Raw genomic sequence first — 288,358 nt, 5'->3', positions numbered from 1 at the left:
CGTCAAATACCAAATCTAAAGGGATATTCACTTACAGTAGATACATTGAAAATTATTGAAAATAACATACTCATAAGGAGTTTAATCCAGTCAGATTCCAAACTTTGCAAGTAAACGTTCCACTGCCATACTGCGAATAAATACATTACCATACCTTCAATGAATTTGGTCGTTAAAGGAGCTTACTAATTACTAATCCTAATATCTACTTACATGGGTCATACATCGTTAATTAGTTCTGTAACGCTATTCAGAGGAACAGACAGCACCTATTTAATTATGCGTTATTTGACAGATGTCTACAGGTCACTTGATTATTAAATCTGTTAACAATAATGAAAACGGAATAACGGTTGTATAAAAAAAATGGCAAAGAACAACCATTTCTTTCGAATTTTCTTCAATTTACAGTTAATTTTCTCCTTTTGAAAGGTAGCCGAATTTCAGAAAATTGGATTTTAGTCTTCCGAGGGGCTAGTGGAGTTCTTGGTCCCCGTCTTCGTCGTTGCAGGATGCGGTCTGATGCAGATCCTCCTCTTCTTTTTTCAGAGTTTCTACTACATTCTCCTGCTCATCACTCGCTCAATCTCCATATTGGTAAACAATATTTATATTGTAATGGTTCACTTCTTGCGAAATTTTAATTGTGGACTTTAATATGTAGGTATATGCCCTTTGTATGTTGGAAAAAAAAGTTTGACTAAATATACTTCTGCTTAGTTTGAACTTATTCTCGTAGGCTCCCGCAAATTCTGCTTCTGCAAATTCTGGTGACATTTGCAAAGCTGTTCTTGCGTTTGGACAAAATCAGCCCCCCATTATTGGTATTTATTGGGGTTAATAATCAGGTCACTCTGTATGTTATCTCTTCATCTTTGTTAGTCATCAAAGTCACAACCCCGTGTGGGAACGCCGGAACGGAAAAGAATATTTCCTCTACAGAGGTGCAGTTTTTACACGTTTACAGTTTGGTTCGATGGGGAAGGAGCATGCAGAACAGCTATTGAAACGAGAAACAAAACCAGAATGGAGATTATGACTAGGAATACCCAACAAAAGAGAAGATATGAAGACAGCAGAAAAGGAACAAAAAATGTTTCACAACCCACTCGTGCGTAAGACAAATGTAAATGATGAGTAATGGGCAAATATAAGTCTCTAGGAGGCTCAGGGTCCGAGATATCGACGGAACAGACGGGCGACAGACAGACAAACGACGGAAAATCGACCACATAAGGGTTACCTCAACCAAGTTGTGTTACGCTAAAAAATATGCAGAGAAAAAAAGAAAGAAAATGGAAGAAGATCGAAATACAAAAATTGGAAGAATATTCATCAATAACAACATTAGAAATTTGTGCCAAAGAAGCAAAAAAGGATAAAATATAAGCAAAAAGGCTTAACCTCTATTCTGCAGAGACAAGGAAGGTGGACGACACAGAAACAAGTCTGAGCAGATGGGTGGATTCCTTAGAGAAATCCTAGGGGACAACGATGAGGAAACAGGCATGGCGGAACACAAATGAAGAGAAGATCATCAGAAGGAAGGACGGATATAAGCATCAACCACAAAAGAGGAAGTGAAGACGTGGGCGCCATTTGAGGGGGGCAGGAGAGGCCCGTCCGATTGATACAAATTTTATCATCCATGTGGTAAAGTCGCGTCGGGCGCCGGCAAGTTCAGTTTACACGACGCAGTCGACTGGCACCAGATCCTCCTCGCCTACTGACTATTCTTGAAGCCAGTGGACTGGCGCGAAATTTTTCCACTGGACTGGATGGTAATCTGGCCTCTACAGTGGTATTTACACGATGGGCGATCGTAACATGGTTCCAAGCCATGCTCGAAAGCAGAGTCATTATATCCTCAATTGGGATGACGGAGATGAGCTCATCGGTTACTAGAGAATGTCCGCAGGGTAGAGTGTTGTCTCCGCTGCTGTATGGTGCCTGGTACTAGACGGGCTCTTCCGCACCTTGAACTATGGGGGAGCGTATACACGGGGATACGCGGACGATCTTGCGATCGTCATGTCATAACTGAGAAGTTTCCAAACACCGTGATAGAGCTCATGCGGGGGGTTCTTGAACAGGTGGATAGGTGGTGCATGTAGCCATGGTCTTTCCGTTAACCCGGAAAAGACCAAGGTTGTTCATTTACGAATAGAAGGAGAGCGGATCTTGCTGGGCTCGCTCTTCGAGGACGTTAACTGGCTCTGACCAGGTCAGTGAAATACCTGGGAGTCAATGGTGACTCCCGCCTGACCTGGAAAGGGCACATTGAGCTTATTAGCAAAAAGGCCACTGCATGTCTATGGGCATTTAGAAGAGCTTTTGGTTGTACATGGGGCTTGAACCCTCGACTGGCTTTACACTGCAGTGTACGAAGAACAAAATGAGGTAGTGAGACTTTTTGTCTGATAAGTTTATAATTGCCGTACCTCCAGCTCTCGATTTCACTAGCTGATGGTTCTCTTGGTCTCATTTGGAGGTTCGAGTCTCATTACGTCTGTTTCACCAGATTTGATGCTATTGGAAACATTTAAATAAATGCCTCAACTCAGCAACTTAGAGAACGATTTTTGCAGACTGTCAAAATTCATATAGTAAGTATAATCAAAGGTATCATATCATTATATTAAACTAACTCCCTTATAAAGCAACAATATCTTATTCGACCTTACTCCGAATCGTAACCTTCGTCCGAACTGTTTACAATCGGTTCTTGTACTTCGTTCGCTCGTGGAGGCGCGATCTTCAGCATGTACCATAACCAAGATACGCAAAGGACGTCAAATACCAAATCTAAAGGGATATTCACTTACAGTAGATACATTGAAAACTATTGAAAATAACATACTCATAAGGAGTTTAATCCAGTCAGACTCCAAACTTTGCAAGTAAACTTTCCACTGCCATACTGCGAATAAATACATTACCATACCTTCAATGAATTTGGTCGTTAAAGGAGCTTACTAATTACTAATCCTAATATCTACTTACATGGGTCATACATCGTTAATTAGTTCTGTAACGCTATTCAGAGGAACAGACAGCACCTATTTAATTATGCGTTATTTGACAGATGTCTACAGGTCACTTGATTATTAAATCTGTTAACAATAATGAAAACGGAATAACGGTTGTATAAAAAAAATGGCAAAGAACAACCATTTCTTTCGAATTTTCTTCAATTTACAGTTAATTTTCTCCTTTTGAAAGGTAGCCGAATTTCAGAAAATTGGATTTTAGTCTTCCGAGGGACTAGTGGAGTTCTTGGTCCCCGTCTTCGTCGTTTCAAGATGAGGTCTGATGCAGATCCTCCTCTTCCTTTTTCAGAGTTTCTACTACATTCTCCTGCTCATCACTCGCTCAATCTCCATATTGGTAAACAATATTTATATTGCAATGGTTCACTTCTTGCGAAATTTTAATTGTTGATTCGATAATAATTCCAACTCTTCATTTTCTTCTTCTTCGCCTTCGCTAAAGATTTGTTGACTCAATGACTCTCTTACTAACTTCTGGTCTGTTAATTTCAATCCTTCCTGACTATCTTCAATTTTTTATTCTGGAATTTCTCTTCTTCCCTTTGGATTTCTTCTTCCACCTGGCTCAGGCCAGGCATGATCTCCTCGCATTTAGTTCGATCTGCTCGACTGAATCACTTCGTCACACATTCTTCTCATTTCTTTTCTAAAGTCTTGTACATCTTCAATCATTTTTCCACTGGAATGGTACCTAATCTGGCCTCTATATAGTGGTATATGGCCCTTGAGTGACCAATGAAATAAACCACTTGAAGGACAATAATAGTCCTGGAGAGAATGGGAGTGGTAGCGGACAAATGCAAAAAGATTAGTCACAAGCAACACTGTGCCCAATACATAAGAAAGGAGATGTCCACGTCAAAATTTCTTTAAATGTCAATTGACAATTTTCCGAGGCGCATTTTGTTCAAATTTGGGATCTTTTCAGATGCCTCCAAAACCCAGAAAATATCTTTACATATGTACCTATACCAAAAATGGGTTGAATTTTTACGAAGTGTACACTAAAAAAACTACCCTTTCTTGTTCAATCTTTGTCTATCATTTTAACACCAAAGTGGCCCTATCATTGACATCTGCCTCTCCGATGTAACATAATGTAATATCTAAGCCCTGTCTAGATCGTAAGTCGTGCGCAAAGCGCAATACAATACCTGTAAAAAAAATTGCTTCTATTTATCCCTTGGTATCTAATATGCGTAATTTTCATATACAGGGTGGGTATATGTACGTACACTACCTAGGGTACCTAGGTAGCACTTATTTACAGACCCAAAGATAATTAAATACCTTTGACTGATTTGTTTATTCATTTAAACCTATACCTTTGCAATAAATAAACAAAGCTTTGAATTAGAAATACTTTATAATCAAAATAAGTAATGTGCCTTTAAATAACCAAAGATTATATTGTCATTTAATGAGAATAGAAATCATATTTACCAAGTCTGAATGTCATTTCCATGAACACCAAAAATGGGTTGAATTTTTACGAAGTGTACACTAAAAAAACTACCCTTTCTTGTTCAATCTTTGTCTATCATTTTAACACCAAAGTGGCCCTATCATTGACATCTGCCTCTCCGATGTAACATAATGTAATATCTAAGCCCTGTCTAGATCGTAAGTCGTGCGCAAAGCGCAATACAATACCTGTAAAAAAAATTGCTTCTATTTATCCCTTGGTATCTAATATGCGTAATTTTCATATACAGGGTGGGTATATGTACGTACACTACCTAGGGTACCTAGGTAGCACTTATTTACAGACCCAAAGATAATTAAATACCTTTGACTGATTTGGCAATAAATAAACAAAGCCAGCAGGCGCCAAGTCTGAATGTCATTTCCATGAACAGAACAATAATTAAAGGATTAGGTTTATTGGTGATAAAATTATGATAAATTATATTGTAGCGAATATCTCAGACAACGGGGCGCCAGCAGGCGCCATCGAGGCGCCCTATAAGATTAGTCACGAGCGATAAAGAACGAAAGCGGATATGTCGCGTCCTTTCTTAAAAATGCGATATGCAACTTGATGGCCGTAATGATGACTATAGTGATTTCGCGTTCGTATGTAATAATGTGAGAATGGTAAATAATAATTCACTGTTTTATGTTACAATATATTAAAAATAAATGCTTTTATTCAAATTCTTACAAAAGAAAATCTATTTTCTCTCCTATAATTGGGGTGCAGCTTTCGTTTTGCCGTGATATGTCTTTCCTCCCTTTCAAGCACATATAAGGCACATATTAATAAGTCACTTAGAGCTTGTACTGTTTAAAATCATGCATGCCAAACGCAAATAGTGGCAGCTGGCCATTCACTTCACTTCCACAGCTTGTCTATTTATTTGTATGTCTTTGATAGAGATGGAAATGTATTTGCCTATAGAAAACCCCACAAAGTAACCTATTGATTTATGCAAACTTTTGTATAATTTGAAGGAACTATGGTCATTTTATGAAGTGTATCAGGAGACCATATTCCATCTCTATTTAAAATATGCAAATGATTAGCAGGTATGACTTTATACTGTACAGGGTGTCCCAAATTTGAGGGCGATGAAGACAAAGTTGCGGCTTAGAAAGTGAAGGAATTCCGTACACTTCCCGAGATAACCGAAAAACCAACACTGCCTCCCAATGGTCACCGTCGAATTTGGGACAAGCTTATGTCATTATTTTCAACTGCTGTGGCTAGAATGACAGACTTTCATGTGCCTAAGTAGAAATCCTTGCAGTTGCGTTCTGTAGTTACACAGTTGGCAATTAAATGTTTTCCATTGATGACGAACTTTTACATGATCGAAAAGAACTCTTTTCCTTCTTGTCACAAACTTGCACTGTTCACAATGAAATTCTTCCAAGCCATGGTACTCTTTTAGATGGTTGATTAAACTTTTCTTCCACTTTGTGGTGTAACTGCAATTATGGCAGTGCACGAATCCACCTACACCTATGGAGTTGCTGTTGAGAACATGTACTTATCGTGATCACAAAGATACTCACCACCTGGCAAAGTCGCACTCTCTGTCGAAGTTGAATTATTTGTAGAACTAGTACAATCAATGTTAGTACTAGGGTCAGGAATGTCATTTAGACTAAACTCATCTTCAAGAGCAAGATCACATTCATGCTTCGCTACAATTACAGTTGTTGCAACAGTACCAGGTAAGTTTACTTCTCCAGATTCCTCTCTAGTAATGTCCATATTATCGGTGGACATTTCTCTTTCAAAACGTTTTGCTGCGATAGTCTTCTACAAGAAAAATTCAAAACAAAACAAAATCATACATAGTAGATGCCAAATGAACTACTAGCACATGGTACTTTCCTTTGAACTATTTTCATAACGAGTACCGACTACAACATTAAAATACACAGTGTTTCAAAAGTGTTGGATGTATTTTTTGGGTAGATATCCACTAGAGCTGGGCAGTATTCGATTTTGTAAATACTTTTTAGTCCTTTAAAGTATTCAAATACTTTGTAATTAAATACTTTTATGGAAGCAGTATTTGTTTTTGTAACTCAAATACTTTCACAAACATTTAGTATTCGAATACGTCGCAAAGTATTTGGATACTTCGTAAAGTATTCGAATACTTCGCAAGGTATTTGAATACTTTGAGAAGTATTCGAATACTTTGCAGAGTATTTGAATACTTAACCTTCCTTTTTTACCAAAAATCGACTGCACCAAAATTTTTCGGGAAAACACTTTTTCTTATTAATTTTCGTGCGTAGAATCCTAAACAATTCGCACGTTTTCGATTAGAACTCTCAATAAAAAGTTATGGACAAAAAACAAATTTCGAAAAAAAATTCAAAGGGCTGTAACTTTTGAACTAGTAGCCCAATCTTGGAACTGTTTGAAATTATGGATTCTACAAGCCACATTCTATAAGAAAATTTTTTTTCCGGGTCGATCTGAGACAATTTTTTTTCGGGGCTCAAAAAAAGGCAGTGTATAACCTTCCCTTTTTACCAAAAATCGACTGCACCAAAATTTCTCGGGAAAACACTTTTTCTTATTAATTTTGGTGCGTAGAATCCAAAACAATTCGTACTTTTTCGATTAGATTTTTCAATCAAAAGTTATAGACTAGAAACCAATTTCGAAAAAAAATTCAAAGGGCTGGAACATTTGAACTAGTAGCCCAATCTTGGAACTGTTTCAAATTATGGATTCTACAGGCCACATTCTATAAGAAAATTTTTTTTCCGGGTCGATCTGAGACAATTTTTTTCTCGGGCCTCAAAAAAAAGGCAGTGTATAAACCTTCCTTTTTTACCAAAAATCGACTGCACCAACATTTCTCGGGAAAACCCTTTTTCTTATTAATTTTAGTGCGTAGAATCCAAAACAATTTGTACTTTTTCGATCAGACTTCTCAATCAAAAGTTATGACTAGAAACCAATTTCGAAAGAAAATTCAAAGAGAAACATTATCAAGTTACTATCTATTTCTTTTTACCGTTTCCTTAAAAGGATCACTGACTGACAGTTAGTCGGCGCATGTTACATAATAAGTACATAACAAGAAAAACACCCAATTTAATTAAGATATAGGAAGATTAACCAGAGATAGGATGGAGCAGAAATAAATTGTAACATTTGTTACAGCACACAGCAAAAAAAGAACATTACAACATTGTAATGAATTCGCATATTTTGAATGTTGAATGGCCAATCCAAATATCCCACATGCCACAAAGCTGTACTATAGTACTAGTATAGTAGTATAGTAGGTACTACAGTACTCTCAGTTCAACAAGAACCAAACGAACATAAATTAATATTCCCTATTGCTCTGTTGAAAATAGTGCAAGGAGCATTACGGTAAGTGAAACTCAAAGCAATACAAACATATCGTGGCAAAATGCTAGATATATATGAAAAAAATGTTTGCTTTGGGTCTCTACCACTCATTCATTTTTACTATTCTGTCTTTGGTGATCAATAATAAATACGCTCCCTGTTCATACTTATAGTAAACATCCCACATAAGGTCAACCTTCGCACATCTGTTTACAAAGTGGAATACATTTTTTCCTCCTCTTTCACACAGAATAATACACGTTTCTCTCTTGCGCGCTACTTAACATTGCGACACCTGTACTGTTCTGTGTAAAAGATGATTTAAGAGAGCGCGCATGCGCTCTCTCCGTGTAATATAAGCAGACAAAAATATTAATTACATTCATTTTAATTGAGGGTAGTCTTGACTTAATTTATTTAGGAAACCCATTTCCAATGTGTTTGTTTACATACCAAGATTGCTAAAAATTGTATTTCACTCAGTAAACAGATGGGTGAAGGTTGACCTTATGTGGGATCTTAAGACTATTAAATAACATGAACACAATTAATAGACAACTGACACAAAACCCTCCATCACAAACTGAAAAAGAAATAAACAAGATTCGCAGAATGATTTTGTATTCAAAATAATCATTTACAGTACTCCATCATTAAAATAGCTCCACTTTAAATTTCGGACCATTTTTACTGTGCAACGGGAGATATTATATTTTCCCAGTAAGTTCGGGAACTGCCTTGAATAAATCAGCAACTAAACCATAGTCGGATACTTGGAAAATAGGTGCTTCCGGATCTTTGTTAATGGCAATAATTGTTTTGCTATCCTTCATTCCAGCTAAATGCTGAATGGCTCCTGAGATACCGACGGCAATGTACAGATCCTAAAACAACAACAATCAAAGTATAGCAATTGCAAATTGGGCACAAAACCGTACAGGGGCCACAATCTTTCCAGTTTGTCCAACCTGCATATCATTTGGTACGTAGCCGGCATCGACAGCTGCACGTGAAGCACCAACAGCGGCTTTCAATTTATCAGCAAGATCGTACAACAACTTAAAGTTCTCGCCCGACTTCAAACCGCGACCTAAGCATCAGTGGTAAATACACAGAAATGAATAGTAGCACTTTACCTCCGCTGACAACAACATTTGCACTCGACAAGTCTGGCCTATCTGACTTGCTAAGTTCTTGGCTTACAAATGTATTTAAATCGGTTGCATAATCACCGGCGGGTGCGGGTTCGGATGCCGCTGAACCGCCTTCTAAACTGCTAGGTTCAAAGCTGGTACCTCGAACCGTCAAAACTTTAATTGGATCAGAAGCAGTTAAAGTTTGAATAGCATTTCCTGGGGGTCAAAATTATTAATAATACTTCTTAAGCTAATGGTAAAATTTACCTGCGTAAATACTACGAACAAAGGTATCTGCAGCCTTAATACCAATAACATCTGTAACTGGAGATGAGTCTAACTTGGCCGCAACCCTCGGCAGCACAGCTTTTGAGAATGCAGTCGCCCCAGCCAGAATATGCGTAAAATTAAACTGTTTCTGGGAAGCAAGTATCAAGGGTGTAATGCTCTCAGCTGTAAACCCCTTAAATGCGTCACTTTCGGCAACTAGCACACGTTTAACCCCTTCCGCTTTGACCAATTTCTCTACAGCCTAAATAGACAGTCAAACATGACACAGTACTAGACAAGTCTACATACCGGACCACATTTCGTTCCAACAACCAAAATTGTAATATCGCCTCCAATTTTCTTAGCTGCCGTCAAAGCATTTTGTGTGATCGGCGATAGGGCTTCATTATTATGTTCCGCGATAACCAACGAACTTTGTAATCGTTTCAGCTGGTTAGAAAACTACAAAAACGAAATAAGCGACTAATAAGACCATATAGGGTAGATACGTACTTTGGATGTTAAATTCCTGCTGCAATTAGAAAACATTGTTAAAGCGAACGAACACTGTAACGAAATGAACGATTCAACAATCCTCTAATTAAGGGATCAAAGTACAAAATTACAAAATAGATTAGGGAAGGTATGTAAATATGGTAACCTTAAAAGTAAGGTTATGAATCGTCGGGGTACTTTAAGATTCTGCTTGAGCCGAAGGAGTTTCTCCTTTTTTGTCTTTTAGAGATGGTAAAAGGCTTTAAAACTCAACATTTTTGAATATTTAGAAAATTTAAAATGTCAATTGAAAAAGACAGTGGCGGCGCAGTTGACAACATCCCCCAACGAAGATCGACGCCACTGACATTCAAGTAAACCTCTCTTCAATTTAGAGATCAAAACTGTGAAGATGAGGTTTGGTGACACCAGGGATTTGGGCCTAATAATGGTACCGGTTCTGACGCTTTTATTGAAAAATATTGGTTCCGATCCGGGTTTCGATTTTACAAATTAATAGCAGTTTTGGTTCGGTTTATAACGTTTTTTTCGGTTCCAAGGAAGGATCTGGAACAGTTCCAGTTCCAAAAATGAGCATTACACATATCTGTTTTGGGCTCAACTTCAGAGAGCAATACCGACACATACGAATAACTCTTATTTACTGTTTGTTTATAGGTAGGTATACGTACACTTGCTTAAAAACGTTGTAATAAAAACACATGCATATAGGATGGGAGGAAGGGGTTCACCACTGCCCTGCTTGTCTTAGTCAAGCAGACTCCTTGGGATGGATCAAGTTAAAGAGTTGGTAAAAGTTAGAAGGGATGCACGCTGTGCGGCCAATGGGAGATATCGGGGCTAAAGCACCCCCCAAAATTGTAAAGGGAATAAGTGCTTACACATAGACAAGAAGGGGACAAATGCAATGAATTCGATGTTCCGGTTGTCTTAGCGTCAGGGTTGCCAACGACAAGCTAAATTCGTTTGTTATTAATGCATTGTATTAAGCCAAAGCTCACCCCCCTCCCCCGAAAAAATGGTAGGTACTAAGACAACTCATAATTCTTGCACCTCCCAAAGCAAATTTCTGATTGCGCCACTGAAATCTAATATGGTGTGAGGGGAATGAGGTTAAGCGAAAAGGCACGCACCGCATCACAGTTTATTACTTAATGCAATGGCAAATAAACCTGGACTATTATACTAATTATGAAAGCGCACTCACTATTATTTATTAAATCAGAAAATTATTATTTTTAATGTTGCGCAATCGCGATTTTGACTAAATGCATTTCATTTATATGTACCAAATTTGGTTCAATTCAATGCAATAGTTTAGCCATATGGAAAATCGTCAAAATTTGAGTTTTTGTTACTTTGATACACTTGCGCATGCCCGATTCTGCCTATGTATATGTGTACAAATTTGGTTATAATCGATTCAAGCGGAAATGAGAGTACAGACAGACAGACCGACCGACATAATCGAGATTTGGATTCGGATTCCTGATGCTTTCCATAAAAAAGAACATAGGTATAATAAATCAATATCCTATACCAAAATGAGGATGTAAAATAAAATTCCGATTTTGAGGGCGTCTTTAGGTGCCAATAAAAATGTTGTAATAGTTATTGTTCTATATTCCGTTTATAAATATAAGACATTCCACCCATTTTGTTTCATTAAATACTAGGGCTTATTGGCAGTCTTTACATAATGGAATGTACATTAGTGTTTTAAGAATAATTTTACAGCCATTCATAAGTATTCAACAACAGTTACATGTGAATTAACAAAGAATAAATACAGCTACACATGTTCTGTTAATCATATCAATATAATACTGCCCTACCTGTCTAACATAAAGGTGTATCTGATATATAACAACATATTCTTTGAAGACTACATTACCATAATAATAAGGTATTGACTAAAAACTGTATACAACAAATAAGGACTATCTAAAACAATCTAAGATGACTGAATGCTGGTTGTATTTAAGCGACTTTGCTCGAGACCCAGTTGTTGTACATTATGCGCAACAGTGTCAGGTATTGGAAGTGGTTTGGCAACACCTATTCGCACGATGCCTTTAGGTGCTCCTTTCAATGCCTGCACGGCATGATCCAATGACGCATTTTCTAATACTGTATCATTAACGAATAACAAACGATCGCCAGGGATCAATCGTCCATCCATTTGTGCGACACCCCCAGGTACTAAACTTCGAATCACAATGACTGTATCATTTGGATCTATTGGATCTTGGTAATCCAATATCGAGAAACCTAAACCTCTCTCTCCTTTAACCAACTCTATTATTTGCGGTTCGGAGCTCCACATGGCTAAACCGGTCAAAGGTTCCAAGGATCTCGATTTCATTTTGTTAAACATATTATCTGGTGCGACGACCGAGGCCACACTGGTAGTGAGGGAACCGTCAGATTTTGCTTTAACTAGTCTATCAGATGCGGGTAACAAATTTTGAAGACTGCCACCTAAAGCCCCTCGTTGCGAAAATGGGGACTCTTGAGACACACGGTAAGCGGTGGAATTAGACAAACTTCGACCACACACCATTCGAACATTAATTGGCAATTCCTTTAAAATACTAACGACTTCGTGATGATTCATCCCCAGAAGTCTATGACCATTAACCTCGAGCAGCTCATCTCCAGATCTAAGCTTACCGTTCCTTCCTACAGGCCCTTCTGGTAATATAGACCGAATGTAATGATGAGGGCGAACCTCCTGTCCATCCTCAACGTCAACTGTACCCTCCAAACTGATTCCGAGCCCCCCTCGTTCACCATACTTGGTGAGCTGAGCGATAACGATATCGGTATCGGCCCCCATTATTTTTAACCACTTCGCCTTAATTGCCTCTTCGATGGCGACCGTTAATTCGGTTATTTCTAATTGCTTTTGCTTCAAATATCCGAGGTGATCGTTTTTTGTTTCCACAGGTTCTTCGTCTACCATATCGTCTGTGTAGTCCCCTTCTTCTGTCAATGGAAATCTGAAATTGATGTGAAAATAAATAAAATAAATTAAATCAAAAAAGTGTACACGGTTAGTAAACTTACAATCACATTGAATACACAACTAATGTAGGCAAGTGGATGGAATTAAGCTAAAATTGGTTATATTAGTAGAAGCTACAAGTCACAAGCATTAGTTATTATAACAACCATATCGCTCTAGCAGAACATCTTAAGGCATAAACCTGTTTAAAGACATGGTGTAAATAAAAATGAGATTCTAGCACAACACTGTAGGTTCGTAGGGCTGAAGTATTTATTACCGTGGTACTCTTGGAGGGCTGGACGTAATCGCCGGTTTAAGCTCGCTAGCTGCAATTGCTTGCTGCAACTGCTCAAATTTCGGCCCATGTAAGTACCGCTCCAAGCACAACTTGACTACGTTCCCACTACTACGTAAGACCTCGACCGCCTGCAGGTTCGTGTATCCCTGTAAGGAGCGGTCGTCCACCTCGACTATACGATCGTTCACTCGAATTTTTCCACTTAAATCAGCCGCACTACTTCTACTAACACTTTTTACAAATATTCCCGACAATTCCTCCTTTTCGCACACATAACCGGCGATGGTTATACCGAGGCCATTGTGATCTTTCTTTAATTCGACAGTAAACTTTTCCATTTCGGGGATTTTCACACCCACATCGATGTTTAACTGATTTAACGACGGCGACAGAGGTAAATGATTCAGTCCCGACACCGCCTTGGATTGATCAAATACCAGCGGATCAAAATCAGAGCTATTCTGGTGAAATATCGGCGCATATTTGTGTTGCAGAAGATACCGGTCTAGTTCCACTGGATCAGTTAGTAGTCGAGTCGGTACTAATGGGGCGGAACTACTCAAATATTTATAATCTGTGGAAGAAATGGAGAGATCGGCAGGTCTTGCGACAACGAGTCGAACGTGCGTTCCTGATTGTCTTAGTACTGTTGCCACTTGTTCCGATCCCATTTCATGCAGATTCACTTCACCAATCTGTAATAATAAATTACTTCAACTTTAATTCTTTATCAAACATATTTGTTTAATTCTCCATACACTGGATCTTCAGGTGTAGTATCAAGTAGGGACAACCGCTACCACATTTTGGAAGAAGCAATCACAGATGGAAAGGGGACATCCTTTGTACTCAAATTTGAGATAAACACAGAAGATGCTCAACCTTACATATCGATTTTCACAGATTGATGGATCCAAAACATCGTAACTGACAATTTTAGAACACCCTGTACCTCCACAATTTTTCTTTCCCAGAAATTATTTTAATTTGATTTAATTGCTTTTAGTGAGTTAAGTACACAAATAAGTAATCCATCACATAAAAAAACAAAAGGGATGACAGATAATAGTCATGAGAAAATTGACTTTTCTTGGTAGTTCTATCTGCGCCAATAATATTTCTACGGTTTTTTCCAAATAAACCAAGGGTCCGAAGTATTTCGTTTGAGACTGACAACCCAACTATCCTTTTTACTCAGAATTTTGGGAATGCCCTTTCCAATTGAGTAAAAATTAAAATCAAGAGTTTAAACAAATTTAAAAAACAAAAAAAATTATACAGGATGGTTAGAACTCTAAAAAGTAAGGAGACCAAAAAACAAACCAAGGCTCTAAAATGTATTAAAATGGCGTTTGAGAGGTCCAAAATTTTGTAAACATTTTCTGACAATGCCTAGAATTTGACGATTGCAGCATTTGTCTGGCAATTTGAAAGTTATCCCTGGCTAAACCCTCGTTACTTAGATTTGGTTAACGGAAAACGGAAAAGCTGTTGAATGTACTCATTAAAACAGAAAGACAATAAAAATTACCTATTTTAGACATAGAATCCAGTGGAGTAGTATAAAAAAATGTTTGAATCACTGTTTTGACCCAAAGTTGGTATTTTTTAAATCCAACACCCTATATACCTTAACATCAATTTTTGCAAGTATCACAACCTATATTTTTTTGTCTCTTTTATTTGGCGAGATTCGAAAAAATGGTCAAATATAATATAATAATAATAATAATAATTATATTGTATATTGTATTGTATTGTATATTGTATAATATTGTATGCGACTTCACGATCTATCCCATGACATATTGAAATTTCCTGTGTCACTTCCGGTGAAAACGTAAATTGATGAAACTTTTGTTTTTGAAATTCAATGCCTATGTTTTTTAAGGTCTTTGAAAAGAACAATCAATTTGTTGTACAGCATAAAATATGCATATGGTTGATATATACAAAGTGGAGAAATTTGTAATTCAATATTTAGAAAAAAAAAATTTTTTAGATCTCGCCAAATTGATTGTATGAACTGCCTTTAATTACCATGAATAAAATAAACAAAGCAAAATCTCCATGAGTCTATGGCCTACTATTTAATAACAGTAAAAAAAGGTTTTCATAGCTAAAAAAATATAGGGATACATCAATGTAATCAGAAAAAAGAATAAAAAACCAATTGACGTTAAAATATACAGTGTTACATTTAAAAAAATACCAACTTTGGATCACATCTCAGACACGGTGGTCCAAATTTTTGTTTGAATATGCCACTGGATTCTACGTAAAAATATTTACCTTTTTTTCTATCCTGAGGTGGCGTTTACATTGAAAAATTGGAAATTTCTTCCACAATGACTGCCTTTTGGGTCAAAATTTTTGGTTGAAATAACATTAATTCAAATATATAATGTTATGACATTTGCACGAAACAAAAATTATTTATCTAATTCCGCCACTGTCGCAGTTATTTAAGAAATAAGATCTTAAAAAAGTGCCATATACAGAGTGGCCCAACGAGAAGTATACAGAGGGCTTTTAGGGTATTAAATTTAGAAATTTCGAAAAATCCTCGAACATGTCAATTTTGTATTCGAGGGGGACAACTTTTGGAATACAAATCACGAACCCAAGTCTTCACCCCTCTACGTAGGGAGCTTAACCCCTAAAATTTTAAATAGAATCCTATGGCAAATGGCACATTATTTGAAAGCCAATTTAATCGTGATTACTAATCTGCTTTGCTTTTTAAATTCTATTGATTCGATTCGGAGAACTGACAGGTTCACTTAAGTTTAACAAACAAATTGAAGGGTCAAAATAAAATGTTTATAAAGGTGACTTAGATTAGATTGACATTTGTTTTGGTTTTTTTAGAAAAAACCATTTCAAATGCGAATTATCTCCGATACGAATCAATAGAATTTAAAAAGCAAAGCAGATTAGTAATCACGATTAAATTGGCCTTCAAATAATGTGCCATTTGCTATAGGATTCCATTTAAAATTTTAGGGGATAAGCTCCCTACGTAGAGGGGTGAAGACTTGGGTTCGTGATATTTGTATTTCAAAAGTTGTCCCCCTCGAATACAAAATTGACGTGTTCGAGGATTTTTCGAAATTTCTAAATTTAATACCCTAAAAGCCCTCTGTATACTTCTCGTTGGGCCACTCTGTATAATAATCTTGCATTTTTATCACAAAATGATAATAATTTGTTATCAAAATTAACTTCATTCACAAGCTTAAACCTTTAGCAACCATCGCTCGTTAACAGGCAAGGCCACAAACGCCACCTTAGATTGGTATGGCAAATGACAAGCAACTTGCAAGACAGCTAGTAATGCAATTTAAACCACATAGTAAGTTACTGGTACCAGTGGACCAGGTATGAAAGTAAATAGCTCGCTAGATTATTTACTAGCTCACTGGTAGGCTAGTTACTTGTACTAGTAGGTGGTACAAGTAACTTGTAAATGCCGCTTTACATTCGTAGTTAAGATATGATAACATATAAAAAAGTCAAACTTTCCGTTTTCACTGTGCATCTCATAAATAAATATAGCAAAGCGCTTGCACGTTTTCACACTAAAATTGAATCTGAATATCGATTTTGATATTTTTTTATATAAAAAAAAATCAAATACCAATGAATACCAAACGATCTTCCAGTTCGTTTTTGGGGCTTGGGGCGATAAGTCTACGTAGCTGAAAAACGACCTTTCTTATATCCTTAAGAACATGTGTACCGATTTTCAAAGTGATCAGACATTTCTTGTGCCAAAGTGTCATGCACATGGGCAGACAGACAATGCAAAATGATAAATGATTTCGTATCTCGTAAATAAAATAATGAATTATTATTATTAAAATATAAAAATTAGAGGAAAATTCTTTGAATCAGTGGGTCTCAAACTGATTTCCATGGCGCCCCCTTTCATAAATCTAATATTATCTCACGCCTCCCCCCCCTATTCCGATTAAAAAATAAAAAGTGCTGTTACTACACACGTATTTAATAAAAAAATTACAGGATGAGTTTTTTTTCATTATGGGGAAACCGTAAGAGAAACAAAGCCGTTTGGGGCAAATTTCTGCAAAATTGTATGGTGATTAATTTTCCCGAATTATGGCAAAAAACCGAAAAATGTCTCTTTCGAGAATACTTTGGCGTCCATTTATTTTCAAAGATATCAACAAATAATTTTAACAAAAGCTTGGTAAATTTTTCTCAACTTTCTGACGGTGCTAAAAAAGTTGTTATAGCCCATAATAGTATAATGGCACGACGCGACGCGAAATGAATATTTAATGTATAATTCAAGTTTTTCACAATCCAAGGTACCTTCAGTCCCATCTAACTCGAATTACCGGGACTTCACTAAATATTCAACCAACTAAGGTCATATGGGTATTTTCCCAGTTCAATCAAACCAGAGCAATTAATATTTATTTTAACTTTGGGAAAGACAAATACACTAATTATTTAAATCTAATAAGATTACCTAATGTGCCCATATTGGTCTGGCAACATGGAGTGCCTTTTGTACATTTGAAACTAATTTCAAATGTCTCACAACCTATACAATGTGTTTGAAAATACAAAAAAGTGAGATTCTGAACAATTTCCCTTACCATTGCAGGACAGCACGCGGATGCCGGCTGAAACAAACGGTTCTTATTGAATTCCCCAGGTCGCTAGAGTTCTTTAAAATGTGAACCGCAAAGTATATGAGACGGTATAACACATTCTAAACAATGTTTTTAGATCGATAATAATTAACCGAAATCCCCAATTAAAAAATAACAAAATGGTGAATTGAGGGCGCATGTCTAACCCTGCGACTTAATGTCACTTTCAATTGTTTCAATTTACATTTTAGGGGAAATTAAAAACTAGTCAATAGTGGAAGTTTTAATCTGTAAAGATTAAAGTTGTGTTACCATAAATAAAGTTGAATTGTGAAATAGTGTATATTGTTGAGAAGCGTATAATAGAATACTAGAAGTAATACAATTTCACCAAAGTTGATTTGTGCAATTTTTAACTTCTTTATCATTATTTTACGGGTAGCCGCTTTAGAATTAAAAAATTTTTCGAATTTGTATTTTGGTTAACATTTCCACATGTTCCGCTTCATAGCGAACGTGAACGAAAGTATGTTTGGCGATAAGAACTGGTACGTTTTCGATAAAAGTAGGCATTGCATTTGTTTGTACTTCTATTTATGAGTGAAACCAATGTTTTACATCCAGGAATGTGTAAAAAGAAGTGGAATTTGATCGCCTATATTTTCAATCCACTAAATTCACATGCGTATTTATTCAGAGTTCAATCCGAGGTTCAATCAAACCAAAACATTAGACTTTTTTCAAATTCATTTCAAATTTTAAGAGGAGATCAGAGGTAAAGGGTGTACCTATATGGGTTTATTCATTATTTTATGCAGCATGTTCTAGAAATAAAAATTATGCTATTGTGTTTTGTCTGTCCTGCACATCTAAACCCACTACTGTGGTTTTAACCTACTTTTACAAGAATTTTTTTGAATATGCCTCTCCATAAATTATTACCTGAAATTTAATTTTTGCCTTTTCAAGCAAGAAGCTAAACTGAAGATGAAACCTTACAGCCTGTAGAGAAAAAGAAAACAAACAACAGGAGAAACAAAGATTTATAAAATTCAGTTGCAAAAAAAGTAACAAATAAATGTTCAACTTTCCTAAATTGTTTAACCAAGAACTGATGCAGTTTTGATAACAAAACCAACAATGACTTCTAGACTTGCGTCAAACCTGATTACCCCACTTTCATTTACCATCTCCATCGCAGTTATATGGCTCAATTTCTTTGGGGAAAACCTCAAACAAATTTGATTACCAAAAACTGAAAATTAAAAAGTTGGGATGAAATGCTTCTATCCTCACGGTCTTGGTAAAGGAATAGCTTTCCATCAATTCCTGTCCCATCAGAATGAACTCAATTAAAGTCGTCTCAGGGTATTCACAAAATTCGAGATGAGTCAGTGGGATTAAAAATGTCGCACATAGCGCAAGAATATCTCCACACTAACCAAGAATTGATTCCCTGAAAATTCGATCATTATAGAAAATAATTCCTAATGTTGCAACCCCTTCAGTGAGTCCCTCTAATAAAGCACATAGAAGGCACATGTCAAGAATCAGAATCAAAAAAACATACGGAATGATTAGTTGCACAATATTCACCTGTAAAATATGATCTCCACTTTGCAATCTACCATCACGGTCAGCAACTCCCCCAGGTAAAATAGTCTTTACCACGACTCCCATCGTTCGGACACCAACTATGCCAAAACCAAGCCCGGTACCGTCATTCACTAAATCAATACCCTCCACCTGAGCCCATTCCGTACTTAGCAACATATCCGAGCCTGCCTTAGAGGAATCGCTAACGGCAGATGGAGATCTATGGACATTTTCTTCATCTGTCCTTGGAACGATCGTCAAACCTTGAGCTTTTTGTAAAATACGCAATGCCTAAAATGGAAAGTGCATAAAGGTGTTTTTTTATTTAACATCTAACTACCTCTTGATGTGATATGTTAGGATCTAATTGTTTTCCGTCCACTAAAAGTATTTTATCGTCCGAGACATTGAAGTTGTGCACTTGAGGTGAACTGGGAGAAACCGGTGCTGACGGCACCCTTTGCTCGTCAAAATCTTGCGAGTGATGGAAATCCTCCCCATAACCGGGATCATACAGTTCACCACCCGGAGGAACGTTTATGGCTAATTCGCCTGATGGAGTTATATCGAAATCGACGGGCAATATGGAGGGATGCTGTCCCAACTGTTGATTTAACTCGCTTAGGGAGTCTTGAACTGTCACTATACTTCTAAATATTGGATTCTCTAATACTGAAATTAATAAATTGAGATCTTGGTTTGTGTTTGCTTGAAGTTTGAGGTCATCTAAATCTTCTACTGTTTGTTTAATATCTTCTAATAACTGAAGAGCACTAGATATATCTGCGTTTAAATGCATTGAGTTGAATGAAATATTTAAATGTTTATAATAATTTACAACAAAAATGAACACAACAATCAACAGAAAGTAAATGATAACTGAGAACTGACAACTAAGCATTGATTTTTTTAACTTTCCCATTACATAAGCGACGTTGCCATGAAATTTAACATGTACAGGGTGATTCATAGTACAATGAGTTCAACAGTGGCAAGCTTACCGATGGGTGCCCATTAAAATTAAAGCAGAAAATTGGCTCACTTTCTACTGACAGCTATATAAAAATGCATTAGTGAATTCCTTCGAGATACGAGGATTGTATCGACGGATATCAGATGCAATTCATCTAAGCGGTCTGGCGACGCACCTCTTAAACTTTTGAAGAGGTCCGTGGGTCTAGCCAAGGCTGCAAAACATTATTGATACCATTCGTGAGCCCACACAGTTTGAAGAAAATATTTATGCCTACACTGCCTTACGAGATTATTTATTGACTTTTATCTTTTCATAAGCCCTCGACACCACTAACGTCGTTGACAACCATATAAAGATATGATGAAGGAAGGAAACCCAACTCGCTGGTGTCAGCACCTCTCGAATCGGCAGAATCGTTCGTGCCCATGCTGAAACAATATGACTAAAATAGGCATTTCGCGTTTCATTGTATATTTAAAGAGTAGCAAATTCCTAACACTCCGTCCATTATAAAATAAAGGCAATAAAAAAAACAACTTTTTCCGGTTTTCGGTCTCTGAATGGTAAGGCTCAAATGGAAATTGGACCACTTGTTGAACCGGGGCACGCCGAAAGTCTCGTCTTACTCAACAAACTGCTTCCAGACCTCTCGGATCGCAAGTGACAAGGAATGGCAAAGATGCTTGTATCACTAAGCGTAGATTGCGTCACTCCTCAAGAAGTTTTTAAGAAAGGTAGAGATCTCCGCCGTCATAAGCCTGTGGAGAAGGGAAAGGGTATAGAGGTTGTACAAATGGACTGTTTATTTCTTGATGCTGCAGTTTACTCCGTATGAAGCCATTAGTACCGAGCTTCGAGTTATTGCCTTTGAGAAAGATCTTCCAGTTTCGAACTTGCAGTACCGAAAAAATATACTGTTGTCGTCCTCAAGGCCGTATTTCCGGGTTAGGCACAGCACAAGAATTTCCCATGGATCGATTTAGAACGTTCAGTCATGGACATTAGAACGTTCCTTGAACGTCCACGTGAAGTACATACAGTGCAATTCATTTATTAATCTTGAAACTTAAAAAAATCTACGAGCATGTCAGGTTTATAAAATAAATTACACGGTCACGTGTTTGTCTTCATTCTTTGTACGTTTATTGCATCGCCTCAGCCATGATTAGAACAGCTTTTTTAATTTGTTGACACAATATACCTGAAAAATTGTAATTATTAATCAGCAATATAATATAGATAATTTTTACTTCCATAAGGATGAAAAAATAAACGATGCGCTATCTTAAACGAAATCTGATGGCGTACCGGTTGTAGTTGTGACCGAGCGCGTTGTTAGTAGTAAATTCTTACAAATGGCGACATGGAAACGTCCTTAATTAAAAAAAATGCAAATTATACGCTTTTCGCAAACGGCCTGGTCATTTGTTAAATAAATGAATGGTCATCACGTGTTATATGTTTATTGTAAAAGTATTTTCGTAAAGTTGTGTACAAAGGACATTCATGGGACGTATATTTAAAACATTACCAAAACGTTTCGGGACGAACATCTACTTATGGATGTTCATTTAGGTCCATGGGCATTCGTACATATAATGGACTTAAAACGTACGTATATATCTTTTCGTAAACCTTTTTTTCCGAAATAGTCGTGAAACCTTTGCTATTGCTGATTGCTTGATCTTTCTTTTTTATGCTCCTCTACTAGCTTTGCTTGAAGATTACACGTACCGTTTTGAAATGCACATGCATTTTTTCCAAATTTTCGATGTTAACTTTAAAACTAGGTACGACAAATTGAAATTTTGAAAATTCGCTCTTACTTCCCGCATAATTTTTCCGTCAGCGATCCATTTTTCCCAAAGCAAGTGCTTCTTGCAAGGCTCTCTCTTACTAAGAGCTGCACCGAAGATTTTGGATCTGTTGTCCAAGAAATTGGATTTTTGCCTAAAAAAAGTTGGAAATTAGTAAATCTTGTCGCGCCACCGACAAAATATCCAAATCCTAGTTTCCAAATTGGTTGGATAATTTGTCGCTTTATTTGGATTTGGATAATTTGGCGATAAAAATTGAAAATCTTGACGAAAACAATCCACATTTGCAAAATTTGTCTCTAAAAAGTTGGAATTTGAATTTCTTGTCGGTCCCTGGCCCAGACCTGAGCGGTGAAATCGTCAGTATACAAATCACCAGAATCCTCCAGCATGGAAACTGGATGTTGAACAACTTCTACAGCCGTCATGGAGACCCTTCTGGGTCTGCTAGATCTCCACGTGAGGAAGCATAGACCACTCTGGCATCCTTGCGTCTAAAAAATAGGGGGTTGTTAGAATAGCAGAGGTACAGTGAGGTGGGGGATAACGCTTAATTTATTCACAAAAAATAAATAATTTCAAAACAAACAAAGAATATAAAACTAAATTATCATATTATACTAAGATTAGGAAGGTATTTGGTAGTTTGTACTGATGAAACTTGTTTAACAATAATGATCAAAATTGTTTAATTCGCTCTGCTTCCGACATTATCTTCAATAAGCTTTGAACCACCTTGATCCATTTTTCCCAAAGCAAGTGCTTCTTGAAAAGCTCTCTCTCGCCATGAGCTGCATCGAAGATTTTGGATTTTAGATCTGTTGTCCAGGAAAATGAATTTTTTACCTAAAAAAAGTTGGAAATTTGGAACTGGATGTTGAACAACTTTCACAGCAGTCATGGAAACCCTTCTGGGTTTGCTAAATCTCCACGTGAGGAAGCAGTAGACCACCCTGGCAACCTTGCGTCTGAAAAATAGGGAGTTGTTGAATAGCAGAGGTACTGTGAGGTGGGGCTGGGGGATACACTCGAATTCTGAGCGAGGCGATTATTGCCTACCCAGAGAGGGCGCTCGGGCTCGCTCACTGCTCCATTCATATTAGGGAAACACTATCTTTCTTGATGAGGATGTGGGATCCCAACCAGACATATTCATATTCATCTTCACGGATGGATTTAAAACAATGGAAGGAACAAGCACCAGAGTTGCTAGGACTAACGCTTAGTGCAAGAAAAGTTCTTATGAATCTTAATGCATAACATAAAGGACAAAACTATCAGAATCTGAGGGAAAATTACCTGTAGGTTGGTTTCTGAATGTCACCATGCACTAGAGGAAGTAGTAAGCAGCAACGCACTTGAGCTCACACGGGTCAAAGGGGATGCTGAAACAGAAGGTAATGAGAAAGCCGATGAGTTAGCCCCACAGAACAGGTGTTTTATGATGATACAGATCCAGCTCTTCCACTTGCCACTATAAACTACTAAGAAATTATTTTATAATTACTATGACACCCAAACCCAACAGAGGGCTAGGTGGAACATGTTAGATTGTCGCCATGAGAGAAAAGTCTTCAAAGGACCATCTTGTAGCCTAGCGCGTTTTTGTACAGGGCTATCAAGAAAAAACTGGTTACTTGTGGGCATACTCTCTGGGCACTGCAAACAAAGAATTACAATCTTACATGATGTTAGAAGATGAGACGGCCACACCACATACTTTGTGCATGTGCCACTCTAGTCGAACAGACATTCCATGGTGGAGGCATCCTGGCCAGATCCAGATATCACACAAAATAATTGATAACGTTTAATTTATTCACAAAAAATAAATAATTTAACAAGACAAACAAGAATATAAAACTAAATTATCATATATACTAAGATTAGGAAGGTATTTGCTAGTTTGTACTGATGAAACTTGTTTAACAATAACAATCAAAATTGTTTAAGGTACACTTCTAGAAGAGAAGATGCTCACTTTGTTGCGGAACTATTAAAAAAAAAAATAAATATTGATGCCTAAATTCCGCAAATGAGCAGTGACTTAACAAGTTAAAGTGGATACAAACATGGAACAAAATAAACATTATAACTCTAAACAAAAGATAAATACTTTGTTACAATAACAGCCTTGAGTAATGAAATAAAATCAATCGCATTATTGCAGTTGAATACTGCCGTACTCGTAATCGATTGGTTTTGTTGCAACGTACTCCAAACTTGGAATGCAAGTTTTCGAGTGTTTTGTTATAATATCGTGCCAGATTGTATGCTTACGCGACGCCTCATGGTGAAAGTAAGATCCCCAAGTCGAAGATATTAAAACCAGCTCGTCTGCGTGATTGCGATCGTGTCCAAAAACGCCTTCGGCCTGCAACTCTTCGCAAATGGCGACTGTATCGCATGGAGTATGAACAGCCGGAGTATAAACATCCTGAACCAAATTATCGCCAAAGTACAATATCTTCGGATCATCAAGACCAGACTGCTTCTTCAGGAAATTACGCAATCCCTTCCAATTGCCGTAAGTGTAGACTTCGCCACGCTTCAAATCCTTCTCGTCGATGGGCCCAATTTCTTCAAAATCGTTTAAAGCGATAAACGGTCGGTCACCAATAAAAAATCCGGGTTTCTTTGCGAAACATATAACGATATCGAACAATTCCTTCCAGTCGGCACCCAGAGAGTTGGAAGCTGTATGCGATGCGAAATCGACATTAGAGCCAGTTATAACAAACAGCAGTTTATTTTTGCTTCGTAAACCTTTAAACCAATTAATTAACTGGTCGCTACATTTATGAATGTACTGTTGGGGGTTCTCCTTAATTTCCTTGAAGTAGCCGCCTTTGTTCAACTGAAAGTGCTCCTTTTGGAACATATCTTGTATTGCATCTAAGAGATCTGGCCAAATTTTGTACGACTTTAATGGCCCCCCGTTTTGTTCGTCCAGCGAGTCCACAGCTCGCGCAAATACAAGGCCGGCAGGCATATCAAAGTAATCCAAAAGTGTCCGCATTTTCTCAGAAAACGGTCCATTCCATGTATGCAAGGGGTCATTTGAGAAGTGATCGGTGGCTTCCCAACGACACGGTGTGCCGTAATAGTCGACAAGCTGCTGACGGGTTAACTCTCGTGTACCGTGGCTTCCGTGAATAATGTGACCGTCAGATGCGATGCGTAGCAAATTTCCATTCTCAACGTCGAGAATAAGTCCTTTTAGCATGAAATCCAAGTTGTTTTCCATTGGCTTCAGCAAGTGGTTGGATGGATAACCTTTCTGCTCAACCAGAAACTTTGACAAAGTTTCATATTCTAACTTAATCATAGCGCCAATTTTATATCGGCATATGGTATTATCCAAATCGAATCCTAGACAGTCATAATCGCTGAATTTAATACTATGACCAGACATTGTAACGGTTTTCGCACGAAATTCGGACGTGGTTTCTAACCTAATCGCATTATTTATTGCGCCTCTTCCTGTGGCTGTACTAAACCGAATTCGAGCACGAACGCACGCAAATTTGTTGCAATCTCTCAGGAAGAGCTTCCTATGCAACCAACGGGACGCGATCATCGCGAAACGAACTAAAAATGTATTATTTACACTTTTTTAAATCCCTTCACTTGGGAAACTGGAAATTATTAACATCATCTCGTTTAACTTTTTCGAATAGACTAGTTATTACATAATGCGTACGTTTCGCAAATAACTCCATTTTACCTTCATCCTTGGCAATTAATTCGCCCGTTAAAAGGTCGAGTTTCATTTTATTTAATTAATTTAACAGTAAATTGTTATATAAGCACTATATTCTCTATTGGCCATAAAAAACCAATATAAACTATACGCAATACGAATAGGGACGTCTATGAAGAATGAAATTCGCTGCGATCGGTAGCGGCATGCGTAATTCGTACCTATGGATACGTTCACACAACAAAAGCGAATTTAACGATTTTTTTATTCTAATTTTTTCAAGGTATTTCGATTGCCAGCTCACGGATTCAAATTTTTTGAATTGATCGACGTTCCGAGAACGTAAATCAATGCTACCTAGACCTAGACCTCGACCTAGACACAAATACTGGGCCAATGTAGACCGTCCCAGTGGCGTAGCGGCATCCGAGGTGGTAAAGCTGGTGTCATACGAGCGTTTTAGCATTGCAACCCATATGAACTATACTATAGGTTCCGATTCCGGACTACTTCATTAGAATTATTTTTTAATGGTTCCGGTTCTGTGACGTCAATAATTTTCGGTTCCGGTTCCATTGTCTTTTTGTTTTAAGGGTTCCAACATGTATAAACAAAAAATATATTATAGGAAACAAATAATAGCTATAATATGTCTGTCTTTTTCTTTCCTTTTCCTCAGCGGTCGTTTCAACTACTGCTCTCCTCACACATTCTTCAACTCTCTTACTGTTTTTGATTTGACTATCTTTATTTTCGGTATTAGTCACTCTACAAATTCTACAATATTTTATGTTACCTGAATCTCCGTATGGTAAAGTTCACGTAAATAAATCATGAGCATGATTACCCTACCCATCTACCTCCACATAATATTTTATTGTTAATAATAATAACCAGTACCTAATATTAAATCTAAGAAAAATACCAGTTATTTGGCATTTGTATAATGTCCTATACCTAAATTAGATGTATTTGGCATATTTTATGACGATTTTGGCTGCAAACGTCATTATTGTATAGGAATTAAAATATGTTTAAAACGGCTAAATTTAGATATAAAGTGTAGGTATATAACATTTTATGTAGTATGCGCAATATCAACTGTCTTATTTTTCGAAATATCTTTTTGAAATTTTAATCACATATGCTTCTGTTAAGGGCAAACATATCTCATATTGTAAACATTAGATATGCGCATGCGTAGTCTATGCAAACTTCCTTATTTATTAAGAGCTTTGAAATGGTAACCATAGGTGCTTCTAGTAAAGAAAAACGTATCACATTTAGTAACAAGTTAAAAAGTAATCGTAAACGATTTACATAAAGCGCATTTCCCCTTGCATTCATTTCCTATTTGTAAGATGCAACTTTTGTTAAAATTGTAAAAATCCGGCCACAAATATGAAAGATAGCTCGAAAGATAGCGTTGCACATGTGCAATCCATTTTTGACGTGCTACTTCAATTTCAGTTTATAAGAAGAGTTTCATTTCAATGCTTTTCTAAATAAGAAAGTTGGATCTGCGCATGCGCAAACCTAAATTTTGAAGCTAACTTTAGATTTTCCTTTGTTCCAAGTGGCTATGTATCAAATTTCATTTAAATGCTTCCATAACTAAAAAAGTTGGCACTGCGCATGCGCAAAAACAAAATTTTGAAACTGGCGTTAAATTTGCTTTTATTCCAAGTGGCTATGTATCAAATTTCATTTAAATCCCTACATAAATAAGAAAGTTGGCACTGCGCATGCGCAAAACCAAATTTTGAAATTGGCGTTGCTTTTATTCCAAGTGGCTATGTATCAAATTTCATTTAAATACTTTTATAATTAAAAAGGTTTGCAATTCGATTTATAAATGGTCAAGATGCGAAAAGGGCACTGCGAATTTTGAATCGTTTCGACTCAACTTTTGGCATTGCGTATTATATGGCTAAAGCTATGCCCATATTGAATTTCATGCAATTCAGTTCATAACTAACGGAGATGTAAAAGCGATCGGACATTTCTAAACAAAGTTATCGTTCACACGTTAATAAATGACAAAAGTGTATAATTATGGAACATGTAAAAAACGGTTTTTTGTTTTTTTTACAGTAACTTTTTTTGTAAGCGGTACAGAAAAACATCCTTCCTTGGTGCATTGATAGACTCGACTCGACACCATAACGAACCAAATAGCGAAAAAAGTAGACTATAAATGTCATTAGCAAAGGCAAACACATCGCGCATAGTAAAAATCAAATGCGCGCACGCGCCGACTGCAAAATGGCAACTTTCTTTACTTATGAAGATCTCTCTTCGCTTCTAGTAAAAACAAACATATCGCATATAACATAAATTAAATGTGCGCATGCGCCAACTGCGCATTTCAACTTTTTTATGTATGGAGATATTTTTTTGAAATTTTAACCATATAAATGCACATATAATTTGGGAAGTACTGATCAATGCATGGAAAATGCGATGAAGTTACTCGCCTTAGGACGACAACCTTTTTACTTGTTTTTAAATACGCGAAAAATGTGCATCTGATTAATATTGTTTTTATAGTCTACTAGTTAAATCAACGCGAAAAGGTAATAAACGTGTCCACTTGTGCTGAATTTTAAATACATTAAGTTTAATTAATTAGTTTGTAATAAAACCTATGGTCTCCATTACAAAAAATAAGTTTTGTCAACTTCAAAGTTATAACTGACGTAAAAGTTCGGGTAAACTGTATTACTAGAACTTAATTTGCTTATAACTTTCCTCTTCACACATTTTTCTAAAGATCATAATAACGTTAAAGGAGTATTTAGAAAAAATAGTGGTTGCATGCAAGACATTCAGTATATGCCTACTGTAAAAAGCGAAAAACCAAAATAGGTTTATTTTACGTCACACACAGTCTTCTAGTATTCTAGAGCCCTTAAAAATATTTATAAGCGCTAAGGACCTTGAGATTCTGGAAAGAGTCTCCAAAATTCCCTGATAGAGTTCTAAAGATTATTAAATCATGAGTGTTCAAGGCTCTCTGGGGTTCACCACAGTCTCCTAAATTAGATTCCTTAGTAGCGCAAAAGCCTTCAAAAATTTCAAAGAACTTCTGAGTGCAGCTAAGAGCCTGTAGGGGCTTATTTAACACTTAAAAGTCTCCAAAAATCATCAAGGACTTTTGAAGTCATCGTGAATCTTTGAGAACACCACAAAGCATACGAATCTTTAAAGATCTTTGCCTTCACTTTAACAGAATTTAAGAGTTTTAAGAAGTGTATTAGTCATTAAGTCACCCAGAGTCCCTTAGTGTTTTTTAGATCCGCTGACAGCCCTTAAGAAGAGCTCTAAATCTTGCCAATAAGACCTACATAGAACTCAAGACTCTAATAACCCTCCCCCAACCCGGTAAGAAAGGTTGTGTGGGTTGCACATATTTCGACAGTACGTCATCAGGCGGCTAAAATAAATAGTTACATTTTTGAACGATTTTTGAGTCTTAAGACAACATTTCAGACGGAATTTACGTGATTATATTACGAGAGTACGTCCTGTGTGGCGCAGTTGCCTGGATGCGCAACTGCGGTACCAAGAGTCCGTGGTTCGGATCCGGGTTCGGGCATGGATATTTGTAAATGTATAGTGGGTTGGGTTGGTAGAGCAGCCTTGGCTGAAATCCCCGCCCACTTAAAATTAAAGTCCAAATAAATAAGTAAAATAAGATTTATTTTATGGCTTCTGTTTCCAAATATATTCATGTCATTGTGTTGCAAACTGATTACACTTGATCGACCAAATTTAAAGGGTGTGTCATAATTTCATTCTCTGAAATCTTTTCCCTGTTGTAAAATAATCGCTTAGCATTAAGATTGTCACGCGAAAAACAGTGTCAGATTGGGGGCCAGTAGGCTCAATTTTTATGTCGTTAAAAAACTTTTGACAAGTTTTAACGATCTAGACTAGGCGCGCACTTGCAATTTTCTGTCTCGCGATTAGTTAAAAAGATGCAACATGCTCTCTTTACCAATGCCCACAACCGCTGCTTCTTTTTACTTCGAAAGCGAAAGACAAGGGCGATTGTAGCACCCATTCCTTCGAATTCAATAGTGCGACTTTCGTTAAAAAAATCGTATACCTAATATGCGCGTACAGACAAAAAGTTCTATGCACCTACTTGCGGCCGCGACAGAAAATCGCAAGTGTGCGCCTTACCTTATTTTGAACACCGATCACGATTCACCAAGAACTCGCCGATTCCTTTAGGATCTTTAAAGTTTAAAAGTCTTCAACGCTTTACAATCGTTAAGGCCTGTAAGAGCTTTAGAAGGCTTTGTTTTGAAAATTTTCGAAACTGTCTCAAAGAGCCTTCAAGAGCATTTATAAGGCATTACGAACTTTAATGGCCTTTAAGAATCGGATAGTCCGGCAGAGCGTTCACGAATCAATGTAATAATGCGCTACAAAGGGAAGCTCAGACGTCTACAAGCGTTTATTCCTTGTGTACGTATGTACAAGTTTAGGTATTTGTATTTTTTACATGCGTTTCCCTTGCAAAACGTAGAAAGCTCAAATTTAGACAAGAACCCATTTAGTATCTCTGTTACCAGAAGGAGGAACGAACGAGATTTTGACGACCTTTACTTAGATGAGGGTGGCTATTGCCTACTTTATACTATGGTGGGGATCAACCAAAATAAACTTTTTTTATAGCTCTGCGTACACCCTCGGCTCTACATCTACAGTACCGTTTGAAGTTTGAACTTGTGTATGTGTAGTTAACCCTCGACAAAAGAATTATCTAAGTAGATAGGTACATCGTTCAGGTATTTTAGATTATAAGATTTCAAAATGTTTTAAAGCTCTTTTTAAATTGCCTCTAGCTATCGACTACTTACCTACCGGCTACCAACCGGCTTAATCCGAACTTTGGCGCGCATGCTAAAAAAACATGATTTAAGGGTATAAGCGTCGTCTCAATCTTTCTTCGTCGGCTCTTGTTTGTTCTGTGATTTATGACAAACAGGAAACGGCGAAAAGATATATAACCACCTTTAAAATATGGACGCAATAGTAAATTCTTTGTTTATAAAAATGGTACCTACGCTCAAACCGGAGGTACCTGGTCCACCGGGTATATGACTGATTTCTCTGCTTTTATATCTCGGTTTATTAATTTCTCATTATAGTACCTCCAGAAAAATCACGGTTTTCGTTTGAATCAAGAGGTCGACGACTTTTGAAAAATATTTCGAAAGTACGTGTTGTCCGCCTGTATTCAGCCCTCGCGGTAAACTCGCCCGCGGTATATTCGGTCTAAACAAAACCTCACCTCCGGAGGGTTAGTTCCAGAAAGATGTAGGTATACGGAATATATACCCAATTCTATAATTTTCTCATATTTTTATGTTACAAAATTCGCTTGAGAAATTTCACCCAAGTCCACCACCAATTTTTAGTGCAATTCTCTTCATTTTTTTGTCCGGCGGCAAATTGCAGTAGCATTTTTTTCGAATCTTTAGAAACTACTTTCAGATTCGCGATTTTCATGTTCAAAAGCCCCCAGATACCAAATTTTGTCAAAATCACATTTTTTGCAAAATAAAACCTATTCAAAGGTATGCCACCAGTTTTGGTAACTCTTATGGTTGCTGAAAAAAAATTAAAGAAGCAATGTAAATTTCACCACTTTTTTCTTTGATATCCTCTACCACCTAATTGTTTTTACATGCCTAGGCATATGCAACAATCTGTATGTATAGAAACTAGTATTACAACTGAAATCGAGATACTCAGAAACAAAATGATCCTAATAAGTGTTTCTGCTATCTTATTAAATGAGAGGAAGAGGGAGGATTAAACGTGGTCATAAAAAAAATGCTGTAACTTCTTTCTGTTTCTTGAATTTTCAAACTTGATATATACCTAGTTCAAAATTTTTTACACAATAATTTTTATACCCTTTCGTTTTATGCAAAAGATAATATACTGTTCCATTTAAATCTCTAATTTGATCATTTAAACAATGTGTTTCCGATACAAAGTGTGTTGATTCTTAAACAAACCAAGGTTTTCGAAAATCCCTGAATTAAAAAAAAATGTTTAGATGACCACATTCACCCCCGCCTGCATAAACGCACTTTCTTTCCAAGTTTCCCGATTTTTACCATAATACAATTTACGATATATCATTTCCACTTACAAATTGAGATAAGACCCCGTTTTTCTTGTTGTTTTTCCCGTAACAGTGATTTATCAAGCTATATATAATTTCCAATTTCTTCTCTTCGTAACATTGGTGTAAGAAAATGTGACCCTACTACTTTTTGAGATGCATCCGGGTATCATGTTTGTTTGGCCACGCGATACAACGAAAATCACTATACTGAACAGAATTCCACAGCTTGTACTAGGTCGCAAAAGATATCGAGCAAAAATGCCCAGCATGGTTATAATAATGCACCGATTTCGTTGAAAAAACGACCCAATGTTAACGGAAGAAAAATATGAGTAAAAATACCTTAATTTTGTCTAAACTCTCGCTTTCACGATTGTACGCGTAGAAGGAGTGGTATAGCCGCCATACGCATATTTTTGCATAGACTAACAAATTACACGTGACCTTCGGCATTCACATCTTATCGTATGGTACTACATGAAGTCGAAAAAACAGGCAGAAAAATGAACTCCAAATGAATAGGGCCCCTCCAACACTTGTTAAGATAAGGAAAAATAGTACTATTTTTGCAGTTAGCAACACAACTTCATCTTTAAATAAGTTCACCTCAATGAATGATATCGACTTTTTTCACGATCCCCTAAATGTACTAATAAATCAAATTAGATCTTAAGCCTGTCGGTCTGTCTGTCCATCTGTCCGTGACTCCGTGTGCACGATAACTTTGTTTAGAAATGGATATAAGATGGTTATTGTTTTTCAGCTACGCAGATCGTAGACTAACGGTAACATTGCGTGCTCGGCACTTTGCAAATGCAATTGTAATAAATATTGAGCACATTAAATATACCAATTTTAAGAATATAGGGTCACGACTCACAAATTTATACTGAGCAAAAAAAATGTAAAAATTCTGAGTTTCTGAGAAAAATGGCAAAACGTCAATTTTCAGGGTTCGAACCCTTATAAAAACCCCTCTTATTTATTTATTATCGCTCTTGTTCTAGGCCCTCAACAGGGTTACGTCCAGTTACAGAGTGACCCGCATAATGCTATTTAGAGGTGCCCTTGCAGAAGGTCTTAAGTTGTTCTGTACTACTCCGGTATTTACGTTACGAATTAGGAAAACTACAGGAAAACCTAATTCGGAGTAGCCGGCAGAATGCTCGCGAAACTAATCTAAGGAAATTCCCATCTCAGCCACAGATAAAAAATGGTAACCCTTTGAACATTGTTTGTTAGGGAAAGCTTCACGCAAAATTTGATGCTTGTATCAGGCTTCTGGCTTGTAAATATAATGTCAAAATTTTACATTAAGCGACCTCAGTATAAGTGTTTATAACCCTAGTTAATCAACATTTTCCATAATTTTAGAGTAAAAACACCTCCAATACGTTTTTTCACGAACAGCGACTAACTTTGAAAATTTCCAAAAACTAAAACATATAATATGTGTATATAGTTATTTTATGGACTCTAAGTATATAAAGATTCTCCATTAATCACCTAATAAGATTAGAATCAAAACTCCCCTTCATTTGACGAGAACGTCTCCTAGAAAAACGACTATAAATTAAAAAAATAAAATAAAACTTTGAGTCGTATTTAGGGGTTGTTAAGTGCAGATTGTCTATAAATCACCATTTTTCGTAAAATTAGACTTAAAACTCCTCTAAATGAGAAAAGACCGTAGTTTCTTTTTTTACAAAAACAGTTGTGTACCGTTAGCACATTTCAAAAAATGATAACAATGTACTCATTTTTAAACACAAAGTACCTACATAGTGGTTACCTACCTGAAAATGTATTCAAATTTCAGATGTACACAGTTTTTTATTTCCCCCTTTTCAGTCCCTATTAAACTTTATAATTCGTCAACATTTTGCAATTTTAAAGAAAATTGCTCCCTTTTTCTAATGGGAGCTTGCTTGTGGGAGTTTGGTTAAGGATAACAAAAGCATTTCTGGTGTTAAATACATATGGACACTGGTATGGATATTCTACTTGTTCTTGCAAGTCTTCTAATGAATTAGGTAGCGTTGCAAAAATGTTGAGATTTTAAATAAGTGCACAAAGGTCTCAATTTGACATATTATGGATCACTCCGTATGTCGTATGTGTCAAAGCAAGCGGAACAAAAATATGGTTTTCCGAAAATGAAAATTCACCTACTTTTCCGCGTCTATTTTGATATACTTACATATAATATAATTGCAATAAAATAACCCAGGGTGGAAATTTTCAAAGCATTACCCTATAATACACACAACTTTTTGCTTTTGTCGAATACGGAAATATCGATTTCTTTTTGTCTACGTGTTGGGTCCTTCCAGAACGTCTGGATTCGACACTTCTGATGCTTCCCATTGCAGGGAATACAGTCCTACTTGTCGAACCATTAAATAAAAACACTATTTTAATTCAATGGTCGAAATTCATGTTATAGGTACCGATTAGAAACCGGCCAAGCGGTAAAGAGATAAATCGAACACATTTGAAATAGTGATTCATCATTGAGCAAAATCGAAAGTTTTGACTGATGTGTCATAGTACATTCATTAGTAGAAGTTAACATTTCATAATTACAACTCACCAATTATTCTTGATGACAAAAGTAAGCAGATGTTCAAAAATGCAAAAACCTGCTCTTTTTCAGAGCTACAAATATCGATAGCCAATATCCGAAGTTCCAAAATAGGTAATCGCAAACTTTGCAATTAGCGAGATTTCAGAATAAGAACATAAGTATTTATTGAAAAACTACATGCTAAACACTACCTTTCTCTGCACGACAGCATCCTCCATAGTCCATTCATCCCCATTTATAGTCACCCTCAAAAATATTCTCAAGTTCACATAACAAACGATACGATATTTACGCACACGCACACAAACCCGGCCGCGAAATATCTGCGATAATAAGCAAGTCTAATTCAAATTTGCCGTTATCAGTTACCTCCAATTCAATCAAATCAAGTTTTTCCATTTACATGTGTCAGTTCTATGCCGTGTGATTTAACCACCCTATCTTATCTTAATTTTCCTAAACGTTGTTTCAAATGTCTTTTGGGCGTAAGGAATAAAATATTTTATTCTTCGTAGCAATTTTCTGCGCTACAAATTACAAAAAAATATAAACGTATGGAGTGATTGAAGAGCAATATAAATGGAAATTTTAAAAAATTGATAAATTGCACGATTCTCCTTTCGTTCGTTACGCCAAAATGCAAAATCCAGTCTCATGGCTCTACCAAACGCGTTAGGTTTATGCAAGGGCAAGAAATTTCCACGGGTTTACTTTTATGAAAGGTACCAGAGTGAATCCTGGAGAAATAGCTAGAACACCAAAAATCATGGTATAGAAGAGATTCTTTGTCTCCTGTTCCAGCGGGTTTGAATTTTGTATAAATTTGCACATGAACTTTCATGCACAAAGAATTAGTCTGGTGTTCTGGTGTAATATTAAATTTCGATTTTAGTTTTAAAAATATTTCGAACTGCCCTCCCATCATTTTTTTTATTGTAAAGTTACTCTGAGCGACACGGAAGAATCCGCACCCTTTCTAGAAAGAAAGACAAGCAAGCAATGGACAAATTTAAACCCAATAATAATTTCTTAGAAACGTCAGAAAATAAGCGTCAAATAAATTTTTTCAAACCAATAGATATAGAGAACGAGCGCCAAACACAGACGGACGGACAGAAGGTTCAAATGACCAATAGTCCCTTGACCGTTTTCTGCCTATTACTGAAAACCAAATTGGAAAATACGAAACCGTTCGCGAGTTATCACGCACACATACGAACGGACGGACAGAAATCATGAACGAGCTGGGTCACTTAATAAAAGCAAATAAAAGCTATAGGAAGAAATCTGTGAAACCAGGTTGTTCAGATCACGTTTACTGACAGAGACGTAATTCATAATTGACTACTTATGCTTTATACACCATCAACATATTACCGAGCGAGCTTATGATTTTGCACATTCTGTCCGTCCGTCCGCCTGTGTACCTGATATCTCGCAAACAGTTTCGAATTTTTCATTTCTGCTTTCAGTAATAGATAGGTACACAATGGTCAAGGGACTAACTGACTCAGTTTTGATCATTTGGATTTTCTGTCCGTCCGTCTGTGTATTTTATAATTCGAAAGGGATATATGGAAAATTCTTTTTCTAAAAATAATTTTATGATCCTATAATAGCGTACTAAACATTCTTTAGCTCTCACAACCATAAACAGACTCACTGGTCAAAAATATTTTATATAAACAATAAATTAATATAGCAAATGCCTATTCTATAAACTTTAAATAAATGATCAATATGACGCACACAAATAGATAAGTTTATTTATGTCACTCGTATTTCGCAGTCAAGTGTAAGTAATGAAACAACGTACCTTTTTAGTTGTAGCAGTCGCTGATCTCAGGCGGATGAAGCTTTTGTCGCCTCGGTTCGAATGTCCACAGGTCTGCTGTATTAGAAACCAAACTTCGCAGATCTACGTCGATTTACTGCACCCCTCTCACCTCTTCTGGTAGATTTCACGGAGTAGTTTTGGCAACTGGGCTTTCCACAATTTTTATTGGTGAAATTACTCTAAAAAAACAAACTACAGTTGTCCAGTGAAAACAACGCAGGCTGGTGTTAATAATTTGCAGGCGGGTAAAAACAATGCCCATTTATCAATGGGAGGTTTTATGATGCCGACAATTAAACCGGAAAACGTCTTCCTAATTACATTTATTAAAGCCTTTCTATTTATCTGCGAAGGATTTTGGCACTAACCTTCATCTCCTACACTCACTTTCATAATTCACTTAGCCCTTAATTATTGGACCAACCCATTTTTTAAATAAGAAATTCTTGCGCTATTGCATATTAATCGTAATATTTGCACGCGTCTATTGAATTCATTATGCACACGTAAGCAAAGTTTCGCGTTTATAAATACACAATTAATTATCACATAATTAAACCCGAAACTTGACACTAATTGTGTAGGTAATTAATGACCAATCTACAAACGCGCATTAATTACAATACAATTAGTTCCGCGTTTGCAATCACAAAATTAATTATCACGTGATTAATTAATTAATTAAGTTTGTAAACAGGAAATTAATTATGACGTAATTAAATCCGTGTTTGCAAATGGGGAATTATGCCTACACAAGTCATTTGCTTAATTAATTACGCGGTTACAAATGACGTTTAAAAAAACAAACCATAGGTATAACTTCGTTCGAGGGAATTTTCCAATCCCGGAGAGAAATATCCCTGCAGACGGAATTAGTTATATAGTGCCATTTCCAACTCAAAAAGTGACTAGATGCTAAAATATAAGATTATAACATGGGATAATCTTGGGAGGCAATATCAATATCTTAATCTATTACGTAGCTATTTACCTTATAAGATATTATGTTTTGTTAAACTTCACGTACCTAGGTAGAAAAATCCGAGAGATCCGAACCCATGAAACGGGCCATTGAATCCAATTTTGACGAACTTGAGTTTAAAAAAGGAAGTCTCGTCTGGGGCAAATATGGAAAAGCTTGGTGGGCCGCCATAGTGGTAAACACGGATTCATGCGATTTTAGAAGGACTAAATACAACATAATGTGGCTAAACGATTATACGACTTCGGTGGTAAGTTAAAATTCAAAATTGTTTTTTTTTAATTTATGATCTGATTCGCGTATAAATATTTCTAGCTCAAAGTTCAGGATTTACTGCATTTTGCGGAGTACTTTGAAAACGTTATTACAAGATTTAGTAAAAGAATGTCAAAAGGTTGGAGACGTGGAGTAGTGGCGGCACTAGAAGTAGGTACAATATAACTTCATGATTTATTATTATCACGTTTTCATTCAGGAATTGTATAATCACGATCAATCCTTTAAGCCCGAAGAGCTAGAAAATTTGGCGAAATGCGGACTCCAAAATGTTCCTCCCCGTGTACATCGTAAGTACATAACTCCTTTGGGTATTTGTTAACTTAGCATAGTGACCATGCCCATGCACTATTTGGAAGTTTTTATTATTTTTGAGTAGATGTAGAAAAACCCAACAAGATTGAATAAACCTTACTACCACCACCCATTAAAAAGGGATGAACAGTGTTACTTTTTCAATTATATTATTCAGATTACGTAATGATGTCCTTGTTCTTTTCCTGTGAAGGTATTCCCCAATCTGTTCAAACTGCATTGGATAAGAAAGATGAAGATAATTTTGAAGTCTACAAGAATAAGTGTCCGGATAAATATAAAAGTAAGTCTATTCCACAAATCATGCTTTCAGCCTGAATTAATAATAAATTTCCGTTAGGGTTGTTTAGAAACCTTCTGTCAAGAGGCAAAATTTTACAAGGTGAACGTGTGTGTCTAGGGTGTTATGCAGACGATGACGTATGCCAAAATCACCCTATCTTGGAAGGCTTTCTTTGCAGCAACTGTCATGTAAGCATCAATTAATTATTTGATACCTCTAGGTACCTACTCATTGTAGTCATGACGCCATGTTTTAGAAAAGACTGAAGCGCACCCTAAACACAGTAGGCGATGATGGACTTCACGTAAGTATGATATTAATGTCGAGGTTTGTTGTCTTTTAAGTCAATCCGTTAGTTCTTTTGTTCCATTTGTGGATATGGAGGACACACAATTCTCTGCGAAAGTGGATTTTGTGGAAAGTATAAGCACAGAAATTGTGAATAGTGTTGTAATTGACATTTCTAGGGCATATTGCGTTAAATGCGTGGAAGACTTTTGCAAAGAAGGCACTTGGGAATGTTTCGTAAAAGAAGAAAAATGGAGTTGCTTTTTGTGCAGTGGCAAACCAAAAATAGGTGTATTGCGAATTAAAGCAGATTACAATCTTGAGGTAAACTTTCTTTTCTAGTATTTCTAAATAACGCTATTAAACTTCAGGTTGACAAAATGTTGTATAGTGACGCAACGCAGAGTCCTTTCATAAAAACTCCCTCCAGGCCTTATCCAAAAGGAACCAAGCTTCGAGTCCTATCACTATTTGACGGTATTTCTACAGGTAACTAGCAAAATTAATTATTACGCAAATTTCATATAAACAATTACAGGTCTATTTACACTGAGTAAATTAAACATTCCAATTGACGCTTATTATGCCTCAGAAATAGATCTAACTTGTATAAGTGTTAGCAAATTTCATTTCAAGGAGCAGGTGAAGCATATTGGCGATGTGACCGTTATTAGAGAAGAAGATATTAAACGTATGTCCCCTATTCATTTAGTGATTGGTGGATCTCCATGTACGGACCTGAGCTTGGTGAACCCAGCGCGTAAAGGTCTCTTTGGTAAGTTTTTTAAGCTTATGTGTTTAGTTTGGAAGCAAATAATGCAACTTTTTTATTACCAGTTTTACGGGATTTTACTTTTTTTACACCATACAACATATTATTTGTAGTTTAATAAATGAAAATTGTTTTTCTAGATCCTACTGGAACGGGGTACCTTTTTTTTGAGTTTTATAGAGTATTGTCTATGGTTCTGAAACAAAACCAAAACGGATTTTACTGGCTATATGAAAATGTTGCGTCTATGGAGCTCGATTCTAAAGAAGTGATCACCAGGTAATTTTCTTCCAGAGTTTACCTAGGTATCTATCAGAGCTGGGCAGTATTCGATTTTGTAAATACTTTTTAGTATTCAAATCCTTTAAAGGATTCAAATACTTTGTAATTAAACACTTTTATGGAAGCAGTATTTGTTTTTGTAACTCAAATACTTTCACAAATATTTAGTATTCGAATACTTTGTAAGGTATTTGAATACTTTGAGAAGTATTCGAATACTTCGCAAAATATTTGAACCTTTCTTTTTTTTACCAAAAATCGACTGCACCAAAATTTCTCGGGAAAACACTTTTTCTTATTAATTTTGGTGCGTAGAATCCAAAACAATTCGTACTTTTTCGATCAGATTTTCAATCAAAAGTTATAGACTAGAAACCAATTTCGAAAGAAAATTCAAAGGGCTGTAACTTTTGAACTAGTAGCCCAATCTTGGAACTGTTTGAAATTATGGATTCTACAGGCCACATTCTATAAGAAAATTTTTTTCCGGGTCGATCTGAGACAATTTTTTTTTCGGGCCTCAAAAAAAGGCAGTGTATAACCTTCCTTTTTTACCAAAAATCGACTACACCAAAATTTCTCGGGAAAACACTTTTTCTTATTAATTTTGGTGCGTAGAATCCAAAACAATTCGTACGTTTTCGATTAGACCTCTCAATAAATAGTTATGGACAAAAAACAAATTTCGAAAAAAAATTCAAAGGGCTGTAACTTTTGATCTAGTAGCCCAATCTTCAAACTGTTTGAAATTATGGATTCTACGGGCCAAATTCTATAGGAAAATGTTTTTTCCCGGTCGATCTCAGACAATTTTTTTTTCCGGCCTCAAAAAAAGGCAGTACTTTTAAGTTATTCAAATATTTGAGAACAATTTAGAAATGTTTAGGGAAAGTTTCCATTGTCACAAAATCAAATATAAAAATCTGATACATCTGAATACCGAACTCGATAGTCTACGTAGCGTAACAATAGGGACCTTTCTTATATCCTAAGACGATATGTACCACTTTTCAAAGCGATTGCACGTTTCTAAACATGTTATCATGCACACGCGGACAAACGGATGGTCAAAAATGGATCTGTTCCAAAATCGCCAAGATTAATTTCAGAAAGGCGTACGGCCCGTACGCGAGGGCGTACATATATCATGTGCACGACGTACGATCGCTTTGAAAACTGGTACACGTGTTCTTAAGGATATAACTGGTATAAGAAAGGTCCTGGTAGGTACCTCCTATATAATAATATAATAATAATAATACGCTTTTACTCCCCTTAAATTTGTATATAACAATAGAAATATAAAAAAAGCTAACCCCATACAAAGTATAACTTGATTTTTTAAGTAGTATTAAGCCTTTTATCTATAGTATACTATTTTAAATTTTTAATGTATTTGAGTGACAAGTATTTGAATACTTTTTACTGTATTCGAATACTTTTCAAAGTAAGATAATGAAATACTTTTTAAAGTATTCGAATACATTCTAAAATATTAATACTTATTTTTTTAAGTATTTGAATACTTTTCAATGTATCTGTATCTAGTATTCGCTTGTGCTGGACGTAAAAGTATTTAGTATTCAAATACCTTTGATTTCTGTAAAGTATTTACTATTTAGTATTCAAATACTTTTTGCAAGTATTCTGCCCAGCTCTGGCATCTATGTTGTAAATTTTTACAATAGATATTTACAAACGCAACCGGTATTGAAAGACGCAGCCTTCGTTTCGGCTCAACACAGACCAAGACTATTTTGGGGGAATTTACCTCTTTTACGCCAACAGATGCCAGTGATAGAAAGCAACCTTCAAGATTTTTTATGGCCTTATCGTACTGCAAAAGTCCAGAAATTGGCTACAGTTACCACTAAAAGCAATTCATTACGACAAGGTTCGTTTAAATCGTAAAGACCCACGTGATCAATAAGAAATTTGAAATCAGAATATCAAATTTTCCAAACTTTTAAGTAATATAGTCACATGGGTTTTATTTGCAAGATGATGTCAATCTACTAAAGTTATGATTTGTATGTGTAGGAAAGGATTTCCTATATCCAGTTATAAATGAACACAACAAACCCGACGTTATCTACATCACAGAGCTCGAAAAGGTATTTGGATTCACACCGCACTACACCGATGTCTGCAATATGTCAGCTGGCCAAAGACAAAAGCTTTTGGGATCTGCATGGAGCGTACCCGTAATGATGCAGTTGTTCAAACCCTTACAACAAATTTGTAAAGCCTAATTTAATTAATCATGTACATATTAATCTGGTACTTTTTTGATTCCTCACTTCTTTTAATAAAATATGTTCAAATTTTCTCCTGCAACAGGAGTGACAAAATTTTTTACGATATTTTTTACAATAAAAGTTGTCACCTTTTATTTATAACGCTCTAATTAACCGTTCAACTTCCTACAAAACCTGTTATTTGGGTATAGAGGCGTAATTCCAAAATGCCAATGTGTTTAAATGTAGAATGGTGAACAGAAAGAGTTTCTAATTATTCAAAAGAATCTTCACCTTTCCAAATGTTGCCTGGTATCCTTGAGGAACTTTTCTTAGCATTTAAAAATGACCTGAAATGTCAGACTTTATAGAATTCTCTATGGTGATAATATTAAGTTCAGAAGCGGACTTAATATGTTTCTTAATTATGGCACTGATTAAAGCTATATCTGTATATGTAAACGGTTTGTACTTTTTGTCTATCCCACGTGTGGCCCGTGGGTAGTAAGATATGACAACATATATAACATCCCAAAAAGTCTAACTTCTCGTTTTCACCATGTACCTATCTTAGAAACCAACGTAGCTAGATTGATTATATTTAATGTTTGTATATTGTGGCGCGAGGTCCCGAAAACCGCAAGTCTCTATCTTTAAAACCAGCTGACATACACTGCAGTCTCAACCAACATAGGACACACTGTACAATTATTTTTGGAAAACATAAGAAATTATTTAAAATCAGCATAGGTATTTATATTTTTTCTCGTTGTAACAGAGTTTTCAACGTTAGTTACTTACCTACCATTTTTTAGCAAATATTGTTGATTTTGTCGTTGAGTGCTATTTTTCACTCAACGATTTCGTCCATTAATTACCATAGAAACAGGTAATTTACAGAAGGTGTCATTATAGAAAAGCGCCGTAAAAAGAAACAGGTATTTGTGCATCTTCATTCAAATAGTGATTACAGCTTTTGGATAAACTTGTTCAGATAATTACTCCTTGATCAAAACTGGAAAGTTGTTGGCGGTCTAACCATTTGCAATAAATTGAAATCAAATGCAAATTGCTATTGCCAAAGATAATACTATAGTAGTATGTATTATATGGCTATCATACGCGGTTATCCATATACTTCTCTTATATATATGGTATATCTTTACTATTGCAATTTTTAAATGAATAAACAAAGTTATTGCTGAAAAGAGCGGTTGAACAGGTTGCACGACCAGCGCGTCCTCTCTTGGAGTAAGCGTTAGATACCTACTACATTCTATAATCTATTTACAGTCTGTCCCCACTAAAGGTCTCTATATTTCACCTTTGGTACCCTACGTCAACGATTTAAATCGTACGTGTCTATTCTCTTACGTTACTCTCTTTCTCTATACAAATCCTGTAACCTGAAAAGTTATTCCACAACATATGTAAGTGCATTATTTTGCTGTTTTTACGTTGAATAATTTTTGTCAGTCTTTTCTGTACTTTTTTTAAAAATTTTTTGCCTTTTTAAAATTTATAATTAGGCAACAGATGTTAATTCTCAACAGTGGTACTTAGAGAAGTTCTTTTTTTCAGTGACCATGGGTGGATATTTAATAATTCTTGTTGTACAGTGTGTTCTGATAAGTGTTTGTAATTCTCAACAACGTGTAGCACCTGGTGTTCCTCCACAACAGTACCAGGTAAGGATGCAAACTTTGTTACAAAACTCCTTCATACCTAAATCAAATATTCAGCAACCGCAGTACCAACCACCTCAGTATCAACAAGCTCAACCACAGTACCAACAACAGCAACAGTTTCAGCAAGTACCTGCCCAGCAACAGCAAGTGCCTGTCCAACAACAAGTACCTGTGCAGCAAGTGCCCGTACAACAGGTTGGTATCAGTGTTTGGATTGTATTGTATTTTAACCACATTGTAGCAAGTTCACCAGGCTCAACCTCACGGACACCATTCTCAACATGCTCCACCTCACCCAGATCAAGTTCTCAATACTGCCAATATAGCCCAGGAGAAAGAGTAAGTCTACACCCGCAAATTGTTGATGATAATAACCTCTCATCGTTCATTTAGACACATTGCGGAACATTTCGATGTACCTATTGACACGAGTAAAATGACAGAGCAAGAATTACAATTCCATTACTTTAAAATGCACGACGCTGATAATAATAATAAATTGGACGGGTGCGAACTCGTGAAATCCCTCTTACATTGGCACGGTATGTATTGTAGCTAACACCCAGAAGTGAGTTAGGTTGACCTACCTAATTCACTTTACGCTTACAAAACTTCTATGTACTAATTTTTAATTTAAAAAATGCCTTGTTGATTATCACAACAGGTGTGGTCGACAAAGTGCGATTAGCAGTGTAATTGTGAATTTTCGAATAGAAATTGAAATGAAAATGTGAAGGTCCGCCATCATAAAACCAACCAAAGATAAAAAAATATTTAGAAAAATATGTCAAATTATAGTACCTCGCTTCAGTCATCAAGGTACACTAATTGTTTATGATTTCAAGATGCGTCGACTCTGTATTTTGGAGCGAGAACTATTTTATTTCTCTACTATTTCGTAACCCGAGATACTTACATTAATGACTCATCAATGCTTGATATTGAAGTTACACAAGATGCTTTTGCTTGCAATTTGTCCTACACATATTATTTTAAAAGAATATTGTCCCTACCAATTAAAATTTGTTTCAAATAAAAATTATTTTAACTTTAAAAATTCGATCAGAAATTTTCTTCAAGCAGTTTCAAACTTGGATCTTACCCATTTTTTATAGCCCAGCCAGAAAACAATTTTTTAAATTCATAAATTGGCTAACGGTTTTTATTAAGAATTTTGTCGCACATACCAGTAGTAGGTTGTATGATTTTTTTGTGCATATGATATCAACTAACGATGTGACGTTTTATGTAGTATCCGAAAAATATTTGTTGATTATTTATTTTAAATGTTTGTGGGACTGCTGTGCGTGCTTATGTTTGTGCAAATTGTGCTTTAGATCAAGGCAGCAAGAGTGGCCAAAACCACATTGAAGAAAAAATATTTCAGGATGAGGAGTTGGTAACGTTAATAGACCCAATACTCAACATGGACGATGGAAATCGTGACGGCTACATCGATTATCCCGAATTTGTGCGAGCTCAACAAAAAGCCGCCGCCGCTCCAATTTAATGTATGTCTGACTTATTGCTTTTCATGCTTTTATGTTCCATGTCACTCCTTTTCATTTTAATTTATTACTCTTCATTATTCACAGCTTATGTGTATTTTGTAGATGCAGAGGGCGGTGTAACAAAAGAAACCACCCAGAAAATATACACAGATGAAGAATTAAGTACATCAATTGAAGCTGTCCTTAATCTTATGGATGCTAATAATGATGGTTATATAGATTATACAGAATTCAAAAATCCAAAACTTACAACGTAATAAACATTGTACAATACTTATATATTATCTCACATGATGTATATAGGTATTACTTTAGTTGCCAAATGAAGTACCTCTGCTTTTAATGTTTACTAGTTTCGATTAGTTATGTAATTTTAAATGTTGCAAGAATCATTTTTGCAGATTACACAGTTACTTCCCATTCTGAAGGTGCCTTTTCTCAACTTGACGATTTTATCATTTACACCTATTGTCTTCAAAAGCCAAGATCTACGAGTTGATAAATGGCATTTGCGAGTTGGCGAAGAGTATAGACCATCATACCCATATTTTTGTTTTTGCAAAATGTGATACTTCTAAGACTTGTTAAATAGGAAAATATTATATTTGTTATGATTTTTATTGTAATCTGCTCTAGCATAATTTTTTAAGATAATTGTTTCTTTCATTCCCATCTCTTTGATCTGGGTAAACTACTATTGTACGACTACCTATAATTGTAAGGGCGTCCAAAAACGAGACTGGTAGCTGTAAGTGTTGATTATCCAAATTAAATGTTGTAAATCTTTGATATGAATTTTTAAAAAATAAAATGTCGCTATTCTTCTGTGTGGTAAAGATATATTTACAAAATAACCAGACGTTGTCAAACTGAATTCCTGCTTTTATTTTTTTGCAACCATACAGTACACATTTATTCGACATACTTCTTTTATGCATATACCAACATGTGGGGTCGATTTAATTTAAAACATCGCAAATTATCGTTTAAAATTTGAGCAGAGTAATATAGAAAATGATAATTAAAAAGCGGGGAAATAGAAAGAATAGTTCTTTTTGGAACAGTGGTAGTAATCATTTTTTGCAAGTTCTAAAGTTGAATACACATTTTTTGCATAGCTATTCTAGATAGTGTGGATAAATGACTTAGCAAACTATCAGTCCATTCGGTCACCTCATATATTCATAGAGTGGGAATAGTGCATTTTGGGAAGTCTCGAAAACTTGGGAAGAAAGTTGAAACAATACTATTAATTTGCTAACGATGCGCAAGGTTTTGCATCGCTAACAGACGAAATCATGCTCTCCCGCAGCAAGGCGGAAGGCAGACATAAATTCGTCACTACAAACAAATAACAGAAAATATGAAACTACACTACAAGTTATAAATGCCCAAAGAAACCTTTTTATTAAAATCGTATTAAACACTATCATTATTATTTATTATTATCTTTTTAAACAATATTATTGTTTATTATTTAAAGGCGGTTTGCCATTTTATTTCGTATTAAAGTATAGAAATTTGCATATTAATGAAAAATTCGAAGTTTATTAAATATGATATTAAAAATGGTACATCATATAAAACGGTGACGATATCCGCGTGGCTTAGAACAAACACGTCATATTATAAAAATGAGACCTAGGAAGACTGCCTGTATTCCTTAAAACAATCTGCGAACAATATTATGAAAAAATAGAACTAGCCTCGTGCATATCGTCTAGAAATCATTGGACGTCATTGTCACAGAGCTAAGAAAAGCAAGGTACAATGCCAGGCTTATCCTAGTAAATAGATAACAACGGGCTTTGTGACAATGCAGTCCGAGACGACGTACTAAAACACGCGCTTTGCGCAACATACCCGATTTCGATTTATTCATATATACTATTTAAATCTATAACTGATAATTAAAGATCATTAATTAACTTTGCGAAGTTCATCACAATTAATTTAATGTATAGGTGGACACTTTATTTGTATCAATGGGCGAACAAAAGGCAGACACGTGTGTACCCCGAAACAAACTAAATTATACTCTATTTAAATAAACGACTACGTCTACAGTATCTATGGGTTAGTGTGGATAGCGGTATGATATACGCATCAATGGCTATTCGTACAGCAGAAAAGCAACTACTTGCACATAAGTGCCTGCCTTTTAGTTGTTGCAATAGCTCATCGTCAGTGTTCCATGGGGAAGGCACATAGAAACTGTGCCAACACTGTCGCATATGTATCACAGTAAATGTTTATCGTCTAACTAGCGATTATACGAGATGCTTCTAAGAGAATTGAAAAACTGCTTGATTGTAGTGTCCCTATTGGACAATTATGTGTGGTGCCGATAGTAACACTGCCACAGTTGCGATGATTGTAAACATTGTGAAAATAATGAGGCAAAAACGATCAACCACCATCGCCGCAAACTTCCAATCGCTGATTACTTCTGCTTCTTCGTCCGCCTTCCGCATCCTCGCCGTGATGAACTGCAACTCGCGTAGGATCAACTGCAAATCCCTTTGCGTTCCCGATGTTGGAATTGACGCTTCTTCAATGGTCGTCGGATGTCTCATAAAACCGGCACCCAAACTAGTTGTCACAGAGGCGCTGTTACCACCACCCGAAACATTTCGAAAATCGTCATCTATGTCCAATACGTTCGCCAATAAACTTTTCGACGATCTCTCTTTCAGTTCCAACTCCTTCATTCGACTGTTCATAAGAATCGTTTTGCGTGTAATTTTTTTACCAGGTCGGCTCATACCGAGGATCCATGGCAACCATTGTAAGAACACAGATTTAATCTGAAAAAGATAGCACTTTAATTCAGGATTGTACGTGTACAGATTTAAAGGAGGAAAATTACTGGGCAAAACCCATCAACAACGTCTTGAGTTAAACCCTTGGTTAGTCGTCAGATGAGAGGGGGAGGAGGTGGCCAATAGTGCTGTACCCCATTATTATACAACAATAAAATTTGGGCTCAGGGGGTGAATTTTTTGCACTTTTTACATTTATAACATCAAAGCAACGATTAAAAGTTGTAGAATAGATACTGACTTTCATTGGCCAAACTGATTTTGTTATCCGAAAGATACTGAGATTATACGATTTTGAACAATTTCCCTCTAACGATTTTTTTTTCGGGCATGGAGCAAGGTACAAAACCCCTTGCGGCTAGACCACAGTGAAAGCGATCTATGCATACAATATATTGTGATATTATAAATTTGTATGGACGGATTAAATATCACTAATTTACATGAATGATAAGGAGGCACCACACGTCTTGTCCCATAACCGTACAACCCGCTAAAAATGGAACGGAAGATTACTTAAAACATAGTAGGAACGTATGGCCTCATGTGTCCGTCACTACCCCTATATGGAAAATAGTTTAAAAAACTTTACGTAATCGTTGTGAAACATTAGGAAAATAATTTTTGGGAAAAATCTGCTATTTTATAATTGGGGTCTATATTATAAATAAAATGCACCTTGACTATCTGATCATTTTCATATAGTACAAGATCCCACATAAGGTGAACCTTCGCTCATCCGTTAACACATTTTTTAGCAATCTTAATATGCAAACAAACACATTGAAAATGGGTTGCCTAAAAAATTAAGTTAAGAGTACCATTAATTAAAATTAATGTAATTCGTATTTCTGTCCGCTTCTATCACATGCGCACTCCATTACATTCGATGCCTACACCAAGAGCAGCTGTTACGCTGCGTCCTTCTCTTTCACACGGAACACTACACGTGTTTCTCTCTCGCGCGCTATTCAAAATTGTGACAACCCGCAACCGTACTATTGGAGACCGAAGAGTCTATGGAATTTTAAATATTGGGTCTCTACAGACACGCAGTTATTTTGAATTAAATGATGACGCAACGGATATGTCAAAATTAAGAACATTCTATTCATAATATAATCAATCCACTACACACAAAAACTACATCATGTTTTGAACTTCTGGTCCAATGAAAACACAATAAAAGGTTACACTGATTTCCGAAAAAAGGTTTGGTCTTTAAAATATGGTAAGGCCACTCAAAACCACACCAAGACCTTAGGGCAACTAACGTGATTGGAATCCTATGTTACGAAAAAATTAACGTACAACTGCGAAGGACTTTTGCGTTATAACAGACCGATAGGCCTATTTTAATACCAGCGAGCCGAAGGGTAGTACGGCCCAAACCTTGGCAGAGTAAATGTCTGACGGGGTAAGTCAGACCTCTACTCTGCCTAGGTTTGTGCCGAACTCGCCTTCGGGTAGCTTGGCACTGTTTTTAAATCAATCACTTTTGCGTGGAAGTTTATAACATATTGACTTATTTTAATGCTGAGTGAGCCAACAGTTGTACGGCACAAATCAGGGCAGAGTAAATGTCTGATGAGGTAAGTCTGACCTCTACTGCTTAGGTTTGTGCCACTGGATTCAAAACTATCACTTTTGTATTTTTTTTCTGTTGGATTGGGATTAAAATGGGTCTGTTATTACACTACTATGTACAACTGATACTTTTAAAACCAGTGCCGGGAGCGAGCCGAGGGGGAGTTCGGCACAAACATAGGCAGCGTAAATGTCTGATGGGGTAAATCAGAAGTCTACTCTGCCTAGGTTTGTGCCTATTGCCTGTCGGTGCCTGTTTAAAACTTTTAAAATCAGTGCCGAGCGAGTCAAAGGTGAGTTCGGCACACAGCCACACATCTAGACATAGTAGAGAGGTCTGATGGAGTAAGTCAGACCTCTACTCTGCCTACTTGATTTAAATGGTTAATTTTTTGTTATTTGCGACATTTCCAACTAACTACTTGTGAAATTAGGTGACTCACTAGGAGGCGGGGATACGTTCTACCCGAAGGACCAATTTTCGAATTTTTAAAAACTAATTTCAGATTAGCGATTTTCATATCAAAACCCCCATTTAGGGGTGCGCCCTCTCGTGATAGGAATTTGAAATTTTTTTTGTAAAATCGGAAAGAGCGTACCCCAAATTTACTCAAAGACGTGCCACCAGCCTTTGTATCTCTTACGGTTGCTGAAAAAAAATTCAAGAAGAAATACAAACTTCACCACGTTTTTTAGGATGACTCCCAAACAAAACACGTTGGATCCTCGGTTTATTTAGAAAAAGGCTTGTATGATCCTCTCTTACAACCCAATTTTTTTTACATACTTGTATGTAACGCACTGTATAATCATTAGTGCAAGCAAAGACTATCCTCCTACTAGCCTTTGGTGCAAGTGAAATATACAGAAATAGTAGGTAATATAGAATACTATAGGTATATGGAGGGATACATTTTTGAAATTTGCTCAAATGAATTGATTCACATATTCACGTACCTTACCCATAGATATCATGGTTTTTGACTCAATTTTCAATCATACACAATTCTTCCCTTTTGAATTTAATAGCACGAAATTTAAATTGAGAAATCGATCCAGTAATCGAAGTGGTAACTTCCAAGGGCATTTTGATTGGGGCGACTACTATAACTTTGCCATACTCCAGCGTTCCACCCCACTTCGGTCACTGGACCCCTCTAAATGTATAAGCATATTATAAACGTAACATACCCACTGAGGCATTTCGTGTATATCAGCTGTTCGATGATGATAGTTGAGCACTACTACAGTAAGTACAACAGATGAAGCAACCATAAACATAATACAGTTGAAGTAGGTTCCTGTAATTGTCAGAAGTTATATTCCAGTTTTGGCACAACATAACACATGTCTAAATCAACTACTACTACTACATTCGCTACTTCTACGGCTACTTCTACAATACAATACAATAAAAAAAGAAAAGGAAATAAAGAGAACCAAAGATGTATAACGAAAAAGATAATGAACAGTCGTAACGCCAAGCACAAACACACCATCTTTGGATTCGCTACATTACAAACACTCCAATGCTATTAATTTAAATATAAAAAAAGCTACACACAAAAACATGTCTAATTTAGTGATATATACTATATAATGTACTACGTTCGTACCCTCCTCAAAATATGGGATACCTGAAGGTAAGCTATATATGTACTATATGAGGTGAAACATATATAGCATCGGCCGAGGTGGGTGCGGCAGAGTCGGGGGCGAATGATAAGTGAGCATTTGATGAAAGCCCACGACGCTGCCGCTCTATTTTATTTCATAGTCTTCGATTAGGCGTATTTATGTTTTAAATTTCCGCTTTTATTTAAGTTAGGTTTCAGACGGGATAAAAGCTATAGAACAGATCAGAAGGACAAGCAAAGCAAACAGCTTATCAACTTTCTCATTAAAACTTATTTAGTTTAGATGCTGGTTTATGTCTGGCTTAAGACTGTGATTACCTGTGTGGTTGCCGTGGGGAACGTCTTGTCATCGCCATTGCCAAGTACCGACACTGCGATGGCCCGACTTGCGGTCGCCACGGCTGCCACTCTATGCACCACAAAACCATCAGTTTAACACACAGTTTATACCATTAGAAATTTTCTATATTTATTAGTAGTACATATTTAATAGTTTTTTAAGGCATATTAATTTTAGTGTTTTTTTGTAATAAAACATTGCTATAGACTTTTACGAGGAGGTAACGAGTCATCACAGAAATAAAGAATATAAGAATCATAATATAAAATACAAACAGTAATAGGAAATGAAACATGTCAACAACAAAACATACAGATTAAGATACTCCTAGTGGGACAGAGCCATTTGATACTTGGAGGTGAGAAGGTCATTGGCATACAAGAGTGATCGGCAGACAAGTGGCTAGAGTCTGTGTACGGCCGCACTCGCCGTGTATAGACAGTGAGCACTGAGCAGTAAAAGACTAGCTATGGCCCGTCCTGCAACAGGGCATCCAGAAGTGGCAAGCGGAGCGGAGAGTAGGAGCGGGACGGCTTCGGAACATGATGGGCACATGTTCACAGCGGTTATATGAGTTTCAGCTAATTTAAATATTACTTTACTCTTATTTAGTATAGCCTCGGTCGCAGTATGTACTCATTCACCCAACAAAGTTAAGAAGCACACTATTTTTATAGTCGTGTGGCTACGGGTGACGAAGTGCTGTTACAGTTGACGCTTCGCATGCAGCGGCGCGCCAAGGGCAGAGGTGTCCCTAATAACATTCGTCGCGCCGCAACATCGCGGCATGCATGTGTTTTTTGGCAAACAAAAATAAGAAAAGTACTTTATTCCGTAATCTAACCTATGAGAGGCACAGCGTCGGAGGTCTGGGTTATCACGTGCGCCACCAGCAGGGAGAAAACAGTCTGTGACAGGAGGATTGTCACACCTGCAACAGATAGTGGTGCATCACCCGGTGCGTCTGACCTGTGACCTGTGCCACGACGTTACGTTGCGTTAATTAGCTGCCATCCCTTCTTTCCAAGTATCCGGCTCGTCCCGGAACGACTCAAAGAGGAAATGTTTGCGGCACCTCGTCACGTTGCGGGACACGCACCTGACCTGAAACAGCACTCCGCACCGCGCCAAAACCGACTGCCCTAAAACATTTCTTCTTTGATCGCATCAAAATAAAACAAAATTACTAGTGAAGAAAGCTGTTCGCGTTTAAAACAGTCGCGCGCGAACACAACAATTACATATACACAGTGATACACATAATTCATCAGGCAGCACTGAACTGAGGATGTAGTTAGCACAGGCAGGTCAGACAATGAACGGTTGATACCTAACAGAGGAATGGCATCAGATACTTGGGGCAAGGTTTCCGCCACGAGGTTCAGGAACACAGTCAACGAGAGCAAGATGGTCACTCCTGTAACAGAACACAGCTTGAATACGGCTAATGCTTTCCATCCCCACTAAAAGCATTTGAGATAGGTGAAATTTTTCGAATGGAATTGTATGTACAACAAAGACCCCTGCGACGGTACTCTAGTATTTACTTACCACACTCGCTTGGGGTATATATACCTGTATAGGAGAGACATTAGGAATTAGGTATGGGTGGACATGCAGCTGCAGCGCCCTCCAAGTATCAACGGGCAGTAGTCCAGCAAGGGACACAGGGCGTCAAACACATGATGCTCCCAGGAGGCCTAGCATACCTATCAAGGGAACTGCGTCAGACGTAGTTGGAATCTTTTCAGCTACTAGGTTGAGAAATACAGTCAATGAAAGAAGAATGGTGACACCTGAAATGAAGATTTTGAATTTTGAACGTGTTGTGTCCGCATGGTATGTCAGGCGCGCTGGAACCGCCGCTCGATGTAGATGTGTCGCAAGTGTACAATAATGTTTTGTAACTGATTGTTAATGATAATAATAATAATATATATGTAGGTATACTACCCGCGTGGCGTGTACATCATGACACTGCGCAATGCGAGTGAATTATAGCATAGCCATTGTTTTAAGCGGCACCCACAAAACACAGGAGTGCAAATAAACAGTGCAACATACGAGCATGTACCTAGTGTGAGCTTCTCGCCTGAATCTGGTGGTAGTGTAAAACCCAATAGCGCCATGGAAGAAATGAGCACGCAAGGAACTATTAAATTGAAAAAGTAGTAAAGCGTGCGCCGTCGAATTTGAATTGTAAAAGTTACATCCACATACGGCTCAGGACAACACTGATATACTATGGTGTTCTTCTTGCCGGGCATACCTATAATTACCGCACGTAACCATTGTGAGATAAACGTTTCGATCTTACCTATAAGGTACCATTCACCATTCGTGATGAAATCAGACAAATCTCCTCCATCTTCTGAATTCAAGATAAGATCCAGCTACGCAAAACTCATACATGTAATAAAACCTACTATCTACTTTGGTCGTAATAATAAAGCGCGTGCATCTGGCTAATACGATTATAACTCATTATTTCCATTGCTCTTCGGAAACATAAGTTAGGGCTACATATATAAAAGAGAAAAGTTCATGCACGAAGAAAATTGAAAACAGCACGCAATTTGTTTAAATGGCACTGTACCGTACGCTACTTAACATTTTTTACTTGGACCAAACTTGGTTGTTTCTACAATATAAATGGTAGGTAGGTATACTGATTATTACTCATATTCACAAACCTTTCACTAACACACAACGACAAGATCCCTAAGGAATGAAAACGCGTAAAGAATGGCCTGCTCGTCAAAGCTTGTAAGTATTGATGGTTACGCCGAACTCAAAAGTTAACGTTTTCAAAATGTTTGGTGGGTATGTGATTAGTACATTAAACTTTTCCAGTTTTCCCCCAAACCGGAAGATTTATTAAATTACTAAGCGGAACCTTTTCAGTATGTGCGGACACCTGCCAGAAGGACGCTCAAAAAAGTTCCACGACCTCCCCAGTGGGATAGGTATCCTATAAAAAGTGGAATTTCAAGAAAATCTCTGGAGCGGGTCTAAAATCGTTCCACCTTGAACGGGTTCTCACCTTGTCGTGGAGCGGGGGGGGGGGGGGGGGGCTGAGTAACCGTGCACTTTGCTGAGGCTTTCATTTCGTTGGAAAATTGTCTATTGTGAGATTATGTAATGTGCGATGGTGGGAATACGTGAGGACCATGGGGCATTAAGAAAATCATAAAATGCAGTGAGATTCGTAAAGATGGAGCTGGTGAACCCTTTAAACGGAAAAGTTCGGTGGAGCTACATGTTCAGTACCGTACGGTTTACACTAAGCTTCCAAAGACCCTTACTTGCACCTGAACAAGTGCAGAATCCAACCTGTTCATCGATCACGGAAAAGTATAGAAAGTCGTCTAGTATTTAAAAATGGCGTCCTGCCGTTTCTCTAACCCTTCTGACTTTTCCCTAGGAAAATTCCAGGTTTTTGACACTGGAATGCACTGGAGAGTAAATCTAAAATCTCAGATGGTTTGTGACCGAATGAAAATTGCGTTATTATAACGATTTACTTGCAGTTCCACTTTTTCCAGGATATCCAAACTATCCCACTAAGGAGATCGTGGAACTTTTTTGAGCGTCATCCTGGAAGATGTCCGAACATATTCTAATTTAAATGTCTGGGTCAAAACCTCATTTTACTATAGCAGATTAGCAATTAACATGCGGTATTATCTAATGTTAATGCGCTATCCGGTTTCCCGAAAATGATCGCATGCGCGTAAATTGTTTCAGTATCCAGCAAATAAGATGCAAAGTCCTTGACACGCTATTAGAGATTAAGAAATGCTTCTAGCATCCATTCCTAGGCATAAATTGGAGTGTTTGTGCGAAATACTGTCTTTCCGGGAAATATGACGTGTTTTGTTCTAGAACAGACTCGCGAGCATTCGAGAACACTTGAGTTTACTGCATAAACAAATCAAATAGCGTTTCAGGACAGTTCCAATTTCAACGTCAAAGTAATAAATAGTTCGCGCTGTTATAAATTGTGTATATGTGAGTGATAAATAATATTTTACTGTTATAAATTTATGGTTAGTTAATTGTAAATAAAATAAATCACGTACCTAATTAAATTTACGTGACACTGGTGTCAGGTGTGAGGTTGTGTTTTAAGTGGATAATTTCTACGTCGCGAAAAATGGAGCAACTTCTGAAATTAATGCAAGAAATAAAAGCCGGTCAACAAACAATGGAAGCTGGCCAATCTGAAATGAAAGCCGGTCAGCAGGTCATGGAATCTAAAATAGAAACCAGTCAACAAGAATAAAAGTGCGAGACAAATTGTGTCACTGTTAGAAGCTCGTTATGGAGATAAACATTTGCAGCAGGTATTAAAGATCTTTGCAAGAACTTGAAGCCGATATAGCCCGGTTGATAAGGATGGCGGATCCTACGGGTCCAGAAAGCCTTAAACGCAGTAAGCTTTAAAACTAGCGCGACATGAGAAATTGAAAAAGGCTTTGGCGCATGCTCTGGAGTTTAATGCGGCAAATAAAACGTCTCGTGGTAATTAATGCTTGCGTGACAGATGTAGAAGATGAAAATCTAGAAGAAATAGTGAAAAGAGTAATGAAGCAGCATTAGATAAAAGGACGAGGGCTGCGATGTGGGGGCCGTGGTCTAAACCTGGACAGAAAATGAAATTGTCCCCACAGTACAGTGATCAATAGCCAGGGCGAGTCAAAGAGAAGGAGCGTGCCAGTTTCCCCGGAGACTGCCTCAAGAAATCTGAACTACTACGTCTAGGGGTAACGAAAACCCTGATTAAGATGCTGATTGATTTTAGTAGGGAATTGCAAACAAGATGTGAAGGAATGATGCAAAAAATGTGCTCCAAGCAACGGACCAGTAGAAAAGAAGAAAGCACTCATGAGGAAATACAATATGGTTAGTCCAAATGAAAGAGTAGCTATTGATATCCCAGAGACAGCTGCTGGACATAAATACATCATGATGACCATGGACTATTTCAAGAAATTGACAGAAGCATATGCTCTACCAAATCAAAAAGCGACAACTGTGGCAGATGTTCTGGTAAAAAACCGTTTAGCATAGTTGGAGTGCCCCTAACCGGGGACAAAATTTTGAGTTTGACCGGGAATTCCGGTTGCTTGTGATTTAAAGTTTGGTACAAGACCCGGCCAAGAAGAAAATGTGTGTACGTCGAAAACCTGCCTAAAAATCCAGAAGGAACATCCAGAAGCGGAGAACGAGTAGCAAGTTAGACCACAACTTTCGTGGAATTTATGGGACATTACTCTGGAACTTCAATGACCCAAGGTGACTAAAGTGTGTTTCCTACAGGAAAGAATAAGAATAAGAAAAGATCAGTCTTGTGATAAACCTAGTTACGCAGATTTTTGGAACGCCCCCAGTACTTAAAACGGCAAGTACAAATCCATTACAATTCCGAAGGTCCTGATAAGCTAGGCTGGCGCATTGTGCGCAGTATGCTGGAGGTCGTATTCCAGCCAGGGAACCAGGGTGGAAATATTAGCCTGTTGTTTTAACCGCAGAGAAGCCCCTCAATGGGATTCGTAAGACGGTGGATTGCTTTTTTTTTTCAAGAATGGAAAATGCAAGAGGGGGTCGTGATTCCAGAAATCCCTATATAGACATCTAAGCGCCATGACAGATTAGTCATCGGCGCGCGACTATAAGGAATGCGGAGGCGGCGCATACCTTCTTTAAATATAATCCACGTTCTAGACCTTTTCAAATGTTTCGCAAACCTTCGAGAAACGTTCCATTTTATTATATAAGCAAATTGAAGCGTGTTTGAGAGGAGTTCCAATTTCAACGCCGAAGTAATAAACAGCTGGCGGTGTCATAGATTGTGTATATGTGAGTGATAAATAATATTTTATTCATAAATAAAATAAATAAGTAAATCACGTAAACACTACCGAAAAGCTCTTTTAGTGAAGTGTTTAAAAGTAAATTGCGCAGATCTTGATGCAAACTTAAAAAGCGGTTATCAAATAATATTTGTTTAAGTAATAAGAGAGTCTGTCAGGTTTTTTATGTAGAACCTTATTCAATGGTAGAACTAAAGTGTTCCTTTGATAAAAGGCGACTACTAATTTATTAGGTGACCACAAACTAGCAATACAGCTATTGTCATCAAGAACTGTTGTATTTTAACGTAATTTGCTGAACCGAACATACATCTACACCTTTCATAACGAACTGGTTCGATTAGAATCCATCCCTATAATAGTTAGGAATATCCACACTATGCTGAAATAGACTTCTTACATAGGTAGCATTAGTTTCGTAACGGCGTAGCCTAAGCCTATGTGCATGCGTTAGCTAAAGCTACTATTTTTGGGGAAAACTGAACGTTTTGTAAATGTCGATTTAAAAATGTTTTTATTGTACAATTAGTATTAGAAGCACTTGTTGTAGAAACTTACTAATAATTAGGTCAAGAGCATCACTAGTAGGGAAATAAGACATTTTTTTCAGTTGAAGTGAAAGGAAGTCACAAGTTATAAGTAGGTAAGAAGTTTGGTGAAACTGTTCGTATAACTTAATTCAGAACTTGCTTAATTATTACGTAATCAAAATTCAACTTTACTCATGCAGTCTTGAACCTGATAATGAGAGTTGTCTCCAAAGTAGTCTTTGATATGTAAGTATCTGACGCAGATTTAGTGCTTTCTACCTTCTTTTTCTTATAAAGAAAGGTTTAGTATTGCTTTTGGAGAATATGAGGAGTAAGTCATGAAATTACTTGTAGGATTCGAATCAAAGATAGTGAATAAGACTATAGCAGTAGAGACCAAGAATACCTACAACAAATATAACGTGTTTTGCTTAAGAAACGAACAAATAACAAACAAAACGGTCGTTTATATTCAATTAAATTAAAAATGTATAGGTCAACAGGTACCTACCTATAAATACGCCATGTAATGCCCTTTGGAAAAGTCGTTGCTTAGGTAACAGATGCAAAATACTTATATACTTGAATAGTTAAACCGATATTATGATAACTAATATAACATCAAATTAGCCCACGAGCGGCAACTTTGACCTTATGTAAATGGAGATTCTTTACACAATACAGTAACAACAGAGGGGTTTACGTAACCTTTGACTACTGTTGCCTAATCATAAGGGAGTCGGCTATTCATATTTAAGCAAGTTTGAACTTGACGAGTTACCTATAGTTTGGGAACGAAGAGTGCACTAGGGGTTTCATCTTATGAAATACTAAAATTTATTACCCCTTACTGGTCTTAGAGCTTTATGGATCGTCAAAGCATTATATGATTGCGGCCATACAATTGGATACGTACTTGATAAGGTACCGATTTTCTCGGTAAGCTTTATGTGTTTTTCCAAACTGTCGAGTTTTCAAACCTTGAGAAATTCTCCGTTCCACAAAGACGCTAGCGGGTAATTCCTCGATTTAATTAAATTATCAACTATGAATGATACGAATCTACTCAGTTGTATAAAATTTGTCACTCATTTTGTCTTGAGTTTCAGTTTTCCATTTAATTACGTTCTCGAAGTTGACGGGACAAATATGAGCTCAGAGCTCTTCAGTATCGTTTCGAATTTTTGAGCTTCAACCACAAATCAAATTTGAAAATGTACACTTTATGTCAACATCATTAAGAGAGCGTTTTAGCTAATTATTAATTAATATTCTGGAACTTTTTTTACATCGCATACAACCCATCTTGAACGCATAACTACTCGGGCGCATGAAATTCCCTCAGACCCAAAACCAGTCAAAATCTCTTTAGAACAAACGGGGTCAATGGGTTAGTAGGTATCAAGGTGCACTTTTTTGACATTTTGCTTTTGCTTTCATAGAATCAAAATAAGTAGGTACTTATTGAATACTGTCTCGGGCATGAGCAGAATCAACTTGATGTTGATGATAACACTGAGCATCCTTTTATATTCCACTGTATCAATTTATTTAATTATCTCCTGCCGAATGGTAGGTAGGTGATGGGGCGATGCCTACCTAAGGATCTCCACTCTCCAGTGCAGAATGAGATTAAATAAATATCGATATATGTGAGCTGTTATTTGTTGACGTGCAAAAGATGCAGGAACTGCTTTAATTTGATGTGCAAACTAATCACTAGTGCTCAAAAATCAGTGCCTAAAAATAACATCATATCTATCAAGCTGATCTGAAGTTAGCTGGGCATCCTTTCAAAATTGATTTGTGAGCTACATTTTGTCATGCAATTTTCATCTTTAATGTCTTCCAGTTGTTTATCACTTAATTATACAATAATTTTTGTCAATATGTAAAATGATCACCAGATTAAACTACCATCACGATCGTCGGTAAAATAAAGAGTTTGGTACATAATCAGGAAAACCTATGTAAATTGTTAAGAACAAAAGGAGTGCTAAACTTTTCTGACTGAACATAAAAGCTCCTGGGAAAGTGAATTGGATTGGCCATTCGCATTGCAGTAGGAAGGTGTGCGCCATACATTGTAAAAAAACTGTGTTCACTAGCGCCAATGTGTACAAGAGACCCTTAGGAACTTACGAATCAGTATCCTATTCCTACAGCAAACAAATATACTCATACTAATAACAGCAATACCTGGTTGCCGTCATAGGTCCAACTACCAAACTTCATGTCACAATGTTGATCATCAAATGGAAACCACGTAATGTCTATCTTGCATGTGCTCTTGAAGATACCCGGAGGGACGTACAAGCAGCTGCCGTTATGTTTGACCACAACGTTTGTTTGGAAAGTCCCGTCGAAACCCTCATCAGCACTTCGTATAACAACACAAATTGTTAAAATGGACCGCGAGAGCGATACACGCGCGTCTTTAACATCGCATGCAACAGCCATCCAACATCGACATTGTACAACAGGTAACAGCTAGGTCTGTCCGTTTGTGTTGCAGAACGTACAATCACTGCGGAATTGAATAACCCTCCCATGTAAAACACTGTCCCATTCCTTTATACAGTTTAACTATTTTATTTATTTATGCTCTTCAGTAGTTACGTTAATACCAGTAAATGGCATCTTTTATGCATCGTCTTGGACCATTATTTAAAACTATGGATTATTTAGATGAGCGGTTCGGATTTGCTCTGTTTATTTATTATGTTTAACTTTATACATTTCGTTTAACAGGTTTGATTTACAGATCGTTTTACAATTTGCAGTTTAATCGAGTGCTGTTATAGAGAGAGTTTTCAGGGATGTTCCGGCCCAATGAGAGTCGAATATTGAAACTGCTATTCGCCTTAGCGTAAACACACGTGCCTGGTCTAAATATCAGTCCAAATTCGACTCTAGAAGGTCGGAAGTGATGTGGCCGACAGCAACGGCTAGCTGTCTGTGTACTTCCCACCTAACATTCGTTATTCACATACATGCATACACATTCACACCAGTGAAGTAGTAGTGGTTCGTATACTTTTACAAACATTGGACTGTATTCCAAGACACAATAGCTGCAACTGTGATCTTCCGTTACAGTTTATACTGCTATCTGCTATGCCGCAATTGTGAAATTCATCTCTCAACGTGTTCACGATATAAATTAAAGCAATCGGTCGCACAAGTTGTACAATTTGGTCATGGAGCACCAAGTGAAATGGAAAATACATCTCTGATGACAATCTCATTAGGTTACCCATTAAAAGTGACAGTAACACTTGGCCAAGCAAATAATATCAAAATAGCGTACATGTTTTGACTATGGTCAAAAATCAAATTAAAGGTTTTCTGAAGTTTTTAAAGGAAATCCTTCCAAGCGATTTGAAATTAAAACAAAATTAACAATTTTGATATAATTCTTTTATTGTCACCACCATGGCCAGGTATGTTCCTAACTAACCTGTCAATATAAATTTAACAAAAATGCAGATAGGAGGTACCAACGTACGTTCACTTGGCCCAAGGAAAAATACTTCGGCCCATTTCCAAAGATAGTAATATCACTGAAGTCGTGTCGCCATCTATACCTACTTCCAAGTATTTTCCTAGGTCTTCTTCATACATTTATACTCAAAGGTTCATATAAAGCTATTAACTGAATTGTTAATAAAATATGACCCACCCCTAATTTTTAGTAATTGTAATAACATGTTTTCTAAAAGAAAGTATAGAAACATACATGGCGAAGATACATACTGAGTTATTCAGCATGGCCCAGAAATAAAATTAGATGCAAACAGTGAAAAATAAGCCTGAAAATAATAGTAGAAGGCGAATACAATATAATAAATTTTGTATATTTACAGTCAGTTTGCACCGGGTCGTACTTGATGTTTGGCATCCACGTGTCTGTTTTATAAATTCGTAAGTATAGTTTCCCAAAAGTTTGACGAAGTATTCATGGTATGAACCTGATTACATAAAAATCAATATTCAGTATATATCTATTAATATTTATAACCATTTGCATACTACAGCACGTACTATAATTAACGTAGAGGTAATTAAATAGGGGAATGGTTCCACAATTAAACAAAAATTACTGTATGCCAAATTTAAATTTATTACTCTCGAATTTTCATCCTTTTATTCTTTACTTTTGTTTCCAAATGCATAAATATCCATCGGTTAAATGCACGTGGCCAGTCAAAAAGTAGGTATAAAATATGCTTCTTGAATGTGAATATTGTGAATACATAACGTTATGACGGTTGTACAGATTTTCCATCTTGCTTTTCCCGAGAGACGCAAATTACCTACGTAAGAAATGATATCGTCAATATTGTATTGGAATTCCAAGATTGTGAAGACATGGGCGACATGAAACAGAGCATGGCATTCGTGGAGTCAAATTACTGCGGAAATTCGCTTATGTTTTTTCTGGACGCCGAGACTTTTTCCAAGAACAACGAAGGGCGTCAAGAGAAGCACTCGCCATCCAGAACGAATGAGAGCAAAAAAGGTCAATGTCCGATACGTTTTCAGCCAATGGTGGAGACGTTTTGTTATCGGCGCTTACTGTATACAAAATGTGTTTAATTGTATGATGTATGGGTGCTAAATGGACCCAAAACACTCGTATTGGACGAAACTCGGATTATTGTATTTAGTGGTGGAGATGAAGTGAAAAACGTGCGACCAAAAAGAACAAAGGTTTTGTGATGTGATTTCTCACAACTCATTCACAAGATTTCGCCCATCTCACCGCAATTTTGAGAATATTTTAAAATCTCTAAATCAGCGTCATTAAACAGAAAATAATTTTCAAATGGTGGGCATTATTTGTTGAATATCTTATCCTTAACGCTTGGCTGTTAACAGGAAAGAGTTTTATTAACATAGCTCTTTATTTAAACCTGATCCGCATCTTTTAACACTAAACTATATAGGGGGCCAAGAGCAGGGCCGGGGTCCCCAAGTACGAGCGAAGGATGGGGCCCTTATCTCTAAGCGGAGGTTTACAAAACCTTTAGTAAACGTTATTTCAAGAATAATATATGTATACAAAAGATCATACACATATACTAAATCATTTTAGCATTTTAACTGGGGCCCCTGGGTTGGAGGCCCACAAACACGTACTTGTCGTGCTTCTACGTAAATTTTTCAATAGTGCTACTATTGTGCCGATCCAATTTTAATTTGTGCTTATCTGGAAAATTAATTTGACTCCCAGTCTTCCGGTTTCTTTAAGGAGCAAATTCCAGTAGGTACTACTTTAACGAGTTGTACTCGAAGCATATTGGATTGTATCGTTCTAACTTTCAAAATAGTTTTACGGTACACGGTAATTCCCACAGTTAATTCTCAGACGCCAGGACCGTAACCAGATTGATTATCTACTAAAAGCAGACCAATAGATCTACAGAGCGGACAGGAGAAATAATAATTTGCACAAATACCACTCGCTCTAGAAATTCGTTTTTCTGGGAAAATACAGTTCGCATAATTTGATGGTATAACGTCTAATTGATTTAATAAATAAGCTGCTTCCGATTCAGTGGTTTGGCAGAAAATTAGTGCACAGACAGGCGGACTGACGATCGTTGAGATCTGGGTTCCTAGGGATACAAAACTCAGATGTCTGTCATAAAAGTGCGAAGGTTATTTGTAGACCTCTCTTATACTATTTACGTATTGCAAGTGATAAAAATGATAATGCTAAAATCTATGGATATCATTTATGCAACCACAACCTGGGTTTAACACAGAATAAACCTTGCTAATTTAATATAAGGCAACTATTAAACGCCATCTTGCAACGTAAAGCAACTATCGCCCCTAAAGTAGTTGACGCCTTTTTCTTTTCGAAGGTTAAAGGACCAAAATCTTTTTGAATTTTTTTGAACCGCTTGACTCTTTTTTTAATATCATCCCCGGTGTGCTATTATTTTGAAAGGAGAATTCAGTATGCCGTCTATTTAGATTAAAATATACAGGGTGTTCCACGTAAAAAATGGAAATGGAAAAATGAGGTTAGATCCGATAACTTTTTCACTTGACCCCGTATATTCATATTGAAAACGGCAGACTATGCAACAATCATTTGTAATAAACACTTTTCCGATAACCTAATAAACAAAAAAATCATAGGATTTTATATAAAAATCGAAAAGTGCAAGCAAAAAATAGAAAACGGTTTTCGCCTTAAGGCGAGTAACTTTAGCATATTTTATGTTATGGCATAAATATTCTGATAAATAATAAACCTGGTATTGCGCAGGCGCATGTTTGCCTTTACTAGAAGAAGAAAGTTGACATTGTCCAGTCTGCGAACCGAAACCATTATTCCTTCAGAAATGGAAACTTACTGAGAACCGAAACTCTTATTATTTTTTCCGGTTCTTTTCGGTTTTTTACGGTTCTTAACATGTTACCTATTGGAAGTTGAAGGACGCGCAAACACGTCCTGTCCTGAAGCTTGATAAAATATTATTACTCTATGATTGCCATCGCTGGATTATAAATTTTTAATAAAGTGTTGAAATTGAAGACAGTACGGGTAGCGGTGACGATAATTTAGCCACTATTGTAAATGTAAGTAATAAAAGGAGGGGCGAGGTTTTAGAAAATAAAAATATAAAACAGTACTCCATACATAATTTTTTTTTCATATGTTTTTGTGTATTTTTCTGTTTTTTATTAACAAATTAAGTTTAAATGCATATTTCCTTCTTCCTCCTTTATGCCCCGTGTCGTTGTGATACGCCACGTTTTGGTATTCCGGACTCTTTCCTTCTTTTTCACACACAAATCACGTTGTTATAACTTATAATGAATTTTTTGAATGCCATACTTTCTAAAAGACTAGAACCAAAAAAAATTGTTATGGACCGAAAAAAATTAGCAGAACCGAATCGTTATTTTTTTTAAACCGAAACCAGACCGGAACCGTTATAAATATTTTCGCTTAAATATAAACAGAACCGGAACCGATATTTCATTTGGGTCTGGGTCCCTGATACGACCAAATTTGGCCGCCTTATACATAGAAAATAATTTGTACACAAATGCAAAACTGTCCAATTGTAATAGTTGACATAATTCCGAATACCAAACACCTTTCTTTATATTTGATCATTTATAACCATGCTATATTGCGTCACATTAACCAATTATCAATAGTGGACTTGGATTGTGCTGTTCAAATTTTCGAAAATATATTTAAACAGTACCCGAAAGCTCTTGTACTGAAATATCGGGGGCCATTTTGGTTTTCAGCCTCCACCGATGTAAAATTAGCAACATAAAATATGCTCGATGCTTATTGGATTGCGCCGTACAAATTTTTTGAAATAGTTTTACGGTACCCCATACCATAGGTTCCTGCATTCAAATCTCGAGGGACAACTTGCCCCTCAATCCCGCGTTCTTTACCAATATTGAATCGGCAATAGTTAATCACGATGCGTATTAGATTGTGCCATTAATGAATTTAGACCCCGGAATTTGGGTGCGGGAGCTATGGGGTAGCGTAAAATTATTTTCGAAAATTTTAAAGGCACAATCCAATATGTATCCAACATAACTGATTGCCATTATTACTTATTCCATATCTGTAAAGAACATGCTGGCTGAGAGTTAAGTTGACCCCCAAGATTTAAGTGTACCGTAAGAGTATTTTCGAATATTTTATCGGCACAATTCAATATGCATCAAGCACCATTCGGTGCCATTATTACTGATTTGATATTTGCAAAAAAGGCGGGGGCTCAGGATCAAGTTGGCGCCCGAAGTTTGGATGCACAAACTATCGAGTCTCGTTACTCGTTAAAGTACTAGTCGTGGCTGACAGTCAAATTGGCCCCTGCTTTTCAATTTAAGGAAATTTGATTTTTCAGATCAGCACAAATTGAAATTGAATCAGCACAATTTAGCTCAACAGGAAACATTTTCATTACATATTTTTTCTTTAATTGCAGGGGCTACATTGAAGGAGCTTCGATAGGGCGCAATGGACTAAATGCAGCGATCTGCTAATAATAAGACTGCAGGTTAATGCGAGAGATGGGTAAGATGCTACGAGGCCGCGCAAATTAACAATTCTCCTCAACATAATTCGAACAAGAGATGAGGTTCATTTAATGGCACATCCAAATGGAATCATCTCCATTTTAGGGAAACCGAAGGAAAATGAAACAATGACGACATGTTTTGAGCCAATCAGCGCAGTTAATAGTATGATTCTTTGATATACTGTGATACCGCATATTATTCTATATTATTAATTTGTGTATATTCCTTCACTTCCATGTTATATTTTGGTGCTATTGGAAATGGAATAAAGTGTTTGAAAAGTATACCGCACTCTCAATTTGGTCTCATATATACGTTCTATCATATTGTTTTCCATCTAATCAAAATATCCATTAGTCTATACAGTTCTAAAACATTAAGGGCTATTGTCACTGAGTAAGGAGACTGCTATTATTCTTTTACAGAAGTTAATCAATCACATGCTGAATTATAACGTTTTTCAGTTTATCTCGTCAATTTTTATCTCATGCTCAAGTCTCTACTGTCATTAATTGTATTTTACGTATAATGTTATTTTAACAGGCACTTTTAATGCATACATAATTAAGAAGCGAGTAAAAATAACAAACGCGTACATAGATTTGGATCTATAACAGGCACTCCACTTAACTTGTTACCTGTTGTACATTAGTACATCCGGCTTCCATAGTTTATTGGGAGTTATCCTTAAATCCTTGACGCCTCCATATTCGGATTCATTCCACCTAAGATTGTAATCGTTCCATTCCTACGCAAAATAACAACGTTTAGTTGTATGACACACAAAAGGCGGACTTATTTATACATAATTATTGTTGTAAAAAGCGGATGATGGGCGCCACCCATACAACACAAGAAGATAGTCTACATAGATCTACAAAATGATTTACACGTAGTCATTTTATGGATTCCTTTAGAAGTCGTGACAAAAGCTCGAGACGTTTGTCAGGTAGGTGAAGTCATAAAAATTTTACGATATTTAGGAATCCATAAAACTTGTCTATGAACCATAAAGCACAACATCCAGTGTAAGCAATTTACAGCAGTGGGCATAGTTCTACAGCTACTTTTACATAAAACGTGCTATAGAAAACCTGCGCCATTCCATCGCCGAATAATATACAGTACCACTTCAAAAAGCAATATTTGGTGAAAACGTAAAAATGGGATCACAAAATGAACGCGTTAAGTGGTTTGCGAGGTAATGGCGTCTCACAGGAACATGCCAATAAGCAAGCGTCGCGGTATGATTGGTCTCATGCGAAGGGTATGGTTTTTAATATACTTGATTTTAAGCATTATATGTTTAGTTACAATTTTAAAGAAATGCTTCAGTTTAATATAGAACAAATATGTTTAGTTGTCATAGTAGGAAAGAACTAAAACCGTTCACGTGGTTAAAGAGGACCAAACAAGAAATAAAATCCAAAAGTTGAAGAACTGATAGAAATATAGGTCAAAATTAAACATAAACAGGTATTAATTCGTGCTTTCAAAAATATATGAGAAAAAACGCAAATAATTCATAAAATGAAAGCAAAAAATGCGCCTAAAAAACAAAAAACATTATTGATAATCAATGACTTAGTTAAAAGCATAATTATGTGATAGTTTTAAAATATCTAACACACACGGCAGCAGAAGAAGTAAAATATTGTACGACTTCGGCGAAAACGAATGAAAGTAGTAGAGCATCCAAAAAATTAGTTCTTTTGAATATTTGAGACTCTACAGAACGAAGCTACAGCTATATGCTATGGGCTATGGCTAGGGCAGGGAGATAGGGTTGCACCAAGTCCAACGCGTACCATTCCATATCATAAAACGAGGGATATCGAGCAATGGTGAAATTTCTGCAAACACTAATGACCAAATTTTACAGGAGGCATACGCATCTATAGAAGGACCGGCGTGAATAACGGACACACAGCCAAAGATAACAATACTAGGTTCAAAGAGCACACCATCATTCGGGTGGGTTCGACCAGCTAGAAGAGGAATATCAAAGAATTAAATACAGGAATGAACAACCAACCAACTGCCGTGTGTGTATAATAATTTAGTTATTTAATTGGTTTTCACTTACCAAAGAAAGCCAAATATTTGTTATTAGGAGTTGATTCTTCTCGTCCTATGGTAAAACAATAAAAGGGAAACATCGGTAGTTAGTCACATGACAAGGCATGCATACGGCGCACGAATCGGTCATTTCAAAACGGGCTATAAAAACACCCGGAATGCTCAACCGATGTGCTACGGCGAACGGATAGTGGTATCAGACCACTATCAGTTTTCCGTGGGAGCTATACGTCCATAGCCACAGAGCCCAGAGACAAACACTACAGTTGCCAACGTATCTTTACAGGAGCGAACGTATAGTGTTTGTTCTGCATTAACATTGCGAGAGGCTGACTGGACCACATGGCACTTACCAAGTTTAACCACGCGTTTGTCGTGAGAATCTGATTCTTTTCGTCCTAGACAGGGGAAAACAATTATAAAGTAACAAGCCAAGATTACGAAGTGCGCCTTTACTGCAGATAAAAAAGTGCCTCACAAAACTCCACAACTTTGTCTCTCGTTGGCAGCATACTTTAAACATTCAGACATAATCACTCAAAAGGAAACCTAAACCCCATCCTATAATCTATTATCTTAATTTAAGGATACGATTCCGCTTTGGTCTCGCTATACATATGTGTGACGTAGTTATATGTTTTATGTATTCTAATATTAATATAACAATTTCCAGTGATACTAACCACATCTATAATTTGCTGCAAAGTTAGGCCGAATTTCACTTCCAAAGGTTCCGATTCGTTCGCCACGGGTCTCTCCAATACGTTGTAAGGAGTGAGCAAGTTGTTCAACAGCCTTTTTTCATGCTGCCCTTGGTACGAATCTAAATCAAAATTTACAGTATTATACACCATTCAATTGTGTCCTTTAGCGTTACTATTTTCAATCATTCACTCTGTGGTTAAGTAGAAAAAAAAACCGATCAAGTGGAGAGCATCGATACTTGGATCAAGAGCACTTGCGTAAACAATGAAGAAGCAACAACCTGTCATTTTCCCCAAAACGGGACAAATTTCTTATGTTGTTAACCAACAACTACTTTATTTTGTAATTTGGCTCACAGTGGGGTTGGACTATTGCCGTGTGTACTTTGTCGAACTAGGTCATGTGAAAAACATTGCCTTGCCCGACGTTATTGTTCTGCTAAATATCGATTGCCGAAATGTAATGTGACAAACTTGATTAAATTGTGGACATAATTGTTATTTAGAGCGCACTCACTTTTACTAATTAACACGTTCGATCTGTAGAGCGCGTAAGTCGAACGATTCATTCGGGCGTAATGTACCGAAGGAGGCTAAGATTTGTAAGTGGTACGAAAATGCCTTTGTGGGAATGGAAGGAAATATCCAAATGGTGTAGGTGTCCACATTGCTTTCCGTCGTGCTTTGTTTATGTTCCCAATTCAAACGTTTTTGCCTACTAGTTTACCTGGAGGCATCGTCATGAGCAGGAAGACAGTAGCCAGTAGCGCCAGCGCTCGCTCGCTTGAAGCCATCCTAGCTCGATCCAGGGCTATTCATGACTCTCTTGATAATCCCCCGGAATTGGCCGTCATATTTGCGAGCTCTACACACGCCCAACTAGTACAAAGTACCCAGACAATGGCACCTGCTACTAGCTGAGCACAGAAGATCGCACTCGCGTTACTTCACTGATCATTTCACCTGCGACCAGTGGTTTTATCGAGACGCACTAAAGACGACTCGTTGGATGCCCGAGGATGGATGCAGGGCAATGATAGATCAATATGGACCAAGTGCGCGCGCGGGATCCCGGGTATCACTGCTGGCGCTCCGGGCTGCAGATGAACGCAAGCGCTACCACTTCTCGGACACTTCTGCTGCAGATTCACCCTCCAAATCTATTGTACAACTGCTGTATTTATGACACTACAACAACGGTACCGAGTTCATTCACAAACGTTGGCCTGTGTGCGTAAAACCAGATTTACGAAAATAGTCAGACACAGACCTCGTTGCCATTTTCTTTATTTCAACACCCGTTAATTGCTCTGTATCTTACTTATTTTTACGCAGAAATTATTTCATAAGACAGCTTTAATTTGTTTCGAAAGTAATGCAGCTCTATAAAAAGGGCCTGTAATAGCTGTATCATAATTTCATTTAAGATTACCGACCGAAATTGCACCTGAGCTTTACTCATTTTTTTTTTAATAAACGGAAGCTCGTAATTTATATTTTTGTTGAAATTATTTCGACCCCCCCAGCAAGACTAATTTAATAAATCATTAAAGTGGGAGGACAGTCTTCTTAATACACTTACCAGAAATTAAAAAATGCATGAATCTGTAGGTAGGTACGTGCAGTTTCGGGTTTATTTTTTCAACGAAAATCACATGAGAATTAATGTCATTTTTGCAAAAGGATCATATTCATTGGCGGTAATACTAACGGCCAGGAGACTGACAAAGCCGGTCACAAACAATAGATGACCGCATACTCTTTCTAGTGCATTGTAAAACTTTCCACAATTCATAATCAACCCCATCGTCATAGATGATACAGGGTTTATATCAGTTTCATTATTTCCCTATTCACAGCACACATTTTAGTTGATGTTTAATTTTCTTTCTTTTCAATACCGTCCTTATTTGGTTTATCTGTTGTTATTTTTTGTTTTATTTGTATTTTTCTTTCGCTTTCTGACTTTTCAGTGCACCTAACGTGTTGCTTCGCTCAAATATGATTCCTTTTTGGTTTTGGCAACGCAACTCTACTTTAGCAATATCAACAGATTCAAAAAATAAGTTCTCTAATGCCAGATTCGGCTGTATCAATTCAGGCCTTATTGTGGCGCAGCTGATAATATGAACAAGCCTACGTTTTCACGAGTTTGATATGATTTACTGTTGATTGTGGAACACCTCGCCCCCTGACAAAATCTGTACCGGAAAATTTTGCCTCCCACAATTCATTCCTTGCGCTTAAATGAACTCGTTTCCCGATAATTTGCCCAAGGAAGATTCGCCACGACCCTCCTGAATACTCCTCCTCTAGGAATTTGCTTCAAAATAAATTCTGAAGCTCCACCTCAAAGAATTACTCAATTCTAAAACTGACTAAGATCTACGTCCTCAATTCTAGGAACCCATTCTGTTTGGTGTTACAGAATTGGCGACGGTAAATTTGTCTCGCTCCCACGAAGACTTCCCTTCAGAAAAATTCGACTACCTACTAATTCAAATTTCTGCTTTTGGTACGTCACACGCTCCGAGTATCCTTTTGCAATAGTTAAATTTTTATCGCATTTTTTAAGACAGACACGTTTTACTCTTCATAGTATTCTAATGAAAGGTTTATCATTCATGGTATTCTAATTAAAGGCTTCAGCAAAAGGAACTGTTTTCTTTCTTATCGTGATTAGTTATAATTCCTTATATCGCAAGCGCGGGTTGTCAGAGAAGGGTACTCACAAAGGGAGATTGGGACGGCTGGAAGAATGTCAAAACTGTCGAAAACGGTTTATCGAAGGAGAGTACTCACGGCAAAATGAATCGTCTGGACGAATCATATCCATTTGTTAAGCTAAGGAAAAGTAATACTATTTTTGCAGTTAGCAAAACAACTTCCCCACTTATTAAGATCTTGATCACTTTAAATAAGTCCTCCCCAGTGAATGATATCGACTTTTTTCACGATCCCCTAAGTGCAATAATAAATCGAATTAGATCTTAAGTCCTAATGTTTGTTCAGAGCCCCAGTGCCATGTAATTGGAATTTTTATTCTGTATGGTGTTTGGTTAAACAAATATCTGTGGGTGAAATCGAAGCGAATATCGAAGTGGCGGAGGAAGGTATTCTGAAAGAGCAGAAAGTTGTCTAGAAATTTAGACAAATCTAGTGACAATGTGAAAAATTAATTGTGGGTGTGTCGAAAATGGAAGAAGGTACATACAAAGGGAAAATGCAATATTTCGAAAAATTTCTCTATGGGTTTGACTCTTCTTGCATTATGTAGCATAGATTTTGAATTTATGTCAGGCGGCTTTTACATGCGTATGTGTAAATTTGCATTTATATCCATCTTGTTTTGAACCTAAAGTATTGACTCAAAATTCCCGCAACAGCTTTCTAGCGTTTTGTCATGTCATATTTAATCACTGGAAATTTTCGCTAATTAATGGTGATATCCAAAATATAATTGAACATATGAATTATACAGAGTGGCCAAACGAGAAGTATACAGAGGGCTTTTAGGGTATTAAATTTAGAAATTTCGAAAAATCCTCGAATTCGAGGGGGACAACTTTTGGAATACAAATCACGAACCCAAGTCTTCACCCCTCTACGAAGGGAGCTTAACCCCTAAAATTTTAAATGGAATCTTATGGCAAATGGCACATTATTTGAAAGCCAATTTAATCGTGATTAGTAATCTGCTTTGCTTTTTAAATTCTATTGATTCGTTTCGGAGGTAATTCGCATTTGAAATGGTTTCTTCTAAAAAAAACCAAAACAAATGCGATCTAAGTCGCCTTTATTAAAATTTTATTTTGACGCTTCAATTTGTTTGTTAAACTTAAGTGAACCTGTCAGTTCTTCTTTCATTCAAAATTGAGGATCTTGTTGACATTTCCGTATTCCAACATCTAACAATGTAAATCTAATCTCGGAAACATGCATTAAGTTTTAAATCCATTTAGTTATGTTTGCAATACGGCTTATTAGATAGGGGGTTACGTAATTTATCTTTATAAATTAATTTTAATTTCAAAAACTTTCTGTATACCGAATACAAAATCTTGTTTATCCTATTTTAACGAACTTTGACTAAAAGTTTACATCTCAGACGATGGCTTTATTTATTACACACTAAATAAAACTACAAATTTGTGGGATTTTGGTACAATACTTTATCTTCATTAGGTAATGACGTTTGGTACGAGACCGTTTTTGATAATTACATCAAATATCCTATATATCTTACTTTATTTCTACGAACGGCGAAGCCAATCGAATCGCTGTGTGAAACGAGGAACTTGGGAAGTTTGCAAAGTGTAGGTAAGTAAAGCCCATTAAGCTCTAATACCTACGTATAGATTGTAAAACACCGTCTTATGTATTTAGAAACATTATGCATATACTTACTTGCGTTATATAACAAGCATTTAAAGTTGTAGCTATCTAAACAATACACCCACCCACTGTGAGCAAATTCATGTACCTACCTAATGTTGTTTTCGTTCCTAGATTATCGAAATGAAGAACCCCAAATTCGAAAAGTTAGATCGATTTTGTTTGATGAGTGGAATTCAAACGAGACGAATCAAAGAAAAACGTATTCCATTAACGCGTTACGGACAAAATCCACAGATTACACTACAAGCAATCTCTGCCAACAGTAAAGGAGAGTAGGAACAATTTGAAAAATCAATTAAAATTGTTTAATTAAACTTCTTCCCTTAGGGTATTTTTCTTATAGAATGTGGCCTGTAGAATCCACAATTTCAAACAGTTCCAAAATTGGGCTACTAGTTCAAAAGTTAAAGCCCCTTGAATTTTCTTTCGAAATTGGTTTCTAGTCTATAACTTTTGATTGATAAGTCTGATCGAAAAAGTACGAATTGTTTTGGATTCTACGCACCAAAATTAATAAGAAAAAGTGTTTTCCCGAGAAATTTTGGTGTAGTCGATTTTTGGTAAAAAAGGAAGGTTATACACTGCCTTTTTTTGAGCCCCGAAAAAAAAATTGTCTCAGATCGACCCGGAAAAAAATTTTCTTATAGAATGTGGCCTGTAGAATCCATAATTTCAAACAGTTCCAAGATTAGGCTACTAGTTCAAAAGTTACAGCCCTTTGAATTTTCTTTCAAAATTGGTTTCTAGTCTATAACTTTCGATTGAGAAGTCTGATCGAAAAAGTACGAATTGTTTTGGATTCTACGCACCAAAATTAATAAAAAAAAGTGTTTTCCCGAGAAATTTTGGTGCAGTCGTTTTTTGGTAAAAAAGGAAGGTTATACACTGCCTTTTTTTGAGGCCCGAAGAAAAAAATTGTCTCAGATCGACCCGGAAAAAATTTTCTTATAGAATTTGGCCTGTAGAATCCATCATTTCAAACAGTTCCACGATTGGGCTATACTAGATCAAAAGTGTTTTCCCGAGAAATTTTGGAGTAGCCGATTTTGGTAAAAAAAGGAAGGTTAAGTATTCACATACTATGCGAAGTATTCGAATACTTCTCAAAGTATTCAAATATCTTGCGAAGTATTCGAATACGAAATATTTGTGAAAGTATTTGAGTTACAAATACAAATACTGCTTCCATAAAAGTATTTAATTACAAAATATTTGAATACTTTAAAGGATTTGAATACTAAAAAGTATTTACAAAATCGAATACTGCCCAGCTCTGTTTTTCATTAACATTGATTTTTTTTTTTAAAATATAGGGTTCGACTGCCAAGGTCATATCCCCTTTATTGCACGCTATAGAGTACAGGTACATATATGCACAGTGCTATATGTCGATATATATATACCAATTCCTTTTAAGAAGGCGAGGGTATTATTTGCATTTTGTGAGTTGAAGTTTGTAACGTAGTTTGGCATAATGTTATGACGTACGCGTTCAATGGCATATAGTGGGCAATCATTTATTATGTGCATCACTGTATAAGGGCTATGTTGCAGTGGTTACAGTACCGAGGAGGTCTACCTTTAAGTAAATGTTGGTGAGTTATTTTGGTGTGCCCTGTCCTCAGGCGGTGCATCTTTACATTCTCCTCCCTTGATGGATGTTGCAATGTAAATAAATCCTTTACTGCGGGTTTTATTTGAGAAAGATGTGTATTGATGCGTGCCCATTTTTCCTACCATTCCATAGTGTACCTCTCTTTCAAATATTTCGTGATATCACTTGCCTCCACAAATTCGACATCAATTTGCTCATTAAATGTAGCTTGGTATGCAGCTTGATCTGCCTGCTCATTTCCTGGAATGCCAACATGGCTGGGGACCCATACAAATTTAATTGACTTCCCTTGATCGCGTACTACATTTAATGCGGATTGGCATTTTATGTTCATCGGATCTGAAGGGTATATTTCAGATATACCATTTAGTACATTGTTACAGTCTGTCACGATTAAGAACATTCTGGTATCACTCATGTAACAGTACAGCATCGCTTGCAGCATGGCGTATTGCTCAGCAAAGATAGCCGACGACTTAGGGTCTAAACTCCATTGATGTGCTATTCCCTCAGTGACTACAGCGCTACCAACTCCGTTTGCAGTTTTAGATCCATCTGTATATACAAGTTGGTGTAGGGGATATTCGCTGCATATTTTCTCGAACTCTTGCAGGTAAGTATGATGTTGTGTAGTTTCCTTCTTATAAGTCACTAAATCCCTTCTTATTTTTATTCCAGGTATCATCCGTGGCGCAGCGTCCGACATCCTATTATCCAGTAGTGTTGGAAGGGCCATGCCAATCTCTCCCAGATGTTCCTGAAATCTTATACACGCAGGCCGGGTAATAGTAGGTAGTGATCTATACGCCTGCATGTCTGCATGGAAAATACTGTTGTTAGGGTGAGGTGGTAGTGATAGAACTTTAATCATATAACTCGTAGTTAATTGTGTCCTTCTAGTTTCTAGTGGTGGAATTCCCGCCTCACAGTATAAGCTGTTTACTGGACTAGTGGGGAAGGCTCCGAGACAGTATCGTATGGCGGCGTTATGTATGATATTTAAGGTTGCTATCAGAGTTTTACGAGCCGATGAATATACTACGCATCCGTAATCAATTTGAGATAATACCAAAGCCCTGTATATTCTTAATAGCCATTTTGTTTCCGAACCCCACCTGGTATGCGCAAGTACTTTAATGATATTTAAGCTTTGTAAACATTTGTTTTTTAGTCTATCTATGTGAGGTCTCCAGGTGAGGGTACGATCAAACGTAAGGCCCAAGAATTTTGCGGTTTCCGTACATCCTATAGGTTCATCTGACAAAAACAGTAATGGGTCATAGTGCGGCTTTCGTAGTCTACAGAAATGAACAATTTTCCTATTAGTATTAGAGATAATAAAAGATGACGTTACAACCCCCCCCCCCGGTAGATGTGAAAAGATCATTGCATTGCAAATCAAAAGTTGAATTTGCGCATACCTACATCAACTAAAATTGCTCATCGTTGTGTAACATCACAAAAAAGGGAAGCAATCTCACTGTTGGGTGCTCAGCTCATTTCTTTCATCGAAGAAATTCCCCATTATAGGATTTCTAAGGAAAGAATGTAGGTACCTATAGGTATTTGCCGAATTTGACATTCGTTGAGGTCATGCATTGTTCATTTAAAATTATAGATTCAGTTTTGGCGTCAACTGGAAATAGACAAGATTCCCTATGCAATATGTATATCTAGAACATCTGGAACATGGCGATCGATACCGATAAATAATCGCTCTAAATTCCACCAGAGCGAGACGTTAACCTGGTGTAAGCGTCGAGACGCTGGGAATAGCTGAAAGGTTGTACTTGTTAACGATTATGACCTAACGGACCGAACTGCTAAATTAGATGAACATCTAAAATGCATCATGTTACATTATGTACACGCTGTGTGCAGGGAAACCGCATTTTAAAGAATTTCATTATCACCGTCACCAAATAAATGACCAACATAAGAACCTCTTCATCATTGACATCACTATCAAAACTTTTACCCGACGAACGAACGGACGGATTGAAGGAAGGTATTTATTGTATTTTCATGAACGAAAGACTTAAGTGAATATCCATCGTAACAGAATAGCTTTCTAAAGGGGTTGTTTTTTTTTCATTAGGGGTTCAATATTAGGAAGTATACAGGATAGTCCAAAATTTCTTGTTCGGGTTTTTTAAGTACGGTTCCGCTTACTCATTTCCTATACTGGATAAAGACGTAGCGTGGAAAACATGATACGAAGAATCGCATACGATTTTCAGTAGGGGAATCACTCCGCTCGTATTCGGAAACCAGACTTTTGATCCGGCTCATATCCAATAGCACTGATCCTTGAATTCGTAGAAATCGCTTGGCGAAGGTTTGACATCGCTGTCTCTTTTCGTTCTCGAGTTTAGACGAGGAACAGACGGACAGGCAGACAGACCGACAAAACCATCACCTAAAAACTGTTGAGTGGAAAAAAATTCCCCTACTGAAAATCGTATGCGATTCTTCGTATCTGGTTTACCTTGCAACTGCGATCCATATAGGCTGTAAAAAATATAAAATTTGATATGATAGAACGACTTTAAGGCGTGTTGTCGTACGGACAGATAAATCAATCAAATTCATATTTTGAGCATCCATATAATGCTCCCCAATAAACACATGAGCAACGGCCGAGTTATGGTTAACTGATGACACTGGCGGTGAGATTGTTTTGTATGTATGCACCTCGAATAAAAGTAAAACTAATGCCGATTAAAAAATTTATTTTACAAGCTATGCTGATCTGGTGGGACAGAATCAATCCCTTAAGGTGTGTTGTAAAAATGATGTATGTGCGAAGATCTCGAGGCTCATTCGGTATTCACTTGTATCGGATTTTTGTGTTTATGTTTTGAATTGATTTGATTACATTGCTATTGAATACAAATTTAGTTATTTGTGTACAGTAAAGTATTTTTCTTGAATTTAACGTTACTTTTATGCTATTATACCCTACTGTAATGTCAGGACAGGCGTAGTCAACCAAATTTTGCTTTTGCTAGTGTAAAGTCATTCGAATTATTGATTTTCTTTGAGGATTAAGTAATTACAGTTTTAGTATACGATTAGCCTCCCGTGTCAGACGTTAGCATTGCTACTTCGTTTGTTGTTTTCTTCGGTCTGTTACAGATTTGCAGAACGCGCCCTTCTGAGCTCAAAAGGGTGCGATCCGAAGTTAAAAGGTAAATTTTGTTATTTTCTTCGTTTTTCTGATTTAACGTTAGATTACATATTGGTTTTCGACGCAATCGAATTGTAATTATTACATTTACTTTGGATTCACTTAACGATTATAGCTCCGTTGTTTTCTGCGGTAGCCTGTTTTTAATATTAATATTTTCTCCGACTACGTGTTGATCCCCTTTTACTAAAAAAAATTTTTAACTTCAAATATTGACATAGCAGATCGGAATAATTCAAAATTTCTAAAGGGTGTGCCAACACCCCTCACAATCGGAGTGACTTGAAAACTATGTCATAATTTTGTGTCTACATAGCGATAAAAAATGAGTGACCGTGGAGTCGCCTTTGGAATTTTTATTTACATGGGAAATCGTACTTAACTCGAACTTCCAAAGGCGACTCGACAGTAACTCATTTTTGATCGCCCGATATTTTGTGCATCGTTCCTCAACGTTGGGATCATCTTATAGGTTTTTCTGCTATTTATTCTGGACTATATTGAACACTTTGAATAGAGGGGAAACCATAACAGGGATCGCAGATATGTTCGAGAGTCATGATCGGTGACCTCGTCCCACTTGCTCGGGTACCTCGGGGGCGCCAATCCCCGTATGGCTGATCAACAGCCACCCCTGAGGGTTTATTATTATTTTTTTTTGAACAGTGTTGTTTCTTAATGTTACATAAAATACTTAAAGAGGATGCTTTATGCGTACCACTTTTAAAAAAGGCGATAGCGCATACGGACGGACAGACGGACGGACGGACAAAAGACTTAATTTATAGTACTTGTACTTATTTTTGGCTTGTTAGTGCAAATTCTGTGTTTTGTTGACGAACAGTATTTTTACATTTTTTTATTACATAATTATATCAGTCTTACAGTGCATACAATTTAATCGATTACATACAAGTAAACAAAAACCAAAAAGTTCGAGTAATGTTTCTACAAGCGCCAACGTTTAAATTCATGTATATTGAATAAGGGTTTCGCAAGTTTTAGTTTGCTTCCACGTGTACATTTTACGTGCACACTGTATCATGAATTATTTAATCACGAGAATTAATGGCTTCTTTTCTTAGCATCTCCTTGAGAAAAAGTTTTACTAATCAAAAATTGAAGGCAGGGAAAAACGGAATAGTTGAAATTACAACTATAGCATAAGTTCAATTTAAGATAGAACAACTCAATGTCCCTCAATTATAGTTAATCTTGACGAATCCCTCTGACCTAGTTCAGTACAAAATTGTACTGAAGACGCCAACATGTTATAACTACGTGTTATTTATAGTTTTCTGGACGCCCCGCTCATACGAAAAAGTTTGTCTAAAAAAATGTTTTCCCACCCCTACTAAAAAGGTGTTAAAATCTATAAATAAGAAATCAATCTACTCGGTGGAATGGAGGAGGTATATTTGAAAATTGAAAATGCGCTATTTCTAGCGCTTTGTACCTACACCCGTCCCTTTGAGAGGAATGGCGACAACTCAGCGTTGCATAGTTTTAGAAAGCTTTTTACTGTCTCATGCTCTCATATTGCGCCACAATTATGGGATAAAGGCACGTTGAATGAAAATTTCTCTAAAATGTATGGTTACCGTGGGGAGGATTTTCCTGCGTACCTATGCCTGTGTTATATGTATCTGTCTGTCTGTGCACGATAAAGCTTTGCTCTTCGATTTCGTGTTTACACTATTAGGGTTGTGCTGGAAACGGCCACATGTGGATTTTGATTAATTTTGGTTTCATTCATTTCATTCATTACAATATTAAAGGAAGGTATCATAGTCCGAAGCAGGAGAAAATGCTAATTTAGTATTTCAAAATGACACTCCTAATTAACACATTAAAAGGAACTTCAGAACGAACGAATAATTACGCACACAAGGCAATACCAAAAAAACCTTCTACGGGACAAAAACCCCGACATAGCCCACACAAATCAATGAAATAAATCAACTACGACAACAAAATACAAAAGAGAATAAAACATCTCAAATTGTACGATAAAACTAAGGTATTCAAATCAAATGTAGTTAAACAAATTTATAAAAGCAAAACGCATGAGACAACATAAATGCAAGTGGAAAACATGATAAATGAATTTAATACAAAAACACATTAAAATAGATGTACGATATATTGAGATTGATAAATTGCTATTAAAACAGGAGAGAAGTTAATTAGAATGCCCCTCTTCTCGCATTTCTAGACGCAAGTTCTGCAGCCTGCACGAAGTAAAAAAGAAAACATAGGACAAATAGGACCGCATGCAGTCCCTTTTTCCACGGAGATAAATTATTAGATCAAGCTCCAGACCGGAATCATACTGATAGTCCACTTACACGTGATTAATTCAGACATTAATAAAACAAGATAATGGCATACCTGTATAGTATAACAAACACGCATGGTTCAGATAACGGTAGATAAACAAAAGCTTAAGTACGCCACTAGTCTTCGGCATCTGCGCAAAACGGTCGAAATCGAAAACGTGGCACGACTGATGTATACAGAGCGTATCGTATTTTTGTTTCAGATCTAAAGGTGTGTTGCCTAACCATAGGAGCAAATTACCACGTTGTATCCTCTCACTTATCATACTGAGGGTTTTATCTTTCAAAAACAAATTACAAGAATTTTCACTACGTACCACACCACGGATCTGAGAAAATTATCAACCCTTTGTTTGTAACCGTCGGATCCAATTTGGGGCGCAATGTGGTGCTTTAACGTGAGGACCGCTACAAAATATTGGGGTTTTTTCATTTCTCGTAAAGAAAGAAGCTACATATATCAAAGAATTAATGCTAACCTAATCCCAGGAGAACTTTTCACTATGCAGGAATCTGTTCCCAATTCCCAATAATACGGACTAAAAAGCATTGTGATTTTTTTTACTTTGTTATCACTAAAAAAACCGTAAATGGCGTAAATTATTACTGCGGCGCGTAATAAATTAAGTGTCCTATTTCTTGTGTGTATTTAACTGGGGAAAGTTCTTTAATGTTTGAATTAATTGGATTATTTATGATTGGATTAGAATTTCAGTTTATGAACCTATTCCCATTTAAGTTTACCATTTTCAAAGTAATTAGGTCAAGAATTATTATAAACTGGAAGGTTATATGTAGTTTAGCTGTAGAACTGGAGATGCTGATTAAATAGGAGAAGAACTGACGGCTCAACTGCAGATCTGTTAGCACAAACGATTCCTTGGTCTTCTCAGCAGAGAAACGGAAGCCTGTGTGCTTAGTTCAGGATTCTAGACTTTGAATTGAGTTTTGCATCAAACTTGTTGAAGACTTTAAATTTCTGTCATTTTTCAGTCGGCTTTCTCTGTTTTCCATCTTGACCTGCGTTTGAACTCTTTTTTAATTAGCTTGCTATGAATGATGGGGATCGGGTAATGGTCACTGATGTGGTGCAGGTCCGATAAGACAGATCACTCTAGGAGATGCGCCAGTTTTAAAATCAACGAGCTATAGGATTATACAGCGCTATTACAATATAAAGGGTCGAATATCTTGGTTATCTATATTTGTAAAATGCAAAGAATTCATTAGTCATAATGACAAATCTCTGACTTCCGCTTTGGCCGGAATAAATAACCCCAATTTTCTTTAAAATAAAACACCCTGTATATTTATAAATTTTTTAATACATTGTTGCTACGCGGTTTTTTATTGTGTATTCAAAAATTTAAAAAATCCCGGAGTGCGAAGTTGGCGGACAAAAATCAAATACGTATAACTTTTTTGGGAGGTGCTCTGCAGATTTTAAGCACTAAACATACGGCTAATTGTGGAAAGCTCTTCCTTCACCAACATTAGCATAGGTGCAAATAATTTTTAAAACTTTCAGGTAGACATAGATTTGCGTAGGTATGTCTAAAAATATTTCGCATTCAAATTCCTTGATTGTAAATTGGCAATATTTCATGGTCAATTGTCGATTTAATCAACCTGATAGCGAATTAATTACTGCTAAAAGTGGGTCAGAATAAAATTGGCCATTTTATGTTAATTATGTACTGTCTAACAACGCAAAACAATTATAGAGCAAAATTTTGGGTTGGATAGACTTTTTTCAATTTTCATCAGATTCTTTAGCAAAACGCATATAAAACAACTTTTTGCGGTTCTGTGATGGACGAACGGACAGAATTTCTGAAAAATAGGTAATTTAATACGAGCATCCCGTTCTACGTTATTGCAACAGATAATGCTATAGATAGATTTAGTGTTATCGAATGCTACTGGCATCGGTATATGATCCATGTTTATGAGTCGTTATCATTTTCGATTCTTTCAATCAAGAAGAAGATCGGAAAATATTGGTCGGAGTCAGCGTTATATTTTGCTTTTTAAATGATTAGACGGTAACGTTTATAAATATATTTCGTCATAGATGTAAATGTGTCAATAGGTATTTTTTGATTAAATATTTACATATGCGCTGTATCCATTTGAAAGATGTGTCGAAAAGCTATTTGCTTAAACAGATATGGAATTATAATACACATGCCCTTAATGTGACGAATAACTTAAGCAAATAAGGGACTTTGATAATGCGACAGATTTTCTGCCAGTGTTATAGAAGAACTGTGCGGTGTCAGACAGTTCATTTTGAACAATGAAAGCCAGAGCGTTGTTCATTGTTGGGTTTTCGACCATCTTATGGTGCGGTATTTCAGGTACGTTTCAAATACCTTTGTCTCGCACAATTATATTAATTGCTTTATTGAAAATACGATTCTACGTAATATAATAATCAATAACGTCCCTCGAAATAATAGAATTTTAAATATATGTAAATAATGTTCCAGTAACTGATGAATTATGTAAAGCACTTAGAACAATGGATGTGAGGACGCGTATTTCAATTTCAAGTAAATCATTAAAGTAGACTTTTTTTAAATGCTACTAACGAAATGGCGCGTTTTGGAAGCTTTACTCATATTTCTATGTAGAGATTTATTTGCAAATGGATGATAAATGATGTTCAGTTAGACATTCATTGCACCAAAAATTGTAGATAACAAAATTTTGGAAATTCCTATGAGGAATACCTACCTACCTACTTCTTCGTGTTACGCATACATAGTATTTAATTATGGTTTCAAAATAACGTTTTCTTGTCGGGGTATGGTCACTGAGAGTAATAACAGTTTTTCATGTTACACGATCAAAATGTTAACTGTTGTCCTAAACACACGATATTAGAGTTGTTTGCAAACTTGATGGTTTTCAAAACTTAAACCTCGACTTAAACAAAAAGAAGAACTGGCAGGGCCGGATGGTCATGTCCAACTAACGCACGGGCCGTCAGATAAACGTTCGTGTAAATGTTACTTTTGATAATCTTCAAAAAATTTGAAACGCCTTTTGTTTCATTTGGGCAGTGTTTCAGGCAAAACTAATCAACGCCTATTGATCAAACATTATTGCCCTTACAAATACTAAGTCTTCATTCAACAGCTCTTCTAATCATGAAGTTCGATTTATTCCTGCATCAATGTGGTGTCGGTCTGCATAATGAATGCAACAAAAATTAAAGGTCCGCTTTAACTTTATTATTAACCACACACAAATTTGAGCTTTTTTTTGTAGTTTTTAGTGATTGCTGCAAGTTGAGTTAGTTCCACCACCACAAGTGATCTACAGTCTCCATTACCAGTTAAAGAAATTAATAAACCCCTAACAACATTTCATTCTACTAGTTCGAAAAATTAGATCTACGTATATAAAATTCGTTGTTTGAAAACTAATTATTTTAACTGAAACATGAGTTCACCAATAATTGTATTAGCACTGTGGATCAATGAAACCGTTTGTTATGAACCGAATTGCATGAAATTCAAACTGGGCATAGTTTTAGCGATATAGCACGCAATGCCAAAAGTTAAGCCTAATCAATTCACAGTGCCTTTTTAGCGAATTTTTGCAAATTTCAAACGCGAATTGCCAGTGAACGGGACGTCGGGGGTGGGTACCGGCAAAAGCGAATATGGTAGCCCCCGATAAGATCTTACTAATGGTGGAATCAAAACGCGCTAATAGAATGCTGATCTACCGCACAAAAATTCGCTTGAAGTTCCTTCGATCTCACACGAGGACTTTTATAATTTTTATCATCTCGGCCATTTATAAACCGAATTGCATGAAATTCAAACTGGGAATTGCGAATACCATACCAAATGTAATGTCACCGTCTTGGCACTTTTGATTATGTATCGCCAGAGCTTAATTCATGCATGTTGACATCTACTGAACCTAGTGACCTTTGACTCTCAAGATGTCTGCACTAAAACAGATCTGTAAAGGGAGAGGTCGGCTTTCAGGCTTTTGTGGAGGTTTTTAGCGAAATCCGCGCATTTATATGACTGTGAGTACCGAGAAAAGGTAGCCTTCGAGAAGATCTTATTGATGGTGGAGTCAAAACTGGCTAATAGAATACTTCTGTCACACGAAAATGTGCTGAATTTCTTTCATACGAGAACTTTCCAACTATACAAACAGTTTGAATGGCACACGCAGAGGCGCCACTTGAGGTAGACATGAGAGCCCCCCCCCCCACTACCAAAATATTCGAAAAAAATACGCACATACGTACCTACCTACTTCAAATACAAAATAAATCGTTTGATCGGATACACAGGTACTTTTCCGTACCCATGGATCTCTGGATGCTGTGCCCGCAATTAATAGGATTCATCTACCAGACAACCTGAAAATCTTAGTATCAAATATATATCATTTGCCTCTTCTAACACGCGGTTTTTGAGATATTCACACTTGAAGTTTGGACCCGATCGACGGATGCGTCTCGTTCACATCTATCATTTTCCCATTGTAAATAGCCTCTTCCGACATTACGTTTTCGAGATATTCGCATTTGAAGTTTTCACCCCACCCACAAATGCGCTTCGTTGGCATCTATCATTTTCGCCTCGTAAGTACCCTCTTCCGAAACTCGAAGAATGTATCTTGCCGACATCGTCATTTGTGAATTTAAAGGAGTTGATTTCAGATTCTCTCTATTATTTTTAATTGCAAATGTTTTCATTTGGACGTATGGTCTTATTTTTTTCTACTATATTTTAGCATCGAAGCTGGTCCTACTGAAAAAGTGTTGCAGCTTGGGTACCAATTACGCTCATTCAGGTTTGAAATGTGAAAATTTTCAAACGCCTATTGCTGGTGTAGCGCTGGAAGACGAGCCCTTTTGTCTCAATTCCATTGATGTATGCTGCAAGAATGAATACAGGTAGCTAGAAAATTGCTTGTCCATGTTCAAAAATTGATATTTACAGAGAAAAGGAGTGCGCTTTAGGGCAAGAAGATGCCAAACTGGGGAAAACATGCGACTCCGTCGAAGACCAATCAAGAAAAGTAAATTTACCCCATGCAATTTTCGTACTAATGGCGTTTGTTTAGGATTGCTGCGAAGTTTGCGAAATGGGTCTCGAAACAGGAACCTCGGGTCAATCTTGCGGAACTAATTTGGGATTAGGTGATTTATTAGACGCCACTTTTAAAGCTTGCTGTGGAAAAGTGACCTCTACTACTCCACAAGTGAGTACCTCCCAGTCTCTACCACCTTCAGCATCCTCCAAAACTACGGCAGCCGCCTTAACCCCTGGTACATTCACAAAAAGTCTAGAAAAGAAGGGCGACGGTAACACGCCTCCAGTTCCGAGTAAGTCGCAATTTCAGTGAGGGTGCGCACAATAATGCATTTTTTTTTAGCTTTGGAGGCATTGTGCGATATACCAGATTTATGCGCTCACATTTGTATTCAAACAACAGACTCGTTCAGATGCGAATGTTATCAAGGATACGCCCTCATGGCTGATGGAGTTTCTTGCAAACCCATCAAGCAACCGCATTCATTTTCAGACCGGTGCAGTATTTTTGCAACGTTACCTATGTGAATATGTATTTTTTTCCATTTCTAGCTGTTCCATAAGCAATCCTTGTGACCAGAAGTGCCTAGACACCGGTATTGCAGTAAAATGCGGTTGTTACGAAGGCTATGAGCTCACCAGTGATAAAAAAACGTGCAAAGGTATATTTTTTATAGTAAGTAGTGTAATTAACTGATCATTAAACTACCAGATATCAACGAATGTGTGTTGGGCATGCACGACTGTGAAATTGATGAGGTGTGTGTCAATACCGAAGGCGACTATGATTGTGAAAAACAAGATAATTCTCTACAAATCACAAATTTTAACGACAAATGTCCTGAAGGATACAAATTTAATGGAAAGCAAATGGTTTGCGATGGTAGCATCTATTTCCATACAATGTTGGGCAGCAAACTGAACCTTCTAATATGACTAAAAAATGCTTCAGTTTGCTGCTCAATAAGGTTTCACAAGTTAATGATAAACCTTTTAGACATAGACGAATGTCTATTTCCACTTACATGCCCAAAACCGAGTACGTGTGTGAATACCATTGGATCATATAAATGCGAGGATATTGAAGAGCTTCCCGCGTGTCCCCCCGGTTTTTACTTCAAACAATCAATTCAAACGTGTGAAGGTAAGCGATTGGGATAATATAGTACTCAGTGACAGCCCAACAATTACAGACATTGACGAATGTATTGCCGGTAAAGATGAATGCAACAAGGAATCCCAAATCTGTTTAAACACAAAGGGAAACTATACTTGCATCGATAAAGCATCAAAAAAATCGTGCCCGCCAGGTTTCAAAAAGAATATAGTCACGCAAGCATGCGAAGGTTCGCGCATTCTGCATTGAAAATACACTAAACTATTATTGTAGATATAAACGAGTGCGAAGAAAACTTCCAGCTCTGCGCTGAAAATGAAGAGTGTGTCAACGAGCTTGGTGGTCATACTTGTATACCAAAAATTACTACACAATCATCAACTGCTGCAACTACATCTCGTTCGCCTTCCACTGTAGCTACTACACCCGCACCGACCTCTCCATCAACTCACAAACCGGCCACACCACCCGTGTTTAGACCACAACATGTGCTAATTTCCACCCCTACTGCGAGACCTGGATATCCATTTTATAACCCCCCGTCTCAGCCAGTTTCGTGCACCGCTGGGTACAAATTTTCACCGCCCGCGTCATGTGTTGGTAGGTCTCAATCTTTGCGTAAATACCTAGGTAATGGCAGACCTGCACTTCTAGATATCGATGAATGCAAGGACATACCTCATAGTTGTGACAGTAACCAAGATTGCTATAATACTGTAGGCAGCTATGTGTGCAGTTGTAAGCTGGGTTTCTCCAAGGATCATCAAACTGGAGCCTGCGTTGGTAAGAGAGAAGCTAGCTACCGTGCGCAATAATAAATGCGTATTGCCAGATATCAACGAATGCCAGATCGGAAAACACGATTGTGGTGAAGCACAGCGATGCGATAACACCATAGGTTCATACGTGTGCGCTAGAACCACGGGTTGTGGAACGGGATATACACTAAATTCCGCTACAGGGCTCTGTGAGGATGACGACGAATGCCTGTTGGGCTTACATAACTGTCATGATTTAGGGCCAAAATTCCAGTGTAGAAATACATTGGGCTCTTATCGTTGCGAAAAAATAAAATGCGTAGGCGATTGTTTAAATAAAAAAACAACACCGCCTACGACAAAAATTGTACCGACGCAACAAAATGCCATTATTAGTGGCCAATTTAAGAAATGTTTGCCCGGTTACCAGATGAATCCAAAAGGAGAATGTGAAGGTACGAATGATAGTGCACTTACAAATCATCACTCTGAAATCATTTGTAGACATAGATGAATGCGCAAGCAACCCCTGTAAACGCGGCGAGAAATGTTTAAACTTGAACAGAAGATACCAGTGCATACCGTTTATTTATTGTAAGTCGGGGTATGAACTAAATGAAGCTGGCACGGAATGCGAAGGTAGGTAACCTGAAAGTAGTACTATATGTAGATTATAATGTGCAGATATCAACGAGTGCACCAGAGGTACACACAAATGCAAGAGTAGCCAAATTTGCAAAAACGGCCCCGGTTATTATATATGCCAATGTCCCCCAGGACACAAACTTAATCCAGATAACGAATGTGAAGATATTAATGAGTGTGACTTCTATAGGGAACGGGTGAGTTACCTTGAATTCCACTATTATACTTAATCTTCGTCCGTTTGAAGATTTGCTCCCATAATGCTGAGTGTATAAACACAGTTGGTTCCTATGAGTGCAAATGTAAAGACGGTTTTCGATCTAATCAACACTCGTGCGATGATATTGACGAATGTGCGGAAGTCTCTGGATTGTGTCATCAAAACTGCGTAAATCTTTGGGGAAGTTATAGGTGTTCTTGTAACAGGGGATTCACGCTTAGCATAGACAACAGGTGAGTGCCCAATGTTTGAAAACGTTATTGAATTCTTTTAGGACCTGTACCGACATCAACGAGTGTGACAAATTCAAAACGAAACACTTGTGCGTTGGAACCTGTCAAAATACACCTGGTAGTTACACTTGCAAGTGTCCAGATGGATACAGACTTGGATCAGACGGACGTACATGCCAAGGTAACATTTCAAAAGCCCACCCAAAGCTATAAATACATCGCTTACAGACATAGACGAATGCCACCAAAACGTATGTCGAAATCCCGATGATGTATGCATAAATACAAGAGGTAGTTTCAAATGCCACACAATAACGTGCCCACCAAACTACATTAAAGATCCCGAGCACAAAAGGTGAGAGAGCTAAATTAAATTTAACACTCGAAAACACATTGTTTTAGTCGTTGCAAAAGAGCGTCCAACGTTTGTGACATTAGAGATACACACTGTATACGAATGCCGGGACAATATTCCTATCATTTCGTTACATTTGTATCAAATCTGCCGATACCCGATGAAGGCAAAATAGACTTCTTCCAAATGAAAGGACCGTCTTGGGCGGGATCATCGGCGAATTTCAATATGGATATTGCCAACGTTCGATGTCCCCCACAAATCAAACAAGCGGACAGCAATCACTTCAGAATGAAGCGAGATCTTCATAAAGTTATTGTTTCGTTAGTTCGGCCGATAGAAGGGCCTCAAGAAATTGAAATGCAGCTTCAGATGGAGCTGTACGTTTCTGGCGTTTTTCAAGGAAAAGTAATCTCCACCGTTTTTATATACGTTTCCGCGTATGATTTTTAAAGTAGATGTAACCCGCTTAATTTTGCCTAGCAATCTCACTTGGCGGTCTCATTGCATATAGCTATATAGTTTCCTGTTTAGTAGCATCGTTTCAAAAGTAAAATAGACGCGCTTGCGCTTACTGGTAAATTTAGATATAAGTATTTCGAAGTAATTTTTCCATTTCTCCTGTTGGTAGTACCTATAGTACCACTTCAAAATCGACTAGATGCTCAGTTTAGCGTGCATAGTGCACAATATTTTAATAAACCTGCCATAGAGTAAATAATTTATTCTACGGTTTTGCTTTAGTCCTAAATGGTAGGTAGATATAGAAAAAAAATTATTTTTTAGAGCACCTACTTAAAAATCTTCCAATTCAACTTTCTCTATCGCTGTAGGTAGGTACTAATATTATATTTAGGATCATGTGAATCATATTATATATTTAAATATAACAAAGCACAAAAATGTACAAAATCTGTAGTTAGGTAATAATGTAAAAATAATAAATAGTTCTTGTATATAGCAGTAGTTACTTAGTCAGCACCAAGAAAAGTTTGACTCCACCATCAGTAAGAGCTTGTCGGGGACAACCACAACGCTAAAAACCCACCCTCAATTTTTGGGACTTCTCATAGCTCGAGCTTCTATTGGCGACACGAGAAAGAGAGACCCCGATTAAAGCTCTAAGAAACTTTCTACCTCTCGAAGACGCTGCCTTGCAAAAGGTGGTTAATTTCGCTATAGGAAAAAAATTCCGTCGCGCGAGAGTTGTGCGCGTTTATAAGACCTTTCCGACGATACCAATTTGAAAACAATCGGATTAAAACTTTACAAAATAAGAAAAAAACTGAAAAATCTACAGGCTAATATAACGCGCTCGGGGATGGCGCCCACCCTACATCACGTAGCCCCGTCCCTAAAGTTGTTAATTACACGGCCACGGTAGGTACACGTACACTCCTTGTCTTTCTACAGGCGTTCTTCTACGAGTCCGCATTTGCTGCCAGCCAGCCAGCCAGCTAAAGTGCGATTGAAAGTTACCTTTTTACAAATACAATTGCAAAAAAGAGCTAAAAACTACGTTCATAAGTATATAATCCAAAGATTCAAAAGCCGAATACTTTGTAAGAAGGGAATCTCGTACCTTGTGGATCATAAGAAGGATTCCAGTAAGCCTCAATTACGCCAAATTAGTTAATATTGCCAAATAGAAGAATTATAAGCGGAACGTGTGGTCCCTTCCTTAAAAAAATCTCTAGGACGGGCTGGTTAATATGTTAAAAATTCACCTACCTACGTCTAACCATAAAACCAGTTAATTTAGGAATGTATCATGAGTGTGCGACGCGCCGCATGCACATCCGGCAACCAGGGGTTGGAACAGGAACCGAAAAGAACCGGTACCAGAACCCTTCACTTTGAACCGAAGGCGTTATTTAAGAAGTTACGATAACCAGAACCGGTACAGATACCGTTATTATTAGTGGCAAAAAACCGGTATTTTTCGTTCAGAGTTGAGAATTTGCAAGAAATTTCAAAAGGCAAAAATCCAAATTTTCACTTTTATTCAGAGTTGCCCACCGATTTCAAACAACTTAATCTTAATACCAAACAAGTAAAAATATTTTAGAGTGACTAATACCGAAAATGAATCAAAAACAGTAAGAGGGTTGAAGCTAGGGTTGAAGAGTGTAGGAGCTAGGGAAGCAGTGGCTAAAATTAACTACTAGTTCAGTCAACCTGTGTTTTTAGTGGGAAAAAAATAGTATAGTATAAAGCGCTACGGACTGGAGATGGATCATGCAGCAATGTAACTTTGGTTGAAGTCGAGGAAAATGAAGAACTTGTCATGGAAGTTTAGGAAATCGGAAATGGTCAACACCAATTTATTTTTAAATGTGAATAATCTGAAAATATTTTTCACTTAAAATTAAGATACCGCAATTATTTTCTTCTAAAATAACATAAACATTTTCAAACAAAAAACTGTTTAAAATACATTTTTTAGCTGTACCTATACAAGGACTTATTAATATTTGACACAAATTTAAAAAGGGTGGAATTTAGGTTTCACTGAGATTCGTTGGGTTTAGTTTAGAGAAAATGCAATAGTGTACCTTAAAGTTAAAAAAAACACTCACTATACAACAATATTAGCATTGCAACGCCGCGCCGCCGGGCCCACCTCGACGGAACCCGCCACGACTGGGTACGCATTCTGCATTACACCGGCTGAATCTCGCATGCTCTTCAACAAAGTAAGTACTATTGCATATCATTTTAAAGGTAATAATGGGAGCTACAACTTTTGTAGGGAACATTTTTTGATAAAATGTCGGCGTGAAAATTTCTGCGACAAAAAGTAAAATTACGTGCCGAAAAATATACCACTTTTTACCTTTTCATACGAACTACAAACAAACGGTAAAAGTTACGACGAAAGTCAACTGAAACTTATTTGTAGACAATGTTATAGTAAAGAGAATAAAACAAAGTGCAGTCCGATATGTTGTTTAGTAATCGAGAGAGACGCGATTTACGAAACCCCTACACTTTTCATGTTTAGGGTGGCACAGGGGGGGAAGCAAGGGGCGTAGGGGCGGGGACTTTTGGCTAAACACTTGTCTAAATGGCAGTAGTCGATGGAGAAAAAATTAGCTTTATACTATTTTTTTCCTTCAACTGGTGTTTTACGACACAGGTTGACTGGACTATACTGCGGAAGAAAAGGAAAAGTAGAAAGAGGCGAAACGAACGCGTAAACTAAAAATAAGTTTCAATTAAACTTAAAAAATATGTTTAGGGAAAAAACTTTAGAGACACGCTATGCGATAAAATTTTGCGTCAAACAAAAGAATTGTCGGATAAGGCCCGTTCTGGGCGCCCATCAACATCGCGAACGGTCGATAATGTCACTCGTGTGCGAGATTTGCTGTACGGGGTGCCCCATTAGTAATGGTCACAGGCCATATCTATGGAACCGTTAATTGCACAGCTTTGGGAAAAAAATTTTGGTAACGAAAGGGGCCAAGAGAATTCGCTGGAAATTATTTTCAAGTTTCTAACTTCGCCGCTAGAGGGCGCACGATTCATGGTTAAGTAGAAAAACGACTTTTTTCCTACCCAACAAACATGCATAGCAATCTTGTATCAGTTTTGCATCATTTTGATGCAGCACAAATTGTTCTAGCTCATAAAATATGAGGAGTGGTGGAAGGGAAACATTCCAGAGGGCCTGCGACGCATGGAAAACACGTTGGTAAAGGTGTATCGACGCAGTATGTGAAGAGCATTAAGTTGTATCGTTGAGTGAAGGATTAATTACTCAATGGTTGTATTGCATGTGTGATCAATAAATCTATTACTTTTGGGACAAACCCTATATAGGGCAAGAAATTCCAAATAACTATAGTACACTATATCCAACCATGCCCCATATCCATTACAAGTAGTTCAAACTATACTTCCGATTTTGGCAATATTTATTTTTCTGATTCTGATTTTTTTTGTATTCTGCTATATAACAGAAAAATAAAAATTATATTATTATTATTATTACTATTATGCCTCGTTGGAAATCTTGTGAAGTAAGGGAGTTATTCTGAGAATTGTGAGATAATTACTTCAAGTACGGCGTGCTAGTGGCAATGAGCGATTTGAATACTCGGCAATTAAATTCTACTTATATCTAAAATTACGTGGAATAATGTAGCGAATATTCCAGAAATCCCGATTGACATCTGGCGCCATGAAAAATTAGTCATCGGGGGTAAAGAACGAAGGCGGATGTGACGTAATCTTTTCGAGAAATATGATGTGTGTGTTCGAGAACACTCTGCAGTGTCCTTGAACACTCTAGAACATCATAGAAAGAATGTTGTTTGTTACATAAACAAAACGAATTGTATTTCGAGTTTAGTTACATATTCGATGTGCTTGTGTTATGTTATAAATTGTCAGTGATAAATAATACGTAACTACTGTTATAAATTAAACCATTTTAAAACTGATATAAATTTATTGTTAGTTAACTGCAAATAAATAAAACCACGTTATTTAATTTACGTTACAATAATTTGATGCACTTGGTCTGATTATGAAGAGTATTATACATGGTGGCGTTAGATAGAATTTTATGGTAAATAACACATCTTTGAAGGGACCCTCACGTCTCAAACTGGAAGTGTTCACTCGGTTGCTTATGTCATTAGAAAGGTGAACAATCGTTATGCATTTCATAATTTAAACCACTGTGAGGTTTCAGAAACACAATTTAATTTAAGCATAGGCAGAGTTGGCTACAGCCGATGGCAGGTATCATGATTGAACACTATTCCCGATCTCTTTTCCTTTTAAGGAAATATGTTTATTCCTCAACCATGTTAAAATTGTTTAAAGGAAGAAAATAATTACACTTTTACAGTTGGGCGCCGGCGTAGTTGCTGATGCACACTGCGCAGAAGCTGATTTTTGTATAGGTTCCTTGAACCAACCAACTTTTAGGGGTTGAGGCTACAGTGCTAGATGAAGCGGGTAGTAAAATTGGCGCGGTCGACGGTTTTTCGAAAAGCATTTCTTATCACATAAATGCATGTGGTGTCTAATGACAAGGGAACTAAACTATGAAGCGAGAGCATTCAGGTTCGATTCTCGGTCGTGTCAGACTATTTTTAACGTTTTCTCAGCCTCGGCTGAACCCCCCCGCCCCCCAAATAAAGGCGCATAAATAAATTAAATATTTTTCTAATTTTCTCAAAAACGAATTGACCGATTTTAAAAAATCAAACGTCAAAATAAAGGACTTGGAAAGACCTTTCAAATACGCTATTATTCGATACCACTTGTCACTTAAAAATAAAGGCAAAATAAAATTAAAAATAAAATAAATAAAAATTTAAAATTATTAAAGGAATGACCCTGGGGGGCAGAGAGTGGAGTAGTTTGCCACCAAGTCAAATCTCGAATCGGATAGTTTGCAAGTGGGAATGTCTATTCACCAAAAAGCTATGCTAAAAATACTACAATAAACATAATTTGTCCTCGGAGATCCTCAATGGCCACGCTCACGCATTACTTAAAAGAACGATTATGTTGCATAAAATTATATTAGATGGAAGACAGTCGATACTTGTGCTTAGATTTATAGTAACAATTTTGATAACCCTATTACAATAACCGCCACAATAATTTATAAAAGATCAATTGTTTTTAAACACAGATAGAATCTCCTCGTACGACTTATGTAAAGCTGCTACGAAATCAGGCCCATTTGCTTGTTGTAAATATGTAGTAACCAACACACCCAACGCATCCTTCTTAATTTCGTAACTAAAAAATTAACAGGATGTAGGTACATAAACTTAAACACGCACAAACACGCTTACGCAATTCCAAAACCGTCTGGAACCACTGGCCCAAATGCTCCTAAGGTTATGACGGGTGAAGATAATGTGCTAGTAGATATAATGTTGTAATTTAGGGCTTTGTACGCATCGTCCTCGTAAAGATCAATTTTCTCTTTTGCGTATAGTTTCAGAGCGAACAGGTGTCTGTCAAATCCCTGGCCCATTGCGGCATTTTTTGTTAGCTGTCCGTGAACTTTTGAGCATTCCGCTATCAATTTGAGCAATTCCTGATTTGATAATGACTTGTTGGAATTAATTGCTAAAGCGAAATTCTATAAGCAAGTTAATGTAGTTATGTGCGCCGGTACTAATTAGAAAATACCTTAGTAGCCATTGTGCATGGGCGAATGGTTTCGGTTCGGCCATATCTGAAGGCAGCTGTGCTACATGATTCGTATGATCCCACGAATTTTCCATGCAGCTTATGGTATGCGACCTGTAATATTATTTGTATATTATATTGGAGAATAGTGTACCAATGTGCTTTATCACATGCTCTAATCCTAATTGTTAGAATTATCTCAGCATTCGGCAAGTCTAGCGTGCATTAGGCCCTCATTTAAGCTCATATTTGATTTGCATAATGGTACCATAATACCAAATTCAAAGAGCAAATGTACTGTGAGCGATTACAGTCTAAGCACTAAGTAGAAGCAATTAATTCATGATTTAATTCCATATGAGGCTGTGACGTTAATATTTTGCATTAGTTACTGTAACGAATCTCATGTACAGAAAATTTGATAGTGTAGCAAAATGCCTAATCTAAAAATAGACACGCAATTATAACCATGTGTGCGTGAATGTGTGTTTTACGCATTGCAAGGAAATTAATTATTTCATTTATTCTCTATTCGTTACCAATGTTAAATGACGAAAACCTCAACTACATTCTGTGGCCGGTCCGTGCAGAGCACAGCTGGGGGCAATAATTTCTATTTGGATTGACAGAACGCATCTAAAAACCTGGTGCACTAACCATAAGGTATTTATGAACAATTGCAGTTTTGCCGCTTTCCGCAATATGGCAATTTGTTGTTGTTTGGCTCGTCGTATATTTGAACTAGCGTCGTAATGTATTTCATAAAAAAAATATTGAACAGAATTTTATGCTCAAGCACCATTTAATGTTGTATATTTTATGTTAAGGCGATTTCACCAACTACTTGTGATTTGCATTAAGTTGGCATTTCTTTAATATATTAACGCATTGTAGTTCGCTTTATTGTACAGGGTGTTTATAAAAACAGAATTAATTTTCTTTAGACACCCGACGATCATTCGTTAGACAAACACCATTTACTAATATGTTATTCTATTGCAGCAAAGATACCTTACAGAAAATAAGAACCGTTTCGTAATTTATTATTACTTATCCCTTAAGAGATCAAAAGAGGTTTACTGACGGACAGCTAGCCGGCGCATATTACATATAATTACATAACAAGAACCACTCCCAATCTAATAAGTTGTATGAAGAATAACCAGAGGTAGGAGAAAGAAAAATTATTTGTATTTGTGTGGGGCTTTAATGTTAGGACCGTTATAGTACCACAATCTGTTTCTGCGAAAAAACAGGCGTTTATTAAAATTTGTTTCTGATTGGCTGCTTACTTATGAAATCTTAAAGAAAATTTTTAAGGTGGAAGAGAAGTGATTTCTTTAAATGCCAGAAGATAACGAAACACAAGGCTTCTGCGGTGGTGGACATTTGAAATGTAACTATTTTGCCGTACACGCTTTATATCTTTTTTTTTAGCAATCAGTCCTGTTTGAATAGCAGTTCGTCGTTACTAAAGTTCTGTAGAAGGAAGTTTAATGTGCTAAGAGATTTAATTTACGAAGTCACCAAGTGAGTTATTAAAGTTCGTGAAAAATCCGTATTCGGAAAAAATAATAGCTCCGAGTTGTGTGTTGATCAAGCAGCTTTTTGTACAGCGAGGCAGTGTATAACCTTCCTTTTTTACCAAAAATCGACTACACCAAAATTTCTCGGGAAAACACTTTTTCTTATTAATTTTGGTGCGTGGAATCCAAAACAATTCGTACTTTTTCGATCAGACTTCTCAATCAAAAGTTATAGACTAGAAACCAATTTCGAAAGAAAATTCAAAGGGCTGTAACTTTTGAAGTAGTAGCCCAATCTTGGAACTGTTTGAAATTATGGATTCTACAGGCCACATTCTATAAGAAAATTTTTTTTCTCGGTCGATCTGAGACAATTTTTTTTTCGGGCCTCACAAAAAGGCAGTGTATAACCTTCCTTTTTTACCAAAAATCGACTGGTACGTAGAATCCAAAACAATTCGTACTTTTTCGATCAGATTTCTCAATAAAAAGTTATAGACTAGAAACTAATTTCGAAAGAAAATTCGAAGGGCTGTAACTTTTGAACTAGTAGCCCAATCTTGGAACTGTTTGAAATTATGGATTCTACAGGCCACATTCTATAAGAAAATTTTTTTTCCGGGTCGATCTGAGACAATTTTTTTTCGGGGCTCAAAAAAAGGCAGTGTATAACCTTCCTTTTTTACCAAAAATCGACTGCACCAAAATTTCTCGGGAAAACACTTTTCTTATTAATTTTGGTGCGTAGAATCCAAAACAATTCGTACTTTTTCGATCAGACTTCTCAATCAAAAGTTATAGACTAGAAACCAATTTCGAAAGAAAATTCAAAGGGCTGTAACTTTTGAACTAGTAGCCCAATCTTGGAACTGTTTGAAATTATGGATTCTACAGGCCACATTCTATAAGAAAAATTTTTTTCCGGGTCGATCTGAGACAATTTTTTTGAGGGTCTCAAAAAAAGGCAGTGTACAACCTTCCTTTTTTACCAAAAATCCACTGCACCAAAATTTCTCAGGAAAACACTTTTTCTTATTCATTTTGGTGCGTAGAATCCAAAACAATTCGTACTTTTTCGATCAGACTTCTCAATCGAAAGTTATAGACTAGAAACCAATTTCGAAAGAAAATTCAAAGTCCGAAAATTCACAAGATTCAATAATCAAATTCAACAAAGCCAGTTCGTGTTATCAAGATTGGATGTAATAGGAACGAAGTGAAGTTTTTGAAGCCGTCAGCGACCAGTTTATTGGATTATTAAAAAACTGTAAGAAAAGATTATCTATCGATCGCTTGCATGCGTTGCATTTGTAAAGCAGGCTCTGAAAGCCTCTCTCTTTCAGCATTGTCAATTTGTGTGTAGACCGGATAAATGTTATTTTATTTGTCAATGAGCATTTACGACCCCAGAGTTATACTAGATTTTAAATGTAAGAAGTGGTGAACGAGACATATCTATTGGTAACGTCAAGACGAATATCTCGAGAATGGAGTGTCGTAGGAGAGTACTCCTAAAAAAAGTTTGCACGAGACATATCTGCTGGCGAAGTGAAAATATCTCGAAAATAAGACAATAGTCGGAGAATTTTTGTAAGGGCTAGATTCTTCTTGAATTATGCACATTTTGAAAGTTTACCAAGTTTATGTAAATATAGAGTTAATTTTTTGGCCGTAATCAGTAACAAGTTCCTCTTAATTAGAGGTGGTAATTCACGCACAGAAAAAGATAAAATATGTGCATACGCATGCAGTAAACGAGTGTAAAATATGCAAATCAGATTTGATACATATGCGAAATCATATCTTGCCTAATTTGCAATGAAACAGAATACATCATATACACAACACTCATCTTTTATGTATGTAAATGTGTATTACAGGACTAGCAAATTGAAAAATAGATTTAATTATAATAAATTACAAATCTCTTATTTTGCTAAATAAGTAACATCCTGTTTATTGGAGCGAAATTAATTGGTAATTATTGTTATGGTTGGCTTAACAAGTGAATAACATAATTATGACATTAGTCAAGTGCATTTCTCATCTTTTTATGGGAAAATCATAATATGGTTTATTCTGGAAATCGCTAAAACTTATTAACACTTCAAATCCGGACGTCATGTTCGGATGACAGCGCATTTTGCCAAGTTCCCAAAGCAATTGCCCAATAATTAATCAAGTACGCAAGTTAGTTATTCCGCATTAAGGCAATGCATTTTGCAGATTCTGCAACGGAATTATTGAATAAAAGAAGATTCTGCCTTACCAACTAAACCGAAATGAGAGTATGAAGAAAACTGCAGTACATCAAAAAAGCAATGTGTTTTGCAGTTTCCCCGATGAAATTGGTAAAAGAATAACGATTTTGATTTACCAATTTACCTAAAATTAGAGTATGACAGGATCTCAAAATCTAGATTCTGTGCATCAATGTGTTTCGCCGTTTCCCCGACGAAATTAATGAGTAACCAGAAAATATTACTCTACCAACTTAACCAAAATGAGTTTAAACGTTTTTCTAGTACATATAAAGTAAATGGTAAAGAATTGGTGTAAAATTGAAACAGAGTCGTCGTACGCTGCCTATTGCATGCAACGAAACGCGGTAGCACACAGTATTCAAAACCGAATAGGTATATATTACACCGAAAAAATACCAAGAACTTTTACCAACATATACGATGAGTTTGACTAAAAAGAAACTATCGATATATTGGTGATTTTCTGAGCCGAATCAAATTTCTTTTCGCATTTTATAAAATTCCAATGTTACTTAATAACTAAAAATAAATAAAACAGATTTCTCTGATGAAACACTGCGCGTGTATAATTGGTTTCTGTAAAATAAACTTTTGGTGTGAATCTTAAATATATAAAAATTGGTTACATTTACTATTTCAACCAGCCATGATACGTGTGGAGTGTTTAAATTTGTGCTATTATGTATCTATTGGTTATTTCATTATTATTTATATTGTTACAGGGAGGTATTCTAATATATTTGGATATTGGGGGGGAAAGAACTTAGACTTTTGAAATTGTCATACCTCTGATTGTACATCATATTATCACAAATTGCAGCTGTGAAAAATGTGCAATTATTACACTATACACAATGTAGATATACCTATTTGTAGTAACCTTGCACAAGTTAAAAGAAATATATTGTCTTTACTAGAATAGTAAAACGTTTAAATCTTACATAATTTATCTTTGAGATATATTATGCAATATTACTCTGTACTTGGCATTGGCCGTTGGTTAATAAACTCGTTATTATATGACCCATATGATCATCAATTACCTTTGTTTCTGTAACAATATTTATCATGCAACACCTATTAAAGAAGTAGATGATGGTACTATGCAGGTGCATAAAGTGAATTAGAAATAACATAATTTTTGTGAAAACAAACAGAAAGAAGCTACAAGAACCTTCGCTGTAATAATATACGAACTTGAAAGCCCAGCTGCATTATAGCGTCAGGACTCAAAGAAAACTTCTTGCAGATATCCTTTCCCAGCCCCTCCAATTGCACCGTATTTACATCTAAAGAATTGCACACTTTCTCATAGTCCTTGCTTGCTTGCGCTATCGCGCTTTTAAGGGCATCATCCAAATGAAATTCTGTAATACAAGATGGCATTATAATACCACGACCAATTAATAATTACCAAGTTTATTCAGACTTTCACTTGCCGCATTGGACTCCATCCCAGGATGTACTTGAGGATTTGCCTGAAAATCCTTGTAAATGTCTTGCAAAAATCGAAGCACGGCCACACCATCGCCCCACGAATGCTCGAAATTGATTCCACTCGAACTATTCTCCGTGACAATTAACGAGAGCGATTTGTCAAACCATCTGAAAGCAAAACACGTTATGATCTCATTTTCTAGCTTAGAAATACCGATTCTTGCCGTCACTATGTAAAAATTGCCTACAAACGTTAATGGGATCCTTGTTACACGCACCGTCCAAGCATACATTAAATAATGCACCATCTATGTAGCTCAATGACTTTTCATTCCCCAAACTGACCAGTTGCAGACGAAGTTTGGCCCAATCATTTCGATCCAAAGTTGTTAAAACACCAATAGGAAACTCGGCCGGCGACACTCTGCTGTCCAAAATCGACTTTATACTACCCAATATTTCGTTTGCCGGCTTAATATTATTCGAATTGTCCAACACATCAACCACGTAAAAATTACCCCTATACTGCACAACAATATGCTTTCCACTTTTATTCATTTCGATTTTGTCCCTACCTACTTGAGGAAATCTTGTAGTGTTAAATAAATTATAATACTGAGACATGTCCAACGGATAGGCATTGAATAACAAGTAGGACGCGTACCAAGAGAGTGCTGATGGTACTTTAGAACAAACCGAACGAAATAACTTTGTGTCCGATTTTTTCGGATCCATATGATAGACCTCTGGCTCGAGTAAATCCCCGTTGAGCGATTTATAAAACCGTAAGCTACTTATTATTAAATTAACAGCCTTTAAAAGCTGATTGTTATATTCGGGCCTGTTATCATCCACATAAACGAGCGCAGGATTATAATTAAGTGGCAGAGGCTTACGGTCTCTTAAATACATATCAAACCAAGGCTGAGAGATATAACTAGAATTTTTATTATTTGCATTGTGCGTCATTAGCAATTCTTGTAGATGTTTACCCGGTCCCTCTCGAAATTCACCGACATACTTTTTCGTGCGCTGGAATGATTCATTGGAGAGGAGCGGTTCTTGCGAGTTTAGATACCGTTCGCAGGTCTGTTCTAATTTGGGAATCGGTAGTCGGGGTAGCGACTTTTGAAAATGCATGGAAGGTATTTGACTTCGTTGCAAATACTGATAATCGCTGCTTTGGTGGGAAAATCTGCCACCAACTTTGGATAGTCTGTTGGGTAATTTTGAAGAGAACATTCTAACAGCCGGAGACTAAACTGTGACACTTTACGGTGCACACCTAAACTACACAGTAACCAGTAACACAGACAACACAGTACAGGTATCAAAAATAATTTGTAAGCTCCTACAATTTACAAAGGGAAGTGGCAGTGCAAAGTTCAGGTAATTTGTCATTGAGGTTATGATTATAATAAACAAACAGTCAGAGTCATCTAGACAGCAACGTGACAAGCGCCTGCGTAAACCGCGCGGTTTGAAAAATACAATAATTTCATGCACAAGGGGTTGAAGTATTTTTCCCTTCTAAAATTAAAATTTAGTTTATATACGTAAACCTGTAGGTTTTTAAATTGCATTGACTATTATTTTTCTAATGGTGAATCTTCCAAAACCGAAGATACGCAATTAACAAAGAGGAAAAGTTTTTTTGCAAATTGTTGCTCCCCATAGAGGGTTTATAATGACACCAATCCCTCATCTAATGATATACTAATTAGTTAATTTTCAGTTCTTGTTATTGAAACTTGAAACTTTGACATATGCCTGGCGTCGCCGCCTCTCCCAGGATTTAGTCAACTGTCGTGGGGATGCGTCCCTGGTAGGCACTATCAGGAACGTTCCTCCACTACTTTGTTGCCATCGCGCTGAGCCGCGACATATGCCAAACAATGTGGTGGATTTTGCGGATTGGGGGGGTTGTGGGGGGCGGCTAACTGGGTGTTATCCGACCCGTACGGCCACAGCTTCGCCACTGGTATTCTGCCTTAGAGGGAACTCTGCTTTCTAGTGATAGCTTTTGCTCCGGGCGTTCATTGGCTTCCGATGTTCCTATGCTTTGGTCTCGTTCATTTCCCTGATTTTCCTCGTGTTAGGCCCTTTTTATTGTTGTCCTCCCCCTGCGTTATCTTCTGTCCCCTTTAACTCCCCCCCTTGGCTACTTGTCCTTGTGTCTGATTCTTCTTCCACCTCTAGTATTTTTCTGCTTTCTTTCTTCCTTTGATGTTTGTCTCAACTCTTCTCTTTCCATCTTCCCATGGTAATCCCCGAGACCTCTACCGTTTGGTTTATGGTGGTGTTCCATGTGTGGCAGGGTGTGCCTACCTTCCATTCCGAGGTACATAGAATCTTGGCAGCTCGTTATGATATGGTCTTTGTTCCTCCTGTTGGTATGTCCCCAGTGTCTCATCTGCATCAGTCTCCTGGTAATCGTCTTTCTCTCTAGTAGTTCTCTTCTATGATTTCTTGTAAGGTTGCTGTTTTCCATCAGTATCCTGAGTGCCTTTCACTTCGCCCTCCTCAATGTTCGTCTGTTGCTCCTTGTTAGCCCTGAAGTGCTAATTCCGTATAAGATTGTCGGTGCTATGATCGTGTTGTAAATCCTCATTTTCAAGCTGTCCGGTATTTTCTTCTCTCGTAAGAAGTTCCAGATTGCGTGTGTGATTCTGAATGCGTTGGTTATTCTGTCTTTCACTGCGTTGTGCCTGCTGAGGGTGCTGCTGGCCACGCGTTTATGGTTCTGTTGATTAGGAATTTGGGTAGTCCCAGCATCGCCCGCGCTGTCGTTGGTATGTATTTCTGTTTCCCCCTTGTTTCCTCCTTTTGTATTTTCTGATGTGCTTATACCATTACATTTGCGCATTCCTCTTCATTGGTCTGAGTTTGTCGATGTTCTTCGCGACCTCGACGAATTCCTTGATTTCGTGTTGCTCATAGGCTCTGTTTTCTTCTCCATGGCTTCCCTTAGCTCCTTCTTTGTTTCAGGTTAGTGTGGGTTTTGGCCCGCTTCATGTTCGGTCACATGAGCGGTTTCTGTTTCCCTAGTGTTTTCCTTGTTGCTTCTTTGACCGTTTCGCCGATCCTGTTCCAATATGGTATGCCTTCCCCCTCTTTGCTTCCAATCTCTTACTACTCCTTTCGGTCCTCCTTCCTTTTCTTCTCCCCTGACAGAAGTTTCACATCCTACTCTTCGGTTTCCCCGCTGTGCTTCTTGTCCTTTCCTTTCTGTTCTCTTTTTCCCCCCTCCCCCTTCTTTACTTTCCCCTTTACCATTTTGTGGTCCGATCCTACTGTTTTTGCCCATATGTCTGCTGTGTTCGTGATGCTTATTTCCTTTGATTTCGTCCTTATTATGTGGTCAATCAGCGATTCAATGTTTCCCCTCCTACATGTTACCATTTTGACTTTGGACGAATATGTTTTCTACCCTCAGTCCATTTAGGTGTACCATGTTCCTAAAGGTCGCTGCCGTTCCCTTCCTCCTCTTCACGCCCGTCCGTCCAATCTGCCTAGTTGCGCATTGAGGTCGCCTAATATGATACCCAGTTTCTTTCAGCACTTTTTCTGTTGTTTCCTTCGATTTTTGAGTTCCGCCTGCCCTCTTTTTGTCCGAGGGGATGTGGCATCCTATGATTGTTAGTCTTCCTATTTTCATCTTGATTTGGGCCATGGATATACTCTTGCTTTTCTTCAAATTTCTCCACTTCAATGCCTCGATGCCTCTTGATTACGATTTTCGTAACCCTGCTGGTTCTCTCCTTCTTCCCTCTACCTATCCGTCTACGTCTCCTATCAATTGTGGGTAGAAATCTTCCAGGTTTTCCCTGATGTATGCGTTGATTTTTTTAAATCCTTTGGTTAATTTCCTGTGAGGCTCTGATGTCACTGGCAACCTCAGTTGGTGCGCCATCGCTCCAAACCGGCAGTCCCCATCCTTATTTATACTGATGCGTTCTAGGAAGTATTCTTTTGATCGCACTTCTATTTGGTCCATGATTTGATCGCTGTTACTTGTCATTAAGGTCTTAATCCTGGTTTGAGTGGTAGGTGCTGTTTATTGATCGCTAAAAGAGATACCTAGGAGAGATAATTTAGTTAAGTTGTCACCGAGGCGTGCCCCTTCACAGTCTGGCCGCCCCGTATATTCTATTGTGTGTGGGAGACTCTAAACTAAAGGTACTAATGAGAGCAAAAGGTGTAAAAAACACAGGAAAAAAAAAGCCGCTGAAATTTGGTAAGACAGGGTTTCCTTTTTTTGTCAATCATGCCTCTATTAGATCGAAATTTGAGAGCTTAAATATTGTAATTTATGGCTATAGCTTCTTTATATGTCTCCGGTTGACAAGTTTATATTTCCTTTCCCAAGGGTCAATTTGTTCCACCCCGCTTCGAAGTAGGTATATTCAATGTAGCTCCCAGTGACTTGGGCCGCTCTATTCTATATTTTCTCCTTTGTTCAATTTTAATTTAAATTTAGCCTTAATTCTAAGTAAGTGAGTAAGTAAGCAAGCAAGCACTTATCTTAACTTTACGCCCTTTTTTGTTCTGTTGATTGGAGGTTCCTGCCTTGTCTTCTCACGATTTAATTAGCCCCGCGCGTTATGTATAGCTTGAGATTAAACTTAAAACTGTAAAAATTCGTAAAATCCCAACCAGTGAACCGATTTCGATCAAATAAGCACTAAACAATTACAAATTTTTGTGCGCTCCCGACGAAACAAGACAAACATTTTTAAACCTATATACAATCACAAAACCACTAAAATCAGCCGGAGCTGTCTCAAAACACGTCCGTTCGCCATGAAAGACGAACTTCTCTCCCCTTTCAGTTCTCGTTATTGTAACAAAAATTCGGCAATAAATAAATCCAATTAGCCAAATATATTCGCCGGAGCTTGCGAACATTTCTGGAAGGCCGTTGGTTATTCCTGCTGGTAGTAGTTACACTCAACCAGAGGGTGCATTACAGATATTGGGGCATTGCAGCGATGGCTCTGAACATGACTGAGAGTTGGAGCATCTCCAAAGTGCAGTCATCTCAAGGCTTGGGCTTGATAATGTCACCATTTACTAGAGCATCAGGTACCACCTAGCAACATACTGGAGCGATAGGCACTGAAATGCGTGGGGTGACTTGAGTGACACTATGGGGCGAACGACTCCAATCATGGAGGCAGTATAAAGGATCCAAAAGGTAGGCCGATGTCTGTATGTACGTAAGTCCCACCCTCCACTCGAAATCCAGAATCTAAACTGTCGTATAAAAGGCAGAATTCATCGACTATTCCAACCCTCTCAGAAAATGGTCCGGTGTGTAACGGGAGTCCGCTAAAGCATTTTAAATTTTACAAATTTTTTTATATGTGTAAAATGTGTATTTCATACGGATAGTGGAGCGCGTTTAGAATGGTTTTGTGAACTGAAGGCGAGTCAGCAAATTTGCTTTTATTCCGTATGGGCACAGATTAACTACTATGACCTTCTACAGAGGCACCTCTAAAAAGCATTATGCGCGTCACTCTGTAATTGGGCGCAATCCTTTTGAGGACCCAGAACAAGAGAGGGATAATAAATAAATAAAATAAATAAATAAATAAATAAATAAATAAATAAATAAATAAATAAATAAATAAATAAATAAATAAATAAATAATAAAATAATAATAAATAAATAAATATAATAAATAAATAAAATAAATAAATAAATAAATAAATAAATAAATAAATAAATAAATAAATAAATAAATAAATAAATAAATAAATAAATAAATAAATAAATAAATAAATAATAAATAAATAAATAAATAAATAAATAAATAAATAAATAAATAAATAAATAAATAAATAAATAAATAAATAAATAAATAAATAAATAAATAAATAAATACTATCTGATGTGGTATCGGCAATGCAGGTCGGCAAGAGATAGGATAAGAAAGTTATCGCAGTTTTGCGGATTGATACGAACTTGTAGTTGCATACCCACCAGTGTGATATATTTTCTGATAAACCTAGAGATGGGGTATCTCTCCCTGAAATCGATCGCTAATAGAAAATTGAATTGAATAAATTTTTACATCTATTTCTGTGTATTCCCCAAGGGCCGAACAAATAAAAAGCTACCTACAATACATTTTAAAATTTATCGTTAGCGCCGCTACAGGTAAGTTCAGAGATGACGTAACAATTTATTTAGGTACGTAAAATCTCGATTCTGAAGCAAGTTAATCGCCGTTGAAACTCTTATAGTGTCGAGCAAAACGAAAAAGTAGCTCGTTTCGTGGCGAGGAATTAACATTGTTAATCGCGAAGTTTTTTCATTTGCCGCAATAAAAGAAGCTACACATACCAAAACGCTTACCTTACCCTAGGTGAATTTTACACTACGACGGAATCTCCCAATTTCTGGTAGATATATGTAGAGAAACAAAAGAAAGAATTTTCCATTATATATATTCAACCATTTAGTAAAACCTTGTTTTTATTATCGACTAGATTGAGTAGATAGTTATTTCCTGTCTTAAAAGAGATTGATTGGAATCAGATTTCCTGGGTCAATCCATTTCATCCGTTCTTAAGTTATATAACGTAGAGCACTAAGAGGAGCTACAAAATAAAATTACTCCACCAGTGCTGCTAATTAATTTCGGTGCTGAAACCCTAAATGAGGGTAAAAATTTGATCCACAGTAGTGAAAGTAATCAAGCTCAAAGGCTATGGATCGTCTGGCATCTCCCTCAAAAGCAATATGGATCTACGCAGCACTTCAGATCCTCTATCATACAAAAATAGCAAATAAAACTTGAAAGACGGTCTCCTCATTTTTTATATTGGATTTTGCGTAGAATAAGTCCTCACCCGACGTAAACTTAAGAATAAAAAAGCTGCAAGTGTTGAAGTGCGATGGAGATTTTATTTGATTAAAGCTGGTGAAGAACCTTAACACATGTGAAAAATAGAGTATGATAAAGCTATGCGCACTTTAAAAGCATTCGTTCATATTTGTAGAATTTAGAACCTAATTAGAATTATAAATGACAGCTTATGTCAATTAGGCCAATTAAAGGTTTAGTTGCTACGTAATTGGACACGCGTAACTCATTTAAAATTCATGACAGCAGCACCATCTCGCGACACGCAGAATGATACTTGTTATCATTGAATTTATAACTATCTATAAATTCAATGCTTGTTATATTCAGAAACATGGTATAGAAAGTAATCGTGATTCCCAACTGTGTTCTGCTGTGCAGAGTATTTCCCATTATCAACAGTTCAATTAGAATTCGCTAGAGGGATCCAAAATCAAAATCTCCATGAAATTGAGTTGAAACACTTTTCCCTCAAAAGCTCAAGTTTTAGCGAAGAAAACCATTAACCACTTAATATTTTCCTTAATTGCCGAGCGGTTTAAAATAGAGCGGTTTTAACAAAGGGATGAGTTGCTCCCTTCTATTGGTTAAATTGAATTACGTAAAGGATTTAAGGCGCGTAGGTTGCATATTTTAAAGAAAATATAATATGAAGTAAATCAGGATGTGAGCAGGTGGAACTAAGGGAAAAGCTCAAGAAAGGGGAACGAAAAAACGATAAATTAAAATGTGTCACGGCCCACGTTGAGCTGCGGATTTTAGTTGTATGGAATTTAAAAACGTGGGAGATTTTCCAGGACCTGAAAATCACAGATATATCCATTGCTTAGGACAATTGTGCACTGAGAAATTCAATAAACACCCCTAGGGAGAAAATATAGACGTTTCGATGTCATTCGAAATGGCTGCAAGTCCAAGGTGACAGAAAATGAATAAACGATATTGACGGGGATTTTACACAATTTAATTTCTCAATTTAATCGAAACGCCTATTTTGCTTCAAGATACCTTTCGTAATAAGCTAACATTTAATGTGATTAAAACTTTCACAATGTGCCGTATTTAAGTAAATAGGATTTTGTATTAGTCTTTGTCGACGACAGATCCATTTGTAGCAACGTTTCGCAATTTGTTTTACCCTTGAAATACCGTAACGCGGATAATAATATAATTTCCCGTACAGAAGGGTCGAAATTCGGAAAATCTGTCGCCTGTCTGTCCTATTCGCCTTGTTTCATTCTAATACATACATTTTTCGCCTATTTTGGGGAGAGTTAAAAATGAAGTGATGTATACAGAAATTATTGTGTATAAAAGTAGTAATAATAATAATGAAGTTTACTGAGTTGTGGTAATTCACAACCCAAGAGGGGTTAATTCAGGCTAAAGCTACCAAGATTAGTCCGTCTATTCTACCACTCAATTAGAGTGGACAAGAACATTTAATTCGTCAAATTAGCAAAGACCTGTAATAAAAAATATAAGAAATATCTCACCATTAGTGATATGAAAAGCAAAAATAACTAGATTACATAGTACGAGAAAACAGTAAGTACAAGGAGCTGATAAGGGAGTGACGCCGAAAATCCTAATGGAGGGAACAAAAAATATGAAGATGCGAAGTTCTGATGCGGAAATGAGGAGACAGGATAGGAGAAGTGGAGGAAAGAAGAAGAAAGAAAATGCAGAATTTGTGGAAAGGAAGATAGAGATTATATGTAGAGTATAATTATGCTATGGGAATAGCGCAAGGGAAATGATATACTGGAAAAGAAGGAAAGAGTAGAGAAATGAATGAGAAAAAAATACATACATTTTTGTTTTGTTTTGTAATTAATTTATTGCAGAAAGTAGTTGCGGCTGTTACATTCTAGGGTGCCTAGTTATTACCTAGTAAGTACATATACTTAAATTTGTAGGGTTAATATTGAGGAAAAATTTTATCGTCAGCTAGCTCATGATTATTAAAATTGTTGTAATTACTCTATTTAGGAATGTGGACGTTCCTTTTCCTGAAAATAAAAACAATCAGCGCTCCTAATCAACCACTTGCTTTCAGTTCTCAAGAAAACAGAAAAAACGTCGAAATAATTACATATATTAAACAATTTTTCAAAAATAAATAAATTCTACTTTCAATTTCCATTATAGAATTGTGCCCCGCTTAAGTAAGTTGCCACCTCTTTAATTTATCTAATAATTTACCTAACTTCCTGTTATACGATAACAATTACTATCCTATATTTTAAAATCTTTTACCCTTAAAGGCACGGTAATCGGTTGAACATATAAATATAAAACAGATGCGATTTGTTAGGAAATTGAGGCGGATGCGGTGGAAAGACAATTGAAATAGAGAGATCCTTGAAGTTTGTGGTCGAAAGTAAAGAGTTGTGTTTTTTTGAAGTTTGTTGTATTTATCACCTGGATTGTTTTCAACAGTATTAAGTACCTCTGGCTTCCTGAGCATCTGATTCGATCATGGTCTGCTTGGTTAGCGTAATTTAAAAGTTCGAAAACGCGGTTTCGGTTTCACGTGTAGGTAATTTCTGCCGAACTAAACAAATTGAAAAAACACCCTTCGACGTGCACTCTGTCGTGTCCTTCAATGAAAAACTAATTCCCAGCTGTACTTTTGGTCGGCGGTCGATTTAATTAACTTTTTTAACAGCACAACGTGATTCTCGCATAGTTCCACGCTTAATTTCTTCCGAACTTTCCTAAAAAGGCTGCCAATCGATTTCGCTAATTGGATTCATTTAATTTCAGCAATACAGTACGACACGCAGTACTCTTCGCAGGGTTATTCTTTTCCGCTTCCACACGCTAATGTAGAAAATGGAAAAAATGTGGGATGTAAAATACCGTTATGTTTTCTATAACAAAGGCATAAATTTGGACGAATCTAAGCTACCACAGCAATACTGCAATTAGGGACAAATCACTTTACTTTGAACTTCGTCCTCGTCTTTCATCTTTGAAAAGGTTTTGAATATTAAAAAGGTGGAAACATTGTAAGCAATTTATCTGGAATCGGAGAAACGCACATTTTTGTCGCACAGGAATCCAGCAACATCAATATTTGTTGTTCCAAGTCATCAGAAATACAAATAAAAGGCGTGCTTATATGACTATAATTGCTACTTACACAAAAAAATGGTGGCCACTAATATAAATAAAAGAAAAACAAAATATTAGTTACCGCGTACTTAAAAAGAGAAAGTCGTAAAAGTGAGGTTTCTCATTGATTTTAGCGGCACCGCGCGTGCAAGCACGATGCTGTACTAACAAAAGAAAATGTACAAATTATTTTCTGCTTCGCAAATTGTTTGAAATAATTTTAATTTACGTGAATACCTACAACTTTATATAACTATGCGGAGTGCTCAATTAATATAACTTTGGAATCTTTTTCTATACCTTGAAACGCTCCTTTCTTACTCTAAAGTCAAGAATTATTGATTTTTTATCCCATCAGAAAAAGATGCGCATCTAATTTGTAACTAAAACGGAAATAAAGATGAGCTTTAAAGCTTCTATAAACAAAGTGATTTGGTGCAAATTCCCATCGAAAACATGTAAATGTAATGTATGCCCAAAATATGTCTTTAGATTTTCGGTTTTCGGAGTATTTGTGAGCGTTGGAACAGAAAAACATTGCAGTGTAACTTCCCTTTCAAATTAACATTTCCAAAACGAATGGGCCAGCATATAAAGAAGACCACCGGACCTTGAAATGCTTTAAAACAAACTAGCCTTTTAATTAGTAAGCTTAAAATTCCGTGAGTAAAAACTAGATAAATGGAAATCTAAAAAAAGTTTTGCGGTACCCCTTAAACACCAATTTTATTTCCTCTGAATACAAGACAAATATTATTTACAGTATCTTTCTAATTTTTTCGGTCTTAATTTGATGTTCCATTAAACTCCATAGTTGTATTTTTTAAAGCTTTTGTTATGGTACGTTGGCAAGTAGTTTTTTAGTAGGGCCCTGACTTTTAAATTACGTTGAGAAATTAATTTAGGCGTCGTAGTCAGATTTACTATGCGGAAATGGTTAAGGTTGCAGGAAAGTCAGACAATGTATACATCATTTAAATAATTTTTTACTACAAAAGGGAAGTTCTCAGAATTAATGGAACGTATGAATTAATAAATTTTCTGACACTTTTCGAGATATTCGCTCTTAGAAGATTTGGCATCACTAATTGATATATTTGTACCAAACATACCAATCGCCCTTTGTGGCTACCCTCCTCCGACCCTTCGCTCTAGAGATATTAGAACGAATGACGTTAAGGAGTCGAGGAGGACAGTGGTCGGTAGCAACTTTCGTTGAGACATTTCATTATACCGTGAAATATAAAATTAATTTCTAACCCCCACCCCCTCTCTCCGACTCCTACTCTTAAAAAGGAGTCGCATGAAAGTTATAGTTTGTAGAACCAATTCCTTTCGATGAGACGTTCGATGAGAAAACCATGCACATGCGGTTACACGTTACAGTTTCCTCGTGGGTACAAACAATACATATATAACAGTCTTACTTACTTTGTAATAGCATTATGTATTATGTATTATGTATACATATACAATGCTAATACCAAGCACGCCCAATATGATAAAAATACCTGTTAAATATTGATTAACATTTCCAGCAAGCATCCACGAGAACCCACCCAAAAGATGTAAATAAACTTTACGTAAAACACACACAAATATGTACTTGATTTGGCGGTGACTCGTTATTAAGTTATTAAGTTGACAAAAATTTGCACTACGAATTGTACAAACATTTCTAAACAGTCAAGCAAAAATGTGCATACAAATTCTCTAAAAGTACGAAATGAACTAGAACCTGCAAGGTTCTCTGCTAATAACAATTTATCTGAAGCTTTCAAATCTCGCCTCAGAAGTTTCTAGTCGTCACCGGAAAGTTATGGGAACAAACAAAAACACTTAGCTGCTCATGGGTTCTTTCGACCAATCCAAGACGGCTCTCAAGACTTTGATGATGGTACGATTATATTACTAGAACGGCTGGACTGCCCGATCTTTCCTTAATAGTGGTCGGACAGCTTCTTCACACAGGTGGCTACCCAATCAATTACACAGCTTCTGTCACCGAGATTCCACCATTTAAATCCTCATGCGGTACGATAGAACAAAAACCCCTTCCGACGAATCCTCCCCGAACAAGAATCGCTACAAATAATCCTCACATGCAACCATTAAAACAATCAGACACAAAGTGGGAATAATCCTTACCTTCAGGAAGAAGTGGATGGCAGCAATTAAACTAACTAAGCACGACTCTCCGTAAGTAGCAGAAAAAATTACGGCGTAACCCCAAAATCCAACATATCGATGGTCATCCTTTCGTCAAACGGCATCAAAACATCCCCAAACTGCTTTCTGCAAGCCAAACCAAGCGGATGTCCCGATTTTTAATCAATTTCCATCACGAAACAACGTTCAAGTGACAAGCAAAATTACAAAAAATTCCTTCTACAGACTTGACCAAAATCGCTACTTTAAAATCAAATCTAACCGTTACAGCATATTTTCATTCGAATGGGACCCTCACCACAGGCAACGGCCATAAACAAAAAATTGAGTCTACCGCGGATCACAAATGTGAAGAACAGCCAAAGTGTTATTTTAAAACGAAACTATCCTTAAAAAACTGAAACTGGAAAAATCGCCTACAGCGTCATGAAAAGCCTTCCGACGCTGCATACTACTTGCTCGAATACCCAAACAAGAAGTGTTGGAACTAAAAAGGTTTTCCCTATGTTACAATGAATTTTTGTAATGCAGCGCGGGTGGGCGTTAATCAAATTTTGCTTTTTACATCTTAAAATACATGAAATATAATACAAATCAAAGGGCTCGAGTTAAAAAACCTTCATTAAATAATGAAGGCCTGTTTTAACCACACATAACCACGTTTCCTGGTTGGTGTTAGGCCGACAAAAGTCTCACGAGAATACCAAATCAAAGAGATAGAAAATCGTCAAATCTGGTATACTTTCCTTCTCTAGACAGGATGCAACCACGGATGGTGCCCTTTGATTAGCAGACGTGCTTCTTTGCAGTACAAATATTCTTTCCTCGTCCCCATAGATGTACCTAACCACTAAAAAAGAAAAAAATTAAAATTTTCTGATTTACAATTATAAAATATGAATGGATGCAACACATTAATTTTCCGACGGTAGGTCATACTTTGGTGTAAGCAAGCAACAAATACTTTCCACCTTCTTGGTAAATTTAAGGGAAAGCCTCAAAAATCTATTAAGCTTATCAAAATAGGATCACGTCTATAAAGTCCTTAAAGGATTTTACGTCTCTAAATTCTAGTTGGTACAAAATCTGTTCCTCTGAATAGCTACTTATTATGTAACAATCACATCGTTTCGAAATTGAACTATAAACCCTTGTAAAAAAGGGAGATTAAATTAGGATAAAAGGTTTCATTACTGTAAAATCCCTAAAACTTGCTTCTCAATTAATTTGGTTGTTGCGAATTGCAATCACGAAACAAGTTGAAGAAAAAAGCGAAATCTTGTTTGCAAATGGAAACTTAATCAAACACTCTTGTCTTTAGCTTTCAACGGTACCTATACAGCAGAAAGGGTTTAGTTTTAACCGTAATATATTGATACAGTCTAAATGGACTTTTCGTTTGCTTTCCGTGTTGTGAATGAAATGAGTAACAAAATAAAATACGCGCTTTTTGTATTCGGCTCCAATAAATTTAAAATTTCTTTTATTCTCGATTTCTGGGTTTATGAGAAAACTGGCTTTTGCCGAATTTATTATACATAAGCTAATCGATAGTGTTCGCATTATTGGGTAGCGTCCCCATTTCGTAATAAGAATTTTGTGAATGAAGAGTGCAACAGCTATCGACGTTCAATACTATTTTCCACCCACGCACTTCTACATCTGCCCTCCCTTTCACATTCATCGCTGAAATACGAACGCGAACGCTTTTTAGTATGAGGAAGTGTTCGCGTCGTTTCTTCGGATGCGTGCCTAATTAATATTAATAGTGGTAACTTAATCTTCCACTCAAAAATGCTATAATTCATGCCGTTTTGCAATCAACTAGTTAACTTTAATTACAAAATTTAATTCAACAGCGGCGGCGCTCCCATAAAACACTTTTCGCGTTTTTATAGCCTAATTTCCAACGGTACGTCCTTTTAATTTTATTCCCAGTTATGAAATAGAAGCGAATTAAATTATAAATGTAATCCAATGATCTACAGTACAGAGATAAATAGTGTTTTCGGTTATCTCGTATTGCAGAAACACGTCCCCTCTATAACACTTACAACAGTAAGCTGTATAAATCGAGCAAGCACTTTCTCAAATAATTTAGTGCAAATTGAGGAAATAACACAACCACCTTCAACCAGTTTTGTGGTCGATTATTAATGACGTCGTAAAACAAATAACCATTTCTTAGATTAATGGCATCGAACTAAAACATGGCACTTTAAGCTGCTTCCTTATTTCTTCCCTCAAGCGCGACCTGCACGATCGTAATTAGGGAATGCAATACCGGGATTGCGGGATCCCGAAATACCGGGATCCCGCAGCGTTTTTCGAGATTAATCCCGCACATAAATGGAGCGGGATCCCGCGGGATTTGCGAGACTGAGGAATTTGTCGACCAAGGGGACGACGACTCTGTTTACTTTGTTAATGAAACTGATAACGGCGCATTATTTTTTAAATAATTGTTAAACTTTTTTCGTTAAAAATGTACTATGATTTTTGAGGCACTTTAGAAGACTTTTTGTGCCTTACAGGTAAGATTTTTTTGAGTTCTAAGTTAGGCCGAAGGTACTTGTTTGTTAAATATTGTGATAATTAGCGATTTATTTTAATACAGAAGTTAACCGCACAGAATTGCTTATTTGCCAATTTATTTAAAATTTTGCGAGATCGCGCAAATTCCGGGATCCCGCGGGATTAACATCTAACAATCCCACAAATACCGGGATTGAGATTTTGCTGCGGGATTGCATTCCCTACTAGAAACCAATTTCGAAAGAAAATTCAAAGGGCTGTAACTTTTGAACTAGTAGCCCAATCTTGGAACTGTTTGAAATTATGGATTCTACAGGCCACATTCTATAAGAAAATTTTTTTTCCGGGTCGATCTGAGACAATTATTTTTTTCGGGCCTCAAAAAAAGGCAGTGTACAACCTTCCTTTTTTACCAAAAATCGACTGCACCAAAATTTCTCGGGAAAACACTTTTTCTTATTAATTTTGGTGCGTAGAATCCAAAACAATTCGTACTTTTTCGATCAGACTTCTCAATCAAAAGTTATAGACTAGAAACCAATTTCGAAAGAAAATTCAAAGGGCTGTAACTTTTGAACTAGTAGCCCAATCTAGGAACTGTTTGAAATTATGGATTCTACAGGCCACATTCTATAAGAAAATTTTTTCCGGGTCGATCTGAGACAATTTTTTTGAGGGCCTCAAAAAAAGGCAGTGTATAACCTTCCTTTTTTACCAAAAATCGACTGCACCAAAATTTCTCGGGAAAACACTTTTTCTTATTAATTTTGGTGCGTAGAATCGAAAACAATTCGTACTTTTTCGATCAGACTTCTCAATCAAAAGTTATAGACTAGAAACCAATTTCGAAAGAAAATTCAAAGGGCTGTAACTTTTGAACTAGTAGCCCAATCTTGGAACTGTTTGAAATTATGGATTCTACAGGCCACATTCTATAAGAAAATGTTTTTTCAGAGTCGTACTCAAATGTCACCATTTAGAGCTAAATTCTTGTCGTTTATCCATCTATCCATAATTACCGTATAATTCCTGTACAAAAAAATATAAAACTGCACAGGAAATGCTACCCAAGAATTGCATTACTTCTAGTTCTTTTGGTTAATGTAATTAGGGGAGGCTCCTGTCGAGTAATTACATTAATATGCCTCGGTTGCTGGTCGGTTAATATCCTTCTTCTGGCCTCAAGGGTAAAGGCATCGAGAATATTTTACTTTCTCGATGGGTAAAGGTAAACCGATAAATAATAATTCAGTAATCTTTACGAAAATTTAATGGTTCTGATTTTTCTTAAAGCATTGCGTTTGCTGTAAACGAACACATATTGATAAATGGGGTTGAGGCGAAACGATGCTGTAAAGTAAACGATTAAACCACATTCACCCACAAGAATCATTGGTAGGAAATATTCAAACTTTGAAATACCGCCAGGGGCGAAAAGACTTCTACTTCGGTACTAAAAATAGACGTCTTTAAACGAACTCTCCTTGCGGTTATTTTATTACAATGACTCATTTCAATCACCTCATTCCGAATATACATACGTAAAGCAGTATTTATCATCCTATTCTATTTACACGTCAAGTAAAATTGCATACTTAACCGCGATTATTATACTTTCTAATCCCCTTTCCTTATTTTATTCAATTAATTACCACATTAAATATCCAAATATGTGCTTTCCACCTAAGCCGAACCTATTGTTCTACGACCATGCACATTTGTACAGTTATAAAGAAATCATATATTGAAACATTATAAGTATGTAAATTTTGAATTTTCATCGATTGATACCGGCATGGCTGCGAAGCTGCTTAACTCGATAAAAAAGAATAGCACTGGTTGGGATGGTATAAACATTACTATTGTGAAATTGTTTTGTCCTACAATTCTTCCTTATCTAACGCATATAATTAACGAATGTATCAATACTAACACATTTCCAACTGCGTGGAAAAAAGCACTTGTCATACCGATTGCAAAAATACCCAACCCAAAAGAATACAAAGATCTTCGTCCCATCAGTATTCTCCCAGTAATGTCAAAAATTTTAGAAAAAATCATTGATTCACAGCTACGCGCGTATTTAAACACTAACCACGCTTTCTTACAAAACCAATCTGGGTTTAGGGCCGGGCATAGCTGTGCCACTGCTATTCTTCATGTCACTGACGAGTGACGATATATTAAGAGCGACTGACCAAGGCAAGGTATCTGTGCTAACACTTCTGGATTTCAGCAAGGCATTTGATACTGTAGACCATGACATTCTGACCTCAATTCTACGTTCTTTTGGCCTATCGCCCAACGCAACTGCTCTAATTCAAACATATTTAAAAGATCGATCGCAATGCGTGCATTTAATGGGTTCGACATCTCCTTATCGAAAACTAACGAGAGGTGTCCCACAAGGGTCAATACTTGCCCCGCTTCTGTTCAATTTGTACTCGTCCTACCTACCTTCCGTCGTAAAAACATGTTCAGTCCACATGTACGCCGATGATTTACAATGTATTACTCTTTTGATAGTGAAAATAGCACTGAAGCTTTAAATCTTATTCAAAGTGATCTAAATGCACTTGCTACAGGCTCCTTACACCATTCATTAGTAATCAACCCCTCAAAATCGATGGCTATATTTTTTGGCAACAAACATAAACTTGAAAGGCTAAAGGAGCACTCAAGGTTATATATCGGTGATCAACAAATAATCATATCAGATGAAGTCAAGAATTTGGGAGTAGTAGTTGATAATACCTTCAGGTATACGAAACTAATAATGAATTTCATTCAACGAGCAATCATCAACCTTAAATTAATCTTTCCCCACAGACACTACCTTACACAATCATTAAAAGCAAATCTTTGTAATTCCTTAGTGCTGAGTCAGTTCAACTACTGTTCCCAAGTTTATGGCTCCGGTATCACACAAAATATTTCGGCCAAAATACAACGTATTCAGAACTGTTGCATTAGATTAATATTTGGAATAAAGAAGTTCCAGCACGTGTCACATAAAGTAAAAGACTTATCTTGGCTCAATATGGCAAACAGAAGACTCTTAAATGCGGCATGCTTGTACCACAAAATAATGCTAGACAAATCCCCGCCATACTTGTATAATAAAATAACGTTCAGATCTGACGTTCATAATCTTAATATTCGATTTAGAGGGAGAATAACGCCACCGATACATCGTACAAGTTTGTTTAGACGATCCTTTACGTAGGTATGACTTTTATAAAATTTATTCCTCTATTTCGGAACCACTGAAATCACTACCACTGTGTACCTTCAAGAAAAGAATGCGCCAGAATCTGCTAGACAGTCAGTTTAAATAATTAAAACGTACAAACATTACCACGTCTGGGTTCACCCAGAATATGTAGGTACACTTTCCACTATAACCACCTGTTATATAACTAATTAATCTTTACATCGCTGCACCGACATCCTTCATCCAATTATCATCTGACACCATAATTTAAGTTTACAAGTTCAGTTTTGCACGATTAACAATCTTTAACTTATTTTTTTCAGGGAATTGGTGGTAGATCAGAACTTGCATTTATTTGCAACGACTGAACCAATTTCCCCTGTGATTTTCACCATACAGCTTAGGTATATGCATTTGTCTCCTTATTACACTCTCAGTCTTTGTTTCTAAGTTGTTATGACGTGAAAATAAATGCATTATTATTATTATTATGGTCGGTGTTTCTTGTGAGAACTCAGGTCTAGCCTGGTTAACTAATCGCACGGATTAAAATCAAGTAACGATTAGTGTCTGTGTCTGGTGAAGTTATGTAGGGTTCTAAAGAAAAAAAAAAAAAAATATTCACACACTCGCATTGGAAATCTACGGATAGTATGTAATTCATACTTACCAACATAGCTATTAATGGCCACAATAGTCAACGCTATTTATTATTTTTTATATTATTTTTATTATTTATTATTATTATTATTGTCGGTGTTTCTTGTGAGAACTCAGGTCTAGCCTGGTTAACTAATCGCACGGATTAAAATCAAGTAACGATTAGTGTCTGTGTCTGGTGAAGTTATGTAGGGTTCTAAAGAAAAATAAAAAATAAAATAAATATTCGCACACTCACATTGGAAATCTAGGGATAGTATGTAATTCATACTTACCAACATAGCTATTAATGGCCCCAATAGTCAACGCTATCAGGAAAGAAGAAAAAAAAACAGTAATATCATTATAATAATTCCTGTACTTTTATTAAATAGAGTTTATTGTGTAAGTGTTTCTTTGGCTTTGCGTTTGGGTTGTATACGAGTGGGTTGTGATAACGTGGTGTGTTTATGTGAAGAAGGAGTTTTGTGTTTTTTAACTGTGGTAGGACGTGTAACTTTATTCAGCGGACTTGTCTTTGTGGTACATGTTGCCTTACTTGTATTTATGGTGTTTCTTTGTTCTTGAGGTTGTATTTGTGTGGTTGCTTGGGTTTTTGGTGGAGATATTGCAGTATTTTGTGAGCCTGTGGTGCTGTTAAGGTTTTTGCGCTTCGGTTGTATACGAGTGGGTTGTTTCTGAGAAGAAGGAGTATTGCGTTTTTTAACTGTGCTAGGACGTGTAACTTTATTGGGTGGACCTGTCTTTGTAGTGCATGTTGCGTTACTTGTATTTATGGTGTTTCTTTGTTCTAGAGGTTGTATTTGTGTTGTTGCTTGGATTATTGTTGGAGACATTACGGTATTTTGTGAGCCTCTAGTGCTGTTAAGGTTACTGCGTTTGGGTTGAGTACGAGTGGGTTGTGATAACGTGGTGTGTTTCTGAGAAGAAAGAGTATTGTGTTTTTTAGCTGTGCTAGGCCGTGTAACTTTATTGGGTGAGGGCGTCTTTGTGGTGCATGTTGCGTTACTTGTATTTATTGCGTTTGTTTGTTCAGGAAGTTGTGTTTGTGTGGTTGGTTGAGTTAAGGGTGGAGATATTACAGTGTGTTGTGTCCCATGTTGTGAGTCTAAAGTGCTGTTTAGGCTTTTGCGTTTGGGTTGAATACTAATGGGTTGTGATAATGTGGTTTGCTTCAGAGGTGAATCTCTGATTGTAGTATATGTTGTATCATTTGTTGTACTTGTTTGTTCGGTAAGTTGTATTTGTGTGTTTGTTTGGGTTAGAGGTGGAGATATTACAGTATGTTGTGTACCGTGTTGTGAGGGAGTGCTGTTGTTTACATGTATACGTTGTGGATCATTTCTGTATGTAGTATCTTGTGTTATGTTTAGAAATTTACGAACAATATGGCATGTGTTGATAATGACTGCTTTTTGTAAATGTTTGTATGTGTTTTTGTCTAAACCTAATAGTTGTAAATTGTGGTGTATTGTCTTTGGTATAACTCCGTAGCACTAAGAATAATGGGAACTATAACAGTAGATTTCATTCTCCACTGCGTCTTAAGCTCGATAGCTATATCGGTGTATTTGCGGTGTTTTTCTGCATGTGTTTTAGTTAAGTTGTTAGTGTTGGGTATGGCAATGTCTATAATACAAATGGATTTTTGCGTTTTATCTATAAGTGTAATATCTGGTCTATTATTGTGGATAGTTTTGTCTGTGAGTAGTGTCCTGTCCCAATATAATTTGTGTGTGTTGTTTTCAAGTATGATCTGTGGCGTGTATTTGTAGTATGGTGTCTTATCTGTTATGAGATTGTGTTTAAGTGCTAATTTTTGATGTATGATTTTAGCTACCTGATCGTGTCGATGTTTGTATTCAGTTTGTGCAAGTCGTGTGCATGCCGATATTATATGTTGGATTGTTTCTGATGTTTGTGAACAGAGTCGACAAGAATCGTTTGTCACTGTTTTGTCTTTATGTATGTGTTTTTTATAGTTACGTGTGTTAATGACCTGGTCTTGTATTGCTAACATGAAACCCTCCGTTTCCGGGAAAATATCACATTCAGACAACCAAGTGTGCGTTGCTATAGAATCAACACAATCCTGACTAACCTCTTGTGGAAATCGTCCATGCAACGGCTTTTGGTTCCATGTCTGTATGTTATTTGTGATGTATGTAAGTTTGGATGGAGGTGGGAGTATATTAGTTTCGTGTAGGTTAAGTGGCGTGTAAGATTTGTCTGCATATGTTACTGTTTTGTGTAGGACTGAAGTATCTATTTTGTTATAGAAGTATTGTCGCAAATTGTGTATTTGTGTTTGGTGCAATAGTTTTATATCTGTTAGTCCTCTACCTCCTTCCGAACGAGGAAGGTAAAGTCGTATAGTAGAGGAGTGAGGGTGATGTATATGGTGTTTTGTTAATAGTGTACGTGTGTTTCTCTGTATTTGTTCTAAATCTGTATTTGTCCAACGTATAATCCCAAAAGAGTATGTAAGCACTGGTGTGGCATAAGTGTTAATAGCCTTGATTGTATTTCTACCGTGTAATTTTGTTTTAAGTATACTGCGTACTCTTTGTAGGTATTGTGTAATAAGTGTTTGTTTTATACTCGTATGTTTAATGTGTGTGTTTTGCTGAAAACCAAGATACTTATAAGTTTCATTCTCGTCCATGGAATTTATTAAATTACCCTGTTCTAGCTCATAATCTAAAAGTTGTCTTTTACCAGCTGTGATGTGTTGTGTTTTACATTTATCGATTCCAAAGTCCATTTGTATGTCACGTGAGAATGTTTCGGTAATGTGTAGAAGGTGATTAAGTTTTATGCTTGTGGAAGAGTATAATTTAAGATCGTCCATGTAAAACAGGTGTGTAATGTTGTGATGTATTTCGTGGTTGTGTTTAATATTGTACCCAAAGTTAGTAGTGTTTAACAAATATGAAAGTGGATTAAGAGCAAGACAAAACCAGAGCGGACTTAAAGAATCGCCTTGAAAAATTCCTCTTTTAATTTGTATTGGGTCGGTAATAAGTTTTGTGTCGTTTAGTGTAAGTGTTAACGTAGTGTTCCAACATGACATTATGTAATTGAGGAATTGTGTAATATTGTTGCTGACCTTGTATATTGAGAGTACTTGTTGTAACCAAGAGTGTGGTACTGAATCGAATGCTTTTTTGTAATCAATGTATGCAGTGTGTATGTTTCGTTTGTTATGTCTGGATTGTTCAAGTATAACAGAGTCTATAATGAGTTGCTCTTTACAGCCCCTGGAATACTTGGTACACCCTTTTTGTTCTTCGTATAAAATGTTGTTATCAGTACAGTGTTGGTATATTTTGTTTGTAATGCATGATGTAAGGATTTTGTATATTGTAGGAAGGCATGTAATTGGTCTATATTTAGATGGGTCTTGTGTATTGTTGTCTTTTGGGAGCATATAAGTGATACCTTGTGTAAAGAATGCAGGAGTGCGATCTGGTGAATTAAGAAGTTCAGTAAATTGTTGTGCAAGGTAAGAGTGAGTTATTATTATTATTATTATTATTATTAAATGAAATCTGATTAGATGTAGCGTGCATATTGTACTTGAAAAATAAATTTGCAACCAATCTCAAAATTCAATCAAATATGCTGCAAAGAGTGCAACGACTTGCACAAGAAATCCGAGAAAAAGCTTTTATTGCAATATTCAATTTCGTACAACGATAAATTTCCTTCTCATAGTTTACATATTACCTACTCGTCAGTTAAGATAAGAAGATTTGTTTTCAATTTTCGACGCACGTGTACTATAAAAGAGAATCATCGTAAATTGGCAAAACCTAATGTAAGAATTTTCAATTTGAAGTTTTTCGTGGAAATAAAGCGAATGAATTTATTACTCTGGGATCGGTTTAATTTCTTATTGCTCTATTTCTGTTTTATATTAAATAAAATGCTCTTACCAACTTATTTCGCACAACAACCTTACAAAGTGTGTCAAAGTTAAGATATTTAAGGTCGAAACCAACAATTTTTTTTCTAAAACAGCATTCATTACGCGCTAATTATGCTCCGTAAATGAAGTTTACGTTGCAAGTTACAATTCTCCGCTCAACGCAACATTCTAGCAATATAACAATTATATATCACTGTTAGATTGTGCTTATGTAACAACTGATACAAAGTGCTAATATAATATTATGGAGTAACAACTACATGACAATGTGGTAACTGTTATATAACTTTTCTTTTTCATTTACGTCTGCGGGGTTTGATGAACGTTGGTGTAATGTAACTTACTTTCGTAATTATGAGCCGATTTTGACTTGACTTTGACTTTTTTTAACTCATAAATATCTCAGTGAGGCTTGTGACGCAAAATGGCGGCCACTTTTATATGTTAAAAGGCTGTAACTAATTTTAACTGATTATGACTAAACGTTATAGCGTGAAGGGAGGTGGTTAAGGGGGCAAATGGGGGTTCCTATCGAAAGACATGCAGTATGTACGTTTAGAGTTTACTTGGAGACCACGGATACTACTTGGAAAACCGTACACAGGTGTCGTTGGATTCGTCTCGTCAAGGACTATCGACTAGTATCGATAACGCACGTCTAGGAGACCTTGGAAGTCCTACACATGCGTTAGCTTAGGCTAGGTCACCCTGAAGGAATGCGTAGCGGTGGGTATCGGGGTGGAGGAGGGGTTTTAGTAGGTTAGGCGGTTAAAGAAATCTACCTACATCTGATCGGCCGATCAGAAAGGGATTTTGATCTAGGTTTTGACGCTATTAGAACCTATTCAAACCTTTCTTTTTTTGGCATGAATTGACGGATCGATTAGAAATTGAAATTAAAGCGAATTAACACGAATTTACGTGAATTATTTTGAATAAACATGAATTAATTTGATTTTTTGGTGTACAACAAAAATGGTTCTTGTTTCCCCCTAGCACGATCATATCCCTCCTACACCTCCTCAAAAAGTATAACAGATTCAGCTGTACCGTATTTATTTATCATGAACGTGAGCTAATCTAGCACCAAACGGCAATTCAATTTTAGCACGCCATTAAAAAAAATAACCATGACGCATCTTGCCTTCGATTGACAGAAATAAAGAGCGCTTAATTCATTATGGCCTTAAACAAAAATTTAAAAAAGCCAAACCTTGGAATACCAACTCGCTAATGGAACCACACTTTCATAAAATATACTACCCTAGCGAAAAAATAAACCCCATTCAAGGGCTCCCGTTACACTCCTACTCTTCGATTTATTCATGACTGTGAGTATGATCATTAAATTATAAATATTAATATGTATTTTTGATTATTAATTTAAATTAATTTAACGTAGATAAGTAATTAAATGGTCCAATAAACTTTATTTGGCAATTTCTGTACGCATGGTTACCTAAGGGTTAAGTGGAATAGTTTCGCATGGTGTAGTAGGTTTCTAATTTAACAGCTTTTGGGGTGGCTGGATAATATACCTACAAACAGCTACATCATTAATGTAGAGAGACATGTAAATTGAATAATGTAATTCTAATTAAAGCAAGCGCACTAAATGAGAGAGTCGTGTAAAGCTACAACTGGTAAATATGTGTAAGGGGCACGTACAACCCCTGTGGTAAAGTGCCTGCAACGTCCCCAACTCAATTTCCTCAATAACTGATGACTGAATATGCAATAGACTAATTGCATCTATGTTCTGTCAGAATTTACATATAGGCAGAAGGACCCCCATTGATCTACTCACCTCAAGCATCTCATACACACGGCAAATGCGAGACATTGTGTATCTCTCCATTACTATACACGAAGTTAAAGCACAAATTCGGTATCGAAAACCCTTTGGATATTGGGCTGCCATAATTGGTATGGCAGCCAAAAATCCGTCCGGCAAATACCATAATTTGTGGAATTAGAAATCCTTGTGGGATGTCGTACATAGTTTACTGAGAAGAAATTACGTTGGTGTTGAGAGCATTTTTGTAATACCGAGAAGTGAGAAATCACGAGAATTGAGGAAAAAACTGTTCGGTTTTTGTAATATAGCGCATAAAAGCGTTTCGGAATTGTCGCCATCAATGCATTCTTGGTCGTAGTTGATAGCGACAAAATTAATATTCCTGCGAAATTTAATTTAGGAAAGAAAATGTTTATTCTCGCTTCTTGTGCTTTATTAACTCCCATTTGATCATTTTAATCAAGTGGCTTTGTTAATTTATAATTTCCCACTCAGGCATTTTACCCTTCGTCGTTTCAGGATAATGAAATATTCAGGAATGCGCTTGGATAAAGATGTCGATAAAGTGGTTATTAGAAAATCGGGGTTGTTTTTTGTTTTATTCGCCACAACTAAACTAGCTATAGATATATACCTACGTTTTGCAAACACGTGTGTCCACTTATACGCAATAATAGCGTATTGCGTACCTACGCGAAGGGTAAAACCGCAAAACAGCGTTGGCGAATAAAATCGACATTACTTTTGTTCCAATTCAGTACACTTTTTCCAAGAGAACTTTTATTAACGGAGGCATCTAATCACGGAGACGACGTTTTGAAAGTAAATATACGCTATGGAAATCGCATTTCAGGGGTAATATAAGACGATTTGGAAACAATTGAAATGAATTTATCATGCAAATGTCAAAAGGCGTAATATGACAGTGTTATTCGAATGCATAATGACACCATCTGGCAAGCTTAAGGGGCGGCCTTCATGGAACACTTGCGAATTTCGTTTTCTGCAACTTATTTCATGTGAATTGGTGGGGGAGTTAGTACGGGAATAAGATCAATGTCATTGGATGTGGGACGCTTGGAAAATATACGTTAAAGACAAATTAATTGTTGCCAGAATTTATATAGACAGCCAAATCTAGCCGAGTCAAGTAGTAGGAAGATTTTAATAACTTGAGCCACAGGCAAGTAAGTGCACGGGGGTGGGAGTGGTAGTGATCTTTAAAAGCAGTTTCCCATCGATGTCAAGTTAGCTCTTTTGAACTTTCGAATCATTTGTCGGTGTTTGTTGGTTACAATTGCAGATTCGTTGGCCTAATTATTCAACATTTCAGTCAAAGTAGCCCTACTATAAGCAGCATAGCATTACTACCCCTCCCAAAAAAAAATGATATGAGAAATGTAGGTATGTATAATCTAAACTAAATGTAAACGCCATGATTGAATAAAAATAGATTAAATAATTACATAAAGACTAGCAATCACCAGCTTTCTTTCATGTTTGGCTTTCGTTATCCCCCTTTATCGCTAAATCCTTCATAATCCCTACTTTATTTGCTTCTTCCTTAGAACTTTCAAACTTTAGGCACTACTATTTTTCTTATGGCTTTTTTTTACCCTATACTCGTCTTACTCAGCTCAAAAATGATCTCTTTCTTGTTTGCGAATTCCGGTATTTTGCTACCTTTCCTAGATTGATTTATTAAAGCCCTTCTAAAACATTTCCCCGTTTAAATGATATCTTCCAATTCCTTCATCAACCTTGCTTAACCTAAATTTGTCACGAAAAATTGTTTCCCAACCATTCATTAATTTCCTTCGATTTTGTCTGCTTTATAATTCTCTTTCTGCATCTAATTTTCTTAATTTTTTGTAACTTTGATTGTTTTTTAATCATTTTTAGCAAGCTATTGCGATCACCGTTGTTTGGACAAGTTAAAATTTCACCAAATGTCGACGTTTCAGATCATTTTAAGTAGCTTTTAAAGAATAATTTTTTTCCGTCTGTATGTATGTAGGTACGTACGTATGTGCGTACGTGGGTGCGTACGTTAGCAAGATAACGACTCAACGGATTTTTTCAAATTTTGGACAGGTATATTAGGCATACGGCAACGAAAAATAAAAGACCGGATTTTTGAAAAAAAAATGGAGAGCCGCAACGGAATCGAACTTTTTTTTCATATAGCTAAGTTATTCGAAAGACCATATTTTTCTGTATACAACCTACAACAATTATGCTAGGTTTTATTACAAAAAAAAAGTTGTTGTTTGACTGTAGACAACAAATGAATTATTAGTAATAAACACAAACAAATGTAAAAAAGCCCGGAATGTCGTAACACAACAACATGGAGTATTTAGGAGAGAACGTATCATATAATATTATGGCCCATCGCGATCTAATTAGAATTATTTATTTAAGGGGTAAACTTTGTTTTGGGGGTTTAACTGCATAAACGAGATGATTGGGGTGTACTGGAGGACGTATAGCGGTCATTTCTTTTGCGACTACTAGAATCTTATATTTTAATCAATTTTACTTACCTAATTAATTTAAATGCATGCTGTCGATTATTGCGGAAACTAGCGGGGATATAAAAAATGATTTAAATGAAATTTGATACATAGCATTGAATAAGTAATCATTTATTCATTCAATGTACAGTCTCTTGTAAAAGTAATGTCCCTCGGATACCTACCACTGTAGCATAGGCAACCAACATCCCAGCCGCCTAGTCCAAGTTGGATTTGCGGGTGTGCGAGGTAGCTATCTAATGCGGTTCATTTTCAGCAGATATTCCCATTTAGCCAAACTAAATACTAGTTAGTAGAATAAAAGTGAATGCCATCGATTTATTAGCTCAAAGGATCTGCGCTGCATATCCTTGGCTTGGTGCAGTAAACATTTTTACATTTCTTACAATTGGTTTGGTGCGTTTTAAATTTGCAAATAGTTTAGCTAGAGACTATTAAGACAAAATAATGGCCTTTCACTTTTTAATTTTTTGAGTAGGTTTTCTTCTAACGAAATAAAGGTGATATTCTTGTCCTTTAATGACATTGAAATTCCAGTGTCATTAATAATTACTTGCGAGTAGGTCTCCTCATGGAATGCGATTAATTGCCCTACAAGTGCACTGTGCAACAATACCTTTCTTTTGTAACTAGCATCAGAAATTAAATGATATGCATTTGTGATACTTGGTCGTGGTTGATTTAATATCGAATTTAGTTTAGGAGAGCTTTTACGTTGCATATTTTTGAGTAGGTAGGCATATTATAAGGATATTTAGTCCAGGTTATAGGTATATTTTTTGACAAAAAAAATTAGTTACCAGTTAAACCGGCTTTTTCATGCAGGTGAAATGATTAGAAATTAGGGAAAAATAATTAAAACAGTTGAATTTTTCCGCGGGTGTCATCCCGGGGTTTGAAAGGAGTGGGAGGTGGTAGTTACAAAAGGAACGGCATTGTCGCGCTTCCAGTGCAGATAATCGCATTCCATTAGGAGGCCCGAGTAATTAATAATGAGACATCAATTTCAATGTCAGTATAAAACGACAAAATCATCACATTTATTTTGTTAGAAGAAAATCTACTCGAAAAACAAGGTCATTATTTTAGCTAAACTATTTCCAAATTTAAAACGCACCAAACCAATTGAAAGAAATGTAAAAATTTCTATTGTATTAAACCAAGGATAGATTAAAGCAGCGCAGATCTTTTGAGCTAATAAATGCCATTCATTTTCATTCTACTAACTTATTTTTAGTTTGGCAAAGTGGGAATACCTGCTGAAAACGAACCGCATTAGATACCTACCTACCTCCCACACCCGCAAATCCAACTTGAACTAGTCGGCTGGGATGTTGGTTGCCTATGCTACAGTGGTAGGTATCCGAGGGACATTACTTTTACAAGAGACTGTACATACATACCCATTTGGAATAAAAGCAATTTTAAAAATTTCGTTTTGCGACTGCGCAGTGCCAATTTTCTGATTTATGGAGGGATTTAAATGAAATTTGATACATAGCCACTTGGCATAAGAGCAAATGTAACGCCAGTTTCCAAATTTGGTCTTGTGCAAGATGTGCAATGCCAATTTTCTTATTTATGGAAACAATTAAATGAAATTTCATACATATACACTTTAAATAAAAGCAAAACTAACACCAAGCTCAAAATTCGGTTTTGCACATGCTATAGCCATACCCAGGAGCTCGTTTGCTATATTTGTTTACACGTTTAGTTATTTATTATTATTATCCCTCTCTTGTTCTGGGCCCTCAACAGGCTTGCGCCCAATTACAGAGTGACCCACATAATACTTTTTAGAGAAGCTCCTGCAGAAGGTCTTAAGTTGTTCTATACGTACTACCCCGGTATTCACCTTACGAATTAGAAAAACTGCAGGAGAAGCTAATTCGGAGTAGCCGGCTGAATGCTCGAAACTGATCTAAGGAAATTCCCATCTCTGTCACAGATGAAAAATTCTTACCTCATCCCAAGTTCGAACACCCCATCTTCGGCTATGTAGCACAACGCTCCATTTTTACTTTCAACTTCTTGCTTATTTCATTGAATTCTTCCTCTCCCTTAATCATTCTGTCCTTCTCTTCAACTTTACCCGTCTCCTTGAATAACCTCCGTTTGTAAATGTGGGTCTTCTCCCCCTCTCGTTCCTGTCTCCGTTTCACTTAATTTATGAAATTTTTGGACCATCCACTGCTTATTGAATTCCCGATTGCAATTGTTTGTTGGTCGTTTATTAGCATTTGTTATAGATGTATTTACGCGTTACCGATTATCTGATTATATACTTCGTTAGTTCGTTTGTAACAGGGGTTACAAATGTTGACATTTAAATTTATCAAAATATGGGTTGCACGCACTAGCTCAATCAACCAGAATATTTGAAAGCATACCGTGAAATCCTTAAAAGGAAAACAATTATTTGTATCTTTAAAATGTTCTTTGACGCACGGAAGCCGATTCCAATCAAACTTTCTTCACACAAGATACTACAGTCCACATTATTTCGAAATGTCGTTAAGAGCTAGTAGAAAATTCCCCTAGGGCAAGGTCAGCGCTTTGTGGTAGGTGCAGTTTCTTTACAGGAAATGAAAAAACATATGTTGACAATTAAAAAAACGCAGCTCGTCCCAGATTAAGTAGATCCTAACTCACTCATCCAGCAATAGCAGGATTCCACTACGTCAAAAATCTCGATGAACGTGTTCGTATCGATCAAAATTGATACATTTACGCGATTCTGTTTATACGGTTATCTCGACTAACAGAAATGGATACAAATTCCCCGATTAGACATGTTAATTCCTCGTCATAACTCAACTTATTAAACGATCGCTCTTGACACGACTTCGCGGACGGGAAATAAAACGTTTACGCGCTCGTGTTAGGTTTAAGCTGTAGCCGCGCTTACGATAAGCTTGTTGTTTATACTCAATTCCCCCATAAATTTCTAACGGAAGATCTGTATTCGGAGGCAATCGTTGCGCGTCTTTATCTTTCCCCTTCTATTGTCGCGGTTAAAAACACATACGGCCCCAACGCAACAAGACTGTTCGTCTCCACTCGCATGTCTTCGATAGCAAGTATGAAGTTTTAAAAATTTTTTGTAAATAAATAATAAAAAAGGGCATAAACGGGTAGACCGAAATTTGCCTTTGACAAGTTTTTAAAACGAGTTTAAAAGTAGGTCTTGTATGAGTATGTAAAAGAATTGGGTGTTCCAAAACACATGAAAACTAAGTGTTCAAAGTGTTACTCTTATGGGACTACATAATAAGTGAATGCAAAAAATAATCTGATCTTGAAATTTGTTGTGGAAATAGCAGTAGCAGTTTACTGAAGATTTGATTTGTTATTTTCATATTCAAAAAAACAAATTACGTCGAGATTATCAATGCGCCATCCTGGAATTTTGGAAACCATTTTGTAATATGAGTTGATACGTTTCAACAAACCTAGAAAAATTGTAGTACCTACTTTTAGGGATGTAGCAAACTTTTTGGGCCGTTGGTTTATTTGGAAGGGAACTTTTTCCGACCAATTTTTGGTTTGAATTTGATTAATAAAAATTAAAAACCGATATTTCCGTTATCTTCATTTCATATTAAACCAACATCTACTATACTGTGTTGGAACGGGTAGGTATAAGCTGGTTTTGTTAAGCAGAATATGGTATCCTGCATGAACTTTCAATAAATTCCCTTACCTAGAAATGTTGCATTCCTTTTATCATGTTTTACGTGAACGTGAAAAACCATCGGATAGTCATAATATAATAGTATGTGGTAAATAGGCAAACACTTATTTTCAAATCTGTACAAAGATGTCGATGGAGCGACTTTTTTAGATACTCTCAACAAGGTAAAATACACTCCTCTTATTGAAGCTGTAATATAAGACGAGATCGTCTTTTTTTTATATAAAAAGCTGCCACTCAGATGTCGAAATGTGAGAAGTGTAGGTACCTACTGCTGCGAAAATGATTACAAAAATTTAACATCCTCGCAGACAAGTGAAGTAATTCGGCAGTCAAAGAGATCCGTTATACTTGGTATTTGCCTTTGAAGCATGCAGTTTACCAATAGGACAAGACGTCCCTGTAAATCGATCAGATGGCAACTGACATATAAAATAAGTATACCTCTCCTATTTTCCCGAAGATACTGTATGAATCAGAATTTCTGTGACGTGAGTCGACCTGAAGCCAACATTTTGCATTTTCGCAATATAATTTTAAAGCTAATTCTGGAGGCGGTCTATTTGCGAAGACTACTGTTCCAATTTGAGATAAATCCCTTTACAAATAAGCAAATTGATTTTGCTCACGTAGCGGTAGCGAAATATACGTGACATGAAACGTTTCTTGGTTGCACACCTACGATTTCTATAGGGAGGAGCACTTACCTATTATAAAAAAACGCAACTTGTTACGTTAGTGCACAGACAGACGGATATGTGACTACTATGGGAAGGTCACTCGTATTTACTATTGCTAAGATACAAGCTACAAAGAAGTACTTTGCGCGGGTAATTGTTAGCTGTATTAGCTTGTGGCTCCTTATAAAATTGTTCACAATCACACGTGTCCTGACTTCGCATCTTTTCAGAGGGCACTTGAATTTTTTTAAGTAGTTCTGCATAGGTACCGTATATCCACAAAATCGGCCACTCCTGCACGAGGTGCGAAAAATGTGTATCTGAGTATCTTTGAACACGAAAATAACGGAAAACGGAAAATTTAAAGAAATGTCAACTGGAATAGCGGGAACAGTAACGAAAAAATCGCTAGATTTCTAATCTTATTTAGAGATTTGCGGTTTCGGTCATGTGGTCGTGATATTTCCTGTGAATTTTGATTAATTTCATGGAATTTGTGCCTTGATTTGATCAATTAATTTACTTCGTGATTTGATAATCAAATTAATTTAATTATTTCTTTGAAATTTGATCAGTAAATTAATTCTGGTAGGCGATTTAATTAAAACTCTACTGGACCTTCCCTTGACGGTCTTTTATCCAAGTGGCCATGATTGTAAAAGTTGTACGTAAAAGTAGGACTTTATAAGTCAACAACGTCCACATGTATTTGCTTAATAGACACAAAGTGAGATTGCGGTTTCCATGAGGGATGCATCACATAACCATATTACAAGTTAGATCATACATGAACAACGTTTAAAACTTACCGCTTCTATACTATGCCTCGAACAGATGTACAGTTTACAACTTTGATAATTTACCAACCACTTCTAAGGGCTGTGTAACTATCTTCTAAGATCGATATTGTACAAACAAATATTGTTAATAAGCAGGGCAGTGTTTTGCAAGCTTCGTTGGGCTCAAATTTAATATTCCTAGTCCTACTATTTGTATCAACAAGTTTAAAGCACCATAATTAAGCTAAGACGGATTAATATATCTACGGAAAAGAGTAAAGCTTATCAAATAGCCACATTTTCTACAAGTAGTCCATTAACTTTCGGGCGAGTTACTGGGGGCAGTATTCGGGTGTTCAACAAACTCATTATTCAGTGGTATCAGAAACAAGGGTTGTGCGGCATCCTTAAAAGAAATATGCACTTTCTTTTTATTGCCTAACAGATCAAAAGTTGCGTTTAAAATCTTCATTTGCCTAATAGGTACAAACGTAGGTATTTTCACATACAGGGTCGCTGATAAGTCTGGAAACGGTCGATTGTCGGGAAAAATATACAAGGTATAAAAAAAGTTTTATACAAAAGATTTGAGGATCTTTAATGTCTACTAGGCAGTAGATTATACAGGATTGGTCGTAAAGGCGTGGCACACTAATATTGAATTTTTTTAAAAATTGAACACCCTGTATATCATTCGATGTTTCAATTTTTCTCTCAATTTTGAGCATAATTTGTAAGAGGCAAGTACCCAAATGCAATCGTTTCCGAGTTATCGCGTTTGGAAAGTAAAAGGTATTGCTTTAAAATGTATTGAATAAAGAACAATAATTAATGACATTACGAATTTCTTTTGAAAACATTCTGTGGTTCTGATAAGAACCGATTGTGAAGTTTGTTATGATTGTTTGGAATCATTAATTGTTGTTTTTTGTTTAATTATTCATGAATTTTAAAAGAATAGAATACTATCACTGGCTTTGTAATTTTTTTCTCTATCGATGCTTAGTTATATTATTTACAAGGGTCGAAGATCTCACTTGCATAAAATAAAATTGAACCCCTATGGCACTGGCAAAAATTTTAATATGACAATTTTTATTTTACCCACGGCTAGCTCAGTAATAAAGATGTTGTTATACGTCTTTCCTTGCGAGTTGACCTCTTATCCCCTCTACAAATCTGAAATTCAAAATACAAGACTCCGATTTGATTGAACTCTATTGAATACGCATATTATTTTAACCGATTGAAATATATTAATAAAAGCAAAGGCGATCAATAGTATTTTGGGGGAATATAATGGTAATGAATGACTATTTTACATAGTTCTTTATTAGTTTTTTATTAGGTTGGATATATGATTGAAAAAGTGTAGTGTGTGTTGTACCATGGTGTTGCGAAATTTAGCTAAGACATTAACCAAGCCGAAAACATTCGATTATTGGGTTTCATTAATTACGTTTCTGTTCAAATTAATAAGGAAAAGAAAACCCTCAATTTAAGGGTTTTTTTGTATGGAACAAGTTAGTTGGAAAATAAATCCTTTTATCTTCATCATTTGTGGAATTTTACGAGCTATCGTCCAAGCAGTTTAAAATAAGGCTACAGTTCTCTCATAGTAATTCAGAAAAAAGCGAGGTTATAATGTGATAACCAATTAGAACTACATACATACAGGCACTGCTACCAACTATATAGAAACTTATCTCAGCACTTAGAAGCATGGGGAGCCCTTAATTTACACATCTAGTTGTTAAATTCGTGTTAAAATACGTTCCTGTAATTTTAGGTATTGTCAATGCATTTCTATTAACGATTTGCCTTCAGTGAATTCCGCACATTTAAAACTCGGATATACGTTTTAAGAGGGACATTCCGGAAAACCTTCACGATGCATAGCGCTTCTTTATTTTTGGCGCTAAAAAGCGTCGCCGATGATTTTTACCTACCGAAAAGTTCATATTGACGCTCCATAAAGACAGCTTCGTCAGTTTCTCGCGCCCGTTCCTCGCCTTTTCGTAAATTTTCGCTAAAATAGCGCCGCGGCGACAGACCGACCTTCGTTTTTCTCAACATGGACTCGTCTGTCACTTTGACGTTTCATATTTTAAAATGGCAGAAAATTCTCATTTTAGGGAAAATACGAGTTTAGAAGAAAAGGCTTCCAACACGTGCGGATCGAAATTTTACAAAATTTAAGGCCCAGGTGTACGTACTGTAACGGGATTTAGCTATCAGAAATTGAACAACAAATGTGTAAGCTATATTTAAGTATATATGTAACGGTGAGCGTTCGAATGTCTATGTTTTAGCACTGGAAGGAAGTTATATTGATTTCATTTATTATGATTACCCAAATTGGGATGTGATTTAACCGTGAGAAAGCTAAAAGGGAATTAGAAATATACAGTAATAATCGCGGTTACGAATTCAATTTTTTTTCGCATGTAACTAGAATAGCGTCATAAATACTGCTTTACGTCTGTATATTCGGAGTGAAATAACTTAAAGGAATCATTGTAATAAAATAACCACAAGGGAAAGGGAATGTGTGTCTGAAATACCGAGTGTTAACTGAAAAAAAGCTCCAACTAGAGTAGGTTGGCTTTATAAACGATTCGTCATAGTACGGATAAGCGCTTACGAGGACGGTAGATATAAATGTAAGTGAACTCGAAGTGATTCCATGCGCAGCCTCAGACGCCGAGGATGTAAGCGACTCAAAAACGTGGGAAAAAATAATCAAGAAGTGCACAAAAATTAAGCGAATTAAGATATCTCAATGTTGAGACTTCCCCGTATAAATTTATTATCCAGTCGGTATAGAAAAGCCACAATACGATATCGATATTGCTGGTTTGTGATCTGTCTCGATCCATACAAGTGTTTAGTAAAACCTTCGCAACGAATTGAAAGCAATTTATTTTTCTTTCACTATCCGACAATACTGAAAAGAAATATGTGATCGAAGGCGTTGAGGTTGTCTGTGCGTTCAATTACTCTACAAAAAAACACATAGACGTTATTTATAAACAGCAACAACAAGGCTTCGATCAACTTTGACGTAAGATCTCTCTTAAAACACCTATTAAAGAGGCTGCGAAATATTTTCTGAGCGCAACTTTGCAGGCACACAAAACGTGAAGTAAGATGAAGTATAGTGTTTCTATTTACCGCTCAGTGCAGTCTTTTGAATTAACATAACTCCACCTGCTGGTAACTTGCTGGTTTTTTAGCAAATGGGTTCACAAGCAATACTTTGATTAATTTGTTTACGGTCTGCTTGTTATTTTTTGAATTTCTATAGCCCAATCGTTGTTGGGATAAGTGAAGAAGGAGAGAGGGTCAGTAATTTCATGCTTTCCAAGAGCATGTTAGAAACGGTTAATGAAGATTCTTAGTGTCCGTAGAAGGGGGTTGATTGAAAATTCACTGGACATTTTGGGATTAGTTAGGTACTTTTCCTCTCAGTTTAAGTATTCCGGCCCGTGTGGCACAGTTGAGTTGAAGCTCGGCTGCGGTACTAAGGGTCCCTGGTTCGAATTTTGGTTCGGGCATCGATATTTGTAAATTTATAGTGGGTTGGGTTGGTAGAGCAGCCTTGGCTGAAACTACGCCCACTCAAAAATAAAGGCAAAAAATAAATTCCGCTTCAAACGTAATGTGGAAACAAACCAACTCAAATCAATGCGTTAATTCCCTTTCGATTTCTAGCTTTTGAACTATTTAGTAGCCAGGCTAAATGGTTTAACATAAACAAACGCGTGGGATTTTGACGACTATCTGCGAATGGCTTGTATGGAATATCCCTATACGTTTTTGGAGACACGTCGGCAGCTAATTAGCAATCGATTCGATTTGCTTTATTCTGCTCGAATTACAATCAGACTAAAAGTTTTGTTCGATGACTTTGAGCGAGCGAGTTTTCCACTTTAAAAAAGTCGTCCGCTCTATTTCCATCAAGCAAATTTAATCCCAAAGCACGCAGTTGTTTTGTCTAAACCCGAGATTTCATTAATTATTACTCATACACTCGAGACCATTAAAGCAATTAATTCTCGTAGGTGCTTAATAATAATATTCCCCCCGAATTTCGAGAATCTCATTTTTATTTATCACAAAGCTTCTATTCTATGCGGGTAAAAATACCCACCACTTTTATATAAGATTTTTTAATTAGCTCCGCCAACATATCCGTCAAACAAAGTCCGCGAGAGAGGGATGCTAATGTAAAATCCTGTTTGGTATCAATGTCATAGTAAGATTATACATTTTAATACACGAAACGAAAGATAGACAAAGCTGTGTTTATTTATTTAGTCCAAAAACACGATCCTAAATTGTCTCGGTCTATGAAAAATGCGTTAGGTAAATCAAAAACCCATGTTCGTTTATTCGTTTTTTAAAGCACAAGAGAGTGACAAAAATCATTTTGGGTTCATTTTATAAATGTTTTATTTGTTCATACATACTTACATAACGAAATACGCCTATTGAGCTGTTGATACTGATTTTTCAGTGTTGAAAGCACTTATATGACGCTAGTTTCCAAGTTCGTATGTAACGAATACATGAAACGCTCGAATGTTAAAAGGCGGAACAGGCTAGGGTGGGAGAGCGGTTTCTATTTCTAAATGCGCCACTAAAATATAAAAAAACAAACGTCTAATAAATTTAAAAAAATCTTTTGAAGTTAAAAGTGATCGTGTATGTACAAGTTTATAATATCACCCTATCTAATCGAAATCCAACTAAAAAAACTCAATATAAAATTAGTATCCCGCTAAACTTCCCAATATACATACGTTCTGAGCTCGTCGCCAAGTTTATATAACTCCGGATGAAAATATTACTTTGTCCAACATTGAATATGACGACATAACTCACAAATTATTCATAAAAACCGAAGAAAACATGACATGTCTCCTATATAAAAACTCGTAACTCGTAAAAAACCTACCTAAAGAAGTTATCCTGCACCTACTAAATATATGCAGCCACATGTGGGTGACCAAAACAAATGGAAAGAGGTAATATTGGTACCGTTGTAAAACCTACCAAAGAGAAGATGAATTCCAAAAACTATAGGCCCATTGCACTCGCAAGCATACTTTGCAAGATTTTGTAAAAAATGATTAACAAAAGACTCCTATGGTTCTTAGAAAAGAATAACCTACGATTTAAATATCAAAATGGATTCCGAAATAACTGATCAACCAGTGACCATCTTGTCAACATAACCTCCAACATTCAAACAGCATTCGCCAATAAACAGCATCTTATTCCATCTTAAAAGAGGATAATTATATTATATTATGGAAACATAATATCATAATATGACAATATAATATATCTAACAGATATTCATATTGTTAGGCAAGCAACATCCGTTAGGACGGTGCATTCGAATTTGGGACATGGCAATGTGCGTGGATCTAGTTACGTCTTAACACAAAACAATTTTTCAATACGAGCACGTAGGCAAGGTTATATTTATTTATTTTCTGTTAAATGATAAGGCATTTCTGGAAATTGTTAATTTTAAAGAATTCTAATCTCTAATTTGTATTTGTTCTCAAGTTGCTTGTTAGCTCTAATGTGTTCGAGTTGATGTATTAGGTTTCTCTTTTATTTGTGAGAGATAAAGATAATCGTTTCGGAGATAACATGGTTACTTACTGTAATCATTAAACCAGTTGGCAAATTCTTGACAGAACAGCTTGCTAGCTCAAAGCCAATATAAAAAAAAGTTTTTAAGATAATTTTTTTCCTTTCTATTACTTTGGGCATCTTTTTCTCAACACATGGCTCGACGCATTTTCCTCTGCGATTTTGACGTCAAGCATGCGAAAATTGTTAACGTCCTTAAAAAGCGCCCAAAGCCCCAAATCGAGATTATCGCGTCGCGTTTGCATTCTTTTCGTATGTGCTCTTTTTTTAAAAACATATTCTGCAATTATTCACTCTAGAATAGTGCATTTCTCGACAACGACCATACCACGTTGAAAACACCGGTTCTCGTCGGATCACCGTAGTTGTTTTTTTAAATTTTTACGCATTTTATTTTAATGCCATAAGGCAACATATAATCCGTTTTTTAACTTTTGACCTTTTTTCTGTTTTTTTTGTAATAAAACCTGGCACCTTTTGATAAGGTGTACACAGAAAAATAATCCCTTTCGAATGCCTTAATCAAAATTTTAGGTTGCTTTTTGAAAAAAAAATTACTATGCTTCTGCGGCGCTTCAATTGTTTTTTAAAAATCCGGCTCGTTATTTTTCGTTTCCGTAGGCCCAACATACGAATCTAAAATTTGAATCGAATTCGTTGAACCGTTACCTCGGAAAATTGCCAACGTACACACGTTAGGATAGGTAGACAGTAATCCGGGAAAGTTTTTGGGGAGATTCCGTCCGGGCATTGTGAATTTCACGCGAGTTTTTCGAAATTCATTAGATGTGTCATTAAAAAATGCTCTAACAAAGGGTTATTGTTGGTTGGAGGCAAATAAATTTCTCCGTGAACAAACGAGCAGGGGTCGATCATATTATTACTAATAACTTGGCACAAACCAAGTCATGAAAATATCGTCTGAAGTAGATGGTAAATATAGTTTGATACCCGGGTTTTTCCACCGAGCCCTCCACTTTAAAGAAATCTCGAAGTTATAGAGAGTAGCTGTTTCGCCCCACATCCGATTCACTGGTTTCTCTAGTTAAGCCCGTAGGCACAATCTCCGTAAGAAGGGTAATAGCAAACGCGTATTGCTTAAAAAAACCATCATATCCAAAGGATATTCTGTAATAGGTACTGTCAATATTTCATTATATGTATAATTGTACCATATTATATCATTATATGTATAAAACAAAAGAACAAACGTAGGCTTTAGAGTTTCAGGAATAGACAACACACGATTGCGGCGTTTGTCGAATTTTTCAGAGCTTGTATAGACTGTGACGGTAGCTTTTACGTTGAATTTGAGTTTTTCCAGTTTTTCACAAAAACACGTAAGGTAGAATTTTTTGTGGTCGTAGAATTATCATAGTGAAATTATTTTTTTCTACACAAATACTGTTCTTGGTGTAACGTACAGTAATCATTTTGATGGTTGTAGGGCTATGAATGTTATGTCATTTTACGCAGATCGTTTTCAATGGGTTTTTGTTCCTTAACTGCTTTGAGCGTCAAGATATCGAAAGTATAGATCAGTTTACAGCTTTTTTTAAGGGGTATATACTATTATATTTATTAGCTCATCGTCGAACCATGGAAACTGTTAGAATGTGCATTTTGTAGATGGAGTGGGTTTTGGAATTCACTGTGGATTGGTAGTACCAAAAGATATTAACCAATAAACAATTAGCCATCGCCATTTCGAAAGATAATTCGGCATTGTGGGCGTGAAAAAAATTACTAAGTCGCAGCTACCAGAAGAAAGCTGACATTCTTGGGGTTAATTTTTTTATACGTTCGGGTTGTGAAGATTTTTGCGAGTTAAACAAAGTTTGTTGCATCTTCTACTAGGAATCCTATTAGGCATGTAAATACTGTCTTTTAATCTATCGCGCTGAATCGTGTATTAAATTACGAAGTAGAGTTAAATTAACGTTTCCACAGTCAAGGTAAAATATTAGTGACTGATTTGGTTAGAACATTTATAAAATGTTGTGCAAAACAAATCAAACAAGTTAGATTTTTGTTCCACAGAGTTTAATTCAGAATTTCAATAAATCCGCCAAATTCATGGGTCGATTAATTACCGATTCTATCTTGTAAAATGTGAATAATGAAATTTTAGGTTATTGTTCCAGTTTGGGAATTTAAGTTATTTCTAATTCATAAGGAAATGGACATTTCAATTTAGATTGCTTTCAAAGATTCTAGCAATATTTACCTATTTGTAAAAAATTTATGGAAAAGGAATTCATTAAAAAAATCGAATTTATTGTCAATATACAGTTAAATGACCATTCGGTATTTTTTTCATGGATAAGCGGTAGAAGCTAAGGAATTTAGGAGTTACCTTCAGATTGCAGGAGTGATCTATTTGCAAGAAGAATTCACCTAAAAGAGGTAAAGTTTTGATATATTGAGCTAGCCGCCGGAAAAAGAAATGTTAAATTTTAAGTTCAGAAGGGGAAAAAAATTCAACCCTTTTTGCTTGAAATAGGAAAGCCTCCTATTTCCAGACCACGGTAATACGGTAATACGAAAGCTTGGGTACATCTGTAAGTTTAGTAACCGAAGCGTTGCTTTAGTGATGTCTTTTCTAACTAAAATATCCAAAAATCTTTAAACAGATCTAAATACACTGAAATACGGTTACACGCCATTTTTCAATGGAAAAAAAAACAAAAAGTTAGGTCACTCACGGATGATTAGTTTTCCACTGAATACACGAGAGGCACCACCCTTCAGGCTCAGTTGCTGACGATCATTGAGACCACGACATTAAACTAGACAAAAAAAAATACATTACATTTCATTTCAATAAATGCACCCCGATATACTTACTCATACTTCCCTGCAATAAAATCCGCGAGGGCTCAAGTCCAACCATGGAATGCTTACCCAGAATCTTCAATCAGGGCAGCTGCAATCAGAACAATAAGTTAGAGGACATGAAGGTGTTAGGATTAGTTTCTAGCAAGAACCAACTTACCATTTTTCAACGCAAAGAAAACCTCTTGAAGAACGGGACATGAAAATGCTATCTTACGATCAATTTCTAGCAAGAACTGGCATACATTTTTTTATCAGTACAAAACACAATAATTCCTTTGAAGGGCGAGGCATCTTCAATCTTCGTTTAAACTCATTTCCTCAAGACCACTGTAATCAGATCGTTCAGTTAGACAGGTCAAATATATTCAATTCCGGTTAATATACAGTAAGAAACAAAAACTGCAAAGTAAATTTAATTACGTGACTTATTTATTTACAATTAATTAACAATAAATTTATAATAGTCTTGAAATGGATTACCTAATTAATAACAGTTAATTAGTATATATTACTCATAATTTAACATGAGCGCATTGATGTTGAAACGAAACACAATTCGATTTGCGTATATTATAGTTGTTCTAGAACAAACACGTCCTATTTCCCGGGAAGAATGCATCACATTCGTCCTAGTTTCTTATCGTCGATGACTATCGGGATTTCTAGAATATTCGCTGCAATACCATTCTTCAATGGAAAAAGGACATTAATTTCTTAATAGACCTCTCGTGTTTAAATTTTCCAAAATTCTATATCTATAAAGTTGATGGCCGTGATAGCCCAGAAGGGCAGAGTGGTGCCATTATATGAAAACTTTCCCTAGCGCCATCAATTTTTTAGATGTCACTACTTTTCTGCTTTTCGTTGGCTACATCCTGTTACCCTTGGTGCCGGTAAAGCTTTACAGATGCCACCCTGCTCTTCTTGGGGTCATCAAACCTTTTAGGTGCCACTATGCCAGTATACTTCACTTAGGACCACGAGAATCTTTAAGAATCCTACCATTAGACGTCCATGCGTAGGACCTAATTTTCTGATATGGGTTTCCCTGAAATGTCAATAACTGCCCCATCCAATAATTACCATAGAAAGCCTAAGAAAAGGAGATTAATTAGTCCTGTACCGTTTACCTATGCAGTAACGCCACATTGCGAGCAATGCTCGAATTACGATTAAGGCAACACTGCCACCAGCTGCGATGCGCACGTTCCATCATCTGAGAGTGGTACACCCCTACCAAAGAAACACCGTATAAAAAGGCGTGTAATGGTAAAAAAATTCAGTCTACGTCAGTTTCTCATAGCAAAAAAGACTCTCCCTACCTACCACGCCTCCAACGTCCTACTTATTTTTGGTGATTTCCTGGAAATGCTGTAGCTATCTCTCTGTCACATTAAATAGAACGTGTATCTGTATAAAGATATTAATTAGTCGTTTGTAATGCTCGTAGAATTCAAAAAGCAAAGTCGAGAGGATGTATGCATAGAACTCGACCACTTAGTGTGGTTCTAAAAGGAAGTGAATCTCTTTTTCTGGTGGGTCTCGCTTTCTAGGTATATTGTAGTGGTATTTCTTCCCTCTTAGTCTTACCCATACAACGTAACAAAGAAGTGTAGGTTATTTAACTTTTTGTTTTTTTTACTGGGTGAGTTCTATCACATGTCAAGCATGTGAATGTCGAAGACTATCAAAGTTCGGCATACCAGAGAGATTTGCAGGCTTAGGAAATTTTGATGTGGTGCTTGGAAGAGAAGTGTATGACTAACCAGCCGCTTCATAGCTATAATAAACCTACCCCATGTAACGGGTTCAAAAAAGTAATTTAATTTTTAGAAAATGTACCGCTACATAGCGAACCAGAACGAAAATATGTGCGACGATAACAAGCCATATTAAGAAACGTATTGGGGCAAGTGAACGCGGTTGCCACGATCTCTTCGGACCTAAAGAGAGTTATTTGAGTTCTACTTTGAGTTCTATGCTATTAAAGATTTATTATAAATTGTTTTTCGCAACCATTGTGCACAATTTTTAGTGCGTTGAAATTGAATTTTTAGCGAAGTTAATAGGATTTTAATGCTAATTTCTTTATATCGAAATATTTTCTCCCCTAATTAATTTAGAGCAAAGTTGTAAATACGTTTCTTGTAGCTTGAAAAATTCTGCGTCTGCTCATGTCTTCATTTATTATTTTTCATTTCGGGAAACCGGAAAAAATAAATTAGAATATAGTATTTACTTAAAAATTGAATTTTTGTTTCAATATTTTCAATTTTTTACTAAATCATTTGCGCCGTGAAATGAAACAAAAATTAGATTCATACTTGTAATTATAATTTCCTTAATTTCTCCAATTTCCCATAAGAAAAAAATTACAAATACAAAGTAATTAGGGTAGAAAATATTTCAATATAAAAAAATTACCACTGAAATCCCTATGCTGCGTAAACCGTTTCTACACCCTGTATACAAAACGAAGTAAGATTGTGGGGTGACAAAACTTTCTTTAGCGGCGTAGTAAAGCCGTTTAAAAGTTCATATTAATATACTATGCGAATGTAAAAATCAATCTATTGCGAAGTGACACTTTTACACCTCAGGAACTAAAAATAAACCTTTGTGTTTAACGGCATACGGTAAAGATTTTCAAGACAATTAATTTGTGCATCTTGCTTACAACAAACCCTAGTAATAAAAAATTGAACGCCAATACAGTGGAAAAGTGCGATTTTATCTCTGTGCATAAATAACCACGATCTCGAGTATGTATTTTGAGACTAGTTTGTACACGAATTATCTTTCTCTTATCTTATTGGAAGTTAAATAACGAACAGGCCAAGAAAAACTCGTTTCACCAAGGAGAGATAAGATCAATTCATAGCAGATGAAATTTTACCAACGTCAATAACAATATACAATAACAAAATAGTGGTCGGTTATTTTTAGGAATTTGAATATTGGTTTTGTTTGAAGTAAATGTCATTTTGTTTCCATTCCTGTTAGCCACATGACATCGATCCCGATAGGGCTATTAAAAAAAAAAAAAATTTCGATTTTTTTCCTCAAGGAATCGACTCATGAGAATTATAAGCAAACTGATTCATTTCAGTAATACCATTCCTTTGGTTGGATTAAAATTTTTTTTTGTGTTTAAGGGGTGTGTGTATTTTTAACAAAAGAATGTACCAGGAATTTATAATGTAGTAAAGATAAAATCTTTAGATGAGGCGATCACGAAATAGGCATTGCAATTGTTTGTATTTCTTTTTTTTATGAATCAAACCAATATTTTATGCTTATCTAGGAACATGTAAAGAAAATTGCAATATGGATCGCTTGTGTTTTCAATCCGTATTTAGTCAATCATACCAGAGCATTAGATTTTGAATTTCAGATCTTAGATGAAGATAACAGGCCAAAGCCAAGGTAAGGGGTATAAAAAACGGTTTCATTACTGAGGTAGCTGTGGGAACCATAAAAATTGATTGTCATATTAATGTCTTCAACCCCTACCATTTGATTAACACAAAATTGATGCATACCTTAGTCACGCTAATCTGCACTGCGCGAACTATTTGCATTCCAACCTAGATATGTCATATGAAAGGAGTATTGATAAAACGTTAAGTGGCATTATTATAGGTATATTCCGATTATTACTAGTAATCAAGTAAATATATTTGAAATAAAAAGTTTTTTAGGATAAGCACACGCAGCATTATTGCTCTAATATCCGTTAGCAATGTGGGTCTTGTTTCAAAAGTAAAATAACACTAAACCCCTTTAATGGTGGGCCTTAAGGAAGGTTCTAATTAACAAAATCTTGCAATTCCTTTTATTTTTCAATTAGGTAGGTACTAAAAGTTATCTACCGAACTGAGACTTGAATTAGCTGGTAGTTTAAAAGTTTATAACAAGTTGTCAATTGCAATCTCAAATGCAAACAATTTCATTATGTTAATCGATACGCCCAGGGAAAATAAAATTCGAGTAAGTTGGGGAGTCATTTCCACGAAAGCAAATTCAATGCAAAATAGTTAAGAATTAGGAATGCAGATTTGCGTTAGTTTTGGGTTTATGTTAGAACCTATATACATTATTATTTGCATTAATAATTACCAGCCAGCTTTCGGTATTAGCTATTTGAGTAAACCATTGACCAAAATACACGTACTACACTGCACCGTTCACCATCAAATGTACGACTAAAATCGGCCTGTTAATGCTACTAAAGATAACGAACCATACCTTACCTTACCTGGACTGGTTTATTGCACTGCAATTAGTGATAAGTTCAATAGTGGAACCGAGAAATTTGGTGGAATACAGATGTTTGCGTAAACGAAAACGTTTCCTAGATATTTGGCTCTTTTTAATTTTCATCGTTTGCTCACTTGATACTATTACTATTACGAAGCTCTGGATAGGACACATAGGAAATTATTTTGTAAATTACAGTTGTAACTGGGAATTATAGTACTAATTTACAGTTGTAACTGGGAATTAGTTTATCATTTACAGTTGTAACTGGGAATTATGCTAATTTACAGTTGTAACTGGGAATTATACTAATTTACAGTTGTAACTGGGAATTATGCTAATTTACAGTTGTAACTGGGAATTATACCAATTTACAGTTGTAATTGGGAATTATGCTAATTTACAGTTGTAACTGGGAATTATTTTACAATCCACATCACTAGCCACTAATACTTTCTTCAAGCACTTCAGAGTTCCAAATTTCCATATCGAATAATTACCCAAAAATTTCATGCCAATAAAACTGCAAAGTGGTTATAATAGCCACAGAGGAGTAGGATGACGCAAGAAAAGAGCTAAGAAAATAAAGTCTCCATCCATCGACATCAACTGTGAACAATGCGAAGTGTTATCTACCTTTTAAAACGTAAGCGGCGTTGTATTGGCGGAGTAGCATAATTGTCACTACAAAGGCGTGGTAGTTAAATTACAGAACGTTTCATTGCGCTATATTTGGAGTGGCGTTATAAAACACCAGTTTATCAATCAAATTTGTGCACTTATTTTGTTTATACAAAGTGCTAATGAAATTTTTAAGTGGCAACCGGTAAAAAGGTTCAAGGCAATTAATTTGTGGTTTTGTTGGCTGTTAAAACCTTAAGGGTAATTTTATTTCCATACTGCGGAACTTATTCCAGTGAATAAACCAAATTTCATTAATTGCGAGAAACCTGAAGCACGGTTTGTGCCTGATTCATTCTTTGAAATTCATTTTCAAGGAGTAACCAAATTTTCCCAGGCGATACAAAAGGTCCGATTGTATTAAGACGTTCCACCATCCAATTTTCTAAATTGGTAATTTTGCTTTCCAAAGGAGAAAATCAACTGTCAAAATTTTGAATCATCGATTAATGAATTTTTTGCATTGTGTAACCATAAGAGTCGATCGTTTTGGGAATTTTGTTTACGCTAAAAGTCATTTCAACATTCCTGAACAGGTCGACTCACGAGAGTTTATCCCGTGAACAAATTTGTGTATTTTTTATGAATGATAAGTGAACCCAAACCAAAGATTATTGGTAATAGTTTTTATTATTAATTATGAATTTTAAGTTCATGATACCATTCTTTTGTGTCGGTTAACATCTTATGTAGCATCCAGGGGCGCGTAAATTTGTTTTTGAATAGGACAATGTAGCGGGTGTTGGAGTAATTACATAAAGTAAAAATGTTCAATGAAATTCAACTTTATTTCGTGTGTTTTAAAAAGTCGCTACAAGAGATGTGTTTGCTTGTCGGAGTGAGGATCAAGGAAGTTACACAAGTAGAACTCGTACATGCTTTAAAAACCGAAATTTAATCAGAAATTATATTGCTAGCATAAATGGTAATTCACAGAGTACTGAAACATAGGCTGAAAAAAGAACTCAACAAGAAAAAAACTAGCCAGCAAATTAATATTAAACTTTATAGCACAATTAATTTTTTGTAATGACACGAATGCATTTTGTCAAGTAACTTTATGAAATTTCTAATTATAAACAGTGAAAGGAGCATGACGTTAATCAACTTTACAACAAAGCAAAGGAACATGTTGTGGCAAAATATTAGTATAAATTAATTAATACAATTTAATACCAAGTGCAATATGTAACAATCCTGGCCTAACGCAACTCGCGTCCAGATGAAACACCCTGTAAAAAAGACACAGAAACATATTTGATCTGCAAAATAAATGAAATGCTGCAAAAAATTCATTTATAAATTTAATATCAATGCCCCAAACTGCAGTAACCATCAGCGAACGCTATACAATTAATTATACCGTTTAATTCTGCACGTTCATTTTAAATATAAATTCCAAAAGCAAACATACAGTATCTAAATATTAATAAAATACAAATCTGTCAAGTGAAAGCCAGAAAGAATTTTTGTTGGGGGTTGGTATGGTACGTAAAACCAGCTCTTCGAATAGGGCAGCCCTTGTTTACCTACTAACAGCGATAACCATAAATTGGGAAACGAGCTTATATTTCCGTACCAGTTCCCTGACATATACTTCGATCTTCTCGCGTCCAAATCGGTTAGTCAACGCTTCGATAATTTGTACGACGATCCGTGGTCGAGTCAAAATTTTGCTTTTGCTAGTGTAAAGTAATTATTATTGATACTTATTGAGTATTAATTACGGTTATAGTATAGGATTTACCTGATTAGTCTCGGACGTTAAACTTTCACTATCCCTCTTGCAGAGCTGGGCAGTATTCGATTTTGTAAATACTTTTTAGTATTCAAATCCTTTAAAGTATTCAAATACTTTGTAATTAAATACTTTTATGGAAGCAGTACTTGTATTTGTAACTCAAATACTTTCACAAATATTTAGTATTCGAATACTTCGCAAGATATTTGAATACTTTAAGAAGTATTTGAATCCTTCGCATAACCTTCCTTTTTTTTTACCAAAATCGACTACTCCAAAATTTCTCGGGAAAACACTTTTGATCTAGTTGGTAATCTTGGAACTGTTTGAAATTATGGATTCTACAGGCCACATTCTATAAGAAAATTTTTTTTCCGGGTCGATCTGAGACAATTTTTTTTTCGGGGCTCAAAAAAAAGCAGTGTATAACCTTCCTTTTTTACCAAAAATCGACTGCACCAAAATTTCTCGGGAAAACACTTTTTCTTATTAATTTTGGTGGGTAGAATCCAAAACAATTCGTACTTTTTCGATCAGACTTCTCAATCAAAAGTTATAGACTAGAAACCAATTTCGAAAAAAAATTCAAAGGACTGTAACTTTTGAACTAGTAGCCCAATCTTGGAACTGTTTGAAATTATGGATTCTACACGCCACATTCTATAAGAAAATTTTTTTTCCGGGTCGATCTGAGACAATTTTTTTTGGGGCCTCAAAAAAAGGCAGTGTATAACCTTACTTTTTTACCAAAAATCGACTGCACCAAAATTTCTCGAGAAAACACTTTTTCTTATTAATTTTGGTGCGTAGAATCCAAAACAATTCGTACTTTTTCGATCAGACTTCTCAATTAAAGGTTATAGACTAGAAACCAATTTCGAAAGAAAATTCAAAGGGCTGTAACTTTTGAACTAGTAGCCCAATCTTGGAACTGTTTGAAGTTATGGATTCTACAGGCCACATTCTATAAGAAAATCTGTCCGGGTCGATCTGAGACAATTTTTTTCCGGCCTCAAAAAAACGCAGTACTTTTAAGTTATTCAAATATTTGAGAACAATTTAGAAATGTTTAGGGAAAGTTTCCATTGTCATAAAATCAAATATAAAAATCCGATGCAACTGAATACCGAACAATCCTGGAGTGAAACTTTTTGACTCGATAGTCTACGTAACTTAAAAACAATAGGGACTTTTCTTATATCCTTAAGACCATGTGTACCAATTTTCAAAGCGATCGCACGTTTCTAAACAAACTAACATGCACATGGACAAACGGATGGTCAAAAATGGGTCTGTTCCAAAATCGCTAGGATTAATTTCAGAAAGGCGTACGTATTATGTGCACGACGTACGATCGCTTTGAAAACTGGTACACGTATTCTTAAGGATATAACTGGTATAAGAAAGGTCCTTTTACTCCCCTTAAGTTTGTATATAACAATAGAAATATAAAAAAACTAACCCCATACAATGTATAACTTGATTTTTTAAGTAGTATTAAGACTTTTATCTAGTATACTATTTTAAATTTTTAATGTATTTGAGTGACAAGTATTTGAATACTTTTTACTGTATTCGTACTTTTCAAAGTAAGTTAAGGAAATACTTTTCAAAGTATTCGAATACTTTTTATAAGTATTAGAATACTTTTGAAAGTATTCGAATATATTCTATAGTATTTGAATACGTATTTTTTAAAGTATTTGAATACTTTTCAATGTATTTGTATCTAGTATTCGCTTGTGCTGGACGTAAAAGTATTTAGTATTCAAATACCTTTGATTTGTGTAAAGTATTTACTATTTAGTATTCAAATACTTTTTGAAAGTATTCTGCCCAGCTCTGCCCTCTTGGTTGTTTGTTGGTGTTATCTGTTACAGATAATGCAGAATGACATTATAGAAGGCAATTTGAATACATTAATATATTACGGCTTATGGGCATTCCGCGCGCCTCCACTATTTATTTTTTTTACTCCGGACCCGTTTAATATAGAAATCACGAAATTTCATTGAGAGCTTGCCGATGGTGCATGTAATTAAATTATGGTGTTTGTAAAATTTTATAAACACTGGAAATAATTTATTTTTAGGTTTAAAGTCTTTGAAGATAAAACAATCATCGTAAATCCGTGTTCTTCTATTTTTCCACCATCATCTTTCTTTTTCTATGAATGATATCTTTACAATTCTTTCGGTGTCTTAAACGTTATGAGCTTCCAATTATAAGTATATAATAACTAATATAACATAACTAACCTGGTATTAGTGCAGCTGTAACAGGCCCTACAAAATCGCGCATTAATTATCCGCGCAGAGTAAAATTCATTATGCGAAACACTTTTTTTGTTTTTGCTAGAGATGTCGACTGAATTGTGGCCAAAGGACAGTGTGCTATTTGTAATATTGTGAGATCATTACCCTCGATTGTGACAACGATTATTGTTTATGTTCTATCCTTGTCAATTATTTTATTACTTTGGCTTATCAACAACAGAACAAGGGTATCCTAGTCTGCCTTGTTTCCTCTTTAGGCGGGTATCCTCTTTTCTTTTTTGACATTTACTAAAGACTAAGTGGAGACTATCCGGTTAACTGTTACTACATTTCCCTTCCCTTCCCTTCATTTTTGCTAGTGTACAAGAACCCCATTATTCACCGCTGACCAACCTCTACTTTCCCTGATGAGCTTACTCGTGGTAATTTTGTTACGTTTACTCAAAGTCAACGTAACAATTCACAACAAGATACGCCGAGTAGCATACAAATTCGGAAACACGATTTTTAATCTGGCTCATATTGAATAGCACTGCTCCTTGAACTTGGATACATCCATTGGCGAAGGTTTGACATTGCAGTCTCTTTTCGTTCTCGAGTTAGACGGTAATAACAGACGGACAAACGGACGGACAAAACCATCACATAAAGGGATTTGTTTCATTCGAAAAATTTCCCGAACAAACGTATTGCTATTTTAGAAAAACGATTTAAAGTAATATAAAACATCTTCTAGAATAGTACAGCTTGAAGTTGGTGTGCCATCAGAAAAAAATGAACTACTTATTAACCTGATGAGCACAAAATTTTAAATTAGCAGCACAAATTAGCACAAAATGAGCACAAAATTATGAGATACTTGGAGGTGAATTCCTTTGAAGTCGGCAGTACAACTTCACGGACCCTGAACCCAGAAGACTAAAACGTTTCAAATCATCTGATTTACCTACAAGATTTCAACATTAACTATAAATTGCATTTGACAAATAGTATATTATTTTCATAGCATACATTACATTACATATTAAAATTGTAAGGGCAGATTTCGCTGGAATTTCCACATGTCGTTTTGTAATCAACACACACTCTAATCCTATAAAATATTTATTGCTAAATAAACTATGGCAGACTGTATAATTAAAGGAGAAGAAAAAAAACGATTTTTGCATGATTGTGTTAATTTTGATCTAACAGTAACGAAAGCTGCACAAAACGCATCCCTCAGACGTCTCAAAAATCTAGTCAATTTAAATTCTGGCGGTCAGAAGTTTCCTTTCCGAACACCACATGAGGGTATGCCAAAAATTGCGGAAACAATTTAAGCGGTTGTGAGATCTCTGCATATTTCCCTAAAATTGACAACAAATTAACTCCAAAAACACGAAACGTGAAAGTAAGGGATCGATTAAACTTCTACTCCCTGATGAATGTGGACAGATGAGCGTACCAGTAAAAAGCTTGTACGTAACACGCTTGGCGCTGTAGATACGTAACTTTGTTATGTCATTTTAATGGAAACTTGTTGATTTTGCTAAATTATCGGAATTAAACTTCATTAAACGGGGCATTAATTTCTTATTCAGGATAATGCTGCAAGGAAGATGCGGATTATACGAGCCGCTGGTTTTACGTCGGCCCACCTACGCAATTTACATACATATTCACTCTCCCTTAAATGACATATTTGGGTAAGTTTTTCACGAACGCTTTGCTAATGGGATAAAGAATTGCTGATCGTCAGAAAAACTTTTTATGATAAATCGGTTAGAATGAATGGAATGCCGCTAATAAAGCACTAAATGGAAGGTGAAGATTACGAAAATCGTAAGCGCAACTATGCAGCAACTTAGTTTTATTCAGTTGGAAATCGGGGGCGGTAACTGAGAGAGAAGGTGAACACGAGAGAGCGCGTTGAAGTACTTGCCCAGGAGCAGCTACCCCTGCTGGCGCAACCCCAATTCAAGCTCCAGACAACTAGTTTTCCGCCAACCTTAAAGAAATGCAGCCGTAAATTTTTGCGTGCGAAATATTATTTGTGTACGTATTTCGAATTGGTATGGCCTCGACTTTTTGGTATCTTTGATATAATAAGACGGAAGCAAGTTTCACAGCACAGAGCACGATTCTGCACTTATTTGTAATTTTTATACAATGAAAAAGTTTACATTAACTTTTTAAAATTGCAAAATGATTTATTTTGATTTTTGCACCTCCTGAAACGCACTTAGTTGCACATTTCTCTCATTATCACTGCTAACTGCACGCACCGAGGCACGCCACCAACAAGGTAACTTCTTATATAATTTGTATAGAAATTTTAGGGATATTGCGACTGTTTGATGTATGTCTTTTCGCCACGTTTTTATTACTCAACTTTCTTTTCGCTCATCAGGCATGTCCACTGAAGAAATTCCGGTGAATGAAAACGTTATGCAAAATGCGCTTAGACGATAGTTAAAAAGCTGAAAAACACCTGTTAGCACTACTACGTTTTCTACAGCGCTTGTTGAAATCTTGAATGTATAGTGACCGACGGTCATTCATTAAACCTTTCATACAATTGTATCTTTAGTAGAGCAATTTTAGAGTCGGGTCAGTCTGGGACGCGTTTTATATATAATTTCCAGGTTCATGTGTAATTAAAAAAAAAAACCTCATCACGCACAACCTCAACAAACATGTTTTTTTTTTGTTTGAGTCACTGCGCAAGATCATAGTGATCAGTAAGCTATCGCAAAGTTATCTCTGCCAGTTGCTTGCTATTGCTGTTATCAACAAAAGGTATCTGAACCTGTTAGGCGATTGGGCTCTGAAATAGGGGCACGATGGTAAGTGTTCCAATTTGACGCAACAATTTAAATCGTTTGTTAAGATTTTGTTGAATTAAATAGTTAATCACGGAGACACTTTTCCTCGAATGTTTTTTTGGTTTTTAAACAACTTTTCAATTTATTTCACGTGAACCTCACTTAAATATTTTAATATTAAATATTGACATAATTTTTGAAGCGATTTACCCTACTCAATCAACAGCACGTTGTAGAAAGAATAAAACCCCCTGCCTACATTTAAACAGCTTTTATCTTTGCCATTATTTCACCACCCCTGTTACTCTACATTTGCTTCGATAACGTTTTTATTAACCCGGCGGTTTATTACATTTTTATTTCTACTCGCTCTTACAACAACCCATACCTTTTTCAAGCAAAACAAATCCGATGTATAATATTAAAATCTCAAGTTGATTTCAGGGAAAATGAAATAAACATAATGAAATCAGATGTTTGTTTTGCTGAAACTTGTTTCATTTTGCAAATCGCATCTACTAACGTCTCATTGCAGATGATAAATTGTATATTGACTGGAATATTTCTATGGTGGTTGGCTTGTGCACAAAGTAAAGCGTTTGCAGTTAGTCGCACAAAAGAATATCGAGGAACGGGCGAAGTCGCCAGCAAAGATGGTCTCAACGCGGAACCAACCTGTGAGGAACTCAAGGCGATGTGGCGATTCTCCAAGCGGCAATCTAGAGCTGCAGAAGTTACTAACGAAATACCCACCTACCGAGATCCATTCTCCTACAATATGTGGGAACCATATTACGCAGCGAGATCGAGAAGCATCGGAGGGTAAGTAAATAGCTTTATATCTTTACTGGGCGATTTCAAATGCTTCATTTGAATTTATTTACTTAAGAAAGCGAGCTTCATACTATATTTTTTTATGATCCCACCTACCTAATTGAAAAAATTCGAGCTTTCAAAGAAAATTCGTTATTCATGTACATAAGAAGCTGTAAAACCTTTTGATGGTTTTTGACGATCAGTAAAATGCTTTTCAATTATGCGCTCAAAAACGAAATTAAAATGCCTCGCAATCGAAAGCGGTACAATATCTAAACAAGCTTTGACGGAACTGTCAGTGGTAAAAGGGTGACCGAAAAGTTTATAGCTCCTAAACTGTATTTAATGGGGTCTCTCGCAGGAAAATTGTGGAATAGTTTTGGTTACGCGCACCGTAAGTATACAGGCTGTTTTATGCAAACCGTTACCTAAAAGTATTCAGACTCCCATTAATAATTTAAAGCTGCAAATTTGCATACCAACATAGTTTTTTATGCCCTATAGAAAGAAAATATTATCATGATCGTTTTAGTTCCGGTCGTACCGGAAGTGAATAGCGGAACACCCCATATTTGATTGCATTTTCGAAATCTACATGAAAATCTACGTCGTTTGATAACACCTTTCTCTACCTCTAGCATCAACGGTTTTCAAGTTATTAAAGATTTTTCAAAATTTTGACATTTGACTGCTTTTTTTAGCGCCCTGTACCTCCGTTGGCTCCTTTGACTTGAATTTCAAAAAGTCTTCAACAATACTTACGTGTTGCTACATGCGAATGATTTAAATTTTGATCGCTCTTCTACAGGGTGTTTTAAAATTAATTATCAAGTTCGAACCTTAAAAAGGTGATTTTTAAAATGAAACCTGCTTAATTTTTTTTGCACTTTCAAATTTGGACAAAATTCTACATCGATGAATTATTACATTCCCTATACCTATCTGTAAAGGTTTTCGTTTATTTTCTAAAATTGTGACCGTTATACGCATAATTTGTTTAGGAGGCCTTGAAGTAATCGCGTAGAAGTCATTGTACCATTCTTGGAAATATTGCCTGGGGAAAGGTACTTATGGAACGCCGTTGTATCTTTTAATAACTGAACACCCGGACTAAAAAAATTAACTATAATTGACGCAATGGTACTAAAATTTATAGAAATTTACTTTGTGTTAACAACAATTGCCTAGTTGAAATTAATAATTGCATATCTTCCAATAACAACTCGCAATAATTTCCTCTTTTACAATTTCAAATAACGGTTTTTGTGCGACATTTCAAAAACCGTTATTGAAATGGCATATTTAACAATTTCAAATCGGCAGTCTTATTCATATATCACGATTTAGAAATAACGTGTTGAAAAGTTTAATGTTCAAAAATTATCGATTTGATATTATTAAATAATCTTTAATATCACCTTCACGCTTTGTAATAATTTTCAATTTCAAGTTGAAATAAAAAATTCAATTCTCTATTTCAAACTCGTAACTTTGGGAACGCACAATTTAATTTTTAATATCAACTCTGTGATATTGGTAATTCGATTTACTTATATGTCATGACATATAAAATATTGTGGCGCCATTTATCGAGTGATGTCAAAAGTGAGGAGCGAACCTCAACCCAACTAATCACGTTTGATGTAATTACTGCGAAAATCTACTTTCAAGTGCTTATTTTATTACCCATATCGTTCATAAATACATTGTGCGAATAATATTGACAAAAAAATGTACAATTACGCGAAATGGAGATTTTAAATTCTGTTCCGATTATTAAACTTACTGTCGCTACAGGGCAGGTCAATTTGCTATATGTGATTTAAAAATATCGCCTTGATATTTTTAATTCTATTGCACAAATTACTAATTTCTACTTGAAATTTTTAAATACTCTGAGGAATTACCAATGTCACAGAGTTGATATTAAAAATTAAATTGTGCGTTCCAAAGTTACGAGTTTGAAATAGAGAATTGAATATTTCAACTTGAAATTGAAAATTATTACAAAGCGTGAAGGTGATATTAAAGATTATTTAATAATATCAAATCGATAATTTTTGAACATTAAAATTTTCAACACGTTATTTCTAAATCGTGATATATGAATAAGACTGCCGATTTGAAATTGGAAGATATGCAATTATTAATTTCAACTAGGCAATTGTTGTTAACACAAAGTAAATTTCTATAAAATTTAGTACCATTGCGTCAATTATAGTTAATTTTTTTAGTCCGGGTGTTCAGTTATTAAAAGATACAACGGCGTTCCATAGGTACTGGTTTCAACTTGACGGAGCGCCGGGTCATTCTACCCATGATGCTTATACAGTGAGTTTTTTTAAATGCGATTCTGCGAGTTCTGATTTTTTGTGGGATTGCTTATGTTGTTAACCCAATGTATAATTCAAGTTTTCGACCTCGAGCGGCGAACGCAACATCTTTGAAAAGCATTATCTCTGAATCTATTACACCTATACAAACGGATGTGGGCTTAAATTATAGCAAATTTGGTCTGCTTTGAAAACTTATTGAACCGTTATTGGCGAAAAACTGGTCCTTCAGGGTTAAAATCGTCAAAATCTGAAAAGAAAACGAAAATTCCTCGGTTTTTAGTATATTTGACTATGTTGCGTTCGCCGCTCGAGGTCGAAAACTCGAATTATACAATGGGTTAACAACATAAGCAATCCCACAAAAAATCAGAACTACCGGATTTGACGCTTGGTACCTCCCATTTTTAGGAACAAAGTTACTGGACTATGCATGCAAACTCCTATGTTCGCATTTAAAAAAAACTCACTGTATGTATTTGAACATTTTTGAATACAGGCCTACAGATCAGCGCCTTTGATGCTAGGTTAGGGAAATGTGGTATCAAACGACGTGCATTTTCATGTAGATTTCAAAAATGCAATAAAATATAGGGTGTTCTATTTAAAATAAGAAAGTTGCTATCCGATCATGATATAATTTTTTTTTTCGATAGAGATCATGAAAAACTATGTTGGTATGCAAATTTTCAGATTTCAATGATTAATCGAAGTCTAAATATTTTTAGGTAACTGTTTGCGTGAAACAGCCTGTATATGTCTTTTGAGGATACTGAATCAACATTTGGGGTTTGGTAATAATCCATTTTTCCCGTGCAAGCTTTTTCTCTGACAAATCGTTTAAGCATATTTGAGATTTTGTCAGAAATTGGTACATAGTTTCTGGTTAGCGGCGCAACTTACTGTCATCGTATCTCAAGAGGGGATCAAATATTATGGAGTAGATTGCAATAGTAGGGGGAGGGGGATATCTATCAGACATAGGTATCTTCTTTTAGCATCCCCAGACTTACATTACTTTCTTCTGGCTAAGAAAAGACCCTTCAAAACTTACATCAAAGTCAACTGAGTCAAATGAAATGCACTTTTGTACAGAACCTCAATCTTTTATTTTTGAAAATTAAGTTAAGAACTATGGAAGCCTTCGATTATAAATTATAGTTTTGCAATAGAGAAAGTAAGACTAACTATTTAAACACGTCTATTTTCAAGTAGCACTTGGCCCTAAAGGTTTCGTCGAAGCAAAAACTCATATTGTCTGAGTGTATGCGAAAACCCAAAAAAGAGATTGTTGATAGTTTATTTCCCTAAAAAATGGAAGAAATAAAAACTACTTTACAACGGTTCTGGTACAATCTATACTTGAATTTTTTTGTAAAAGTTCATTGATTTCGAACAGTTTGTCACATCACTGGAGGCGATGGTCGAGTCGGTACTGTAATTTTGACATGTTTCATAGATACTATGGTATCATTGCAATATTCACAGACTGGAGGATTTTCGGAGGCCATTTAGCCCATCAAACTCGCCACCTCAGACTAATTTCTACGAAGTTTTTGGTTCACTCTTGGTCTCTGGTAACTACCAGACAAATACCCAACGTTCGCCCCCCTGGATTCCCGAAATTTCAGAGCTTTATTTCAGTAATCTGCTGAAATTGCGTTTTTAAGCATATATATTGGAACTATGCGCACGAAATTCAAATAGGACGACTGCGCCGACTAGTCACCTACTACTGTTTTTACTTCATTTACTGTTTTACGACGTTTCGCTTCTTTTTTCCTTTCTTCCGGTGTATTTGGCCAAACCATGGCGAATCTCCCAACCACCAACAGAAAACAACACCATTATATGACTCTATATATAGTTACTGTAAGCTCCGGCAGTTGCGTTCGACGGCGCATCAGAAAGTAGAAATGGCAGGCAGGGGGGGGGGGGATGATAATGCGACAAGTCTGCGAAGTCGTTCGTCGTAGTAACTTATAGGTTCTACATCTAGCGGGTTCTGATAATATAGATTCAGATTTTCCGAACAAATTTCCCACAGAAGGTGCTAACGGGATCGTTTAAGCCAGGGAAAATGAAAGCTCGCACTACTTTCAAGTCAAAGAAGGTTTTTTTTTCGGAAACATACTCGGACATGTCGACTACTACTTTAAACTGCACTCTAAAAATTTGAAATTTGAGACGCATGTGTAACTTGATATACTTTTTAATAATAGTAATAAAAAATTAGAAATGCAATTCAAAAAAATAGTCGGTGACGTAATATCTCAAATTTGGGCCACCCTGTGTTACGTACTCGACCCAATTGACTAATACGTCGGTTTTCAAAAAAACCGTGTTGAATTTCTTAAATATCAGCTTCAAAGAGCTTCGCTCAGACCGTGCTACTTCTTTAACTCGCCCATTGTTGGTCTCAATGTGTTTTGGCGGATCGAATTCTCTGCTTTCATTCACACCAGGATTAACCGCACTTGTTTCCTCCTCCTTAACTACTACTACCACCATTCTATCAGAGTGGTCGTTTTTTTTAGTTTAAGTTAGATTTCTGTTCATATCCATTTATTACTAGACCAATTTTTCGTTTACTAAATTACAAGTGTGGAATTCATTGCTCTATAACTAAACTATTTGGGAGTACTACATTAAAGTGCCTAACATCCCCAAACAGTTTTACATATATCAGAGCGGAGGCTTCCACGACTAGATGCCAGCGACTTCCGGAATAGGACCGTGTTGTTTCACCCACTTTTGTAAGGGGGTTTTGTTTCTTGTCCTGAGGAAGCTTCTTACGGGACACGGGGCTATCCCAGAAGTCGCTCGCATCTTAGTTTATATACAGTTAAAAAGTAATAAATATATCAATTAATTCTACACTTGCAATTTAGTAACCAATTAACCCTAATTTCTTTCGGAAGCTTTGCACTACGAAAATCGTGTCTCGAAGATTAAAACAATTCATCTTTACAAAGGAAGTTTCTAACCACGATTCCTTTAAATAGCTTACAATTGGAGAGGTGAAATTCTTTTTGAGTATTTCAAGAAATTCATTTAACCTCGCGCAAGAGAGGTCTCCAATTCTGAATTCCTTTCAGAAGTTGATTAAATGGAAATTAAAGGTCTTGTATTTAGACAGGAATGCAATAAATAGCGTAATTGTCGCATTTATTGCACTTTTTCTGATGCGACAAACGATTACCGACTTTTAACGCGAAAATCGTGTTCGTAAGGCGACACCGCTTTTCCATTGATTCGTTATAACATCATAACACAGGCACGTGAATGAACAAACACGGCAAGGTATCTGTGGCTAAATCGATAAAATGCCTGTTTACAACTTTCCAGAAAAACAAATTAGAAGTATAATATAAACTTTATTGAATTTTAGGACCTTTTATGAAATGTTTTGTTGTAACGCATGTCATACAAATCCAAACCCCTACACGCTATAAAACGAAAAATGTTTTATGTATTCTGTTACATGCTGTCTTAAGGGCACTTTACCACATCGAACGTAGAAATCTTAGAAGCAGTACAAGCTTAGCTTGCTCATTTTGAAGGTAGATTAGACCTAGTCGTGCGTGAGGAATAAATTATTATTTGCAGACGTCACGTGGGAAACCCATTTTGAGTACGCAACAACGAAGTAAGTTACTTAGTGACGAGTTCTTTAGCAAAGCTATGATGGCTCAAAGAAGGGTTGATCCTACTTTTTATGCTCCACTTCGTCCCATTAGAACATTTCAGGCGAGCGTTGCAAACTGTGACAATTTGCTTCATGACCTATACATGCAAACAAATTATGAAATTAATCTAAACACCTAAAATTTGGAGATTAAATGTTGTTTAAACATACTACCGTCTCTTGAACGAAACTTTGCAGACTTTGATAAATTGGTTGCATGGTGGATAGACTTTTATTCAACCTCTTTTTTTTCTTTGCCGATACGCTATGTGTTTTTATACTACTTATTTCATCGATGGGTTTTCCAGAGGAAATGGAATGATGCTCGTTTTACAACGGTGCGTTTTGCTTTCCGTAAGGTCAACATACTATTCGCACCATCTACTACTAGATTCTTGCCATCGGATTTACATTGCCTTCTTCAGCACAAGCGACCGTGTTGCATACTGTAATTTTGTTCTTTTTTACTTCTCCGACATTTCCTGACACAATCCACCCAAACTCGATCTGTTGCCTAATTAAACCCGCATCTGTTTTTTTAGTTACTCGACTATAAGCTTCGATACTCTTCGGCTCGTAGTATTACGTCGATGGGTCCGCTTGTATCGAATGTAGGATCGGCGAGCAGGTTTTTTTTTCCATTCTTCGCTGTCTGTTGTTGAGGTAATGTTGTTCTTGGACAATTTTGGTAAAATAATGAGTTCCACTGGTAATCTGAAGATGCTTGAGAACCTTGGCTTCAGGTTAACCGGGATTTGGTTCTCTTGGTAGTCCCAGAGTTTGACCCACTCCTTCGGATATAAGTGATGCTTGCGTTCCTTGATCTAACGTGTCTGCTTGAACTATCGCTGTCGCTAATAGAAATTTTCCTTCGTTTTGTACACTACGGTCGACCGTTGTCCGGAGTTGAGGTGTTGATTGTTGTTCAGTAAGGTGTAGCTTTTGTTATATAATTTGATCGAGGTTTGATCTTTATGTGTGATGTGCAATTCCAGCACCGTCGGTTTGAGTAGCACTTGACGATTTGTTTTGCCAGGTTTTGTAGTAGATTTCGTTGGTTCTTTAGGTAGCCGGATCAAAGGTTTTTTCGAAGCACCAAGGGCAGCCTCACGTTCTCAGTAGGGGTAGGCTTAACTTATGGGAATCGGATGGAAGGTTAAAGTGATGAACTACCACCGGGAAGCAGTCTCACAAACCGTAACGAAGAAAGACTTGACTTATGGTAGCTCGGATAAAAGGATAGTAATGGACACATCTCAATTTATTGTACCCGTTTTATACAATTTGTTTCTAATTAAATTTACAGCGCTTCTAAAAAAGTTAATCATCCTGACAGAAGCTTATGGGAATAAAATTGGTTGTTTACGATCACTGTCATAATTGTAACTTGCTTAGTCAAAGTATTACCAGTGACATACATCTACGTATAGTCCATCCGTTATTACTATTCCGATATGTAATTAACCCCACTAAATGCAGCGTTAACTTTTTTTTACTTCACGTCGTCGATTTAATATAAATAATTTTCTCAAACAAACTGCAACGCGTTATTGTTGACGTGCAGAATAAGAATGAACAAAGTAATGCTACCGCAACGGTTAAGCGATTCTAGCTCGTATCGCTTACGTTAAAGAATGTTTATTGAAGTGAAATTCGCTTGCATGGCATGGCATCAAGTAGGCGTAAACAACATTGCTGTAAACAAAAACTGGATGCAAGCGAAATTCAGTTCACTTAATATTATTTGACGTAAGCAATACGATTTAGAATCGATTAACCGTTTCGGAACCGTATTTTGTTCATTCGTATTCTGCACGTCAACAACAGCGCGTTGCAGTTTGTTTGAGAAAATTATTTATATTAAATCGACGACGTGAAGAAAAAAAAAGTTAACGCTGCATTTAGTGGGGTTAATTACATATCGGAATAGTAATAACAAATGGACTATATGTAGTTTCGCAAATGGAATTCGTTTATAACGAGCGCTGCAAACTGTTACAATTGCTTCATGACCTATGCACGTAAATAAATAATGAAATTATTTTTTTATATATTGTTTGTCTTTATTTTTGCCTCTATCTACTAAAATTTGGAGATAAATGCTATTTAAACACTACACAACACCACATTTTGAATTTAAAGAGCTTACAAATAATTTTTACACGACCTTTCATAAAAACGCCTCTTTTTTATTTTAAGTCTTTGTTTTTGTAGTACTATCATTAATGTGGTTTAAAAAATTGACAATATGGTATGGCGTTGTGTTTTGTTGCAGTTACTAGTACAAACTTTATATAATTCCAGGTTTACTTGTACCCTACAAGCTTATAATATACTTAGGATTACTAATGTAACCGTATTATAACAGGGTAAAGTCGGTTTGTGTAGGAATAAGTTTGTTAAACTTAGAAATTAATACGGTTATTATCGACTTGCAAAGTTTAGAAATCAACTGAGAGAGTCCATTGTATGTAGAAACGTGGCCACAAACTAGGCAATGTATATTTGAAGAGAAAATCATAAAAAACATAAGCTGTGCATAGTTAGTTGGCAGTTCAGCGGGATGTTCCACTGAAATCGGCCTGTATACTACTTCTTTCGTTTCGTTACTAAGCACAGGAACTAATGTCACTGAAATGTTGTCAAATTTGAGAAAGAATGGGCCAGTATGTTGTTTGGGACATTTTTAATTGGCAAAATAGTCATATTTTGAATATTAATAACTCCATGTAGGTTTAAATTCAATTAATTGTGTGGGAAAAGGCGATAAAATAAAACTTACAGTTTTTTGGGAGAATCGATTGTATGCTATTTTCGCTCAGATTCCGACATAAAATGTGCTTCATTTCCTAGTAATGTGTAAGCGGATATCTGGGGTTTATAATGCACAAGAGCTGAGTTTGTTATTGCTTTTCGATGCACATTAGTTATATAATTGGATTTCTCTTATATTTCCAGTATAACTTTCGTTTAACCTTTTCAAATAGTTTGATGAGTGTTGTGCAATTACGTCGGGATTCACTAGTGTTGAATCTACAGGTGGTAGTATTTGCACATCATATAATTGTAGCTTTGATAAATGAAACGGAATTTCTATATGAAATGTTGTTTTGTATATATCTATTTATTTGTTATCCCACTCTTGTTGTGGGCCCTCAACAGGCTTGTGCCCAATTACAGAGTGTTTACCTTACGAATTAGGAAAGCCTAATTCGGAGTAGTCGGAAGAATGCTCGAAATTAATCTGAGGAAATTCCCATCTCTGACACGGACGAAAAATTCTTACCTCGGCCCAGGTTTGAACTGACGATCTCCGGCTATGTAGCCTAACGCTCTACCACTGAGCTTGTACACCAAAAAATGTGTGTTTGTCCGGTGTCCAAAATACTTGTAACTTTTTAGCATTTACGATCATCTGGAAAAAGGCTAGAAATCTCTGTATCAGAATGCTCCTTGCTCGCTGTCAAAGGGATCACAGAGTGCATTTGAAAGTGCAAAAGCTCAATCTCAGCGTCTTACTGACCACGACGCGAGAAGAGCGTCAGTATTTGCCGCGTAAATCCGCAATGAATGAGAACGCAAATATCTCAAATAAGAACACATTGTGAAAAGTATCGTGCTCGCATTCAAATGAACTACAAATCTTTTAGGATGTATCTGAAAAGAGACGTTCAAGACGTGACAATCTTAACAAGTAACCCTTTGCCATTAATTTCTTTCGCTGGCACGAAAAATATTCTCGTGATAATAATATAAGACTCGCTGAAACAAATAAATATTTATAAATAGCACCGGCCATTGTTTGTAAGCTACGGAGTGGGACGCGAAATTTAATTTTTGCCCGTCAACTCCTCATAACATGTTATGCCATTGGTTTGCCGATTTTCCACTGTGACTAGTGGAAATAATTCAAAGAAATTTTCATTATGAATGTCACAGGTCACGTATATCCAGGGGCGGACTGGGTACTTACGGGCCAGGTGGAATTGCATAGTTTACGGGCCAATTGCTTCATTTTAAAGTATTCCTTCCTCGAAAATCAATTAGAATATAGTTTTTTTAATTGCAACTGATAATTAAAAGTAACAAAATATACATAATCCAAACGAGGCGCGTCGCCTATAATTGTGTTTCAGGACTTTCAAAATACGACAAAAAATGATAAATTCATTGTAAAACACTTAAATAAAAACAGAATTTTTTAATAAACAACCTAACATCAACCCCAATGAGAGAAACGTGTTAATAATTTATTAATAGTGCCAGAAACGAAATACAGCACATACTTATAAATTTCCAACGGGCCATTCTCACAGATTTAAACACTAAATCTGTGCCATTATGACCTACAGGCCAGGTGGCAATCGCCACCCGCTCCCCGGGCCAGTCCGCCCCTGCGTATATCCACAATGTATCAAATAATGCCATATTAGCATTTTTTCTACCTCTGTGCATTTATTTAGGACCTTTCCTGAACGTGTTCAATTTTCCTGTGCGAAATGAGTTATTCGGCGCCTGTATGCGACAATCTGAATGGCCTAACGTAGTGGGGAATTTAATTTCAGTTTTTCACTTAGGCAGATAGGATAGGTGATATCTCAAAAGTAAACTTGAAAGGAACCAATTATGCCAAACGTGCCGAATTTTTGTGGATAAGGAATTTGTCGAACAAAGTTGGATCGATGTTTCGCTAACTGTCAAAAAGCCCCTACGTTCCAACTTTAATTTATTACACCTACATGTTATTGACATTTCAAATCAGGGAAACTGAAACGAAATTGTGTATGCCACCAATATTTCTCTTTGGAAAATATAAACGTTCACATAGAATTAAAAATGAAAACTCATTCTTTGCCTTATAGATATTTCGAATGTATCTCATATGAAAAATTCTTGCGTATAGACATTTAAACAATTACCTAAACGCGCGTGGGTCTTTATAGTATATGTATAAGATCTATACGCTAAGCAAATACTTAACCAATTCCTTCCATTTTATGAAGGAAAATCAAAATAAATGGTGGTGACAGGAAAAGAGGAAGTAATTGCACGTGGTCTGCAATACATACCAACAAAACCTGTTTTTACTAGAAATTCTTTAGCTCTTTAATTGTTTTTCCAACTCATGTTGGAAGGCCACTTTCTCCGTCCGTCGGTTGGACATCCGAGGCTGAACAATATCGAGAAGTGAATCTCAATATTATTAAGGGTCATCTGGGTGCAAAGTGGCCTCACTTCGCAAACTGTTTATGGCCCAGTGACAATGACTACCGGCTGTTACGTCAATAGTAATTTATTTTCAATTCTAAACAGTTTTTATATAAAATATTGACGACACTCCGCAAATTAGATGTCCAGCTTGGCACTTGAATATTGGTAACTAATCTAGCTAGTGTTACCCAAGTTGCTACATCGGTGTTCTAGTTTACAATTAATAATAATAGTCAAGGCGAATTAAACATTTTCTAGGCAAAAAAAAGAAAATTGTTAATGGAGCTTTGGGGATATGTTAAAATGGTCTATAACAAGTACAAAAAAAATAAGTACATGAGCAGGGGAGTGGGACTAAGCTTTTGGGGAGGGTGAAAATCGTATTACGGCAATTTCCGGAAAAAGTGTTCAATAGAAAATTCGAAATTCTACAGATACATCCTTGGTCAAAATGAACCTGAAGACACTTCTTGTGAAATGGAGTAGTCTGGTCTTTCTTTGGATGCGGAACATCAATTACCTGAGGAATTCAGTGATGGCGAAAAGGAGCTTGTACAACAGGAACAATTTGAGGATGATGACGATTCGGTTCTCCAAATGACGAAGAAGGCAAATTTAGAGTGATGTTATTTTTTTATTCCATTTTGTAAATATTGTGAAAATTGGCCAGAATAACATAATTTGAAAACATGATTTTTAGGTACCTAATTTAATACCAAATTCTTCTACCAGCAATTATGAAATCTAAATGAACTAATTAATTTCGAAAAAAAAATTATCAATATTCTCGTGCGAAATCGGGGACCTCATCGCATTTTTGTGTGGCACATTAGTATTCTATTTGCCAATTTTGACTCCACCATCAGTAGGATCTGGTCGGGGGCTACCACATTCTCTCTGTCAGTACCCACTTCTGACGCCCTCACAGTCATATAAATGCGCCAGTTTAGTGAATTTCGCTAAAATCCCTCCACAAAATAGTATTAAATTTTTGGGGCACTTCTTATAGCTGGAGCTACTATTGGCGACACGAGAAAGAGAGACCGCGATTCGAACTTTACGAAACTTTAAACCGCGTGACTAAAATTCGCAGCGGAAGGTAACTTGGGGGCGCCCGCGATCTTCAAAGGGTGATTTATTCGCCCCCCGGAAAAAAAAACAAATTCCGTCGCGCGAGATTTGTGCGCGTTTATAAGACCTTTCCGACGATACCAATTTGAAAACAATCGGACCAAAACTGTAGAAGTAGGAAAAAAACTGAAAAATCACCACGTTAGTATAACACGCTCGGGGATGACGCCCATATGTCTCCTACCCCACATCATGTAGCCCCGCCCCTAAAGTTGTTAATTTATATTATACAATTACAATTTACACGTTTACAGGAAAATTTAATGTTACTAAAGTCGTTTTTGGAGTTTTTTTCGTTTTTTGGGCTTCTTTTTCAATAAGGACTATATTTTTTATTTTATCAAAAAGTATAGATAAAAACGAAGAAAATGACATCAAATAGAACTCCCCACCATAAATCTCCGAAGGATAATTTTCATTTGAAAAAAAATTTTTTTGCTGAAAAAAACGAATATTTCGAAAAAATGAAATTTCGTTCACTCCCTCTCCTAAAAAGCAACTACCGGTTTTAATCGATTCTATGATAATCAAGGAGGGGTGATCACTCTAACGTCATAAAGATGACTTTGTAGCAATAAAAACTTTTGCAAAGCATTCTAGGTGCTTTACCGACTCATATCGCCTTTACAGATGGTCACCCTTGTAACGGCTTAGTTACATTTAGAAGGGCCGAAAACCCCAATTACATTAAATAAAATTGAACTTCTACGGCACTGGCAAAAATTGTATTGTTAGTCTGTTACAATTCTTTTATTTGACCCACGGCTAACTCAGTAATAAAAATGCTTCTATACTAGGGATGTAACGGAAGTGGTTATATCGGAACCGAATTCGAAAGCGGAGTTTTTTAATTTGGTTTATCTGAACCGAAATCGGAATCGGAACCGGAATCGGAACCGTAAAGAAGAGACATGTAACATCTTAAATTACAATAGTAATATGTAAATAGAACAAATTCAGTGACTCGAAAAGAAGCAAATTATACTCAATGAACACAACAACAAGTGCAAAGGTAATCAACAGACGGCACGAGGTGAGGAAGGTTCCCCGCGCGACCAGTATAAACATATTTGTACACGAACGCACTGATTGTGGCCGCACCGACCCTGTCCAATGTCCATAAACCTCCGATATAACATCCGATTAAAATTTGTCAGAATCGAAATCGGAATCGAAAGTGCAAAATCAATCGGAAGTTCCGCTCTTTCGGAATCGGAGCCGAAGCTCAGTTCCCTATTCTATACCCCTTACCTTGCTGAAGTCTGGTCCATTCTCTTCTCTTAACATCTTAAATTGAACTGGTTTCATTGAATTCTAAGAAATACGCGTGTGAACTTGGCTGATTGAATAAATTAATAAAAACAAAGGCGATCAAGTTTCCATTTTTTTACCTTTCTGGATGTAAAATATTAGTTTGGTTAATAAAAAGAAATACAAACATGCAATACCTCTCGCCTGATAACGTGCCAACGCCTTATCTAAAATTCATCTTTACCACATAATATGAATCCATGAATCCTACAAAAATGTTAATCTAACCAAAGGAATCATTACCGATACTGATCAATTAAACAATATAATCAAAATCCTCTGTTTGGACTAGATTCTTATCAATAAATACAATATAAAACCTGTTTCATGTAAAATAATTTTCTTGGGTCGATTCCTTTAGGCATATCAATATTACTTCAAACAAATTTAATATACAAATGCCTAAAAATAATCGACCACTATTGTATTGGCAGAAGAGATGTTCGTATGAATCGTGAATCCCAGCAAACAGGCTTCAAAGTTATACTCGAGATCGTGGTTATGCATAGGAATTTTCCGCTGTGTTGATGTTAATTTTCCCAACTAGGTTGTCTTTAAATATCCCGTCGTATGCCGTTGCATACAAAATTTTATTTATCGCAATGCAATGACGTCACTCAATTTTTAAAAATTTGCTTTTAACCAACCGCTACTGTTAACGATCCAAAAAACTTCTTTGTTTATCACAATGAGTTTTATTGTAACATTATTTACACCCGGTTTGATGTTAAAAGCGCTTCTGCTGCTTTATTCGAGTACGTTTTAACACTCGAAAGTAAACGGCGGGCGTTGCTACGATTTAGGCTGCCAGTCCGTTATAACATACAATTAAGCTTACACTTTGTCACCTATCAACTCAGTTACGGCTTCTTGACGACTCGTTTGAAAAATAGCGGCAACGTTCTGGTTTAGAATTTTTTTTCACTCAAAATAAATAACTTCCGTACAATGAAAATTTTAGCGCACTTAAAATGGTACGTAATCGCTCGCGAAATTATTCAAATTCAAATTTCAAAATTATTAATTAATTAATTAAACTAAAAGGCCTTCTAATACTTTCCAGACTCTTGTCTGCTTTCTATACTCCAATAAATAAACGGCAACGGATGTGCAAGATAGACAGATTATTTAAAAAGGCGCTATAAAGCTTTCTAAGGCGGTTAGCACTCGATTGCTCTGTGTAACATAGGATCGCTTTCAAGATCCTTTTCCAAAATTTGCAGATCCTAAGCAACTGTAGAAAACTCGACTATAAGTTTTAAGGAAAAATTCATTTTTTGGAAAGGGTGAAATGCCGAAAGTATGGAGTCCTCCAAACATGTTTCACCGAGATCTTCCCTTCCATGTCTTTCCAGAATGTTCGGATTTCTGGCCTTGTTCCGGAACGATCGGGCCCTTTCCAAAGCGAACATCCTTTCTAGAGCGTTCTTGATTTTCCAATGCGCCAAGCCCAAGTGTCATAGGTACTGCCTGTGCACTCCACCTTTGCATTTGGCCCTAGACAATACTCTTAAGGGTTTAATGAGTTTCTGAAAAGCACTTAAGGGGCCCTTGTTGACGCTCTGGAAAGCCGGAAACACCTTCTACAGCATTCGATCACTTAAGGGCAGTAAAATCCTTTTAATTTTTTTCCTGCAAAGATCTGGAACTCTCAACTCTCAGTTACCTATAGAAGCTTTAAATGGGTTGTTGTCGGACTATGGAGGGGTACTCAAAGATGTTTTTGTATTCTTCGTGCTAACTGTTTCTTGTCTTTTGGAGGCTTCTTATAAATTTGTAATTGTATTCAAGGAACTCGGCTCTAAGGGACCTTCTTCTCTGTAAACCACCAAATGGCCTACTTTCTATTACAGGAAAGAACAAACATGGAGGAAGAATCGAAATCGACAAGTAATTATGCATGGAGCAACGCGGTTAAATCCATATATAGCAGAAAATATGTAATATAAATATATAGTAATATAAGTAATAAGTAATATAAGTAATTAATAAGTAATGTCTCATCTTTCATATCCTTAAAAGTCATTTTAGTTTCCGTTTAGGTCAGTTTCCTTGAATTAGATCCTCTTTCCATGTTGCTATTCAGATAATTTCGATGGCACAAAAAAATGTAATAAATCTATATTAGCATGGTAAAGTAAAACAGGAAATGTAGCATTATGAATGTGTAATCAAAATAAATAATTAAATTATTGTGGATGTTCGCCGTTATTGAGGTATGCTTGCATGTGGAAATTCCTGTGTTGCCTCGAGGGCGTCAACACTACCCTCCGTATACATCTAATATTGGTTTATACTCATTTACGTATAGAAGTACACGCACTAATTAAATTTTCATGTTCATAAATTTCATCCCTTCTGACAATCAATGTTCTGTATCGCTTGCGTGTAAATAGTAAACGTTCATTCCAATAATGAACAAAGGTAATTTATATCAGGTTGGTAATAACAACGCGGATTTATATAGGTGCCTACAAGTGATTGAGGAATTGTTTCTCGCCCACACTCTCTTATTTAACTTATGTCGTATTTACTTATTCAGGTATTTTAATTAACCCTTTCACATATTTTGATAGATTCAGGTTAAAAATTCGGAATTATTACTTTCGCTCAACCACCCTAACGCTTTGGGTATGTTACACTGCCCCCTTCCTAATCACAATCGCATACATTTGGAAACCTGCAGCACGTCCCTCACATTGTGATGACGGAGATGATATTAAATAAACTTCCCTTGAGCGAATTTTTATAATTTCTCCTCACACACTTCCAGCATCTGCTACAAAGAAAAATGCCAATATTGGCTTAAATTAATGATTTGGTAGACTCAGTAGCCTCGATCAACTTCCGAAATTTCCGAGGGATTAACAACACAAATTTACACTTTCACCCGACACAATTCTTGGACATGAGAACAGAAATCTGACACCGGGTCGCGCAATGGGTTCGAATAATCACACAATTCATTAATTGACAACCACAAAAATTTATTCCGAAACACATGAAATGAAAAATATAAAACAAAAAGCTTGTTTGGACAAATTACTCCGCACGTAGACGTTCGACAAATAAAATAAAGAAATCTTAAAATTACTTACAGTTTTTTTCTCTTTTAATAATCGTAATAATCTGGTCGTTCAAAGATTTCCGATAAACAGGGCGCACTTTAACTCCAGACAGAAGCACTGACAGCTTCTGATAAGAATCTGATGTTAGATTTTCAAAAAACAAACTGGCGGATTCAATATGGCGAACTAAAATTAAGAAAATTTGTTATTTTCAAATGAAAGTAGTAAGGTTTTTGGACGCGCCAATTACGAAATATTGTTGTGTTTAAATGAAAGTCGGTGTAGTGGGCTGTTGGACGCAGGACACTTAACGCATGACAGTTGTGTCTCTTGTTATTCTCACAGCGCATTCTTAACAACATACGCACTAACATGCACTCACAATGAGAGGGGGGGGGGGGGAGGGATTTTCAATTATTAACATCGCCATTATAAACAAGCAATACGAAAGCAACTCATAATGGTGTCAATTAGGGAATGGAATCCCGCAGCAAAATCTCAATCCCGGTATTTGCGGGATTGTTAGATGTTAATCCGGCGGGGTCCCGGTATTTGCGGGATCTCGCAAAACTTTAAATAAATTGGCAAATAAGCAATTCTGTGCGGTTAACTTCTGTATTAAAATAAATCGCTAATTATCACAATATTTAACAAAAAAGTACCTTCGACCTAACTTAGAACTCAAAAAAACCTTACCTGTAAAGCACAAAAGTCTTCTAAAGTGCCTCAAAAATCATAGTACATTTTTAACGAAAAAAGTTTAACAATTATTTAAAAAATAATTCGCCGTTATCAGTTTCATTAACAAAGTAAACAGAGTCGTCCCCTTGGTCGACAAATTCCTCAGTCCCGCAAATCCCGCGGGATCCCGCTCCATTTATGTGCGGGATTAATCTCGCAAAAATGCTGCGGGATCCCGGTATTTCGGGTTCCCGCAATCCCGGTATTGCATTCCCTAGTTTCTAGTCTATAACTTTTGATTGAGAAGTCTGATCGAAAAAGTACGAATTGTTTTGGATTCTACGCACCAAAATTAATAAGAAAAAGTGTTTTCCCGAGAAATTTTGGTGAAGTCGATTTTTGGTAAAAAACAGGGTAAAAAAGGAAGTTTTATACACAGCCTTTTTTTGAGGCCCTCAAAAAAAATTGTCTCAGATCGACCCGGAAACAAATTTTTCTTATAGAATGTGGCCTGTAGAATCCATAATTTCAAACAGTTCCTAGATAGGGCTACTAGTTCAAAAGTTACAGCCCTTTGAATTTTCTTTCGAAATTGGTTTCTATTAGGGAATGCAATCCCGCAGCAAAATCTCAATCCCGGTATTTGTGGGATTGTTAGATGTTAATCCCGCGGGATCCCGGAATTTGCGGGATCTCGCAAAACTTTAATTAAATTGGCAAATAAGCAATTTTGTGCGGTTAACTTCTGTATTAAAATAAATCGCTAATCATCACAATATTTAACAAAAAAGTACCTTCGGCCTAACTTAGAACTCAAAAAAACCTTACCTGTAAAGCACAAAAAGTCTTCTAAAGTGCCTCAAAAATCATAGTACATTTTTAACGAAAAAAGTTTAACAATTATTTAACAAATAATTCGCCGTTATCAGTTTCATTAACAAAGTAAACAGAGTCGTCCCCTTGGTCGACAAATTCCTCAGTCGCAAATCCCGCGGGATCCCGTTCCATTTGTGTGCGGGATTAATCTCGCAAAAATGCTGCGGGATCCCGGTATTTCGGGATCCCGCAATCCCGGTATTGGATTCCCTAGCGTCAATAGCTACGTAAAGATACAACGTTATCGCGCATGTGCGGAACTGCGGTCTCACCATTGCTATGGCGGAATATACAAGTGGAAGTAACTTTCTGGACGTCCTGTGGTTCATTCTGGGTACACTTACTTTAAGGTATTACTAAATCCTACATGCTTGAACGGATCAGAAAGTCATACATAGTTTTCTTAATTGTTCCTTAGGCGTAACTGACTTTAGATACCTACTTATTTATAAATAAAACAACGATTAATGATAAGTCGATCTTACAGAACTGCACGACCAAAACTTCGTTTGACGACATTATTATTATTAATTAAGGGCACTTGCATGCATTTTTTCCAAGACAAATCTTGTCACTAGCGATATGTACTTTACGTTACTATAGCGTAACTAAAAGTCTAACTTTCTAATTGAAATAAGGTTTAAAATTAAATATTCATTTAGATAATAAACGGTCGTCAAGTGCATCTATAAATAATCATGTGCAGTATTAATCACTTTAAAAAGTGTTGAATGTTAGGGGTGAATATTATTATTGTCACCTACCCTCGAAGATTAATCTTGTTATCGAAAAACTACGCCAAGTGCGGCATATTGATTTAAACTTCTCATATTATATAGCACAACGTAAATGGAAAATGCATTATAGCGAAGGTGAATCGCGTTAAAATTGACGTAACGTACTTATAATTCAGCCTACTCGAATCGATACTTCAAAAAAACTTTCGAGTTACTTTGGCACGTTGCCATCACCTTCATATATTTGGTACCTACAAGATATTAGCGCCTACATAAATGTATATGCGGTCACTTAATTTTGATTTATAACGGGTAGGAGCGATAAGATCAATGAATAAGAATCGCAAGTTCAAAAGGGTGATAAATGTACCTAGTGGAATCATTTACTTTATCTTTAATGAACGAAACAAAACCAAATTATATGCAAATGGGAGAGTAACCAAGATGGATCATAAATTGCACTTTTCTTTAAAAATTATAAAAATCAATAGTAACAGTGAAAACGTTTTCTTCCTCCCTTTATTGTAAAAACTGTTATTCAACTGGACGCTCGAGGAATTATTAATTAAAAATTAATTAACTAATTAAGAATATTGTTGTTCTGCTGTTTTGTGTATTTGACAGAAAATCAGATATTCGCAAATGCCTTTGTTGATACAGATTAATTAACCGTCCCAATAGACAACAATAACTTATACCTTTGCGCTATATACTTTTCTTAATTAATCCCCCGATAAGACTCGTTAATTTTGTTCCGAACCTTTTTGCTTGATCGTATAGCTGAATTCATTATAAACTGTTTGATCTTTTGGGCCCCCCCCCCCTCCCCCCTTACGCTTTTCCTAGTTAATTCAATAAATCTCACATCTATATAAAGCACTTGCATCGGAAATTCTGGTGGATTATTGCTTCCCTAATTTAAATTAAGGTGTATTTAGATTTTGTGCCTTTCAATTTGTCTAATTCTCAATTAGAAAAGCAGGAAAACAGAATTGGATTCGGATTCTTAGTTAGGAAAACCCAATTTAAAATGCCATTCAATGATTACATTAAGGCGGAGGCTCGTCATAGAAAAAAAGAACAAGAAGAAACACAAGCAACCCCTTACTTTGCACAATTTATACACACTAATGATGTAAAAGAAAAGCTCGATATTTTTTACACCGCCTTAAGATGGAGAATTGAAAGTTTTGATGTCGCCTTTGTTACGTAGAGCAAATGTCACAAAATTACCACGAGATAAGCAAACGGTAAGCTCCGGTAAAGTGGAGATGGGTCGGGGTGAGTAATAGTAATAGTAAACCGGGTAGGCGCCACTCACGTAAAGGAAAAAACAAGGCGGACCAAGAGATCCTTGTTCTGGTCCTGATAAGCTAAAGAAATAAAGTAATTGACAGAGATAGAACATATACACGAATTGTAGATCTGAAATGTCGAAACTTAAATTTAAATCAATGTTTAGCAAAAAGGGGACCACCTCGTGGCGTACAAAATTGTCGGCAATCGGGACAAGCTTCCGCAGAAACAACGGAATTACAATTGTTAAATGACTATCAAACAATTGTAGTAATTAAATTCGATCGTATGTAATCAAACGTTATCAAGGAATCGTAGAAAATAAAAATTACCTTTGAACTGTGGTTGTAACGGCCTTTTGAGCTCAGAAGGGTGCTTTTCTGCCTTATCTGTACCATATAACAACATAGACAAACAAGAAGGATAGTGAATAGTGCGGTTCACAAAATATTGTGGTAGCGTCTGTCGCTAAGTAAATCGTATACTAGAACCGTAATTAACCTTCAATAAGAATCAATAATTCAAATCACGTTACACTAGCCGCAGCAGCAAAAGTTTGACTGGACCACGGATTCTCCATACAAATTGGTAACTCACTTACAAAGCAACGGGACTAATTATCTCCTATAACAAAGCTAATCTGAAGGATACAACGTAATCAGACTAACAGGAATGAATTTTGGGAGTAACAAAAGTAATCGTAGATAAAATCGGGCCCCGAAGGTATATTTTTCGTAGCGACACAAATAGCGTAAGTAAAATTAGATATATCGGAGCGATTTACAATAGTAATAACACTCGCATGGCCTCTAGCGGCGAAAATAAGGAATTAAGGTAATAACAAATTTACTATAGGTATAACTTACATCTGAACTAAACGAGTTTATCAAAGATCAAATTTAAATTTCGAATTGAAATAAGACGTTACACCTTTTCTCTCAAAATATACGTAACAATAATATGAAAAAGGATAATTGGGGTGAAAGGCATTGAGGACGCAAATTGAAATTCGTCAACAATCCACCACACTCTCACTTAATAAATTGGAATATTCTCGAATACAGGAAGTCTCGCTATTATTTTTGGTCTTATCAAAATTACATCCCTTTAAAACAAAACAAAACCATGGGAATTATGGAATCAATTACTACAGGAAGATTGCATTATAACATCAACCAGACGTGCCAAAGGAAAAATGCTATCATCTCTAATTTTTTTCCTAATACCTTCCCATTCCTGTTTTAATTTTACTTCCTCCCTATCGAATTTTACCCAGTGTTTTTCTGGAAAAAGCCCAAATACTAATTAGACTCGCAGTTTCTCACTTATTAAAAGGCATTTACTCTTTCCGCCTTTAACTAAATCACTAAAATAATCAATTGCTACAATTTGTAAAGGCCCACTAGTCCCAATGAACCTAATTTCATTCTGATTTCCAAAATTATTATTCTTTCCTAAGCTACACAAATGACGTTTATTTAATATTCATCTCTGTTTTACTACTACATTCGGTTACCTAAAATCTTATAATCTTTACCTAATTCCTTCCCCTGTAATTAATTCTGTTAGAAATCCTAATTAAATAAATATCTGGGTACCAACGATAATTTGATGGAACCTAAACTTAGATTAGCAAATTTGACCTGAATTTCGCGTTTCCCTAATTTGCCACAAGTTTCTAGCGCCAAATAATAATCTTGTGGTGAACGTTGGGCGCCAAATAAATAAACCTTTATCATTTCTTCTCGTATACTTCCGGCATCTGCTACAAAGAAACATTCCAATATTGACCTAAATTAGTGATTTGGGAGACTCAGTAGCCTCGATCAAGTTTCGAAAATTCCAAAGGATTAACTACACAAATTTTCATTAGCACCTGACCATTGGACACGAGGAAAAAAATTGACACGAAAACTCTCTCCGGGTCGCACAAAGGATTCGAATAAACACACACTTAATTGCTTAACAATGACAAAAATTTATTTCGAAACACATGAAAAGAAAATTAAACAAAATTCCTGAAAGAGAAGCTTACAATGCTTGTTTGGACAAATTACTCCGCACCAAGCGTTCGACACATAAAATAAGAAACATTTTCAATTTAGGTTTATTTATACAATACCTTATGTAATCGGGGAGGAATAAACTTTGGATAAGATTCTGTGCGCCCCCAACCCCAGTCAATTTTGATGTTATTTACTGTATATTATGTTGTAATAAACTGCATTTGCCAGGGACTCAAAACGTACGCACGGTCAGTTTTCCAAATTTCAATATAACGCAATAAACAACATGAAAGACCAAATACCGCAATAAAGCTTTAATAAAATAGGAAAGGGCCGCATATAAACATATAGGTCAATGGTAGTAAGAGTCTACAGGGTGATTTTTTTTAGGGGCCACGCTCCGTTTTCTACCCTTGAACTTTTTTTCGGTGCGCCGAAGGTAGATCGTAAAATAAGAAAGTAATCTTCTGATTTGTTTAGAAACACTTTGGTCACTTGTAATTTTTTCGTATTTGCGATCGAAAAAAATAAAAATCAATTTCCTGTAGTGCGCTAAATGAAAGTTCACGTTTTTAAAATGGTCCAGTACGTTCTGGTTTTAATTGAATAATATCCTGTTTTAATTGATTTTGACAGTGTATTCGCCAAACGAGAAACTATAACACTCTGTAGATCGGTAACGAAGCATTTGATTTGACGTTGGGTCATAAAGCAAGTCGAAAAATTATTATCCTATTTAGGAACATCCTGTATATAACGATATATTGATTGTATTTTTTCCCCTTAGAAAAACCATTTAAAAAAACAATAAAATTTGGTTGCACTATATTATTAAGGACCTACCACCTTTTTCCTTACACAAAAAATGTATCACATACGAGCGCGCACTTCACTAATAATCACTTTGGTATTGGAACTGCTACTAAACTCAAACGTTCTTAAAGAGGCGTATCATATTTCCATACATCGCATCCGCTTTAATTCCTTGGTGACTAACTAATCTTCTATTGATTTGATGGCACCTGCTGGCGCCCCGAGGTCTGGGATAATCGCTACAATACAGTGACTCGTCAAAACTCCATTGGTATTTCTCGCACTGACTATATAGGCACCTATCGTACCAAACGGTCCCCCTAAACTAAATTATACGGCGTATGATATCGTGACCACAAATTTTAGCGTAAAGGTATCCAAAACCTTTGATCGAAGCTTCTATTGATGTTTCTGTAACACCGAAAGTGTCTCGAATCGTGTATAAACGCGCCTATGGATTTAACTTGATCCAATCAAATAGCATTTGTTTGAAGTGCTCATACCAATTAGGGCAGATTAGCAGATAATACCAAGAATTAAATGCTCACGTAGATTAGGCTGTAAATCCCAGTGTCTTAAACGAATGCAGAGAATGATTTAAAATAGAAAGATGTATAAAATTTCACTCCGCATTCAGGTGTACAGTTACACCCCACTTACCCCTAAAGAATACAGACGTCATGATTCAATATAGTGCCGTAGGATGTGCTTTATTTACAACGTTAACTTTACGTTCAGAGGCGAACGGAAAAAAAACCGAGAACGGAACAAAAAGTGTTAATGCTTAGTAATTAATCGGTTCTTTTAACAAAAAGCGTGTATATTAAAAAACCAACACTTTTTTCAAGAGAAAAATTAATTAAGTGCGAATTGTTCAGATTTCAAAGCGGTTCTTGTAATCAATTTTTCTTTTTTACATCCTTAACAGGACTTGGTGTTTACCTCTACATTTTGCAGCCATTTTTATAATAATAAAAACTGGAAAGAGTAGTATATATAAAATAAAGCCGTTGCACTCGTGTAATTGGAGAAAACGAATTTTTCACCATAATGTTGAACACCACGTTTTAATGTAGGTTGCGTAACGGTAATTTCCATTGATCTGTACTTTGCAAACCCACATTTAAACTTTAGAAAAGCGTTAAAACCTTTTAATGAAAATTTGATATTGAACAATGTTGAACATGATCGAAACGAAAAAAATAAAAATAAATTGTGCACAACCCTTTCCCTTTGTGGGTACCTTCCTCCCACATTTTCAAGATATTCACAATTAAGTGTTTACATCGTCAGTAGATGTGTCTCGTCTAGACGTTCTTTCTGCCTTTTGAGAGTACCTCCTCCGACACTCCGTTCTGCGGATATTTACTTTCCCCCAACAATCCGTTTTCGAGATATTCAGTCTTCAAGTTTTGACATTACCAATAGATATATTTCTTCCAGACGTCCCAATCGCCCTTTCTGAGTATCCTCCTCCGACAATCGGTTCTTGAGATATAAGGAATTAATATTAGATCACGATAAGGTGTCGGGGAGGGGGGGGCGATGGTTGTTAGAAATTAAATCCTTTCGTTGAGACCTCTCATTAGAGTAACATGCAGGATCAAGCCAGACCCCCCCCCCCCTTTTATAAGGAATCCGAAATAAGGGCGGCAGTTGGTAGAAAGAGTTCCTTTTATTGAGACATTTATCATGAAAGATAAAATTAACTTCGACCTCCCTCCACCCGGCAACCTACTGGGTGGTGGGGGGGGGGGATCTTGAGACAGCGACCAAATTTGATAGCCGTCTGGCACACCTTCAGGGCTATGAATTGCAAAAAAATTAAGAATTCTAGGACCAGTCCCCTAAAAGTAGTTTAAAATCGCAGAAGTGGGTCCGGACGAATGGACAGGCAAAACGACGGACAAAAGGCAAACAATAGCACATTTTTTTTAAATTCTTAATAATCGCTAACAACTGAATCTTTGGATGGACGAACAGCATGGAAGTCAATTATCGGATCAGATTCGTGCAAGATCTTGTTGGAATCAGAACGTCTCGTCGGGAAATGATACTGCATTAAATTCTCAGGCGAATCCATGGTTTTATGGATGTAGATTTTTCGAACGATATATTTATTTTTCGAACAGATGTTTAGAACAACTTTAGTATTACGAAAGCAAAGTACACCGGTCAGTCCTCTTTTTATTTCACTAGCAGTGAAATAGCTACTCTTTACGATAAGGAAAATATACTGGCACGCTTAATTAGTTTGTCCTGTGTCGTTTATTTATGCTACTAAAACGTACGTATTTTCACAATAGGCTTTATTTTGTCTGATTACACATCAGTGTAATAAACTAATACGTTCAATTAACTCGCTTCGGTGTATTAATTGATCCAACTGGTAAAGTTCGCGGATACGCACTGGAATGAAAGAAAATAAAGAAAAAACTTAAAAATCTTAAAATTTTGACATTCGGTAGATCGGTAGTGTTTGCGGACCTATGTTTATATAAACTTTTATTCATTCATTCAGCCTTGGTCACACGCAAATTATAAATGGCCAATATTTCTATTCAAAAGTTTCTTTACATCGTGTATGCCTGCTATCTGAAAATTCAGTTAAAGCGAATACGTCGCAATAATAAAAGTAATCTTGTTTTGAAATCTTTATAAAAACAATAATTTGCGAGTAACTGAACTCACCTTGACTTTCAGTATGGATCCATAAATTTCTGTAGCATAAAAATCAATGAACAGATTTAAGAAATACAACACGGCACTAACGGCGTTAGAAAGGAATAAGGTATAATCCAAGTTTGCATTTCCTTTCATATTAAACACTAAGCCTAGCACAGCGGAATGTATATAAGACAATTGACGCAACCTGTCATCAAAGTTAATTACTTTTCTTGCTGTGGAATGTCGTGTCATTCTCTAGACTATGAAGGATTGGTATAAACAGTAAGAGTTAGTGCCCCTTTTATGCTTTTTGATAGTTTTATTACATTTACTTTCTGTGGTTTTAAACGCCTGACATCCTATGGCTAATTTGCGTTGAACATTATAATTAGATTTGCATAACTTAAAAGAATATGTGGATCTGTATCCCAACCTTATTTAGAATCGTATTTTATTAAACTGTTGATACGATTATTTGGTGGTGTGCTTTCTGGTGGTTCGTCATTTCCCATATTCTTTCGCTTTTTGCTCGTAAGCTCCAAAACTGACAAAAAGGGATTCTCAATCTAACACCATTCAAAGTGACACGACATCTTGATTTATACGCATCTCTCATCACTTAGTGAGAAACATCCTATTTTATTGGTGGGATATAAAAATGAGTGAAGCTTTTACGATTTAGACTGTTAGGCCGTTTCATTTACTATTCATTTCGCGTAGGTTGAAAAGTATTGGTAAAAGACATTTGATCGATCTGTCTAATTATGTGCACATTGCTATTTCAATCTATGACGGTTTTCAGAATGCGGATCGGAGGACGCTACCGAGGCCGTCCAATATATGGGCGAGTTGTTCACAAAGCACCCGTGCTACGAGTACACGATGTGGCTGAACGAAATAGAGCATTTGAAGAGTTAGCAAGAATATATGGAACGGTACCTAGAGGATCTGAACCAAGGCGGCGAGTTACCGCTTTTCGTCTTTCTGGGGGCAGCCACCTCCCACAAGTAGCGTTAACACCACAAAGTGGCAGTTTTCAGCATCTAAAGGTAAGCTTGTCACTTCAAAATGTTTGCCCTTCATCGACGATCCATTGGGTTTGTTACCATAATCGGCGATTCAGATGAACACTAGAGCCCCTGGTGTAATTTACAAATGGTGAGTGTTTTGTTCGCTTATTTAGAACCTTTTCCCTTTCGATATACTTTCTGCCTTCTTCCTTTACCTAATAATGCGTCCTTAGCTCGAAATTTAATTAACGTACGCAGCGATAACAGTTCTTATGGCAGACCGGAGATAAACTTTTACAATAACTACGCAAATAATTTCCAGATGTTCCACACAAAATAACTTTACAGTAAAATAAACAAATTAAACAAAGCAATTAATTATACAAAATTAAATTCCTTACATAAATAATTCTGATACAACCATTTCAACCTATATCATCGGACTTGCGTTTACTCGTTATTGCGGTCGAAACCAAACAAAACGTCCGTAAGAATTTCCACAACAATACTTTTGTTATTGATGTCATCACAATTTCCAGAAAAATATCACGCTATTGTCCGAAGATGCCTCTATCTCACAATTTCATTGAGAGGCGCGCTGCGGAAGTTATCGAAGCCTTGCGGTTTGAGACAAACCGTCCAATTTCGTTTGTTGCGTGGTGTAGCTGAGCAATAATGGAAGTGAAAGGAGACGTATGACGTGCAACGACCGTAGAGTACAGATCGTCCGCGCTAAAATTGAAACCGCGGAAATTAGCACAAACAGTAAAATCGAGGAGATGTACGTGAAAATGTACTAATCATGTCAATATAGTTTCTTATATTACGTTTAACGAGTGATCGTCGAGAACTATTCTCTACTTCCTGAAGCATGTGAATGATTTACTGGAATCGGGTAGCACCACTCACACTTTATAGGTTAAAGTCATGGAGTCTAACAATCACCCGTCTGGGATACTTAGCTTCGCCAAAGAAAAATGTGACTTACTAAGTCCTACCACCACGACAATGTCTACCGTGTACCCGATGGTAGGGGTATTTCTATAATCGATTTGTTGTTACCGTAGTTCTTTGCCGTTAGAGGCCATCCGTGGAACTTCTAATTCTATCCCACTTTAATTTGATACTGCGTGCAGTTGCATTTTTTCGCGCAGAGACGACCTTGCCTTCATATCGGTTCCGAGCAAATATTTCTCGGTACGCCATTGATTTATTTATTTATTATCCCTCTCTTGTTCTGGGCCCTCAACAGGCTTGTGTCCGCATAATGCATAATAAGAATATACCTTCCGAAACCCGGTTTTGCTAATGATTTAGTTTTGTTACCCCCAAAAATACACTTGCTTATGTTGAAATTAATTAGCTTACGGAGCGATAAGCACCCTTATCGAAAACGACCGGAGATAAATTTTACAATAATAAACTTAATTTTTTAAAACATAAATCAAACTTTACAATAAAATAAACAAAATAATTGTAAGAATCATTCGAGAATGCAAGACCGGCTGCCAAACTGAGACAGGTCGCTGATTAAGATGTCGGTTTTTCTATAACTCTTAACCTTCGCCGCACATTTTTCTGCAAGTTTTTAGCGAAGATTCCTAGATTTGCTAGGCTATCATAGTTCACAGGAATGGGTTCCCAGCCTGGCGAAAAGGAGCCTACGATTAAAAACTGCACTTATTTCGGTGGCGTCCATTTTGTTATTTGATACGAATTTGGGAGTGTTCTCATTTTGAATTCAGTCATATAATTAAAAAGTTAGATTAATTTATGTGCGTTTCATACAAACTCACAATATTGAACCAGCTTTTCGATTTTTAAAAAATTCGAATTCGAAAAGAAAATTAACCAGTTTCAGAGTTCAGCATTATACCTTTTAAGTGCTTTAATAATAACCCGTATTTGGAAAGCAGAAAGCTAGTTTGAATGCAGTCGATATAAATAAAAAGTTCATTGACCGATCGTTTCCATACAACAAAAAGTAATCGTACGAGGAATATTCAAAATTTGTTGTTTCTATGTTATCCAGCTTTAAACGCCATCGTTTCAAGAAGCGCCGTACCGTTAGGGAAACCATCGATTTTAGAAGATGCTATAATTAAGATAAAGTGACTTTTTTGAATTTGTATAAAAAATGATACGCTCGGATACAAACTTTCATTTAAACGAGGACACAAAATTGAAAATTGAAGAAACACCACCTCTGTGAAGAATTACATAAGGAGAGCGGTTAGGGGCATGCGTGAGGAAAGACAAATGATTACTGCGAAAAAGACATGAAAAAGTGTGTAGCGGGATTTGAAACAAACTATTTATCCATTAGAGTCTTCAGGCCTATACAAACCTTTACAGATGCTTTATTTTTCTTTATGCTTTAAGCGGAAAATTTACGCTTATACCGGTTCATAGCGAACATAAAAAAGTATATCTGGCGATAGATAACAAGTGATAACAAGAAACGTATTGGGGAAGGTGAGCGCAGCGCCGTTGCAACGATCTCTCCCAACCTAAGGGTTTCGTTCCGTTGTGTTTAAAATCGAGCACTTGGAAAAAGTACAGGTTTACTATTCTTTTAAAATGGTATGCTAGTCGAGGTTGTTGCGTTCGGAAAATGGGTCCCGTTTCAGAACATCTAACGGGCGAGAGAAGCGGAAGAGCTGATTTTTGGCGAGCGAGCACGTATTAATTTGGGTACGCTAATCATTATTCTTGGTTTATTTCAAGTAGATTTTCAAGTTTAATTTCAAGAGCGACCAAAGTGTGTGACAAAAATTGATTCGCGAACGACATTTTTGCGGGGTTGCGAGAAATATCTTCATGTATTTGTGAAGATTTGCGGTTGTAACTCCAGAACCGGAACGTAAGGGAAATCAATGCGGATTATCAGTTTAACATCGGGTAAAAACTTGCGACGAAGAAAAACTTTCGTCGAAAAAGTGGTAAAATATAGGAGAAGGAACATTTTCGAGTCGAAGGCCCGCTTTTCAAATAAAAAAATGGAACTAGAAGTTTTTTTCGGATCGCTAACAGCAAAGGCTGGTTAAAATTAGGTTTCTTCTAGGGTTTCTTAGTCGGCGCATTTTGCATTTTGATAGGTGCAGGAAAAAGGAGTTTGAACTGGGTGTGACGTTATCAGTGAAAACGTTCAGCCCTAAGGACTCTCTATAAAGGACATTGAATCTTGTTTTCCTGACGAAAATTCGTTTCCCCACAGACTCCTAGTATTACGCTGGATGGTTCCTTTCCAAAATCTGTGTGGAAGTGTATAGCGAAGACTGAACTCATTCCTGAATCGGCTAGTCATAATCGTTCACAGGAATGGGCCAATCCGGTTGCGTTCATTTTATTAGTTAATACGAAAAATATCCCATCAGACAGTAATCGAATGTTTCTGTATTAATTCCCTGTGTTGGTCTACATAAAGTAATTTTCGCAGTTTCTCATTCCACTAAATTCGCTAAATAACATTGGCGTCAAAAGACTGAAACTTGTTTGAACGTAAAATGGGGTAGGTAATGTAGGTATTGAAATAAATTTCAAAAGTTTTAAATTAGGTTGAGGTTTATAAAGAGTAATGTTATTTACGTAATACGTAATAATTTTTGGGAAGTGTTCTCATTTTGAATTCAGTTATATAATTAAAAAGTTAGCTTAATTTATGTGCGTTCCATTCAGATAAACCGAATAAAAGAGGGATTTTTTTAGACCCGCAATATTGAGCGAGCGCTTTGCACGTTCGCATTCATCCACCCCCAACATCACTTCTATATTAGGAACGGATCCTTTTTGGATTTCATTGCCGAGAACAAAAGGAATTCTGTAAAACTGTGTCAATAAATTTTCAAACATTTAAATGTCCAGAACTGTACTTGGAACCCGTCATCCGTCTCTTTACTTATACGTGGGTAATAAATTGTTGATTATGTAAAGAGTGAAAGCAATTAGCAAAATCCCCAGTCTGTAGAGGTAGCCTAAAGTAGAACATCTTAATTTAATTTAAGCTATTAAAGTATGCAAATAAAGTAGGTGATGGGGGATAAAAAGATTAAGCAAATTGTGCAAATATTTATTCATAATTCCCTTTATTACTACTAACAGTTACCTACTGCCTCGCACACAGACAATTTTAAAATCGACGGAGAAGGTAAGCGTGATTTATACATTATTAGATTAATTATAGCCGACGACGGCTATTAAATTATGAAAACAGAAAATTACGCCAACTTTCCCTCGGCTCGGTTACGAACTCTAAGTTTAGCATTCGATCAACGGTTTTCTCCGAGACAGAACTATAAATTTTCCGCACACCCCTTAGGTTTTTTATTTGCCCGTCAGCTGAAACATTATTAACCGTATTTGTAACAAGCAATCTTCCGGATTAGTGGCAGCTTCCGTGCGATTCGTCTTTCCAGAAAAAAAAACCGCTAGTTTTATTCAATCACCAGCCTTTACTTCAAAACTGTTTCTGTTATCTTCCAATACATTCGCGATTGCTACCACGGAAACTTTGTGCTTTTGGAACTGTTACCTAACGTGTTCTCACTCGCAAAGTTTAATGTAACAAATCCAAAGGGATAAATTCTGAGCCCTGTCAGAAAAGTTTAACTGCCTACAAATCACTGGATGTCAAGAGAAAGGCACCTTATCAAAGGTTTTCGTTTATAGGGGGTTGCCCTGATACCAAAATTTGTTCAATTAATGAAAACTGTTATTATTTTTAGCGCATTTTTGCAAATTTATGTGGAAAAAAGTAGCTTTTAACCTCACTTTGGCCGGCTGGCTGGCTGGTAGCAAATGCGGGCCCGTAGAAGAACGCATGTAAAAAGACGAGAAGTGCACACGTACCTACCTACAACTTTAGAGACGGCTATATTATGTGGGGTCGGCGACATCTATGCGCGTAATACTAGCGTGGTGATTTTTCAGTGTTTTCCTATCTCCGTCTACAATTTTGGTTCGATTGTTTTCAAATTGGTGTCGCGCACAGCTCCTGCGTAACAGAATTATGTTTTTTTTTCCTACGGGCGAAATTAACCACATTTTGCCAAGCGCGCGTCTTCGAGGGGTAGTCGACTTTGGGCGCCCAAAAGCTTTATAGAGCTCGAATTGCGATGGCGGAGTCAAAACTAGCTAATAGAAAACTGATTTACAACACAAAAATGCGCTGAAGTACCTTCGATATCACAGAAGGTCGCACTGCAAGAAGTTGCGGCGACGATCACCAGCCCCGCCGTGGAGTAGTCCTTATTTATCATCTCCTTAGAAGTCTGCTTGACCTGAAGAATTCCGCGACTACGCGTATATTAATATTTATTCCATATAAACAATTACTGGAGGTCAAATACGGGAGGTGTTGTTACCAAGCCACCCGAAGAGGATAAATACGGAACATTGAAAACTGAACTAATAAAAAAGTTGAGCGCCACCCACGAATAGACAATCAAACAGATAGGAAACCTTCGCAATTTCTACGCCATCGCCAAGGCCTAGCCGTATCGTCCGTACCTGAGGATTTTCTTCGGTCCATTTGGGCAACGCAACTTCCACACAACGTTCAGGCAATCCTCGCCGTTCAACAGAAAGAGACAGTACGATACACCACTACAAATTCGCGAACGAAGCCAGAAACTGTCAACCACTCTGGAAGGAGAAGTCGGAAAACTTCCAAGCCAGTCGAGTCGATACACGACTTGAAAAACACCTCACGACGATTGTAGGTACATCACCGATAGATCTTTGATAAAATGGTGAGAGGTACACCTGGGGATGAGCTGGTTCGTGTATCATTGGATGGAGGGGGGGGGGGAATCTTCTTTTGATTGGTGTCATTGTGAGCCCTCTGACTTGACATGGGAAGCAGCGGTCTGCAGGCAACGTTTTTCTCATGTTAATTGCCTGTGTTTGAAAAGTTCTCGACCTTACCGAAAGATGGCGCTCCAATCGGCGAAAGTTGACGTTTCGTATCTGCGCGCGCATGTCATTAGTTCGTATAACAAGTTTCATCTTGTTCGCTCAAGTAGTGTGTGTAAACGAGTTTTTGATTTGTTAAAATGGATACTAGAAATCGTGCGGTCATAATTCTTCGTTTTGGATGGGCTAACCCCCACGCAAATTCACCCAAAGTTGACAAAAGTTTACGGGAACTCTGATCCTTCAATGTCAAGCTCTGCGCAAGGTGGGTGCCGCATTGGCTGAATGCGGATCAAAAGCAGTTGCTCAACCGACATTCGCACCAGAGCTGGGTAGAATACTTTCAAAAAGTATTTGAATACTAAATTGTAAATACTTAACACAAATCAAAGGTATTTGAATATTAAATACTTTTACGTCCAGCACAACCGAATACTAGATACAGTAAAAAGTATTCAAATACTTGTCACTCAAATACATTAAAAATTTAAAATAGTACTTATACTAGATAAACCCGGAAAAAAAATTTTCTTATAGAATGTGCACTGTAGAATCCATAATTTCAAACTGTTCCAAGATTGGGCGACTAGTTCAAAAGTTACAGCCCTTTGAATTTTCTTTCGAAATTGGTTTCTAGTATATAACTTTTGATTGAGAAGTCTGACCAAAAAAAAAAGTAAGAATTGTTTTGGATTCTACGCTCCAAAATTAATAAAAAAAAGTGTTTTCCCGAGAAATTTTGATGTAGTCAATTTTTGGTAAAAAAAGAAGGTTATACACTGCCTTTTTTTGAGGCCTGAAAAAAAATTCTCTCAGATCGACCCGGAAAAAAAATTTCTAATAGAATGTGGCCTGTAGAATCCATAATTTCAAACAGTTCCAAGATTGGGATACTAGTTCAAAAGTTACAGCCCTTTGAATTTTCTTTCGAAATTGGTTTCTAGTCTATAACTTTTGATTGAGGAGTCTGATCGAAAAAGTACGAATTGTTTTGGATTCTACGCACCAAAATTAATAAGAAAAAGTGTTTTCCCGAGAAATTTTGGTGTATTCGATTTTTGGTAAAAAAGGAAGGTTATACACTGCCTTTTTTTGAAGCCTGAAGAAAAATTGTCTCAGATCGACCCGGAAAAAACATTTTCTTATAGAAAGTGGCCTGTAGAATCCATAATTTTAAACAGTTCCAAGATTGGGATACTAGTTCAAAAGTTACAGCCCTTTGAATTTTCTTTTGAAATTGGTTTCTAGTCTATAACTTTTGATTGAGAAGTCTAATCGAAAAAGTACGAATTGTTTTGGATTCTACGCACCAAAATTAATAAGAAATACGCACCAAAATTAATAAGAAAAAGTGTTTTCCCGAGAAATTTTGGAGTAGTCGATTTTTGGTAAAAAAAAAGGACAAATACTATGCGAAGTATTCGAATACTTCTCAAAGTATTCAAATACCTTGCGAAGTATTCGAATACTAAATATTTGTGAAAGTATTTGAGTTAAAAATACAAATACTGCTTCCATAAAAGTATTTAATTACAAAGTATTTTAATACTTTAAAGTATTTGACTACTAAAAAATATTTACAAAATCGAATACTGCCCAGCTGTGATTCGCACCAATGTTCGGAGCGATTTAAAAAGAACCCGACCGATTTTGTGTGAAGATTTGACACTATGGACACGACAGAAAGCAAGCAGTAGTCGAAGCAGTGGGTGGAAGCCGGTGGTTCAGCGCCAAAGAAAGCGAAGTCGATCGCATCTGCTGGAAAAGTCATGCCCAGTGTGTTTTGGGATGCCAAAGGGATCCTGTTAACTGATTACCTTGAAAAAGGCAGAACAATTACAGGATAATATTACTCCGACCTTCTTGACCAGCTGGATGTCAACATTTGTGAGAAGAGGCCCGGTTTAAAGAAGAAAAAATAATTTGTCATCAGGATAACGCACCTGCTCACAAATGTGTGTTGGCAATGGGAAAACTGCGGGATTTGAGGTACGATTTGCTTGGCCATCCCCCCTATTCAACTGATTTTACACCCTCAGACTTCCATCTCTTCCCACAGTTAAAGAGATTCGTTTCTGGAAAGCGCTTCGCGTCCAATGAAGAAGTTAAGGTAAATGAATATTTTAACAGCCTTCCAGACTATCACTTCCGGGAAGGAATACTGATGGAAAACGCTGGACTAAGTGTGTTGAAGTAAAGGGAGATTATGTAGAAAAATAAATTTTTCTTAAACAGAAAATCACAGTCCTTCTTTGTCAGACCGAGAACTTTTCACCTTGCCCTCGTACAATTCGAAAACGCACAAAAGCTCACCTTGTGTGACATCACTCTCGACAACTTAGGACCCTTCCTACCGAAAGGGCTCAGGGAACAAGCTTTCGACTAATTGTCACATCCAGGGATCAGAGCCACAGATCATACTTATGACCTGGTATGAGAAAGGACTGCAATCAGTGGACAAGGCAATGTCGAAAATGCCAAGTAGCAAAAGTCATAATCGACCTGCAGTCACATCAGTTCCTACCAATAGTGGAAGGACGACAATTCGAGTCAGCACTATTCAAGAAACTCTGAGAACATATCGGTTTCCAGAGGTTACCTACGACCGCTTCCGGACAAACAACCACAAGAGCCAAAGACGTTTCTATACGTGAGATTTTTGCGATAAGTTTATTTGTTCTCCAGTGGATCAAACTAACAGAGCACTACCTATTTTCTTGCGTAAGCCCAATGTTCACGTAATCCACGTGGAAAATCTTCTAATGACCTTAATTTCCCGGTACACGTAGAACCGCGATTCGCGTGTTAGAATTTGATGTTTTTACACTATTTGAGAGCCAAGAAACGTAGGCAGCTTCTATCTCGATGGTTAGTAGAAGAATCCCCTTTATTAAGCGGCAAGATTTATAGGGAAGTCGATGATTTCCGTCTGTCCGCGAACATGCTTATTGAAAATGGGTCAGATGCAATGACCCCGTATGATCACACCGAGGTCCTTCGCCGCTTTTTAGATGCGATTTAGGGGTTTACTTTCTTGCTCCCTGACGCATCCCTACTTGCGTTTCTAATTCTTTCCCGCCATAAAATGGCGCCTTATTAATGAAATCGGCCATTTTTAATAATTAGCTCATTTTATTCGTTTAGACCCACCAATTACAGGCGTTCTAGTATCATAAGTCAAAATCTGGCGATTGTTAAATTTTGCAGGGTGAGATAATTCTCACTGAACAATCAAGGAATTTTCAAGTGCAAAGTGCAGAGTAATATTTTGGGTGATGGTTGAAGCCTCATAATAATCTAAACGTGCCGAGCACTCTTGTAAAAAGCTACGTGTTAATACTACACCTGGTGAAACCGGAGACGAAAACGTAAAGCAATTCAACTTTATATAAAAATTTTGCATAATTATACCAATGAATACGATTCATGTTCCAAGGATTCAATCTGGTAAGGATCGAAAAAATTGGAAGGTACTGTAAATATTCAGTTGGTATTTTAGGGGTACCGTAGAAGGAACCCATATATTATTCCAATAATGTAAATTAAATCGTATTCGAAAAAAAGGGTCTGTTTTCTTGGTGTATATGGGAAACGAAAAGCTTTGACTTAATGTAGGTTAACAATTTATTTGACTTTTTTATTGTCAACCACATTAAGCAGTAACTGGCTGTGTAAAGAAGTAAGTGGTCTCAGACTTTCAAGTAAAAATGACCATTACTCTTCTGGTAGCTGTAAGGAACAATTATTAAAGCGATTCTGTTAGCTAAATATCAATAAAATTAATTGAACCCTGATTTAAAGTTAACACATCACAAACAATTTTATAACCAATTTATTTAAGCTGCACGAACACTGTAATTAAAATATCACGAATACGCACTATGTTATAATTCGAAAGCGAACTCGCATGAGGGAAAAACATTATTGCGTGGACAGTTATAATTGGCACACTTTGCAATAATGAACTGCGCTTTGTGAGCTTTCTGGACCACGTATTTATAGCGCAACGGCCTAATCATTAATCATGGTCTCTTTTGCCGTCGATCGCTAGGTTTTTTATCACTTGCTACAATCCTAAAATAAATAAAATAATAAATAATAAAATAAATTCTTTATAACCGCTCAAAAGTTATTGCAAAAACGGAATCGCATTGCAGAGCCGCACAGATTATTTACGTCAAAATTCTGCAATTACGCTCGATAGTCGTTGTTCGATCTACTGATGGCCCAACCACTTGTGACTAGACAAACAATTTTAAAACCGTCCTCGTAGCTAGCGATTTAATTGGTTCATTTATTTAACGTGAAAGTTTAAATAGTACTTTTCACAATCTTGGGGTACTTATTTTCTAGTTCACACTATCAGTAGCTTTTAGTTAGTATAAGGAATATGAGGTTTAGGTAAATAACCGTATCAAAACCTACACCTTTGTTTTTTGGCTGTTATTGGGTTAGATTTTAATATTGGGCCGGTCGTAATAAAATGTAGTTTATATTTAATTTCCTAATTACTTTGAATAATTGAAGCACATTTGTCACTAATTTCTTAAACGTTAAATTTTACGCGATAGCCCATTACGCTTAAATGGCTTTCGTGGGCGTTGCTTTAGACAAATGATATTCGCATTTGAATTTGTGTGTTACTAACGAGTTGTATCTCCAACTGTAATCAAAAATCATTTACTCCGTCAAAAAGTTTAAACACACCCCCGCATACCGTTGGGCATTTATTACAACACAATAAGAACTACGCCACTGCCTCCACAATTTGCTGTTCACAAATCGATAGACCGCAAATGTTTTCAGGAAGATTAGAAAGTGATTGAACGTTATTGGTTCTAAACTAAAAATGTATTACTTTAGGATAGGCCATATGTCAACAACAATTGATTCATCTTAAATCAAACGATCGTCTTGGTTTCGAGTGGGTCGTTGTTAATTTCAAATAAGTACCTGGATTACTCTGCTCCGTGCGCGTAGGCTAAGTTCTTGAGAGTATTTTAATAGACGGTATATCAAAATGAAAAGCATAGCGGATTCATAATTTTTACTGAAAAAACTTTTTTCATTATTGACTCTATAAAACATGCTCAACAACGTTAAAGTGAAGGGTAGCTTGTTTTTATTCCGCTTTTATCGATTACAATTTGTGTACCTTTCACTCGCGTCAATTTTAGGCGGGACTATTGTTGAAACATTAATTTTATGTGCCCTAAGAGACACGTTCAGTCCATTGATAATTATCGCCCCCTTGTAAACAAACTCAATTAAGCAATTGAATAACGCGCAATTTGGTCACTCGATGATGTGAAATATAACTCGAACTGTAAATTAAGCAAGTATTTATAAGGGTTTAATTGTTCATACCAAAATGTTTTAGATCGTGCACAACGTACTTGAACGGGTAATTGAAGCATCGAGATGCGTATCACTTTGCAGATTTTTTACAATCCACCGTCTTAACAATTTTTAATCCTTGCCGGCAGAAGATGGTAATAAAGCATATAGGATGTTCGGTCGTAGCATTGCGCGGGTTGTTAAGGTATGGTGTTAATGTTCTTTCAACCCCAGGAATAGGAATTTATGATTTTTTTAAAGGAGAGCTTTAGTTTTAAAGGAACATTACGTGTTGAAAAGTTAAAAGAAAAGGCACTCTATATTGGGCTAAAAGAATGACAAGGACAAGGAAGAATAGTAGGTTCAATGATTACAACAAAGGGCGACTTTAAGATACTACAAGCGAATTGCGAGAATTGCGTCGGTTCCTTTTCGGTTTTTCTACGGGTTATAGATTAGATAAAAATAGAAGTTCGACATTGGTAAAAGGCACGACGGAAACTATCGAAGCCCTACCGGCGAAAACGAGCCTTCCTGTTTCGTTGGGGCCGTTACGGATTTTCTACGCGGCAACAATAACGAAGTGAAAAGTTAAATGGGGCAATAGCGTGTAGGTCGTATGCTAAGCGTGCAATTACGAAAATGAATACCCAATCAATAGCGACTTAAGAGAGCAAAAGTTAGTGGAAGCCCTGCGGCAATTAAGTGTTAAAGCGTTTGTGATGTACCCAGGCCAGTCCCGAGAGACTGCGCAACTCAAGATTTAAATTCAAAACTTTCCCTCCCAAACTAACTGAACCCCATGGCACGTGATCGTCTAGATAAAGCTACCTACCTTGAATAACCGAATAATAGGACCACTTACTACGTTGTGTTTTTAAGAGTTGCTACAAGATATGTGTTACCTGTCGGAGTGAGGATCAAGTAAGGATTACAAATAAAACAAGTACATGCTTGAAAAACGGAGATTTAATCCAAATAATTTGCATTGCAAGATTAAATTTAGAAAATGGTAGTTCATCGAGTACAAATATAAAAATAGGCTGGGAAAAAAGAACTGACCAAGAAAAAACCCAGCCAACAAATTAATATTGAACTTTATAGTAACATTAGTTGTTGGTAATGGCATAAATGCATGTTGTCAAGCACATCAATACAATGTCGAATCCCAGGCTCCACTGGAATTCCTAAAGAATAAATATTACACACACATAACAAAAACAATCATTAAAACATTACAATAAATGCATAAATAATAGGTTTGGATATTGGATGGCCAGTTCAAATCCCACACCGAGCAGTCTTTAGTTGCTCTGGTCATGACATGTCAACGTTGTATGAAATCGCTAGGAGTTGGCCTCTCAGAAGAGCCTTTCACATAGGAAGGATAGTTGTTTAACACAACCATAAGGTCACAACGAGAACACGCCGCACGCTTTTAGCGAATCCCTGCGCAAGTGAGGCCGGGCTTAGCCGGCAGCCCCATGTACGACTAGCGGGACCCCAACTCTTTCATTCATACATCTCTAGGGCCAGTCCAACCCTCTAGTCTTAAAATGCCGGGTTATAAATGACCGAACTCCAGGCTCTCTACCATGAGTACTGACAATAACCGATCAAAAGACAAATCATGACATAACATAAATAACAGAGTAACCAACGGCAAACTCGCACGCATACATAATTATAAACAAAATGTACACAATTTATGTAGGCGTTGACAGTTGACATATTTGCACTGGCATAACAAAGACTGACACAAAACCAATATTCGGTCACTACATGTGAGGAATCGACTAAACGAATTGATTAGTAATATTGGCAAGATGGCTCCCCTCGAAGACACAAAAAAACAGTACACAAAACATAATCTCTGCGTATGTCAGTTCTGAACTTTAACCAGCCTCTGCTACGTCAAATCGAGATTATTATATCGATATCAAATATAGCACAGTACATATTCGAAACAAGTCACCCCGCCCAATATTAATAATCATAATCACCCGGTTCAAATAAATAGTAGGAGCATAACTTTATGTACTATCACATTACAACAATACAAAGGAACATGTCGTGGCAAACATTGGTATCAAGTAATTAATTCACAATGTCAAGTGCAATATGTAACAATCAACCACCTAACTTACGTCACTCGCCCTCAGACGAGGCACCCTGTAAATACACAGTAACATAATCAGATAAACAAAAGCGAAATGTGCTGCAATAAATTCAATTATAAATTAAAATGTAGTTCTGCATACTTGTATTGGGTATCGCCCCTAAGGGAACATACAGTATCTAAATATAAATAAAACACGTAAATCGGTCAGTAACTCCCAGTAGGACCAGTATAATTAAAACTGCAATTTGTATCTGGGATGTGTTATAAATGGCAATAATCAATGCTGTACGAGAATAAAGTTAAATTGGCAAATAATCGAACACGATAATATCATTATTAGAGGGATGCAATAGACGTAGAGATAAATAAAACGAGTACATCACCTTTGTAATTGTCGAAGGTGCACTCACTATTCGCAACGTAAAGATTTACTTCTGGTCTCAACAAAAGCACACATACTTCTCCCGCATTCTCCCCCTTTTTTTATTTAAACAAATCCTAGACGAAAATTGAACGTGCTCCGAGACGGGTCGATACGGATCATTAAGTTTCCTCGCATAGCGTAATATTTGACACTTTTATTGTAAATTATGGCCCATTTCAATATAGAGCAGAGAAGAAAAAACACGTGTTCCACGAAAACGAAACAAAGCGCAATCTTGACCTTTTTTGTCGCGCCAGGCTCGGATTCGGGAATATTTAAATCGAATTTTAGCGGGCTAATTCGGTTCCATCACACGTTCAAAGAAGTTTTTATTGTATTAAAAAACGACTAGAGTTCCAAGCGGTTCGGTATAATGTGGGAGAATAAGACGAAGCACGGAGTCCTAAATAAAAACTCGATCGAACAATGAAGAAGCAATATCAATTCTGTACATTGCCGTAAGCGCATAGTTTCATTTGCATTGAAAAATTTAAAAAATGACATTGTACTCAGGTGTATTTTCGAGACAGCGGTATACGAGTTGTTTTCTTCCCCTGAGCGACGGAAAATTAATTTTGATATTACAATTGTGCTACGAGAAATAGAAAATCCATTTTCGCACGAAACAAAATATTCTAAGTGTGCATTACGTGTTCCTAACCGCCCATGAGCTGTAGCCTGTAGAATTAACGCTATTATCAACAAAGCAGAACTTTGACATCAGTAAAGCTGAATCCTGTACATCGCGTAAAGCAAGTTCATCTTTGTCTGTCAACTTCATATACCACGAATCGGAACTTAGACCTAGGGGAATCCTGATTCCAGACCATGTAATAATAATCTAATTCTAAAAAAACCTTCTATTGCCAAAGTACCAAACGTGCCAAAGTTACTGTTGTGGATTCTCTTGAACTAATAAAATCTGAGCTTTTTACATTTTGTTTTGATTGTGCACACAAAGTAACGATCTGTCAAATTCGGATCAGCTGTGGTGGTCCCGTGTCACGTCAAATAAACCTTGCAAAGTTGAATTAAAATTCTTTGTAACTGAGTAAACGTTTTTTTTTGACTGGAGGAAATTTAATATGCTCTGTTATCGACTTCTAAACGTTATCGAATGTTTTGTCTTGTTTTTGCTATATTTACTAAAAGTAAAATAATCCTTGTTTCCATAAAAATATATTTAAGTGAAGGTGAAAAGGGCGAACTCGCTTGTTTACCATTCTCTGTTCTGTGTAATTGTGATTTAAAAAATGGAAGCTAGGACAGCGAAATTTAGCTAAAAGAGCGATTTGCTTAAATCTTGAAAACGTAATTTAACATTTTTATTCTTTCCCCTAAATTTTAGTAAACGGTTTGCGATTGGCGTGTTTTTATTTAAACTGAAATTCGCTTCAATGTGATCTGAGTCCCTCATCTACGGAAGTTCTAGAATTCTTGATATATTTTGGGTATAGTTCCAATAGACACTCAAAGAGGCAATTTTAAAAATGTGTCACGAGAGAACAATAGCTGTTTCGATGTCCTTTCGTATATTTACATGCCAAAAAGCATGCCAAAGAAGAATCCAGAAGTGGGATGGGGGCATCACGAACGAGACCGCGCTGAAAAAATTCTGGGAAATTGATGTCCAAACCCAAAACACAGCCCTATGACAGGTAACCGCTCGCCGTCTACAGACAGATTCCAGGTTCAAGGTTTTCCTGTGAGAATATGACGAGCTAAGACATATGGTAGCTCGTAATGCAGGAGAGGCACCTGCAAAATACTACATTCCTCACCACGCGGTGTTAAAAGAGGAAAGCTCACCATGACATTACAAGTGGTGTTTGACGCCTCTGCCACTTCCAGTTCAGCGAAAAACCAAAACGAGATGATACTAATTGATCCAAAAATACAAGAAGGTTTGTGTGGAAATGAGCAAAAAACCTCCAGGTTAACAGCAAAATCTAAAGTGACCCCGATGAAGTGGAAGATAACCCTACCGTGGGTGGAGCTCGGTGGAGCAGTACTGGCGGACAAGCTGTTAACAGCTCAACCTGAAAAAGATTCAGACATTCGCATGGTCAGACTTCATGATTGCCTTAGCATGTATCAAGGGTAGCCCCGAAAAATACAATAAACCGCCAAAGTTAAGGAAATATAATCTTCAAGAGTAATAAGGAAATGCACAATAAGAAGGAAATGTGTATAGGTACTACTTTACTACCAAAAAGTAAACCGCAAAGCAATAAAACAATACTAAGCACATTGTTGGCAAGGTTGATATATTCAGTATTTCCTGCATACTAACATTATTGACATAGCTAAGGAAAGTAAATCTGTGATATCAATAGCATGTAAACGCTTACAATAAATATTATCAGTTAACAATCATCGAACTGTCTCTCGGTAAAGTACCGGGTTTGAGGTATAACATAATCCCCGACCGAATTTACTTTGTGTAATTTTGCTTGGGTGAGCATTCACAACCCTAACGCTACATCAATGGCAAAAATTTATTCCAAAATACAATGAAACAACATTAAATCAAAATTCTTGAAAGAAACGAAAGTTGACAGAGCTTGTTTGGACATATTTCCCCGCGCGCAAACGGTCGACAAATAAATTTATTTTAAAAAAATCGATCAATATTTATACAAAAAAGTTAGAATAGAAATAGAGATTTTGTAATATGAAAAACCCTCTATAGCTTTTATATCATTTTGCTAAAAAATGTTGCGCCACTAGTTTATACATTACTCCGTCCCTTCAATCAAGATGCGATTTTTGGTGTACGTATGTTGTGAATGTTTGGAATTATCAAAGAGTTTCCGGCCCGAAAGGCAGGGAAAAAGCCATTGAAGGTATTAAGAACGATAATGCGATATCGCATTTGCATTTGATATGTTTAAACACTGACTTTATTGTGAGGTTTTCCACTTTTGCCTTTAGGGAAGTATCGACGATTTGTAGGAGAACTTCACTGACCCGCTTAATACCTTTCGAAAGTACTAACACTCTTCATAACAAAGTGTAAGTTCCGTTTGATCTTAAAAGAGGAAAAGTGGAAAAACACATTTCCGGACAGCCTTTCAAGCTGTAATACGGTTTTAGCGGAACATTTTATAATAAAACAAGTATATACGCTCTATGCATCCGTGTAGACCTTCGCAAAATGTAGCATCAAATGCAAAAACTGAGATCTCGATATCTCCAACTTCGCTTTCGACAAATAAACTCTGAAGGATTTTTACTTTTGACAGTAAGAAGTACAAGAAATGTTATTGAATCTAACTTGAGTTCTGGCTGGCCGGATATAGGGTTTTTAACTTTTAACTTGACAGTTGATCTGTCTTAAAAGTGAATCTGAACTAATACAATGCAGAGGTGGCAGAAGCCTGGCATTTTTGTTTGGTGATTGTATAGAAGTAGGTAATATGTGATGTATTATAAAGCGTTTTCAGAATCGTCTCTAAATTTCGAAGACGATCGATATACAGTAGGAGTTTTAGATATAGAATTCTTTTCATTGAATTTTTACACAAATAAATTCTAATTTATGTTTACCAGGAGTTAATCAGAACCGAGAGAGCTCGGGAACTTCAAGAGCAGCGAATGGCCGAAGAAGTTGCGGCTCAAGCGGCATCCTTAAAGGATAGCATTAACTTCAGAAACCAAGCGTAAGTTTTGAAATTCAACTGCGTGCGTAGCATTATGATAAGTGTTGATAAATCGTGTATATATGCCCTGCACTCGCCCTATTGTGGGCAGTGTAATCAAATTTTATTGAAATAATAACGCTGTTCCAGAAACCTACGTGACATGACTTATAATTACGATCCGGATGGGCAAGATGAACAAAATGAGAATTACGAAGGGCATTCTGGCATTATGGTCTTTCCGGATCTATTGGCTGACTCGTACCAAAATAACTTACAGATGGAGGATTATTATGATAGAGACAGATCGTATCCGGGATCACACAACTCCGCTTTATTCGGCAGCAGTTCCTTTAACGTAAGTAACTTTGAGTTCTGTATCATTCTTAGCAATAGAAAACGAAAAGAAGCTTATTCCTCTGTAGGCAAATGGGGGAACAACAATAGATACCATCAAAACGTAAAATGGGATAGTTTCACTTAATCCATTACGCGCTATATTTTTGATAAAAACCACATTACGCGTAGAAACAATATTGGAGAGAAAGATTCCTGGCATACTTCCGCCCTTTTGAGGGACTTTTTAGTGTTTCATTACTTTTATGCTAAACCAATCAGCCGTTACAATTAATTTCACTTGGATGATCCAGACCTTTTCTGCACACTAAAGACGGAAAACTACGTGAATAGATTAATTTACCATCAGGATTGCAAATACAGGGTCAAGCATGGAAAACCGAACTGAATGGTTTGTGTATATTAACAGTGGCAAACGTCGGATGTTCGAGGCTTATAAAACGAACTCGCCAAGCTTTTGGCACACACTTTCTTGGAAGGTCTCACCCTTGCTTGATAGATTGTCATAGCAGTTTCGGTTGAAACGCCCAATAACTGAAATTATTTACCTTATTCCATCAACTTTTGCTACAAAATTATAGTTTAAACGCCTTTCTAACGCAGATGCAGAACAAATTTTTTAATGTGGAATATTTTAGAAACTACAACGTCAACTCTTCGTCCCTCAATCCCATGGATTATTCATCATACATTCAACGTAAACAGATTTTTGCTGAAGTACGATCGGCTAATAACCCTTTTCTGGCCTCTTAAGGAAAAGGGGAAAGGGTAGATAATAAGTATTAAAATTTGAGATGGTTCTTATTTTCTTAAAAATATCCCCTTAGCTGTAATAGAATAACACTTTAAAACCTTGTAAGCGAATGCAATATATATAATTTATACCGTTGGAATAACTGGCTACGGCGCTAGTTCATAAACGAATGGCTTGAGCATTAAATTTTCTTCAATAGTTTTTGAATTATTACACTACCACGTTAGTTCAAACAACGAGGCAAAGGATAACGAAAAGTGACGAAAGAACAACTGTGCCTTTATTATGCACTGGGAGTCCTCAATGCTGTTTCGTGGATCCGGTTTGGTTCCGCCCCAGAGCTTGGATATGGTTTGGAACGCATGGACTTCTATGTGTAGCTTCTCTTAGATTGTTCCTTCGATGTGGAAATGAAGTTCAGCTGTATTCTGCACGGACCGCTCACAGAATTCGCGGTTTGAGTTCCGTCGTGGGAACCTTCAAATATCTGGTTCTCTTCTCGAACGTGTTACCCAAAACTTCTTCAGCGGTGCAGTGGTGGCGTTGATATCTTATTCTAGATGTGATGTTCGTTCTTCGAAAACCACCCGAGTGGATGACTTAACTTAAAACGCGCGGCATACTCTCCAATGATGACTGGCACAGATTCGGCGTCTGAGGCTGCCAGTTAACGACGAATTGTTTAAATATTTAACTAGCTTTTTATCATTTATTCGGTTATGGTAGACAACATTTAGGTACCACATTCCGTAAAACAGTATTTCCTCTATCTTATTCTATTTCCATCTGAAATAAAATTACATCTCCAATCGCCATCGTTACTTTATATTGCTAATTCCCTCAGGTCTAGATCAGGAGCCCGTTTAGGCAAATCTTGCATGTATAATGTTGCAACCACCTTGAAAGCTCAGTTACTGACAGGGTGTTGTACAAAGTCATCCGAAGTGTGCGCTGTCTTATAGAAACTCATGTTCATCTCAAAAATAGAAGAACGCTGTTGGGTTGAAATTTTATGAGAATGCTCTTCGGCAAACAGAATCTTACTCAAACCATTTGACCGCTAGCAGGCGTTCCACAAATAATAATTAAAGTTTTCTGTGAGTTTTGTTTTTCTTATTGAAGAATAGAACATTTTTTGGTATTTTTGCATTTACGGAATCCATAAAACACATAAGTCAAGTTACTGACTGGATACACAAACTGATCTAACTTAGACAATTTGTAGTTTAAAAAAAATAAATTCCTGATGGCAACGTTTAAGACTCTTAGTTAATTGCTAATAGCGCAAAATTTGTTATCTTGGCATCCGGTCACTAGCCCACCCACAAAACACCTGTCCAGCTAGCTCAATTAAATAACTTCACTCACACAAGCCAATCCAGGCGACAGTGACAGCAACAAGGAACCACGCATGTAAGCGTTCGATCAAAACAGGTTAAAAAAGTCTTAATTACCTTGATACTGTCAATAATCCAAAAACCAATCATTGCAGTGTATGTACTGTCCAAAAACCAAAAACGCACAACTCACAAGCACTAAACTGGCGTCTCCTCATGAAACAACTTCTTTATTTCGTAACACAAACTTACCAAACTTTCCTTTTCTGACTTTGCTGACGAACAAACTCACTTGGCTTTAATTAACAAACAACACTACAATTAAATTTTAAGAAAAACATCTCAGATTTTAACCACCGATACGCCGCAAAGTCGACAACATGGCGGCCTCGGCTTTACGTAAACGACAGAAAGCAGCCGATCACGTTCCAACACTTCAATTTAACACATGTCTGCCTCTATTATGAACATACGCACAATTCTCTTATCTAAACGCGCACCTGCGACAACACAACATCTGTTTACAAAATTAATTAATGCGAACACTAACTTTTATCGCAACTATAAGCGGAGAAAACTATGAGATAAACTATTTTCCATATCTTCCAAACGTACATAAATTAAGTTAACACAGAAACACGCAATACAGCCAAACAAAAATTAGACATTGTCCAACACTATGTAAATTTACCACCAATATATTATATGATTATATTAATTTGTTAAAATCGCGATCATTCGATGCTCAATTATTTTTCATGATTTGTCCATCTTGGAAAAAAATGCTCCATACTAATGGGCTTGATAATTATTAAGGAAAATGGCAAAGCTAACGCTGTGGTTTGCAAACAGCGATATTTATTAAGAACATGCAACACAAAAGGCATGAATTGTGGAGACGCACTTGTGTCTCTTGTTATTCGAACAGCGCACTCTTGACAGCATACACTAACAATAATTCCAATAATTGTTTTACTAGCAATAGTGCCGGGTTTTGGAATATTAATTAATCAAAAAATGTAAGAGGAGCAAAATTAAAAATCAACCTCAAGTCCAGAAATGCCCACCGGCGATCAAACCGTTTGAGATATAGCAACTTCTGTTTACTACATCAGTGACTGTCTCAAAGCGGAGGAGAGGGGGGGGGGGGTCAGTGGTTTTACGACAGGAATATGAGTTTCCATAAAAAAGTGGTACCAACAAAATTACCCAAAAAGTGAGCAAGAAATTTAGGCTTCCTTTGGGTTGATTTTTTTATGGGCGAATAACATTAATTTTGAAAATAATTAGGTTACTCAGAGAAGGGCTAAGGTCAGATGGATCTGGGCCCCCATTTCCATGTTTGCTCTTTTAGGATTGGCTACCAATTAACTCCAGAACCACGCACATTTCCAATAGTTCTAACGATGTGAATAAGAGAACGTCAACTAAACCGTAAATTGCACTGTGATTCCCACTCACCCCGCGTGGAATAAGGCAAATTAGGTGTGGTATAGATAAATACTTTTCTGGAACATAGAGAAATATGCGTAATTTTCGAATTCGTAACAAGTAGGGTATGAGTGTCATTAGTCCCAAATTTGTAAGCAATTTGTACCCAGTTTATAAATCCTAATATCTGTAGAGCCTTTATTAACAACGACTTAAATTAAATTCAAACGAAGAGTTATTCCAGTAATTTTGAATGGAGTCTTAATTGGAAAACAGTTGCCGAAAATAAAAGTTTCCGACGAGCTCACATTACAATTAGCACAATTTTTACGTTTGAAATAATTTAATTAACATCTCTTTTCATTTGCAATTCCATAAATTTCAATAACTTTATATAATCCTCCAGCGACTTCCACGTGCCAAGGACGTTTTCGTACGCAGTCTACTAAAAAACGATTTTCCCTGCAGCTAATTATAAAATGCACTATGCGCAACTTAAAAACTTTTTCCAACTGCAATAGCTCAAAGCGAACTACCGTGGATGCAGTGCGGCATATCTTTAGTTTATCACGTCAATGGTGTTACAAGGAGGGGTTACTAAAGTGGTGAAAAGTTTTGTGTATCAGGAAATTTAATTGCTTCGGATTTAAAGCTAACGCAGATTGAAAAGGTTCTTTCAATTGAGCCGATTAGTCAATATGGGTCTTGTATTCTACTGAAAGACTAAATTGCGCAGTTTCGACACGTTTTTCATGTGAGAACAATTGGAAGATATCAATTTTGTTATTATTAAATCTCTGTAGCAAAGGACTGTTCTCACTTATAACACACTTACGACAGGGTGCAGTTTATTATTTCTCTCGACTATTGGAAAAGTGGAAATAAACTGTTTTAGTTCATCAATCCATACCTTTTTGCGAATTGACCCCCAATTCACCCTCATTAAACATTAGTCTGAAGATGCACTTTTAATCAAAATGCATGGGTCCAGAACATCATGCATGTAGAAAAGTTAAACCTGACAGGCACTTGCGGGCCCAAAATGATTCAACTTGATAGTAAATGATTGCAGAGATACCGATTCCTGTTACTGGTGAAGAAAGGGAACGTGAAAAAATTTTACAGGCTGAATGGGAAACAACTAGACGGTTATTACGCCACACCTAGTATTTTTGGTATTAGTGGTTTATGTGCACAACCACGAAACGCAACCGGGTATCTTTTGCTCGGTTTTTTGTTACTTTGCTATTTATCCCACAGCACCCAATTTCAAGTTAATTACACAATGTACATTGTACAAGCCTTAGCATTTGTTTTAAATAGGGGATGCACAGCCATGGTACTCTGTATATATTTTCCATAAGGGTATGCACTGATATTGGAGCGAATTTTTTTGAGCGATATCAGGGCGCCATCAAGTCGCCAGCAAGTCGATAAAATAATACTAAATGAAAGCGGATTCTTTCCCAAGAAAGAGTAAGTTAGATCACTTAGTGTATCCTGTCAGTAACTGGACTTATGGTTTTAGTTATGTATCAATAATCATAATAATCAAGGTATTTTTATCAATAAGTTCATCTGAACTGAACTGAAACGAAGTAGAGGGTGCTAAAAATTTCGCAAGGTCTGGTTAAAGATAAGAAATAAGAAGAAACAAAAAGAGATGGTGCAGGCAAGAGCTAAAAGAATATTGAAAAAACCATAAAAATTTGCGTAGGTACGTGAGTAAGTCGTTGCAGAACTGTAACAAGAAGATGAAGAAAGAACTTGAAAATATAAAGGACAACAAATTCAGACAAGTAATACAAAATCTCTTTAGCTAAACACTAGAGCAGATGTGCAGGCCATATTTGCACGTAAAGGTGACAGCAAGGTGTGCTTTTCGGAATAAAGAAGAAAACAAAGCGAAAAATGCCCTTGAATTTGAAATATACCTCAAAAATGGCACGAAATATGCTAAAAGTTTAAATAATTGTATTGAAAACGCTGGATCCCTTGTCATCGCTACAGTACTAAAAATGAAACAAAAAAACCAAAACAACAGAGTATTTTGTTTCTGTTTTTGTTATTATAGCACAAAATTTGTAGACGAGAAGAAATGAAACCAAATCAAATTAAGTTATTAAAACATATACACCCAGTTAAAAAGAGTAGTAGAGAGCTTAGACAAGGACATAATCACGCCAGAAGAAAACATGAAACAGGGAACGACATATGAGGCCTCATTGGCATATACAGAATTGAATAGAGAGAAATAGCATCGGAAACGATAGGGAACACTTACGAAAGCGAGGTGTAGAAATGCTTTTCGTAACTGAGTAATGTCAATTGTCAAATCGTTGGGTTATTATGCGTGAAAACGAAATCTATAAATTGTTGTTAGATTTAACCAATTTTGGAAGGGGCCCATGACAGGAGCGAAATACGAATTTATCATGCCCGTCGTGTCACAATTAAACGTCGTCTAGTATAACAACGGCCTCGTCAGTCACGCAGGTAGCCGACCACTGCAAAACTGGTCGCCTGTGAGGTGCAGACAAATTATGCTGTTATAGTTTCATCTCTATCTAGTCCATGCGAAGAAAAAGACATTAGTTTTGCAGTGGGTGGCTACTTGCGTGATTGACGTAACTGTTTTTATACTAGACGACATCTTTTTTCATTAATTTTTTTTATTTAATCAATTTGAGTTGCAAACGGGACAAACCTAAAATAGCAACTACATGGTATTGAAAAAATATATATATCAATAGTAAATGTGACATTCCACAAGCATAATCAAGATAAAAGCTTAAACAAGAAGATTAACAGAGTAAATTAAATTAATTTTAAGCACATAGGTAATAAATTAGTATGCAGGAAACAAATGATGTGCTACTTAACAGCAAAGAGTAGAGGTAACCAAAATGTAATTACGTATTATCATTGAATAAAAATAGTGTTTTTATTCAATGGTATTATGAAATAAAATTAAGATACAGTAAATAAATGTATATGGAATGATAGTAAATGCGACGCGACGTGTAGAAAAGGAAAAAGGATAAATAACAAACTTAATAAACCGAATTAAGGGATTTCAAGTAATATTTTAGATAATTTCTTTTTATTTTTATTAAAGTTAAACGAAAAAATGTCCAAGTTTCGAAAAACATTGTTATTAAACAACAAAAACACTGTAGGGAAAATGAAAACAAAATTTAACACTGTCAGTTTTTCGGTGATATCTTAATTATTTTCAAAGATTTTTCAAAAATTTTAGTCACCAAAAGGAGAATTCCAACTCCAATTCCAACATATACGACATCAATCAATTAGCTGTCCTGCATCGATAAACTAACAACGAGGATAACCAACGCTGTAAACCATACCACCACTATCCAAACTAGGCCCAAAACGGATTATAACAACTCTCCAACGCATATCTTAGCTATGATCAAAAACAAAAACAGACTGGGGTGCATATGACTCAGAGCAAGACACCAACTAATTAAAACTCAGTTAAATAGAGTTAAGTTCGCACTGGACAACCATAGGGTAAATACTTATCCGAACTTCAAGCCTAAGATCCCAAGCTATGGCAGGCACCAGACGAATAATGAAACAGTCAATCACAGAGGCGAATGGGCACAATTGTCTGTAGAATAAAATGCCATTTTTAAAGTTCAAAGAGGTCAAATTTTTGGCGTTTTTCTACTCGCTAAACGACCGTTTATAATTTTGCATTGCTGTCTGTCTGTCGGTGTGACCGATAACTTTATTTAGAAACGTCTAATCGCTTTGAAAATTGGTACACAAGAAAAAGGTCGTTTTTGTGACAGCTACGTAGGCCATCGGGCCAAAAAGTTACAACCCAAAAATTTGATTTGAATTTGATAGAGTATTTTTTTCTGGTTTCTAAAATGTAGACATCAATATTTTTCTAATATTGTTAAAATACCTTCTTTTTTGCCTGGCAAACTTCGTCTTGGGTTGTGTATGTTCCTACTTTCTTTCTTTTTTACGAATTAATAGCGGCATTTCTTATTAAAAAATAGTGATATTTACATTTTTGAGGTCTCAAAAAGATGCTCTATTAAATGACACAAAAAGTAAAAATCACTTCCATAATAAAAAACAAAGTTAGTGATGGTTAACCGGAGACAAAACGTCAGAAAGTAGCGGAATCTATACAGCTTCAAAACTGCATTTTGTTAAGCATCAAAATGCGCAGCTTTGCCATATTATAAACTACCTACCTAGGTATCTGTTACAGTTTCCGAAATCCCCATGGTGGCCCTCGAATTTGAATTAGCCTGTATACGCACGCGACAATAAATGACTACATTTCCCCACAGGCCGAAACGTCTTCCATATTTTATCTGTATTGTACATTTCTAATAAAATACGCGAGGCATTATTAAAGAAAATTCAAATATGGCATTTCCTTTTTGAACGTTTTTCTTAAAACCGCATTGTGAAATGTTTCCTAATCTTTTCCAGACTTCTGTACGAATATGCTTTTAAGAAGACTTTTCCTTCAACCTATTTTGCTTTCACGTCTAATCCTCTTTAAACAGGATTTAGAACAAGCAGTTCTGCTGTATCCATTTGGTATAGTTTAAGCTTATTGTACACATAAAGTATAAATGGCATCAAATGGCCATTTTTTTATACCCCAACACGCGAAGTTACGCCGGGAATGCGTGACTTTCTCTGGTGAAACAACAATTGTCCCACAATTTCATGTTTGTATTGGTATACAGAACGGCTTATATCGATCCCTCCTCTAGTTTGGGTATCATTTCCATTGATCAAGCTGCGTGAAATTTTAGCACTTCAGCGGTAATCCCAATCCAATACTGTTATGTATTTTGATTTAATTTCCACTCCATTGTATTTAGTCTTAGCGGTGAAAACAGATTTGTAATTAAATGCGGTAGTAAACACGAAAGGGGTTGCGTTGGTGCACTTAATACGATCGCCGTGAATTATTAAATGCCTCTTTCATTCTACTTTTCGAACAGCAAAAATTCCATTCATTGAATTTGATCAACCACTGGGGGATTTTCTCCATGCACAACAGAATAGCGTGCTCTTCCATTATATTTTCTAACTCCCATCAAAGAACAATCGTTTGAAACGTTTCTGAAGAAACAAAAACGTTTGCTCATATTCAAAAATATGCCTGATCTAAAATCATGTGTCTTTTTCAGTTTGTTCTAAATCCATTCATTGGCTAGGCACGCACACTTCTAGTGAAAAATTGCCTTTTGGTAAAGTGGGGTATGATAGTCACTGTTTATTTAATGCTTAATGTTGTGACAGAGTTTCGTAACCTATTAATCTCTAGTTAAAATTAATTGCTTGACGTAGACTTTACAGTTTCCGTGAGGTGAAATTAGGGACGTTTCCATAAATTGCTAATGTATATAATACGACCTATTTACTTTAGACATTTACAAAAAAAGAGCTGTTTTTCATCGAACTAGGTGGGAGTGAATTTCTGATTGAGTAGCGTCGTTTGTACTAAAAGTCAACCTTCGCCGCGGCAATAAAATTTATATTTCAAGACCAGCGAACATAAACGTTTTGAAAATCGCGACTGATAACCGCTTATTGTCTAGAGCCACAAAAACGAATCGTCTTATAGCTGAGATGATAGTTGAAAAATTATACCCTTATTGCTAAGAGTAGCTGCCCAATCAGTAATAAACGAAGCAATCCATTTATCTTTCCTTTGTTAGAGGCTCCGCAAATGTAAAACTGTACAACGATTTTCGATCGTTCCCTTCCACTCATATAAAACATTAAGTTAGATGCAGGAAATTGCGCATTTTGAATTATTCTTAGGGAGGATTTAATTCGCCAACCAACCCCCTCGCCCCTACGCGCTGGAATTGATTATTTTTGTGCTGTCCGTACATCGTCACAATAACTCAGTGTAGAAGCATCCCATCGTTCAGAAATTGTTCTAAAGGGTACAAGAAAGATTTTATGACAGCTAGTTTCTTTTCCCCCGAAAAGAAATTTTTAGAAGTTTGATTTTTCACTATAACTTTTTTAGTAATAAACGCAGAAATAATGCCTCCCTTGGTGCAAGCCTCGGCACCATAACGGACCAAATAGCGAAAAAAGGGGTCCGTTAACTTGGCCCCCCCACTGAGAGATTTCATAGTCGTATTATTTTGAAATGAATGCGCTCGTTATGCGCCCATATGCGCCACCGATAATAACTCTTGCGCCATTATCGTTTTTTAGAAATCCGAAAAAACATGGGGGGGGGCAAGTGAACATAGCCCCCCCCCCCAGTACGTATTTTGTCCCTTGTAACTAGGTCACCTGATACATTTGGTTATGCGCTCAATTGCGCCACTTGAATTAAAGCTAGCGCCATTACGGTTAAGCCGTGACAAATTTTCAAAAAGTGGGGGGGCCAACTTAACGTTTTCAAAAGTTACTTTTTTTTAACATATTTTCATACGAAATTGTACTCTCAGGTATGCGCTGAAATGCGCCGTAAAAAGATATCTTTGCGCCATTATTGTTTTTTGGTTATCCTTAAATATATTTGGGGGGGGGGGCAAGTGAACGGAATCCCCCATAACGCATTTTGCTACCGGTATTTGTGCCACTTGATACATCTGGTTATGAGCTCAATTGCGCCACTTGAATTAAAGCTAGCGCCATTACGGTTAAGCCATAAAAAAATTTTTAAAAAGTGGAGGGTCTAACTTAGCGTTTTCAAAAGTTATTTCCGGAAGTGCGTCCATTTTGAAAATATTTTACATCGATTCGGCCTTCGGAGTAACTCCTAAATACAAATTTTTAAAAACCTACCTATTTTACTTTCCCAGAATCGTTTAACTAAAGCTCCCAAAAAAACACCCTGTATAGTGTTTCTAAAACACTATAATGGCGCCAAGATTTTTGTTTACGGCGCATTTTAGCGCATGATGAAAGGTACAATGTAGTAAAAAAAACATGTTAAAAAACGTAACTTTTGAAAACGTTAAGTTAGCCCCCCCCCCACCCAAATTTTTTATGGCTTAACCGTAATGGCGCTAGCTTTAATTCAAGTGGCGCAATTGAGCTCATAACCAGATGTATCAGGTGGCACAAATACCGGTAGCAAAATGCGTTATGGGGAATTCCGTTCACTTGGCCCCCCCCCAAATATATTTAAGTATATCCAAAAAACAATAATGGCGCAAAGATATCATTTTACGGCGCATTTCAGCGCATACCTGAGAGTACAATTTCGTATGAAAAGATGTTAAAAAAAAGTAACTTTTAAAAACGTTAAGTTGGCCCCCCCACTTTTTGAAAATTTGTCACGGCTTAACCGTAATGGCGCTAGCTGTAATTCAAGTGGCGCAATTGAGCGCATAACCAAATGTATCAGGTGACCTAGTTACAAGGGACAAAATACGTACTGGGGGGGGGGGCTACGTTCACTTGGCCCCCCCAAATGTTTTTTCGGATTTCTAAAAAACGATAATGGCGCAAGAGTTATTATCGGTGGCGCATATGAGCGCATAACGAGCGCATTCATTTCAAAATAATACGACTATGAAATCTCTCAGGGGGGGGCCAAGTTAACGGACCCCGAAAAAAGTCGAACAAGAGCTCTTAAGATAAAAAAGAGCAGCGACCGAACGGCCGTAGAGAAGGACGAGCAGACTGACGGGCAGACCGCCGAACAAAGTGGCCACAATCGCGCATTTTTTTTAATTTTTCTGGAAATGCGCTAGAAAGACCTGCCGTTCCTACAAGCTATATTACAATTTTGTTTCACGCGAATAATCAATCGATCCAAAGACAACGTGTCAAATCGAAATTTGCAAAAAAAGTCACTTTGTATAGGTGATATTCCCAAAAAACAAAAATTCGATTCGATGCAATTTGTCGAAAAAGACACGTTACAAAAGGTTTCGTCAAAATTTGAGACCTACTTAAAAAAATTGTCAAAAATCGGCGCTTTTTCGATTCCATCATATATATCTGGCAATGGGGATTTCAAAAATATCTCCATCTCATAGAAAAAAAATTAATAATTTCGCTAATACTCAAAGTATTCGAACGAAAGAGAAATCATGGGGCTATGGTACCAAAATCATCTACGAAAAACGACACCAAATTGAAAATTTAAAAAATTAACCAAAACGGGCCGAAAATGGGCACTTACCGATGAAATTCTTTGGACTTTTTGTTAAGAAACAATTACTGTAGAGACCAGCTCTGTAATATATGATAGCCACCCCGACAGTAGAGTCGCAAGTGCGTTAAACCAGAATCGATTTGAAAAAGACAATTTTCATCAAAAATTTACAAATTCTGTTTTTTGCCAAAATCGACGTTAAACTACGAGAATAAGTAAGGACTGGACTACCAGGGCAGATAAATATGTTTGAATCTGTATTTTCCCATCAACCCACCCCCTCGACTTGTAAAAGGAAGAGAAAGAAATGTTCCTTTAAATGGCTCTGGCAGTAAGACGCAATATTTCACTGCTAAAGCGCTAAATAAAGTGTAATTCCACTGACTTTGCATTTTGCTGACTGTTTATGACATTTCCACCCCCTTCTCTGGTAAAAAAAAAGAAAACAATTTTCCTTAAATCACTTTGGTGGTGGGATGCAAAATTTCACTGCTAAACCGCTAAATAAAGTGTAATTAACAGATTTGCTGCAAAATTCCATCGACTTTGCATTTTACTGACTATTTATGAAATTTTCACCCCCTTCTCTGGTAAGATGAAAAGAAAACAATTTTCTTGGCAGTGGGGCGCAAAATTTCACTGCTAAACCGCAAAATAAAGCATAACTGACAGATTTGCAACAGCGAGGTTGCAAAATTCCACCCGCTTTGCATTTAACTTAATGTTTATGAAATTTCCACCCCCTTCTCTGGTAAAAGGAAGAGAAAACACTTTTCCATAAATCGCTTTGACAGTGGGACGCAAAATAAAGTATAACTGACAGATTTGCAAGAGCGAAGTTGCAAAATTCCACCGGCTTTGCATTTTACTGAATGTTTATGAAATTTCCTCCCCCTTCTCTGGTAAAAGGAAGAGAAAACAATTTTCCATAAATGGCTTTGACAGTGGGACGCAAAATAAAGTATAACTGAGAGATTTGCAATAGCGAGGTTGCAAAATTCCACCGGTTTTGCATTTTACTGAATGTTTATGCAATTTCCACCCCCTTCTCTGGTAAAAGGAAGAGACAACAATTTTCCATAAATCGCTTTGACAGTGGGACGCAAAATAAAGTATAACAGACAGATTTGCAAGAGCGAGGTTGCAAAATTCCACCAGCTTTGCATTTTACTGAAGTTTATGAAATTTCCACCCCCTTCTCTGGTAAAAGGAAGAGAAAACAATTTTCCATCAATCGCTTTGACAGTGAAACGCAAAATAAAGTATAACTGACAGATTTGCAAGAGCGAGGTTGCAAAATTCCACCGGCTTTGTATTTTACTGAATGTTTATGAAATTTCCATCCGCTTCTCTGGTAAAAGGAGGAGAAAACAATTTTCCTTAAATCGCTTTGGTGGTGGGATGTAAAATTTCACTGCTAAAACGCTACATAAAGTGTAATTGACAGATTTGCAATTTGCATTTTACTGAATATTTATGCAATTTTCACCCCCTTCTCTGGTAAGGTGAAAAGAAAACAATTTTCAAGAAAATAATTTTCTTGGCAGTGGGGCGCAAAATTTCACTGCTAAACCGCAAAATAAAGTATAACTGACAGATTTGCAACAGCGAAGTTGCAAAATTCCACCGGCTTTGCATTTTACTTAATGTTTATGCAATTTCCACCCCCTTCTCTAGTAAATAGAAAAGAAAACAATTTTCCTTAAATTGCTTTGGTGGTGGGATGCAAAATTACACTGCTAAAGCGCAAAATAAAGTATAATTTATACAGATTGAAACAGCGAGCTTGCAAAATTCCACCGGCTTTGCATTTTACTGACTGTTTATGAATTTTCCACCCCCTTCCCTTGGAAAATGAAGAGAAAAAATATTTTCCCGAAATCGCAATTATGTGCAAATCCTGAGGCAACAAATTGAATCGAAATTTTTCGAAAAAGGTAACTTTATATATTCACAAAAAATCAAAAATACCCTTTAAAAATATCAAAAATGGCGATTCGATTGAACCACGTCTCAGATTATGCATTTTATCACACAGCATACGTTACAGAAAGAATTTCATCAAAATTCCTTACCACCCTACCACGAAAAAACTGAAGAAAAAAGATTGTAGACCTCGTTGTAAGTAGAACCTCTTTTATATGCACAAATTAAAAGAACAATGACATTACGTAACAATGTCAAAGTGTAGACTTCCACGGCCACTGTCATTAATATGCGGGCGACTTTCGAGATATGACCGTGTCAATGAGGATCAAAATAATAATTAAAATGATTCTGTTTCTTCTTCTGATGAAGCCCCTTATGAAAGTGGGCGATACATCTCGGAAGTCGCTACGTAACCATATTAACTTGGGCACGTTGACACCCTTCGCCAAGGCCGATTTTATAAACCATTTGTGGTTTCAAAAAATCTATGTCCAATATGGTATGGAGTCTTTGTAAAAATTTAAAAAATGCCACAAAATCGATTTAAGGGGTCAAACTTCATTTGTGACTTCTGAAATTCTGTGCTATCTTAGGAGTTGGCTGGAAGCTATGAGGGAGATTGAGGTCCACGCCATCCTTATTGCAGTTATCGCGCATATGGTTTCCCGGAAGAGTGGAGTGGAGACTGGAAACATCGTCGTTTTTCCATTTCACGTTCGAGTCATTATCATAGCTTTGACCTATAAGTATGCTTTATGTAGGTATTTCCATTTTTTGCAGTTGCTCCAATAAAGCTCCTGTCCATTGGCGCAAATCAAAAAGGCACTGTCTCGGCACAATGCGGCACATCATTAGCACATTTTGATTTTTTATTTTGATTTCTTTTTATATTTGAGTGAGATTTGAATGGTGCATGGTATTGATGAAGTTTTGTTTTCTTTTTCAGAATGAAATGGATAGCATGATGCTCTAGAAGAAGAGCAAGGTAAACAGTAAATCGGAAATTTCAGGTTGACGAACGTTTTTAACAAATGCTTGACGCTTTCTTTGACAATATGCATTTTGTGCTACTTTTACAAAAAAAATTGTCGTATACAATATAGGATAACATCTATGATCTATAGATGTAATATTTAAACGCTTAAGAGAATTAAGCGTTTAACTATGAAAATTAGTTTATTGTTAAAAACTTAAAATATAAATGTTTTGACTTAGAATGTGGACTGATTTTAAATGATCAATTAGAGTATGTATATCGCGGCTTTAAACACGTTTGTAAATTAGATAAACGCGTTAAGGATACTTGGTTATTTTTGTAACTATATCTTTGTTATGTGATCATATGAGGCTGGTATGATCAGGGGTTAAAAAAAACTTATTTGTTCCTTTAAGAGAAGTAACTGTGAAGTCTGTTACCCATTAAAAATAATACATTTATATGCGTTTTCCTTGTATTTATCATCCGCTCAAATACTTAGACCGTAGAAATTGTTAAAAAATGTTATGAGCCCAATATTATAAACTACAGTTACCTACCGTTTGAAAACGATGAAAAATATAAGGATCCGCAAAAATGTCTGTTCATAACAATCACTAATACCTTTAGAGCTTTTTGATAAATAATACTAGAATAGAAGTGTTAGAACGTGATATTAAAACATCGTAATCATATACGAGTGAATCACATTGTAGGTTATTTTTCAGTAGGTAAGTTGGAAATGGAAAAGGTACAGGTTTGACATATCTGCTTTCTGACGTAAACACCGAAAAAATCTTTCATAAATGCGGTTTCTTTCAGAAACACTCCCTCATATAATCTATGAATGAACCAGACAACCTGTTGCAAATAACAATCGATATCTTTTCCTTACTGGTCATAAAGTGCACTCGTACTTAAATGCTATGTACAACATATCGAGCGGGTTTTTTTGCTATTAACCGTTTATGAAGATTTTTAATTACACATATCCCAAAAAAAATACGTTAGCACATATTTATATTTTTGAAATTTGTCCAAACATATCTTCAGATATCAATTAGGAAAATCACATCTAACACAATTTTCTGGTACAAAAGAAAACGAAATTAAGGCATTAGGGTTAATGTTTACACGTGTCTTCCCTATCGTAAGAAAATTACTAGGCTTTAAGAATGTAGGTAGAACAAACCATATACACGCAAGCGCATCCAATCGCTCAATATTTCCAAAATGTTTCCCATTTGATTCAGGAAGACACCGTCTTCCACCAACCAAAGACTAATAAAAAATATCAATATTAACGCTAACACTTGGAATGTAGTATTCTTGTTTCTAGAACGTAATCAGACACTTTGTGATGAATTAGACAATAATTACAGTATCCCTGTAAACTTACGTAAAATTATTTTTAATTGGAACCTTATACTATAAAACTGCAATGACAATAACGTTAGTCAATTTACTAATATTAAACTAATTACCTGCGTGTATTTATATCAGAAAATACTTGGGCCAACAATTTTCTGCTATAAATACAGTAAAAAACGACTACATAATTAGATTGTCAATTTCAGTAGGTGTGAATGCACCTTTTAGTTACATGTCTAACCTCGTTTTAATCTTTATGTAAACTCTAATGCTATGTAATACTGTGATGTACCTATAGTAAACTTGGACAATATCAGAAACACCTATGTGTGGGGTCTAGCAGTATTTTTCACTTAGGTACGAGTGAAACCGTTATTTTATATGTAATATTTATATGTATCTCTAACTGGAATAAAATATATCTTGAGCATTGCTTTCTAGTTTTATTTACTCTACCTCTGGGCAAAGTTTCAAATGCAGTATTTAATATTTCACGTATCCCGCACCCCCTTAGGATTGTGACGAAGTTTTCAGTCGAAACTACACGAAGCAATTAAGGTAGGTAGTTTGCATCATGAGGAAGTCCCAAGATAGGTGAGTGTATTTTACCTTTACATTTTTACAATCCTTTACACTGAAATGAAAGTACGCAAAATTTGAAGCGAAACCTCAATGTGCGAATAATCGCCCCCCAGGAAGGTTCCCTCCGGAGTATTCGCACCCAGATGATTCGCGCGCGGAAGATTTAGATCCAAGAGAAGGCCCCCAAAAAAACTTGCCCCTGGGGTATTTGCTCTCAGAAAATGTGCCGTCAGTATCTTCTCTATATCGCTTTACACTTTCGAAAAGTAACGTGACTACCACCGATGCCATGTCAGCTCTCGTAAAGACTGTGATGCAGAATTACTTAACCAACCCATGCCCATATTTTGATCAGGAGATCAAAAATAGGAGTGAAAATCGGCTTTTATTAGCGCGTTTCTGGTATGAACGTTTCGAGGACAAACCTCTCGATGGAGAATATTCTGGAGGTGTAACATTTCGGGGGGTGAATTTACCGGAGAGAATTTTCTTCGTGCGACCTAAAGTCTCATTAATGGACGTAAAATACAATATAGAGCAACAAACATACAATCAAACCCACTACATCTACTACATCTACAGTTCTTTTATTTGAAGTAGCACAGAGACTAGGTAAATTAAAGACATCGTAAGAATTAATTAGGTATATTCCTTAATTAACATTTTGCAAATCCCACACAAGCATTTTACAATAAATGCAACCCCTTGACAATTAAAAAGCGCACGGGCGTTCCAGAATAATCAAATGGGATTTTTTGCAAACACAATAAATTGGGAAATTTCAAGCTTTCCTCATTTCGAAAACCTGATGTGCAGTCATATTACTAGTAGTAAGAACCAAAGGCAGCTTGATAGACAATACAACCAAGGACTGTCTTTCCGAGCGCTTTCTTTAAAAGTTAAATATCCATTTCGTTCATTTATTACTTCCTAGAGCTATAATGGATCGGGTCCAAGCATTTTTGTTAATACAATATGTTCCGTAATCAAGTTTTGTTAATGTGACGAGTTACGACATTTATAGCATCGAAACTGCAAAATAAGTACCGTCCGTTTACGAGGCGATCCATATTAATATTTAGGAAAGGTCTTGCAACGGCCGTTTATGAATATTAATTCAGATATACAGGGTGGTGTTTTTTATTGCCTTTTTTGAATAATCGATCAAAAGGAATCATTTAAAAATATTTTCTATCTTTTCTGATGGTATTTTTGAATTACTCATAAAAAATCAGTATGTTTTTGTTAAATAATGCTATGTCTAACTGACATGGTTTCGAAGTTATTTGACATTTTTCACGTTTTTTCACAGTTTCAGGTCTGACAACAGCAAATTGTGTTTTTTCAAGAATGGACAGTTAAAAATCTACTCTATTAAATGTTATTGGTCTAATTTTCAAATGCAATTCGATAATACATATAATCGGGCAAAGTTGACAATCGGTTTTTGGTCAAAAACTCGAATTTTTCAAATATTTACTATGTATCAATAGAAAGAGCATAGAAAACCGACAAAAAATGTACATGCAACATTTTTCTAAAGTGGACAGTTTTTTTTAGATTCTTTATTCAATGATTATTATTGGGAGAAATGTTTTATTTACTAACATAATATATTTTTAATTATTTATTTAAGATTTAGTTATTGGACTTTTTCTTATTTTTTTTGTAATAAAATTCCCAAATGCGATGATTATAGTTAATAATTAACGTTGAATTTCTCAAAAATGGCTTCAACGACTCTTAAAACGCCCCGACCAAATGCTAGCAAGGAAGAAGGAAGGAAATCTGCATTTTACTTGATTTTAAAAATGCACAAATAAGAATTCGCCATGAACTAAATAAGTACAGTGACCCTCAAACAAATTATACATGAGAAAACCAAAATGTTACAATCTGTAAGGATCCAATACCTACCTACAAGGTTATTATATAATAAATCAAATTCACAGACTCTCTTCCAAGTTACAGTTCGATTAGGAAACAAACTTTCTTAATTTTAGTGTATAAAGTCAACAAAAGCTAAATAATCTTAAGAGAAGTAGCTGCAATAATAACAAACTTAGCAATAGTAACAAATTGTATTCTGAACAGGGAAGAGGTACTTAAAAAGGGAAATTATTGATCTGGACCACACGCGAGTACTGAATATCGGAAGAGAGAACCCACGATGGTTCATCTAGCCGCATCAGTTCATAAACACAATCCTGATATCTTCAAAACGGAAAAAGTCGTGTTGAACTGGCCCAGGTGCATCAGTTAATAAAGTCGAAAAATGGTATTTACAAAGGAGAAAGTGAACGTCTGAACCCGGGTGTCGGTGCGGTGAAACCTTTAAACATCTCGAGAAACGACTCACAAAAGGCGATTGGAACGTAGTGATATCAAAACGAATATCCGAGAACTGAGTATCGGAGTAGGGTACTCAGCTGCGCACGAAGAGAAAATGGAACATATGACAAAGATGAAGGGATAGAATTCATGAGAAACATCTGTGTGACCTTCGTTGGCGAAACAAAGAACTATTGTAATAAACACTTGGAACAAATTTACTACATCTAAACTAGTGGAGTAAATACCTAGATGGCGTATTGAATATACATTAGTGTAAAAACTGAAAAATTAAATAAATTAAGAGAGATGTTCAAGCAGGAAAAATCACGTCACAAATCAATAATTTTGGTAATATTCAAGGTATTCGAACTGTTGACACGTTGGAAAGAGAAAGCATAGCTATTATATAACACTTTGTGGGCCATAAAATATTCAAAAGCGTCTTCGCGAAACGGCACCAAAGTGAAAATGAAAAAAAAGAAATGGGCCCAAAATGGGTAGGTACTTACAATTTATTTGGACTTTTCGTTGCTTAACGATTACTTTAAAGCCTGCTTCCCCGACAGATGCCTTTCCATCCGGACCCTAGGGTAGTAAGTGCGTTAAATCTGAATCGATATGAAAACGCCAACTTTTTTCAAAAATTTGTTTTTGCTAAAATCAACATTATCAAGAGTTTAAATAAGTGAAAAAGTTTCTCTGAATGACGTTTTGGGGGTCTCAAAGTTTGATATTGGCTAAAAATCTCATTAATGATCGGCGCTGCTGTTTGATAGGGATTTGAGGTTCCTAAGTGACCTTTTTGTTAGCGGAAATGTTAATATATCAATAAAGCAAAACATTCCTAATTACGCGAGCGGTCTCCAACCGTCTCAAATCAACACTGAGAAATTGGTTCATGGGGTGATATATAACAAAATATTTTTAATAAACTCACTATTTCTGTAAAGCACCCTGTCGGGATAAATTGCTGCAATTTTGCACGTAATTTAAACAACAAACAAACCAATTTAGTTTTCCAATAACACGTGCTTTCAATTATCGCGACTATAACTAAAGTATATACCGAGACCATTTGCGTAAGGCCAATTTCGAAAAGGCGAAGTAAAGAGCTAAAGGCAAATACCACGTTCGTATTTCCCAGTGGTATCTTCTGTCGTCATTTACGAGAAAATCCTACAATACGATTAACATTATATGGTATTACTTTCCGATATTTATTATTTTATTGCAAATACAGTTTAGGGGTTGATCACAACGTCTACCTATTTTATATCACGGTCGCATTTTAGAGGTTTCTTATGTTTCAGTTACGAAAATTTATAGCTTTTTACGTGAAAGCGATACCCGAACGAAACAATATCGACACCGTTTATTGCCAGTAACTTTAATCATCATATGAACATATGAACTATCCCGCAGGTCAGTATATACACTTTTAAAGAATTGCTTAATGCAATTATTTGTGTAATTCATATGCTAAAATACAAATACTGCCTCCCTGATGTACACGGGGTGTAAATTCCTCCTGAAACTTTTCTCATAACTTTTGTTTACTTAAAAGACCAAAGATGCAGTTGTCAAAATTCACCACGTATCCCGAAGACATGCTTAATCAAGGGATAATTTTCACTGGTTTCTCTAAGTAGGTACCTAAACTCGAAAATTCCAACGGCTAGCTCTGTATGAAATAATTGTGTAATATCTCCGAATGAAACAAGCGGTTTCTTTCCATTTTTTACTTGAAACTTGAATTTTCTGGTTAATGGACAATAAATATTCCAACACGTAACACAAATTTCTAATTATTTTATGTGGATTAGTTTTTCTACCCCTAACTTATTGTCTCTATTAGAAGATCCTATTTTAGGGCCAATTTACATAGGTAATTTTACTGAACTGTGGAAACTGCCTCAAAAGGATTTACATCTCTGTTAATATATTGCACATAATTGCTGAATGCGGAAATTGTTTAATAATAGCATAAAATTATAATTTCTATTCTTGATCAATGAAACTTTTTCTCTCCGCATATAAAATTGAATCGACCTCCTCTGTAAAATGGATATTTCTTATAGCGTTTTCGATTGGCAGAACTCGTACTGCACACTGAGAGAAAAATCTGTTAGCAGTAATTAAAAAAAATTAATACTATATGTGACTATACAACTTGTTATTCATGATAATTAAACAGAGTTTTCTGTACCTGTTTGATTACAGTCAAATTTTAATTTTATTTGTAATTACATCAATTATCGTAGGTATTTGAAAACCTGGCAACAGACATAAACGTTCTTTAGAGACAATTAAAGGCATTTATTATGAATAATAAACAGTTTAATTAGAATAAGTGTACGTTAATCAACCTTAAATAGTACACTAAATTGTTGTAAGTATTAATATATTTAGGAAGATTTTAACCGCAAAATAACTGTAGGTAGCAAAGTGAGGTGTTGTAGAAACGTAGTTAAATGAGAATGGTTTGTTAATTGACTTACTGCAGTACATCTTGATTAATTGTTTTAAAAATCTACTCATTAAGGGCAATTGGAATTAGTAATAACGTAATTCACAATGGTATTTATTAGAAAAAAAAGAAAAACGTACATATTACACTTAAAAACAACAACAATCCTATACCTATCTAACAATAAAAAATGAAAATCAAACGAAAATGCCACTTAGGATACAATTAATAAATTGTGATGTAATACCTATTCATTATTTACAATGATGCACTGATTGACATAAACAATATCTGAAAGCATAATATACTCGGTCGTGTCGTACGTTCCACCTTGAACACATCACGACATAAAATTTGAACAATTTTCATCAGTGAGGGCCAATTGCACCGTCAAAATTAAGTATCCCTTAAAGTTAAGCATAACTTAAATACCATTGTAATTAATAATTAATAATTGTCTTAATAATCGTTGCCATAGATTTTAAGTTCGACTTAAATTTAAGTGTTAAATTGGTGCAACTGGGTCTCAGTAGCTTAAAAACTTGGGGAATAATTTAGGTAGCCAGCAATAGTATAGCAAAAATATAACTCTTTCTACTTACCTAAGAAATCGTCGAAATATACATCAAGTCCCCATTTAATAAGTAATGACTTAAATTCGCTCATTTTGGGGTAGGTATGGCGTAAATTCAGCTCTTGGTACACTAGGTATAATAAAACCGAATAAAACTTACACCCGCACAGCACAATGTACCTGCATGCGTATATTAAGAAATTGCTATATACCTACAGCTTTTATGGTCGTCAAAAAACGAACGAAAACGGCTTCTGAAGACGATTGCTACAAGTAGATGTTTACTCGTCATAAATTAGTATTTCATAACGCCAACTAAACTAAACGTTTGTGGCAGTTACAAAAACGTAATTAAGCAAGAATATCAAATTCAATGCAACAGTTTTATAACTGCAGCGAAAATGCTATCTGCTGTTATTCTACCTATGAAAATCTACAACCGTTTAGCAAATATGTCTAATTGCCCTTATCCATCACTTCTAGAAAATCGATTTTACTTAGCACAGTATATGAGATTATTGTCATAAATTGATAACTAATTGAGGCAAATAAAAAGACATTTATTGTAATTAAAATATTTTCAGGTAGACACTTTGATTATTTCTCTCAGTGCACGAGTGTTGCACGAGAAACTGAAGAAATCCATGTGAAAATTGCTCTCAATGGAACATAAATATTCGTAAATATTTGTTGTCATTTGTCCATAACCTCATTTTAGATGTAGGTAATCGACAAATCTCTATTCTAAAAAATGACAAACGATTTCAGTATTATTTATGATAAACGATGAGGAATATAAATTTTAAATTCCTGTAAAGGACCAATTTTTGGCGTTCAGTTTAATGAGTAAGTGCAACTTTTTGTAAAATAGAAGTTATGGCTAGTTCATCATCTTCGCTATCGCTAGATGACGACAAAAAACTCTCCCGACGCAAGAAACAAATTCAAATTGTCGCACGTTTGTTTTGAACATTTGTTAACTAGCAGCTCCACGAGCTCATGGACCTCGTGCGTCGAAATTTGCACTGAGTGCGTAATTGTTGCATCACATTTGCCAATGGAACACAGAAAATTGTCTTAAAATTACCAATAGAACGTAAAAATTGCACTCGTGCAGCACGAGTTTTGCCAATCGAAAACGCTATTAGATTAGCCTATTTCGAATGGAATGTGAGTCGAATTTGGATGTCTCAAAATTTTTTTGGATACTGAATCGCTGGCGGACTTTTTTTTATTGTTTAGTATACAGTCAGGAAAATTTTGTCACCTACTTAATAGTGTAGACCACTTTAATTTGGTCGATCCATCCATCCATCCAATCCAAACTGATAATATGCAAAGGGAAAGGCTTTGTTTTGCCGACAAAAAGCCCAATCGCGCTTATAATTGGTTGTTTATTAAGCTGTCCCCTGAAACTACGTCAACGTAAAACAAACGGTGACTAAAACCACCCACAAACACCTGTCCATCTAGCTCAATTAAGTACAGGTACTAACAAACCTTTAAAGGGAATAATTATAGTCTTCCTATGGCACATCCGGCCTTCGCCACGACGAAATTCTCGATTTTGGCGTAAATTTTATTAATTTTAGATATTCAGCAGCCGTCACCCCCTCCAAAAGTCCAAAGAATTAATTTAAAAACTGTTTATTAGCACCTGATGTCATATCGGGTACGAAATAGAATAGTTTAACATGAAAACTCTTAACTGGGTCGTAATTTGGACTCAATTAAACACAAAACTAATCACTTACAAATGAAACAAATTTATTCAACATCAACCAATGATATCAGCTGAAAGGGGCCAGATAAAACACAACACGCAACAAGCAATCGATTAAACAAATTAAATTTAGTTAACAATTCTTATCATCCGGTCAAATTTACGTTTTTCAAAAAACAGACGCCTTAACACATAAAACAAATACCAAGATCGGAACGTCACTTCTCTGACTGATTCGATTTAGACGTTGTAATTACAATTATGGTATTGGTCCTTTGATGGTGGACAACACTCCCTTTAACTAGTATTGGGAAACTTCTTCGTAAACGTAAAACACGCTTCCGCCTAACTCTACTTATAAAATTCACTTTTATCCGTCTAATTACTCGTAACAATACTTGAGCCTAAAGCCTAATTTACATTTGGCAAGTTTACTGGCGGAAGGTACTGTCGGCCAGTAAACTTGCCACGTGTAAATGCGCGGAAAGTGCCAGTTAAATAGAAATAGGGTAGCAAGTTTACTGGCAGAAAGTACTTTCCGCCAGTAAACTTGCCAAATGTAAATTAGGCTTAACTTTCTCCCACAAGAAGTGTCAATACCGGCAAACCTGACTGACTGACCAACAACGCCCACAAAGCAAACAAGATACGGAGAATCGCATACGATTTTCAGTAGGGGAAAGCGATAAAGAAATTTCTACAACCGGAGATAAACAAATACTGTGCAATTATTGCCAGATGTTTAAATTCTAGCCCTTTAACACGCAATAAAATTGAACAAATAAATAAAATACAAGGTGTTTAAACAAATGAATGCACAACTAACAATTCTCATATAAAACAAAATTCGAATTCAAGTAATATGATCGAAACTTTTAACGTTAAAAATAATTGAAATGCACATGCAGGGTATGCCATCGTTATTGCAAAGCCGAAGTCAAATAAAACGTCCGTATGGCGTATTTGACACAATACAATGGGTTTATTCTTTAGGCGGAGCTCATTAATTATTTTGTATGGTGTGCGCACACACCGAAAAAGTGTTTATAAATCGGCTCTTACTTACCGGGTTTCTTTATTGAAATTCAACACTTTGCTTTCCCCCCAACCAATTAAATATTAAAATAAAGGTAATAAATGAAATCCCACGTATTTCTCAAATAGGCCAAATTTGCAGTTTCCACGCCGCCGAAGGGACATCATGCGGAATTGGCAGTTGTAAAGATGACTAAATATGATCTAAATGTTCGACATTGAGTCTCCAGACATCCGGAATACATTAACACGAAATCTCCCTCTAAGTTTCGACGACATATAGAATTTCTATAATATACAATCTCAAAATTCCACAACCAAATTACAAACACTTTCGCTGGCCCAATTCTAACGTTATTTTCTTACTGATTTGGATTCCGCTTAAGTGCTCTGTGCTCTTATTTAAATTCGACTTTATTCTCATGCCATCTAGGCGTTGTAATCCACTAGTTAAGATAATTTTGGTGCGTAGAATCCAAAACAATTCGTACTTTTTCGATCAGACTTCTCAATCAAAAGTTATAGACTAAACCAATTTCGAAAGAAAATTCAAAGGGCTGTAACTTTTGAACTAGTAGCCCAATCTTGGAACTGTTTGAAATTATGGATTCTACAGGCCACATTCTATAAGAAAAATTTTTTCCGGGTCGATCTGAGACAATTTTTTTTTCGGGCCTCAAAAAAAGGCAGTGTATAAACCTTCCTTTTTTACCAAAAATCGACTGCACCAAAATTTCTCGGGAAAACACTTTTTCTTATTAATTTTGGTGCGTAGAATCCAAAGCAATTCGTACTTTTTCGATCAGACTTCTCAATCAAAAGTTATAGACTAGAAACCAATTTCGAATGAAAATTCAAAGGGCTGTAACTTTTGAACTACTAGCCCAATCTTGGATTCTACAGGCCACTTTCTATAAGAAAATGTTTTTTCCCGGTCGATCTCAAACAATTTTTTCCCGGCCTCAAAAAAACGCAGTAGATACTTTTAAGTTATTTAAGTATTTGAGAACAATTTAGAAATCTTTAGGGAAAGTTTCCATTGTCACAAAATCAAATATAAAAATCCCATACAACTGAATTCCGAACGATCCTGGAGTGAAACTTTTTGACCCGATAGTCTACGTAACTTAAAAACAATAGGGACCTTTCATATATCCTTAAGACCATGTGTACCAATTTTCAAAGCGATCGCACGTTTCTAAACAAACTATCATGCACACGGACAAACGGATGATCAAAAATGTATCTGTTCCAAAATCGCTAGGATTAATTTCAGAAATGTGTACGTGTCATGTGCACGACATACGATCGCTTTGAAAACTGGTAAACGTATTCTTAAGGATATAACTGGTATAAGAAAGGTCCTGGTAGGTACCTCCTATATAATAATAATATTACGCTTTTACTCCCCTTAAATTTGTATATAACAATAGAAATATGAAAAAAGCTAACCCCATACAAAGTATAACTTGATTTTTTAAGTAGTATTAAGACTTTTATCTAGTATACTATTTTAAATTTTTAATGTATTTGAGTGACAAGTATTCGAATACTTTTCAAAGTAAGTTAATGAAATACTTTTCAAAGTATTGGAATACTTTTTATAGTATTCGAATACCTTTGATAGTATTAGAATACTTTTGAAAGTATTCAAATACTTTTTGAAAGTATTCCGCCCAGCTCTGCTTGTAGTAAAGCTTTGTGCTACTTTTACTACCGTCAAATAACTGTAACTGAATTGTATAATTTCAATGGAAATCCCTATGCCGGTAAAACTACGAATGTCTGAGAGTTTTAGAGGATTTCTTTCCAACAGCTTTATAATCACGAGTTAGAGGTTGCACGTAAACAAATTGGTATCAATTGTTGTTTTATCTAAACCCATTAACTTTTAACACTCATGCATTTTGTACAAAAAAATACCTGACAAATAATCTCTAAAGATAAAGAAATTCTACACAAAGAAACACTTGCAAATTTTGTAAACTTAAATCCACTTTAAAAAAAAGAAATAATTTCGCATATTTATCTAAACAATTTCAACTACTTTCATTATTCACACGTCCATTCACAACTATAACCTCTACTCACTTTCCACATACCTTCATTTTAAAGGTATTCCGCATATTCCATATCTTGAATATGGCATATTAGAAGAGTGGGATATCCAACTGGGTATGTGCTATTTCAACAAAGGATGACTTCGTGGAATGGAATAAGGAAAAATGAAAGGAAAACTACAGTTAGGTTAAAAAGCCCTTTTCACATACTGCATTAACACGGATGTTAACTGTTCAGACATTTACACAACACTAATTAGATTGTAAGACTATCCACGCAACGTTAATCCTTAAACTACGTTTCGCGGATTAGATACTTCTGCGTGAAAAGGAGAGCGATACCATGGACGTTGCAAACATTACATTAGATTCAAAGGCATGGGATTAAAAAAAAAGCTCATGAGATTAAATTTAGAGAATCAGTTCTGTGCTTTAGCGGAGCAATTCATAACTTTTGTCAATATCCCATTTACGGAGTAATTTCATTAAATAAGCAAGTAACTTTGATTTGAGCGTAAGTATTAACAAGTGCGCATTATGAAAACTTTCAGTGGAATTCAAAAGTTAGCTAACTTCAACAATTCCATTCTTAGAATTTATTACCTGCCATTCAAAGCATTTACAATCGGATGTCGCCTTCTAAATCTAATTACCCACCACTATAATATCAAGGATTATTTAGACATCCTACATCTGCTAAGCACAAGATTAAAATTGACGAGAATTATCATAATGTATCCCTGTGCTGAGCTAGAAGTAGTCAGGCAATAATGTAAACCGTCAACGTCAGTATAACCACAGACAACATATACTATGTTCCATTTCCCACTGCGTCTTCGAATAAATTGAACACTTATATTCACTAAGGCAAAAAATACGATAACACGTGCGTATCTTGAAACTAATTAGCTCTTATCGCAACGACCGGAGACAACACTTTTACAAAAGACTACTCTTAATTTTGTAACACGTAATCTCTTTAGAATTAAATTTAAAAAATACATGCTACCATTTAAACAATAAATGTTTCTAAATGACTTCAAATTCGAATAACATGATCGAAATTGTGTTCATTTTGAATTAGAGACCAACATTTAACGTTTAAAATAAATGAGTGACAATCGAATTGCATTTTAGATTTAGAGGGTTTGAATTTTAATTATCTTTTGAAGCGTTTTATGGTTACTTTTCCTCCATCTCAACTGCCGTCCCAAATTCGCTCGAGAGGCCCCTTCAAAATTCCTGGAATTCTAGAGCGGCACTGGTCTGCCGCTTGACTTCCCCGCTTTAGACCGAAATCGTATCCTTCCCCGGATAGAACCAGCTTAGCAGTCAAAATCGCCTGTTTTGAAGTGTGTCCCTAGAGGACCAAGGAGGATCCAAACCCCATCAAGAAGCAGTCTGGCAGTTCTTTTAACTAGACGGATCGAGTCGAGAGTATCGGAAGGTGCCATCATAGGGGCCACTGGCCTACCTTCCTCTGAGGATAGTCTTTCGAAGGAAGTTGCTGCTCAAGAAAAAATACTCCCATTGTAGCTGTCAACTGGACTTGCCAGATCCCCCCAAAGTTAAGACTGATGACGTCTCAAAAGCTCAGTTAGCGCTCTACTTTTCGAAGGATCATGTGGGAGTTGTTCTCAGTAGATAAGCCAATTTTGGAATAAGTAAGCAAGGCTTTATAAAGTGGTAAGTCAATTTTGAGGTAATAACTCTAAATCCGTGCCTACCTTGATGCTCGGATAGAGTGACTCGGATCGTTCTAGGCCTGAAAATGGTTTAAAAAGCACAGCTCACATTTTGAAGGATTGAAGGCTTATTTTTTGAAACCTTCCATAAGGGTCATAAGGTCTGCCAGCACACTCTCTGGTGGACCTGCTATGGTTCCGTCATCAGGGTACCAAAGATTGAGCCCATGCGCAGACTGAACAATGTCAACTTGCTTATTTATACTTATAGATTTGTTGAAATTTTAACCACAGATGCTTCTCGTAAAGACAAGCATATCGCATGTTGTAAAAATCAAATGTGCGCATGCGCAAACTGCACAATATCAACTCTTTTTTAAAGACAGAAGACATAGCATCGGATAACTAGTGTTTAATGACGTCGCACTACCCGCCAATCAGCTTTATTTGTAGAATTAAGGTGGAACGCACTTGCGCAACAATCAGTTTTAGGTGTATCATTGCTCATATGCAAAATGGAATGGGAGAAAAATAAAATAAAAATAAAATTAGGGGCGAAGAGGATTTAATTATCACAGGAGACTGAAACGCGGTAGTAGGAAAATGTAGGGAGAACAACATAGTACTTAGGACGGTGCGATTTAGGAAACAGAAATGAAAGGGGTGGGGGAGGGGCGGTTAATACAATTTTGCGCTAAAGCATTGCATTTTACTCGGAATAACATTATTGTTTAAATTTTATTTTTTAACTTTAAAAAAGGTCGCTACGATTCATCAAAGTGAGGCTTGCGCGTGAGGAATTATTCGGAAAACAATTAATTAAATGGCAACATTGACAAAAAGTCATAAAAGCGATTGGGTTTCAATGCAGAGGTTAACAGATGACATCGAAAAATATACAGTGTTCTATTTAAAAAATCAGTTATTTATTTACACCGTAAAAATGGAGCACCCTGTACATTCAAAAATAATTTCTATAGACGTGCAACCGGTTGAGATCTGTCTGTCTGCCTGTTCCATCGAGATCTCGGCCCCTGGGCCACCTATAACAAGAGACTTCGGGTTTTCGCAAATTGATAGCTGCTATGGTGCACTGTTGCAGAACCCTGCAGCTCTTCTTTTGTTAAGCTGAAGTGATCTAAGTGTGGACTTTTAATTTGAAAAATTTCAATTTGGTTTGGCAACTGTGCGCCCTTTGGAACGATTCACCCCGAGGCACGCGCCTTGTGGACCATAGTGCCAAATCCAGCCCTGACAGTAATGAGTTTGGTATATTCACTTAATTTATGAGTTCATTGAATAATAAATCGAATAAATTCAGATTCTTTATTCAATGATAACAAATGTTTTTTTTTAATATGAGTGTAATGCACACTTTAAATTTGATATTGCTATAAGGTATAATTTATCATTATTAAAAGGCTCTTGTAATGTATGTACCTAAATCATATGAGCCCCCTCAGAATTTATACAAGTGTGAGACGCCCCCTGCCTCTAAAATCTAAATATTTCAGATTAGGCGCCTTTAATCTTGTTTGTTGTGTCATCTACCACACGAAACGTTCACTTAGTACGGATACGATCCATAGTAAACAGGAAGCAACCAGGTGTAGATTTCGTTGTTTGTTTAGGTAGATGAGATGTAACATAGGGTGCGTGGTGATCGCATGCGTTTCAAAAAAGGAAATAACATAACCGATGGAGAAGTCAGAGATGAGCTGAAAGTAAGACTTCTACAAAAATACAGTCAGATAACATTCTATTGATTTTTCTGAAACGTTCATTGAACCAATCACAGAGTAGTGACTATTTTTAAAGGGTGAGGTTGTTGTCGGGTTTTTATAAAAGTAAGTGCGGATGTACAAGTAAAGTGTGTGCACTTGTTCTTTTTCCGAGCCAGCGCTAGCTCGCTGTGGCTACCCACGGTCTTCAAATGCAGGTGGCTACCCTATTCCGTGAATCCACCACACTTCTTGGGGCAACTATGGAGGCGGGCGGTGGCGGAGCCAGTACACCTGACTCAGCTGCCTCCGTCTTAGGACCCGGACCGTTGGCGTACGGAAATTTCCCTCATCCGGTCTCTATCGCGAATAAATACAAATTGTAAGTACTTTTTGCTGGATGGTAATGCGTCAGTAGCAAGTAAACAAGCCCGTTTAATGTTTACCCAACTATTTATCTTCACCAGCTATGATTTGCGGCATGCTTCATTAACAGATGCATTCACTCTTTTGCATCATCTTCATAGCCCCAAACGCGTTTGTGGTAGTCCACCACAGAAAAAAAACCTCCAAATGTCCAAAGAACTCATTGACAAAAGACCAAACACCTTTCTATTTATTATGATAAAATTATGCAACAATTTGTTTGAAGATCCCTGGTTTGTTTTGATTGCAAATATAGTACGTTGTACATTTTATCTTATTTAATTTGCCTCCCCCACAATAGAAATATGAAACTGGAACCGCACGATGATGGCTACGAGACAAGCGCAGATATGTTACTTTCGAACACCGGCAATCCGAATCACGAGATAAAATGCGAAAAACTCGAGGACCCGTACAGTTTCATTGACGACGACCCGATGCCCATGCTACCTACGCCCCAAGGACCGATAAATTATATGACTACACCGCAACCGACAAATCAACTCATCATCGGGCCTAAAAAGCGAGGAAGGAAAAAGAAAATTAAAACGGAAGAGTAAGTTTTGTGATCGATATTCTTATATTATTTTTTTTTGATTTTTTTCCGTTTTCCCTAAATTTACAGTTTCTTTCCATTCAGGGTTGACGCGAATATGGGAGTGAATGGTGGTTTACCTAGGCCTATTAAGGAAAGGAAAAAGCACGATAGGTTTAATGGAATGCCCGAGGAGGAGGTCTCGAAACGAACGTTACCCGACCATCTCGCCGCTAATTTAGACATCATCATTGTGAGTATACTGTTGTAGTATCCTCTGCTTTTTTTTAATGTAGTGCTTTATACTGAGCTGTTAGTCGACCAATATCAAATTAGAATTCCCAAAAATCCCACATAGCATAAACTTGACCTTGTATATGAAATAGAGATCTACAGTATGGATAACCGAGATCCATTTGGTCTCCATTAATATTATTATGGATCTCCAGTGCATATGTCAAAATGTCACCGAAAAACCTATATTCCAAACTCGTGTTTAAAAAAATCAGTTAGTTATATTAGGAATATACAATTTTAAAGTTGGCAATCATACATAACCTACAATATATATGTATATGGTATATCCAGTAATATTTATAAAAGCAGCTGAACCCGAGGAGTATATCTAATCTTATGTTTAAACAAAAATATTTCGGATACCGGACAAACACATTTTTGCCTGTATATATATTTGAGGGAGTCCACGGATATTTAATTCCTTTATTGCACTGAATAGAAAATTAATATTGTATCCAATAATAATAGTAATAAATTTAATTGCGTATAAAAAATATTGTTATTATGATCGTCTTCTAACAGCATTTGGGAAATGGCTTTGGTGTTTCTATAGTTGAGTTTTCGGTAGTTCTTATGATTAAGTTGGAAAGATTTATACAGGAGACAATGGTTTGTATCTTCAGGTTCAAATTGCATAAGTGTTCCCCATCCTGAATGTAAAGCTTCTCCTAAGTGGTTCTAAGGTAACTTCTTTCTTTGATGTCATTTCATGACTTCAATAAAAGGTACCAGTCCTCCATACATTGTTTAATTGCATCAATCACAAGTAGTATATTTTAGGGTATTTGTAGCATTCCTGTAACCAACCAAGAGAAGGTTTAAATGCAAAATAAGATAATTTCACAGCTCTCACTTCCAGCTTGACACTAATCTAGTATGCTGCGGAGTAGACTTAGAAGTTTATCTGGACTCATTGTAACAGATGATGAATCCCGTCTGCATCTGCTTTGCCTGGTTGTATTCACAAAGTGTTGCTTCCAAGTCTGTTCTTATCACTACAAATAAATTATAAAATAATGGTGTTTTCTTGTTCAGTATTGTTATTTGGTTCGTTGGTTTTTTTGAAATAGAGTGTAAATTTAGAAAGAGAAAGTAATTCCTGTGGCGTTCTATGTCTTAATTAAGTGAATACGTGCGCAATTAATTAATAAATGTCTTTTGTTTATCATTTTCTCATGTGTACAGGTGCTGCTCTTCCACTTAACCTGAGTGAGAAGATACAGCGTTCATTGGATGGGTGAAATGGATATTTTTTGAATGAACACACCTGAACTGTATATGTTAACACCTTTTCTCGCTTTAGGGAAAGGTCTTCTATGTTAATATTTTGTAATAGCATACAAGTGCTCTCCTTGTTTCTCGGAAATATGATGTGTCGATCTTTGGAACACCATAAGCACGCGTTTTGAAGTCCCCTATGCTGTCAAGACATGTCCAAACTGTCGAAACATTCGTTTGGGGGCTTCTCGCTCTGATACATTTTTAGTGTATGATTTAATGTGATGTCCTAATTTCTTTTCTCCTCGGTATATTTTGTTGGCGTTTTTCCAAGAGTGACATTTGATCTGCCAAACTATCATACATATGTATGCCCACTACTGAAAAGAATTGCTTTAGGTTTATGATAATAATGTCTATATCGGTGTTTTACAAATCAAAATCAACGTACAAAAATTAATAATCATACAGTAAAATAAAGAAAATTGTATATAGGGTGCTCCAAAATATGAGGTACAGGGTGGTTCGAATTCATGACTCACCATTGCGATCTCTGCAAAGGTGAAAGAAACCCAGTGTAGGTTGGGGGCAAAGTTGCCCTACTTTGCTACTAATTTCTTATGGACGCCATATTGAATTTTTACGGAATTAGATAAATGGCAAAAAAGAAAATACTTTTAGATACATAAATTTAGAAGAATAATTTCATGAGCAAATGTTTTACATTCATTTCTGAACAAAACATCCTCTAATATAAGTCCAATGGCGTCCATAAGAAATAATAAAGTAGGATCCTGTAGCTATCTAGTGCGTTATGGAAATTCTGATAGTAGATTCAGATTCACCGAAAAAAGTGCCCATAGAATGTTCATTATTGACCTTTTAAGCTAGTTTGAGATTTTCAGTTTTTCAGTAATATTTAGTTATTCTCAAAGATTTTTTTTGTCACAAAAAGAGTTGCCCTCATTTTTCACTTACACTGTATCTGTCACCGTTACGGAGATCCCAATGGAGAGCCACGAATTTGCAACACCCTACACATTAGCATTGCCAGACTTTTTTTGAGCTATAGAGGACAAATGTGGGATTTCATTTTTTTATCCAGGACAAATGAAAAACAATAGTACCTATACTATATGGCAAGGGACTAAAGTGTGTGTTTTAATCCTGAGGATGTTGCCGTAAACGAAGATGAGAGCAACAGGCACAAATAATATCGAACTAAAACAAAAAAAAAAAACAAAGTGGAACATGACCCCTGAAAAAACATCCTGAAGATTATCAGCGTGAATTATATTCCAAACTTGAACCAAATATCTCAAAAACTGATAAATAAAAAACTACTAATTAACTACAAAATAGAAGATGACCAGTGATCCAGAATACAGAATGGACACATTTGATAAATTGATCAAGATAAGGACGCCGCTGTGAGTTAGCGAGGATTGGCAGTAATTAGATGCCACTGTTTTCTCATCCATTTGGAGCGACTGGAGCTGATCCTCTTTCGCCCAGCGCTAGCTTATGCACAGAAGATCCATTGCTTTGATAGCACATGTCACCTTCTCTTGATTACTCCCTACTGTCAAAGGCTGACTCCTTTTTCTTTTGTTAGAAACAGATTTCCATTCCGTGAAATTGTCGAATGAACAGTTGGGAAGCTGTAGGCTTGTAGACAAGAAAATTTAAGGCGCCATCCAAGTGTTTCAGTGCTTTAATTTCGACCTAAATGTCTCTGGAATTCTGTAGAATCGAATTTTGGCACTCTCACTTTGATACAAAACACTATGGATAAGGCAACCTCACTTCTAAGGTTGGCACGAATTAAATCATATGAATTAAGTAAGTAATTTAATTGAATTATCTACTCCGAATTCAAATATCAGGTGGCATTATGGCAATCAAAAGCGAGATTGAATATATGATAATTATGCAGCGTCTGCACCGTGCACGTACATTGGGGTCGGGGAGAAAAAAAAGTGTACTTTCAAAGCAAGCAAAAAATATCATGAAGAATAAATTTTTTTCATAAATCAATATTTAAAAAGAAATCCCTCTTGTATACCCCATCGCTTTACACACTGTATATCACTTTCAATCCCCGGAATTTCTACAGTCAACTGTTTTAATTATTTTTCCCCGATTTCGAATCAAAAAACCTGGTTTGGATTGGGAACTAATTTTCAAAAAATATTATATAGCCTGGACTAAGGTACTAAGGTATTTTATTAACGTGTGGGAAATTGGTGGATGAAAAAGACATTCGATTTGGAACTATTTTGAGAAGTGCAATAAATAATCTTTTTAGGATTGAGGGATTCTAGGCAAGGAAGCAAGGACTGAAGAGACGGGACACTAGGAAAATTTCGGCGAATCCCTTCTGTTTGCAATACATTGCTCTTAAATTCTCTTGAGGTTCTTGAATAAGGACAACCCTATACAACAGCTATATTTGAATTTTCATTGTTATCATATTGTTATGTATTTGGGCACTTTTCCGTAAGTGAAGTATTATTATTATGCTATTAATCACTGTACTATACTGTATTGAATGAAATTGAATTAGTCTGCAATGGTAGGTTTGAAAATACAAAATATGAGGTTAGCTGAATAGAATACCTGGATTGGTAGATTCTAAAAATGCACCAATCACGTTGCGTATATTAATTAGCGGTTTGGGCTCGGTTTTATTTAAGCTTGGACTCTAGCTGTGTATAAAGATATACAATTTGGGCTCTTTTGCGGATTTAAAGATAGGGTTGTGAAATGCAGAATTTTCATAACTTATAGACTAGAAACCAATTTCTAAAGAAAATTCAAAGGGCTGTAACTTTGAACTAGTAGCCCTATCTTGAAAACTTTTTTCCGGGTCGATCTGAGACAATTTTTTTTGAGGGCTTCAAAAAAAGGCAGTGTATAACTTTCCTTTTTTTACCAAAAATCGACTGCACCAAAATTTCTCGAATAAACACTTTTTCTTAATAATTTTGGTGCGTAGAATCCAAAACAATGCGTACTTTTTCGATCAGACTTCTCAATCAAAAGTTATAGACTAAAAACCAATTTCGAAAGAAAATTCAAAGGGCTGTAACTTTTGAACTAGTATCCCAATCTTGGAACTGTTTGAAATTATGGATTCTACAGGCCACATTCTATAAGAAAATTTTTTTTCCGGGCCGATCTGAGACAATTTTTTTTTCGGGGCTCAAAAAAAGGCAGTGTATAACCTTCCTTTTTTACCAAAAATCGACTACACCAAAATTTCTCGGGGAAACACTTTTTCTTATTAATTTTGGTGCGTAGAATCCAAAACAATTCGTACTTTTTCGATTAGATTTTTCAATCAAAAGTTATAGACTAGAAACCAATTTCGAAAGAAAATTCAAAGGACTGTAACTTTTGAACTAGTAGCCCAATCTAGGAACTGTTTGAAATTATGGATTCTACAGGCCACATTCAATAAGAAAAATTTTTTCCGGGTCGATCTGAGACTTTTTTTTTGAGGGACTCAAAAAAAGGCAGTGTATATAACCTTCCTTTTTTACCAAAAATCGACTGCACCAAAATTTCTCCGGAAAACATTTTTTCTTATTAATTTTGGTGCGTAGAATCCAAAACAATTCGTACTTTTTCGATCAGGCTTCTCAATCAAAAGTTTTCGTTATACTTGCTAGTTGGAATCGAAAATTATCATCCTTTAGAATCTTCAGACACTGTTCATGCCTGAATCGCGTATGAAAGAAGTTAAAACGTTCCTTATAGAATTTTCTCGATATAAAATCTGGGGGTATCAGTTTTTGTTTAACTCTTTTAGTTTTTTAGTTATATGAAACATTTTTTAAATGGAACGAATTTTCCAAAAAATGCATATGTACCTACATGTATACAATTATTTTTAACAATTTCAGAACTTTTTTTTGATTTTACAATAAATTACATACTTGGTGATCCATTTTTAATATAGTCCTGGGGTATTACGTACTAAAAATTAAAATGTTGAATTTTGATCTTCTTTTTGAAATTAGTATACTGCAAAGTGCTCACATTAATTGTTTCCTTGGCTTTTTTAAATGTAAATATTTCAGTTAATTATTTAAGGGAGAAATTAGGGAAAAGTGTAAGGAACTGGATAAATATTACATTGAGGTATTGGATATAAAGCATGTTGCTTAGTAAACAGTTTGCGATAAAAAAGTAGGGGATTACCCTCGGGATTACCATTTGTAAAAAATGAGATATAGGGTTTGATTTAAAACAAGTCTGTACAACAAAAATATTTTTGAGTTATACCCGGCCGGCCCCAGCCCCTGTGGGGCAGTTCAGTTAAAGCTGGACGGTTGTGCTAAGGGTTCCTGGTTCGAATCCGGGTTAGGGCATGGATATTTGTAAATGTATAGTGGGTTGGGTTGGTAGAGCAGCCTTGGCTGAAACCCCGCCCACTCAAAAATAAAGGCAAAATAAATTACACATTAAACCAGCAGACAATCTTGTATTTTGACTTTTTTCTGTCAAGAGATATTCCCCAATATCACACCTTATAACTAATAAACCTGTTACGAACTGCAATATGTAGTTTTGATAGTTTTATTCATTTGTTTTTTGGTATCGATTAATAATAAAAATTCAATATGAACTTGTCGGCATTTTCCTATACGACCCCCGCCCCCACATCCCCTCCCTTACTTGAAAAGCCACTGCATGTTGAACTAAATATGCGTCTAATTATGTACCGTACGTTTAGAGATTCTGTATGTATTAGTATAAATAGGAATAATGGATATATTTTCAAGTCTCAAAAACGGCATGATCAACTCAATTCATTTTAAAATTAGTAGCCTTGCTTACCTTTACCATCATCATTTTAGTCCCTCCCTAGAAGGTTCACTCCTCCTGTATTCACATGATGAGCTCGTATCATTAGCTTTCGACAAATTCTGTGTCAATACAAAACCAGACCTTGCTGGTGCCATGTTCTTCCTTATCACATTCAGCCTTAACGGCTGTTGTAATGGTTTGGTGTGGGGACCATAGCCTTTCATTTCCTGGCAAGTATTCCAGCTTATGGAGATAAGCTCTTATTGTTACTTTTTATGGTCCCTTTCCAAAAATTATGGTTTATGTGGTATGTGCACGATACCTTTTGGAGACAGATGTAGAACTGGGGGGATATGGAATACGCCCAGGATGTCACTGTTCAATGGTCTCTTCCCTATAACTATCAAAAGGTCTTTGTACTGTAGGGTATTTCATATTCCTGTGCTACATTCTTCCTTATCGCATTTAACCCTGAGGACAGTTCAATATTCTGGTCCCTGCCACTATCATAAGGTCTTGGTATACTGGGGGAGTATTCCAGACCCCCCGGTACTACGATCTTCTTTATCACATTCAGTCCTAAGGCTGTTGTGGTAGTTTTGCGTAAAGGACTATATAATTTTCTTTTCCTGACAATTATTCCATACTGCAGAAGCTCCTGGTGTTACTTTTATGATCCCTTTCCAAAAATTGTGGTTTTTCTGGTATGTGCTGGAGGGTGTGGAATACCTCCCAGACTCCATGGTGCTACTTTCTTCCTTATCACATTCAGCCTACTCCATGAGCTCCTGCTGTTACTTTTTAGGGTCTCTTTTCAAACCTTATGTGGTATGTTCATTATACATTTTGGGGAAGGGTATAGGGGTATACCCCCCTACCCCTCTTCCCTATAACTATCATAAGGTCTGCGTATAGTGGGGGGTATTCCATACCCTTCAGACCCACTGCTGCTGCATTGTTCCTTAACCCATTCAACCCTGACGACTCTTGTGGTGGTTTTGTGTAAGGGACTACCGAATTCTCCTTTTCTGGCGATTATTCCATACTCCATGAGCTTCGCTTCCCTATCATTGTTATATGGTCTTTGTGTACTTACTTGGGGATATTCCCTACCCTCAGGCCCCCGATGCTACGTTCTTCCTTATCAGATTCAACCTTGAGGACTGTTGTATTGGGTTTGCATAAGGGACTATGGAATTATCGTTTTCTGACGATTATTCCATACTACATGAGCTCCTGGTGTTACTTTTTATGGTCCCTTTTCCAAAAATTATGGTTTATGTGGTATGTACTCTATACAGGGTGTCAATTTTAAAACTTGCAGTCGGCCATATTTTCCAAACTAAAGAAGATATTGAAAATCGCGAAAAACCGTTTCGGGGGTATCGAGGGGAACCAGAATGACGTTATGAGTGACAACCCCCCACCCCCCTACTCTTCAAAAATCCAAAATGGCAACCCCATACTTATGACACATAGTTGGGAAGCTACTGAAAAATGCTTTCCAGTGGTATAAATAAAGTCAATATTCAATAAGACAATTTAACAAAAATTTAATAATTAACAAAAAAAATAAAGATTAAGCCATGCCTATGTTCAAGATTTGGTCGCTAAATTCGAAGAAACGGGGCCTGTTATCAATAAAAAAAGAGAGCAACCAAGATTGCTTAATGAAGCAGCTCAGGTTGAAGTTCTTGGTCAATTTGCCATACATCCCTCAATGTCAACATTTAGTTTTTTTTGTTAATTATTAAATTTTCGTTAAATTGTCTTGAATGAATATTGACTTTATTGGCACCACTGGAAAGCATTTTTCAGTAGCTTTCCAACGATGTGTCACAAGTTGGATGGGTTAAGGGGGGGTGGGGGGTTGTCACTCATAACGTCATTCTGGTTTCCCCTCGATACACCCGAAATGGTTTGTTTGGAAAATATGGCCGACTGCAAGTTTTAAAATTGACACCCCGTATGTTTTGGGAAGAATGTAGAACCGGGGGATGGAAGCAACAGTTCAATGCTATCTTCCCACGAACTACCTTAAGGTTTGCGTATACTGGGGGCGTATTCCATACCTAGATAGGGGATTTTTATCTGGTCTTATATTTAATATGGCATTAAACTGATAAAATTGTTTAGTGAGCGAGGTTATTTTTCTTTTGCAGATTGGAATCAATCCGGGTTTATTTGCTGCTTACAAAGGGCATCATTACGCCGGTCCCGGGAATCATTTTTGGAAATGTCTGTACCTGTCCGGATTAACGAAGGAGCAAATGACGGCGGACGAGGATTACAAGCTCCTCCAGTCGGGGATCGGTTTCACCAACATGGTGCAGCGGCCAACAAAAGGCAGCGCAGATCTCACGCGTAAAGAAATAAAAGAAGGTAGTCAAATTCTCTTAGAAAAATTACGAAAGTTTAGACCGAAGATCGCCGTGTTCAATGGTAAACTGATCTACGAAGTGTTTTCGGGGAAGAAGGATTTTCATTTCGGAAGACAGCCAGATTGTATAGAGGGCACGAATACTGTGAGTAGTTAAGGGGGTGAGTTGGTGTCGTAATAACTTGGTCGTGTTTCAGCACATGTGGGTGATGCCTTCGTCGAGTGCACGGTGTGCTCAGCTGCCGAGAGCCGCAGATAAAGTGCCATTTTACGCAGGTTTAAAGAAATTTCGTGACTATTTAAACGGTTTAATTTCTTCAATCGAAGAATCAGACATGGTGTTCTCAGAACCGACACTGAAGGCGTGTTACGAGCCCGAACCTAAACCCGATCCCGACCTGATGGATCTTAGTAATGCTGTGATTAAGAAAGAAGATGGCACTATCGTACCGTGTAAAAAGAAACGAGGACGGCCTAAAAAAATTAAAGTCGAAGGTGAAGAACCTCCAAAACCTGTTATAAGAAAAGCGGCTTCCCAGCACAACTGTGATTTCCCAAAGAAAAAACGAGGCAGGCCTAAGAAAGTTAAGTTGGAGGACGTGGATCGTCCGGCTTCGACGGCCCCTCTGGATAACACTACATCGACCAATATGAATAAGTGTTACTCGAATCCGTCGCCTATACAATCACCCACGAATAGTTATTATCACTTACCTCCCGAAGTCACACCACCCAATGGTACTAACAGCTTGTACGCTCCTCAAGTCGCTCCATCCTATAGTCAGTCCCCTAGACCCGCTTCCTATAGTCAATCCCCACGACCCCCCTACAGTCAGTCCCCTAGACCTCATTCGCAATCATTTACCCATTCAGATCTTAGTTCGGAAATAAGCGCCGCTATCAGTTCGGAGCAATTGGGCTCGCCGGCATCTCCTAGCCTTGGGCCACCCGACTTTGAACCACCGTCAAATATGGCGGACGAAACGGATTGTCGTTTTAGTAGTCCCGCATCGTCAACACCAAGCGAACAACCACATTACCCCTACTCTTCGTCATACAGTATAGAACCCACGGTGGATAATCACTATCCGGCACCTCGGCAACCTCAAGACATAGCTTCCAAAAGTTTATCCGGTTTGGAATCGCTAGTAGACCAAATACCTAGCATCACCGAGGGGGAGGCGACACTGAATGAAACATCCGAACAATTTACTAGTGGACAGTACAACAACCTTAATTATAATATGCCAGCACGGACAAGTCCCGTGCCTTACAGTTATCCGACAAGCCCAGGATACCCCTTATACCCCACACCGACCTGGAGTGGACATTATGAACCTATGCCGTTGGCCTATCCACAACTTCCGTATGCACAGGGTTACGCTCCTAGTTTGCACGTACCTAGCCCCAACTACCCCTATTACAGTTACCCTCAACCTGCGCCAGCACACCCGCCTGGTTACCCGCCGTACTTGGGCGGCTTCTGATTGGTTTCCGTCACCGTGTATTCATGTTGTGTACCTGTATCATATGTTGAGCTAGTACCTAGCAAGTCTGTGCGCTTCAGTACAGTTGGTTACTTGCATTTTGACAACAACAAGACTTGCACAGGGTAAATGGTGATATTTTTTTGTCATAAGTATTTTCTCTAAACTTTGAATGTTAGATAGGCCAAGGGTTTCGTGCATTATTCTACAATGGGATCTTCGTTGAATGTGCGTGTTACCTCCGAGTGTGTGATCATTGCCACAGACCAATATAGCAGTCTTATCACCTTTAAAAAAACGGTATCTACGTGTTATTTATTATCATACGCCTATCTATGTACAGATACGTAATTACTATTATTAAATACATAGGCGGCACACAGTTTCCTAAAATTAGTACCTAAACCATAATGTGCTGTGTATATTAGTCAAAAATTTTGGTATTGAAAGTTCTATTGGAAATGTTTTAGCGTTCTTAACTCTGTATATAATTTGGTTTGTTGAAAAATATCCTTCCATCAATTTAGGGGAATTTATGTACAAATTTAGGACGAGAAGTTTTTTTGTTCAAATTCGAAAAACGCACTTTTTTCTATTACCCCTCAAAAAAGAGCTTTAAATAACACCTGCATTTCGTGCGTGTGTGTCTTGTGTGTATGTGTAGAGAAATTTGGCAATTTTTTATTTTGGTTCCGATCTGGACAGTTCGGATTACAGTAAACGTAGAAAATTATTAGCCAAAAAAAGAACTCAGGAAATTAGTCCTCTTTACGCTCCTTTTAATTTAGTTACTTTATCCCAGTGCAAAAAGTGCACGTCAACTCGTGAGAATATTTTCCTGATCGTTGTACTCATTATTTATTTCGTAACGAGAATTTACTTTTAGTTAAGTGGCGTGCGGTAGATGTCGCTACAGGTTTGTCGCGCTTCAATTTTATTTTGTGATACATAAGCAATTTAGAATTAGATTTATTTACGAGAAGAATGTGATTTAGTTTTTCGCAACTGGACATGTTAAGGCAACGCTGTATCTCTATAGATAATGAAGTGTTTTTTATTGTTCTAAGTTACTCTGTAGAAAATCAAATTAATAAAAATGTTAAAGCGAAATAGAACTGATTTGTATTTTCACTGTGGCTTGTATTATCTGTAGAGATAATCACAGATGCCTTACAGCAGAGAGTGTAAATCATTTTCCAATTTCCAACAATTTGTTTTTGAAAGGAGTGACCCATTAGTTATGAAAATTCATATTTGCTGCATGAAACGGAGGGCTTCTCATAGTCTTAAAAGTACTCATAACCCTAATAAAAAAATAACCGCAATTTGTACAAGTTTCGCATCAAATGGATTAATAATAACAAACGCACATAATAGAGTGCCCACATTTTTGGGTTTTCCGTGCTACATTTAAGTTTAGAGCCGAATCAAAAGTCTCAATAAATTTTAGTATGTTGTCCTTTCCTAACGGGCGTTTTTAGAAATTTATTTATCCGTGCTTTATCCAGTTCTATGATAATTTGCAAAATGAAACATTTTATCTTCGCTGTAATAATCAATGAAATTAGGTCAGTTTTTAAAAATTGCAATGTACTTAATTAAAAATTGCTTTACAAAAAAGTAAAAGGAATGGTTTACTGATATTACAGCAGACTTGGTGGAAGTATGGCATTCTCAAAAAAAATTATTTTGGCAATAAAATTCTCACTGCCTTTTAGGACATAGGAAAATTTGGTCCCATTTGGTTAGTTGGCTTTCTTTTGATTGAACGCTTTAAGATTAAGTGTACTGTGGAAAACCCTAGAAATCACTTCGTTATTTGTGCGCCTTTCATTTGATATAAAGCCGATACAAAATTGATGAATTGTTGAAATTTAAAACTGGAAAATGATTGCGTCGATCACTTACGAATGAAGATTTAGAAAGACGAGCTTGATAATCCTGTAGCGAGAATTTGTGTTTTGTTTGCGTTCGTTTTCGACGTTCTCGAAGGACTCCTTAAGTTTTAGTTCTAGTCATTTATGATAACTATTAATGAAATGTACAGGGTGGTCCATTTTCTATAAATGGCTATTTAGGTTAGTAAGCAAGATATCGAGTTCTGTTTAGTGGTTTTCAAATAAGCCATGTTATATTTATAAGAATATTTTTATTTTTGTTTTATATAAAAATATATATGGACGTGATATAGCGGAAATTCATTATTATTCCTAATGAAAAGGAGGGGGTGCGCGAGTTGCAATATTTCCATTAATACAACTTAAGCGATGCAGAATTACTTTTTTTTTGTAATTGTCCGAGCAGAATTTATTGTCGATCACACAGAATTGAACGGTGTTGATATTACAACCGTGCGTACGAAGGTGATGAATCTGCTTGCTTGTCTGTGTCATCGTTTTTAGTTGTAGTTAGAATAAACGTTCATTTCAATAAACATTTGTTATAGCTCTTGAAGCGGTCTTTTCTTGCCTCCCCCTCCCACATATCGCCACATTCAGGGTGAGCTAACCATTTGTTGTGTTCGGTTACAAAGTGGTTTACTCGCAAATGCTCAACTAATGGAGTATTTTTACACCATTGAAACAATGACACCTTTTTCTTTATATTTACTGCAATGTTGTATTTAAAATACTCGTGTTAGTTACACACATAGTAAGTTCTAAGAAAATACTTAATGTTTATAATCTAAACTTCAATTTTTGTACTTTAAACAGTATTAGTGTTAAATGGTAGTTGATTGATTAAATAAATCTTGTTTCAGTTCAAAATCGTTTGTTCTATTTTGTACAACCGGGTTATACAAGAGTGTACCAAATATAAAATTCGAAATTTATAGTTAATGGCAAAAAACTTAATTTAATTTTATATAAAATTTACAATAGTTAAATTACAAAATATACATTTTTTATTACAAGTATTTACAATAGATAAATTGGTGCCGAACCATGAGTTTGAAACATGGACAAGCGAAATGTCATGGAATATTGCACAAGGTGGCGATGGTGAAATCATGCAATAGTAACATCAGTCTTCAAATAGAAAATCAACCAAAAAACAAAATTCACAAAGTTACAGCATGCATCGAAAAAAATAAGTTGTAAGTTTATTGCTACTGGCCAATTCCACTGGATGTGAAATAAAAAAATCACGCATGCTGTAACAGTGCAATATTAACAAACATGAACTTTACGCTACTGAAAACTTAAAAAAGTAGTAAAAGTTTATGAAAAAATATACCTTTATTTTATTTATTTGTAACAATAAATATATGAATCTTACAACCAAGTGTAAAAATAATTCTATTCGATTTTAAGAGTGTTTTCGCCATTCTAGTTTCTTGTAATTTCCCATCATTACGACCTACCTGAGAAAAATTGGCAAAAAAATTATACCAACTTCGAAAAACTAAATAAATTTTTTTAAATCGCAGTAACAAAAGATAAATTCTATAGTCAACCAGTACACGACACTAAAAAGCTAACTAAATCACTATTCCTAATAGTACCTCCTTGAATCTATAATCAAACCGATTCGTACGTAGCACCGGGAAGTTTTACAGTAAATGTTAGTTTAAGCAATTAATCAGGAATGTAACCCATCCGCTTGATGAACATATCGAACTAAAAATAATTTAAATTTCACCCTGTACATTATTGTCGATTCGTTCTCTCCCGCAAGAAACCTACAAATGACACAAACACACTCTTAACACATATTACGTCAAAAAAAATACAAAAGAACAAGACGAAACATAAAATAGCAAATAGAAAAATACGAAGACAAAACATAGAATACTGTCTCTCGATAATAACATAAAGAAAACGATAAACTACGCCTCGGGCGGAGGCTTTTGATTCGTTTGTACCATATCCGTGGGCTTCTTGTTATCGGTCCCGCTGTACTGTACATTCGGCGAGGAGCTTCGGTCTCTACCGTCCTGGTCCTCCAAGAAACGGTCCATGAAATCGGTCAGACCGGGATGCAACGTGTACTTTTTCTTCTCCAGCCTTATTTTGTTCGCGAAAATGTCGTGACGCTCCGACTTCTTCCACAGGTAGTAGAATTGGACCAGCTCGCCCACGGACCGTGTTCGCACCTGGAAATATTTCGACCTCTTCAATTCACAATTAAAATGCAAATGATTTTATATTCAATTTAATCTGAAAGCAAATGGTTGCAAGGGTAAATATTTATTATTTCTTTGCAAAGAACAGTTGTCAACTTGTGGTGACGATATTCGAAAACAACATGGAGGAGCTATAAAAGGTATGTAAGATTTTTGAATTTTTCCTGCAGAAAAAAGAAATTTTAAAGCTGTAAAAAGTGTAGGTTTTGAAATGTCTTCCCAAACAAATTTTGATCGTGGTAATGTAATTACCTACCCATTTGTGGGTACAGGAACAACTTGGTAATTAAAGAGGTGATTCTGCTTTGAAAAAAAAACATTAAGTCTCTCAACCATCGAGGAGAGATCGAAAATCCCTACACTAAAAAGGGAAATAAAACTTTTGCTCGAATAGCAGCAGTTCGGGAAAAGTAAAGTTGTCGTGAAAAATTAGTGATTACCTTAAGTGAAGTTCGATCATTATTATATGAAGTTTCCAATCCGAAAATATCACTTAGGTCAGGGTTGCTCAACTTCATGCCCGCGGACGAATTTAAAAATGGCCCGCGCGCATATTTCTAACGGCAGACATGCGACAATTGACCCTTCCCCAGTTGGACGTTAGATTATTTGCAGGTTCAAGATTGTCTTGCCACGTTTTTTTGAAAAGCAAAGTTGTACAAAAACGCGTGTGCTATTTACGAAAAATACGACCCGCGCAACCAAGTTTTAAAATTCCCGCCAAGTTCAAAAGGGTGTGCTTTCCGCGGAAAGTAAGTACCCAATTGACTCCCCCACCGCGCTCACTCGTCTTGAGAGGCCGAGAAAAAAACACTGTTTCTTGAAGCCTTATAAATAGCGATTTTTTGTCCAAAAGTACCGCACGATCGTTATCAGTGGCCCGCCGAAAATGTCTGAATCGTCCGTTGAGCAACCCTGCCTTAGATTATACACCCATTAATGCACCATGTTTATAGAATAAGATCTTAATTTCCCGCGACCCCCGTCGACGTTACTCGTCCATTGCCCCTCTATACTCATGCTTTAGTGATCTAAAGGAGTGGGCCGAAATGTAGGCAATGGGTTGAGAGTAAGAGGGATGGTGGGGAGTGATTATCCGTCATTGTGGGCGTTCAAATTTTTACTCGGTAATTAAGAGGGCAATTGGTTTTGGAAGAGCTTGGATTCATTCGCGTGTTTGCGTTCAGCGCGATACTATAAGAGTTTTCGAAATTGACAATATTAGTCAGGAACGACCACTCCAGAACTCCGCCAGATGCCAATCATCAGACCAGTTGGCAACATACCTTACACTCGGACGCGAACTCGTCAACAACGGATGACGTACATCGGGACCAGCGAAAATTTAATCCCAGAGATAACACCACAACTAACCCAATTAACGGACGTAATCCGCCAAACGGATCCAGGAAATACCACAGGATTAACAAAAACAGTACACAGATCGAAATCGACAAGAGGACAATGCCAACCAGGCAATCAGGTCTTGATCACCTCACACTCCTTGAGTAACGCTACCAAGGGAGAAAGTAGTAAACTCAACCCCAGGAGAGACGGCCCCTACACCATATTGCAAAAGGCATCCCAAACCACCTACGAAATAGCAAACCCGAATAACCACGCACTTCCCTTGGGAAATACCACATGTCCGCCCTAAAACCATACCTGGGGAACAAGCAGCTGAACCCCATCTGACATAAGAAAAAGAGGGAGACCCGCCAAAATCCTGTCTGGGGGGAATGTAAACAGATACATAAAACCCCTTACCGCCGCAACCCAAAATACACCCAAACCACCCTCGATACAATATACCCAAGTCATGCTCAACAGCACACCCCAGCGAGTTCAGTCGCACAAACCTAGATAGCGCCATCCGCAATCCTCACATGCAGCATCTTAGTTGAACATGCTAGAAAATCCAATCACACCTCATAAACCACACAAGAGGAAACAAGACGCCATGAACTAAGAACAACCAGCAAGCAGTAGAAGCCAATGGCTAGAGCTGTTGGAAGAAGGGCTCACAGCCCAGATCGACAATTGCGGGCGTAATGATCATCAACACCAGTCCTCTGCATCAAGCAGCTTGCTATAACAGAGTTCCGGAACCGCCCAAGTCTCACGCGATTGGTCGATCGCCTGCCAGTGCGGCACTTTGAGATATATAATACCCATAACAGTACTTTTAGTGCATACAATTTCAATACAACAATTTGCCAAATTCAAAGGTTCAATTTCTTGATTTTCTCTGATAACACAAATCTTTAAAGTATATGCATATATATAACCTATTTCCTTTGTTGCAAGGAATAAAAATATTGACAAACGAATTTTTTTCTGCAAAATGAATGTGAGTGATTACTATACTCGACACAAGAAGAACTAAACAGAGAAGATTGAATCAGCTGATCCAACAACTTACCTTATTCTGTTGAATCAAGTGAAAATTTTTTCCAAAGCACCGCACGCCCGATTCGAAATTCTTACACTCCTCTTCCGACCAAAGACTCATCGTATCAGAATTGGGAATGACATTAATGCGTATCCTTCGTAAGGCCTCGTCGACGTTGTGGCCGCACTGCTGCAGCAAGTACAACACCTGCTCGTCATCACGCATTTGCGTGCCCAAAGGAATGGGAGGCTTGGCAAGAGTGGCGGCCTTTTTCAAATAGTTTTCGATCACATTTTTCTCTAACGGATTAGGATCCCATAAGAGCTTGTCTTCGTTCTCGTAGGGCAAGGCGTCGTCGTAGTTACTCAAACCTTCTGGTATCACTGCTTGGTAATCGCTACCAACCATTATCGTCTAAGATAAGATTTTTTTGTAGTGCCGGTAATAGAAGGTAAGGTGTTTATAGTCACGTTGCCAAATCAGTAACAATTGCATAAACACCTTTTATTGAAACTAAGCACTAATGCTCTGCCATTCAACTCAAAATAAAGCTTCAAAGCAACAATTCATGCACAACTGTAAATCACTAAGATCTGCTGAAGCACACCGTCTTTTCAAGTTCAAAATATTTATTTTTATTTTATTTACACATTTACTTACCGCTTGATAGTGAACTTGAACAAAGGTATGTATGGCGATAACAAGCGATAACAAGAAATGTATTGCGGAAAAGCAAGTTTCGTTAATAAGGTCCAAAATTTAGAAAAGTTTTCGTGGATAAAGTTAGTGTGTTCTTGGTGGAAGCGCGCAAAATGGATTCTAAATAAAAGTTTGATCTTTGCTGTTAAAAGTGCACAATAGAGTTTGATTAAATTCGTGTGGTAATTAGAACATTCCGAGTGGGGACAATCGAATTTAAAAACTTAATCCGACGGTCGTATCATGTAAAAAACCTGTGGTAAAAAGAACAAGTCTTCAAGTATCAGTTAAAGGGAGTTTTTCCACCGTCAAAGAGCCAAAATTACATCTGAAATCGCAACGAACCCAGTGTCGTCTAAATCTAAATCATTTGGTTTTTGTGTCTGTGCGTCACTTAATGAAAATCGCATCTACGATCGGATATTTTGGATTATTAACTCTTTAAGCTAATTAAAATGTCTTTAATTACGAGGAGGGATCAAATAGAACCGGAATTTTTGTTCCAGAACATCTACAGTTGGTAGGACTGACACTGTGCTTCTGCTATGCTTAGGGGGACCTTTAGGAGTGGCGAGAGCATGATAGATAATTCCACCACCACGAGAGTAACGCACAAAAACCAATCCAGAAAAAATGGCTGCATGACAGGAAGACTACAATATCTAGTGCATCAAGTTTTGTCCACGAAATTTGTAAATAATTAATAATATTGCCCAAATTTGGGCATCATCGCTCAGTAGTAGGAAAAAAACATTTCTGGCTACACCAATGGGCGGCCTACATCTACCAAACGAGACATCGACTTTCCCGCGCGAAGATCTCGGAGATAAGTTAATACAATGGTTCCTTAAAATACAGCAGGACAGTTCAGCAAACTTACCTTCATATGATGTGTCTCTTTAAAATAAGCAGAATCGCAAACCCAAACCAGATAATTAAGATGAATACAAATTTCAACATTAAGTTGTGTTAGCTACAAGAGCAGAAATTTACGTTTTTCTATGCGATGAGTTATCTGTGGTTTAGTATTAAAATCATAGCGGCAATTATGTTATGTATGGCGCTTTACTCTTGTAAATAGCAGGCACCTCCACACCAATTATCATAGCGATTAATTTGAAACTTTATTTAGTAAATAATATAGAAGTTATTACAAATAAAATTCTGCAATTCTTGCAGGATCCCAATGCAGTGCACGGCCAATAGCCACCCTGTATATTATGAAAAAAACAAATTTTCATATAATCAGGACCAGCTAAATTTAAACTGTAATATTACAGCGCCGCGCCACCTACCTCAATTACTGGAAAATGTATTTTTTCGTAAAAAATTTGCACCATGTCGAAATGCACTGAGAAAGTTCAAATAGGTCTCAAGAAATATGTAGTAAATGTGAGATTATGGGAGATAACCAAGGGATATTTCTATTTTGAATAATTCCTTTCCAAAAACGAACAATTACAGAATCCTTCACTCAAGGTATTCAATTCAAAACCACCCTGGCCCATATGCATTGTGATTTTTTAAAAACAAAATTGCTTGAAATGGATTCATAAATAAAGGTGGTGCAAGGAAAGTCCGCCCATGCTATAGGTATAGGCGCTTTCGTCAGCTTAATTTGTTTATTTGATTACTCAATAAAGGTATTTATTATGATTAAATCTCATTTTAGTGATACTAAACACACCGTTTAAGATCCAATTAGAAATATCAACTTGGCACGGCAATGATAATTAATTAAAGTAAACAGTTACCTTTCGAAGATGGTACAAATATTTATCTTATCCGGCAATATGTCCGGTTATCGATCTAGATATTTATGAAATCAAAAACAAATTGCAATTGACTATAAACAAATAAATCTGATTGGAATTGTGAGATACCGCAATCCAAAGTGCCCCGAAAGCTAGATATTCTGAAATTTTGAAAAGACCTTTTCGCTCTTCTGACCTTTCACTCAAGTTAGGCAAAAACGGTGCAAATTACACAATAGCATGCGTCCCAAAAATGAATACGTGCAAATATTAAAAAGTGAACGTAATAATGTTTTGTACTCAGCCTAGTTAGTAACGAAATGACAATTGATGAATAACCTTATTGACCTTTCTCCATTCATCTTCGTCGGGACTATAATCGTAATCCTCATCCTCTTCCTCACTAACACGTGAAACTGCTACAAAAAGGCAAATAAACGCTCACATTTTGTACCGCGAATTAGTATGTTATTACATCGTAACAGTCGCGAGGCGTCGGGGTCGTTATCGGGTATCGTGTCATACAAGGCTCTCAATTTGCTGGTTTGCTCCTGCGCGTCCAGTTCGCTCTCCTGCTCCTCCATGGCTTCCGAAGGCTCCTCAGTATCTTCATCGATCGGACTATCATTCTCCTGCATCTCCCTATATCGGTACAAAGCCAGCAGCTCTTCCAAAGGCATATTACTCTCCTAAAAACAGACACTTAAGACCAACGCTGGTGATAACGACCGGCATACCTTCTGTAAGCTACTAAGCTCGGCGCTGGGATCTTCGGATTCTCCAGCCGCTAGCGTTTCTTCTTCCTCTAGTGTTCTTTCGTCATCAAAATCATTTACTAGCATATCAACCGACGGGTCAAATAACTTATCCTTACTTGCAGAAGTTGCTTCCGTGCCATCACTGTTCACAGAATCAACGTCTGCCATATTCCTACTCTGCTTTCATTCCACACTATTTTGTTAAAGACCGATATATTTCTTGAAGGGAAATTAAGAAACAGACAATTACTATCTAGATCAAAAATAGTATCTACATTGTTGTATTTATGATAAACAAATAAATGAGGTTATATACGAAAATAAGCGCGCTCTTTACAAAATCACTTCTTACCTTCATAGAGACCTTATTAAATTAGCGAATGTACTTTCATAAGCAGCGAAATGAATTACAGCCGTATATTCTTCACCATTGCTACTTGTGCAATTTTTAAACCATTTTATTTTAATAAACAGAAGATTAAAAATGTGTCAAAATCGGCCATTTGCATTATTACTTCCCACAAGACACTACACTACCATAGACTTGCTGTTTGACGTTACCACAGAACATTAACAATAGACAAGTTTAACGTCACCGATGCGTCATCAGCTACTGTAGAAAGGGCACATACGTGGAAATAAAATGCCTGAAAAGCGTATGCATGTAAAGTTGCCTAATTAAGATGGTAAAAATAGATGATAGAAACCGGTCAACAGTGTGATGACATACCCTTACTTATAGGCAACACATCTTACAGCGAAATTAACGACGGACCTTTCTGCGCAGCCGTCGACATCGGGATTTCTTGAGGAGACTTGATACCGGAACCCGGGGTATAGCGAGCAGTCTTGTTGTAGTGCATGTGTCTGCATACCGGTATTAAATGTCCTTTGTGTTTGCTATTTTTCCAAATATTGAAGTAGTACTCGTTTTAATTCTTTGTTTTATATAAGCTACTTTAAGCTCAATTATAAATTTCATGTCTAAATTTTGCATTAGATTTAATACCTGTCGATTGAAAGCATGGAGTGTGTCCGCTATAAGTTATGTCATGCCTTGGTTTGGATATATGTACGTGTTATGCCGGAAAATTTTATGATGATTTTAATAATAATAATAATGTGTCTTTATTAGAATGACGAGTGGCATTTTGGTATTATTATAACCATGGAATTAACAAGTTTACCGGTTAATCTAATGAGGCGAAGTTCAGATGCTTTGGTACAAAAAAACCGCGCTTTGGTACAAAGAAACCGCGACTATTATTTTCTGTATTCACGTAGAAGGAGATTATCTAGTGTAGTGTTACCCTGTATGGTTCGATTAACCGTTTATCCCGTGAAGGAAAACCCAGGTACGGTTTTGATTTCACAACTGTGTTTTTTTTGTTTCTTTCTCATCTCATGCCCGCTGTCGAACGGTGCGTAAGCAATACGAGTTGGGGGGGGGGGGGGCTCTTACTAACTTTTGTTTCTGTTTAGTATGTGGCGGCATCGTCCGTAGGAAGGAATAGTCGAGTTACTCGAAATTATCGTCAACCTGCAATGGTAGTTATTCCAAGGGAGATAAAAGAAGTAACAGAAATGTCAAGGAAGGTTCGTGAATGGAAAAAGGACGAGTTGAATGCTGGTGAAGGGAAAAAGGCGGCGCGAGGAAGACGAAGGAGAAGGTGTCTTGGAGGACCCCCCTGCCTAAATCCGCCCCTAATTTAATAGGGATTTCAACCCCAACAAAGAAATGTCCTGTCATGTCATTTCTTTACTTTAATCTCTGTATATATAATATTACTTGTTTTAGTACAAATGGATTAAAATGAGAACCAACTAAAAAAAAAAACCAAAAAATTGGGGCCACTGCGAGTACTTACCGCAAGCACTGTTTAAAAATTAAATATTTTTAAACAGTGCCCACGCTATGAGAATGAGGCCGACCCTGTCGTTTTAGGTTAGGTTACATTTTATTTTTATTTCGCTGTGTATATTTACTATGCTTATTTACCTTCTCGCTTTATTTTCACAAAATGCATCTATGAAATTCAAAAATTAATTAAATGTGCCATAAATTACTATTATGAGTCACTTACTTTCACATGTAAACAAGAATACAATTCAACTTGCCAGTCGGGTGACTGCGAAAATTCAAGAGAAACTGGTGAAAAGTGTGTAGCACCCTTTCGGATACTTTCATTTTTAACGTTATTTCTTTTAAGTTGCGCTAGACTCAGTTTTGTATAATAAACACGATGTGGAAGATGTTGAAAACTTCGCAAAGGCCAGTGGTTTGGAGATGGACGAAGTATTGGATTTAATTGGATTTCACATATCGGTCATCCGTATATTTATGCAATCGGATGAGAAGCAATTTTGGGAAAGTTTAATATCGTTAGGGTGCAATGAAGCGTTTATCAAACAGTTTCCGCTCAAACACAAAGTTCACCACTTTAACTGCAATTTGTACAAATCCGGAAAGAACGTGCAGAGATTGTCGGGTTTTAAGTGGAGAGTTGATATCAGCTTTACTAGCGGGTTGGAACTGTACAAGTAGTTTTCAAGTAATGTCATTCCTTTTCTAGCATACTGAAAAAGCAAGTTGCACCGACCGTCATAATTAATTTAGAGCTGAATACAGGACACAAGTATATCGTTGAAATCGATTTGAAGACGTTTCATAAATTAAGATTTAATATTGCTTTGGCGGTAAAAGAAAACATGTTGCTGGAGAATTCTAGTTTATTGAGAAATAGAAGCGTTACGATGTAGTTAACCTACTGTGATTATTAATTCGACCAACCATAACTCTGTGATTTGTATTTAACTATTAATCGTAATAAATTGATATCATTACTATAACAAAATTGCTTTGATGACTCATGTACCATTTTTCTTGGGAATAGTGTGGCATTCCCAGAAAACCTCTAGCAGCATTGATGAACAGACTTTTAAAAGCTAGCTTTGAATATAATCAAAGCTATATTTCAGCCTGTCGGCAGTTGGATGGTTGCCTCTTTCTCATAGGGGTGACAAAAACCATTGTGATTAGTCATTAAGGCCGTGCAAGGCAATGGGCGCCAACTTGTACAAATTATTGAGGGGCTTGCATAATATGTCATCAAAAACCTTTTACACGTTAATTAATTCTTATACATAAAAAAACCTTTCAACAGTTCAATTGGGTAATAAATGCAATTAGCACTATCTTCTTTTATTAATAAGAAACTAAAGTCTTTAGTCTGGAAAGAGGCCTTACCTGAAATTGAACCCAGGACTCTAGTCGGAGCTATACTATATAGCTGCAACCCAACTGGGCTACCGAGAAGGTTTCAAAATAAGGTTTATGATGAGACATATAGCCATAGTAGAAATTCCCAGAGAAAATTCCTTCATGACTGTAGAGCGTATAAGTTGACTCGCGAGGAGGGGGGGGGGGATCTTCGTCAGACCCAAGCCTTTACAATTACAGAGTCAGAGTCATGACTAAGAGTCCATCGGTGTCTTGGCGACAGTTATCAGGAACCGGGGAGGGTTTGGCAACTTAGGCTAAACAAGGTTCTACTCTTCATTGAGAGGAACGAGCTATGAACCTATGGAGGCACAATCGCCCTTTGGTGTGCCTAAGTGCTGCCTGGTCGGGCTCCCCTTGTGGATAGAATATAATAGACATGTCTCTGGGATTATAGCTATCGACTACTACGGCTACGGTCCGTTTGTTTTGTAGTTGTTTCATTACCCTGTACATTCTTTTTCCTTGCAGTGTTGCAGTTTACGTAATCTCGAAGTGGCAACGTGTGATTTAACCTCACTTTTGTTTGAGGTTAGGTTATTTAAATTTTCTTTTTCAAATTATTATCAATTTTATTTTAGGTGTATTACCAGTAAAGATGTCCGAATTGTTACCGTTTTCATTACGAATTTGGGAGGCAGATTTTGGTTTGCCCACTGTCGACCCGAACAGCTTAACTGCCCTGGTATTATTGACAATTTATTTGTAAGTTTACCCGAGTGTTTCCTTTTAGACGATACTCAAAATGAGCAACGCTAACGTCAGGATAACTTACGGCAGTTGCCCTCAGTACGCCGCCATTCCTTCGCTAACGCGTAATAATAAATTGCTCGCCGAAGGTAGTGACTTTTTGGAGAGCGTTTTAAGTGTGGTAAGTTTATTCGGCCATATTTAGCTTATGTGTAATCGTGTAAATGTTTTAGTGCAACCTGGATTCCCAATTGGATGGTAGACTTCAAGGGCTCAGTATGGCGTACAAGCGGTATTTTTTAGAAACATTCGAACCATTATTTTTTTATGACTGGTAGGTGTCGGTTTGCATTGGTGTGATATGGCATTAACTTGTTATGGGGTATCCTCTCCTTTTTTACAATTGAAATTTGTGTATCCTGTATTTCAGTTGTAACCAATGCTACTTTCAGTTTAGTGTATACCTAGATACCCAGACATACAGTGTAGGATCGGGGCGAACGTTGCAGCTCTTTACTTTTTATGAGGGCTCTGTTTTATTCCCAAAATGTATGTGTATCAGTTAAACTTGAACTTTAATGAAATTTGTCAATAAGAATCTATAAAGTGACATTTGTTGTTAGTGTAAGTTTTCTTTTAATAACAAAATGAAATTGGCTGCCAGGTTCATGTTGTATCACATCAATTAAAAAGCTCAAGTTGGTGGTACTCATTTAGACAAACTGAAAAGCGGCCAAAATTTTGGAATATCTTTGCCTGTGGTTTAAAACTGAAAGCCGAGAATGAAGTACCTATATATTTTGTGATCCTTTAATGTTGGTTTTGTGCTATTTATTGAAGAGGTCTAACTATGCCAGACTGTAACTGTCTAGCAGTAAACGAATTATAATCCCCAGTTCTAGTCACCATTGTGAACATTAGAATTAGGATTTTATTATTAAATGAATGCAAGGTGTATAAAAGCCACATTCTATGGAAACCTAAGGCTAAGGCCGTAGGCACACATTTGTACATAATGGTTCTCATAATTGTTGAAGAAGTGATTTCAGCTAAAATATTTGTACCGTCAAATGGCATGTCCTACCTGCTCTATATAGAAAGCTTTCAGTTCATATGAAAAAAAATTACAATTCTTCTGTAAGAGGTAGAAAGAAAACCCTTAGTGTGCTTATTATTGATTATTAGTTTATTACATACCATACAAATTGTATTTGAGCTGGGAACACACAAACAAATTCGTCCCTGAAGTTGACAATTTGCGCAAGTGTGTGAGTGAGTGAGTGAGTTTTGTACGCGGAGGATAAGAACTCTGTTGTGTCCCAAGGGCTCACATAAAACCCCCTACATATCGTGTTTCGAAAAGTGCCCCACCCTTCGAAAAATTCGCTTTTATTTGGTCAATGGCGCGGGTATACGAATAATGCAAATTGCAATTCAAAATTGATTTATTAAAATTGAGCGAGTTTTGCACGCGGAGGATAAGGGCGCCGTGGAGGCCCCAGGGCTTACCTAAAACCCCCTAACTGTCGTTTTTCGAAAAGTGCCCCACAGTTCGAAAAATTCGCTTTTATTTGGTCAATGGCGCGGTATACGAACAATGCAAGTTGCAATTCAAAATTAATTTATTAAAATTGAGTGAGTTTTGCACGCGGAGGATAAGGGCACCGTGGAGGCCCATGGGCTCACCTAAAACCCTCTAACTATCGTTTTTCGAAAAGTGCCCCCACAGTTCGAAAAATTCGCTTTCATTTGGACAATGGCGCGGTATACGAATAATGCAAGTTGCAATTCAAAATGAATTTATGAAAATTGAGTGAGTTTTGCTCGCGGAGGAGAAGGGCGTCGTGGAGGCTCAAGGGCTTACCTAAAACCCAATAACTGTCGTTTTTTGAAAAGTGCCCCACAGTTCGAAAAATTCCCTTTTGTTTGGTCAATGGCGCGGTATACGAACAATGCAAGTTGCAATTCAAAATTAATTTATTAAAATTGAGTGAGTTTTGCACGCGGAGGATAAGGGCACCGTGGAGGCCCATGGGCTCACCTAAAACCCTCTAACTATCGTTTTTCGAAAAGTGCCCCCACAGTTCGAAAAATTCGCTTTCATTTGGACAATGGCGCGGTATACGAATAATGCAAGTTGCAATTCAAAATGAATTTATGAAAATTGAGTGAGTTTTGCTCGCGGAGGAGAAGGGCGTCGTGGAGGCTCAAGGGCTTACCTAAAACCCAATAACTGTCGTTTTTTGAAAAGTGCCCCACAGTTCGAAAAATTCCCTTTTGTTTGGTCAATGGCGCGGTATACGAACAATGCAAGTTGCAATTCAAAATTAATTTATTAAAATTGAGTGAGTTTTGCACGCGGGCGTCGTGGAGGGCCTAGGGCTCACCTAAAACCCCCTACCCATCGTTTTATATTTATACTCACTACTCAGTGACATGGAAATTGCAACACCAAGAAGGAGTATGAATTTTTTGACCAAACTTGGTAGAAATGGTATGTTTAACTACTAAAAGGTAACAATTGAAAAAGAACGAAATATAAACATATTTTTATTAATAATAATAATAGTCCCTCCTTATTGGTTACGCACTCCCTCACTCTTCGTAGCATCAATTTTAGCAGACGGTCGATTTCCTCTTGAGGTATTGTGTACCAAGAAACTGAAGCAACCTGTAATTCATTGTTTAGAGCTTGCAGGGTCTGCGGAGGATGCGGTAAGTTCATCAGTCTTTTTTTCATTGTCCAACACATGCCCGATAGGCGATATATCGGGAGATCTGGATAGCCATGGCAAGAAATTGACATTATCATGTACAAATAGGTCCATAGACCGTCTTTTAATATGGGGATGGGTATTATCCTGCTGGAAAAGTGGGTCTTCCAACTACTGAAGAAGTGGAAGAATATCGGGTTGTACCACGTCATCCACATATCCTGGGCGTTCATATTACTTCGAATGAATAACAAACGAGACCTACTTCCATAAGTTATGGTACCCGATACCATAGTCCCCACAGCTTGGTGCACATGTCTCGTAACAGAAAATTCAACATTGCGACGTTCTCAACGTCTTCGGCTGCCCCTCATACGGTCATCGTGCATACCCAAACAAAATCGGGATGCATCACTGAACACCACCCTATGCCACTCGAGGTTCCAGCGTAGTCTCAACCTACACCATTCCAAACGCTGCTGGTGGTGTTGGGCTGTTAATGGAAACACAAGATGTGGCCGATAGGATTGCAAGCCGCAAGGTCTGATTCTGTGGTAAACCGTTCGAAGTGTTACAGGGCGACCTTCGTTAGCTAACCATTGATCGGCAATTGACCTGGTACTAGAAAATTGGTCTCTTGTTGCCATAGGTCCAAGATGGCGGTCCTGCACTTCAATTGTTCTTTTTCGCCCTCCCTACCTCCGTTTCCACTCTGCGACGATCCTGACCTTCCCAAATCCATGCCTGATTGCAGCGAATCATAGTGGATTGGCTTCGGTTAAGGTGATTTGCAATTTTTCTGGCAGAAAAACCACTTTCGTCCAAACCAACAATACGACAGCTGGCGACTTCTCTTAATTCGCGGTAAATTCCACGTTGGCGTATTCTAGGCATGATCACAGCCTCAAAAGAAATGATTAAAAGCGAAAACAATAAGAACTGAACAAAATCTCGCAAAACATACACCATATAAAATTAGAAAAAAATGAAAGAACTGTCAAATAAGCCATTACCACTTGATCCATATGAATGAAATTTTAATCAATTGTTACCTTTTAGTAGTTAAACATTTCTGCCAAGTTTGGTAAAAAAATTCCTACTCCTTCTTGGTGTTGCAATTTCCATGTCACTGAGTAGGTATATATTTTATATATTCTTTAATATTAAATGAGATTTGTATGCTTTCCGATTGACAATTTGAGGTGTTTAGTATTGCTACTATTGCAGAGATGTCGCTTTAAACAAACACTTTTTGAAATCCGAAATTAGTCATAAAATTCCACTTGTGGCAGCTACAACAGTTTGACGAAGGACATGCATCCCGGGTTTCTGAACTATACTATTATATGACCTTGAAGTTTGCGGGACTTGATGTGCGTATATCTGCACACTAATTACACTAATTCTCGTATTGACACTTTGAAAAGCAGCAAAATTTCCAATCCGCAAATGTAGAGCAGTTTTCATATAAATGCATATTCTTTCTACTTCTAAGGGGAATTATTACCAAAAGGAGGTGATGCTTTTCTGTCATGTTCCGACTTTGCTGATCTATACTATGAAATTGGCTAGAAGCTTTCGCGAATTGATGTGCATACAGCTGCATGATTAAACTTATTCTCGTTTTCACACTTCAGAAAGCAGCAAATTGTCAATCCGCAAGTGTAGAAAACCCTTTTCGTACAAATGCAACAAATTCTTTCTATCACCCCTTGAAATTCTGTATTGTCGATCTCGATCATCAAAATTAATTGTAAGATCTCTTAATTATCGAGCGCTGCGTCGGTGGTATCGGTAGCATGTGTGCATGTTTTGCTGTCTGTCCGTGAGTTTCTTCCTATGCTACTCGTCTTTTTGGTTCAAGAAGTTTTTAGAGAACGTACACTTATAATGCATAAAACGAAAAGTACACTTAACAACGAATGCTGAGAAACTGATTTTGCATTGTCTATACACAGGGTGTTAATACTAAGTCAGTACACCCGAAAACGGCAGTTAGAACTCATTACAACTTTTCTTATTTCTAATTGATTTGGTGCCCCGGTTCGAAGTAATTGGCGTTCTTTTGATTTTCAAAAAATCATCATAACTCCCTTATGTTAAGAACTATTGAAAAAAAAAACTTTCAAAACTATCTTTCAGATCTGTAAAACATTTGTATTTGCAATTATTTTTTCAAGTAATAAAATAAAATTTAAAAAAAACATTTTTTGATATAAGACCCAATCGATTTTTGAAAGCAAAACATTTATAAAAATCCTACACGATCTACTACAACATTTGTCCTAAACATTTTTTCCATTTTTTTCAATTTCTTTTTCTAAAATGGCTCCCCTTCGCAGGGTAGATTGAAAAAAAATTAGGACAAATGTTGATTTTATAAATGTTTTACTTTCCAAAATCGATTGGGTGGTTATTAAAACATTTTTTTTTATCGATCGCTATTTGATTATTTGAAAAAATTAAAAAAACATTTATAACTACAAATGTTTTAAAGAACTGAAAAATAGTGTTTTTTAAGTCTTTAAAATGAGAGAGTTATGAGGATTTTTCGAAAAACAAAAGAACGCCAATAATTTCGAACCGGAGCACTAAGTCAAAAATTGGAACTAAGAAAAGTTGAGTTCTGCCATTTTCGGGTGTAACGACTTCGTATTAACACCCTGTATAACCAAAATTACACACAATAAATAGCACAAAACTAAATGCCATTCTCTCAAATCGGCACCGAACGTTTTTCTAGTTGGATTCATAAACCAAACTACGAACAACTTATCCGACCTTGGTATATGAGCGCAATCACATTTCCATTCAACTTCCTGTACATGAAATCAAAACGACGACAGGCTGTCGAACGGTACCACTGTCTAAAAAAAATGCGCACTAGAGAAAATTTTCTTACTCAGGTTCGACCTTGAATTTTTGTAAAATCAAACGTTACCTTACATTTTCTTAGTCATACGAAGCCGTATCTTGCTGTTTGGAAGATTTTAACACTCTACTGGCAGACAGACGCAGTTATATTTTGGGTGAATTACCGAGCGGCTTGGACGCCATTGTATATAGTTACATAAAAATTGCCTTAAGTCTGCCGGTACCCGACGTCCGCCTTCAGAATACTATCAAAAACTATAAATATTTATGCCAGTATGTTCGAAATCTTACGAGAAGATATTATCCTGAAGTTGAAGGTAACAGCACTTGTTGAAAGTAATAAAAGCAGTGGGTTGTAGCATTGGAGTCAATTTGTACTTCATCTTTATTTGGTCCACGAGTGTGCGGATTTTAGCCCACTAAAACGATTGAGCGAAACGAATTTTTTTTTGAACGGAATTGCTTTAATCTTTTGATAGGGTAGTGGATTTACGGACGCGAGTTAGGGGTGGGGTGGGGAGTGTCAACGAAAGAGCGCCATTCTGTATTAGAGCACGATCCCAGAGCCCCCAGAATCTCACAAATCAAATGTATGAGATTAATAAGTAGTGTAAACGACTTTGTGGTTCAATGGTAGAGCGTTGGGCTATAAATCCGGAGGTCTGGTGTTCGAGCCTGGGTTGAGGTGTATTTTTCATCTGTGGCAGAGATGGGAATTACCATAGACCAGTTTCGAGCGTTCTGCCGGCTACTGTAAGAGAGGGATAATAAATAAATAAATAAATAAATAAATCAGCAAAAGAACACGTGCGTTAGTTAAATTTCGACTGATAAAACTATTTATCGCAACGACCAGATGTAACCTTTTTTCAAGTATGCAAATTCGACCAGATGTGTTTACTTCTAACACCTTATTTAAATTGAATATTGATAAAACTAAATCGAAAAATTACGCATCTAATAAATAATTCTAAAAGGAAATGAAATACAAATTCAGATGAAATGAACTAAGTTTGTTTTTATTCGTAAATGATCCTCTAGATTTGCTTAATAATTTGAAATAATCTTATATACAGGATGTCCCGTCATTATTTTTGGTGTGTGATGTCATTATTTGTGGTGGTCAAGGCCGTTTTTTCTTCGGAGTTCATGAAATGGCGAGTTGGATGAAGGTATAGTAAAGGTCTTTCGTATGCAGAGCTGGGCAGAATGCTTTCAAAAAGTATTTGGATACTAAATAGTAAATACTTTACACAAATCAAAGCGAATACTAGATACAGATTGAAAAGTATTCAAATACTTAAAAAAATAAGTATTCAAATACTTTAGAATGTATTCGAATACTTTCAAAAGTATTCGAATAGTTTCAAAGGTATTCGAATACTTTCAAAAGTATTCTAATCTCGATTCCAATACTATCAAAGGTATTCGAATACTATAAAATGTATTCGAATACTTAGAAAAGTATTTCATTATCTTACTTTGAAAAGTATTCGAATACAGTAAAAAGTATTCAAATAGTTGTCACTCAAATACATTAAAAATTTAAAATAGTATACTAGATAAAAGTCTTAATACTACTTAAAAAATCAAGTTATACTTTGTATGGGGTTAGCTTTTTTTTATATTTCTATTGTTATATACAAATTTAAGGGGAGTAAAAGCGTATTATTATTATTATATTATTATATAGGAGGTACCTACCAGGACCTTTCTTATACCAGTTATATCCTTAACAATACGTGTACCAGTTTTCAAAGCGATCGTATGTCGTGCACATGATACGTACGCCTTTCTGAAATTAATCCTAGCGATTTTGGAACAGATCCATTTTTGACCATCCGTTTGTCCGTGTGCATGATAGTTTGTTTAGAACCGTGCGATCGCTTTGAAAATTGGTACATATGGTCTTAAGGATATAAGAAAGGCCCCTATAGTTTTTAAGTTACGTAGACTATCGCGTTCGGTATTCAGATGTATCGGATTTTTATATTTGATTTTGTGACAATGGAAACTTTCCCTAAACATTTCTAAATTGTTCTCAAATATTTGAATAACTTATTAGTACTGCCTTTTTTGAGGCCGGAAAAAAAATTGTCTGAGATCGAGATCGATCGAGAGTCCATAATTTCAAACAGTTTGAAGATTGGGCTACTAGATCAAAAGTTACAGACCTTTGAATTTTTTTTCGAAATTTGTTTTTTGTCCATAACTTTTTATTGAGAGGTCTAATCGAAAACGTACGAATTGTTTTGGATTCTACGCACCAAAATTAATAAAAAAAAGTGTTTTCCCGAGAAATTTTGGTGTAGTCGATTTTTGGTAAAAAAGGAAGGTTATACACTGCCTTTTTTTGAACCCCGAAATAAAAATTGTTTCAGATCAACACGGAAAAAAATTTTTCTTATAGAATGTGGCCTGTAGAATCCATAATTTCAAACAGTTCCAAGATTGGGCTACTAGTTCAAAAGTTACAGCCCTTTGAATTTTTTTTTCGAAATTGGTTTCTAGTCTATAACTTTTGATTGAGAAGTCTGATCGAAAAAGTACGAATTGTTTTGGATTCCACGCACCAAAATTAATAAGAAAAAGTGTTTTCCCGAGAAATTTTGGTGTAGTCGATTTTTGGTAAAAAAGGAAGGTTATACACTGCCTTTTTTTGAACCCCGAAATAAAAATTGTCTCAGATCGACCCGGAAAAAAAATTTTCTTATAGAATGTGGCCTGTAGAATCCATAATTTCAAACAGTTCCAAGATTGGACTACTAGTTCAAAAGTTACAGCCCTTTGAATTTTTTTTCGAAATTGGTTTCTAGTCTATAACTTTTGATTGAGAAGTCTGATCGAAAAAATACGAATTGTTTTGGATTCTACGCACCAAAATTAATAAGAAAAAGTGTTTTCCCGAGAAATTTTGGTGTAGTCGATTTTTGATAAAAAAGGAAGGTTATACACTGCCTTTTTTTGAGCCCCGAAAAAAAAATTGTCTCAGATCGACCCGGAAAAAAATTTTTCTTATAGAATGTGGCCTGCAGAATCCATAATTTCAAACAGTTCCAAGATTGGGCTACTAGTTCAAAAGTTACAGCCCTTTGAATTTTCTTTCGAAATTGGTTTCTGGTCCATAACTTTTGATTGAGAAGTCTGATCGAAAAAGTACGAATTGTTTTGGATTCTACGCACCAAAATTAATAAGGAAAAGTGTTTTCCCGAGAAATTTTGGAGTAGTCGATTTTTGGTAAAAGAAGGAAGGTTAAGTATTCAAATACTATGCGAAGTATTCGAATACTAAATATTTGTGAAAGTATTTCAGTTACAAATACAAATACTGCTTCCATAAAAGTATTTAATTACAAAGTATTTGAATACTTTAAAGGATTTGAATACTAAAAAGTATTTACAAAATCGAATACTGTCCAGCTCTGTTCGTATGGGTACTGAACTGTCAAAACATTATGGTGAATTTCGCGGACGTGGTTTTTATTGGATGAAACCACCAATGAGGGAAATGTTTCATTGGCTCCTTTTTTTCGTTTGCGTTTCAAGAAACCGAATTGCGAGACGTATAACAACATAAATTTAATGTTCCACGTTGATACGTATACGGATTGATCATCAATCTCAAGACGCACAGTTGAGAATTTCCCCCGAGAAGTTACGCAAGGTAATTAGCTACGACGCGAATTACAAATCTGGTAATGGTTTAGTGTTATAGTATCGCTTTGCCGTCACCGGAAACCTAATCGTTTGGCAATTTCGAAATTGTTTGAGTTTTTCGTTGATTTATTGGGGAAGGTTTACGAATCGCACAATTTTTGTGAAAGAAAAGAAAATCTTTAAAATACCGACATTCTATTCCGTACGTTAAAACTGGGTTTCACTGGGAATCATGACACTCGCATTGAAATCGAGGCTGGATTTAAATGCACTAGGTAATAAAATGCGCGTCGATATCGATTCCATCACCCATTTGTGTAGGGAATATTTACATAAGTATAGAGATCGTGAGGAGGATGCAGTTTTATTTACTTCCACATTGAAAAGTCGCGCTTATTTTATTGTGTCGCCTTCAATTTGTAATCTGTGTTTGTCGTTTCACAATGTCGACCGAGTCACTAAGTAGACAAGTAGAGGTCTCTAAATCGTTGCTTTATTGAAAAAAAAACTGACGGATCAAATACATAAACGGCAATAAAATTTATTTAGTGAAATATACCTTTTGCGCTATGTCACAGTTAAAAATAATAAAAAACATTTTGTACAATAGAAATGGCAAGAGAGAGAGTCAAGACTATGTCTTTCTATGTGCCCAGTACATGAACGGCACAAAACGGACTGTCTCAGAAAAACATACCGTTTTTAAATTATCGCATTTTAACATTGGAAATGTTAATGCTTTCGTATATATATGGGTAAAGTTACGAGTTTCGTTAGTAGAAAAGACAACGGTGTCGCATCAAGTTCCTTAATAGACTACTATCATGTTATGACGCTTATTATTCAGACGGGTGAGCAAGTGATCCGAGCGAATAAAGGTTATTTTTGTTTTACATATGGCGGTATAGGAAGCATGGGGAAGTCTGAAAAACAATTAAGCATTTGGTTATCCAACAAATTTTTTTTAACTGGATACAATGCAATTATCTCTATGTTCACTTAAAAAAAACAGGTCAATCTATTCCAATATTGAGCAAAACTAGGTAGAGTGCAGCTAAATAATGCGTTTTTATAGTTCTAGTTAGTTGATTGTTATAGGTTCCATTTACCATTTAGTATAGTAGTTACCACTTTGTCTTCTCCACTTCAGAACCGCATGCGTAACAAGTTAGGTTTAAGACCTCACATTTATTTATTCGGCGAAACAATGACATACGCGCTTTTACAATCGATTTGAAAACATCAATGTTTATTTTTCGTTTTTCTTATTTAAACGAAAAACCACCTCCACTCATAAATTAAATATCTCCCGACACCTGCCTTTCTATCTTGCACGTGGCGTTGTTAATCGAAAAACCAATTAATTTTTGCCCAAAAAGACTAAACACCTGACCAGATTACGGTTAAATTTCGATTACATCTTTCCTTGTTTATGCGTTTCAAACTTATCATACAAACTAAATGCAAGAAAATAATTAAATTAATTAAACATTACAATGACATTCATTCATTTGAAATAAAATCCCTAGATCCTATGAAATAACTTGAGTCATTTTACATACAGGATGTCCCGACTGCTATTTCCAATACTTAAACTGAAATTACGTTAACAATACCTATTTTTTTTACTATAGGGTGATTCGCTCTCATCTTCGGCATTGTTTCAATTTAGAGAATGCCGTTTACACAATAATAGTGTCGTTCATGTACTGCTATCTCAAGTATGTTGATGTATACGCTATCATGTTTAAATAATATTTAAATTATGAGCTTTCGTTTTACTCTAGGAGCTCTAATTCAATTGTTACACGTATATTCACATTGAGGCTTCACATGTATTAAATATGTGCCGTAAGTTTATTTGGGAAATATTACCGGTACAGTGATAAGTTAATTAAGGACTTTAATTCGTGATACTGCCTGGTATATTTGCAGATGGTTTAACATCTGTAAGTTTGTAACGAGGGATTTTCCGTATCCATAGCATAAGGGTTTGAAATAATGTGCCCCTGACAACATTTCTAATAAACGAAGAGAGTAAGAGAAAACTTACAATTATTTATTATTATTATTAAAATCTGAAATTAGGCTCTTTAGGTGATCGTGCGAGGATTCAATGTAATCAAATTCGAAGGCATTTTTCTGTCTGATTTTCCAATTTGAATTCTCGACGCCTTCAAGTTAGGAGCAAATGCGAAAATAGTGGAATTAGCGCCGTTGGACTTTAAATTAAAAACAATAAAATCGCGCCGCTTATAATCAATTTGGGACGGTTCGACTATTTAGATTTGACTATTTGATTTTCGCATCACAAAGTAAGGGGTAGTACGTAATTATTTGCCGTGTTAAAGAGAAGGGTTGTTTTCAAGCGATCTCATCTCTTGAGAAAAAAACGCGTAGGTATTGCCGAGAATGAAATGCTTACACCCACTGCTTTTATTTATATCACTTATAAAAACGGCTTTACTAAAACCACTTATTTTATAGTCGAGTATAAACATGTACAGCCAGAGACTGCTGTAAACGAACGCGCTTCCACTCTTACGCTATTGATTGCGGCAATTTCAGCTTCCACTCTAATGATGGCGTATGCACATATAAATGGAATAATCCACCTTAAATTTCCGAAGATTAATTTAAGTAGATAAGCCATCTGTATGTAATTTAATGATTTTTATCAATAAATAATGGATTATTTGTTTATTTTTTAGATTTATTCGTCTCTGAATAAATAAATTCCCATCAAAACTATGTTAAAAGTTGTTCTTTGAGCCACAGTCTTTATGAATAATAACGCCCCCTCATGATTTTGCGTTCATTTCAGAGAGAATCCCTCTTATTGTTTCATTAACATTAAAAATTTTTTGTAGATAATAAAACTCTATGTAGAGTCTGGAGTTATCATGTCAATAGAGACGTACGGACAGACAAATTTCAGCCTAAAGACTGCTGCATTAAGAACGACTTTAACAATAGTTCATCGATCTGTAGTCTTATGCGAGAGCTGCTGACCCCTTAATTGCGGGGGAGAGGGTAATTTCGATTCAAAGGGCGCACTTTCCACTGCAAATTGTATGGCATGCGGCGAAAGGAGCTTTGACGGTGACGGGGGTCGAAAATTTCTTTGGCGAGAGTGCTGCAGTTCATATCTACGCCACTGGTACTGTTCACTTTACAGAAAATCTACAGTTAGGAATTATATGGCGTATTATAAACCAGCTGCTGTTGTCGGTCATCACGCCTCAGTCCTTCAGCCACGAAAGTGGGTTGTATCTACTAAGTTGAAATGTATGTTATTCATTATCCCGATTTTGTAAGACTTAATTGCAGAAATTAAAAAAACAAGTATAAATTGTGCACAATTCTTGTGCAGATAAAGCGCATTTTTTAAAACCGAAAGAGTTTAGTAAATGGTACCATGAAGGATGAAATCCTCTCCAAATCCCTTCTTTTGATAAGGAGTCATATAGTAGGGCAGTAGTTGGTAGAAAACAGTTCCTTTTGTTGAGACCTTTAATTAGGATAACATGAAAGATAAAATCAATTTCTACCCCCTCCCTCCCTCCGGCCACCTACTTATCACGAAAAGGAGTCGTGCAGGAAAGTTATAGTTTGTACCAACCAATTCATTTCGGTGAGACCTTTCATTAGAATACCATGAAGGGTAGAACGTGTGTTCCTCATTTTCAAAAAACTTACTTGGAACCACTAAAGGCATGCGTATGCAAATTCTGAGACGAGTTGGTTGTCGCATGTAAAAGTTATGCAGGTTTTATATTGAAAAACCGCATCTCAGAAAAAAATTTAAAAGGGGCAAAAAATTCCAGGACTCTAGGAGTAGGACCATTCCCCTAAAAGTACCTTAAAACCGCAGAAGGTTCCGGACGGACAGAACGCACATTTAGATACTGTTGAGGTTGCAACACGTCATATCACGACATCACCATGTTGTCATAAAAGACATTCAAGATGGCGACCCCCCCTCAAAATTGGAGTAATAAAGAAATTTCTTTTTCACTCCAAAACGTGCATAAGCTCCAAACTGCAACTCAATATCTCGAGCCGTGTTCCATTACTGTATAGCAACCGTGTATATATTATAGAGTGTGGAAAAGTGGAATTAATTCATGATCATGATCTTTTTAATATAATCGATTAAGGAAATATAAATATTTGACTTACCACAAAATTTACAACCCCTTCAATCGAATACTGCAACGTAGGTAGGAGAGAATTTTCATAAAAATTACGAATTTTTAAACTGGGTGGGATTTTACTTGTACTTGGCAACTGGAGGGTTGCTTGTAGATCTTTTTAATATAATTGATTAAGGAAATCTAAATATTTCACTTACCACAAAATTTACAACCCCGCGAATTTTCATAAAAATTTCGAATTTTTAAACGGCATGGGATTTTACTAGTACTTGGCAACTGGGTTACTGTACATATTGCTGTGTATAATGCGTTCCAAGATTAGGCTACTAGTTTAAAAGTTACAGCCCTTTGAATTTTCTTTCGAAATTGGTTTCTTATCTTTTGATTTTTTGATTGAGAAGTTTGATCGAAAAAGTACGAATTGTTTTGGATTCTACGCACCAAAATTAATAAGAAAAAGTGTTTTCCCGAGAAATTTTGGTGCAGTCGATTTTTGGTCAAAAAAGGAAGGCCTTTTTTTGAGGCCCTCAAAAAAAATTGTCTCAAATCGACCCGGAAAAAATTTTTTCTTATAGAATGTGGCCTGTAGAATCCATAATTTCAAACAGTTCCAAGATTGGGCTACTAGTTCAAAAGTTACAGCCCTTTGAACTTTCTTTCGAAATTGGTTTCTAGTCTATAACTTTTGATTGAGAAGTCTGATCGAAAAAGTACGAATTGTTTTGGATTCTACGTACCAAAATTAATAAGAAAAAATGTTTTCCCGAGAAATTTTGGTGCAGTCGACTTTTGGTAAAAAAGGAAGGTTATACCTACACTGCCTTTTTTTGAGGCCCTCAAAAAAAATTGTCTCAGATCGACCCGGAAAAAAATTGTTCTTATAGAATGTGGCCTGTAGAATCCATAATTTCAAACAGTGCCTAGATTGGGCTACTAGTTCAAAAGTTACAGCCCTTTGAATTTTCTTTCGAAATTGGTTTCTAGTAGGGAATGCAATCCCGCAGCAAAATCTCAATCCCGGTATTTGCGGGATTGTTAGATGTTAATCCCGCGGGATCCCGGAATTTGCGGGCTCTCGCAAAACTTTAAATAAATTGCCAAATAAGCAATTCTGTGAGGTTAACTTCTGTATTAAAATTAATCGCTAATTATCTCAATATTTAACAAAAAGTACCTTCGGCCTAACTTAGAACTCAAAAAAACCTTATCTGTAAAGCACAAAAAGTCTTCTAAAGTGCCTCAAAAATCATAGTACATTTTTAACGAAAAAAGTTTAACAATTATTTAAAAAATAATTCGCCGTTATCAGTTTTATTAACAAAGTAAACAGAGTTGTCCCCTTGGTCGACAAATTCCTCAGTGCCGCAAATCCCGCGGGATCCCGCTCCATTTATGTGCGGGATTAATCTCGTAAAAATGCTGCGGGATCACGGTACTTCGGGATCCCGCAATCCCGGTATTGCATTCCCTAATGAGGGCTAACCACGTTTTTTGTATAGGCAAACCAGTTAGGACAGTGCCAGAGTCCACAGAGGGGTGGAGATTCGTTTAATTTCAAAAAGTTTATTAAGGAAAATTACTGGGGTGAGTATTAAGTGCACCTTATAGCAATTGTTTTATAGTGGCAAAAAGAAAATTTGTGTTGAGATTGACGTTTGGATGCTGGACAGGAATCAGTGGCGATTATGGGTATGCAACCTGTAACGGGAGCCCTTGAATGGAGTTGATTTTTTAAAAATGATCTCCTTATGGGTCTGGTATACCAACATTTGACTTTTTTGTAATTTATTTTAAATCAATAAATTCTAAATGAATAATGAGCACTTTATTCTGTCGCGGTTGAGCTCGTTTTGCTTATTGTAAGAGCGCGGAAAACTCGTATTGGGAATTAATTAAAAAAAAACTATTTTTTAGTCAACGTTCGGGGAGCCGTATTGAATTTGATATAGTGGAAAAATCGAAGAAGAAACCATATCATGGAAATAGCACGCGAACTTTCATTTGCGAATGTGGTAATAAACATTAAGGAAAGTTCAAGTAGCACACATCGTGGAAAACCCAGTGGAGATAAACAGTTGCGCCAAAGAAAATAGTGATGTAAACATCAAGGTCGCATCGAAAATATAACCAGCTAAGAAAAGAAACCCTTCCGCTAAAAGTTAGGGTGTAACCTCAACAGGCGAATTACCATTTCCACGCATACTAAATTAGATGGTGATCCAGCTTTCCAGAATTGAACTGCTCAGTGGGGTAGACTTAGACACCTTTTAAATAAGGTAAATTGTCTTTGTTGCTATTTCTATTCAGAACAGGCCGGAGTTTAACCGATTTAAATTTTGACGTAATGAGAAGTATCCTTTTAAACACTCGGTCTAATTATCGCTGTAGGTACATGTTCGTGCAATGAGAACACGACGCCTACGCCTTTAACGGAAAATAACAATTACTGCATACCTATTACCAGTCGCTCTAATTTACAAGCCAAAGAAAGTACGTATGAATCATTTTTACACATTCGCCATGGCTTAAAGTCAATAAAACAAGGGAATAAGCAAAATTTCGTTGATCTCCCCTTTGTTTCAATCAGTGTCAATGACAACCTACAAGGGAACACAAAGACGCAACTATTAAAAGATCTAAACGCCTACACTTTTACGCTCGAGATAAGTAAATCACAGAAACATTGACAAATAGCTAACATTATACGAATTCAATTCAAAGCTGAAAATCTGAAAGAGACAGATTAGTTGTGATTACACAAGTTTGAAAACAATGAAAAATACAAATTCTGTCATTGTGCCGCTGAAGTCGGAACGTATAACTGCGTATAAGGCTTACAAACAAAGACATTCACATAGTATAACAAATCCCAAATTACACTGAAGCTGAAAGTACCAATCCGGAACGGAAAAGCTGATTTACTTAATCCGTATCAATTCATTACAAGTGTAAAGGCTTGATGTTTCACTTTCGGAGTGCAAGACGTCCTTGTGCGTCTCAGGAATTTTGTATGGTCGTTCATAAACTCACTTTTATTGTACTTAGAATCTTTTTTAGGGCATGAAGGGTTTATTGATTTAGTTAAATTGCGGAAGGTGTTTTATTAATGATTTCATTTAATCCCTTCCCACTAATCGGAAGCTTCAAAATCTATATCTTCAACTTTTTAATTATTGCCAAGTTGTTTTGTGCCTTTTTTCCTAAAGTACTGTAAGCGTATTTTCCAAATAGAAATCACTATGATCCCTGTCAACTTGCAGCTTTAATTGTTGAAAATGCGAAATTGGAACGATAATTCACAATTCACTTCAGTGGTCTGTTCGTCCGTCCTCCGTAGAAAAGCGCTTCAAAAGCTTTCGAAATTACGTAACCTGTTTTTTTTTCTGACCACTGAGACTGGCGGCCTCGGCTCCTCTTCCTCCACTGCCAATCCGGGACACCCCAGCCCCGCAGCATCCTCAAGCCACCGCTGCTAGCGTGCGGCCCTACATAGAATGCATTTGTACATATTAGTTTCTAGAATATTTTTAAGAGTAAAATATATGGTGTTTGGACGCTTGTCGACTGTGTCCCCACCACCTCCCCGGTAACAATTGGCGCCCAACGAGCGACTCAATCATGGGAAACACGAGGAGCATGGAATCCACCACTACCCGCGCCAGGAGAGTACCTCCAGATACCAGTACGCCATATCTCATCACCGTCAGTGCATCTCCAAATATAAGTGCGCCGCATGGCACCACCGCCAGAGCGTCTCTCACTATCGCCAGCGGTGTATCTCCCAACTGCTTATTACCAGCACAATCCAAACCATCCAAAGATGCTTGCCATTACTGTCCCGAGGGTCACTTCCATCGGGACTGCTCAAGGATCAGGGAAACGCTTATGCGGCCGAGGTATCAATTTCTCCCTGACCGTCATCCACCCAGTACACGAGCCATCGCAAATTGGGCTGCCAAATATCGGAACTGGGGAGTCTCCATCGACCGTCGGCTAGACAACTGCATCAGCAAGGGCAAGACCCTCGACATCCTTGGCAACATTCGCAATAGTGGGAACCAAACGACAGGGAATCTTCCTGGTGGTCAACAACCTCGCAACGCCCACAATTCTGGGTCAGGACTGGTTGCTTCGCGTCCTGCATCACGGTCGCCCATGCGTCCATCGAGGCAAAGAAGACCTCCGCCAAGATAGCTGAAGATCGAAGAGGCCCATCATGGATTTCCCACATCACTGATCCCTCGGTTCTGGGATCTATTCCAAACGAAGCCTATCATTGCCCAGGAGGTTGAAACAATGCTGGCTGATCGTATTTTCGAACCGCTACTCGTCACCAACCGTCATTGTCAAAAAGAAGGACGGCAACGTTCGCCTCTGCGTGGAGTACCGCATGAATGGATGCACCCGAGACGAAAGCTCTACTCTACCACTTATCCACGAGACACTGAGAGAACTGGGGACAGCTAAGGTGTTCTCCACGCTGGACGGACCTCAAATCTGTATACTGGCAGATTCCTCTCGCACCCGAGTCTCGCTCGCTCACCGCCTTTTCAACACCCGACCCCCCCTTGTACCAGTTTCGGGTGATTCCGCTCGGACTAAAGAATCCTGAGGTAATTCGCCATGGTATACCTCGACGACATGGGAGGAACATCTCGACCACCTGCGGATAGTGATCGAGCGGCTCCAGTAACAACACCTGCACAAGATAAGTGCCGTTTTGGAGTGACATTCATGACGTATCTGGACCACTCCTAAAACACGTGGAAGCCTTCCGCAGCGCGTCCAGACCCACAACACGCTGGCAGCTCCGCAGCGACTACGTGCCGCGCTGTGTTCGCTCAACGACATGCTAAGGAAGAGAACCCGATTTACGTGGATGGCTGCCGCGAACAAGGCGTTCGAGAGTCTGCAAGAAGCCCTCGGCCAGCCACTGGGACACTGGGACCGTTTGTGCTCCAAACCGACGCCAGTGGATGCGGTATAGCAGCGGTCCTGTATCAGGAAGACGAACGGCCAGCTCGAAACTTAATCCCGCTCAGGCCAAATACCACGTCAACGAGCTGGAATGACTGGCCGTCGTTTGAGCCGTGAAGATGTACGGCATGTACCTGGAGGACCGACAATTAACGTTACGCACGGACAGCCAAGCGCTTCTTTGGCTGGATTGGACCAAGGACGATAGGAGTAAACTCACCTGCCCGCTGGGCACTCTTCCTCCAAGAGCGACAACCAACATTGTCCCGGTAGATCACCTTTCTCGAAACCCCAACGAAACTACCATCACCACCGACGCAGATGAAGAACCCTTGACCCTGCCCTCATCGGACCAACGCCCCACCATTAACCACGTCGAAATGTCCACACTCGTGGAACACGTCCGGGTAACCAGAAGACCAATCTCGACGCTCAAGAGGCGATCCGATCGTAGCGACTCATCCGCAACGAAGGGCCCGCCGACTAAAGCCAAAGGAAGTTGCTGCGGGAGTACACCGTCCGCGAAGGGTACCTTTACAAGCACAGTCCGCAGGGCCGGCTGATCGTTGTCCCCACGAGGATGTCCTACGCCTACCACGTCACCAGTTTTCGCACGGTTTGGGTTCAATCATGTCCAACAACGGCTACTAAACCTGGGAATCGGTGTTACGCAAATGAGGCTGTATGCCCTGGACCACACCTAGTTGGCACCCCCAAGCCAACCCAGTTGCACGAAAGGACCAAGAGGTAAAAAAGGGTCTGAGCACGTACCTCACCGGAAAACCTCCCAACTCGTGGGCGCGCGTCTTGTCCTGTCCAATCTCCGGACCAGAAAGAACGCGACCACGGGCGTTACTCCAAGCAAGACCCTCTTAGGCTACGATCTGACCAGGCCGGGAGAGTGGAGAGAGAGAACCCAAGAACCTCCATCCACGGACGAAGACCGCTAGGAAGGCATGTGACAGTTGCATCGAAACCGGCCCGTGTGGCGCAGTTCAGTTAAAGCTGAACTGTGGTTCTAAGGGTCCCTGGTTCGAATCCGGGTTCGGGAGTGGATATTTTTAAATGTATAGTGGGTTGGGTTGGCTGAAACCCCGCCCACTCAAAAATAAAGGCAAAATAAAATAAACCAACACCGCTACGGAAGCCGTTACGCAAACTACGGCTCTGCGGTCGCCCAGTACCAAATAGGGGCGCGGCTAATGGAGAGGAACTGTGACCAGAAACCCGTGAACTTCCCACCCCAATTGGACGGGATCCCACACCATCGAAGTCCTGGCTCGAACCAACGCCTACTGGGTCCGGCGGGAGAACGACGAGCTCACTAAGATCCACATTCACGACCTGCACCACCTCCACCAGTCCTACCAGTCCCTGATGGAGGTTCTTCGGGGGAGAAGGGAGGAACTGTTACGGATGAGCTTGCAAAAGAAGCGGGTCTGCTATTGTTCGGCAGCGTCGAAATAACGACAACCCGGTAACAATGTCTGATAGTCACTTATTATTCGTAACATTTACGTTCCTCGCTTTCCTCCTCCTTTTATTCCTGTCCCTCGTGGCCACAGATTTTAATTCGTTCTCCCCCAAATTGTCCTTGATACACTCAGCCCTTCTTTTAGCCTGGACCGCTTGGCATGTATCTGTAGATCCATCATCGTTGTATGGTCCTAAACTCTCCTCAACACATGTCCACATCACTGATCTTACGACTGATTGGCTGACTTTTTTACGGGGTGTCAATTTTAAAACTTGCAGTCGACCATATTTTCCAAACTAAAGAAGATATTGAAAATCGCTAAAAACCGTTTGCAAGGGGGAAACAGAATGACGATAACGTCATAAGAGGGACTGTAACGAAGCATCCGGAATTTCTCCATTTAGTGTGCCGTTTACAAAGACCACCCTGTATGTAACGTTTGGTTTGGCCTTCGTTACGCAAAAAGACCGCGATATTTTTGTAACCACCGAAGGATGTTGTCCTGGCGAAGATGAGGGACAATTAATATTCTTTGGTTTCAGCGCCGTTAATTATTTATAAGATGTTTTAGATTCCCATAATAAGTAAAATCAAGGATAAAACGAGTTCAAATCTAGCTGTTTACAAGTTATGCAGTCCCGTCCGTATGCCTGCATGTTGCGATAAGAGTGTTAAAGCGATAGCGCCGTTTGAGAAGAAAAAGTCCAAGGGAGCTAGTTGCAGATTGGATTGATGAGTACTTAGGTTTGATTACGCTTAATTAGGTAAGCGCTGTTAATTAATGTTAATGGGCAGTAGTAAACCTTGTCAGAAACCGTCGAGAGAGGTGTCCACAGAGGCGCTGTAATTTTTCTAGTTGTTTGCAAGTTGTCCCAGATTTTTAAGATAATCACAGGAGCCGCAATTAATTAAAAACCGAATTATTTTCTACCGCTCTCGGTACGAGCACCGCCCGGCTTTGGAAATTCCCTGTTCCACTTCTACCAAAATAGGTTTCCTTTAAAAGGAAAATGCTCATTTTGGGAGGGATCTTTCTGCTTCATACTTTCGAGTTGTAAGTACGCCTTTTGATTTCTTTAATTTGCGAAACCGTATCATTCCGAATCCACCGAAACCCTTTTGTTTTACCGTTTTACCGTTTGAGCGACCGTAAGTCAAGCCGTTGTCCTTTCCTTCTCACTACCGTTTTGAGTTTCCCTTTTTTGCACAACCGTAACCTTTTGCCACCGTTCCGCTAAACTTCATTATATTCTGTTCTCCTTGCTTTTCCGCTTTTATTTCCCCTAGACACCGCTAATTGATTTATTGTTTTATTCCCTTTAGGAAATTTACCGTCCGGGCCGTTGGCCATATTTTGTTTTAGATAATCCGGAAGTGACCGCCGCCATTTTGTGGTGAACCCTGACCGATCCCTGGTTATTCCGTTCTCCACTAGAGGATACCCGGAGGCTTTCCACCCCGTCCGCGAAGACCGCACCGCCCCTTTTCCCAAGACTTCGGGGGTGCTGAGTGAAGTCTTGGTGGCGCCCGAGTGACCGTCCCCGGTGTAATAATTGAATTGTACAATTATATTATTGTTCGACAATTAAATGAACTTGAAATAATTGTGCTTTCCCTTATTTAGAATACCGTTCGTGCACGAGCTAAGGGGGAAGTTCGTCGCATGACAACCCTCCACCTCCCCTTAACCCCCCAGCCCCCCTCTTCAAAATTCCTAAATGGCAACCCCATACTTGTGACACATCGTTGGAAAGCTACTGAAAAATGCTTTCCAGTGGTACCAATAAAGTGAATATTCATTAAATACAATTTAACAAAAATTTAATAATGAACAAAAAAAACTAAATGTTGACATTGAGGGATTTATGCTCGGATTTATGGCAAATTGGCCAAGAACTTTAACCTGAGCTGCTTCATTAAGCAATCTTGGTTGCTTTCTTTTTTTATTGATAACAGATACCGTTTCTTCGAATTTAGCGACCAAATCTTAATTTTTATTTTTTTTGTTAATTATTAAATTTTTGTTAAATTGTCTTAATGAATATTGACTTTACTGGTACCACCGGAAAGCATTTTTCAGTAGTTTTCTAACGATGTGTCACAAGTATGGGGTTGCCATTTAGGATTTTTGAAGAGGGTGGGCTGGGCTATTAAGGGGGTGGGGGGTTGTCACTCATAAGTCATAACGTCATTCTGGTTCCTCCTCGATAGGTACCCCCGAAACGGTTTTTCGCGATTTTCAATATCTTCTTTAGTTTGAAAAATATGGCAAATTGACACCCTGTATATAAGTTATTACTACTTCTGATTACTTATATGTGTTCCCGCATATACCTACCTACGGATTGAAAATTCGCATAAGAAAAGCGTAGCTCAAGTTTACGTGTTTACTTCACGGAGGTTTCTCTTATTCTTTTGACATTTATGTCCACATGCCTTTAAAGTCAGGAATGGGAAACACGATCTCTTTCCAACCCTGCCTTCAATGCAGCAACGTAGTAATCCATTGGTAGGTATTGAAACACATTGCCCGAAACGTAGCAATTTTATTTTTAAAATCCCTGTAAAATTCCTACGTTAGATGTCGCCTGCTGTCGTCCCCATCCCTTAATATTAAATCCCCCATTTGTTTGTGCTCCTCCTTGTTTTGTTGCTGTTGCTTTTTCCCAGACTCCTTAAACCGACCAGAACCGTATTCCGTTGTATGCCAAAGTCTTAATTGTTTATTCCCGTACCAGTTTCCTAGTTATTCCAGGCCTAAATTACTTTTCCGTTTGTTTTCCAGTTAGCTTTCCATTTAATTCATTTACCAGTTTCTTACCAGACCTGGTTTTGGTTCCATTGTCCATCCTATTTGCTGTATTATCTGGGAGGTTATACAAACCTGCGTACTTCATGTTACATAATGTAGAAGTAGCAAAAAAACCTTTTATAAACAAATTAAAATTCTACCTTTAGTTACATCACAACCTTATGCGACTCCAGTCCGTAGGCAGCAATAACATTTAATTTTACACTTATTAAGCCTGTTTTAATATGATATTGCTACTGTTATAATGATTGTTACTTTTACACTTCTCTTCCCCTTTTTATTAATAACTTATTTATTAACCAATTTGTTTTCATTCTAAGTTAATTGGCACTTATGTTATTTTAATTTTTAGTTTTTTTTTATTGCCTTTATTTTATAGTGGGCGGAGTGTTAGCTAATTAGCTATTCTCCCCACTCAACCCACTATACAATCACAAACAGCCATGCCTTACCTGGGATTCGAACCCAGGACCCTTGTAGCCAGAGGTAGAGCTACTACCGTAAACTCATCTGAGCTACGCAGGTTGGCTGCTAATCTAATAAATAAAATAACTAACATTGATATTTAAGATTTGTGCATTAGGTCGGTCGACCTGACTCAACAACGGGAAACTTCGAATTTTTCAGAAAACAAATAATTTGGAATTGACAAAAAAATACCTCTTGCTACAGATAATCCCCTGTACCTTAAAATAAGGACCAGCATCCATCAATAAACGAAGAGCATTTCAAACATAATAGTGCATTTGAACGATAAATAATCGTAATGTGTCAACGAGGTGAGTTTAACTAAAGAAAATAAAATTAAACACAAAAACCGTCGAAAGTAAATGTACCTACTTACGTCATCTTCCTCAGCTTTTCGAGATCGTTTTAAAACAATTGTAGGTATATATGCAAATGACAAAGCGCGGGTAGAGAATATTGTTACAGGACAGAATAACTGAATAATAAACTGTAGATGATACAGGCGCTGGCATATTTTCGCAAATACATTCTTTAATAACCTACGAGTGTTATAGCTATAATATATAGAGCAAGAACCAATCATGTACTGAAAATAAGGCTGATAGAAAAGTTGAAGAAAGCGAAGGCACCGTGAAACTACAATGACTGCAAATAAAAGCGAATGAGCAAAATTTGTATAGAATTGAAAATCGGCCCTTGACGCCACACAGTTAACAATGCTTTCCATTGCATACGTGTACTTACATGCGACAATCTCCTTATTTCTGTAGCACGTATGAATACAAACGCGAACACAATTTTTACATCATTCAACAGAATATTGCCATAAAATGTAAGTCTCCTTTTAAATGTTGTAATCACAGGCTTAGCATTGTAATTCCCAAAGCTCCTCTATAATCCTGTACCTTCAAGGAAAAACAAAATAATGAAATATTCCACGATCTCCCCTTAGGCAGTGACACATTTTAACTTCGTACTTAAAACAATTGGGCGAATTACTAAACGAAAATTTATCGAGTAATTTGAAAATCAATGTTCGTGTTTAGGTACCTGAAACGACAATCTAAACATTCCATAATTGAAAATGCATTTTATTCATCCGGCCATTTTATTCGGAGACACAAAAGAGTACGTGTATGAGGCATTTCAAAACATAAATCGCTCATTAAATTTTAGAGTGGTGGTTATGACGTTTACCGCATTAACCCTGCACTTCCACATATTAAAAGGATAAATAAATGGATTTTGAGAACTAATCGACCTACCATTTTCGTTTTTCTAATGCCCGGACATGAGTACCTACACTCGAAAATAATTTCTTTTACCTGAGAGTGCAGCTCTAAATCATGCATGTGGAATTTGTAACAATTGTAATTCGTTTCGTGGGGTTGAAGTTTTGTACACACCTATTAGTGTGAACATACGTGTGGCTGTACACAAATCGTCGCGTCGCGTTGGCACACAATTATGATGTGTTTATAACGGTGACTTCGTTCTGTATTCCTAGCGGAATGCTTTACGAACGAAACCTAAAACTATTCCTAATTTAGCTCCATACATGTTCCTCCACTTAAACGTCTTCATCCCCATTTGCAGTACGGAAACTGCCAACTCCCCAGCAACAACTTTGTGTTTTATTCTTATTTACAACTTAATGTTAATTTATTATGCGAAAATTTTAGATTCCCCAGTTGGAAGTTTAACGTTATATTTCTGGGGATTTCATTATTATTCATGCAATAAAGCCTTGTGAAAATAACAAAAAAACCCTCTGGAAAGTGTCCGATTGTTTAAATTACGTAACGTATTCGTTTCAAATAAGCGAGCTTCCCTTAGCGTTTGACGGTCTGTTAGAAAGAAACGAAAAATTTAGTATAAACTACTTTGCGTAAGGCATTTGGGCCAGAGCTGGGCAGTATTCGATGTTGTAAATGCTTTTTAGTATTCAAATCAGTTAAAGTATTCAAATACTTTGTAACTAAATACTTTTATGGAAGCAGTATTTGTATTTGTAACTCAAATACTTTCACAAGTATTTAGTATTCGAATACTTCGCAAAGTATTTGAACCTTCCTTTTTTACCAAAAATCGAAAAAAGGCAGTGTATAACCTTCCTTTTTTACCAAAAATCGACTACACCAAAATTTCTCGGGAAAACACTTTTTCTTATTAATTTTGGTGCGTAGAATCCAAAACAATTCGTTCTTTTTCGATCAGACTTCTCAATCAAAAGTTATAGACTAGAAACCAATTTCGAAAGAAAATTCAAAGGGTTGTAACTTTTGAACTAGTAGCCCAATCTTGGAACTGTTTGAAATTATGGATTCTACAGGTCACATTCTATAAGAAAATTTTTTTTTTCGGGTCGATCTGAGACAATTTTTATTTCGGGGTTCAAAAAAAGGCGGTGTATAACCTTCCTTTTTTACCAAAAAATCGACTACACCAAAATTTCTCGGGAAAACACTTTTTCTTATTAATTTGGGTGCGTAGAATCCAAATCAATTCGTACTTTTTCGATCACTTCTCAATCAAAAGTTATAGACTAGAAAACAATATTTCGAAAAAAAATTCAAAGGGCTGTAACTTTTGAACTAGTAGCCCAATCTTGGAACTGTTTGAAATTATGGATTCTACAGGCAACATTCTATAAGAAAAATTTTTTCCCGGGTCGAACTGAGACAATTTTTATTTCGGGGTTCAAAAAAAGGCAGTGTATAACCTTCCATTTTTACCAAAAATCGACTGCACCAAAATTTCTCGGCAAAACACTTTTTCTTATTAATTTTGGTGCGTAGAATCCAAAACAATTCGTACGTTTTCGATTAGACCTCTCAATAAAAAGTTATGGACAAAAAACTAATTTCGAAAAAAAAAAGGGCTGTAACTTTTGATCTAGTAGCCCAATCTTCAAACTGAAATTATGGACTCTCGAGCGATCTCGATCTCATACAATTTTTTTTCCGGCCTCAAAAAAAGGCAGTACTTTTAAGTTATTCAAATATTTGAGAACAATTTAGAAATGTTTAGGGAAAGTTTCCATTGTCACAAAATCAAATATCAAAATCCGATACATCTGAATACCGAACTCGATAGTCTACGTAACTTAAAAACAATAGAGACCACCTTTTTTTTTTTTTTTTTTTTTTTTTTTTTTTTTTAAGTTTTTTAAGAATACTTTTGAAAGTATTCGAATACATTCTAAAGTATTTGAATACTTATTTAATAAAGTATTTGAATACTTTTCAATGTATCTGTATCTAGTATTCGCTTGTGCTGGACGTAAAAGTATTTAGTATTCAAATACCTTTGATTTGTGTAAAGTATTTACTATTTACTATTCAAATACTTTTTGAAAGTATTCTGCCCAGCTCTGATTTGGGCTCATTCTATACGAAACTGATACAAGACTGCGTTTATTCAAATACAACACAAATTTATTCAATAATTACTGCAATGAAAACAGGCGACAGTGCCAGCGACATATACCACGCTACAAGCGCTCGATCAAAACATGTCCAAATAAGTCTTAAATTACCTTGATACTGTCAATAATACAAAAACCAACCTTAGACTAGAATATCCAATACAATACGCACAACTCACAATCCTAGCCACTAACCTGATGTCTTTTCAGGAAATAAAACTTCTTTATTTCTAACATTGAAGTTCGATTGTTTTACATTTTCCCACGTATTCAAAACCTTTTAATTCACTAAATGTTTCTTTTATGAACTTTACTGACCAATAAATTTGACGATTCTTTAATTAACAAGCAATACACGGGGGCGGCGGCCTCGCGTAAACGGCAAAAAGTAACCTCTCACGTAATAACACTTCCTCTTCTACTTAAACCATTTTCTTCTTTTTCATTCTACTTACTAATTGTATTACAAAAATTCGCACAATTTCTTTATTTCAATAACATAACGCCTGTTTAAAAAATCAGTTGATTTTAAGCGATAACGCAAGCCCTTCATCGCAATGATAATCGGAGAAAAACATGAGATAAACTTTTCAAATAAGACACAAATAATTTTCCTTGTCTTACAATACGTAGCTTCTAAATTAGGTAAAAAAAGTAAACAAAGTATAATACGGCTATAACAAAAATTAGACATCGTCCATACTACATCAACTTTACACAACATTTTTTCTCCTAGTTGTAGAGTTGGCGCTGCTTTCCTCACACCCGCCGCATTAACGGCCAACTACCTCTGGGTAAAACACAAAGTAAGAGCTTGAGAATCTTCCACAGCGGTAGTTCTGGGTAAAATGATCTTCTTTAGTTCGGTGCACTTATCAAAGGCACTCAGCACTCCCCGCCTGAAATCAGAAGATACGAGGGGATTACAAAGATAACAATTTAGATACCAAAATGAATGCCGATTTACTGTCCACAAATATTAAATAAAAAATAAACTCCCCAATAGAATACCGTACATAAAATATTCCAAGGTTCAAAATTATATTTTACGTTACATACAAATCGGAGTATCTTGACTTTACGATTGAAATCTCCCAGTATAACTACAATCAAGAATGATCGGTTAAATTAATTACTACTTGATCTTACACTAAAAAAATTGATCCGAACACAAATGCGCTCGAGTAGTGCCAAATACAAGTAAACATGTGATGCAACGCTTACCTTGATTTAATAAGATGTTATCCAGAGAAGTGAGCTCAATTCCCGGATCCATAAAATCTGAAATCAAAAGAAAACTCCCCAACTGCAGAGCTCGGAATGCGATGAACTAAACAATTCCTGAAGGGCATTGCCTTACTCGTAGTAAGCTCACAAGTACGATACCATAACATTCGCGTGTAAAAGTCGACCATAACTTAACAGTGTACGGAAAACTAATAAATAACTGCTCAAGGTAACAAATTGATTGAATGCGAGATCTTGTTATCAAATCTGGTGCATGATCCAGTGACCCAATGTAGCAAACAGAGCTGGGTAATGCTCGCGAGCGTTTCGCTCGAAAAAGCGCTCCAAGCGAAAAAAGCGCTTGGGAGCGATCCGCTCGCGAGCAGTTCGGAGCGGCCGCTTGGTGCTCGATACTCGAGCGTTAACTTAAAGTGCTCGGCGCTCGAGCGCTTTTTTCTGCCTGCGAGCGGCTTTTCCGCTCATGAGCGTTTTGTCGCTCACAAGCCCTTTTTTTCGCCCGCGAGCGTCTTTTCCGCTCCCGAGCGGTTTTAGGAGTGCTCGGAAGCGAGCATTTTTGAGAAAATTAGAGCGCTCGTCGCTGAAGCGGTTTTTTAGAATGCTGGCCCCAGCTCTGTTAGCAAATGACGGTCCTATCGGCAGATAGAAATTCTGTCAAAAAGTGTTGTTGGCACTCGTGCACGGAGTGTGGATTTATTTCAACGTTACCCACATGCGTATGTAGAACGTATCAGGAATTATACTTAAGATGGTTTTGGAACTGGTTATGAAAACTGGGATTTGCAATTAAACTCGAAGAATCTAAAATTAGAACCCTAAAAGAAAAATGAAAGGTAACCCTCTTCGTTGATAACTTTAAAATGTGCATACCTCTTTAAATAAGAGGGATAATTATGGACGAATATGCAACGATAATCGATGGAGAATTGTATAGCAAATATCAGCCAACCTAAAGAAAAATACACTTCAAGTAACTGCAAATGGCGTACTTACGCTAAGCCAGAAAAAAAACTCAATTATATCCTCCTTACTATGCCATGTCTTTTTTCTGTTCCTTAATTCCCTACCATGGACCGGGACCCAATGAAATACCGGCTCTGTTTATATTTAAGCGGTTCAGGTCCGGTTTCGGTTTTGTGCGCATTTTTTTCGGTTCATAACGGTTTCGGTTCTAGTCAGTATATATGTTAGTCAGGGTTTCTAGTCTATAACTTTTGATTGAGAAGTCTGATCGAAAAAGTACGAATTGTTTTGGATTCTACGCACCAAAATTAATAAGAAAAAGTCTTTTCCCGAGAAATTTTGGTGTAGTCGATTTTTGGTAAAAAAGGAAGGTTATACACTGCCTTTTTTTGAGGCCCGAAAAAAAAAATTGTCTCAGATCGACCCGGAAAAAAATTTTCTTATAGAATGTGGCCTGTAGAATCCATAATTTCAAACAGTTCCAAGATTGGGCTACTAGTTTAAAAGTTACAGCCCTTTGAATTTTCTTTCGAAATTGGTTTCTAGTCCATAACTTTTGATTGAGAAGTCTGATCGAAAAAGTACGAATTGTTGAATTCTACGCACCAAAATTAATAAGAAAAAGCGTTTTCCCGAGAAATTTTGGTGGAGTCGAATTTTAGTAAAAAAGGAAGGTTATACACTGCCTTTTTTGGACGCCCGAAAAAAAAATTGTCTCAAATCGACTCGGAGAAAAATTTTCTTATAGAATGTGGCCCGTAGAATCCATAATTTCAAACAGTTCCAAGATTGGGCTACTAGTTCAAAAGTTACAGCCCTTTGAATTTTCTTTCGAAATTGGTTTCTAGCAGGGTTTCTAGTCTTTAGAAAGTATGGCATTAGTAGGTGTGACAAAGAAGTAAAAAGTCATGAATAGCAAAACGTGACGTATCGTCAGTGTAGCTAATTTACAACGACAAGGGCAATAAAGGAGGACGAGGGAAAAATGTATTTAAACTTAATTTATTAATAAAAGACTGAAAAAATACACCAAAACTTGTATAAAAAATTATGTATGGAATTTGTTTTTTATTTTTATTTTTTAAAACCTTTCCCCTCCACTCATTATTTACATTTACAGTAGTACACCACCACCGATGGCAATCATGGAGTAATATTTTATCAATTTTTCTTCAACTTCCATTAATAATCTGTTAAGAACTTTAAAAAACAGAAAAGAACCGAAAAAAATAATAACGGTTCCGGTTCTCAAGAAGTTTCAATTTCTTAAATAGTAACGGTTTCGGTTCGGTTTTCGGTCCTGAAAAAATACCTGTTTCGGTCCGGTTTTCGGTTGTTTTTTGGTTCTTTCCCTACAACACTCCAGGTCATAGCGTTTTTTGTAACTAACGTAAGGAGGCCCTGCCTTAGATATTTTATCACGTGACACTTTTCGATTTAAGCGAGATCTGTGTAGCTTTTGGAGGGATAGCCATTCGAGTGGTGAAAGTGGTGGAACGTTGCCGGTTTGATTTTATTTCCGTGTTATTGTAGTGCAACCATAAATTTATTTAATATGAGCATTGAATAATTTATTCAATGATATGAGCCAACTAAACTTTTTTAAACCATGTGCATTTACCAACCCTGCTGCGGTTGTAATGCTTTCGATTTCAATTTTCGCTTGCCTTTTTGAGCCAAATTTTCACAGGAAATCATAATTCGAATTTGACCGTGAAACCATCCGAATTTAATAATGAAACTTCCTCGATCTTACGAAACGGTTCTCGACTGCGAAGAATTCGACGCTTTTTATGAAGAATCGATAAATCGAACCCAATTTCAATTTACAAATTAAGTTGGCAATTTATTCTTGTCATTATCAGTTTTGAAAGATTAATTTAAAAGTGAAAGGCTTAACTTAAACTAGGCAACGAAAGTATTTGAGAATAGCGAGGGGTTGCTGACACTTGTAGATTGTAGAGTTTCAGAGCGATGAGCGGATCTTGTCGTGCAATGTCAAATTAACAGAGATTTAAACGTTGGTACGTGCGAATCTTAACATAGACGTAAATTACAGAAGCACTGATGCAGACGAAATAAAGAAAAAAAAACTACAATTGTGTGTTAGGAGGTTCAATTAATATCTTAAATTTAAGGGAGGTTAAGCACAACCTTCTGGAAAATGAGCAGAAAACAAAAACTATACAAATTAGCGTACTTTCCTAACATGAATAATTCAGTGCGATTGCGAAATTACTGTAGACAACAAAATGAGAAAAAGCTTTATTTAATAACAACGTGAAGTTAAGTAATCGATTGAGGCAAAAAGTGTGACACACAAAGGAAGCTTGTAATTTGATTGCGAATTGGCGTCAATTCAGGCACACTAAGTGATGAAAAACGAAATTAAATACTTCCACATAAAGATCTTTTTAGCAACAATTAACAGTAAATCGAATCGCTATAGGAACAAAAACGTAATCAATCTCGTCTCTCTTTTAATCCACGAAAATGGCATAACAGCTTTTTAATTAAATTTTTAAATGCTGCTTGTGTCACTCTTTACACGGCTGCAAGCAGATACATAAAAAAGAATACGATAATGTCCTCGAATTAGTGATTAGTCAAAATTAAGTCCTTCACTGCTATTTATACATTACATTTCTGAAAATATCAAAGTATTCAACAATTATAACACCAAAGGGTTACCTTCCTTTTAATGTCGAAACCCTTTTGTAAGACCTATTTTAAAATTATAATTCGTTTATTTAAAAGAGAGTGTCTTTTACAAAGGATTTGTTACTTTTATATCCATTTGTGAAAAAAATTAACCCAACCATCGCCCTTATCTTCCACATTTTGCTATGTAACAAAGGGATGCCTTTAGGACTTACGCATAACAGCAGTACAGTAGATACGGTTGATTTTCCGACATAGATAGAGGCCAAGAACCGAATCGTCTGTGGCGTATTAATTTGTGCTTGTTTCGTGCTCATTTGTGGTCAGCTTACCACACTTTTCCGTTTCAATCTGGGGTTGCACATTCGTTTTTGTATTACTAATTGTAAGTGTAAAGATTGTCGCTACCATGTTTGACATGAGAATTGTGCTGGTTTTGTGCGCAAATTTTTAATTAGCACGTGATGTAATTCTGGGTACGAAATAGAAACGTTTAACATAACACTATTATCTAGGTCGTAATTTGAGCTCAATTAAACACAAAATAAAACATATACAGATGAAACAAATTGATTCGCCCTAATGCAATCAAATAAGCTGAAAGAAAAACAGGCACGCAGGGCCAGAATAACACATACCACGCAACAAGCAATCGATAGAACAATAATTAACACACCAGGTGATACTGTTTTGAAGCTACACTTCTCGACTTCAATTGTCGCACTCGAAACTAGATTTAGACAACACTGACTTCGTTGTAATTATAATTATAGTATAGGCCCCTTGATGGTGGAAAAAACTCCTTTAACGGATACTGGCAAACTTCTTCACAAACGTGAAAACGCGCCTCCGTTTAACTCGACCTAACGTTCATTTTTACACGATGGAAAGAAAATCCTTTACACAACCTCACAACTAAACACGAGAAGCGGCCTTTTCAAATACGCTAAAAAACGGCTACGTTTTAAACGTCCACCACCAAAGAAACCTCGATTAACGTCCAGTTCTCTTATTTAAAACCTTTCTTTTCTTTTTATTTACTTCCTTCATCCGTCGTAATCTGCGCGGGTCATAAACTTCGGCGATAACACGCCCTTATCTTCAAACTAATTAGCCTAGCAGCAGCAAGATTAAAATTTCTTACATACCACCGGAGAAAAACAAATAATGCGTACATAATTCCAAGCTAAATAAATCAGTCTTTAATACGTAATTTAAATTTACAATTACTAACACAATATAAACAAAATCAACAATATACTAAAAACTATACTAAATACTGTATTACAGGGGTTTTGTTTTGAAAGTTATGCTCTAAAAGTTTCTTCTTTAATTTTTATTGTTGAAAACACTTATAGGATGCGAGTTTCGAAGCTTATATGTAACGCTTATGTGAAACGCTCAAAGGTTAAAGGCTAGGGTGGGAAAGTGAGTTGAAATACGTGGAGGTGAATTACTAGTGGTTTGCGATCGGGTCGGCAGTGGTAAGATATAAAGTATGCTGCACATACGTCATCTATAATATTAATAGCATTCAGAGTATATTATGACGCTTATTAAATTTATAATTTTACTGTGTCTGTCAGTCCGTCCGTCGGTCCGTTATCTCGATAACGAGTGGACCGATTACGATGAAATGTTGCAGGTGGATTCTTTATCAAATTTGCAGGTTGGAGTTTTGCGCATGCGCAGTGCCAACTTTCTTATTCCATAAGAGATTTGAACGGTGCGTTTTTTCTACGTTTACACTGTGATTAAAAGTTTAAAAAGCCTGCTTTTAAAAGTTGTGGGCCCCTTTAAAGCACTTAGACTTTTATATTTCAGCTTTCAGAGATTTCTCAATTCGTCTCAACGCACCTCTTGGAAATTTTCAGCACATTTTAAGCTCCCAGACCTTGCAACTCTTCTAAATTCCCATGAGAGTTTCTAAAGGAGCGTCTCTTGACCACCTTCAAAACGTATTATGGATTTTAAGGAGTTAAAGTACTTTCAGGGCCATAAAGGCTCTCAGAGACAACTCCTAAAGCTCTTAACATTTAAACACTCTTAAAGGACTCAAATACCTGTGGAGACCATTTGAGGTTCTGGTAGTCTGCTTGCGTCTCTTAAGAGCCCTTAAAGGCGCATAAGAGTCATTAATCGCGTGTATGTTAACACTCTTATCGCGTATCAAGGCGCTTAGAAGCCTTTAAAGAGTTCTAAATCTACTAAAAGCTATTTGGAGCCCATTTTGGTCTTCTTGGGACCCTTAGCTCTCAAAGATTAATAAACGCCCACTATAAATTTACAATTATGTATGCTTGAACCGGGATTCGAACCAGTGACCACTCTTGGTTTACATCTGTGGCTTGGTACCGCAGTCGAACGTCAACTCCACTGCGCCATACGGGCGCAAAACCGTAAGAAGAATTCTTGGAGTAGCCTCTTGGTCCCTCCGAATTCGCTGTAGTCCCAATGACTCCGAAAAAAAACCAAAAATGGAGCTGGGGCGAAGATCAAGATCGAGCTTTCCAGATCCTCAAGAACGCACCGATTCTGAGTGTTTGTCTTACACCTCCAGTACCGGATTTGGCGCAGCACTCACCCAGAAAATTGATGGAGAAGATCGAGTGATTGCTTATGGCAGCCGAACCTTAACATCTCCAGAGAAGAATGATTCTGTTACCGAAAAAGAATGTTTGGCATGAATTTTAAGGCTGGACCCAGATCTTCAGGATAACAGGGGATCGTAATTAATTAAAGAAGTTTTGGACACACGCCAGTCGGCTGGAAATTCCCATGTTCTTTTAGATTATTCTCCAGTGAACGACCGCCCGTTCTCTGGAATCACCGTTTCCTCCATCTGATTTCCTGAGACTTCCGAAATCGTCGGCGTTGGTCTGGCAGGGTTTGTGCATCTTCTGGTGGCACTCGAGGCCATACCATCCCGCTGACTGTCGCCGTGTCCATCCTTTGTTTTGTAAATTCATTGTATTTCTTGTGGCTTAATTAATTTTTTTTAATTATACCGCTCGAAGACCAAGTATAGAATTCTTAACTTTTACCTACCCGCGTAAAGAAAAACACGAAAGCGTTTAGGGGCTCAACTAATAATAATCCGATTTTTCTTCTCTCTGGGCCTTTTTCACCTATATTGTTTTTCAAATCGACAGTTTTCATCCAGCATAGGAAATGAGTCAGCGGAAACGTACTTACTTAACACGAATTTAATGCGAATCTTTTTGCAAAATGAATGAATTATAATGAAAGCCAGAATAGCAAATTTTGGAAAACTACTATAAAATATATATTTAACCCGTAATAAAAATTTGAAAAGAAATTCAACCCCTTTAAACAAATGAAGATCAAAGCAACCAAATATATACAAAAACAAATTCAGCGAATGCAGCATCGGTATAGCGTCCTTACGGCGCCTCTATTTTTGATGTCATTAAAATAATTCAGTCCAATTAATTACGTAAAGTAATTAATTGAAAATGCATCATTGCATGGATGATCTCTCCTTGAAGCCTGAAAATGAGAGGGGATGATGTCATATTTTTGGCGGTACACTTTTAATTTCCTCAACAATTTCAATAATTAATTATACAAACGCTATTAAAATATACTTCTCATTATAGGAAAACATCGATATTAACTTTTGTGAAAATGGGAAACTCTCCTATTAGATCAATTAAAATTACATACTGCATAGTTTTATTTATTAAAGCAATTTATAAACATAATGGGATTTCAAAACCAAAGAATGACAAAACAGGCATGGAAGCAATGGGGAACGATGACGTGACCGTTTCACCTTTCGCCGTTGGATGTCAATCATTTTTCTAATTTCGTTACCAAACCACAGTTTTTATAAACTCCACGTGTCATGTACGTACTTTTTTAGAACCACTTCAATTTCCCACACATAATTACATTGCCAAACTCAACAAAGTTATTTTTACTGCACAAAAAAATCTGCACTGTGCTCCAAACTAATTATCTTTTTATATTAGTTTTACTATGTATAGGTACTTATTTGTTTTTATTGACTTGGAGAATGAAACTCTGTTTATGAATTAATATTTTTGCCTTCGAAGTGGAAGTGTTTATTCCGCCCGTCTATCCATCCGTACCTAGGTCCAGCAAGACTACAAAAAATTATTTTCCATTCAAATTACTTATTCCTTTAGAGCCGAATCGCTTTACAAACGTAATTTTTTTTAATTTTTATTTTATTATCCCT

The 288,358-nt window shown here is 36.6% G+C and overlaps 13 protein-coding genes across 36 annotated transcripts; 7 read left to right on the top strand and 6 right to left on the bottom strand.

Moving 5' to 3' along the window:
• Positions 1-8,485: 8,485 nt before the first annotated feature.
• On the bottom strand, positions 8,486-9,987 carry LOC116167514 (electron transfer flavoprotein subunit alpha, mitochondrial). The gene is made up of 6 exons (XM_031482917.1): positions 9,801-9,987; positions 9,597-9,749; positions 9,285-9,549; positions 9,018-9,233; positions 8,820-8,971; positions 8,486-8,765 (listed from the first exon to the last, which is right to left on the bottom strand). The coding sequence occupies exons 1-6, from the start codon at positions 9,834-9,836 to the stop codon at positions 8,589-8,591; spliced, it is 999 nt and encodes a 332-aa protein (XP_031338777.1). The 5' UTR covers positions 9,837-9,987; the 3' UTR covers positions 8,486-8,588.
• A 1,421-nt stretch (positions 9,988-11,408) lies between these two features.
• Positions 11,409-20,236, bottom strand: LOC116167511 (patj homolog). Its single transcript, XM_031482911.1, has 4 exons — positions 19,673-20,236; positions 19,333-19,623; positions 13,091-13,806; positions 11,409-12,805 (listed from the first exon to the last, which is right to left on the bottom strand). The coding sequence occupies exons 1-4, from the start codon at positions 20,231-20,233 to the stop codon at positions 11,758-11,760; spliced, it is 2,616 nt and encodes an 871-aa protein (XP_031338771.1). The 5' UTR covers positions 20,234-20,236; the 3' UTR covers positions 11,409-11,757.
• Positions 20,237-23,919: 3,683 nt separating this feature from the next.
• Positions 23,920-26,010, bottom strand: LOC116167513 (5'-nucleotidase domain-containing protein 1). The gene has a single exon (XM_031482916.1). The coding sequence runs from the start codon at positions 25,703-25,705 to the stop codon at positions 24,287-24,289; it is 1,419 nt and encodes a 472-aa protein (XP_031338776.1). The 5' UTR covers positions 25,706-26,010; the 3' UTR covers positions 23,920-24,286.
• A 4,515-nt stretch (positions 26,011-30,525) lies between these two features.
• Positions 30,526-41,956, top strand: LOC116167512 (DNA (cytosine-5)-methyltransferase 3B-like). Of its 4 annotated transcripts, none has more exons than XM_031482912.1 (14): positions 30,526-30,614; positions 37,435-37,635; positions 37,701-37,811; positions 37,861-37,951; positions 38,170-38,259; positions 38,317-38,447; positions 38,516-38,563; positions 38,616-38,680; positions 38,727-38,871; positions 38,919-39,036; positions 39,086-39,322; positions 39,460-39,598; positions 41,290-41,495; positions 41,642-41,956. In XM_031482912.1, the coding sequence occupies exons 2-14, from the start codon at positions 37,462-37,464 to the stop codon at positions 41,851-41,853; spliced, it is 1,767 nt and encodes a 588-aa protein (XP_031338772.1). In that variant the 5' UTR covers positions 30,526-30,614; positions 37,435-37,461; the 3' UTR covers positions 41,854-41,956. The 4 variants fall into 4 exon arrangements, with proteins under 4 accessions (XP_031338772.1, XP_031338775.1, XP_031338774.1 ...); XM_031482915.1 differs by having other exon boundaries at positions 41,319-41,495; positions 41,642-41,779; XM_031482914.1 differs by having other exon boundaries at positions 30,539-30,614; positions 37,439-37,635.
• Positions 41,957-43,146: 1,190 nt separating this feature from the next.
• Positions 43,147-45,862, top strand: LOC116166773 (multiple coagulation factor deficiency protein 2 homolog). Of its 2 annotated transcripts, XM_031481893.1 has the most exons (7): positions 43,147-43,268; positions 43,420-43,526; positions 43,581-43,721; positions 43,768-43,865; positions 43,920-44,068; positions 44,864-45,037; positions 45,140-45,269. In XM_031481893.1, exons 2-6 carry the CDS (start codon positions 43,425-43,427, stop codon positions 45,034-45,036), a joined length of 663 nt encoding a protein of 220 aa, XP_031337753.1. In that variant the 5' UTR covers positions 43,147-43,268; positions 43,420-43,424; the 3' UTR covers position 45,037; positions 45,140-45,269. The 2 variants fall into 2 exon arrangements, with proteins under 2 accessions (XP_031337753.1, XP_031337754.1); XM_031481894.1 differs by lacking the exon at positions 44,864-45,037 and having other exon boundaries at positions 45,140-45,862.
• Positions 45,624-69,732, bottom strand: LOC116166772 (neuronal acetylcholine receptor subunit alpha-7). Of its 11 annotated transcripts, none has more exons than XM_031481881.1 (11): positions 69,416-69,732; positions 68,668-68,807; positions 68,338-68,382; positions 67,992-68,036; positions 66,544-66,653; positions 60,029-60,209; positions 53,741-53,816; positions 53,498-53,692; positions 53,133-53,219; positions 50,638-50,747; positions 45,624-47,844 (listed from the first exon to the last, which is right to left on the bottom strand). In XM_031481881.1, exons 1-11 carry the CDS (start codon positions 69,480-69,482, stop codon positions 47,359-47,361), a joined length of 1,542 nt encoding a protein of 513 aa, XP_031337741.1. In that variant the 5' UTR covers positions 69,483-69,732; the 3' UTR covers positions 45,624-47,358. The 11 variants fall into 11 exon arrangements, with proteins under 11 accessions (XP_031337741.1, XP_031337742.1, XP_031337747.1 ...); XM_031481882.1 differs by lacking the exon at positions 53,133-53,219 and adding an exon at positions 52,754-52,840; XM_031481887.1 differs by lacking the exon at positions 53,133-53,219.
• Positions 69,733-82,407: 12,675 nt separating this feature from the next.
• Positions 82,408-89,588, top strand: LOC116166770 (fibulin-1-like). Of its 2 annotated transcripts, XM_031481878.1 has the most exons (19): positions 82,408-82,590; positions 85,001-85,163; positions 85,210-85,288; positions 85,334-85,595; positions 85,646-85,799; positions 85,855-85,964; positions 86,015-86,185; positions 86,300-86,446; positions 86,496-86,648; positions 86,693-87,019; positions 87,074-87,202; positions 87,252-87,386; positions 87,438-87,632; positions 87,682-87,816; positions 87,862-88,019; positions 88,070-88,275; positions 88,317-88,456; positions 88,504-88,630; positions 88,678-89,588. In XM_031481878.1, the coding sequence occupies exons 1-19, from the start codon at positions 82,530-82,532 to the stop codon at positions 89,081-89,083; spliced, it is 3,258 nt and encodes a 1,085-aa protein (XP_031337738.1). In that variant the 5' UTR covers positions 82,408-82,529; the 3' UTR covers positions 89,084-89,588. The 2 variants fall into 2 exon arrangements, with proteins under 2 accessions (XP_031337738.1, XP_031337737.1); XM_031481877.1 differs by having other exon boundaries at positions 87,252-87,632.
• Positions 89,589-94,154: 4,566 nt separating this feature from the next.
• Positions 94,155-101,427, bottom strand: LOC116166771 (carnitine O-palmitoyltransferase 2, mitochondrial). Its single transcript, XM_031481880.1, has 6 exons — positions 100,237-101,427; positions 100,000-100,190; positions 99,783-99,952; positions 94,796-94,909; positions 94,453-94,745; positions 94,155-94,396 (listed from the first exon to the last, which is right to left on the bottom strand). Exons 1-6 carry the CDS (start codon positions 101,262-101,264, stop codon positions 94,267-94,269), a joined length of 1,926 nt encoding a protein of 641 aa, XP_031337740.1. The 5' UTR covers positions 101,265-101,427; the 3' UTR covers positions 94,155-94,266.
• Positions 101,428-151,395: 49,968 nt separating this feature from the next.
• On the top strand, positions 151,396-214,096 carry LOC116167291. 3 transcript variants are annotated; one of them, XM_031482618.1, is made up of 6 exons: positions 151,396-151,520; positions 152,826-153,112; positions 179,727-179,973; positions 197,283-197,392; positions 197,522-197,729; positions 212,263-214,096. In XM_031482618.1, exons 2-6 carry the CDS (start codon positions 152,826-152,828, stop codon positions 212,287-212,289), a joined length of 879 nt encoding a protein of 292 aa, XP_031338478.1. In that variant the 5' UTR covers positions 151,396-151,520; the 3' UTR covers positions 212,290-214,096. The 3 variants fall into 3 exon arrangements, with proteins under 3 accessions (XP_031338478.1, XP_031338476.1, XP_031338475.1); XM_031482616.1 differs by having other exon boundaries at positions 151,479-151,770; XM_031482615.1 differs by lacking the exon at positions 151,396-151,520 and adding an exon at positions 152,267-152,311.
• Positions 214,097-227,839: 13,743 nt separating this feature from the next.
• On the top strand, positions 227,840-241,456 carry LOC116167470. 4 transcript variants are annotated; one of them, XR_004144540.1, is made up of 6 exons: positions 227,840-228,226; positions 228,572-228,826; positions 228,896-229,058; positions 237,298-237,660; positions 237,713-239,127; positions 239,186-241,456. XR_004144540.1 is itself a non-coding variant. In XM_031482833.1 (5 exons), the coding sequence occupies exons 1-5, from the start codon at positions 228,057-228,059 to the stop codon at positions 239,000-239,002; spliced, it is 2,226 nt and encodes a 741-aa protein (XP_031338693.1). In that variant the 5' UTR covers positions 227,840-228,056; the 3' UTR covers positions 239,003-241,456. The 4 variants fall into 4 exon arrangements, 2 of the variants coding, with proteins under 2 accessions (XP_031338693.1, XP_031338691.1); XR_004144539.1 differs by having other exon boundaries at positions 239,182-241,456; XM_031482833.1 differs by having other exon boundaries at positions 228,911-229,058; positions 237,713-241,456.
• A 766-nt stretch (positions 241,457-242,222) lies between these two features.
• Positions 242,223-249,239, bottom strand: LOC116167471 (mesoderm induction early response protein 1). Of its 4 annotated transcripts, none has more exons than XM_031482834.1 (6): positions 249,084-249,239; positions 248,711-248,950; positions 248,449-248,662; positions 248,313-248,392; positions 245,551-245,934; positions 242,223-243,098 (listed from the first exon to the last, which is right to left on the bottom strand). In XM_031482834.1, the coding sequence occupies exons 2-6, from the start codon at positions 248,897-248,899 to the stop codon at positions 242,832-242,834; spliced, it is 1,134 nt and encodes a 377-aa protein (XP_031338694.1). In that variant the 5' UTR covers positions 248,900-248,950; positions 249,084-249,239; the 3' UTR covers positions 242,223-242,831. The 4 variants fall into 4 exon arrangements, with proteins under 4 accessions (XP_031338694.1, XP_031338696.1, XP_031338695.1 ...); XM_031482836.1 differs by having other exon boundaries at positions 248,322-248,392; XM_031482835.1 differs by having other exon boundaries at positions 248,313-248,389.
• Positions 249,240-250,679: 1,440 nt separating this feature from the next.
• On the top strand, positions 250,680-251,573 carry LOC116166931. Its single transcript, XM_031482146.1, has 3 exons — positions 250,680-250,890; positions 250,942-251,257; positions 251,305-251,573. Exons 1-3 carry the CDS (start codon positions 250,803-250,805, stop codon positions 251,489-251,491), a joined length of 591 nt encoding a protein of 196 aa, XP_031338006.1. The 5' UTR covers positions 250,680-250,802; the 3' UTR covers positions 251,492-251,573.
• A 949-nt stretch (positions 251,574-252,522) lies between these two features.
• On the top strand, positions 252,523-264,649 carry LOC116166993 (metaxin-1-like). The gene is made up of 7 exons (XM_031482226.1): positions 252,523-252,542; positions 252,593-252,696; positions 252,745-252,882; positions 252,935-253,035; positions 258,159-258,321; positions 258,372-258,606; positions 264,434-264,649. The coding sequence occupies exons 2-7, from the start codon at positions 252,610-252,612 to the stop codon at positions 264,592-264,594; spliced, it is 885 nt and encodes a 294-aa protein (XP_031338086.1). The 5' UTR covers positions 252,523-252,542; positions 252,593-252,609; the 3' UTR covers positions 264,595-264,649.
• The last annotated feature ends 23,709 nt before the right edge of the window (positions 264,650-288,358 follow it).

Source organism: Photinus pyralis, unplaced genomic scaffold (assembly GCF_008802855.1).
Source record: "Photinus pyralis isolate 1611_PpyrPB1 unplaced genomic scaffold, Ppyr1.3 Ppyr1.4_LG3b, whole genome shotgun sequence".
In the NCBI taxonomy this organism is placed as follows: domain Eukaryota; kingdom Metazoa; phylum Arthropoda; class Insecta; order Coleoptera; family Lampyridae; genus Photinus; species Photinus pyralis.
Note: the sequence above shows the minus strand (reverse complement) of the source record. Positions and strands in the feature narration are given on the sequence as shown.

Excerpts from the sequence above, each read along its gene's own strand:
- LOC116167514 (XM_031482917.1), bottom strand. The coding sequence starts at position 9,836 with ATGTTTTCTAATTGCAGCAGGAATTTAACATCCAAA. Across the intron at positions 9,550-9,596 it reads TTGGAACGAAATGTGGTCCG|GCTGTAGAGAAATTGGTCAA; the intron begins GTATGTAGACTT and ends CTGTCTATTTAG. Across the intron at positions 9,234-9,284 it reads TGTTCGTAGTATTTACGCAG|GAAATGCTATTCAAACTTTA; the intron begins GTAAATTTTACC and ends TTTGACCCCCAG.
- LOC116167511 (XM_031482911.1), bottom strand. The coding sequence starts at position 20,233 with ATGCTTAGTTGTCAGTTCTCAGTTATCATTTACTTTCTGTTGATTGTT. Across the intron at positions 19,624-19,672 it reads CTAACATATCACATCAAGAG|GCATTGCGTATTTTACAAAA; the intron begins GTAGTTAGATGT and ends TTTCCATTTTAG. Across the intron at positions 13,807-19,332 it reads GTGGAGATCATATTTTACAG|ATTGGTGAAGTGAATCTGCA; the intron begins GTGAATATTGTG and ends TTATTATTACAG.
- LOC116167513 (XM_031482916.1), bottom strand. The coding sequence starts at position 25,705 with ATGATCGCGTCCCGTTGGTTGCATAGGAAGCTCTTCCTGAGAGATTGC.
- LOC116167512 (XM_031482912.1), top strand. The coding sequence starts at position 37,462 with ATGAAACGGGCCATTGAATCCAATTTTGACGAACTTGAGTTTAAAAAA. Across the intron at positions 38,260-38,316 it reads GTGTCCGGATAAATATAAAA|GGTTGTTTAGAAACCTTCTG; the intron begins GTAAGTCTATTC and ends AATTTCCGTTAG. Across the intron at positions 38,681-38,726 it reads GAAAGTGGATTTTGTGGAAA|GGCATATTGCGTTAAATGCG; the intron begins GTATAAGCACAG and ends TGACATTTCTAG.
- LOC116166773 (XM_031481893.1), top strand. The coding sequence starts at position 43,425 with ATGGGTGGATATTTAATAATTCTTGTTGTACAGTGTGTTCTGATAAGT. Across the intron at positions 43,722-43,767 it reads AGCAAGTGCCCGTACAACAG|CAAGTTCACCAGGCTCAACC; the intron begins GTTGGTATCAGT and ends ACCACATTGTAG. Across the intron at positions 43,866-43,919 it reads AATATAGCCCAGGAGAAAGA|ACACATTGCGGAACATTTCG; the intron begins GTAAGTCTACAC and ends TCGTTCATTTAG.
- LOC116166772 (XM_031481881.1), bottom strand. The coding sequence starts at position 69,482 with ATGGCTTCAAGCGAGCGAGCGCTGGCGCTACTGGCTACTGTCTTCCTG. Across the intron at positions 53,817-60,028 it reads GGACCTATGACGGCAACCAG|CTGGATCTTATCTTGAATTC; the intron begins GTATTGCTGTTA and ends AGTTTTGCGTAG. Across the intron at positions 50,748-53,132 it reads TGACGCAGTTCCCTTGATAG|GAACCTACTTCAACTGTATT; the intron begins GTATGCTAGGCC and ends TGACAATTACAG.
- LOC116166770 (XM_031481877.1), top strand. The coding sequence starts at position 82,530 with ATGAAAGCCAGAGCGTTGTTCATTGTTGGGTTTTCGACCATCTTATGG. Across the intron at positions 85,965-86,014 it reads TGATAAAAAAACGTGCAAAG|ATATCAACGAATGTGTGTTG; the intron begins GTATATTTTTTA and ends TTAAACTACCAG. Across the intron at positions 87,020-87,073 it reads ACCGCCCGCGTCATGTGTTG|ATATCGATGAATGCAAGGAC; the intron begins GTAGGTCTCAAT and ends CTGCACTTCTAG.
- LOC116166771 (XM_031481880.1), bottom strand. The coding sequence starts at position 101,264 with ATGTTCTCTTCAAAATTACCCAACAGACTATCCAAAGTTGGTGGCAGA. Across the intron at positions 100,191-100,236 it reads CATAGTGACGGCAAGAATCG|ATGGTTTGACAAATCGCTCT; the intron begins GTATTTCTAAGC and ends TTTTGCTTTCAG. Across the intron at positions 94,746-94,795 it reads CATGCACAATGGCTACTAAG|AATTTCGCTTTAGCAATTAA; the intron begins GTATTTTCTAAT and ends ACTTGCTTATAG.
- LOC116167291 (XM_031482615.1), top strand. Across the intron at positions 153,113-179,726 it reads AGATCGAGAAGCATCGGAGG|AATGCGGATCGGAGGACGCT; the intron begins GTAAGTAAATAG and ends GACGGTTTTCAG. Across the intron at positions 197,393-197,521 it reads ATTAACTTCAGAAACCAAGC|AAACCTACGTGACATGACTT; the intron begins GTAAGTTTTGAA and ends ACGCTGTTCCAG.
- LOC116167470 (XM_031482831.1), top strand. The coding sequence starts at position 228,057 with ATGCAGGTGGCTACCCTATTCCGTGAATCCACCACACTTCTTGGGGCA. Across the intron at positions 228,227-228,571 it reads ATCGCGAATAAATACAAATT|AAATATGAAACTGGAACCGC; the intron begins GTAAGTACTTTT and ends CCCCCACAATAG. Across the intron at positions 237,661-237,712 it reads GTATAGAGGGCACGAATACT|CACATGTGGGTGATGCCTTC; the intron begins GTGAGTAGTTAA and ends GTCGTGTTTCAG.
- LOC116167471 (XM_031482834.1), bottom strand. The coding sequence starts at position 248,899 with ATGGCAGACGTTGATTCTGTGAACAGTGATGGCACGGAAGCAACTTCT. Across the intron at positions 245,935-248,312 it reads AATGGAGAAAGGTCAATAAG|ACGATAATGGTTGGTAGCGA; the intron begins GTTATTCATCAA and ends ATCTTATCTTAG. Across the intron at positions 243,099-245,550 it reads ACTTGATTCAACAGAATAAG|GTGCGAACACGGTCCGTGGG; the intron begins GTAAGTTGTTGG and ends AAATATTTCCAG.
- LOC116166931 (XM_031482146.1), top strand. The coding sequence starts at position 250,803 with ATGAGTCACTTACTTTCACATGTAAACAAGAATACAATTCAACTTGCC. Across the intron at positions 250,891-250,941 it reads TCAAGAGAAACTGGTGAAAA|TTGCGCTAGACTCAGTTTTG; the intron begins GTGTGTAGCACC and ends ATTTCTTTTAAG. Across the intron at positions 251,258-251,304 it reads GATATCAGCTTTACTAGCGG|CATACTGAAAAAGCAAGTTG; the intron begins GTTGGAACTGTA and ends TTCCTTTTCTAG.
- LOC116166993 (XM_031482226.1), top strand. The coding sequence starts at position 252,610 with ATGTCCGAATTGTTACCGTTTTCATTACGAATTTGGGAGGCAGATTTT. Across the intron at positions 252,697-252,744 it reads CGAACAGCTTAACTGCCCTG|ACGATACTCAAAATGAGCAA; the intron begins GTATTATTGACA and ends GTTTCCTTTTAG. Across the intron at positions 252,883-252,934 it reads TGGAGAGCGTTTTAAGTGTG|TGCAACCTGGATTCCCAATT; the intron begins GTAAGTTTATTC and ends TAAATGTTTTAG.